This window comes from Trachemys scripta, chromosome 3, assembly GCF_013100865.1.
Source record: "Trachemys scripta elegans isolate TJP31775 chromosome 3, CAS_Tse_1.0, whole genome shotgun sequence".
Classification (NCBI taxonomy): Eukaryota; Metazoa; Chordata; order Testudines; family Emydidae; genus Trachemys; species Trachemys scripta.
Window position 1 is genome coordinate 40,204,384 of NC_048300.1, and position 288,358 is coordinate 40,492,741.

The window sequence follows — 288,358 nt, forward strand, 5'->3', positions numbered from 1 at the left end:
CTGCGCTGGGGAAGCACCGGCCGGGGGCGCAGGGTCTGGGGGCTGCCCGGCAAACATGAAGCCGATAGCGCTCGGGCAGCCCTTCCCGCGTGGCTGGGAATGGGAGGGAGGAGGGGGCAGAGTTAGGGCAGGGAAGGGGCAGAGTTGGGGTGGGGCTGGGGATGGGGGAATGGGTGGGGCCAGGGCCCATGGAGGGTCCTCTTTTTTTATTTATTAGATATGGTAACCCTAGCTTCTTCTTGTACTAAGCAATACACCACCTGTAATGTTAGCTTCCACCCACACACACCCTTTCCAGGGTTATCGCCAATCCCAAGTGGTCCAAAATCAGGAGCCAGGCCTCCAAAAATCCAGAGATTATTAAAAAATACCCTTTGGCTCCGTTGATTCGTTTTCTAGTTTTTAAGCTTTTAGTGTGCATGTGGGTCCCAAGGTTTTTCTCCACAACAAGGAGAGCTAGAAATTTGCTTTTTTCCTCCTTTTGTTTAATTGCATGACTCCAGGAGTTGGAGCTTTAAGACAAGTACAAATAGTGCAAAGGTTGGCAATACTGCAAATACACTCTCATGCATGTTGTTCTGTGACTCCTAAAGAACTCTTAGGTCATCTATTCTTACGTGTAGTTTAGTAGCATTGACCCCAGACCTTCCATTCCAGAAACATAGGTCTCACTCATTTGAGCTACAGCACAATCTCCATTACAGGTATTTTCTCATATCTGCTTCAATCTGTCTCCTCTAGGTCATTCAAAGCATATATCACTGTGGTATTTAGAGGTTTGTCTACTTGCACTGGTATAATTAAAGATGTAGTGGTAAACCATATTAGTTAAATCAATGTAACTTTGTGCGTGGACACTCTAACAATGGTTTAAACCTAGTTTTTAGCAGTTTACGTGCAACCTACATTGGTTTAACATCACATGTTCAGTTACATCACTGGTCCAATTTTTTATATAGACCAGTCCTAAATGCCATACACTAATTAGAGATTATTATTTAAACTGTGGTACTGCACAGGTGCTTCAAACTGGGATTAGGGCCCCATCGTGCTAGACACTGTACAAATAACACAAAGGCCATCTCTGCTCCAGAGAGTTCACAATCCAGGATTTAGTGCAACAGGTGAATGCACAGACAAATGGGTAGGGAAGTGGAAGGGAAAGGGAGAGACAGTTGTGACTGTATAAGGTAGTAGTCACAGCTGGTCAGATGGTGGTGATTTGTAGTAATCACAATGGTAGATTTTAAGGAGGGAGTAAAAAGATAACAATGTGTGTTAGATGGCAATTTTCCATCGGTTTCTTTTGATCCTTGTGTGCATGTTTGTTGGGTTTGTTGTTGTTTTTTCTTTCTTTTTCCTCCCCTTCAGTTTCCCCAACTAATGACCTAATTTCAAACTCTTCAGGGCAGATGTCCTCTCTTTCATTTGATTGTAAAGCAACAAATATACTTATGGCAGGGTATTATTATTAATAATATATACATAAGTTTGGCCATATGCCATTACAAGATAACCCTTGAACAATTTGATATTCCATCCAGTAGAGGGCATCAGTGCATATTATATACATCTACTGTACATATACATACATAGACACACACAAGACATGGTATATTATGCAAGCACTGCTTGATGGAGATTCATGGTTTCAGAACTCATTTGGCTGTGGTTTTTGTCAGGGATATATGTGTGTTATAAGAGTGTGAAATTTACTTTGGAGTTTCACAGGGCTTTTAGAGTAATAGGGAAGACAGAACTCTGGAAGCGTTTGCCTACAGTAACTGGAAGAGGATTGCCCGGGTCATGGCTGGGCAGAACAGATAAATGAATGGCCTTTGGAATATTTATTTCAACTTTCTTTACTTTGCATTTGTTGTTAATTTATTACGGATGTATATTTTAACCTAGTGCATTTTATCAATTTTTTCATTGCCGCTTTCTCAATAAAAGTCCACGTGATGCCAAAAGTCTTTCTGGAATCATGGATTTTTCTTTCAGAGTGTAAGTAATGTCCATTCCACCTTCTATTTATGAGTTGCAGGTGCATAAGGCATATAGGATGAGGCCTCTTGCAGAAGGAAGGGAGAGGAAAGAAAGCTACATGACATAATGAGATGCCCCTCCTTCTGTGATAAGCATGGAAAAAGCAATAAAACCTCTGTGGTTTGGTCATGTGAGAGGTATCATGCTTTGCATATGAAGCAATGGGATCCAAACAGCAATGTAATCTGTATATACAAGGATTCAGCATCAAGAATAGCTCTCTTGAGGTCCAGTTTAAAGATTACAAGCAAAACAAAAGCACCTGGGGTTAGTACAGAGAAATCCACTAGCCATAAAGAAATAAAAGGGATAAACTTAATCACATCTTCCTAGACATTTCCTGATCTACTTATATATCTGGTGTTTTAGATGAGTAGTTTCTAGGTATGATACGGATGATTTTTCATATCTGGCCCAAGCTTTCTCACAGCATAACAACTCCCTATCTGCCCCTCCCCGAGAACAACAGACAGGCAAAAAGGGAGTCTTGTTTCAATTTAAAAAAGTACTAGCCTTCCCACTGGCTCTTTTGGCCAGGTGCCCACTCACTTCCTTTTACCTATGCATAGCAGTGAGACTTTTTAACTCTTTACAGGTAGAGCAATTAGAGAACAGCTTCTAAGAGGGATTTTATAGCTAATAGCTGTCTGGGTGTCCATAAAAGAGAGCTACACCTCCCTTCATTTGTCACACTCCTAAAACAAATTATTTGCATTTTGTTTTAATTTGGTTGATATCAAACACCTGTATCTGAAGTCCTGATCCTGCAAAGTTTTATCACATGCTTAACTTTATCCACCTAAATAGTGCCATTTGAGGCAAAAGTGAAGCATGTGTGTAAGTCTTTGCAGGAGCAGGGCCTACATCTCTAACAGCAATGATTTTGACAGAATAGTTTGCTCAGTCATCTTTATTTAATATTAAAAGGCCTCATAGTTAGATTTCAATGATCAAAATCATGACTTTGCATTGCAACTATAGATTAATTTAAGCTGTATCATTTGCATATTTTTTCCCACCAGTGCCAACTAGAGAGGTGTACAGTCACAGTCTCCTATCATTTTCTTAGTTAAGACTAACCCAGAAGTCAATACTGGAAGAACAGATTTGTCAGTCCAATTTACAAATTCTCTTTCTTGTCTTGTCCAAAATAGCATCTCACCTGTAATAACATAAATTATAAAATTAAAGTGAAATATGCAACCCAGTAGTTGGTACATTGATAAGATACATTTCACAAAGCAAGACTTCCGCTCTTGACCATATATAATAAAAATATAAATAATTTTATTGGTATATTTTAACAAGTTGATTCAAATTATCAACTCCATTTGAGTATTAACAATGATACATAGCAAGCAGTGTATAAACTAGAAAGTTTCTATTTTTGCAATGGGTAGTAATACCGTATTGTTAGTCCTTCCAGTGCTAAACCACTACAAGCAAGTTTATTTTCCCCAAGATTTGAGACACACTTTGAGGGGAAGGGGCAAGATATCAAACGGTCAGTATAAAAATATGGGGCAAATTAAATAATAATGGGAAGGATATGGGGGAAATCTGTCTTTATATTAAAATTAAAAGTGGAGAAGAAAACATGAGCATAAATGTGGCCATTATCCTTTACAGCAGTGATATTCAACTTGGGGTTAGTAAGGTGGCACTTTATTAGACAACACAAGTATTACTATGCAAACTGACCTGCATGTCAGTGAGGATTCTATCACAAGGGAATATGAGACAATAGGGTGGAAATACTCGCTCTCTCTTATCAGCCATGGAATGGTAATGCTACATCTTCATATCCTAATACAGGGGTTCTCAACCTTTTTATTTGAGTTCCCCCGGCCCCCAACATGCTATAAAAATTCCATGGTGAACTTGTGCCACAACCCACAACAACTGTTTTTCTGCATATCCAGTAGATTAAAAGCCAGGCCTGGCATCAGGGGGTAGCCAAGGAGGTCAACTGCCCAGGGTCCCACACCAGAGGGGGCCCCACAAAGCTAAGTTGCTCAGGCTTCGACTTTCTGCCCTGGGCCCTAGCAAATCTAACATTGGCCCTGCTCTCTGGTTTATTTTGGTGGACCCCCTGAAATCTGTTCGTGGCCTCCCAGGGGGCCCTGTATCCCTGGTTGAGAACTGCTGCTAATATGATTTCAGCATGTGATGATGACATGATTTAGTCATGCAATGTCATGCCTTACAATGCAGTGTCAGATCATAGAATCATACAAATGTAGGGCTGGAAGGGACCTTGAGACTAGGGCTATCCTTACCCATACGCAAAGTACGCAGCTGCCCCAAATTTCCTGGTGCCCTGCGCAGCTGCGTGCTGCTCCAGCCCCTGCTCCGGCTCTTCCCCTGGGCCCCCACCCCTGCTCCGCCCCGCCTCTTCCCAGCCCCACCCCCATTCCCTGAGCTCTGCAGCAGGGCGGGGGCTGCACTCACCGGCAGCAGGAAGTGCAGACCCAGCCCCAGCTGCGCCGCTGGAGATTGCTGGGGGGTGGTTCCACCCTGCCCCCCAAGCTAGCCCTGCCACCCCGCTCCTCCCCGCAGAGGCCTGGGGCCCCACACACATACCCCACGGCGGGGCTGCGTAGGGCCCCGGAATAGCTAGGGACGTCCCTGCTTGAGAAGCAGCACAAGTATACCTAGATCATTCCTGGCAGATTTTTGTCTATCCTATTGTTAAAAACCGCCAATGACAGGGATTCCACAACCTCCCTTGGAAGCATATTCCAGTGCTTAACTATCCTTATAATTAAAAAGTTTTTTCTATGGGCTTGTCTGCTCACTGAAGCACATCTGATGAAGGCGCTCTATGCCAACAGGAGAGAGCTCTCCCATCAGCATAATAAAACCACCGCCGGGACAGGCGGTAGCAGCTCTCCAACCAACATAGCACTGTCCATACCAGAGCTTATGTTGATGTAACTTATGTCGCTCAGAAGGGTGGTTCACACTTCTGAATGACATAAATTATGCCGACATAAGCTGTGGTGTAGACATAGCCTAATATCTAATCTAAATTTCCCTTGCTGCAGAATGGATTAAGTTGATTATTTCTTGTCTGACGGACAGTGGATATAGAAAACAGTTGATCATCATCCTCTTTGTAACAGCACTTAACATATTTGAAGACTGTTAGCAGGTCTACCCTCACTCTTCGTTTCTCAAGATAAAACATACCTAATTTCTCCCTTGCCTAATAGGTCATATTTTTCTAAACTTCTTAGCATTTTTGTTGCTCTCTTCTGGACTCTCTTCCATTTGTCCAAATATTTCTTGTGGTGCGTGGAATTGGACACAATACTCTAGCTCAGGCCTCACCAGTACCTAGTAGAGAAGGACAACTAATTCCCATGTCTTACAAACAACATTCTTGTTAATACACCCCAGAATTATATTAGCCTTTTTCACCACTGCATCACATTGTTGACTCATGTTCAATTTGTGACCCACTATAACCACCAGATCCTTTTCTGCAGCACTACTACCTAGCCAGTTATTTTGTCTTTGTGCATTTGATTTTTCCTTCCTAAGTGTACTGCTTTGCAATTATTTTCACTGATTTTCTTTTTGTTGATTTCAGACAAATTATCCAGTTTGTCAAGGTTGTTTTGAATTCTAATCTTGAACTCTAAAATGCTTGCAACCCCTCTCTGCTTGGTGTCATCTGCAAATTTTATATGCATACTTTCTACTTCATTATCAAAATCATTAATTAAAATATTGAATAGTACCAGACTCTGAACAGACTCCTGCAAGACTCCACTAGTTATGTCCTCCCAGTTTGACAGTAAACCATTGATAACTACTCTTTGAATATGATTTTTCAACCAGTTGTGCACCCACTTTATAGTAATTTAATCTAGAACACATTTCCCTAGTTTGTTTATGTGAATGTCATGTGGGACTGTGTCAAAACTTTACTAAAATCAAGATATATTACATCTACTGCTTCCCCCCATCCGCTAGACCCATAATTCTGTCAAAGAAGGAAATTAGGTTGGTTTGGCATGATTTGTTCTTTACAAAACCATGTTGGTTATTACTTATCACCCTATTATATTCCAGGTGCTTATAAATCGATTGTTCTGCAGCTCTTTGCAACTCCATTTGATGACAACATGGCTCTCCAGGTATTAGGTCAAAGTGCCATCCACTGTAGGGCTTTTGGAGAAGCCAGAGTAAGCAGTAATCAGTAATTAGTTATATGGAAAAAAATAACCATCTAAGTCAGTGGTTCTCAAACTAGGACCACCGCTTGTTCAGGAAGGCCGGGCTGGTTTGTTTACCTGCCACGTCCGCAGGTTCGGCCGATTGCAGCTCCCACTGGCCACGGTTCGCCGCTCCAGGCCAATGGAGGCTGCAGGAAGGACGGCCAGCACGTCCCTCGGCCCGCACCACTTCCTGCAGCCCACATTGGCCTGGAGTGGTGAACTGCAGCCAGTGGGAGCCACGATTGGCCGAACCTGCAGATGCGGCAGGTAAACAAACCAGCCTGGCCCGGCCCGCCAGGGGCTTTCCCTGAACAAGCAGTGGCCCTAGTTTGAGAACCACTGATCTAAGTGGAGGAACACTACTCTAAAACACTTGTACCAGATAATGTTTGTTTTCATCATAAGTTCTGAACAGTACTACTGTATATTCAAATATACTGGTAAAAAGGTTCTGCACCAAATAAAGAGCCATGTCTTGCTCTTTAGTAGTAACTCATTATTACAATGGGAGCAGCTTCAGAGCTAAAGTTAGTATGTAAGGGACCTAATCTTGTGTTAAAGATTTACACTTTAATTTCTGGCAGGTACCAGATGTGGCTGATGACATTTGAAAGCGGGCAGGCAAAGGCGATGCAAAATTATGTTTAGATTTATAACAGCAGGCAATTTATAGCAGCAGGCAAAGTTCAGTTGGGACTGCTACAATAGGAAGGCATAAGTGGAAATGGCTGTGCAAGTAACTGATATTATTTCAGTTCTCTAGAGAGACAAAGTAGGTGACCTAATATCTTTTATCAGACCAACTTCTGTTGTTGAGAGAGAGAAGCTTTCCAGCCACACAGAGCTCTTCTTCGGGTCTGGGAAAGGTACTCCAAGCTTCACAGCTAAATGCAAGCTGGAACAGATTGTTTAGCATAAGTATGCATCCGAAGAAGTGGGTTGTAGCCCACGAAAGCTTATGCTCTAATAAATTTGTTAGTCTCTAAGGTGCCACAAGTACTCCTGTTCTTTTTGAGGATACAGACTAACACGGCTGCTACTCTGAAATTTAGCATAAGTAGTTAGTACATATTCTAAGGGGCCATTCAAAGTAGAGTGGCCTGTTAATATCTCTACAGTCATAGGGGGAAGAAAGGGGATTCAGCACTGATCAGAAGTCAGACTTTGCTCTTTTGCATTCCTAGCACTTGGTGGCAGTGTGTTGTAGTGCTGCTTCTAAGGTGTTCTGCTGCTGCTTCGTTCATGACAATGCTTTTGCCCAGCTTCTCTATACCCAGTCTCACAGAGGGCCTGGGGCAGCCACCTGCCTTAGATTTCCCCCAAATCCAGTGTGATGGGGAGTACCAACCATGCACTGGCCCAGCAAGGGTTAACCATGCACTTTGGGCCCAGGAGGCCATGCCCCCACAGCTCACGCCCTTGCTGGGATGCTCCAGTTGGAAGCAGTAAAAGGAGGTGGCTCAGCTGAGTCTGAGCCGACTGAGGAAGAGAATGGACGCACACTGCAGGCTCCTGCCAGAGAACTGCTGGAGCTCCAGCCCACTGAGGCTGAATATGCTGAATCCAGGGCGGGACCCCAGTCGAGAAGGGAGACGGAAGGCCACTAACCCCGAAGGAACTGCAGGATCTAGAAGCAAGGGTAAGAAGCAGCTCAGGGCACATGTTTTGGAGCGAGAGACCTAAAGCCTGAAGACAGGACTACTAGTTCCATATCAGGACCCAGTAGAATAGGGTGGGCCTGGGTCCCCCATCCCTCTATACCCTCTGGCCACTAGGCCACACTGCCCCAAGGGCACAGGCAGCTCCCTAATCTCTGACTCCTAGGCCTCGGTACCTCAACTGCAAGGAGCCACATTCACCAAAGGTAGGGTGACCAGATAGCAACTATGAAAAAACAGGACAGGGGGTGAGGAATAATAGGCGCCTATATTAGAAAAAGTCCCAAAAACCAGGACCGTCCCTTTAAAAACGGGACATCTGGTCACCCTAACAAAGGGGGACGTTCTCCCATCTTTGCCTCCCCCGACGCCACACATGGTAGAGAATGTGGGCAATGGCCAGGACCCGCTAAGAGATCCAGACAGGGGAGGGCAGATGACGGAGCCTCTCCAACCGATACGGAGACAGAGAAACTTCTGAAATGGCTGCTGGTGAGCCAGCAGCACCAGGGGGCTCAACAACAACACCAGGCCCAGCTGCTGCAACAAATAGCCACTCAGCAGCAATTACAAAAGGCGCAACATCAGGAATAGCAACAACAGTTGGTCCAGGAGTAGCCACGCAACAACAAACACAGCAGGAGCGCCTGGTCCAGCAGATGGTTGTGCCCTATTTGACCGGCCCAGCCTACCAGAATTTAGACCCCCACAGGGGGCACTGGATTAGCCTGAGGTGAAGACGGCTATCTTGGACCACCCCAGCATTAGCCCCGAGACCTACCAGCAATGATTCCACCAGGAATTCATGTTGGGCGGTAGCTCAACACTCAGACTACTGCTGGCAATGGCTAGGCCCCGAGAAGTTAACCAGGACCCAAGTAGCAGAGATTGTTGTATTGGAGCAGTTCACCAAGATCCTCCTCACCAGTGGAAGAGAGTGGGTGCAGCGTCACTGCCTGGCAACCCTCTCAGAAGCAGTGTCCTTGATGGACACTGGCCCAAACAGTGGACCCCTAAACTGGGGTGCTCCAGGGAGTGGAAATGGACAACCAGTGGAGGGCAGCCAGCTCCAAGAGCGGGAGGGCCTTGAATAAACCTGAGCAATGGACGAGTGCCCCAGTTCTTCTCCTGGCGACACTCATAGCACCTGCCCCCACAGCGATCCTGTCGGCAAGCCTGGTTTCAGCACTTCAGGGCTGCCGGCAAGGGCTGTGGGGGCAGGTGATATGAGTGCCGTCAGGAGGAAAACTTTAAGCAGGAGTGCCCCTTTATGGATTGCAGCTATGGCCAGGTGTTAGTAGTTGGCCGCCAGGCCCAGAAAAGGGGCCCATCCAAGGTCCTGGTCCCCCTGTGAGTCAACAGCCCTGGTCAACTCACAGTGCAGTCAGACATTAGTCTGGGCCAGCCTGGTGGAGTCCCTGGGACCAGCGAGGGCTCCTGTCTATTTACAGTGTATCCGTGGGGTTGTGTGACCATAGCTGACTGTCAGGTTGCACCTCAAAGCAGGGGGCCAAGAGGAAATGTGTCGGGTCAGCCTGGCCACAAAGCTGGCATACCCAGTAATCCTAGGGTGTGACTGACGGTGGTTCTTGAAGGTCCTCTGTGAATGGGGTGACAGACTCCCAGCAGTCAGGGACCCAGAGAGGAGGGGGCTCTTGGGTCATGAGGAACCCAAAGGGCCAGGGAAAGCCCACCTGGCCATCCAGAGATGCCTGAACCATGCCCGACCAGGGCTGGGGCTCTAGATGAAGTTGGACCCAAGTGGCTGACGGATGACGCAGACTTCTTGAGGGAACAGAGGGAAGATCCAACCTTAAGCTGGGCCTGGAGCAAGTAGCCAACCTTGAACAGGAGGGAGGCGTTGACCAACATGTCCCCCAGGGGCCCTTTTGAAGTCCATGATGACCATCTGTACCATGTGGTGAAGGACCCCTAGACTTGAGAAGAACTCCAACAACTACTCATCCCCTGGAGATTTTGACGTGGTTTACTCCGTTTGGCCCACTCGGTACCCTGGGCTGGGCACCTGGGCCAGGAGAAGACTTTGCAACAGGTGTCACTGACATTTTTTTGGCCCAGCATCCACAAGGAGATGCAGGATTTTTGCGCCTCATGCATCAAGTGTCAGTGGGCTGGCTCGAGAGGGGTACTGAAAGTGCCCCGATGCCACTCCCACTAGTCTGGGTTCTTTCAAAAGAATCGGCATGGACATGGTAGGACCCCGGGAGAACAGCAAGTTAGGGTTCTGCTACATCCTCGTAGTAGTTGATTATCCCACCAAGTATACCGAAGCCATCTCCCTGTGCACGGTCACAGCACCCTCCATAGCCACCAAACTCCTTAAGATCTTTGCCAGGGTCAGAATACCATGGGAGATACTAACTGACAGAGGAAGTAACATGGCATCCAAGTTAATGGCAGAATTTTGCCGACTGCTGAACATCCAGGCCCTCAAAACATCGGTATATCACCCACAAACTGACTGTGACAGTGCCCCCCATAAGGCTGTGTGGAAATATGCTTATGAATGCATATATGACATAACTAGAATATGTTTTATGCTACATATGCCATGTAACATATCTCTGTAAAGGTTATCATCTACTGAATCTATTAATCCTATTTGTATGCATGTATCATTTTTGTATTTGAAATTATGAATATTGGCTGTGTATTTGCTTGATTTTTAAGTAGCCTTTGTAAAGCATTTGGTCAGCTTCTTGAGAAAGGAATATGCAAATTAAGTGCCCAATCAACAAGCACTTAAGGGACAATGGATCTTGGAAGGCTCCAATCCACATAAGAAGTCTACATGAGGAGTTCAAGGTAGCATGTGAGCAATGGCTGCTGCCTGTAAAAACTGAGTCATGTGTGGACATGTGACTTGCCCAAATGACTCCAAAACTCCATCTTGGAGCTGGACTTTGCATAGGAAAGAGGAGGGGGTCTCCACCCACAAGAGAAAGTCTATTTAAGCCCATAGGTGATCCCTCCATTTTTTCTTCAGCTGGCTAAAGACAGAGCCTCTCCACCCCCAAGGATACCTGAAAGAAACTGGAACAAAGGACAGTAACTACAGGGGGTGTGAGTGACTGCTGGACCCAGACTAGAAGGAGACTAGTCTGTAAAAGGAAGCTTAATGGAATTCCTCTGGGGGTGAGGTTTTTCTATGTACTCCGTTTTCTTACTGTATTAGACTCAGATTTGTGTATTGTATTTTATTTTATTTTACTTGGTAATTCACTTTGTTCTGTCTGCTATTACTTGGAACCACTTAAATTCTACTTTCTGTATTTAATAAAATCACTTTTTACTTATTAATTAACCCAGAGTGTGTATTAATACTTGGGGGGGGGCAAACAGCTGTGCATATCTCTCTGTCAGTGTTATAGAGGGCGAACAATTTATGAGTTTACCCTGTAGGTCAAACGGATTTATTTGGGGTTAGGACCCCATTGGGAGCTGGGCATCTGAGTGTTAAAGACAGGAACACTTCTTAAGTTGCTTTTAGTTAAGTCTGCAGCTTTGGGGCAGGTGGTTCAGACCCTGCGTCTGTGTTGGAGCAGACTGGTGTGTCTGGCTCAACAAGACAGGGTGCTGGAGTCCCGAGCTGGCAGGGAAAGCAGGGGCAGAAGTAGTCTTGGAACATCAGTTGACAGCCCCAGGGGGTTTCTGTGATCCAACCCTGTAATCCACACTGACGGTCTGTTGGAAAGGTTCAATTGGACCCTGAAAGCGATGCTGAAGAAGTTTGTGGACAATGACCTTTGATACTGAGAAAAGCTGCTACCTGCCCTATTGTTCATGTTGTGAGAGGTCCCCCAGACTTCTACAGGCTTCTCCCCATTAAAGCTTCTATCTGGTAGGCAACTCCGGGGGATCATGGGAGACATGGGATCACAGGAGACATGGGAAGAGCAAGAGTCCACAGTCACAGGGTCAGTGCCCTACATTCTGCAGCTGCAGGAATGCCTCCAGAGGCTCAGTGAATTCGCCCAGGAGAACTTATTACAGGTGCAATGAACTCGGGAGCTCCAGTATAACTGGGGCACCAAACTACCGACCTTTGAACCCGGGGACCAGGTCCTGCTTTTATTACCATCGTCCAAGTCCAAACTACTCGCCAAGTGGCAGGGGCCATTTGATGTTATTCCAAGAGTAGACCAGCTGACTATGAAGTCTATTTGCCTAGGCAATGGCGGGACATCCAAGCATACCACATCAACTTCCTAAAGGTCTGGAAGGCCCAAGAAACCTGCTAATCCCTCTTAACTCCCTGAGCCAGAGATGGGGCCGTGGGCCATAGGGCTGCCTGACCCAATGCCCATCTCACTCAGACTGGGGCTCAGCCGGGGACAACTACTGCTGATCCAGTCCTTTCTCAAAGTGTTGTTGTTCCGTCCCAGGTGCACAGGCATGACCTATCACCACATAGTCACCAGTCCAGGACAGAAAGTCTGAGACCACCACCATCCCCTGCTCTAGAAGATGTGGGAACTGGTACAGAGGGAGCTCGAGGCAATACTGGCAGTGGGGGTCATGGCTGAGTCTGAGAGTGAATGGCAGAGCCCCATTGTCCTGGTCCCAAATCCCGACTGGACTATAAGGTTCTGCATAGATTTCCAGAAGGTTAATGCCATTTCACGTTTCAGTGTATACCAATGCCCCAAGTGGATGAGCTGCTCAAGCGGTTAGGAAGTGCTAAATTTATATCCACATTGGACTTGACCAAAGGCTATTGGAAGATACCCAGGACCCAGCCATCCCAGGAGAAAAAACGGTTACCTACATTCCATAATTGTTGTTCTTTGAGATGTGTTGCTCATGTCCATTCTATTCTAGGTATGTGCGCACCCACATTCACAGCCGCTGGAGATTTCTGCCTTAGCATTATCTGTAGGGTCAGCTTTGGCACCCTCTTGAGCGCCACGCCCATGCACTGATATATAGGCATCACTGACCCTATGTCCTCTCAGTTTCTTCTTGCCGGCAACTCCAACAGAGGAGTAGAAAGGCAGGTAATGGAATGGACATGAGCAACACATCTTGAAGAGCATCAGTTACGAAAGGTAGATAACTGTTTCTTCTTTGAGTGCTTGCTCATGTTGATTCCATTCTAGGTGACTCACAAGCAGTATCTGTGACAGCGTACCCCATAAGGCTTTATGGGGGGAGGGGTGCTTATAAATGTATGTATGACATAACTGGAATATGTTTCGTGCTGCCTGTTCCATGTAATATATCTCCGTAAAGGTTATGGTCTACAATATCTATTCATCCTATTTGTACATGTATATCATTTTCTACTTGAGGTTAAGAATATGGGCTGAATGCTTGCTTGGTTTCTAAGTAAGCTTTGTGAGGCATTTGGTCAGCTTCTTTAGGAAGGAATTTGCCCGGTTAAGTACCTGATCAGGAAACACTTGGGAAACAATGCATCTTGGAATGCTCCAGTCCACATGAGAAGTCTTCCTGGAGACATGCAAGATACCATGTGGACAATGGCTTCGGCCTGTAAAGACTGAGTCATGCAGGGACATGTGACTTGCCCAGGTGACTCCAGAACTCCATCTTGGAGCTGGACTTTGCATAGGAGGAAAGAGGGGGGTCTCCACCCACGAGAGAGTCTATTTAAACCCATGGGAGACCCCTCCATTTGGTCTTCAGCTGGCTAAGGAAGGAGCCTCTCCAACCCTCAGGATACTTGAAGGGAACTGGAACAAAGGACAGTAACTACAGGGGGTGTGAGTGATTGCTGGACCCAGGCTAAAAGGAGATCAGCCTGTAAAAGGGAGCATTCTGGAACTGGTGAGGAACTTATCTGTATTTAGTTTGATTAGACATAGATTTGCGCATTTTATTTTATTTTGCTTGATGACTTACTTTGTTCTGTCTGTTACTACTTGGAACCACTTAAATCCTATTTTCTGTATTTAATAAAATAACTTTTTATTTAGTAATTTACTCAGAGTATGTATTGATACCTGGGGGAGCAAACAACTGTGCATATCTCTCTATCAGTGTTATAGAGGGTGAACAATTTATGAGTTTGCCCTGCATTAGCTTTATGCAGGGTAAGCTTTATGCAGGGTAAAACAGATTTATGCAGGGTAAAGCTTTATGCAGGGTAAAACAGATTTATTTGGGTTTAGACCCCATTGGGAGTTGGGCATCTGAGTGCTAAAGACAAGCACACTTCTGTGAGCTGTTTTCAGGTAAACTTGCAGCTTTGAGACAAGTGATTCAGACCCTGGGTCTTTGTTGGAGCAGACGGGAGTGTCTGGCTCAGCAAGACAGGGTGCTGGAGTCCTGAGCTGGCAGGGAAAACAGGAGCAGGGGTAGTCTTTGCACATCGGGTGGCAGCTCCCAAGGGGGTTTCTGTGATCCACCCGTCACAGTATCAATGGAGGTGGGCTCAGAGTTCACAGACTAGCAGCTTGCAGTACTGCTCTACCGAAGTCAGCATCATCCCAGGCCTGCTGGGTAAGTGCATAATGAGACATCAGTGTTTGGACGGACGATCAGGTGGCCATCCTACAGAGGTCCTGGATAGGTACTTGGGCTAGGAAAGCTACCAAAGAGGTTGTGCCCTGGTTGAGTGAGCAGTGACAGTTGCCGGAGGTGGCACCTGTGCCTGACCATAGCAGCAGTGAATTCAGGCAGTGATACAAGATGAAATTCTTTGAGAGGACACTGGACGACCTTTCATCCTGTCGGCCACCGCGACAAACAATTGTGTCGACTTGCAGAATGGCTTGGTCCTTTCAAAGTAGAAGGCTAGCGCCCTCCTGATGTCTAGGGAATGCAACCTACGCTCCTCCAACTTATGCAGTTTTGGAAAAAAGACAGGCAAGTAAATGTCCTGGCCCATATGAAACTGTGAGATTACCTTGGGCAGGAAAGCCGTGTGAATCTGCAGCTGGACCTTGTCTTTGTAAAAGACCGCATAGGGTGATTCTGAGGTAAGTGCCCTAATCTCAGAGATCTGGTGGGTAGATGTTATTGCAATCAAGAACATGACCTTCCAGGAAAGGAGGTGAGAGCAGGAAGCCAGAGGCTTGAAGGGAGGCCCCGTGAGCCGCGACTGCACAAGATTCAGGTCCCACAAGATTCAGGTCCCGCACGCATTTCCTGATGTGCGGATAGAGGTGCTCAAAGCCCTTGAGGAACCGGGCAGTCATGTCTTGGGCGAAAATCAAGCTACCCTCGAGCGGCTGATGGAAGGCCGAAATAGCGGCCAAGTGGACCTTGATAGATGAAAGGGACAGGCCTTCAAGCTTGAGATGCAGAAGGTAGTCCAGGATTAACTGCAATGAGGCCCACTCAGGCTGAATTCCTTTATCTGAGGTCCAACAAGCGAACCGTTTCCATTTGGCCAGGTAGGTCGCTCTCATGGAGGGCTTTCTGCTGCCCAACAGGACCTGTTGGACACCATCCAAGCACTGCTGCTCCTCCGCATTTAACCATGCAGCAGCCAAGCCATCAGGTGCAGCGCCGCCAGGTTCGAATGCAGAAGACTGCTCCGGTTTTGGGACAGCAGGTTTGGCCTGAGCAATAGCTGTAAAAGGACAGCCACCGAGAGGCCCAGAAGCATGCCAAACCAGTGCTGGTGCGGCCAAGCCGGCACTATGAGGATCACCTTCACCCTGTCCTGCTTGAGCTTCGTGAGGACCCTGTGAATTAAAGGCACTGGGGGACAGGCATACAACAGAGCCACCAACCACAGGAGTAGAAAAGCGTCCAACAGGGAGCCTCTCTTGATTCCCCCAAATTGAGCAGAAAATGTGGCATTTTCTGTTCTGCCTGGAATCCCCCACCTCTGGAAGATGGCGACCACTTCTGGATTGAGGGACCACCCGTGGAGAGATGAGAAAGTCAGCGACCTGAGGCAATCTGCCAAAGCATTCCTGGCCCCAGGTAGATGTGTGGCTATGAGATGGATGCCGTGTTATACACAGAAGACCCAGAGCCTGAGAGCTTCTTGGCAAAGGCCAGACAATCTGGCTCCGCCTAGCCAGTGTATTGTCCATCACAGAACTCGACCACCCGGCTTTTTTATGTAAGGTAGAAAGGCTTGGCAGGCCAGATGAACCTCTCTGAGCTCCCTGATGTTGATGTGTAGGGAGCAATCATGACTCGATCAATGGCCTTGCGTATTGAGATCACCCAGGTGGGCTCCCCACCCCAGGTTCAAGGCATCGGAGATGAGGGTCACTGATGGGGACAGAGCCGCAAAGGGAACTCCCACCCTCCTCCCCCAACACCAATGCAGGATTCTGCCACCAGATGAGTGATGACAGTACGTGGTCAGGGACTCTGACCACGCGGTCCATGCTCTGTCTGTTGGGTACATAGACCAAAGCCAGGCATACCTGCAGGGACCTGAGACGGAGCCACACGTGTTGGACCACGTAAGTGCAGGCTGCCATGTGGCACAACAATCGCAGGCATGTGAGAGGATGGGCTTGCATGCATAAGATGAGGTCCACGATGGCTTGGAACTGAGCCTCAGGGAGGAAGGCTCTGGCCTGAGTAGAGTTGAGGACTGCTCCAATGAACTCTATGTGTTGCACTGGACTTAAGGTCAACTTTTTCTCATTTATTAACAGCCCCAGGTTGTGACAGGTGGAACAAACCAGATTGAGATGCTGCCGCACCTGATCCCAGAACCAACCCTTTATTAGCCAGTTGTCGAGGTAGGAGTAAATTTGAACACCCAGTGCCTCAGGTAAGCAGCCACTGGTGCTATGCACTTCGTGAACACTCTCGGGGCTGACAAGAGACTGAATGGCAATACTGTGAATTGGAAATGGCGCTGGCCCAGCGTAAAATGAAGGAAGTGCCTGTGCCCCAGGAAAATGGAAATGTGGAAATAAGCATCCTTCAAGTCGAGGGGGCATACCACCCTTCTGGACCCAGGGAGGGGATGATGGAGGCCAGGGAGACCATGCGAAACTTCATCTTCTTGAGAGATTTGTTGAGATGACGCAGGCCCAAGATGAGTCTGAGGCCCCCTTTCACTTTTGGGATCAGGAAGTAGCAGGAGTACATGTCTCAAGGGACCTCCTCCACCGCTCCCAGGCTCAGGAGGTTCTCAGCCTCTTGGACGAGGAGTTGCTCGTGAGAAGGGTCCTTGAAGTGGGACGGGGAGGGAGGGTTGGCCACGAACTGCAGAGTGTAACCTGAGGATATTACTTCGAGCACCCAACGGTCTGAGGTCAGCCAAGACTAGGCTGATTGGAAGGAGCGGAGGTGGTCGACGAAAGAGTGGGAGGGTGGATCCTGGGAGGAAGAAGAGACATACTTGGGGTATATGGTGGGAAAGGGTCAGGCGTGCCCCTTGATGGACAAGGTACAAGCCCTGAGAGACTGCCCCATCCATATGACCAAGAAGCAGGTAAGGCAGTTTCCTCAGGCTAGTAGGGTACTATTGATGCTTTGTACCAGATTTCACCATCCTAGCTGTCCCCCTTTCGGACCTCATGAAGAACTCTCGGCCACGGAGTGGTCCAAGGACTGCAAGAGGGCCTTCCAGACCCTGAAGGAATGGCTAAGCCAGGAGCCAGTCCTGTTTCACACTGACTTTGCAAGGACAGAACCCTTCTGGGGGGCACTTGACCCCCCCATATCCCCCCTAAACATTGCCTTTACCTGCTTCTCTTCAATATTTATTGAGACCTCTGGGAGAGACTGTGAAATGCAATGGGGTTAGTTGCCAATGGTATGCTGATGACACTCAACTATATATCTCATTTTTAACTGATGCAACCATCACCACTACTAAAATGTTAGAATGCCTACAGGAAATTAGCTCTTGGTTGTAGAACAGCTGGTTCAAGCTGAACCAAGGCAAGACTGAAGTGATGCTGGTTGGAAAGGGGAAGCACTTCCAAGAGCTGGCCAAGATGTTGTATCCACATCTCATCAAAATTATACAGTCTCCATTTCTCAGAGTGGTCCAAAGCCTCAGAGTCATAGAATCCTAGGACTGGAAGGGACCTTGAGAGGTCATCTAGTCTAGTTCCTTGCACTCATGTCTGACTCATCACTAAGGTTGGATGACTAGGTAGTATCAGTTTCCAAAAATGCCTTCTTTCGCCTCCAGTTTGCTAGGAAGCTTTGTCCTTTCCTCTCAAAAGTGACCTGGCCACAGTAATCCATGCATTTGTCAGCTGCAGACTGGATTACTGTAAATCTGCAGCTGAATGTCAAGACTATGCACAGGGTCCATCTGGTACAGAATATGGTTGCCCACCTTTACAGTGGCTCGGGTCACCATGAGCACATGAGACCTGTGTTCAAGTCCCTCGACTGGCTCCAAGACAGCTTCTAATGCCATTTTAAGGCCTTGGTCCTAATTTTCAAAGCAATTAATAGATCAAGCCCCAGCTACATCAGACTCAAGTTTGACCTATTAATCACTGTGACAGCTGCATTCCTCTGGGGGCAATGCTGGTAACAAAGCCCAGAATTAAGGATATGAGAGCTGGGGACAAAGCATCCTCAGTCAAGGGTCTCTGGCTACAGAACAATCTTCCAGCAGAGATCAGATGAACTCACTGTCTATCCATCTTTAGGAAACATTGCAAAAAACTTGGTCTTCGAGGATGCTTTTCCGCCGCAAGTGATGCCAACAATACAAACTCCACTTCTATTCCCCAAATCCTACTGACTCCCAGAAAAAAAAAAAAAACAACTCCTCCCACCCAACCAGAGAGAGAGAGAGAGAGAGAGAGAGAGAGAGAGAAGTGCCAAAGACTCGGTGAAGTCCACTAAGGACTTCACTATTGCTACTGATTTTAAATGGAAGGTTCTCAGGTACTACAGTGATGGGAGCGGGGGCAGTATAAAATTCTTAGATAGACAGACAGATGGGAGGTAGGGCTGAGGGAGTGAAAGACACTTGGGGAAGATGAAGCATGAGGGAAGAGGTAGGGTAAAAGGGAAAGCATCTGCAAGGGAAGGAGGTGGTTACCAGGGAGGAAAGGGAGAGGGAAATCTGCAAATGTGAAAGTGCTACACAGTACATTTGGGGTAAGAGTCTTCAGCGGAAAGTAGAGAGATTGAGGAAGGGAAGATGACACATGGGGCAATGAAAAGCAGCGGGGGGAACAGAGGGGTGGAAAACAAGGTGGGCAATGTCTGCACTGAGTAGCACCCACTTAAGGTATCTCTACCTACTAACACAGCCTCCAAATTTTTTCACAAGGGAATGGAAATCATGCTTAAATCCAGATCTGTGGGTGCTACATAAGGCAAAGTGTGAATCCTCTCACCCCCCCACCCCTCACCAAAGGTGCGGGGAGGAGTGAATAAGTTACCTGGAACTATAGGAACATTTTGGACAAGTGTAAAAGTTCCTCATTTTAAACAATTCTCCCCTCCATCATCACAAAAAAGTCAGCATAAATTAAAGCTGCCTGTAGCAGGTTTAAATTAGATTCCAGTTAGGGAGTCTAGTGTAATGGTACCACCTCCTCTCTTTTGCCTTTTCTCCTTTCTCTTTCACTCCTTGTTTTTAAAGGCTAAACAGTTTTTAAAAGTGGGAGGGAAAAACCCTGAAGAACTGACCTTTCTATGTCCAAAGCAATATCCTACATGTTATAAGTATTAGACAATTTTAAACATTCAGGCAATTTTATAATGCAACATTACTTTTGAATATACATCATTAGGTAAAATTCTTGAAATACAGCCAAAGGTAGGAGGAAAAAGCATTTAAGTATAGTATGCCCATGTTTTGCTTTTCAGAGATGTGTTTAATGATGTCTCCAGCAGACCAGCTTCATCCATTTTCCAAGCATTCACTTGTTTATTTCAAGAATTGTCTGAATTATAAACAGGCATTAAATCACCTCCAAGCGCTAATACATTGAAATGAAGTATTGTAAACCATGTACTATGTTGGTTTAAACAAAGTAATTAAAAAGCAACACAACCATTTTCTTCTAGTTCTTCCTGGCTCACTGACTTGTTTTGTCTGTTAAAAGAAAAGTTCTTTTTCCTTGTAAATATCAAGGTCAATCAGAGGTCAAGATTGTGCTTTTGAGCTATGGTTCCTTTCAGGTTATTGGCTTTGTTTAATTGCTGAAAGGAACCATCCATTTCAGTGTATAATACAGTGCTCTAAAGAGCAAAGACACAGATGTAAGCCTATTAAATACAAAACAAACATGAACAAATAAAGGTTTGACAAACCCACAAAAGTCATCCCCCCTCCCTCTCTCCTGATAACACAGCTCTGGGCTACTTAATGGACCTTGTTGTGCCTAGATATTTCATTCTACGGGCCTATCTACATTGGGAAAATTGGCTAACTGGTTTTCAGCTAAGCTTATTTAAAAAAATGGTTAGAAACACAGCATAGACCTACTTTTAGGCAGCCTGACCTGTTTTTACTGAAAAGGTCTGAGGCAGTAGAAGGAGACACAGGGGCTAACTGTGAGGCTTGGGTGTAATGCAGGAAATGGTTTATGAGTATAGATGCAGCCAGAGGACCTTACAGGTAAAGAGAGAGACTAAATGAGGAAAATGAACTGAAGCAGATGTACAGATTCAAGAATGAAGGAGACATGTCTGAAATGGTGAAAAAATAAAATTGTTCTAGTGGCAGCACTTGGATGGGAATAGAGAGGGGAAACTAGAAAGGAGGATGTTGCAGTAGTCAGGTTAAGAGGTGACTGGAGCATTCTGTAGCCTCCAGAGCTGGGTTCAAACTCTGAGATTCTGATTCATGTGTTTGTTTGTTTTTACAAAATCAGGATATTTATGATCAGCTTGACAAAGATGTGTGCTATGGTACTGCATATTCTTATCTAGAGACAGAATAGAAGTTTTAAGGTGGTCCAAGAGAATATAATTAGACTGGGAAGAAATGAAGCAAAGGAAATGTAGGATGCATATTAGTAAAAACATCCCTAACGTGGAGGGGGTCTATTACCGTGCACCGTGCAAAAGTCTACCAAGGGAAATGGTGGAACCTCATTGTTTGGATCATTAGAACCAGACCCGGGGGGGGGGGGGGTGAGGGTGTCAGGATCTCTAATAGCCAGACACCTCTTTGGGGGCCATTACACATAGCAGGTAAAGAATATTTAAGACATTCACAAAGTCCAATAAATGTATAATATCTGAGATTCATAAAACTATTGTAAAATATCTAAGGCAAAAGGGAAACAAATGTCAAGATTATTCATTTGACCCTAAATATCCTGTTTCCTGACAAGTGAAAGATGCCATCTTGTAGTGCTTCAGTAAGAGCACTTGAGCAGAGTGGACGTACCATTGGTAAAAGGAGGTGAGCTGAGAAGAGAGAGCAGACAGCACTTGCAAATGCAGTGAAGAAGTGGATAGAATGCATGCAGGAGCTGCAAATGTGAACACCGAACTAGACACACATACATTTGAATACAATAAACATTACTGAAGTGGGAACGGGAAGCCTAGTGACCCACATTACTCAGACTGTGAAACAGTCTTACAAAAAACCAAACAGAAAAAGTTTCCAACCTACCAAGTAGCAAGGTCAGAGAGAGTAAAGTAAAGACACTTGTATTTTCAAGTGTGGAACAGTCCAATGTCTTTGGATTGCCTAGCAGTGAAGAAAGGGAAAACGTGGGATCATCACTGAAATATACCTCTGTGTAGATGGTGATTCTGAACAGAACCACTGTACTTAAGGGGAGTTTTGGCAAATATTTCAATGGAAATGGCCTCTAACAATGCAATATTTCAACAGCAGAGATAGGATATATAATGGAACAAACCTACAGACCTGTCGTGTTCAGTCTTAGGGCTGAGCATATTTCACAAAGGTGAAAAAAAAAGGCCACAATTAATACTTAGGGGTTAAGGAAGTGAAAACAACCCACAATCTCCATGCTGGGGATTTCCCCAGCTATATAGAGCCAACTAGCTTCTACACCTCCCTCCCCACAGCTTCTGGCATATGGGGTGATGTGCATTATGGTCCTATTCCCAAGATGGCATATGCAGGGCTGGATTAACCTTTTGTGGGTCTGGCACCAAACATATTAGTGGGCCCCCACGGGGTCAATGGAGCACGGCCTGGGGAGGTTGGTCCCTGGAGTGAGGGGCTGGCCAGGGGCAATTGGGCATGGCATGTCTTGAGTGGCCCCACGCAGCCCAGTGCAAGGGCACTACATATAAACCGGCAGTTACCAGACGCACACTGGCCCACCCAGCCCTGTGCTGCCAGCGTGCCCCTTCCCCTCGGGGTTGGGCCCATGCCGTGCCACACAGCCTCCAATTCCCTATGCCCAGCATCCCCCAGAACTGCTATGCCCTGCAGCCCCCCCCACAGCCCCTCCACCAGAAATGCACAGCGCCCTGCACACCACTGCCCCATCCAGCATCCCCCCCATAGCCCCACCACTAGTGCCCAATGCACTTCCCCACAGCTCCACCACCACAACTACACAGCACTCCACTCAGACCTCCCACTGCCTAGCACCCAAAACACACAAACCTCCCCCACTGCCCAGCAGCCACAGCGCCTCACACAGACACCCACTCCCTCACACCATGCGCCCCGGCCACACTCACCAGCCCTGCTGGGAGGTGACTGCGTCTGCCAGGCTGCGCTGGCAGCGTGGCCAGGGCCGGTCCAGTGCTAGGGCAGGGAATCGCTCTGGCCTCTCAGGAGTGGCACAATCAGGCAGGCCAGGGTCTGCCCTCGCTCCAGCTGGGCTCCCTCAGGACTCACTTGCCTGGAAGTGGGGTGACCAAACATCCCCTTTTTAAGCTCTGTCCTGGCCATCCTAACTTTCTTTTGACAAAAACAGGCATTTGTCCTGTTTGCTCTTGCCAAGTAATCAGTTGGCAAGAGCAAATGAACAAATGCCCAGTTTACCAAAAATGTCAGGTGTGCCCCCCTAGCGGGGCGTGGAGGAACGTGTGTGGGGGGTTGGCGATGCAAGGTGTCAGGTAGTGGGGCTTGGGGGGGGTCAGGCCCAGCCTCGGGTTGCATGAAGCTGGCGGGTTTGGGGGCTAGCCCTTGGCAATGGTACGGGGAGCTAGGGAGTGGGGGGGCATCAGCCCCTGGCACTGGTGTGGGGAGCTCGGGGGTGTGGGGGGGGGACATCAGCCCCAGCTCCTGGCAATGGCTTGGGGAGCTGGAGTGGGGGAGGGGTCAGCCCCAGTCCTGGCAGTGGTGTGCAGAGCTCGGGGGTGGGGTCAGCCTTGGCCATGGCATGTGGAGCTGGGGAGGGTAGGAAGGGTCAACTCCAGATCCTGGCCATGGCATGCAGAGCTCAGGAAGGGGAGAAGGGGTCAGTCCCCAGTGGCATGGAGCTGTGGGGGGAGGTCAGCAGCCCCAGGCAGGCGGCACCAGGTTCCAGATCTCTCAGCCCCAGCTGTGGTCAGGAGGCGGAGAGGAGCCAGTGAGCAGGGCCAGGGGGCAGAGAGGAGCCCTCGGCCGGCCTGTGACCCAACAGGAGCAAGTGGTGGGCAGGGGCTGGGGTGGAGAAGAGCTGGCAGGGCCTTGATGTGCAGCCCAAGTAGAGCAGGCAGGGCCGGGCCAGGGCCCCTTCAGAGCTTGGGCCCGGTGCCATGCCACTACTGGCGCCATTATAAACCTGGTATTCGGCATATTATACGGTCCCTTGGAAACCACAGAACTGCTTCTATCATTCTGCTTTCTCCTTTTCAGCCCTACTCCAACTCAGCTCTCAGTCCCTTCCCTGGGAACTCCAAGGCCAATCATCCTGGTCATGCTTATCTGGCTATACCTACAACTGCTGCCTATTAGACTCTGCTACTTAGTCTCCCCTATCACAAGGCTATTTCCCAGGCAGCTGCTTGCTTGCATGCATGCACACAAACATGCACACTAATCCTTTGTCTCACTTCCTGTTCCTAATCCCTAGTGTCCTTTGGATGGATGTGCCCTCTACCAGCTAGACGACCCAAATCTTTCCATCCAGGAGGGGCATCCAATAATAAGCAAGTTCATAGTAGAATATATTTTCACTTTGCTAATAGTCAAGGTGTGGTCAGTGTCACAATCAGTACTGTGGAATGTGCAAGTGTTCTGCACTAAGGGTAGGTCTTACCTCCTGATGATAATAAGGTCTAATTAGTGCCAGTAGCCTGATCGTGGATGTCAGCATGATACTTTGTGGTGATCTTTTCCTGTAAAATATGAATTGGTAATGTGTATATATAGTAAATAAAGTAGTTCTAGACATCATTCCTGACATCGGGTCTTGTACTCAAACTCTATTATCCAACAAATCATTGTGCCATTTGGGTGAGAGAGAGAGAGAGAGAGAGAGAGAGAGAGAGATGAAAACCATTTAAATGGTGCTTCTCCTTTTCCCTATAATTGTTATGACCTGGGTGAAACCTTCCTATGGGTTGAGTTAAAATCTCATTCAGACTGATGTGTGAACACACCCTTCTCTCAAGATAGTTGTAAGAAACACTTAAGGGGCAACTCCTAAAACAAAGTCCAGAGTCTTCCCAGAAACTAGCACCAGGTGGGTGGAGGGACTTCAGGTTTCCAAGTGGCTTAAAGGTAAGTGACTTTTGGGCTTACCTTTAAAGACTGGGTGGTTTTGAGATGTTGGACAAGTCATTTTGGCCAGGTTCTCCAAGTATCATTATCCCCATTTTACAGATAGGAAAATTGAGTGACAAAGAGGCAAAGGCTCAGATCCTCATTTAGACATTTAGAATTAGGTCCCTAAATATCTTAGTTATTTGTTACTCAGTTTCCCTATCTGTAACTTGGAGATAATGATACTGATGTCCTTTGTAAGGCACTTTGAGATCTACTGATAAAAAGTACTATGTATCAGAGGGGTAGCCGTGTTAGTCTGGATCTGTAAAAGCAACAAAGAGTCCTGTGGCATCTTATAGACTAACAGACGTATTGGAGCATGAGCTTTCGTGGGTGAATACCCACTTCGTCGGATGCCAGGTCAATACATAGGGTGGACAGAGCAAGCTCCTATTCCATCCCCGTTTCAAAAATCAATTTAATATACAGTCCTCAAATTAAGGACATATCAAATATTAAACTGATAAGAACAGATAGTAGATAATGTTTTCACCTCTCAGCTCACAGAGAGCTGAGAAGCGAGTACTATGTAAGAGATAGGTATTATTTATTAATTTTCAATTTGAAATTTATTCTTGTAGACAGTGTTGTTGTAGTTGTGTCTGTCCCAAAATATTAGAGAGACAAGGGCCTTGGCTACACTGGCAATTCACAGCGCTGCACTTGCTGCGCTCAGGGGTGTGAAAAAACAACCCCGAGTGCAGCGAGTGCAGCGCTGTAAAGCACCAGTGTAATCAGCGCCTGCGGCGCTGCACGCTCACTCGCAGCGCTGCAAGCTATTCCCCTCAGAGAAGTAGAGTACTTGCAGCACTGCGAGAGAGCTCTTGCAGCGCTGGTGGCGCGACTACACTCGCGAGTGTAGCCAAGGCCAAGGTGTTGGTCAGAGAGATAAGCTTTCAAGTTTACACAGAACTCTTCTTCAGGTCTGTGAAAAGCAATGTCTAAGCTCAAAAGCTCTGTCTCTCTCACCAACAGGTCCAACAAAAGATAATATCTCAGCCATTGCGTCTAATTTGAAATACAGTCATTGGGGGGAAAAAAGACTTAAGTAGTTTCAAATGTCCTGGTCCTGTACTCCACCTTAGGAAGTTTATAATTTTTACAACTAAACATTCCACTTTAAAAAAAAAAGTTTCCTTTCCTCTAGTGTGTGTGAAAGGCCCCCACAAAGAGGAAACAGACAGCTAATACTGCAAGGAGTTCCATGTCAATAGGTCCTTTACACTGACTGCCCCATTATGCCTGGGTCTTCCCACACCACCCAGAGTTCTTGACAGGATCAGGACACATGTGAGGTTGCAGGAGAAAAGGAACCTGACTATACTGCAAGTGCTGTCAGATGCACAAAGGAAACAAGATGGAAAAAAATTCTTCTAATCTTTCAGTTTCAGTAATCTTAGGTATTGCTTCTTGTAACTGTAGAAAAAATGAGGCATAAGAGTGATTAAGACAACGTACCTTGAACAATTTGAACTAGAGTGCATAATAATCCAAGAATCTCAAAGAGATTTACAAACATTAATAAAGTAGGGTAAGAAATAATGATCTGGATTATCGGACACGTTAGTACTACTAATTTGCATATGCCTAGCATCATTCACCAGAAAATGTTAAAGTACTTTACAAACTTTAAGTAGTTTTACATCCTTGTTAAGTATTATTGTACCCATGTTATAGTTTAGTGACTTGAGACATAAAAAAGTGTAAGGTCAGGCTATGCCAAAAAGGTGTTAATGGCTGCCATCAAGAGAGTCTTTGATTCAAAGACAGTCGTAGACCTAAGTGGTGGTGAGAATACTAACTGAAATGAGCAATTAATCTCCTTTATGTAGTAGAGACAGCTACAAAAACTGGAGGAACCACCCAAGGCAGGTGACAAGTCAGACCCAAGCCCTATGGACTGAGAGCGTTTCCCTGATTGCAAAGGCAGGGGCTAGGATATTGGATTTGAACCTGCATGCTGGAGCAACAAACCCAGAAGACAAGTTCTGAGGCCTGGTATACACTACGAGTTTAGGTCGACTTTAGCAGCATTAAATCGAATTAATCCTGGACACGTTCACATGACGAAGCCCTTTCTTTCGACTTAAGGGGCCCTTTAAACCGGTTTCTTTACTCCACCTCCGACGAGGGGATTAGCGATAAAATCGGCCTTAGCGGGTCGGAATTGGGGTAGTGTGGACGGAATTCGACATTATTGGCCTCCGGGAGCTATCCCACAGTGCTTCATTGTGACCGCTCTGGACAGCACTCTCAACTCAGATGCACTGACCAGGTAGACAGGAAAAGCCCCGCGAACTTTTGAATTTCATTTCCTGTTTGCCCAGTGTGGAGAGCACAGGTGACCACGCAGAGCTCATCAGCACAGGTAACCGTGATGGAGTCCCAGGATCGCAAAAGAGCTCCAGCATGGACCGAACGGGAGGTACGGGATCTACTCGCCATATGGGGAGATGAATCAGTGCTAGCTGAACTCCGTAGCAGTAAATGAAATGGCAAAATATTAGAAAAGGTCTCCAAGGCCATGAAGGACAGAGGCCATAACAGGGACGCACAGCAGTGCCGCGTGAAAATTAAGGAGCTACGGCAAGCCTACCACAAAGCCAGAGAGGCAAACGGAAGGTCCAGGGCAGAGCCGCAAACATGCCGCTTCTACGCGGAGCTGCATGCCATGCTAGGGGGTGCAGCCACCACTACCCCAACCGTGTGCTATGACTCCGTCACTGGAGAAACACACAGGGAAGAGGGTTCAGGGTACGAGGAAGAGGAGGATAAAAATAATGTAGATAGCTCACAGCAGCAAGGAAGCGGAGAAACCGGTTTCCCCAACAGCCAGGATATGTTTTTCACCCTGGACCTGGAACCAGTAACCCCCGAACTCACCCAAGGTGTGCTCCCAGACCCTGAGGGCACACAGGGGACCTCTGGTGAGTGTACCTTTGTAAATATTACACGTGGTTTAAAAGCAAGCGTGTTTAATGATTAATGATTAATTTGCCCTGGCAATCGCGGCCAGTACAGCTACTGGAAAAGTCTGTTAACGTGTATGGGGATGGAGCGGAAATCCTCCAGGGACATCTCCAGAAAGCTCTCCTTGATGTACTCCCAAAGCCTTTGCAAAAGGTTTCTGGGGAGGGCTGCCTTATCCCGTCCGCCATGGTAGGACACTTTACCACGCCAGGCCAGTAGCACGTAGTCTGGAATCATTGCATAACAAAGCATGGCAGCGCATGGCAGCGTATGCAGACAACATCCATTCCTTATCTCTCTTTGTTATCCTCAGGAGAGTGATATCATTCACGGTCACCTGGTTGAAATGGGGCAATTTTATTAAGGGGACATTCAGAGGTGCCCGTTCCTGCTCAGCTGAACAGAAATGTTCCCCGCTGTTAGCCACGCGGTGGGAGCAAGGGGTAAAGTGATCATCCCAGAGAATTAGGTGGGGGGGCTGGGGGTTAGTTGGGTTTGTGCTGCATGTTAACCAGGGAACCGCAGCCCCTCCCTTTTACATTGCAAACCCATTTTAAATGGCCAACCCAACGGGTGCTTGGTATGGGAAATGAGGGTGCTACTGTTTGAAACCATTCCCACATGTTAAGAAGGTTAAAAAAGCCAAAAGACTGTGGCTTACCATGGCTGCCTGCAAGCCGAAATCTGTTGCCTGGCACTGCGTGAGTGATCTCTTACACCAAACCAGCAGGCCCTCAATATAAGAGGAAAAATGCAACCTTGTAATGAAAGCACATGTGCTGTGTAATGTGAACAGCAAAATTTAACGTGAAAGAGTGTACCCATTGTTCTCTAAAACGTGTCTTTTTTAACCACCTCTCCCTTCTCCTCCACCAGCTGCAAATGTTTCTCCTTCACAGAGGCTAGTGAAGATTAGAAGGAGAAAACGGCGGACTCGGGATGACATGTTCACGGAGCTCCAGATGTCCTCCCACGCTGAAAGAGCACAGCAGAATGCGTGGAGGCAGTCAATGTCAGACTACAGAAAAGCACAGTATGAATGAGAGGAGAGGTGGCGGGCTGAATCGCGGGATGAACAGAGCAAGTGGCGGGCTGAAAATGATAGGTGGCGTCAGCTTGCAGACAGAAGGCAAGAGTCGATGCTCCGGCTGCTGGAGCATCAAACTGATATGCTCCTGCGTATGGTTGAGCTGCAGGAGAGGCAGCAGGAGCAGAGACCGCCGCTACAGCCCCTGTGTAACCAACAGCCCTCCTCCCCAAGTTCCATAGCCTCCTCACCCAGACGCCCAAGAACACGGCGGGGGGGTCTCCAGCCACCCAGTCACTCCACCCCAGATGATTGCCCGAGCATCAGAAGGCTGGCCTTCAATAAGAGTTAAAGTTTTAAACTGCAGTGTGTCCTTTTCCTTCCCTCCTCCCCTACCCATCCCGCGCTACCTTGGCAATTATCCCCCTAGTTGTGTGATGAATTAATAAAGAATGCATGAATGTCAAGTAACAATGACTTTATTGCCTCTGCAAGCGGTGCTCGAAGGGGGAGGGGAGGGTGGGATGGTTGGTTTACAGGGAAGTAGAATGAACCAGGTGGGGGGGTGGGGCGGAGGATTCATCAAGGAGAAACAAACAGAATTTTCACACTGTAGCCTGGCCAGTCACAAAACTCGTTTTCAAAGCTTCTCTGATGCGCACCGCGCCCTGCTGTGCTCTTCTAACCGCCCTGGTGTCTGGCTGCGCGTAATCAGCGGCCAGGCGATGTGCCTCAACCTCCCACCCCGCCATAAATGTCTTCCCCTTACTCTCACAGATATTGTGGAGTGCACAGCAAGCAGCAATAACAATGGGGATATTCTTTTAGCTGAGGTCTGAGCGAGTCAGTAAGCTGCGCCAGCGCGCTTTTAAACGTCCAAATGCACATTCCACCACCATTCGGCACTTGCTTAGCCTGTAATTGAACAGGTCCTGACTGTCCAGGCTGCCTGTGTACGCTTCATGAGCCATGGCATTAAGGGGTAGGCTGGGTCCCCCAGGATAACTATAGGCATTTCAACATCCCCAATGGTTATTTTCTGGTCCGGGAAGAAAGTCCCTTCCTCCAGCTTTCGAAACAGATCAGAGTGCCTGAAGACACGAGCATCATGTACCTTTCCCGGCCATCCCATTGATGTTGGTGAAACATCCCTTGTGATCCACCAGGGCTTGCAGCAGCATTGAAAAGTAACCCTTTCGGTTTATGTACTCGGTGGTTTGATGCTCCGGTGCCAAGATAGAGATATGGGTTCCGTCTATCGCCCCACCACAGTTTGGGAATCCCATTGCAGCAAAGCCATCCACTATGGCCTGCACGTTTCCCAGAGTCACTACCCTTGATATCATCAGGTCTTTCATTGCCCTGGCAACTTGGATCACAGCAGCCCCCACAGTAAATTTGCCCACTCCAAATTGATTCCCGACTGACCGGTAGCTGTCTGGAGTTGCAAGCTTCCACAGGGCTATCGCCACTCGCTTCTCAACTGTGAGGGCTGCTCTCATCCTGGTATTCTGGCGCTTCAGGGCAGGGGAAAGCAAGTCACAAAGTTCCATGAAAGTGCCCTTACGCATGCGAAAGTTTCGCAGCCACTGGGAATCGTCCCACACCTGCAGCACGATGCGGTCCCACCAGTCTATGCTTGTTTCCCGGGCCCAGAATTGGCATTCCACGGCATCAACCTGCCCCAGTAACACCATGATTTGCACATTGCTGGGGCCTGTGCCTTGTGAGAGGTCTATGTCCATGTCAATTTCCTCATCACTCTTGTCGCCGCACTGCAATCGCCTCCTCGGCTGGTCCGGGTTTTGCTTTGGCATGTCCTGGTTCTGCATATACTCCAGGACAATGTGCGTGGTGTTCATAGTGCTCATAATTGCCGCGGTGATCTGAGCGGGCTCCAGGATCCCAGTGCTATGGCGTCTGGTCTGAAAAAAGGCGCGAAACTAGTATCTGACGGAGGGAGGGAGGGAGGGAGGGAGGGGCGAGTGACGACATGGCGTACAGGTACAGGGAATTAAAATCAACAAAGGTGGCTGTGCATCAGGGAGAAACACAAACAACTGTCACACAGAATGTCCCCCCCCAAAGATTGAACTCAAAACCCTGGGTTTAGCAGGCCGTTCATTTCACGGAGGGAGGAGGAAGCAAATGAATACAGAACAAATCTATTTTTTACATCTTAAGCTGGCAGACGACGGTGCAGCATGACTGATAGCCCTCGGCATCTTCTGGGTGCTTGGCAGAAAATTCTGGGCGCTTGGCAGAAAATAGCATACTACGACTGATAGCCATCATCGTCAAGACAGTTCGATAGGACTGAGCATGTCTGCCCAGGTGCCCATGATTGACAGCCACTGCAGTACGATGACGATGGATACCAGTCGTAATATACCATCTTCTACCAAAAGGCAAGGGGCTGCTGTTGTGTGCAATGCAGCCCCACGTCTGCCAGCCCGTCTGCCAGCAACCAGATCGCCGATGAAGGCTACCAGTCATACTGCACCTTCTACTGCCAAAAGGCAATTAGCTGCTGCTGTGTAGCAATGCAGTACCACGTCTGCCGGCACTCAGAGGACATATGGTGACGGTGAGCTGACCTGAACTGAGCAGGCTCCATGCTTGGCGTGGTATATTGTCTGCACAGGTAACCCAGGTAAAAAGGCGCCAATCGATTGTCTGCCGTTACTCTGACAGAGGGGGAGGTGCCTGACGACATGTACCCAGAACCCCCCGCGACACTGTATTGCATCATTCAGGCATTGGGATCTCAACCCAGAATTCCAATGGGTGGCGGAGACTGCGGGAACTGTGGGATAGCTACCCACAGTGCAATGCTCCGGAAGTCGACGCTAGCCTCGGTACTGTGGACGCGGTCCGCCGACTTAATGCACTTAGAGCATTTTATGTGGGGGGATACACAATCGGCTGTATACAACCGATTTCTATAAAACCGGCTTATATAAATTCGACCTAATTTCGTAGTGTAGACATGTCTACACTACATGGTTAGGTTGATGTAAGCTGACTTGTGTCAACCTAGCTGTGCAAGTGTCTTCACTTAAATTTGACTCCCGCAGACATAAGTGCCTCTCTATGCTGATTTAGGGCTTGTCTACACTTACATTTTATAGCGCTCTAACTTGCTGGCTCAGGGGTGTGAAAACCCTGAGTGCAGCAAGTCTGAGCGCTTTAAAGCGCTAGTGTAGACAAACTCCGAGCGCTGGGAGCTGTGCTCCCAGTGCTTGGAGCTAATCCCCTCGTGGAGGTGGATTACCAGGAGTGCTGAGCGAGCTCTCTCCCAGTGCTCACACGCGACCACACTCGCACTTCAAAGCGCTGCTGCAAGCGCTTTGAAATTACCATTGTAGCCATGCCCTTAGAAACACCACCTCTCCGAGCAGAGTAGAGTCATGCTTACATTGACTTTTACTGGCTTTCAGGAGCTGTCCCACAATACAATCAATACAAATACTCCTGGTGAAGATGCACACCACTGACACAAGTAGCTAAGTATGCACACACACAAGCAATTTAATAACGTAAGTTAGGTTGACATAATTTTGTAGTGTAGACATGGCCCTTGAGAGGAAAGAAATGGAGTTCTTTGACACAGAGCTCACTTGAGTGACACATCTGGGGATTTATGAGTAAGGAAACTGCTTGCTGTTGTTTATTTTTACTGTGTTCCGTGAAACAGGACTTTGTTAAAAATATTCCTAATATTACTGATTTCTCATCCCAATAGAAACAAACAGGCCATAGGCCCTGAATTACTTCCCAATTATTTTTCTGTTTATATTATCAAAAAGAAGATTATGGGGTGATTTGATTAGAGTATGAGAACCTTAATGGGGAGAAAATATCAGGTGCAAATGGGCTCTTTAACCTAGGGGCTGCTGTGTGCTAGAAAGTTAGGTCTGCTTAACTACATTGGTCAGGACTGTGAAAAATGTCATGCCCTGTGTAGACACTGGTAGGTTAATAGAAGAATTCTGTCGACCTAGCTACTGGCTCTTGGAAAGATGGATTTACTACCATGATGGAAGAACCCCATCGCTGTAGTAAATGTCTACACTATAGAGTTACAGTGGCGCAGTTGCAGCAATGCAGCGGTGCCACTGTAGAGTTTATACAGAAAATTAGGTCAGTTTAACTATGTCACTCGGGGGGTGTAAAAAGTCCACACACTTGAGTTGCATTGTTATGCTGACCTAAGTCCCTGTGTAGGCCATGCTAGATTGATGGAAGAAATCTTCTTGGCTGGGTCCCAAGGGGGAGGGGCCCCCCAAAATGAAGCTGTGGACCGGGCCCCACTAACTCTAAATCCACCACTGGAGAAAGACATAACAAGAACCAATGGCTGGAAGGTAAAGCCAGACAAATTAAAATTAGAAATAAGGCATTAATTTTTAAAAGTAAGGATGATTAACCATTGGAACAACAAATTTCTAAGGGATGTGGTGGATTCTCCATTCCTTAAAGTCTGGATGCCTTTCTGGAAGATATGCTTTTGTCAAACAAGTTATTAGGCTCAATACTGGATTGAAGTCTATGGCCCGTGTTATACAGGAGGTCAGACTAGATGATCTAATGGCCCTTCTGACCTTAAGAGTTTTGAACGTTGGTTAACTGCATGTAGGCAGAAAGATTGAAGTCTACACTTCAGCCCACCCCTTGCACAGTCGTAGCTGCTCAGCTGAACCATGCCTCCATCCCCCCCAGGGCTGGCATCACCGCTGGCCCCCCTGCACATTCCTCTGCACTCCAGAAGGGGTGTATGCCCCACTTTTGTTGTTGTTGTTGCAAAAGTGGGCATTTGGCCTGTATTGCTCTTGTATATGCAACCAGAGAATCTATATAATGGTGTGAGGTGAGGATAAGAAATAACCCTTCTAACACAGAAATCATAAATGCCGACGCTGGGGACCTGATTCTGTTCCAATCCGAATCAATGGGAGTAGTTTTGTCACTGTCACTCTTTTCACTGGGAGCAGGACCTAGAACCATCAGAATCAGCAGTTTCTTCCCTTTTCAGATGTTTTCCTACAGCAACCCACCTGCCATCTCTCAAGAGCCTAGAGAGAGAGAGTTCACTGGGGCTCTGGCAGCTTTAAAGCTACCGACACACTGCAAAATCCTTCACGAACAGTAGGGAAGTGCAGTGTGAAACCTGTGCCCAGTGACCAACCCCCTCCCCCCACCAAGAGAATGCGGTGCGTGCGGAGCAGGGCTTAATGCTTCCCGGGAAAAGGTGTGGTGGCTATTTGCAGGCGTGATTCAGACGATGGCTGGCCCGAGGGCTGGCCGGCTGAGCGATTTCGTGCAGCTTCCACTGTATTTGAAAAAAAGCCTTAACAATGAGCCCGAAATGCAGGCGCCGCCCCGGGGCCGAGGACGAAGCCGGCGCGTGGCAGCCCCTGCCGAGGGCACGACGCCTCCACCTGTGCGCGGGGCGCGCTCACCAAAATGGAGCGGCGGCGGCGGCGGCGGCCGAGCCCGGCAGCAGCGAGCGAAGTTCCCTCCCGCAGCCAGCAGCCAACTCTCCCCGAGCCGGGGGGCGGAGCCACGAGGCAGAGAGAGGCTCAGGTCTGGGGAGCGCTGCACCAATACAAGCCAGCCCAGGAGAGCGGCTCCCTCCCTGTGTGTGACCCTCCCCCACGCTGTGCAGCCATGGCGTGTGAGGAAGGAGAAACTCTTCCAAGAGCTCACAGGGCGCCCTAGCAGCCCCCAGCCTCGTCACCTCCCATGCCCAGGAGAGGGTGAGAGCGCCCACACCCAAGCCGGACCTGCCCCGGCTCGCGGGGGCGCGCGCCCCCTCCCCAGGGCTCTGGTCTAAGGCAGTGCCTCCCCTCGCCCCCGGAGCGCGTCGCTGCGCCTGTTTCAATGGAGCCGCCTCACGTTCAGCCCGGGAGCAGCGTGGCAAGCTGCAGCCCCAGCATCGCCCCGTCCAGCCCCCCGAAAGGCAACACGCCTGGCAGCCTCCGGCACCGCCGTGTCCCCGGGGAGCCTAGGGCCCAGCTGCCAACTCGCCTCCCACCCTCCCGGGGGGGCGCCGCTGGCCGGAGGCTCCCGCACCTGCGTTGAGTTTGCAGCCCTGAGGGGGTAGCTGGGCAGAGCCCAGCCCGGCTCCCCGGGAAGGGACCAGCCCGGGCACGTGGCCTGGCCAGTCCCTGCACCGAAAGCCCCGGGGCGGCTGCGGGCGGGGGGTTGCGCGGCAGCCTGGGAGGGGGGTTCAGGGCGATCGCTGCTGCTGACACCTTGTTACTTCCTGCTTCGCAACCCCAGGGCCCGACCCATCTCGGCGGAGGGATCCGCTCGCCTCCACCAGCCTCCGCCCATTTCTGCTTCTGCTTTTTTTTTTCTTTTGCAAGAAAATAATTTGACAGCGATTTGCTGACACTGGGATTTTGCATCAGCGATTACAAGAAAGAAACCCCCCAACAACCTCTCCCCCGATCACTAGACGGGGCGCGCAAAGGGGGATCATGCAAAAGGTAAGTCCAGGTTCTTGGAGCCTTTCCTAGCGTGGGGTTGCAAAGTGTGTGGGGAGGTGGGTGGATATTTCTACCACTCCTTCTTCGCTCCCAGTGCAATTGCTTAGGGGAGGGTGTATTGCATGGGGGAAGGGGAGGGAGGAGTATGTTTCCTGGCGGAGCGATATTTGTTTACAGGATGAGATCTGTACTGTAAGTAAAGTAGGACCGAGCAAAGGCAGTTCTGTAATAAATTAGTATTTAAATTGCACCATCAACGCCCCCCAAAAAGGGAAAAATTGTGCCCAGTCCGGCCAGGTCTGTGCTCCCGGATCCTGCATGCACTTGTTGCAGATTTACACCAGGTAGGCAAATGCTTAACAAGTTTCATTTTGCATTAGCTGGGGCACCCCTAAATAAAGAAAAAGTTTGCAGCTCACTCTCGCTCTGTAGTGCTGAGTAGGCGAGGCCCTCCCTGCAGCCTCTTCCCTCTGTTGTAAGACATCCCAGCAGGGAGAAGAGGACAGCCGGGCTGGCAGTTTATTACAGTGTCCTGTGCTTGCGCCTTTTTTTTGGGGTGGGGGTGGGGTGTGCGCGTATGTGCAGGCCTTAGGGAATGTAATTAAAGGAATGTATGTGATAAAGTTCTTAATCTGCAACCGAGAAACCGCAGGACTCCTTAGGGATGAATCTTTTCACAGGGTGCATTTGTGTCAATGCTGTGCTGTGGCAAGTTACTGTATGCGTGGATTTGGCACTTGATAATATGCTGCCATACCTGCCTACAGTGGAAAATAGAAAAACCTGAGATTTTCATCTTGGCCACTCCCTAAATCTCTGCCCTACGATTTCTCCTTGGCAAGTGACAAAAAATATTGCCTAAGATAAAAGTGTGCTTTTAAAATCAGGAAAATAATATGTTCCAGTACTTTATGATTCCGAAAAACGTGGCTCTTAGAATTGCCTTTTTGCAGCCTGCCTGTAGAGGTTCCTCCCATATTCTATTCAGTGTCACATTCAGAGCTGCAATACTGAAAGTCCAGAGACTCTGGAGGCAGGCCCCAGAGTTTGAAAAATCCCTACTTCTCAGGCCAAATGCTTGACATTAAGTAGGGGTGTATGCTGAGGGCTTTGCATTTAAAAGGGGTTTGGGCTTGATGTGCACCCCTGAAAAGGGTTTTTAGGATTTAAAGTAATGAGGGCTGGTGGTGGTTGCTTCTTGGGGAAGTTGGAAAGGGATGTGGATTCAGGTTCTGAAACATTTTGCTGTAATTGTACTTTATATTGTGATCTCATAGGGCAAGATAATGGCTTGGTTCCTACTTAATGGCCAGTAAATAGCTTGAAAATACTGGAGAAGAAATGGTACTTTGAATTAGCTGTACAGGGTGGCTGACAACATTCAAGTGATCTGTGTGTCGCATACTTGAAATATTAATTTGCTAACTTAATTCAAATTATGTGAATCTGTTTCTAACAAGATCACAATTTAAGTTTTCTATCTGAGATTATTGTCTAAACGGGCTGTTGCAGCTGAATCACATGGTTGCATAAGAATTTATTTTTTGATATTTTTCTTCGACAATTATATTATTGCTTTCCTCAGATAAGGAATGCACAGTAGACTGGTCACTGTCACTGAGTTTAAGCACATAACTACTTAATTTTGTGGTCTCTTGAAATGTGTGGAGTAAGGAGCTGAACTGTACACCAGATGTCTAAATACGAGACAGATGTTTTACAAGTAAAATTAATAATCACTTAACCAGTTAATAAATGGATAATGCTTTCTTCCTCCTTTGCTTGCTTTATAGATTAGTTTTTCATGTCTATCAGTCAGTTACCTACACTTGACTCTTCACATGTAAACTTTGCAAATTTTGTATTTTAGGTTTAATAAATTAATACACCTTTGCTGTGCCAACAAATTGCTTAAGATAGGTGCAGATCCTTACAGACTGAAATAACAGAGCATTAGAAAATGTGAATAATAATGAAACTATTTGTGAGAAAATGTTGTGATTATTTTAGTTGCCAGAGACATACAAGTTTAACCAGTGATTAACTGGTTAAACTTGTATGTCTCTGGCAACTAAAATATTACTTTAAGACATGAATATGGAGTGAGCCCTGCACAGGGGTCCACTCATGTGGAGAACTTTGCGGGGTCAGAGCCTAAATATTTTCCTTTTTTCAAAACCTGTAAATATGTTTTGTGCCTTAATTAAATAACCTATCTTTATGGTATCAGTGTACGGATGAACTATTTGTATGCATAGTTTTCATGCACAGAACATTTTTTTTGTATCATTTATTTAATTTGTGGTCTTGATTGGACATTAATTGGCCTGGAGCAGAGCTATTTCTCTGACATCCTAGGTATTACAATCTTATGGGTATTTTAGATAGATGAAAGAAAGTTCAGGCATTTATTACATTTCAAGTCCTTGACTGCCATGCTACTATGGGCCACTCCTTTTGAGGTATGTTCACTTTTGTATAAGGTTTGTTAAGGCATACATTTAACATCAAATGTACTACTTGGTTCAAACACTCTATGTATGTTATGGGACTTTGAAGATGTGAATTTAAAAGGCTTTGTTATAAATAAAGGGAGTATACAGCTTAACAAATAGGCTTGTTTTTATTTAGTTAAATGATTTCCTCTATCACATGAAAAAGTTGCATTATAAACTTTCCTTAGGGTAACATTTGTGAATTACCAATTAACACTGTTATTTCCATAATTTTTATGTATGTGTATTTTGAGAGAATTAAAAGTCAATACATAAGACATGCACACAAGTTATGTAATTAACTAATATCTCTTTTTATCCTTTCTGCTATGCTTGAATAACAGTGTATGTTTATGTAACAAAATGAAGCCAGAGAACTTCAGCAAGAAACTGAGCAGTGTTCAGACATCTGACTACCTAGTCAAACTGACGAGTGACAGACTGTATATAAAAGAAAAGATGTGAATAATGTAGCTTTAAGGACAAAAGTGTTTTTTTTAAAAATGAGCTGTGCAGTGGGAATTTTTACATGAGTATGCAGTGCAGAATCAGGCCTTAAGTGAAATGATAGGGCCAATCTTGAGCACATTGTTGTAATGTGTATTCTGCCATTGACTTCAGTGCAGGAGCAGGCTGTTGAATAGTTCACTAGATGTCCTGCCCTGCTGTTTGACCCATTTGAAAATGATGTGGTATTCAAGTAAATAAACCAGAGCATGACTAAATTCTTTGTCTGATGTTAAGTGACTCATTTTGCATTGGGATGGACTCAGACTTTATTTCCTATTCATTTATTGTTTTAGGTCTGTATATTGCTCTTGGTCACATGCCTCCAAGTGCATTACAATGTTCAATAACATAAAATGTGTACATGTTTCAGTTTAGGTTTATTTTTGTGGAAGGCACATCCATTTAACTAGGAAGGTAGTTCCTAGGTTTTTAACTTAAATTCCATCAGTTTAATTTTTCTGGCTAGTTTAGTCTTTTCAGGAATCCAAGAAAGTAACTATCATTATTAGATTGTTTAATGTAATTCCCTCCATAACAGGTGGAGAATAGGAGAAAAATGTAAGGATGGTGCTCTTATATGTCCTGTGTACTTCATGGAGTAATGCAGTATTGAGACATTTTTATTAATGAGAGAACATCAACATTTTTCTAAAACTTGATGATGATAAACTCCCTATTTTTGCAACATATTTTGCTGTTTGACTAGCTGCATTTAGGCTAGGGACAGCAGTTCAATATAAGCTCCACCCTCTTTTTTTTCACCTACCCATGCTCCTTAAAGGTTGGGAGCTTTGAACCCGCACAGTTTTCATGGAGGTCCCTTGTCAGATCCTTGAGCTCATGTTCTCGGCCCTTCCTTATGTACTGGCTTGGTTTTGTCAATATCCAGTCAGATTTCTCCCACTTTCTGCTTGTATTTTGATGGAATGATTTAGTTCTGAGTTTAAACCCAAAATACCTTATTTTAAAACTATCGTATTAGCGCAGTATAAGGCTTACTCTGTTGTGAATAGTTTAAAATTTGGTTTTAAATCTGCCAGGGAATGAAAAATTTAAAAACTTAAGTTATTTTGGCAAAACATTTGAGAAGAATATTTGTGCTCTCTTTTGATAGTTCAGCAGTACAGTAGCGAAGCAAAACACTGTTCTCAGGTCTGTACTGGCACTGGTATATGAAGATGTCTGTGTGACATGGCAATGCCATTTAAAAGACACTGCCTTACTGTATAAAAGATGTGTTATTAGCTCCATTGAAAACATGAATTTAAAAAAATGAAGGTGTGATAGTTATGAAAGAGTAGTTTTCATTTCTGCCTCCCCTCCTCCTCCCCCCACCCCCACCCCAAAAAAAACCCTCCTGGGACAGTATTGGCACCAATGACAAAGCTTAATCAAAATTTCATGTTTAAAACTCTAAAATATTGTTTGACACTGTCTGTTAGATACAGTTAGAAATACAATCTTTGCACATGTACTAATTCTCTCTTTGTGACTTCCATCCTACAAATGTTTAACCACTTGAATAACTTTATTCATGTGAGTAGTACCGTTGACTTTAATTAAATGAATAGTCCCACTAAAGTTGCACAGATGCTGGAGTGTTTGCCGGATGGGGGTCTTCAGTTTAAACTAAATATCCAAGGAAGCAAATTGCAGGTATTTAGCCACATACAGTGCTATAAAACTTGTTTGTAAATCATTGAGAAATGTATTAATATTCTTTTAATCAATTTCAGGGTAATGGGGGAAATTCTGCCTTCTAAGAGAAACAGAACATAGCACATTCAAATATATTTTAAGAAGGGCTGCTCTTCCTTTAGAGGGTATGGCTGAATAGGATAGTTTAAAAAAAAAAAAAAACCTTACTTTTCCTTCTCCTTTTTCTGGGAGAAAATAACTGAAGAGATCCAATGTGGTTGCTCTTCAGTGGCACATAGGAGTGTGTAGCACTTATGTACAATATTCTACAGTCCCATTCTACGTTGTTGGGAGCATGTTTGCCCCTAGCTCTTAGGCAGGTGAGGGGAACAGCTTGCCCATTCATAGAATGTATAGATCTAGGCAGTTGAGTCTGGCCCTGGCAAGAGAATGGAATGGGGGATCCAATTGGTCAATGAATCTGCATAGGTCTGGATCCCTAAACTCTACTAAGGCAAGTACAAGTTTAATATTCATGTCCAGCAACTTGCTCTGAAGGAGTGAGTAATGGTCATATTGACACTGGGTCATTGAAAGTGGTAGTAGGTAGTATAGAAAGAATAATAGTGAACTCTATTTCCAGTGCAGTACTCTTTATTTACACTGCCCCGATTAGCTGTGTCCAGGAACTCCAGTGACCCTCCAGGCCAGGGCAGAATTTGTCCCCCAAAAGTACTGTATTATATTCTGCCCTTAAAATAGGCTTGGTAGAATTATTAATATTATCCACCAAAATTATATAAAAAAGGTTTATTTTTAAGCACTTTTTTCTATTATGTATTTAAATTTTCACAGTTGTGGGAAATTATGGGGGGGTTCAGACAATGGGGACATCAGAGAATAATTATTTAATGACATTCAATGTTGAGATTAAAAAAGCTAAAGCTTTATAACTATTAAAACACGAATTGGCAACATCATGTCAAAATATACATAGTAAATCATCTTAAATCAAGTGCAATAAATTCTCAAGCACCATTTTTCTTACTTTGCATATCTGTAAATTTTGATTATTATCAATGGAAATATTTTTCCTCAGTCTTTGTTTGTATGGTGAAATCAGTATTTATCTACATTCTTCAATTAAAAAAATCTAATATTTCCAAGCCCAAATATGTATACTTAATTTTGCCAACTCTCACGAGTTTGTTGTGAGTCTCATGATATTTTGTGAATCTGTTAAAGTTCGAGCTCCTGCAGTGCTGTGAATATATGATCTCGGCTTTCATTATTTAAAAAGAAAAAAAATATTGTAGACCTCATGGTTGCAGAGACAAGCTGAAAAATGTGACCTGAGACTGTCCTAAAGGCTCAAAACTAAGAAGGCAAATGAAGAGAGTTCACAATTATTATTTTTTTTTTAAATCTTGTGACTTTTTTTTTTTTTAAGCCAGTCATGTTTTTTTGGGGCCTGGCCCATGATTTTTGAATGCATGGGGTTGTCAGTACTGTATCCTGCAGTATTCTACAACAGTAGTCCAAAACACTCCATCTTACAATAGAGATACTGCAGCATTCTGGATGATTTCTGTAGTATTTTTATAAGTGCATTTTGAGGTTCAAAGTGAAATTAGTTTTGTGGTTTTAGCTTACTTTGTAATGAAGTGTGATACAGATCACGCAAACAGCCCACCTAAGTTTGCATAGTTGTCTAGTTCTGTGTTACAGAAAGACCCAAGATACTGCTATTATGTAGACTTGTATGAAAAGGTATTTTTTTCCCCACATCACTGTTGGAAAATTTGTCAAATTTTTATCTGGAGCACTGGGTTCTTCAGTACTCTTCACTGGCATAGCCTGCCTGTGGGTAGGTCATTTTCTCAGCCATATGGGCACAAACAAATATTAAATTTTCCCTTCCCGAAAATAAGAGACATTTGTTAATATCTCACATTTTCTAGTGTTTAACATTTTAGACTAAATAGAAAACAGTCAATCTTTTCCCCCCTTGTCAGCTGCTCATTCTAAGATTTCTGAAAGAGGCTGAGTTGTGATGTGTCCTTGAAATGCTGCATGGAAAAAAATTGCAATACTTTGACTCCATTGTCTCTATACTGAAACAGCATTGCTGTTTCGTGATATCTGGATTTTTTTTTTTTTTTTTTTTTAAGATACCTTATGCACGCTAATGGGTGGAGGGAAAGTTGTGGCTGATAGCAGGATATTTTTTTGGGCCCTATGATAAAACTGTTGAAATATAGTGTTGGGAATATATTAATTTGGTAGGCAAGTACAAGTCTAGCAGCAGCTTACCCTAAGCAGTGAGGGATGGTCATATTGACAACTGGGTCTTTGAGAGTGGTAATGACTAAGTGTAGAAAGAATAATAGGATATCCTTAGGGATTCTGTATTTACATTGCTCCTGATTAGACATCCCAATTTTTAAGGTCGTGTGTATGTTTGGGGTTACAGAGCTTACACCATATTAATTTCTCTGTAAATCAAAAGAATACTGTAGAGGTTTCCATGATAGTCATGTGAAAATGACCTTGCTTTCCTGCCCTCTAAAGCAATGAGATAACTATAGAGATACTTTAAATTTTTGTTATGTTTAAACACATCCAGGATTTTCTTCTTAAATTTTATATCTACAGAAAAAAAAGTTGCATAACACTTTTCTGACCAAAAAAAGAAAACGTGCTGCATCCCTTCATTTCCCCCCTTCTTCTAATTGATGTGGGGAGTTTGCTTTTTCCCCACTCTCCCCCTGTGTGTGTGTGGAAATGTTAGCATTCTCTTTTTATATAAACAGTCTCGGGGTTGATGTGGTAAAATGTGGATGCGGAAATCTATCTAAGTCCAAAGGTACAATAGAAACTTTTGCTGGTATAGCAGTGTCAGTTAGGGAAATGTTTTTTCTTTTTGTTTTTTGGGTGTCGTTTCTGTACCAGCAAAAGCCCTAATGTAGAAGCAGTTATACCAGCATAAAAGTGCCTTTGCATGTATGGTTTATTTCACTCACCAAACTGGGATAAGCTGAACTGGCAAAAAGGACTTTCTTGCTAGTATAAGCTGCATGTACACTAGGAAGCTTTTGCAGGTAAAGATCTGCCAGTACAGAAACTTTTAAGCGTAGACTAGGCTTAAGCAGAAGTTCTCTTCTGTCTGAACAGAGTAATGGCTGTCTCCCCGGATGTGTAATGTTGGATAGGTGAATAAGGTAAACATCTAACACAGTGATTCTGCAGTGGGAATATTCATGTGTGTATAATTAAGTCCATGCTTACTTTTTTGCAGGGTCATGTCTTTAACTATGTACTGTATCCATAGAAATTGTGAAATAAATATATTTATTTGAAAAGCTTCACTTGAAGTTGAGTAACCTTCTGCTATTCATACAGAATTAAAATGGTCATCAGTTTGCATATGAGACAATGTGTAGTATTCAATGTCGTCATATATCCCGTTTAAGTGACTTCAAATGCTTGGTTATTGTATTGTATGTGAAAAATAAAAAACCCAAATTGGGAGATACTGTATTAATTTCTGAAAATGTAGAAGTGAAGACAACTGTTTTAAGGCATAAAAGTTACAATCAATTAATATTCAGTTTGGTCACAGATTATTCACTGTCCTCAGACTAGTTAGCAGTATATGAAGAAAGACTACATACATTGTAAATGACCCTGCATATTCATTGGCAAATCTGGGACCCATAACTCAGAAGGGTTGCAGCATCACCAGTGGTAGCAATGGTGCAAAATGTAGTGAGGACAGCAGTAGGATATTTTTTACTGCCATCATGTCCCGCCCATTTGTACCATCAGTGGGTCTCCACTGGTGGAAAATTACAATTCTTGGTTTTTCTAGTGTAGACACAATCTTTAATAGATTAAACCTGCATAGTTATTCATTCTTTCAGACGAAGATTAATTTGTCTCTTTTTAGTAATGATATCTATTTATTGAATAAGAAATTAAACCTGACTTATTTTTTATATGAAGTAATAGTTTTACTTCTGCCCCCAAACTATAAAACTAAGAAGGTCCCAGCCAGCCAAATATGGATTTTTCTTTACCTCCCAGGTAGGCTGATGGAGCCCTCATGTCCACAAGGCCATTACTTTGGCTGTATTATGAGATCCTTAAATCTCTTGCCAGTCATATCATTTTAGTTTGCCTTTTTTCTTGTGTCGTGTCATCCCAGTTTTTAGGAGCTGTACTTACCTTGCAGACAGGCAGTCTTCCTTGAGATGGAGGCAGAACTTGCCATTTGTAATATGTGAGAGAGCATTTCATGTTGTTTTCCTTCTCTGAAGACTGAAAGTCTCACCTTTGTGACGGCTCCTAGACCACAGTAGAACTTTAAAAAAGAATTCCAGGATCAAAAACAAGACTCCCAGGATCACTACCAAACCTGGGGCTATTATGTAGCTGTACGAAGGGCTGTCCTCTTGGTCATCTAATAGCCATTTTTCATTGCGTTTAAAACGGCATCAGCAGTTTTGTTGTTGCTTCACACGCTTGGTGTGTGAGGTGCAAAATAGTTTCATTCCTGACCCATGTGCTATATTTGTGTGTGTTTTCACCTTTGAAGTATAGATACTCCATGTTTCAAAGGAACACCGGTGTACTTCAATATACCACCACAAAAAGCAGCAGTAAGTGTTAACACACATTGTATAGTGCAGGTCTCAACAAGGGCTGAAATTTTAGTTGTCTATTCAGCATCCAGTACTGTACAAACTCAACTAAATGTCTCCCACGTAGGTAGCTGCCTGTGTGTGTGTTCTTCTCTGTTTTAGTAGCTGCAATTTCAGTATATACTTCCAGAATTATTACTTTTTTTGTTGTTGCTCATTTCCAATCAGAGATTAAAGATAACTGATGGAAATACACTAATTGTGATTTCCCAGTAATAGTTCAAAAGTGTCTATAATCTGTTTGTTTTCTTAAATGGTTTTTCTACAGACATGGTCTATATTGTGGGATGTGTGGGGTTTTTTATTTGTAAATTTTATATTGCTCAATATATAGATTGAGCCAACAAACAAGTCCTGGAAAAAATAGGTCAGAAAAACACCTTCAAGATTGACATATGTCTTGTAGACATGGTAAAAACATGAACCAAGGTGCTTCATAGAACATATCTGAGGTCCAAGTTTGATGCTTCTAAATTACTTCTGCAACATAGTTGATGTGATCATCAACACCCAGATCACAGTAGGGCAGGGAGCGCTAATTTGTACATGAATTCGGGTGCCTATACTGGCATTTTTGCCTCCTCTCCAAAGGAATACCACCTGCCATTCCATTGCTTCAAGGTAGGGCAGCTTGTAGGAACATGGCAATCAATACTGTTGGATGTCTTTGAACATGAGCAATGATGAGTCTATAATAAAAGCAGTGCATCAGCAGGAATGAGAGGGATTTATATACACCTCCCAAACTTGATGCAATGACAGTAGGCACTGCATTTGCCAGACCATGAAAGCTTGATAAACTTCTGTGGCTGAACATAGAAATGTAGGGCTGGAAGGGATCTTGTGAGAACAGTTAGTCCATCACTCTGCACTGAAGCAGGACCAAGTATGTGTAGCTCATCCCTGCTAGGTGTTCGTCCAACCTGTTCTTATAAACCTCCAGTTAGATGGGTTCCACAACCCCCTTTGACAGCAGTAGATTGGCACAACCTGCCCCCTTTTTTATTTCAGATTTCTTTCTTGGGTTGGATATGAACTCGCAGTGCGTGGGGTGACACTCAGATTTGATGACTATAACATACCATGGGAGCCATGCATGTCCAACAACATCTGGGAGGTCTGGTTCTAAATCAGCAGACAACTTTTTCAAATATAAAGTTGTTGTGAATAGGAGTTGCTGTCATTCTATTACACCATGTTTATAAGTATGATTTGGATCTGGCTATATGTCAATCTTTGGTTTCAAGGGTGTACTGGTAATTAGAGCTGGAAAATTTGTGAAAACTGTAGTAAAGCTCTTCCCCCTTTCACTTCCCCCCTCCCCATCCCACTGCGTGAACAGTAATAGTGCTGAGTCTTTGTACCTTTTCATCAGAAGATCTAAACCCACTTTGTACTATTACAAGGCAGGAATTCCCAATGTAGTAACACAGCGGGTGGCACTCCACGTCTAATGGGCAATAACCTGATCAGCCATGGATCTCTATAAAATAATAACGTTGCCTTTTTTAGTACAGTAAAAAATAGAGAAGGGGAAGCGAAGTACATTAGGAGGGGAGGAGAAGAACCTTTTTTTTTTTTTTTTTTTTTTTTGAAATTATGAGCTCTTGAAAAACCAGATTATAGTGAACTTTAACTGAAACATTCCTAAAGGTGTTGTTATAATAATAGAAAGGAAGGACTATGGGAATATGCCTATTGGGGAAAATGAAAGGATGATTTCTTTGTTCAGATGTTTGAAAATCACAGATGCATTACAGAGGATGAATTTTATACTTGATCTTGCTTATGGTAGAAACAAGAGGTTTTAGAGCTATGTTTTAAAAGCAAACATTGATTTAAGAAATAATGCACCTAAATAGAAAATTCCATAGAAAAATTGTAAAATGACATAGAGTTGAATTGCTGCCCTGACTGTTGGTGAATAGTACCTTACTTCTCAAATAGTCCCACAGACATAGTCTGGCTACTTGCAAAGTAAAGTACTACAAAACACGAGCAAGGATGAAAGAATCTGGTCCTAAACTATTTATTTTTAATATGCATTTTTTGTAATCCAGGTTTTAATAAGAATTTTTAATATGAATATTTAATATATATGAGTGAATCATACACACCTTGATTCCACTAATCATAATGGCTTGAAAAAAGGCATTGCAGTCTCTCAGACTGGGTGATTTCTGTACTAACAGAGCTATGTTCTGATGTTTATGTTGAGATGTTATGGGGACTTCCTCAGAATAATTTGGATCCAATTTATTGAATTGATTTAAAAGAAGAAAATCCAAATAACCCTTTAAGTGATGGCCCAAAACTAGGGAAGTGGTAATCCAGACTTGGTAGAAGTGTGCATGTAGAGCCTTATCCAACACTCTGACTTCAGTGTGTTTTGGATTGGGCCCACAGGGCCCAATTTTGTAATCTTTACTTATCTGAAGTAGTCTTTCCTCATATGAATAGTTACGTGGACTTCACATGAGTAAGGATTTACAGCATCGGGTCCATAGGTTAGTGCTTCTGTTACATGCGTAATTATAGCTGTTTCTTTTAGCTGCAGCAGTGTTACTGCCTACTTTGTAATTATATTCTATAATTTACCTAAAGATAAACTGTCAAGTTTAAACCCCACACTGTGCTTACCATAAATGTTGTTTTCACATGTAGCACTTAACTTCTAGATTCTTCCAGGGAATCTTTAAAACTAATCCTTTTAAGGCATAAGAAATAAGAGAACAAAAGAACAACGCAACTTATTCTAAGTTCCATCAAATGTAAAGCTGTATGTACCAGCTCTAACAGCATATAGTGCGTGCGGCTAGTATTATTTCTGTTAGCAGTAAACCAAGTTCATATTTTTTAGAGATGTACGTACTTCACATATGTATTGTGCAGTTTAGCTCTTGAAATTTCTAGCTGAATGAATTGTACTGATTGTCAACATTCAATAGCAGGGCCAGCTGTAAGCAACAGCAGATACTATCTCTGCTGGGATCCCCCTATTATACAGCAGCCCTTCAAAGGAAGCAGGACAAAAATATTTTTTCACAGTCTAGTGGTGGGCACGATGGCACCTGTTCTGCTTTTTGTAGGGAATCTAATAAACTTTAGGCCAGCCCTGTACGGTATTAAGCTCTTGAATCTGCTCTGTTGAAGTTGGTGGGAGTTTTGTTGTTGATTTTTAGAAGGAGGAGGATTTGGCCTTCTGGATCAGATTAAAAAAATAAGAAAGCAAGCCTCAATTTTCATGTGAATGAAACAAACTTTCAGATTGAGTCAGTGACACACATACTATGTGTGAAGTACTGGTAAGTCACTGCTTACTGTAAATCTTTATGATGCTTGGCAGATGTATATCTGTACTAAACTACAGTTAGATGACTTTGTAGATTGGGGAACTTAAGTAAATATTATTTCCACTGTATATTCAAGTTAAAAATACTCTGAGACATGTAATTTACTGAGCTAATGGCAGAAAGAAGTCTTTCAGCTATCTCAGTGTTGCTTTCTGTCTTAACCTGTGAAACTGTGGTATGAAAGTTAATAAATTATGCAACAAAGTTTTTAGAAACTTGTGCTTACATGTTATTAGTACTGAACATTGTTCTGCCTGTCCTGTGTAGGTAGGCTTAATTTTTATTGGGAAGTCTTCCATCTGCTTTAGTGTAAAACACCAAATTCTGATGTCATGGTAGCAGTGCTGCAGTTATAGAGGAGCTCTGTTTGTTTCTATTATAAACTCCTGTTTTCATTTGCCAAGTTGAAACTTTAGGAAAATTACTCTTTAGTGCACAACAGGTGTACATGGCAGTTTACAAATACTTAAAGCAAAGTCCCTGCTTGGAGGAATTTACATTTGGAAAAAATACTTTTTATGCAGTGGAAAGTTTTTGGTCAAATTGCGTGGCTGCTTTTGAGTTATCGGAGCGTGATAAAAGTAACTTTCACGCTTCCAAAAATTTTCAGTGGTATATTTTGAATTCATCTAGACTTAGTTTAGATCAGTTCTAAGTTTTGTTTAAATTTTTAGTTAGACAGTTTAATCACCCATGGATCCTCACATCTCTTCCAGTCTTCATAATTTCTGTCATTATTTTGATCAGTTGCCTCAAGTTGTCCTTACTCAGTTGTTAACTTCAGCTATATTTGTTACAAAATCTCTTTGACTGAGATTAGAGTGGACTATGACAAATTACTTTGGGGAGGAAGTAATTCAAACATCCCTTTGAAGGCCGAGGGCCAAGATCATTGTTGGCATAATTGGGTGTAATTCTGTTGAAGTTACACCTGCCTACACTAGAGGTTTGGCGCAGTTCTCAATCTGATCTGGTTGTACGGCAATGATAAAGTTCTCTGAAGATCAGGAATGTGAGGTTGAAACAAGTGGTGAAGTTCATTTTAATGTTTTGGTTTATCTTGCACAATCTCATTGAAATTTGACACCAGTCTTCATATCTGCGTGAGATCCTGGAACTAGAAACAGAGTTCCATCCTTCCCATCTCTCCTCTTTTCCCCCTAAGGATTTTGTACAGAAATCAGATGACATTTTATCTCAGTCCCTGTGCAGATCTACTTGCCGTATTATTAACACGGTGCTAGTGCTATATTGTATATTCACTTCTACACATTGAAATAAAAGCAAGTGCATTTATTTCCCTGAGACAATCAAAATATCTGATGAAGTACACTTAAATTGCTAACTGCAACTTAAACACACACTTGTGGGCTCATTTGAATCTCGTACGATAACGGCACATTGGAAAACAAGGCTTAATCTAAAACCCATTGTCATTAGTAGATTTAAGTTGGTTTTAGATCAGGCCCTCGGTGCATAAAAATCCAGGATTTTCATTCTTGCATAGTTTCTAATTTTAGATCACTCCCTTAGCCTAGCTTTCTTTCAGCAGCAACCATATGGGAAAAATAAGGTAGGAGGAAATTTAGATATATTCACATAAGAGAGAGCACGAGTGTGCAGACGCAGATCCCTGGGTAGTCTCTGAATATCGTTGTGTAGGAGGAAGCTATCTAGGCCGAATGTTAGATTTATCCTTCATGTTTGTTTGTTTAAACTGTAAAGTGCTTGGATGCTCTTGGAACAGGCACAATATAAAAATGTAGACAAATAATAATTTTGCTCCGCTAGAGTTTAAAGGAGTAATGTTTAATTTTGTCCTCTGCAAGAATAAATTATTGGAACAGGGATTAAAAATATTCCCAGATGATATCCCATCGTTATGTCCATCACAGGAGTTTATTATGTTGACAGACTGCCATGGGTAAAAATCAGACAGTTTTAAGTATGAAAATATATTTGTTGTGAATTTAATGTTAGTAAAAGGTGCCAGATTGACAGTTCTGGAAGCCGAAGTCCTGTTTCTCCTTGGAACAGGTGCAGCAGTGCCAGCTCACACAGCTGCTCAATCCTGACTTGGAGGCGTGACTTCCGGGGGTGAGAGTCAATAACTCAGTTTGTGTCCATTTAAATCCTCTGAAAACGTGGTGGTGGTTTGTGATGTGCGCACTACTTCACAGGAAACTGTATTGAAACTACTTAAAATCATTTTACGTAGGCCATCTAAGAAATATCTGGTACCACCAGTTGCAACTTTTGGTTCTCACCAACTGGCCGGGGGGTGGGACCCCAGCAACCCTACACCATTGCAAGTCTCACCGATGCATTCTGTCCTGTAGTCCCTCCTTGTCTTAGTTGTAATGGTGCAGCTGAATAGTTGCCATTCCTTCTGCAAATCTGTTGTGGACTTTTAGTGAAGTGCAATAGACCACTAAGTGGTCCTCAATTGGTAAAAACTTTGAGTCATTACTGCCCTGGATTGGATTTGGACCAGTGATTTGGAGAGATCTAAAATTTAAGGGCCAGTGGGGACTTAATTTCCCTGAAACTATTTTTTGCAGTTTTGGCTGAAAATTAATACAACATGGAGCACATATGGAAATGGCAGATGCTGGGTTTTTTACTCATTTCTCTGATTTCTGAAATTAAGCAGAAAGGAGGTTGGAAGATCCTGCACAGAACTCAGGTGATACAAGTTATTGTACAGTCATGTGCTCAACCAGTCATTTTAATCTAGGCACATATCTAATAACCTGAATCCCAACAGAAAATTGGGTTGCAGAAGGGAAAGATGAACCAAATGGGATAAACCGATAAAGAAAAAAATCGTTGTTACAGTTTATATTATATATAAAGTTATAACTCTCTACTTTGCTACTGAGTGCTACTATTTTTTTATATTTCTCACCTTGTTCTTTATGTAAGAAAATAATTTGTATTGTGGTCATTTCTGTTTATTTTTATTTTGATAAAATGTTGGTAACTGAAAATTAGGTTACACGACCACAGTATTCCCTGTCTATATTACAAAATTTGCCATATCAGGACACTGTGTGGTAACATTATTTGGTCTTACCTATGTAGACAGAATATGAATTCACTAGAGTTGCATCTACTTATGCCAGTGGTGAATTTGACTCTGAGGCTGAAATATGGTTCCAGACCATGGTTATGATGACATAGGCTTTATCTTGCAATTTGTCTGTGCATGGAGCCAGTGGCATTCAGCATTGGTGCAGTGGTGCATCTGGGCACAGCCAATTGGGGCCATGGTTTGTCCTATTTGACAAGCAAATCTTCTGTCTTAAGGTACAGTAATATGTAATTTATTGACATATTAAATTCTGTAGTATAGACTGGCCTTAAATATCTATTGTAAAAACGACTTGACCTCCCTTTTAATACCACAAGCATGGATATTAAACTGGTACTAATCCTTTCCCCTTTCTTTTTGTATTAATTTTGAGGCAGATACTGTACCAGTTCAAAGCATGCTTTATCCAACTCACAGATATTAAAGTCGTATCTGATTTTGTAATTGAAAAACATGTATAGTGTGTGATTTTGTTTTATATGTTTATATTTCTGCTAAATATACAGTTGTAAACAAAATAAACTCAGAAAACTGTTATAGAAAAAGAAAATTTGGGTAGACTTGGAAGCCAATGGATTTCTACTATACAAAAATATTGACACATTTACAGAAGTTTTTCTTTTCCTTTTTTTTTTTTTTCCTTTTTAAAAATTATGAACCTCTAATTTTTGTGTGTATTGCAGTTTGGTCCTTTCTGCTAGATTGAGCCTCTTTTTTTTTTTTTTTTTTTTTAATATAAAAGAGTTTGATTTATAAAACAGTGCCTGGAGAGGAGGTGCAAAAATCCTATTAAAAATGGCAGTTCTGCACCTACTGTATTCTCTTAGAACTAGGCTCAATATATTTTAAACTCAGCCTTTTAAAAATTATGAGAATGTTTCTAAAATATCACAATAAATCCATAAAATTAGAACTTGGGTTGTTAGAATACACCAGAATTCAGCTAATGCTTGTTCAGAATCCCCATTGTTTGCCTCAAATATTAAACTAAATTAGCCCATTTTAGAGCTGCTTATTGCCATTGAAAAGTTACAAATTTGAGTCTTGTGGAATTGCATGAGAGTATCGAAAGGCAGAGTTTTGACTCCCACAGAGTGAGCGTATTTGTAGGTGTATAAGCACACGTGAATAAACATACATACACACATGTTCATAAGCTTCTATTGTACTTCATCGTAGCTAGCTGCTCTGCTTAGCACACATTACGTTATTAAGAGGAACTTGTACATAGACATGCAAATAACTGTAGAATGTATTGTTCAGTTCTACAGTGTTTTTACACGGTTGATGTATTCAGAAGCATGCAGCAGTAATGTTACATTGCAGATAAATGTGTCCTTGTGCTCATAAATGCCGAAATGAAGCTGAAGGGCTCGTGGAGCAAGATGTGTTTATAGTAGAGTGAAATCTTTTGTAGTAGAAAGATACCCCTTATTCAGTTCCAAAGGAATAGAAAAAGAAATGGTGAGTTCCGATGTGGGTGGAAAAGGGTCTGCATTCTTTAAAAAGGAAGTGTATAGACCTTTAAGGATTAGGGAATCAGGTGCCAGTATCCCTGCTTCATAAAAAGCAGACTTCTCAGGCTGTAGAGGACTTTACGAGATAGGCTGTGGGAGAGAGCAGTGGGACAAATGCTTGTAGAAGCAGTGGGAGCAGACCTGCCTACTTAGACTTGACAGAAAGCAGGAGAGAAATTCAAACTTAGATGACATTTGCATACAGTATAAAATATCTGCCCCTGCCACACAATCATGTTTCCTGGTCAGTTATCCTCTCACACACTCAAGTTCATTAATCTATATTTTTTACATTCTCTTATGCCAATTCACCACCTGGTCTCTCCCTCACCGTCTACAATCTTCCCTTCCACCAGTGCATCCACATCCCTTTCCTGTCCCCACACAGAGTACAAATATTCCACCTGTATTTCAGAGATTGTTCTTATGCTTAGGTCCCCTCCTTTTGGAAGGTGGGGGTGACTACTCTGCTGCTATGTGACACCTCTTTCCTCCTACCAGCTGTGCTCCCTCAGCTCCTTCCTCCTTTACAAAGTCTGAACCAGAGAGCAGCTGAGGGTAGGGAGAGTGCTGATTAGAGAGTGTCTTGGCAACTGGCTTCACTGGTCATGGACTGAAAAAGCCAGTCTCAGGGGGGTGGCTGGAAGCCAGAGGCTGGTCTGGAAAGCAGGAGGTTTAGGTGGGTTTAGCTGAGAGCTGTGGAAAGTATGAAGGTGTGTTTGTTGAATAACCTGAACATTTGTGCTGTTTTTCTCCTCTTGAGAAGGGCGGTTTTTTTTTTTTTTTTTGGGGGGGGGGGGGCATTATTTATTTGCTGAATAATGACTGTGGTGAGTGTTGTCCTGAGGAGCTTACAGTTTAGAAATGGATGTCATGGTCCTGAAGTACTTTGTGAGCGATGAACTCTGCTGAATCAAACTACTTGAGTTGGGCCCAAAATTGTAGCCTGGTCACAGGCTGAGTCCTTCAGGTTTGCCTGATACGTGGATAATAATTCTATTAGCTTCTAAAATTCCTTCAGGAGCAATGCTGGCAGCCCTTGAGGTGATGTAGTAGCAGATGTGGAACCATGTGAGTCAATACTACTTCAAGCAGATGACAAATGTGGTGCCTGGAGGGGAGGATGTCTGTGGTGGTCATTCCTAGTAACCAATATTGTATTTTTGTCTCTCTCATGCCAACTTGACACCGGAGGAAACCCCCACCCACTGAGCTGGTGAAATTGACTGCTGTGTGAGCGCACATGCACCTCAAAAACTTACCCCCAGCAGGTCTGTCCTATATTGACACCCTGTCCTGTACCATCCCAGACCTTCTTTTTGTGAGTTCTTGAACCAGTCCCCTCCTGCATCTAGAGTCAAATCCACAGAATATCGGGAAAGGAGTGGGGCGTCAGTGGGCATTGCTTGGCTGGTAGATCTCTCTCCCTCCCCGCCTCCCTTCATGCACATCTTGCTAATGGCCACTAAAACTGCCCCCTAAATACTCCCACCGATGACTAATTTCTTGTTTTTTATTTTGAAAATCTGGTCACCCCAGGCATGTAGTGCAGTACAGCTTTACTTGACTCTGTTCTCTCATGCACCCCAAAACCTAGAAAAAATAGCTGTGGGGAGAGGTGGTGGAAGAGTTTCCGTGGGATCCCAGGGAATTGGGGAGCATGCCTTGGAACTGACATTTCCCCCTTCTGTGTCTCCTGACCTGAGTAGTTTGAGTTCACCTCTGCAGGGGAGACCTTGATCTTTAAATGTTTGTAAAGCACTTTGAGATCTTCTGATGAATGATGCTCCTATGTATGTGCAACATATTATTATTTTACCTTGTGTGCTGCTATAGCAGCTGGAATCAACAGGTTTGGGTTTGCTGACTATCCTACACCGTAATCTTCAGAGGTTAGGAGGCAGGGCTTCTCCACTGAGATCCTGTGAGTCTGAAATACTCCAAGTCAGCGTTTCCCAAACTTGGAACGCCGCTTGTGGAGGGAAAGCCCCTGGAGGGCCGGGCCGGTTTGTTTACCTGCCACGTCCGCAGGTTTGGCCGATCGCGGGTCCCACTGGCCGTGGTTCGCTGCTCCAGGCCAATGGGAGCTGCTGGAAGCGGCGGCTAGCATATCCTTCGGCCCGCACCTCTTCCCGCAGCCCCCATTGGCCTGGAGCAGAGAACCGTGGCCAGTGGGAGCAGCGATCAGCTGAACCTGTGGACTGGGCAGGTAAACAAACCGGCCCGGCCTGCCAGGGGCTTTCTCTCCACAAGCGATGTCCCAAGTTTGGGAAACACTGCTCTAAGCCTACTCGTTCATCAATGTAAATTGGCCCAGTAGATGGTCTAGATTTTTCTTCAGTAATTGGCCCAGACTTTTTTCAACGTTCTGTTGGTATAGGTGGTGGTAGGTTTTTTTTTTTTTGTTTTGTTTTGTTTTTTTGTGATAACATCTAGAGGCTCCCAATTGAGATTGGGGCTTCTTTATGCCATGCTCTGGACAAACACTTTGCTTAGCAAGAGTATCCCTGCCCTGAAGAGCTCACAATTTAAGTAGACAAGAAGAGAAAGTAAGTATTATTGTCCAAGTTTACAGACTGGGTACAAAGTGACTTGCCAGAGGTCATGCAGGAAGACTGGCAGAGCCTGGAGTTGAATTTAGTTTCAGTCCTGCATTTCTGTCCAGTGCTTTAATCAAAGCATCATCCATCCTTCCTCACATCTCTATTTGTTGAATGTTGGAAGGCAGGTTAGTTTGGGGTTTTATTGAGTAAAGTTGCCTTCAAGTTATATTTTTGTTCGCTATCCAGAGAGCTTTGGGCATAGCATAAATAAAATACAAATATTAACTGCATTCAGTTTGGAAAAATAGTGAGGGAATACTCAGTGTCCATCGTGTCTCCCTGATTTCAAAATTGTAATGAAAGCTACTTGTTGTGAATAGTGGTTGGCACAAAACTGGGTTAGCCAGCCATGATGCCCTTATTCTCTTAAAATATTTTTAGTGTCCATTATGCAATTATGTGTAACAATCCTGTAAAAGTTATTTTTGACAGATCCTACATGAATAACAAATATTAGCGATCCTTTCTTTTTTCTCCGCTATTTATACAAATACTTGTATCTTGTAATATCATAAGCACAATACCTTTTGTGTAAATGTGTGTTAGCATTTAGAAAGTAGAGAAAATACTGAAAGTATGACTTGTAAAAACTCATAAAGGGCAATACTGGAGAACATTTCCTCATAATACTTTTACTTTTGAAAATATATAATGTTTTATGAATTTGGCTAGTAGTTAATCTTAATTTATTACAGTTTTCATGCTGGTTCCCTGAGCTCAAAAGAGGCAAAACGTAATGTTCAATATAGCATAAGAATAAATACCACTATAGTGGGGGGGGTTTTGCCTTTTAAAAAAATATTAATTAAATCAAAGTCTTAGTCGGAAATATTTTTAGTGGAGTAGTCATATTTAGTAAACTTTTGTATGTACTTTTTAAACTGTTTTTACCTTGGGCCAGACGTTTAAACGTATTTAGGCATTTAACTTCCATAAATACCTTTAAAAATGTACAATGATGTCTGTTTGCCTGCTGTAAATAAAAATAGAATGCACATAACAACCATTCGTACAGCAGAGAAGACATTTTCAACATTAAGGTGAATCTCTAAATCACTCATGTGGAGTAAAATATGAGTAAAGTGTAAAATACTGAGCAGAATCACAGTACCAAACTCTGATTGTACTACATGTATGGAAGTCCGTGAAAAATCTAAACAGGGTTAGACCTTAGAAGACTGGAACAAAGATGTTTCTGAGCTGAGTAATTCTGTTTATTGTAGGAAAAGAGAGCAGAATTAATCTATTTATTAAAAGTATCCTTTCTCGGGCTTGAATGTTTTTCATCACTAAAGTCTCACGTTTTTACAACCTCTGAGCAGATTCTGATCTCATCATGGAGTAAATACAGAGTAATTCTACTGAAATTGGTGGAGTTACTCTATATTTACATCAATGTAACTAAGATCAGAATTTAGCCCCATTTTCTCATTGACTGGAGAAACTAAATAGTTTCTCAAAAACAGTGGGGGCTGGCATTAACCCTAGATAAAGTGGGTTCACGTAGAAAATCTGTGGTTCCAACAGATCAGTGCCTGCGGAGTGCTAGGGCGAAAATGCCCCTCTATTGGTAAAATGTCTCCTATTACCAACCTTATTAGCATAGTATTAGACATAACATTAGTCAAAAAAAACCCCTAACCTCTCGGCAGTCTGACCAAATCCTCCAGATATCCTCTGCTTCACCGCATCCACTGTAACATAAACAAGGAGTCGGATTCATATTTTTAGGACTAGTGGAGAAAAGACACTTAAATAATTTGGGAACTGAAATAAGTGGGAGGCTGCTGTTTCATAACGTGAACTACAAAAGCAGCAAAGAGGTTGTTGTCAGTTACTGTGAAAACTGAGTTAGTAATGACGGTTCAGCATTGTTGGCACAAGAACATCTTGTAAAGGAAAAGATACAAATTACAGAAGTGTTTTTCAGTATCATTCTTGTAGTCAGTGAGGGATTTTAATAGGTAAGAAATTTAGGATTAGATTAATTTTAATTAATTTGAAGAAAAATAATAAATCGATAACATTGAACAACATTCTTATGCTTTGGCCAATTGTAAACTGTTTTTTGTCTTTTTTTTTTTTTTGCATTATGATAGAGTTTATTTTGAGACATCAACTTTGGAACAAAGCAACAAGCTTGGCTATATAGAGACTTTATTAGTTTTAAAATTGCACTGAAAATATATGAATGCAAACTTTGAAGTCGTTGTGACACTCACTATCTTGTCTAAAGCCTGCGTCAAGATTTCACACCAAAGAGTGCAGTCATGAGATAAGCTGGCTTGTTGCTTGCTGCTGCGTCTTTCTTTTTTTAATTGCAACATCTTTGTTTTTAGAAAACCTCTAGGGACACTGTTAATGGCTATTCCGTGGGATTGGGCCCCAGTTTTTACCCTGTCAGCAGCCTTTGTCTGATGGAAAAAAATTATAAAATGCACATACCAAAGTATTATAAAAAGAACAGGAGTACTTGTGGCACCTTAGAGACTAACAAATTTACGTGAGCATGAGCTTTCTTGGGCTAAAACCCACTTCATTGGATGCATGCAGTGGAAAATACAGTAGGAAGACACCCACCCACCCATGAAACAATGGGTGTTACCATACACAGGTAACACCCATTGTTTCATAGTGTGTGTGTGTGTGTGTGTGTGTATACACACACACACCCCTTCCTACTGTATTTTCCACTGCATGCATCCAGTGAAGTGGGTTTTAGCCCACAAAAGCTTATGCTCAAATAAATTTGTTAGTCTCTAAGGTGTCACAAGTATTCCTGTTCTTTTTGCGGATACAGACTAATACGGCTGCTACTCTGAAACCTGTTAAAGTATTAGTGGACATGAATACTAGAAGTATAGTAAATAAGTCTTTAATACACTTCTTACTTTATTTGATTGTTCACAGTAAAGTTGTGGCACCACGCCCACTGACCAGTCGTTCAAAAATCTTGTCCTGAATCCTTATCCTGATACCGAAATGCTGTAGAATCAGTAGTGTAATTTTTGTTTGAAAGAATGAAAAGCAAAGAGGAGAGATAGTAACAGGAAATGGAGATGTAAACTGAGCATGCTTCTCAAAAGCTTTTAGAAAAATGCCAGTTATTTTGCAAATGATGACGCTATCTTGAATTTATTATATTAGTCTTTTAAAGTCTTTATAAAAAAGAATGTGTGCGCTGTAATGAGTGTCACTACATTACTAGCTTTTACAGTGATGCTTTGGTTAAAATTTTACCCAGACTGATTACAGTAAATGGTCTAAAATGGTTTCTGTTTTATCAATGACTTGATTTGGTGGGAAGAAATGAGAGCTATAGCTTTGTTTAGCAGCATTTTCCTTTTCTGAAGGATAGTTTATTTTCTCCCCTCCCACCTAAAGCAGATTCTTTCAGGTGTTTGAAGTTTAAAGCCCATGTGTGTTGCCAGATGAAAACCTTTGTACCCAAGACAAGTGTAATCAGATTCTTTACATGTGGTAATCCTGTTTTGGTATAACATTGTAATGAAATGTGTACGTGTTAAAGTGCAGTAATACAATATCATTTAAAATTCACATTCCAGGAGTAGTAGGTAACTTGATGACATCTTTGGCGGGAAAATAATGGTTTAACCCATTTCTGTCCTCTGGTTATGTGTTTCCCATGGCCATACCTTTTCAGGCTGCTACTTTGCTTTTACTGGAAAGCCATACCCTGTGAATGCATATAGGATGATGCAGATTCCTATATAGAATGCACACTGACCACCTTGCAGAACCAAAAGAGTAGTTAATTATACTTTGTCTATCTTTGCATTTAAATGCAGTCTACAAACTTTCTCCATGCAAAGAGTTTGAAACAGTCACATTTTTAAAACTACAGACATATGAAAACAGACTATAAAACAAATTCCTATTTCAGGCAATTCTTGACATGTAAAAATTAAAAAATTATAGACTATTAAATTATTAGGCAGTTTTACTACTATGTAAGGAAGATTTATGTTGTGATGAATAAATATTGCTGTAACCCAATTCAGAACTTGTCAAATCCAGGTTTATAAGGCTAAAATATAAGGGATACTTTATTATTTAAGAGGAACATTTTTAGTGATATTCTTTGCTTTTTTTCCCCCTCTCCTTGAGTTGGGATGTTTAAGGGTTGCTTTCAGCAAAACTATCTTCTGTAGATTCTATTTGTGAGGCACATTAAAGAATGACTCCATAGTCAAGGGTTCATTATGGCAAACACTTACTGCCAAGAGTATTTCCACTGACTTCAGTTGAATGCTCTCAACTCCCCAGAATTAGCTCAATACACTTGGTTGTAAAACAAACCTTTTTTGCCTTAGAAGTAACATGTCAACTAGATAAAATTAAACATTCCTTTGGCCTACATATATACCCTCAATGTCTCTTTTTTAAGACTCAAATTTACTTTTGTCCTGCACAAACCCTAGTGTGATCTCATTTTGTTATTTACGTCAGAGTGCTTGACTGGTTAAAAAAAAAAAAAAGTTACTTGCCAAATCTGTGATGCATCATTTTGAATAGAGCTAGGCAAATACCACCAAAAAAAGTCTGAGATTAATCAAAATCTAATTCATTTAGGCTACACTGACACATTCTTGTATTTGCTCTTCACAGATATTCAGGCAATTTAGTTTTATTCATATGAATACTTGCAAAAAGCTAGCTTTATGGTCAGACATTCAAGTACTTGTGAATAGCAAATGTTAATCTTGTGCAAATATTCACACTGGAAATAATATATTTTGTATGGAGTGATGGGTTTCCCATCATCCCTCCCATAGCCTTGAGGCAGTAAATTAAGCAAGCTACACAGCGTTCAGACCATACTCTCTGCAACTAGGACTATATATACACATGTAAATAAGTGTGAGCCGAAAGAAAACTACATTTAAATGATGAACCTAATCAATAAATCTTGTAGTGGAGTATTCCCCCCCCCCCCCCCCCCCCGGAATAATAAGGTAAGAGGAAATCAAGGCAAGGCCTGTATAGCCCAGAAAGGAAAAGGTTTAAAGTGTTACAGTATATACTTTCCTGGTCCTGTTTATCTGCTACTCACATCATGACTCTTGAAGCACTTTTCCTGATAAGTATTGTGCTCATCCTATCAGATAACAGAGACAATGCCACATGACTTGCGTGACCAGTTATAACTAACCAACACAAGTCAGGTTTAGAATGTTGTATCAGATAGTCCGTGACCTGCTCACAATCAGTTTTTTTTTTTTTTTTTAAATCTTAAACTGTCAAATATGAATACATTCAAGAATATTCTGTAAATTGGGAAAGGGCAAAACTAGTTGAGCATATCTTATGCTATTATTTATTTCCTCAGCTTTAATTATGACCCCTCACCCCCCCCCCCTTTTTTTTTTTTTAACTCCGGTGTTTAGTCTTTGTTCCACTTTTGGGCTTTAGCAGACAGTATTTTGCCTACATTTTTATCCTCAAGTCATTTTTTTCCCTGCTAATAATGTAGTCACTAGTCAGATTGTTTACAAAATGAGGACATCCTCTTGGACTGAATGTGTAAACACTAAAGTATGCGTGTGTGTGTGTGTGTGTGTGTGGAAGAGAGGTTTTCGCAAATTTTATTTAATGATAACAAGATAGGCAAAATACATAAAGCTGTGTTTAAATAAAGTTAGAATAATGGCATAACTTAATAGCAAGAAATTTCACTGTTAAGGAATGAATCGTAGTATCAGCCTTTTTGACACACACATAATTTCAGGATGGAATATGAGTCTTGAGAGAAGGTTGGTGCGTGGGATGGGGACTTACCATGCCAGTGGACTAGAAGAGTTTCAGACCAAGGAATGGAAGGGGATTGTTGATAAGACTACTAAACGTTTTTTTTTTCTTGATCACTGGCTTATTTCCAATTTAAGGGCCGGATCATGATCTGACCTACCTGGTCATTTGCGGGGATACAGTCATAGGAGGGATGCACTCATAGTACTAGGGTTGCCAGGTGTCCGGTTTTCGACTGGAACGCCTGGTCGAAAAGGGACCCTGGCGGCTCCAGTCAGCCCTGCCAACTGGGCTATTAAAAGTCCGGTCGGTGGTGCAGTGGGGCTAAGGCAGGTTCCCTGCCTGCCTTGGCTCCGCGCGGCTCCTGGAAGCAGTGGCATGTCCCCTCTCCAGCTCCTACACATAGAGGCAGCCAGGGGACTCTGCACGCTGCCCGCGCCCCAAGTGCTGGCTCCACGGCTCCCATTGGTCGGGAACTGCGGCCAATAGGAGCTGCGGGGGCCTGCAGACAGGGCAATGCGCAGAGCCATGTGGCTGCACCTCCGCATAGGAGCCGGAGGGGGACATGCCACTGCTTCTGGGAGGTACTTGAGGTAAACACCGCTCAGAGCCTGCACCCCAACCCCCTGTCCCAGCCTTGATCCCCCTCCCGCCCTCGGAACCCCTCGATCCCAGCCCGGAGCACCCTCCTGCACCCCAAACCCCTTATCCGCAGCCCCACGTTAGAGCCTTCATCCCCAGCCGGAGCCCTCCCCCTTCCCCCCCCCCCACCACCCTCGCATCCCAACCCACTGCCTCAGCCTGGAGCCCTCTCCCACACCCTGAACTCTTCATTTCTGGCTCCACCCCAGAGCCCTCATCCCCTCCCGCACCGCAACCTTCTAAGCCAGCCCAGTGAAAATGAGCGAGTGAGGGTGGGGAGAGTGAGCGACAGAGGGAGGGAGGATGGAGTGAATAGGGGGCGGGGCAAGGGTGTTTGGTTTTGTGCCAGGAGAAAGCTGGCAACCCTAACTCATATATAGGCTCTCTGAACCTGGGTCTGATGCTGTAGGAGTAAGTGGATGCTATGCCCAGTCTCTTCCCTTCTGAAGTGAATGGGCAGAAGCTTGGCTCCTCACTCCAGCCTGGTGCAGGGGATAGTAATCTGCTAATGGTAAGGAATCCTATCTCTCTGAGGCCCAGTTTCTTCCCTGCATTGCTCCTAGAGTGCTGCACATCGTTCTGGACATTGTTCAGGGAAAATTGTATGAGCACAATCAAGCCCTTAGTCTTTAGTAACCACAAGTTGTTACCATCCAGAGAATTCTTGGTGATATGTAAAAGACGTGAATAGTCTCAATCCATTTCCTGGCAGCTAGGTGTTCACATCCTCAAGCCCACTATTGCCCTGGCACTGATACTTGGGGAAATCTCTCCAGGCCACTGAGACTAACCTATCCTCTCACCGATAGAGGGAGTCCCTCTAAGTGAGGGTTGTTCGTATTGCCCTGGAGGGGTGCTGTGCAAGTGAGACATTCTTGCTGCATCTATTCTGGACAGGAAACTCCAGCACAGTCAGCCTGGTACCTTTCTTGATGGCTAAATTCTGTCAAAATGGGGGTTGGGTGGCGAGGAAAGTAACATTGTCATGTTTGAAAGCTCACAATTTGATATCTTTTAAAAGTTTTACCCATCTGTTGCTGAGGAAAATTTGATTCCTGTAGTTTGATTATTTTATTTTTAATTCCAAATAACCTCTTACCTCATGTCAGTAGGGTTTGCAAATCAAAAACAGATGTGAACATACCATTACATTTGGGTGAGCTGTGCTAATCTAATGCTAGCTACTGTTTCCTGCTTAGGGCTTCTTCCCCATCCTTGTATATGGCGCATATACAGTACTGTGCATAGTCAGACTCCATTTGGAAATGAAATATAGCAATGTGTAGTAGCCACTGCTCAAAGTTTAATATTTCATCCATTGATATTTTACTGCATACTCCTTTTTATAAGCTTGTCGTGAAGAGATGGGCTTGTTTACAGAGGGTGATTCCTAAGCTCTGGGGTTGACATCAGGAGTATGGTAAGATTCTATCCATTTAAATTTGCATGATCGCAGGTTTTCATATAGCTTCCCATGTGCCTTCCTCTGTCACTTCATTTAAAAATTTCTCATAGGGAGAGTCTCACAGCTGGGGTACCACCTATGCTGCCTGTCCTTCACAAGATACTTACATAGCAGCATCTGCAGGAACTACAGAGTGAAACTGATCCAATCTTGGGTCAGTCCAACTCTGAAGTTCCTGCCAAGCTATGGGACAGGTTTGGATTAAGGGCCTTGCATTTTTTTTTGAAGATTCCATAGACTGATCTTCCGTCAGCAACTCATTGACTGGCTTTAGCCTTCCTTGCGGCAGCAGAACTGAAGAGACAACAGGCTGCAGCCATTTTTCAGTCATTTTCCTTCAGCATCTTTGGGCTCCGCAGATTTTATGGCCTTCCATTCCTTGGGAAGCCTCTCTGTGGTAGAAGCACAGACTTCTGCTGGAGGGGAAGGAGGAGAGATTAACATTCCTCTCTTCTTTTCTCACTCTCTTTTTCCATCCCGTGGGCAATGGAGAACTATGAATGTGCTGCAAGGAGCACTTCTCATGGCTAGACAAGAAGACCACAGAGAATTGACAAGATAATATCAGTTTCACATTACTGATTACACAGAGACACAGAAGAATTGGGAGCACAGAACTCCAGAACAGGAGCGTGCCAAGGTGCTGCAAGGTCAGAGGGAAACATGGAAGGACAGATGCAAACTGGGTTGTATTGAGGGTATATCCCTGCAGTCTAGGAACAGCACTTTGATTTTTTGGGCCAACTTTGGTTTTGTGCTTATGGTGCTAGCAGGGCTGGGAGTGCACTCAGACTCTAGGGGAATAACATACCTCTCATCACAAGGTAACCTCCCTTCACCTTAGACTCCTGAAGGAAGGTTGTGCAGTGAAACCAGGAGCAGAAAAGGGATTTTTAGTAGGGTGTTCTAAGTGCAGAGGCTCTTGCCTCTAGAATGTGATTTCTTCCATTCCAGGGGCTTGGGTTTACTTTCTTTCAGAGTATGATGCAAGGACTATCTCTTAATTCAGGCCTTTCCTGAGTAGTGGTGTAAATTTCTTTTGTGGGCTGGGGAGTTCTGTGTTAAGCAGAGTTGTTAAAAAAGCCCTTACTGGCATTGAAGGTGAAGCTTAGATCATAAATGCATGTACCGTGATAATGATTGATATCACTCCCCATTATAAGGTCAGGAGTTCTTGGTTTCATTTTGTGAGGTTGGCAGGGAGGGAGGGAGATCTTTCAAACACATGGTTGTAAACTGGTGCTGCCACTGTAGTAGTTGCTATAGGTGGAACTCCCCTTCTCTGTCTTCCACCAGCATTTTCCCATGCACCTTTAGAGATAGGATATGTTGCCCCTCAATAGGACATGGAGAGATAGCTCAGTGGTTTGAGTATTGGCCTGCTAAACCCAGGGTTGTGAGTTCAATCCTTGAGGGGGCCACTTAGGGATGTGGGGCAAAATCAGTACTTGGTCCTGCTAGTGAAGGCAGGGGCTGGACTCGATGACCTTTCAGGGTCCCTTCACGTTCTATGAGATAGGTATATCTCCATATATATTTTTTTATTTTTTAAAGAAGAGGCAAGGCCAAGATGTTGCTGTACCATGTCAGGGTGCCACAGCTACAACAGCCCCCAGCAGTACCTCCCTGCCCAGCACTGAGATCAGAGTCTGTACTGGGAGGGAGCCTGAAGCCCCATTACCCGCAGAGGATATCTCCATTACTACAGCAGGGAAAACTACATGTTTTGCAACTGATCCAAGCATTTCCCCCGGCCACACACACCAGCTATGGTAGATAGTCCCTATTTAGGAACCAGAGGGAGGGGGTGCGTTCTCCCAATGGACCACCGCCAGGAGACCCCACTCCCCATCTAACCAATAGCCCCCACAGCCAGAGGTCACAGGATAACCCGCGTGCCATTATGGCTGTTGGTTTCAGCGGTAGCTGCCCTATATGGCAGGGGTTCTCAACTTTTTTCTTTGAGTCTCTCCCCGCCTCCCCCCATGCTATAAAAACTCCATGGCCCACCTGTGGCACAACATCTGGTTTTCTGCATATAAAAGCCAGGGCCGGCATTAGGGGTTAGCAAGCGGGGCATTTGCTTGGGGCCCCATGCCACAGGGGCACCTGTGAAGCTAATCTGCTCAGGCTTTGGCTTCAACCCCCAGTGGTGGGTCTGAAGGCCTTGGGCTTCAGGTCCATGCAGTGGGGCTTCAGCAAATCTAATGCTGGCCCTGCTTGGCAGACCCCTTGAAACTTTTTCACGGCCCCCCCAGGTACCCTGGACCCTGGTTGAGAACCACTGCTATACAGGAGCCACCTGGAGGATCTAAGGCTCTGGGGAGTGGGAAGTATGATGGCTTAGAGGTGGAAGGGTTGTTGCATTTGGATGGGGTGGGCGTAAAAGGATTGTTGGATTTGAGGGTTGGATGAGTATGTAAATAATGTGTTGTTTTTTTTTTTTGTTTTTTTTTGCAAAAGTGTGCAATTAATAGATTGGGGGTTTTTTGAGAGCGAGGGAGGATGGGGCTGTTTTATCCAGGGAATATCACATGTATCACTGAATGAGATATGAATCTTATGGAACTCCTTGTTGGTATTTTGGCAGCACGTCACTGACCAAGGCAAAGTGTGATAAGGACAAAATCTGAGAGTAGAGGTCAAAATCTCCTAACTAGGTATAAATTGTGGGGAGGGGAAAGGATTTCTTCTGCTCTCTGAGGAGCAGGTGAGGTTCAAATAGTCCATATTGCATACTGGATTAAGAGTAGATATACCATATGTTTCCTCTGCAGAGATGCCAGCCCTCACTAATTTTCCATAATCCTCCCACTTTTTACATGTAATTACAAAGTTACTAATTCAGCATAAATCTACTAATTTTGCAAACATGCACACACGTGTGTTACTCCTCACCACTCGTGACAAAAACAGCAGATAACGCCATGACAGTGCGGGGGGCGGGGGAGCATTCTTCTCCATCAACCTGGAGCACATGCACAGACTGCGTGGTGAAGGCCTGATCGGAGGCAAGTTGCAGTGATTTTGAATGGGTTGGGGCACTGCTGGATTCACCACCCAAGTGAAAGGCTGTGTGCTGCACGCTAGCTGTTCTGTGTGGGCTCTGCTGGACTATGTTAATGCACTCTTGGTACCTAGAGCACACCAGCAGGGTACACATGGGCAGTTAGTTCTGCACACAACCTGTGGCCTGGATGGTGAATCTAGCAGTACCCCAAACTCCACTGACAGTCCCTGTGTCTTGCCTCCTCTCAGACCTGCACTATACAGTCTATGGGGGAGGAGAATCCAGAGGGGGCAGGAAGAGGCAGCAGAGGAGAAGAGGGGGATGTGACAAAGGAGGGATAAGAGGAGAAGAATCATCCCAGGAAGGAGGCCCAGGCCTGGGACTGGCCAAAGTAATTAAGGGCCCTTGGCAGCATAGGACAGCTTTCCTAGGGCTGTTCCTCCTTCTTTGGGGGTGGGGGTCAGGGACACAACGGGGATGGAGTCTGGGCCCCCTCCCTTGGCCGTAGACAGGGTGAGGAGAGGTCCTGGTTTCTCTGGGGAGAGGGGAGCATGGGAGAGAGAGGTCTCAATTTCTCTGGAGGAGGAGAGGAGAGAAGCAGGAGAGAGAGGTCTAAGCAACCTTCCTAATTTCTCCCTAATTTTTCTTTTCATAAACATCCCTAAAAGTGTCAGAACAAGTGTCCCTGACGCATCAGAAACTCCTACATCTTGTATAGGTTGAGCTCCCCAGCTCAGTCTCATCCAAGCTCACATTTCAGTCTGGTTTTGGGAAAACAAGGACACCTCTGTCCTACTAACAAAGGTACACCTTGGCTGCCACATGATGTGGCATTGCAAGTCAAGCAGCCTCTTAACCTCAGGTCCGTCTGTACATGCCTCTTATACATGAGAATTGGTGGAATAGAGACATGTGGTGCTCTGAAAGAGACCGCCTTCAGGGTAGAAGAGCAACTTCCCAGAGCTACTCATAATTAATTCCATCCACTTCTGTCAGTCAACAACATTTTGCTGTATCAAAGGCTTTGGACAGACCTAGAAGACAGCATGGACACATGGCTTTTGCTTATTAGTAGAAGAAGATTGATCACTGAGACAATACGGCAGTGGTTCCCAAACTTTAACAACCTGTGAACCCCTTTCACTAAAATATCAAGTCTCATGGACCCTTTCCTAAAAATGAACATTTCCAGGGATTTTCTCCTTTTACCTGAGTATAAATTATAAAAGCAGTGATCTTGGAAATATAAAATTTGTTTTTATGACATGCTTATTACACACTGTTATTATTATTTATCATTACAGTATTTTTATTACATTATGAAAACAGCAACAATCTTCCAAGATCTCACTTTCGTAGCTTGTATCACTTTGAATAAGTCTGTTATAAGACAAGGCTCCTATGTTTCATCAAGGAGTATCAGATGTGTGAGTATCAGTGGCTATTGAAGGTTGTCTCCATGAGTATGCATTCATTCCCCTATATCACTTGCATCAGATCTCAATCATGGCTGCCAATCTTCGTGTGTGTGTGTGTGTTTAAATCTTGCTCTTACATGGACAGAACAGCTGATCCTCATTTAGAGAAAATAAAATTATAGTGAAGGCCACTTATTTACTCTTGTCTGGTAACAGCAAAAACAAATGATCGGTTCCTAACAACAAAAATGGGTGAGTAGTGCAAGTGATAACTAAAAAGAGGAAATAGTGACAATGAATTTAGTCTATGAAGGATGAGGAAACAGCATTCATAATATGAAGCATTTTTAATACTTAGTGTTGTTAGTGTACATTTTTTCATCTTCACAGTGCTTTACAAAAATGAATCGTCACAGCACCCCTGCTAGATAGGAAACTGGTACTGTTTCCATTTTACAGATGGGAAATTTGAGGGACAGAATGGTTAAGGGATCTGCCTTTTCAGAGGTTCTTAGCACCTGCAGCTCCCATTGACTTCAGTTGGAATTGTGGATGGTTGGCATCTTAGAGTGTGAAGCCCTAGCTACTTGTCTGAAGTCATAGTTGTCAGAGCTGGGAGTACACCTCAGCATTTCTTAGCTCATAGTCTGGTGCTCAGAGTGGGGAACACTAATTGTCACACACATGAAATGGGGAGTTACAAATTAAGACAGACTAAAAAACTTGATATAGTCTCTTTATTTAAAAAACAAAAACCCTCATGATTTTGGGGCCAGTCTCATGACTTTTTTTAATTTTGAGGATTTTGTTTTCTCAGTACATGGTATGTTAGTTTATTTAAAAAATTACCATGTTTAATAACTGGTTGCTTATACATGGACTGTGCCTTAGGCTGTAGTTGGAGTGTTGCATATCAGGATTTAGATGCATTGACGGGGATTTGTAGAAACATCTACAATATATGACACGAATACCTCTGGCCAATTCTGTTAGTCCCTCATCTTCATAATTACATAATTTAGCTACGTATATTTCATGTGATGGTTGTGTGTTTTATTAGATTGACATATCTAGTCATTAAATCGCACCATTTGACCTTCCAACCCTTTTCTGGGGGGGGAATCTCTTCTCGTATTTCTTACAGAGCATGTTGTAACAAAAATTCTTATTACTTTTATATCCAGGATTGCAAGACCATTGCAGGGGATTCGATTCCCTAACGCTATCTAATTAATTTGAGGGTAGAAATCGCCCTTTTCCTAACTTATATAAAAAAATCTAATAATATTTTATATCTGAATTGCAAGGCTTGTATGCTGCTGCTGATTTGCTTTCAGATGGTGGTAAAAGATTTTCTTTATTGCAAATGGAATCAGGATGTTTTGACTTACTGTATTCTGAATAGGGTGAGAAGATGCGCATGGTATTTAAAATATTTGTCCATAAAAACCCACACACTGCTAGTGCAAATTGTTCACCCTGCCTCTGTTCCCAGTTTCTCTCCTCCCCCTGTAAACTACACTGTGCCAAAAATAATGATATTCATTTACTTGTATATTGTATCTCTGTCTCCAATCCTTTGTCTGTTCTTGGGCAGTGGCTGTCTCTATCTCTGGGTATTCCTACACTGCAAGTGAAAGTCTGATTGCAGCATACCCATGTTGGCTTTAATCTAGCTGGCAGAAATAACAATAGTAGTGAAGATGTGGCAGTATGGGACAGCCACCCCAGTACAAGCCTGCAGGCGATTCTGGATATGTACTTGGGTTGCTGGCCTACACTGGGGTCCATGTCGTCACTTTCATTGTGCTTTTCATTTTCACTGCTTTTGTTATCCATGCTTGCTAGATTAAAACTAGTGCAGGTATGTCAGCCCATGCTACAATTACACCTTAATTTGCATTGTAGACATACCCTGTGTTTGTACAGTGTCCATCATAATCCTTTGGTAACTACAGTAATGTAATTTGTTGTTATTAATAAGTATACAAAATGTAGGCTTTGATCCTGTGAGCTAACTTGTGCTGGTAGACTGTTACACGAAACCCAGGAGAAGTAAATGGATCTGCTTGCAGGCACAAGGATCTTCTCATGTACATGAGATCTTTAATTCCTAGAATAATGGAGGCCAGTATTTAGGTTTAAGAAGACTAAGATAACTATACTCTTCTGATGCAGGGGGAAAATGAATACTAAAACTATAAAATATTTCAGTTAATCCTGGTGAATATCTTGGAACTTAAGTCCTTGATAAAGTAACAAATAAGGTTAATGTATTTTTGAAGCATTTACAAAAACAAAACAAAAAAATAGTTAAGCTATGTTAACTCTCAACATTTTTGTTTTTGTTCCCCTGTTAAATAATCACTTCAGATTTGAAATATTGCAAGAGAGGCTGAGTAGTAGTAGGCATAGGATTTGCAGTTCTAAGCTGAAACCTGCCTTTTCTGTTACCGGAGTGCTGGGGAGAGGTAAAGTTTGCTGACTAATAGTGTTAATACTTGGAAATAAAAGGTAACCTTCAGTCAACTTTCAGTATCTAACCCAGACATTCAGCAGTTTCATGGTGAGGAATGATGTGGGAGGTGTGCAAGTGAATGTCAAAAATCCTAGAATTGGGCTTACATTATTATTTCAAGTTATATTTGCTGTATACTGACTTTAAGTACTGGAATCCTAAAGTCAGAACAATGAGCAGTTAGAATTGTTTTGGATAGGAACTGATGCAGAAGAATTGTTTATTAATTTGATCATTAATTTGATAATCCGCCGCCACCACCCAGTGCTGTCAGTTCTGTACCTAATGTTATCTTTTCTGATTCCCTCAAATCTATATAGTTTATATGCCACTCATGACTTCCTGTTTGTCTTTTGGCTGTTGGAGTGCATTGTGTGAAGTGAATAGCCCTGATGCTCAGATCCAGCTAATCGCCTAAACTCCTCAGTACCACAGGTTCAAATCCCTGTATAATAAACTCAGCCCTTTATCCTTCCAAATTAGATTGAGTTCTTCTTTGAGTGCTTGCCCACGTCGATTCCATTCTAGGTGTGCATGTGCACAGTTGTCGGAGACTTTAGCCTTAGCAGTATCCGTAGGGCCAGCTGTGGCACTCATGTCTCAGTATATCAGGCGCCACTGGCCTGATGCCTTCTCAGTTCCTTCTTACTGCCCATGATGATTGGTTGGAATGCCTGGTCTTGCTTAGCAAGAGCATTAGCGGTTCTTCACTGTTCAGATCGTTTTCCTTTTGTTGTTTAGTCCGTGATTAGTTAGTTGTTAAGTGTTTTAGTAGTAGGTTAGTAGTTAGAGTCCTGACTGGAACTTTGTCCTGGAGCGGGACATGCCCCACTCCCCAGGCTTTAAGCCATGTTCTGAGTGCAGCTGGCCGATGCCCATCAGTGACCCTCATGAGAGTTGTCTGAAGTGCCTGGGGGAGTCCCATTGAAAAGACAAGTGCCGGATCTGCAAACATTTTCATCCCTGAACTCAAAAAGAGCGAGACGTTCGGTTAAGGGCCCTCCTCATGAAGGCTGCTCTGCGCCTGGCATCGGAGCCCTTGCACTCTGACTCCACGCCTGGTATTTCAGCATCAGCCCTCAGTGCACTGCTGGCACCGGGATCCGCCCAGCACCGTTCCCCCTCGCCAGTACCAAAGAAGCAGTCTGTCGTGTGGTCCGCAGGCACCACACAAGGGAACTTCGGGCAAAGGACCTGAGCTAGGCTTTGTGTCTGCCATGGAGGCTCTCGGGGGCACTGCTGTGGTCGGACCCCCTAGCCGAGCCAAGGACCCATCTCTGACTCTGGGGAGCAGTAGGGGGTCCCGGCCCATCGCAGAGCCATCTGCGCCTGAGGTGGGCCCGGCAGCCAAAGAACAGTTAGGCTGACCGGCACCACAGACACCTCGTTGCGTGGCGGATCCCGCCAAGACACCAGCTCAGACGACCACGCCGGTGACAAGCCACCCCCAGCACAGCGGGCACCGGCTTTGGAGCAGAGGGCCCAGTCTGAAGTGGTGATCTCAAGGGAGGCCCCGGCGACCATGGAGCAGTCCCCGTTGCAGCAAGGGGATGCCCTTCCGGCGGTGCAGTCATCCTCCTCATTCCTGTATGAGGAGGTGGTGGGGCGCTCGCAAACTGATAGCCCCCGCCCTCGGTGACTTCAGGGAGCACCAAGCCCTACTTAAAAGGGTGGCAGCCAACCTGAACTTGGAGGTTGAGGAGCTAGCTGAGGAGCCCAATGACCTCTTCAATGTCATTCTGTCGTCTGCCCCAGCCCGGGTCGCATTGCCCGTTAACCCAGGGGTCCTAAAGATTCCCAAGTTGGTGTGGCTGACAATCTTCCATTCTGCCCACATCCAAGAAGGCGGAAAAGAAGTACTGTGTCTCCACAAAGGGGTTTGAATACCTATACACGCACCCTCCTGTGGGGTCCCTGGTCGTGTCTGCCGTCAATGAAAGGGCCAGGCGAGTGGCACCCCCAAAAATAAAGATGCCAAGAGGCTGGCCTTGTGTGTCAGAAAAATTTATTCCACAGCAAGCCTCCAATTTAGGGTCTCTAACCATCAGGCCCTACTTGGCAGATACAATTTCAACCTGTGGGACTCTGTCGGAAAGTACAAAGCAAGCCTCCCAGAGGATCAGGCGCAGGAGTTCGCCGCTCTCATAGAGGAGAGTGTCCAGTAGGCAGGAGTGTCCTCCAGATGGCCTGGGACACCATGGACTCGGCGTCCAGGGTGGTCGCCTTTGCAATAGCCATGAGGCGCAGCTCCTGGTTACAGACCTATGGGCTGTCCCAGGCAATGCAATCCATCCTCCAGGACTTCCTGTTCGAGGGAACAGGGCTCTTCTCGGAGCTGACTGATGCTAGAGTCCCAGGCCACCCTCTGCTCCTTAGGCCTACATACTCCTCAGCATGCCAGAAAACTGTTCTGCCCCCCCCGCCGCCTCTGCTGTCGTCGAGGTCTTGGGGTATGCCTCGTACTGGCTCCTACAAAAAGGAGGACAAAGACAGGGGTTTTAAGCGATGCTACCGGTCATCCTCTCATCCACCTGCCCAGCCTGATCCTTCCAGGGATGAAGGCAGCGAGAAGCAGTTATTTTGAGGGTGCACCCGAAGACGACGCCCCAGTCACTGCACTGGATCCATTCCCCGTCTTCCTCAACTGCCTCCGCCCTTTCCAGTTGGCCTGGTCCCATATCACCTCGAACCGCTGAGTGTTCGTCATCGTCTCGTCTGGCTATACCCTGCAGTTTATAGCCGACCAACCCTTCCACCCCCTTTCCCTGTTCCTCTTTAGGGACCCTTCTCACGAGCAACTCTTAGTTCAGGAAGTCAAAAACCTCCTGCGCCAAGGGGCAGTGGAAGAGGTTCCCCAAGACATGGAAGGAAGAGGATTTTACTCCCGCTACTCAGGGGTGTAGCCAGGTTCTAACATCGGGGGAGCGAACACATAAAAAAAGGCACCACCCGACATATCAAATTACTAATTACATCCACTCCCTCCCACTTCCTGCCCCCCTCAAAGCCCCAACACCCCCCGCTCGTTGTCCCCTGACTGCCTCCAGAACCCCACTCCCTAACTGCCCCCCTAGAACTCTACCTGTCCCCTGACTGCCCCGACCCTTATCCACACCCCTGCCCCCAGACAGACCCCCAGGACTCCCATACCTATCCAACCGCTCCCTGCCCCCGACAGGAACCCCAATATACACCGAGACACACCCCGTAATCCAAAGTGTGTGTGTGTGGGGGGGCGAGGGACCACACACCGCTCCTGCCATTGAGGGTACATGGGCAGCTGCTTCTGCCCTAGCACCTGGCTTTAGTGTTTAGCCAGAAGCCTTTGCGAGCAGGCAGAGGGATACTGCTAGAGTCTGGTAGAAACAGACCTAGCAGAGAACACAACAATAGCACTGCCTCTGCCATCCCAGCACCGAGCCCATCAACAAGAGAGGCGGAGCCGTGCTTAATACAGTGCATGGGGTGGGGAGGGAGGAGTACAGACAAAGGGACGGGGCATGGAGAAAAACCACAGAGACAGAGAGAAGGAGAAAGTGAGGAAGAAGGAGAAGCCAGGAGGCTGTGTCTCTGGAGGGAAGGCCTGGGGGAGGGGCATTTGGCTGCAGCATGTTAATGTGACCCTTGCAAACACAAGGGAAAGAAGCGGGGAAGGGATTGTGTCTGGGCAGAGGACACGAGTGGGGCTACTCACTCAGTCTCCCCTGTGGGACTGGATAGCCGGGCCCAGGAAATGAAAATCTCTTAACCACACAGAATTGTTAACTGCTCCCAAATCCTTTTTTGCCATGGCTGCAAATTTAGAAGAGCTTAAGCTGTAAGATGCATGAACTTCCTCAATAAATATCTCTTGTGCGGTGCCTCAAGCAGGTTTGCATTGTATTACCCAGATGAAAAGCCCAGCAGAGAAAGCTTGCAACTTTCCCAGCTCTTTCAGCAATGTTTGGGGCCTTCGAATCACTCGGGATGCATCTTCCAGCCGCTCTCCACACCCCCATCCTCAGAAAGCCTCCCCCCCCCCACCATCCAACCCTCTCCCTGCTCCCTGACTGCCCCCCGGGACTCCCCTTACCACCATGCAGCTCCAGCCGCAGGCTGCCCCTGGAACCAGTGTTAAACATGCTGCCAGCACACAGCCCCTCCCCTGCGGCTTGCTGAGATGGGGGGGCGAGGGAGGAGGGAGTCTGGCTGCTGGAGGCCCAATGGGAGCGGCTCAACTCGGCCCAGGCGGCCAATCAGCAGTGCCGTACTCTGCATGGGGGGGGAAAGGGGAGAGGAGAAAAATCCCAGACCTTTTCTACTAAGGCTCCATGTGCTCAGTGGGGGAGCGGACGCTCCCCTTGCTCCCCCCCAGCTACACTACTGCCGTTACTTCCTCATTCTGAAGGCGAAAGGGGGCCTCAGACCTATTATAGACCTGCGCTGCCTCAATGAGTCTCTCAAAAAATGAAGTTTCGTATGGTCTCCCTGACCTCCATCGTCCCGTCCCTGGATCTGGGAGACTGATACGCCCTCCTTGATTTTAAAGGACACGTACTTCTATATTCAGGGCTGGCTCCAGGGTTTTGGCTGCCCCAAGCAGCCACAAAAAAAAAAAAAAAAAAAAAAAAAAAAGCCGCGATCTGTGGCGGCAATTCAGCGGAAGGTCCTTCGCTCCTAGCGGGAGTGAGGGACCGTCCGCTGAATTGCCGCCAATTAGCTGGACCTGCCGCCCCTGTCCGGAGTGGCCGCCCCAAACACCAGCTTGCCAAGCTGGTGCCTGGAGCCGGCCCTGCTATATTCCTGGAGCACCGGCGTTTCCACTGTTTCACGTTGGGCCAGCACCATTTCCAGTTCACAGCGATGCCCTTTGGTCTCTCGTCGGCCCCAAGAGTGTTCACAAAGTGTATAATGCCAGTGGCCACTTACCTGTGGTGTCGGGTAGTCCAAATTTACCCATACCTTACTGACTGGTTGATAACTGGCCAGTCCTCTGATCAGGTGCAGAGGCATCTCGATCTGGTCTGTTCCACCTGCTGCAACCTGGGCCTAATAATAAATGACAAAAAGTCAACCCTCATCCCAGTGCAATGTATAGAATTCATTGGGGCTGTACTTGACTCCACTCAAGCTGGAGCCTTCCTCCTCAGGACTCGGTTCCAAGCCAGGGTGGACCTCATCTCATCTCTGTGTGCCCAATAACTCACCACCGCCCACATGTGACCCAACGGTCTCAGGTACATAGCAGCAAGCATTTACATGGTCCGGCACGCGTGACTCCGCCTCAGGTCCCTACAGGCGTGGCTGGTGTCAGTCTATGCCCCCAACTGGCACAGTGTGGACCGGGTGATAAGGATTCCGTACAGTGTACTGTTGTCTCTTACCTGGTGGCAAGATCCTGCGTCGGTGCTGAAGGGAGTCTGATGTACACCTTCCCTCTGGTGCAATTGCTGTCCAGGGTCCTCTCATCCCTCAAGGTCCATCTAGCGATCATCTCGGCCTTCCACCCACTGCTTGAAGGCAGGTTGGTTTTCTCTCAGGATATCACAGCCAGATTTCTCAAGGGCCTGGAGTGACTCTACCCACACGTCAGGGATCCTGTTCCTCTGTGGGACTTTGGTCTGGTGCTGTCACGGCTCATGGGTCCCCCCACCATTGGAACCTTTGGCTTCCTGCTCTCTCCTCCTCTCCTGGAAGGCCGCGGTCATGTCGGCCTGCTGGGTATCCGAGATTCGTGCGCTCACCTCAGAGCCGCCTTACACGGCCTTCTACAAGGACAATATCCACCTAAGACCGCACCCAGCCTTCCTTCCTAAGGTGGGGTCTCAGTTTTATTTGAGCCAGGAAATTACCGGTCTTCTGTCCAAAGCCACATAAGTCGGAAGAGGAGCGCAGGCTACATGCCCTGGACGTCAGGAGGGCTTTGGCCTTTTACATTGAAAGGACCAAGCCATTCCGCAAGTCAATGCAATTATTCGTCGCTGTGGCCAACAGGATGAAAGGTCAACCTGTTTCTGCTCAGAGAATTTCCTCCTGGATCTCTGCCTGCATTCGCTTTTGCCATGATCTAGCAAAGGTGTCGCTCCCGGAGAAAGTCAAGGCCCACTCTACCAGGGGGCAAGTCTCTTTGGCAGTCTTTTTGGCGCTGAAGGGCGGCCACCTGGTTGTCGGTCCATACCTTCACATCCCACTAGGAGCTTACCCAGCAGGCCCTGGACGATGCTGGCTTCGGTAGAGCAGTACTGCAAGCCACCAAGCAGTGAACTCCGAGTCCGCCTCCATAGATACTGCTTGTGAGTCACCTAGAATGGAATCAACAAACACTTGAAGAAAAAACATTTACCTGCTTTTCGTAACTGTTGCTCTTTGAGATGTGTTCCTCATGTCCATTCCATTACCGCCCTCCTGCCCCTCTGTTAGCGTTGTCGACAAGAAGGAACTGAGAAGGTGTAGAGCCGGCGGTGCCTGATATGCCGTGGCATGAGCGCGGCACTCCAGAGGGTGCCACAGTCGGCCCTACGGATAGGCAAAAGTCTCTGACAGCTGGGAACATGGGCGAGCGCACACCTAGAATGGAATGGACATGAGCAACATATCTCGAAGTACAACAGATATGAAAGTTGTTTTTTTTTTTTTTTTTTTTTTTTTTCTGTGTGGTTACCTATGTATATGTGTGAATGTCCATAAAAGAGCCAAAAAATTAAATGCATGTCAGAGCTGTATGGGCATGAAAGAGCCAAACATACTTGTTGAAAGTTGTGGGAGTTTGCCCTGCTGTCCAGTCAAATTACCCCCTTTGCATCCACTTTTGGGCAGTTTAGTATATGCTTTTTAGGTTCCACCCTCAGCCCCAGCAGTGGCTGCATTCCAATAGTGATATATGTATATAGTTAGTGGAGTGATGTAGTGGGCCTTCAGGTAAAAGGTATCATGTAAATATATAAATAATAGTATTTTACACTTTTTTTTTTTTTTTTTGGTAGGATGGTCTTTTCTTTGCTAATTGTTCTGTCATTCCATGTCAGAAAGGTTTTCCTTGTATTCTATCACCTCTTTATTCAGCCCTTCTGACTCCCCTGCTCTCTGTTTTTAATATGATTTCCTCTCTGGCCTCGTTAACTTTAGAGAATTTTACCATTCTGAGAGCCATACTGACCACCTAGATTTACAGGGGTCATCGCAACAAATGATTTGATAGCCTCAGAATGCGGCCACCAACTCTTGCTGGTGGCCGCACTGACACTTTCCCTAAAATTATTTGTTTTTCTTATATTAATAAAGTGATATGCACACATGTACATCCAAATCATTGTAATTTATTTATGCAAGTGGATTTTTTTTCTTCCAGACTCAATAATAAAAATAATGTACAGTTATCTCTATTCTTACTGGACCTAGCAGAATAAAAACACAAATAAGGTGCTTTGCATGTTCTTGTATTTTTTTTTATTGTTGTTTCTTTTGCTTTTTTTGGTAAAAGTGGTAGTACAACTATTCTGAAGTAAATTTAAAAATGCTTTGACATCATAGAAGAAGTCCAGATAATAATGAAAAACATATCTGGGCGGCTTGGGTCTGGGGAGGGGAGAGGAGGGTAGGCACAGCTGTGGCTGCAGCTGGCCTGGGGCTCCTCTGAGCGGGTGGCGGGGCTTGGAACTTTGGCCGGCCCTGAGGCCCTCTGGCTAGGGGATGGGGGTGCTCCAGGCTTCAGCCAGTCCGGGGCTCCTTCAGGCAGTGGTGGGGTTAGGCGGTGGGATGGGGACACTCAGGGCTTCAGCCAGCCTGGGGGTCCTCCAGCTGAGCGGGAGAGTGCAGGACTTCTTTGGGTGGTGGGCTTGTGGCTCCAGCCGTGGGGGAGGGGAGGGGAGGAGAGGGGCAGGGGGTTCCAGGGGTCCAGCTGCCATGGGTAGGGTGGGCGGAAGGGGTGGAGTTGGGGGCTAGCCTTCCCAAAGGGGGGCTCCACCCTCTGCCCATGCGTCCGCCACTTGCCTCCTGGCTCCCCTTGCCTGCCGCTTGCCTCCCCTTGCCTGCCGCTTGCCTCCTGTGTCCCTCTTCACCCCCCCAACCGCCGCTTGCCTCCTCTCACCCCTGTCCACTGCGAGAACCCCTGCTCGCTGGTGGCTCATCGCTCACCTCCTCACTCCCACGCTTGCAGCCAGACCCCCTCTCTCCTACCCGCCTCATCCTGCTGCTGGCTCGCCGCTTGCCTCCTTTCTCCCTCGCCACTCACCTCCTTGCTCGCTCGCCTCCTCACCCCCCCCATCTCCTCACCTTGCTCCTTAAGTGTTGTGTGTCCCACCTGTGTCTTGAGAGAGGTGGCGCAGGGAGGAAAGGGAAGCCGTATTCCCTCTAATTTTTCCTATTCATGTGTGAAATGAATTTTATGTGCACCAACATGGAGGTGATGTCATACATCACCTTCATATTGGTGCACATAACAAAATTCAGTTGATGGGGGGTGGGGCCGAGTGGTTCGGAGTGTGGGAGGGGGCTCAGGGCTGTGGCAGAGGGTTGTGGTACAGTGGTTTGCGGGCTCTGGGGTGGAGCCGGGGATGAGGGATGCAGGAGGGTACTCCGGGTCTACGGCAGGGAGAGAAGACTCCCCGCAGCTCTCTCTCCCCGCAGCAGCAGCACTTGGGCTGTGGGGGGAGAGGCACCTCTCTCCGCCACAGCAGCTCCGGGGCTGGGGCTGCAGGATAGGTGCCCCTTTGCTCCAGCAGGGCCGGGCTGGGGGAGGGGTGCCTGGGCTGGGGGAGGGCTGAGGGAGGGACGGCCAGGCTGGGGCTGGGTTCAGGCCAGAGGAGGGATACTGGTGCCAGCGCTGGGTTTGGTCTTGGGGAGGGGCGCCTGGGCTGGGCTACTCTGGCCGAGTCTGGGGCCATGACGCCCCAGCTCCAGCAGGACCAGGCTGCAGTAGAGTTTGGGCTGGTGGAGGGGCGCCCTGGCCGCAGCAGATTGGGGTAGGGGCATGTTCCTTGAGCGTTCGCGCGGTGCTGAAGAGGCTGCTGCGCAGCTTACAGGGAACTAAGGGGGGCGGATGCTTCCCCCACCCAGGAAACTGCCGTGGCCGCAAGGAAACGCTCTGGTGGCTGCATGCGGCCACGGTGGCCGCATTTGAGAAATGGTGACCTAAAATGCTTGTAAATCATGTCACATGTACATGTGTGTGTTCGTAGAACTGTGTAGATTAAGCTTGCTTTCAGAAGGACTACTGAACTGGGTTAGTGCTAATGTGTGCACAAAATAGCTAAAATGGTTCAGCTAGTCCTCCTGCTGCTGTCCCACAGTGCATAGGTGACCTTTTTAATCTTCCATTATTCACTACCTCTGGAAGGTTCCAAGGGGGCATTGCAATTGACATGGTTTAAAACAGCAGAGCTGATGTGCAACTGGTGTTCTAAAATTGAAACATCATGGCTGATATGGACAAAATAAAAGGTTTGTACTCAAACTGGGTTGTTCCAGCTGATTCAGTTGCAAGGGGTTTGTTTGTTGCTCTGAGTTACAGCCCAAAATATCATGATTAAAAATCAGATTAAAACAGTAAATAAATCACATTTTTGCCTGCTTTTGGATATTTCTCACCTTGTATGGGGAAGCTCTCCACCCCTAACTTGTGAGAGATAATTTCAGGATCAAAAATAACCTTAAATATACACAAAATATGGCTTCCCTGTTCACTGCTTGGAAGGGGCTGCACTTACTCTCTCCTATCGTATGTAAGAGGAGGTGGCACTCAGTGACTCATAATTCCCCCTCCCCATCCCTAACAAGACCGCTATCTCACTCATATTCTCCCTTCGTGATCCCCTATAATAGCCAGTCCCCCATCTACCTCATTAACTTGCCCTCTTATCTTTCCCTCTCTTAACCTTCTGTCTCCTACCACAGGTTCTCTCTCTGCTGCACCATATTTCCCTGCATCCTCCTAGTCTGCCTCCTATTTCCTCCCCTACTTGCCCCCCCTCCCCACCTCCCCGGGTCATTTCCCTGATCATCCCTGCACATCCTCTTTCTTAGCACATTTTCCCTTGTTGCTGCCCCCATGGTCTCATTCCTGAAACTCCGCATTCTCCTGTCCTCTGCCTGGCGTTTGTACGGAGACAGAGGAGCCACCATCTTCCCTGTTAGCCCCATTTCAGCCAATGGAAGATGGCATCCATCTTTGCTGGGAGCAGCTTCACTTTCCTCTAGAAAGGTCAGAGACATGGTAGCTAGATAGCTAAGGGCAGCCTATAGCTTTGGTCCTGTTGACAGTAATGAGAGATGCTGTCCCCTTTGGATAAGGGCATTTTCATAGGGTTGAAGCCAGCAGTCAGAAATTCATGAGAACCCTTTTAAAAAACAAAACAAAACAGAAATTGAGATTTACAATAAAACTGTGAGAGTGGGTAATGCTGCATTATGTTGGTGGGTGCCAGACTTGCCACCAGAGCACTTTTCCTTCCTCTCACCAGTGGTCTTTTATTCTTGTCTCTTTCCAGAGCCTGGGGCCCTTGTAAATCTTAATTCTGGTTGTGCAAGTTCCACTTGGGGGCCTCGCTGACAAGTTGGTCAGAAGTATGAAAGCATTATAAGAAACACTGTGAGATGAAATCACTTTGTTGATTGAAATTGCACTGTGGGATTTTGGAAGGAACTGGCAAGGAAACAACAGTGACCGGGACTTCCTGTCCCCACTAATTTGGGCTTGATGAGTTGCAGCGCCAAGGTTACTTGTCTTAACATGTCAGAATTAGATTACTGATTAATACTGATCATCTGAAAAGTGTTACATTTATGTATATTCAGATTATTTTTAAAAGCCATTAATGGCTGGGAGGTACTGTGTTAATGCATTTTGCAGTAACACTCTGTTTTGCAAACTTTTTTTTTTTTTTTAATGGGTCCTGGCAATGAAATACTCTGATTTAGTAAACCTACAGTGTAGTAAGTAACCAGAGTAGTAATGGCCTGTTACTGCATGATGAAAGTTATTAGGAATTTAACTAGACATTCTTGGGAGCAGGATTGGGGCCTAACTAAGCAAGTGTTTTCTGACTAAATGGATAATACTGTAGCTTGTTTTATTTTGTTTGTTGGTTAATTCAAAGGAACACAAAAATATTTTACTACGCTGTTTTGAATAATTCCCCTAAACATATGATATGTTTTTGTCCCCACAGAAGCCAGCTCAGGAAGACATTAGAAAGTTGATCTCAATAATACAACAACAGGTAACTTAAGTTATAGTTTTATTTTCTTTGCTACAAATTATGGAGAATCTGTGGCAAGTATTGAAAAAAAATCCTTTCTTCTGCACTCGGGAAAACTCACAGATCCATTGTTTTCTAAATTTTCTAACTTGAATACATGAAGATAGCTCTCTAAATTCACGTTGGAGGCAGCTAAGTAAAAGTTGCTTGATTTCTCCCCACTGCCCTTCACCCATAGATGCTGAGCACTTGCAGCTCCCATTGACAACAATGGAAATGTGGATGCTCAAGTCTTTTGGAGAAACAAACCACTTAAGTGCCTAAATGTGGAGTTAGATGTCTAACTTCAGGCAGTCAAGTTGGAAAATATGCCCTATATAATTACAAGTAATATCCTAAGAAATGTGAATAGGTTAATAGCTTTCCTGTTGAGCAAATTATAGGAAAACTACAAGGGAACGTGTTTAACATCAGTGGCTGAGAGGACTAGACATGACGTTTCTCCACTAATTTAGTATATCTTTGGTATATTTAAATAAGTACCAGGTTATGAAAGAACAGAGTTTATGCGGTTCTGCTTTTAATGTAGAAAGGGAATATCCACTTCCCCCTTCCCATCTTTGTCTCACTAGCTTTCCCAAGTTTAAATGTCATGAGTATTCTGTTATGAAATATTGGGTGGGGGAATTAGGACCCTGTTTAAGATTCTTATCTTGACTTTTTTACCCAAATGGCCGGTTTTATTATGGATTATCGGGCCCAACTATACTGTAAACTGTTTAGGTATCTAAAATTTCTGTAACCTTATTTGCTCTAGTCACTGAATAGTTGACACTGACTTCAGTTTCTTATAAAATGTTGATAAAGATGTGGGAATTAAACAGAGCCATTTTCAGTTTTTGTCTGCAAAGCACACTGATAGGCAGTTTTCCCCCTGTGTTTGTAATGCACATGTAATATAGGGAGGTGGTGTGGTATAGCTATAAGGGATTCAAAATGGAGCTGGAAGGTAGGAACTTCTGAGTTTTAACTGTGGCCCCACCAATGACTGTCCCTGTGGCCTTCGGTAACACACTTTAGTTCTTTGAGTCAGTTTGTCCATCAGTGAAATGGTAGTAATCCTATTTCTTTTTTTCTCAGGGTGTTGCAATAATTAGTTTAATTATTTGCAAAATGCTGTGCACATGAATGATGCTGTTATATAAGAGGCAGCTGTCATTACCATTACTATGGAGAGGGAGCAACCTCTTCATAATTAAGCCTGCATGTTCATTTTCATTAAAAACCCCTGCTCCTAAATACCATAAAAAAAGAAATATCTTCCTTTGAACTGGTAGGTGAGTGAGGTCTTTGGCTGATTTCCCCCCCCCCCCCCCATGGATTTCAAAGTAAGTCAGAACAAGGATTATTTACTTACAACGCCAAAGTAACAAACATGTTCACCAGTTTCCAAAAAATCTTTTTTTTGTCACTTGCAGCCAAAACCCCTCCAAAAACACAAAAGTCAGGAAAATGCAGAGAGAGATAAAATTTAGTTGGCGAAGATTTCACCCCTAGTATGGGAAGGTAGGAGTGAGTGCCTCTACCCCAGGCTTTACCCCCAATCCACGTTCAGGCTGTCTTTAAAGAATAAGTAATATCAGAGACAATAACTTTGCTGAGGTGAAATTAAGGTTGATAGAACGTATAAGTAATTAATGATAAAAATCCTTACAAGAAAGTTGAACCTAACTGTGGAGAAAACAAACCAATTGGAGATGACAGAAAGTGTTACCCGTGGATGCTGCTATGAGAGAACTTAGTGTCAGTGAGGAATCCAAGAGTACTTCTAAATTATGGACTGATTTGACCAATTGTGGATCTGTACCTTTAATCAAAGGAGATTGCACTGCGGCAGCTAACTCTTCAAAATGTTTTCCTCTGCCCAGCAGTATCAGCTCAGTTTTGCTCAGGTTCAGCTTCAGCCAACTGTTTTCATTAATGAGCTGATCTTATTGAAGCACTGAGCCGTCTTGGTGGTAAGTCACCACCTAACCTTTCCCTCAGTAAAGTAAATAGATTGAGTTTCTGAAGTCTCACACTAGAAGGCCTATTGAGACTTCAAATCATTCTTCTTATACTTTTGATGCTTTCTAGTTTTTTAAATATAGTTTTTGAAGTAAAAACACCAGAACTGGACACAGTTTTCCATTAATGTTTTCACTAATGCCATATACAGAGGTAATACCACCTCCCTACTTCTCTTGCTTATGCATCCAAGGTTCATGTTCATCGTCTTAGCAACCACTTTGCACTGGGAACTCATGTTCACCTGATTATTTACCATTGCCACTAAAGTATGTCACCACAGCAGCCGGGAGGCTGCTTCCCAGCATGGGTAGACAGATGTGCTAGCTCGAGCAGAGCTAGCGTACTAAAAATAGCAGTGTGGCTGTAGTGGCATGGATGGCGGGGGGGGTCAGGCAGGTTTGTAGTTGGGAGTAGCCTGAGTTGCTGCGGCTGCCGCGCTATTTTTAGTGTGCTAGCTCAAGTAGAGCTAGCGCAACTGCCTGCCCATACTGGGAAGCACCATCCCAGCTTCTGTGGTGAGATACCCTAAGTCCTTTTCAGTGTCACGCTTCATTCCACAATACAGTCCCCCGTCTTGTAAGTGTGACCTATGCTTTTTATTCCTAGAGATATGACCTTGCATTTGGCTGTATTAAAACCTATGTTCAAATAAGCCCACTGAACAAGAGATCTAGATTGATCTGTATAAATGACCTGTCCCTATCATTATTTACTGAACCAGCAATTTGTGCATCATCTGCAAGTTTTACGACTATTGATTTTATATTTTCTTCTAGGTCATTGATAAAGATATTAAATAGCATTTGGTCAAGAATATATCCCGGCAGGTTCCCACAATTAACAATAAAAGAAACAAAAGAGGGGAAATGGGGAGTTGGGATTGCTAAAGGGCATAGTTAAGATAGTTTGGGTATCTTGGTTGAATTTCCATATCTTCAGATATTTGGATTTCTTGTAAATTTAACCATAACTCTGAATCTTCTGACAGGTTTCAGAGTAGCAGCCGTGTTAGTCTGTATCCGCAAAAAGAACAGGAGTACTTGTGGCACCTTAGAGACTAACAAATTTATTAGAGCATAAGCTTTCGTGGACTACAGCCCACTTCTTCGGATGCATATAGAATGCTATTGGCTATAGTCCACGAAAGCTTATGCTCTAATAAATTTGTTAGTCTCTAAGGTGCCACAAGTACTCCTGTTCTTTTTTCTGAATCTTCTGGCTTTGTCTTTTTAATACAGTAGTTTGTTTTTTTCCTTTTGCTAACTACAGCATTCTTCTAAGGAATTTTATTCATATTACTCATGTGTGCTATCAACCTTAACTTCACCTTTACAAAAAAAATTTGTTTAGTAAAATATAGTAATTAAAGTTTAAATAATAAATTCCTACTTCAGACAGTCTATTGTGGATCAAATGGTTACTTAGCTTGCAGATTTTCTAAAACCAAATAATATATTTTAACATATACCACATTTTTGCTCTTTAACAATGAGGAATATGGAAACTTTTCACTTCAGGTCTGTTTTTTTAGGTAGCACAAAACTCTCTTATTACTTAAGCCGTTCAAACTTGTTCTGCTGCTATAAGGTGTGCAGACAGGGTTTTCTCCCCAACAGGTTAACTGTAACATAATTGCTTATATTAGTGCTCTCTTTGCTAAGAGAATTCTACTGAATTAGAGTGCTGAATTCTACAATGTGGTGTTCCTATTATTATTAATTTACCGGTGCTCATCACCATAGTATTATTTGAATGCTTTGTAAATATTAGAAAGTTAAAGCTCACAATATCTGTGATGTAGGGAGGTGTTATCCTCAGTATAAAGATGGGCAAACTGAGGCACATAGAGGTTGAGTGACTTGCTTAGAGCAACCCTGGAAGTTTGTGCACAGCTGCTAATAGCTGAATCTTAACCCCAAAGTAATCTTTCAGTGGGTATTCTGTGCTTTTACAGACATCTTGCAGGTTCGTACCTCAAATTAACTTTTTACTCCATTATTGAATGCTGATATTTTACTTTGACCCTACCTCTCCTTTTTTGAAAATTTGAGTCTAATTATAACAGCAACAAGTTGCATATTTTCCTGTAGAAGTAGAAACAAATGTTCATTGGTCCTTATCTGAAGCTGTATAAAGAGAAGAATGTCAACTTGTTAGTATCCATCATGTCACTCTTAAACATCCTTCAAATTTGTCTAATAGCTTTGGGAAAAAATACCCTGTGACCCAATTTCCTTTCTCTCCTTGCTTTTTCTGCTGGCTTCCAACTTGAGATATCACCCTTTCTGTAGTTTTTTGGAAGGACTGATGAAGCCAGTGACTCCATCTCCCTTCACTGGAAGCTTTCTTTGAAGTCCAATCAAAGTCAATCAATCCCACAAACCAGCTGAGTTTAAGAAGCACATCTTGTCTCAGTGATGTCCTGTAGCCATCAGTTTTAAAACATCTAAAAGGTGCTTGGAATTTGTCTGTGTCATGTGATATGTAACTCGTTCATGTGTCGTCCCTTGGATGGACCATGTCACCTAGAAAACTTACTGTTACACTAAGTTATAATACAGAAGGTGCTGCAGAACCTTAAGTGTTGTCTGCTTTATCTCCATGGTAATTCACAAATGCACATTCCGTGTATCAGTTAGTCAGAGGGACTAACTGGTTTTGAGGTCAGAGGGACTAACTGGTTTTGAGTTTTGGTCTGAGGGTGGGAACCAGACTGAGACAGTATTTATTTCTGTCACTTCCTGGCATGGTATTAGGGAATGAAAGGGATAAGATGGGATATTCTGAATACCCTAATAAAGGTTGGAGTTTTGAACTACACCTCGCTATTCTAAGACTACTTGAAAGACTAAAGCTGGCAAACATTTGTACTTTCTCCAGACTGAACTGGCTCCAAGGGGTCATCTATAGAGTCGTCTGAGTTTCAGCAAGAGGCTTTGGTAAGACCTATTATGGAAATAGGTTTAGATAAGAGATGTCTTAGTTGACAGTGGGGAGTGATTTCAGGCCTTGGCACAAGAATTGCAAGCTCTGATTACTTGAACTAAAAGACATAAGAATATAAGAACAGCCATACTGGGTCAGACCAAAGGTCCATCTAGCCCAATAGCCTGTCTTCTGACAGTGGCCAATGCCAGGTGCTTCAGAAGGAATGAACAGAACAGGTAATCATCAAGTGATCCATTCCCTGTCACCCATTCCCAGCTTCTGGCAAAGAGAAACTAGGGAAATCATCCCTGCTCATTCTGGCTAATAGCCATTGATGGGCCTATCCTCCATGAATTTTTTGAACCCTGTTATATAGTCCTGGCCTTCACAACATCCCCAGGCAAAGAGTTTCACAGGTTGACTGTGTATTGTGTGAAGAAATACTTCCTTTTTGTTTGTTTTAAAACTGTTGCCTATTAATTTCATTTGATGACCCCGGTTCTTGTGTTATGAGAAGGAGCAAATAACACTTCCTTATTTACTTTCTCCACACCAGTCATAATTTTATAGACTTCTATCACAGTCCACCCCTTAGTCGTCTCTTTTCCAAGCTGAAACGTCCCAGGTTTACTAGTCTCTCCTCATAATGAAGCTGTTCCATACCCCCAATCATTTTTGTTGCCCTTTTCTGAACCTTTTCCAATTCTAATATATCTTTTTTGAGATTGGGTGACCACATCTGCACGCAGTATTCATGATGTGGGAGTACCATGGATTTATATAGAGGCAATATGATATTTTCTGTCTTATTATCTATCCCTTTCCTAATGATTCCCAACCTTCTGTTAGCTTTTTTGACTGCCGCTGCACATTTTATTGGATGTTTTCAGAGAACTATTCACAATGACTCCGAGATCTCTTTCTTGAGTGGTAAAAGCTAATTTAGACCCCATATTTGTATATGTATAGTTGGGATTATGTTTTCTAATGTGTATTACTTTGCATTTACGAACATTGAATTTCATCTGCCATTTTGTTGCCCAATCACCCGGTTTTGTGAGATCCCTTTGTAACTTTTCACAGTTTGCTTTGGACTTAATTATCTTGAGTAGTTTTGTATCATCTGCAAATGTTGCCACCTCACTGTTAACCCTTTGTCCAGATCATTTATGAATGGAGGAGAATGTTAAGACACTCAGATATTGCAGTGTTAGTGCTGGTATGAGAACCTAGATAGATACATTCTTTCAGTTGTGAGTAAGTAACAGGCTGTTGTATTTGCTGGTACAATTACTAGAGTAAAACATGATCACACTCACTAAGGCCTGGTCTATACTACCCGCCTGAATCGGCGGGTAGAAATCGACCTCTCGGGGATCGATTTATCGCGTCCCGTCGGGACGCGACAATCGATCCCCGAATCGGCGCTCTAACTCCACCAGCGGAGGTGGTAGTAAGCGCCGCCGACAAAAAGCGGCAGAAGTCGATTTTGCCGCCGTCCTCACAACGGGGTGAGTCGGCTGTAATACGTCGAATTCAGCTACGCTATTCACGTAGCTGAATTTGCGTATCTTAAATCGACTCCCCGCTGTAGTGTAGATGTACCCTAAGTCTGAGCATTACATTAGAGCAAGTGATTTGTTTTTGGTGAAGAAGAGTTATATTTTAAGGATTTTGTTTGTATATTCAGTGTGTTTCCTTGTGGTATAATGTGTTCCCCTCCTTGTTTGTAGTTCCCTCTTCTCTTGTACTTGCTTATATTGTATCTCTTCTGTTGAATTAAAATATTATTATTTTTCATAAAGAGCAACCTGAAGGAATAGCTGTTTAAGGTAGGAGAGAAACTTTCTCCTGTGTCCTTTGAAACATGTCACTGTTACAGCATAAAGGAATCAGGGAACCCGCTGCTTTGCCCAGAGAAACAAGGGAGGGAAACAGTATTTAAAAAAAAAAAAAAAAAGGCCAGTCCCTGAGAGTATTGCTTCCAAATGAAAGTAATTAATGTTTGCTTTTTTTATGGGTTTAGCTAATGTGGCCATGGCTGGGTATCTGGTAATAAAAAAGCCAACAAGGCTGTTAATGTGACTGGTGAGTTCTGCCAGATTATATAATCTTTTGAATGATAAGGTAATATGGTGAAACATGAATGAGGGGAATCTTTGAATCTTTTGCTCAGGATGAAGGTAGAGGAACCTTTCATTTGTAGTGTAATTCTTAGAGCAGGAATTCTGGGAGTTAGGGCATATGGATCCTCTTCCCAGGTAGGCTAATGACGCTGGGCAAGTCACTTAACTTGTCTCTGTCTTATTTTCCACCTCTGTAAAATAAATGTAATACTTACCTCAGAAGGACATGGTGAAGCTAGGTTAATGTTTACAAGCCATTTTGTGGTCTTCTGTTGAAAGATGTCTTACATGTACAAAGAGTATTACTATAAATACTAAATGTATTTATTTTTTTTAAATGAAAACAATACTGGAATGTATGAGATTTGTGGAGTTTGGAAAACCATGACACATTATTTAAAGGATTGGTTAGAAAATTGGAGGCAGAGGGCAGTGTGAAAAGAGGATGAAATTAGAAATATTTTCTGATTGAACACTGGGCACCTAATAAGGGTGAGGAAGAAATTGTCAGTTTTTGTTAGAGATGAGTGAATTGTTTCAGAACAACTTATCTTATTGCCTCCTTTTTTTAAAGTCCATCTTGTAACTTTTCTGAGTGTGGTAAAAGGGAACAGAATGTTCACCAATATAGAAGAATACATCATAGAGGAAGCTGCTGCTCACACTTTTTGTTTGAAGAAAATGTAACAAACCAGGAACTGCTATACTGTAGGTCCTTTTTCATAAATAGGAAATACATGAAACCACAAGACGCAGTGTCAGAGCAATGCTAAGTGCCTGGCTGGAACCCAAAAACAAATTCATCATTAAAAGGGACAGCGACATGAGTTAAAAAGGATGCTATGTAATATAATCATGATCTGGTTGCCAAGTTGTGGATTGACTGTCTGTTAAACTTGCTGCCCGGATCTGAACCCCGTGAGATTGAAACATTGGTCTGAATAAGAACATGAATTGATTGGATGCTCAGTAACTTTGATAGTCCAGGAATCTTATTAGAACAAGTAAGCACTCTTTTTGGATATAGGAACAATCACCTGCTCCCCCTCTAATGATCCAGAGGTGTTCCTGATTGGCAAATGGTTGCTCTTTTGACCTGTTATTTGTGTTAACTAGTAAAAGCCACCCAAAGTACTGCTACCTAGGCTTGCCATAGCTGACTTAAATACATTAAAAATCCCAGAAAGGATTTTATGGCTGGTGACTCTGATAGCAACAAATTCAGGGTACACTTAAGGTTTTCAACAATAAGGGCTTATCTACAGTTAAAATGCTACAGCAGTGCAGAATTCTTCGGAAGAATTTTTCTGGTGACCTAGCACTGTCTATACTGGGGGTTGGCTTGGCATTTGTAGTGTAGACATACTTTATGGCAGTAGTTCTCTACCTGTGGTCTGTGGACCCTGGGGGTCTTTAGACTGTATCTAATGGGTCTATGAAAGACACTGACTGAACAGAATTTTAACTATATATAGACAATAGATTTCCAAAGGGGTCCGCACCTCCCTTTGAAAATGTGTAGGGGTCCGCAAATGAAAAAAGGTTGAGAACCAGTGCTCTGTGTTGGTCTGTACTGGGAACTTACACTGGCATAGTTGCATCTCTCAGGCGTGAGAAAATCTATACCCCTGAGAGATGAAGCTATGCTGACCTAACCTCTGGTGTAGACAGTGCTAGGTTGATGGAAGAATTCCACACTCCTAGGGGAACCCCTCCTGTCTTGATAGTGCTGGCTATAAAATTGGGAGAAGCTAGTGATTTTTTTTTTCTTTACTGAATCTTCCTGTTTTTAGTACATGACTTAAATAATTCTTTTCTTCTTTAAATCTTGTCCACACACCCACATGGAAAAGGGCATCTGCACAAAGAGCAGACATATTGTTTTTCAGTGTGTTAAAAGGAATGAGGTGAATCTTGCATCAATCCAAGTGTCTTTCTGTAAAAGGCATGTTCAAATATAAGAGGTATCTTAAAAGGAAAATGAAGTGTTGAGCACTCAATGAAAAATTGATGATCGAGAGAGGTGTCTGCGTGTGAAGTAAATACAATTTGATAAGTGTAAAATTAAGAGCAATATGCCATCTTATGAATATTCACCTGTTTTGAAATTAGGCTTCTAAGCTGATTGTAATAAATGATTGCTATAACCACTTCTTGCCTGCTGTTTTGTGAACTGCATATATTTGAACAGGCCATGATTTCAAGATGGAGAAATGGGGAATGAATGGCACCAGGCTAGAAAAGCGTGAAAAAGTTATAATTTTGTTTACAGTACTTTTGATTTAGAATTTTATCTTAAATAGGACTGAGTCTGTGCATTCTGGCTGAAAGAAAAATTGATGGGCAATTGTGTGAAGATAAGTTTCAGAGTAACAGCCACGTTAGTCTGTATCAGCAAAAAGAACAGGAGTACTTGTGGCACCTTAGAGACTAACAAATTTATTTGAGCATAAGCTTTTGTGGGCTACAGTTCACTTCTTCGGATGCATAGAATGGAACATATATTGAGGAGATATATATACACATACAGAGAGCATGAAAAGGTGGAAGTTGTCTTACCAACTCTGAGAGGCCAATTAAGTAAGAGGAAAAAAAACTTCTCAAGTGATAATCAAGATAGCCCAGTACTGACACTTTGATAAGAAGTGTGAGAATACTTACATGGGGAGATGGATTCAATGTTTGTAATGGCTCAGGCATTCCCAGTCTCTGTTCAGGCCTAAGTTGATTGTATCTAGTTTGCATATCAATTCCAGCTCAGCAGTTTCTCATTGGGGTCTGTTTTTGAAGCTTTTCTGTTGCAAAATTGCCACCCGCAGGTCTGTCATTGAATGACCAGACAGGTTAAAGTGTTCTCCCACTGGTTTTTGAGTATTATGATTCCTGATGTCAGATTTGTGTCCATTAATTCTTTGGCCAAACCGGACAGTATCTATGCAAATGTACATGGCAGAGGGGCATTGCTGGCATATGATGGCATATATCACATTGGTAGACGTGCAGGTGAATGAGCCCCTGATGCTATGGCTGATGTGATTAGGCCCTATGATGACGTCACTTGAATAGATATGTGGACAGAGTTGGCATCAGGCTTTGTTGCAAGGATAGGTTCCTGGGTCAGTGTTTTTGTTCAGTGATGTGTGGTTGCTGGTGAGTATTTGCTTCAGGTTGGGGGGTTGTCTGTAAGCGAGGACAGGTCTGTTTCCCAAGATCTGTGAGTGAGGGATCATCTTTCGGGATAAGTTGTAGATCTTTGATGATGTGCTGGAGAGGTTTTAGTTGGGGGCTGAAGGTGACCGCTAGTGGTGGTCTGTTATTTTCTTTGTTGGGCCTGTCTTGTAGGAGGTGACTTCTGGGTACTCGTCTGGCTCTGTCAATGTGTTTTTTCACTTCAGCAGGTGGGTATTGTAATTTTAAGAATGCTTGATAGAGATCTTGTAGGTTCTTGTCTCTGTCTGAGGGATTGGAGCAAATGTGGTTGTATCTTAAAGCTTGGCTGTAGACAATGGATCATGTGGTGTGTCCTGGATGGAAGCTGGAGGCATGCAGGTAAGTATAGCGGTCAGTAGGTTTACGGTATAGGGTGATATTTATGTGACCATCGCTTATTAGCACAGTAGTGTCCAGGAAATGAACCGCTTGTGTGGATTGATCTAGGCTGAGGTTGATGATGGGATGGAAATTATTGAAATGGTGGAATTCCCCAAGAGCTTCTTTTTCATGGGTCCAGATGATGATGATGTCATCAATGTAGCGCAAGTAGAGTAGGGGCGTTAGGGGACGAGAGCTAAGGAAGTGTTGTTCTAAGTTAGCCATAAAAATGTTGGCATATTGTGGGGCCATGCGGGTACCCATAGCAGTGCCGCTGACTTGAAGGTATATTTTGTCCCCAAATGTGAAATACTTGTGGGTGAGGACAAAGTCTGAAGATAGTTGTTGTTCTCTTCCCAACCCACACCCTGATATAATCTTGCTTTTCAGTATCCCTTTCAATTTTGTTTTTTTATGAGCACATTTCAGTAAGAAAATGTTCTCTGGGTGGGTGGAGGGAGTTAAGTTCCTTTTATGATGAGAAGACGCAGATAGCACACATGCTATGTGCATTCTCACTGATTTGGGGCTATGTGGAATCAAGCTAACAGACGATGCTTAACTCTGTTATTAATGCCAGTGTTTACATTTTCATACCAAATAAGTAGAAATAAATTTTTTTTAGTTATATGAAAACATGCAGTGTTAGAAAAAAGTTAGTATGAGTTAGGAAGATACAGTATGTTCATTCTAACTAAGAACTTAATACTGGCTCTGTGTGGTGAGCATACCAGGCCCTTCACGGTCCCCTGATAGAAGCCCCACAATCCTACTACACTGTGACCCAGGAAAGGAGGTGGGTTCTCTGGGCCTGCCTAAACAGGCCTCATGTAAACAACCAATCAGAGCCCAGCAGGCTCTGATAAAAAGGCCTTAGCAGGGCAGTTCTTGGCTGGGACCAGAGGGACAAGGCAGGTATTCCCCTCTGGCCAAAGGCGCTTGAGAGAGAACCAGTTTGTTTCTGTTGCATTTGCTTAAGCTGCGTGAGAGAGGACTTGAAAACTTTAACCCTAAGAAAAGGGGTCAGGTGGGAAGAGGCCCGTGGAAGTAGCAGCAATTAATTGATGTGAGCGATAGGGTCCCTGGATTGGAACCTGGAGAAGTGGGCAGGCCCAGGTTCCCCCACTAACCACTGGTGAAATGGTGTAAATCCCAAGAAGGAGACAAGGTTAGTTTGGAAGCTCGAGCAAAGGGCTGAATTTAAAGGGCCCAGAGCTGGGGCTGAAGACTGGTAAGGGCAGATACAGCTTTGTTAGATTTTTGTTAACCCAGAAGGTGTTCATTTGGATTGTGTGACCCAGCAAGAGGGTTGAGCCACTGAAGATTTGCCAAGTGAGGCTGATAATCTTCAGGGGGCATGCAGCAGCAGGAGGGAGGTGCTTAAGAGGTGAATGTCCCCTGTTTACACTCTGCCACTGACTCGCTGGAACAGTTAGAGTTCCAAATTACACCTCATGGAACTCAGATGGGTTACGTGCCTGTGTAATCAGTGCCTAGTTTGGCTGGCTGTGTGAACTTGTGGGACATAACCTCCTCAGTCCGTCTATCTGTAAAATTCACAGCCCTTCTCTAAAGATTCCATCTGTGTAGGGTTCTCATGTATAGAGGTTCTTCTTACCAGGAGACTGGTGTAACTCCTATAGCTTGTCATGATTTTTGACCTTTGAGGGCAACAGTAGTAGCATGTGTGCCACCCTCTGCATGGTATTAAAGCTGCCTGCAGAGCACTGCAGTCACTTTTATCTGGACCACAGTTGGTAAAGGAGTCTATCCTTTGTTGGCCGTTGCTCCAACCTCTTCACCAGATCCCAATGGTGCTTCATTGAATATTCTGTTAATAGCTGTACCTTGCCTTCCAGTCAGTTGCTAATTGTTTGTAGTCTTTGCCTCAGGTACTTTGGCACATTTCTGCAGTGCTAATGAATTGAATGGTCATGTGGGAGATCTGGATTTTGTTTTTGGTCTGGCCTGGAAGTCCTGTGGAGTCCCAGAAAGCTGTTCCAAAATAGGGAATTCAGAGGCCTACTCAGTCACTGAGCTAGAAAGATGGTAGCTGTGCTGTGATAGTGCATTGGTGGCGACTGTACAGTGACAGAAAATGGAATTCTCTTGCTCTGACATACCAAGAAAGGCAAAGGACCACACAGTCTTAGTTGAAGGGGAGGGGAAAAAAGTTTCCATTAAGTGACATTCTGTAAATTCCCCCATCTTCGAGGCGCAGCATCTATGGAATAGAGAATGAGGATCTGATGCCCTGGTGTTTCCCCAATTCTATGTTGTTCCTAACTTTTTTTCCTTTTCCATAATTACTCGCAGGAATTTGATCCCAGTTATCAGTAGTCAGTTTCTATTTTTTTGCAGGAATGATGGTGTTCAGTCTTTGAATTCCTTTAGAAGAGAAACAAGTTAATGGTTGATGCCTTCTGCCATTACACTATGCAGTGTTGTTGTAGCATTGTCAGTCCTAGGATATTAGATAGACAAGATGGGTAAGGTAATATCTTTTATTGGACCCACTTCTGTTAGTGGGAGGGAAACTTTCAAGCTTACATTGAAGAAGAGTTCGGTGTAAGCTCAAAAGCTTGTCTCTCCCACCAACAGAAGTTGGTCCAGTAAAAGTTATTAGCTCACCCACCTTGCCATTACACTCTTATAGTTGCCTAGTAGCCAGAGGGAGCCATATAAGAGAGTGAATACACCCTTAATTGAATAAGCATCTGTATAAGAGAAATTAAAAGGATTTCATTACTAGAAGGCCAGGAATACACTACAAAATTATGTCGAGCTAAGTTATGTTGGCATACATCTGCCGCAGTTGTTACATTGTTTGTGCATGTGCACACTTGGCTCCTTGTGTTAGCAGTGCATGCCCTCACCAGAGGTGCTTGTATCTGTGCAGTGCATGATGGGTAAATATCCCACTGTGCAGCTTGCCACTGTGCAGCACAGGGTGTTTTGGGAAGCCTTTGCAATGCCGGACAGAACCGATACAAGTCACACACAGGTGACTGGGAGCAAGGGATCAACTTCCTATAATACAGCATTTGCATGCCATAATATTTTGCACCGTCTTTTCAAAACTCCCACAAACCTGCATGTCCACCATCTCTGACAGAAGCGTGGAGCCTGCACAGGTCTGCACTATTTTCATGAGTGTTTCAAGCACAGGACACAGGATCCTGTAGTATTTGCGGAGCCGCTGGGAACATGACAGTTCCTTGGAGGCTAGATTTTTGTGGGAGATGGAAATAATTCAAGGTTGTTGGTGACGTTCACGGAGCAACTGGAGATGATGGAACATGGATTCGGGGCCTGAGAAACAGGCACCTACTGATGGGATCGCATTGCGATGCAGGTTAGCAGAACGAGCAGTGGTAGCAGAACTTTCAGATACACAAGGCCACATTTCTAGATCTGTGTGCTGAACTCTCCCCTGCCCTCCAGCACAGGGAAACCAAAATGAAAGCCTTACTGACAGCTGAAAAGCAAGTGATGATTGCACTGTGGAAACTTGCAATGCCAGATTACCACCTGAGAGTCGGGAAATCCACCGCAGGGGCCATTGTCATGCAAGTGTGCAGGGCATTAATCGCCTCCTGCTAGGCAGGACTGTGACTCTGGGCAATGTTTAGGACATAGTGGATGGTTTTGCAGCAATAGGCTTCCCAAATTGCAGTGGGGCGGTAGATGGCATGCATATCCCTATTTTAGCACCAGACCACATTGCCACAGGGTATATCAGCAGTACTTTTCTATGGTAATGCAAGCACTGATGGATCACTGGGGATACTTTACTGACATTAATGTGGGCAGTCAGGGAATCTGCATGACACATGCATCTTTAAGAACACATGACTGTTCAGAAAGCTGCAAGCAGGGACTTTCTTTCCTGACTGGTAGATTACCTTTGAGAATGTTGAAACTCCAATAATGATCCTGGGAGACCCAGCCTATCCCTTGTTCCCGTGGCTCCTAAATCTGTATGTTGGCCACCTTGACAGCACCAAGGAGCGCTTCAACTGCAGGCTCAGCAGGTGCAGAATGACAGTTGAATGTGCCTTTGGTCATTTGAAGGATCACTGGTGTGGTTTACGTACAAGATTGGACTTCAGTGAGAAAAATAGCCCAATGGTCATAGCTGTCTGCTGTGTCCTGCATAATATCTGTCAAGCAAAGGGGGGAAGTTTCCACAGGGGTGGAGGGCAGAGGTGGAGCGGCTGTCTGCTGAATTGGAACAGACAACAGATACAAGGGCTTTTAGAAGAGTTGTGTGGCTCAGAGAGACTTTGAAAGAACATTTTAATAGCGAGCCAGAGTATGGGTATTGCTGTAGTGTGCTCTACATGCTCTTGCTTTTTGCAGCTCGGTATAAATCTTGTTGTGATTGCTCTGTATGTAGGAATATAACATTGTCCGTACTCCTATATTGTCCGTGTAGGATGTTACGGGTTCAGTGACAAAGTGAAGTAACAGGAAATCGGTGAGTGTCAGACCTGCTTAGCACCAGACAGCATATGTTGTGAACTAATAAAGATGAAGTTTGTACCCCCCCCCCCAAAAGTATTCTGTAACATGAACCAGGCAATTTAAAAAAAAATATTTAAAACTTCATAAATTAAGGGAACAGACCTTATGAAGGGGAAAGAACAGTCATTTCCATTTCAGGTACATGTACACTGACCGTGGCTTTCATGGGTCAGTGTATGTGAAGCTGTGATTGTCTGTACTGTCCCACTGCCCCAGATGGAGTGGTAAGGCTAGTGCATCGACCCCTGATACCACGTGGAATGTTGAAGGGGGGTATTGGGATATTGAGTTCTTTATGGGCTGCAGAGGGCGGTGAGCACGGGATTGTTGAACCTGCAGGTCTACCAGAGTCTGCAGCATCTCTTTGCTGTCTGAGAAGCACAAACATCTCCTGCTGTGTATCCCTCTCCTTTTCCTGCACGTTTCTCCCTCCACTCTCTTTCCCCATGCTGTCTGCAATGGTGATACTCCAGGCCCTGGTCTCATTCTCTCATACAGCAATGGCTTGCAGGATCTCCTGGAGCACATCATCCCGAGTCCTCTTCTTTCTCCTCCTTATCTGGCTCAGGCATTCAGCAGGTGTGGAGAGGGAGAGCCTGAAGGCCACAATGGCAGCAATTGCAGATACAATAGAGGTACCCATTATCAGTGTATTCACAATGGAAATAGAAACGTAAGATACCGAGCTCACTCCCCTTGCTCCCCAGAAACTGTAAGCACTACCATCTCACTTCTCTTTGGGATTGATAGAGCACAGTGCCAGTCACAGCACCAGCCATGGTGAGTATGGCCCTCGGGAGGCTTGAGAAAATGAGGGGGGAATAGCTTGCTGGCATAATTATAGTTGTGTAGGGCAATGGAACTGAAGACTGGCACTGTTTTCCACAGGCGCTGGTGATTTCAGCTGGTATCTCGGTCCTGAGGGTAACAGGCAGAGAGACCACAACTGCTGCTGGTATCTCGATGCCACCCGGGCCAATATGCTGCTAGCCTGTGTACTGCAATGGTGCCTGCCGAAGTAATTGCTGAGTGGCGTGGGAAAGTTCTACCACAGTGAAAGAAATAAGGCAGCCCTCCCCAGAAACCTTCGGCAGAGGATTGCAGACTACATCCATGAAAGTTTCATAGAGATCTCTATGGAGGCTTCATAGGACATCCCAGTGCACATAAACAAACTGCTCCACATGGCCTCTCTGCCTAGCTCTACAGGAGAATGAAAAACAGATAGCAACTCTACCTCTTGTGGTTGTTCCACTACTACTTCCAGCACAAGTAAAAGAAAAAAGTAAATCAACAGATGTGTCCTGCTACTTCGGGGGTGCCATCCCTGTAATTTCAAAGCAAACTGCATACTTACCAGAGGTTCCTTCCCCTGCATCGGGCTTGCTTGTGCTCGATTATCGGGACTGGCTGGACTGCGGTGGAGTCAAAAATGTGTCCTGGCATGTTGTGGCACTGGATCTCCTGGTTGCCTATCCCCCTACGCTTCCTCTTCCTTGTCCTCCTCCTCCTCGCTGTTCATGGCAGGGGCCTGTGACTTGGGCTCCTTAGAAGTATCCAGAGTGCTCTTGGGGATGGGGTCGGGTTTGGGATCTCTGGTGAGGATGGCTTGCAGCTCTTTGTAAAAGTGACAGGTCTGTGGCTCTCTACCAGATTGATTATTGGCCTCCCTTACCTTCTGGTATGCCTGCCGCAGCTCCTTGGCTTTCATGTGGCGCTGCTGCTGGCCCCTGTTGTAACCCTTCTTCTGCATCCCCTGAATAATTGCTTGTAGATGTCCGTGCTTCTTCGTCTGGACCAGAGCTGTGCCTCCACAGCCCTTCTCCCCACAGGCCCAAGAGATGCAATTCCTCCTGTGTACTCCAGGAAGGAGCAGGTCTGCAGCATGTAGCTGACATGGTCAACTGGGCAGTTACACGCAACACTGGAGAGCTGCTATGTGTGCTTGCCAAGCTGGGCAAAAGGAAATTCAAAAATTTGCCGGGCTTTAAAGGGGAGAAGTGGCTTCCTGTCTACCTGACCCCTGGGCAGCGGAGTTCACAATGGTGACCAGAGAGATCAGTGTGGGACAGCTCATAGAGGCCAGTAACAGTTGACGTAATTAATGCAGCGTCTACACTGCACCGAACCTAACTACATCGACTGTGACATAGTGCTGCTCTTGGAGATAGTGTTAAGACAGTGGGATGCAAATTTAAATGAAGACGCATCCACAGCTAGTTCAACATAAACTGCCTTGCGTCGACCTAACTGTGTAATGTAGACCAGGCCTTAGATTTTGTAACATCTCTTTGTCACTTTTTTCCCCACTTACCTAACGCTGTCATTTTCTTTCTTAAAAGAGACCCCAGTTTGAAACTTATGGCTCATTTGAAGTCCAAACCACAACAACTTCTACAGTTGATGGTAGGTTGTTGCAGAGAAAAGAAAATTCTAATTTTAGCTGGCAATGGTGAGGTTTCTACCATGCTGTCACAAATGTGCTAATTTTTTTAATGTAGCTTGAAAAGAGCAGAGTTGGTTTGTTCACTTTATTTGATAGATTTGTGGTTTTTGCCCTTCATTTGGTCTTTGTTTAAATAAAAAAAAAACCCACATTTTTTTAGATGTAGGATGTTTAATACTTACTGGCATTCTCTTAGATGCCTGTGAAAGGACTGAATGCCTACCCCATCCTCAGCAGAGCACAGAGACCCCTGAGTTAGTGTTCAAACTCACACCCTTTTTGGAGTTTTGTTGGTAAAACTTAGCCTAAGATTCCTCAGTGAGGTTAGCTGTTATGAGTTTCTCTTCAGGGTCACCGCTATTCTACTTCTATCTCCCTTTTACCCCAGGTGGCATTAACAAGTGCCACAACGAGTTAACAGAACTCCAGCTGCTCTGTGTAGGGTTCTAACGCCTGGATCAATGAAAGAGTCCTGTCACCCTGTTATAATACCATTCTTTAGATGCTGCTCTAAGTAGCATTTCCTATATAATATATGGAGATATACCTATCTCATAGAACTGGAAGGGACCTTGAAAGGTCATTGAGTCCAGTCCCCTGCCTTCACTAGCAGGACCAAGTACCGATTTTGCCCTAGATCCCTAAATGGCCCCCTCAAGGATTGCACTCACAACCCTGGGTTTAGCAGGCCGATGCTCAAACCACTGAGCTATCCCTCCTTGTTTCCTTTGTCTCTCCCTCTTTTGCTACTGAAGAACTGGTCAGAGATGCCTCTGAGATCTCTTGGAATACTTGTCCAATCAGCAGGAGTCAAATGTATCCTTTTCTCTGAGCTTCTTATCTTAGTCAAGTGAAGACCAGCCCAGTCTATATTATAGCCTTGTTTGTATACCCCCGTGCCATTTGCAGACTTGCTTCCATTTTATCAGTAGGGTTGTTGTGTGCAGGTGAATTGAGGAGAAGAGAGAAAGGAAGATAGAATAAAGAACTCTGCCAACTCTTGACATTTTTACAGTACCTGGTTGTTACTTAAGTTGAGAACCACTGATCTAATTTAAGCTATTTACCATTGTGGGCCACCTGTGCAGCTCTCTGTGTGTTATGTGAGGCCGCATCCACACAATATATATATACTACCTGTATAGCCCTCAGGATGTCACATGGGCTGCAGCTGTGTGCTGATTGGACTGCAGGTTGAGAACCACTGAATTAGATAGTTCCTGCTCCGAAGAGCTAAAAGTCTTTTAATTATATAGGTGTAGTTCCTGGCAGTGAGAGGAGGGGCTTATTCCTGATTGGGGGCCTCTTGGCACTACTGCAGTACAAATAATAATAGGTTAATGATTACAACAATCAAATTAAATAATTGCTCTGTATGGCTCTTTACTTTTCATATAAAGATACTCTGGAGTGGCCATAATCCTGCAATGAACCCTGAAATGGGAAAGAACATATGATTTCTATTAAGAAAGCACAAATGGATAACTTCTTGGATTTTCTTCTAAGAAGGATAACTAATGTGATAATTTGTTTGAGAGGCACTTATCTCCATGGGATTGATTTGTTCTTCTTCAAGTGCTTGCTCATGTCGATTCCGTTCTAGGTGTGTGCCCGCCCACGTGCACAGTTGTCGGAGAGTTCTGCCTTAGCGGTATATGTAGGGTCGGCTGTGGTGTCCCCTTGAGTGCCGCACTCATGTGTCAGTATATTAGGCGCCACGGAACTTACGCCCTCTCAGTTCCTTCTTACTGCTCATGATGGTGGGTTGGAGTGCCTTGTCTTGCAGATCAAAAGAGCAATAGCAGTTCTTTACAGCCTTTTGTTCTCTTAACTGTACACGGTTTGTAAGTCGTTAGCCTTTAGTAGAGTTAGGTTAGTGTACTTAGAGTCCTGGCTGGGACTTCATCCCCCCAGTGGGGCCTGCCCTGCTCTCCCGGCTTTGTCATGCTCGACATGCAGCAGGCCGATGCCTATCCGCGATCCCCATGATAGTTGTCTGAAGTGCCTGGGGGAATCCCACAGAAAAGACAAGTGTTGGATTTGTAGAAACTTCTGATCTCAAACACAGAAGGAGTGGGATATCCGCTTGAGGGTCCTCCTCATGGAGGCTCTGCTGTGGACCCCACGCCAGAGCCCTCCGCTGTGGACCCCATGCTGAGTCCTTCTGCTTCGGTGCGGAGCGCACTGCCGTGATCGGGCTCCACCCGGCACCTTTGCCGGTGCAGAAGAAGCGGCAAAAGAAGAGGCAGCCCTCAGCACCAAAGAACAAGGGGACTTCGGGCAAAGGACATGTGTCAGGCCTTGCACCTGCTTTGGGGCTTCACGGAGGTACCGCGGAGGTCAGACCCCCCTCCCCAAGCCCGACCAGGGATCCACCCCGGGAAGCAGCAGGGGTCCCCACCTCTCCAAGGGCCATCAGTGCCTGAGGCAGCCCTGGTGGCCAAAGACCAAAGGAGCCGATCGGCACTGCAGGCACCGTACCAGGTGGCGGACTCGGCTAATGCCCCCGGCACCGAAGGGCAAGCTGTTTGTGATGCAGCCTCAGAGGATGGCGGAGCACCCCCAGTCGCTGGACCATAGGCACAGGTTCTTATCTCTGCGACCTCTGACCCCGGCACCGTATCCTGGCTCTCTAGCTAGAAGACCCAGGTCCTTGACACGCTCTCCACCTATTAGGCATGGGACTCCGGAGTTGAGGCATCAGTCTCTGTATTGCTGTCATGGGCAAGCTTCTAGCCACAGGTCCCCTAGGCCTCCGTTGCCCTCCCTCTGGTGGTCTCCTAGACATCAGTCCTTGCCCAGGAGGGGCCGTTCACCGTCACGGCACCGGTCCCCCTGGTACCATTCCTCCAGCAGTCGTCATTACTCACCCTCGCCTCGCTGGTTGCTGACCAGAGTCAGCACACAGACTCAGGCCTTGACAGCTCCACTGTGGTCGCTGGAAGAACAGTGGTCTGAGTCAGACTGAGAGTTCAGCCCTTCACCTCAAAGCGGGGATTCACCACCAACGCAGGAGACTGGTGCGGCACCTGCCACTGTTACTTCGCAACAAGGGCAGTGGCCCTCCCAGTGGCCGTACTGGAATCCGTGGGGTGTACCTGGGGTGCCGGTCCCGTACTTCCACCAGCCCTCCCTGGCAGCCTGGGATAAACTGGCCTTGGCACCGCAGTCAGAGCATGGTGCCAAATCCACTGCGGGGGCAGAGCAAGGGTCCCCGGTGCCTAGGAGCCCCTCCCCGCACAAGGAATGGGAACAAACTCTTCTATAGGCGGCGCAGTCATCGTCGTCATCCCCGGATGAGGAGGTGACCGGGCCGTCACATGCAAGCAGTCCCCTGGACAACATTAAGGAGCACCAACCCCTCTTTAAAAGTGTGGCTGAGAACCTGAACTTACCAATAGAAGAGGTCATGGAGGATGCTGCCGACCTCTTCAACATTACTTCAGCTACCACCCCTGTCCAGGTCGCATTGCTCGTTCACCCGGAGGTCCTCAGCATTGCCAAGTCACTGTAGCAAAACCCCTTGTCTATTCCACTGACTTCCAAGAAAGCAGAAAAGAAATACTATGTCCCTATGAAAGGTTTTGAATATCTGTACACGCTCCTCCCAGCAGCATACCTGGTTGTGTCCGCGGTGAACAAAAGGGGGACACAGTGCCATGTTAGTGTCCCCCCCCAAAAATAAGGGACTTATAAACCTTTCTGCCAAATAAATATGATGGCCAGTCTTCAATGTAGGGTGTCGAACTACCAGGCCCTGTTGGTCAGGTATAATTTCAAGCTGTGAGACTCGCTGAATAAATTAAAGGAGGTGCTCCTGCAGGATTATGCCCAGGAGTTCCCTGCGCTGGTGGATGATGGCATGGCAGTGGCCAGGGGAGTCCTGTAAATGGCCTGGGATGCTACTGACTTGGTGGCCAGGGTGGTCTCATCTGTGGTGGCCATGAGATGCAGCTCCTGGTTGCAGTCTTCTGGGTTGTCCCAAGAGATGCAGGCCACTATCCAGGTCCTCCCGCTTGAGGGAATGGAGCTCTTCTCTGAGCTCACGGACGCGAGGCTGCACGGCCTTAAAGACTTGCGTGCCACCCTCTGCTCCTCAGGCCTTCACACCCCTCAGTAGGCCAGGAAGCTGTTCCACCCTCCACCACTCTCTTCTCTGCACTGTAGGTCCTGGGGAGCTCCTAGATAGTGTTCCTACAGGAGGAAGGACAAGGGGCCTAAACAGAAGTATACTTCATCTTCCTGCTTGGCTGCCTAACCTGACCTTCCCAGAAACCAGGGAGGCCAGAAGCAGTTGTTTTGAGGGTGCACCCGAGGACAATGTCCCGGTCAGTCTGCTGGATCCATCCCTCTTTTTCCTCAACCGCCTCCACCCTTTCTGATTGGCCTGGTCCCATATCACCTTGGACCATTGGGTGCTCGACATGAATTTGTTGGGCTATACCCTGCAGTTTGTAGCCAGCCCTCCTTCCCACCCCCTTTCCCTGTCCCTCTTCGGGGATCCTTCTCATGAGCAATTGCTGGTCCAAGAGGTTGAAAACCACCTGTACCTGGGGACAGTGGAGGAAGTCCTTCAGGACAGGTCGGGGGAAAAGAGTCTACTACCGTTATTTCCTAATCCTGAAAGCAAAAGGAGGGCTTAGACCCATCCTGGACCTGCGTTATCTCAACAAGTCTCTCAAGGAGTTGAAATTAGGCATGGTCTTCCTGGCCTCCATCATCCACTCCTTGGATCCAGGAGACTGGTATGCTTCCCTCGATGTAAAGGATGCATACTTCTATATTCCTGGGGCACCGGCGTTCCCTCCGTTTCATGTTGGGCCATCGCCATTTCCAGTTTACGGCGATGCCCTATAGTTTCTCATTGGCCCAGAGAGTGTTCACAAAGTGTACAGCGCCAGTGGCTGCTTACCTGAGACGTTGAGGAGTCAGAATTTGTCCATACCTCGACGACTGGTTGATAAAGGTCTGGTCCCGAGATCAGGGGCAAAGGCATCTCGATCTGGTTTGTTCCACCTGTCGTGACCTAGGGTTGGTAATAAATGAGGAAAAAGTCAACCGTAACCCTAGTGCAACGCATAGAATTTATCAGGGCAGTCCTCGACTCAACTCGGGCCAGGGCCTTCCTCCCCAAGACCCGGTTACAGGCCATGGTAGACCTCATCTCGTCTGTGAGAGTCCACCCACTCGCCACTGCTCACACGTGCCTGAGATTGGTGGGTCGCGTGGCGGTATGCACTTATGTGGTCAGGCACGCACGGCTCCACCTCAGGCCCCTGCAGGTGTGGCTGGCGGGCTTCCAACCAGCACAGCATGGACCGGGTGGTCAGGATTCCGGACAGTGTGTTGTTATCGCTCACGTGGTGGTAGGATCCCACATCGGAGCTGAAAAGGGGTCCCCTTCGCAGCTCCATGCCCATCATCGACAATCATCTCAGGCTCCCCATCCCTGGTCCGAGGCATCTATCTGGGCACTCTCAGCACGCAAGGTCGTTGGTCCAGATGCATATCAACGTCAGGGAGCTCAGGGCAGTTCGCCTGGCCTGCCAAGCTTTTCTGCCTCAATTGCAGGGCATGGTGGTGCCAGTCCTGACTGACAATATGGCGACCGTCTTCTACATCAACAGGCAGGGCAGAGCCAGGTCGTCTGTCCTCTGCCAGGAAGACCTCCGGCTCTGGGACTTCTATCTGCAGCACAATATCCATCTCGTAGCCGCTCACCTCCCTGGGGCCAAGAAGGCCTGGGCAGATCACTTCAGCAGGACCTTCTTGTCTCGCCACAAGTGGTCCCTCTATCCGGACATGGTCAGCTTCATCTTCCAGAGGTGGGGGACTCCCTGGGTGGACCTGTTTATGTCCAGGCAGAACAGGAAATGCCATGTTTTCTGTTCAATGCGGGGTATGGACAGAGGATCCCTATTGGATGTCTTTCTTCTCCCGTGGTCAGGGGCTCTGATGTATGCCTTCCCTCTGGTGCTGTTACTCTTCAGGGTCCTCTCGAATATCAAGAGGGCCAGGGTGGGGTGATCCTCATAGCATCGGCTTGGCTGTGCCAGCATTGGTTCAGAACATTGCTGGACCTCTCAGTGGCCGCTCCGTTACAGCTACTGCTCTGGCTGGACCTGCTAGCCCAGAGCTATGGCAGTCTTCTCCATCCAAACCTGCAGGCACTGTACCTGACAGCTTGGCTGCTACATGGTTAAATGAGCAGGAGCAGCAGTGCTCAGCTGATGTCCAACAGGTCCCGTTGAGCAGTAGGAAACCCTCCACCAGAGCAACCTACCAGGCCAAATGGAAAAGGTTCACTTGCTGGACCTCAGATAGGGGCATTTGGCCTGAGCGAGCCTCGATGTAATTGATCCTGGACTACCTTCTGCATCTCAAACTCCAAGGCCTGTCCCTTTCACACATCTTAGCCTTCCATCTGCTGCTCTTGGGTAGGTCGGCTTTTGCCCAGGACATGATGGCCAGGTCTCTCAAGGGCCTCGAGAGCCTCTACCTGCATGTCAGGGACCCCGTCCCCCTGTGGGACCTGAAGCTTGTGCTGTCACAGCTCATGGGTCCCTCCGTCAAGCTTTTGGCTTCCTGCTTTCTCCTTCTGTCCTGGAAGGTGGCATTCCTCGTTGCAGTGACCTCTGACTGCCAGGTCTCGGAGATTAGAGTGCTCACCCCAGAACTGCTCTATTCAGTCTTCTACAAGGACGAGGTCCAGCTCAGACCACACCTGGCTTTCCTGCCCAAGGTGGTCTCCCAGTGTCTGGCTCATACTAAATTTTCTTATCTTTTTCCCAGAGCCACATAAGTCAGAGGAGGAGCATAGGCTACATTCCCTAGATGTCAGGCGGGCATTAGCTTTCTACTTGTGAGGACCAAGCCATTTCATAAGTTGATGCAATTGTTCGTTGCAGTGGCCAACAGGACGAAAGGCCGGTGAGTGTCTGTGCAAAGAATTTCTTTGTGGATCACTGCCTGCTTTCATTGCCACTACGACCAAGTGAAGGTGCCACCCCGACGATTGTGACCGACCACTCGACCAGGGCGCAGGCCTCTTCGGCAGCCTTTCTCGCCCAAGAGCCTATTTATGACATCTGCAGGGCGGTCATCTGGTCATCTGTCCATACGTTCACGTCCCGCTACATGCTGACCTAGCAGGCCCGGGACGATGCTGGCTTTGGTAGGGCAGTACTACAAGCCGCCAGACTGTGAACTCCAAGCCCGCCTCCAAGGATACTGCTTTTGAGTCACCTAGAATGAAATTGATATGAGCAAGCACTCTAAGAAGAAAAAAACGGTTACACCTTTTGTAACTGTTGCTCTTTGAGATGTGGTGTTCATGTCCATTCCATTACCCACCCTCCTGCCCCTCTGTCGGAGTTACCGGCAAGAAGGAACTGAGAGGGCATAGGGTTTGTGACGCCTAATATACTGATGTATGAGCGCAGCACTCAAGGGGGCGCTGTAGCCCACTCTACGGATACTGCTAAGGCAAAAGTCTCCGACTGTGCACGTGGGCACGCACACACCTAGAATGGAATGGTTGTGAGCAACACATCTCGAAGTACAACAATTACAAAAGGTGAGTAACCATTTTTTTTAATTAACTTGGGCTATCTGCAGATTAAATAGTCCGTATAAATAGGAAAACAATGTGGACTGCATCGGTAGTGTTTGTATTGCAGGAGAGTTGACTCATGTAAATCAAGAGCTGCAGGGCTGCCATTTTACCCTAGTTCTGGCATAAGTGCAAGTTAGTTTCTAGTTGTGAATCTCTCTTGCTCTGCTTTAGTACACAGTTCTTATCCTCAGGAATAAGTTTGTAGAGGATACCCTGTAGTAGTAGTAGTAGTAGTAAGTAATAATAATAATAATAATTAATACTTAGCTCTTGTAAAGCGCCTTTCGTCTGAGGGTGAAAATGTTAGTTACACAACACCGCTATAACCAGTGTCATTGAGCCAGTTTGTGACAGTGCACTACACTGGTGTTTCCCTCATGGCCCATCAGTGTCAACAGAATTTAAGTTTCCATTGAAAAGTAAATGTTACTAACCCTAAACATTGCAAATATCTCCGCTGAAGAGGATCCAGTGTAAGTGCCAAGTCTGCAGACAGAATGAAATAACTTTCAGGGGCAAATGATAACTCTAGTTAGATAGCAACAGTGGAATCTCTCTGGTTCCTTGTATGGGAAGACTTTGGATGGAGGAGTTAAGAAGGGGCATCATTTGCTGTGGGTTGACCCTGCCCCCTGACCTTGGTTTGCCTCCCACTCCTGACTTTTCATAGGTCTATATGCACCATTGTCCTCTACTCCTCCTCCCCCCCCCCCCGCTGCCTCCTGAATTTTTCTGAAATGACACCCTGAAGTTAGGTGTGGCTGGGGCAAGGCAGAGTATTGCCCCCCCCCCCCCCGCTGCCCCCTGAATTTTTCTGAAATGACACCCCTGGAGTTAGGTGTGGCTGGGGCAAGGCAGAGTATTGGCTTGTAGATCCACCACTGCTGCTACTAGGATCCATAGGGCTAAGCCCCACAAATAAAGGGGATTATACCATCCCAGGTTTTTGCTGCATTGCTATGGAGCAAGCTGTAGAAGCACGGTTCTGCAGTTTTCTGATGTAGGAACATGGGAATTGTCATACCAAAACAGACCAGCAAAGCACGAGTATCCTGTCGGTGGTAGTTTGTTGTAACAGAGGCTTTAAAGTGCAATTAACCTTATGGTGGGCAGTTATGGAGTGAAGTTGCCCATAGGGGAAGTTCCAAACCTAGTCAGTTAATGTTTGCCTTATGACCTGCTACGTATGAGGTTTATATATAATATAAAAAATGTGTGTGTACCCACACCTGTCTAATGAAACTGTGGATATTTTCATTAGCTACATATATGACTAATCCTTTTCTGTATCTTACTAAGCTCAGTGATAGCTTGTGGCAGGCAGTACTATTGAGTTAATAGGAAATACTTTTTAAACTGATAAAAAAAATTTTTTTTTTACCATTCATCGTAATTGAATATTCCCTTGTTTTTGATCAGGGAAGTGGATAAATAGGAGCACCTGATTGTCTAAACCATTCTTTATTTTAAATACCTCTACCGTGCCTTTTGTTGTGTCTATAAACTAACAATCCCAAACTTTTCAGTCTCTCTCCGTATGAAAGTCATTTCATGTCTCTAATAACTATCTGCCTCTGAATGCCTTCTGACATGAAGAATTGTTCTGTGTAGCTTGAAAGCTTGTACCTTCCACCAGCAGAAGTTGGTCCTATAAAAGATATTACCTCACCTACCTTGTCTCTATCATATTATGGGACCAACACAGCTGCAACAACACTTTGAACCCTCTTCTACTTCTGCTGTATTCCTTTTGAGATAGTGACCAGAACTGAACACAATATTCAAATTGAGGGCATACCAATGATTTTATGTAATTCTATTATAATATTTTCAGTATTATTTTTAATCTCATTCCTCATACAGCCTAACATTTTATGCACTATTTTTTCCTCCTTAAGCAATACCACTGCACTTTTAACAGCAGTTTTCATTTAGTAGTTTACACTGATGCCCAGGCCTTCTTACTGAGTTGTTACATTGAGTTTAGAACTCAGCAATACATAGGAGTAGTTCAGATTATTCCTTTCAGTTTCAATATGTATTACTTGTAACTTGTTTAATTTCATCTGCCATTATGCTGCTGATTGGCTTAACTTTATGAGAGGTCTTAGAAATTCCTCCCACTTTCCTCTAATTTTGACTAACTTTAAATAATTGTGTATAATCTGCAAATTCAGCCACCTCACTGTTTTTCCCTTTTCCAGATCACTTAGGAATATATTCACACTCTTAACCTTTGCATGTTGAAGACTGATGATTTGTTCTTACTCTATGTTCTGTATCTTAGACAGTTTCTAATCCATGTCAATATTTTACCTCTTGCCTCAAGGCAACTTGGTTTCCTTAATAGCCTTTTTAGGGGATTTTGTCTAATGATTTTTGAAAGTCGGATCCATTGTTTTTCCTTCATCCATTCTTTTGTTTACGAGCCTAAACAAATATGAAAGAGAGAAAAGAAAAAATTACTGTAGTATGGATTCAGAAGGTTGAGAAGCCCAGGAAGACAGGCAGGAAATGTTTATCCACTTGAGAACCATTTAAACCATGTCCTTTGAGTCTTCATTTCTCTCCTGCTTTCAAGATACCCTTGCTTGACTTTTCAATTGTAGGCACCTTATACACTAGCCCTTCCACCTCCCATAGTTCTGAATTTGCTTTGGATGCACAGAAGTCCTTGAGGATCTTGCTTCCATCTTTCAAAGTATTCTTTTCAAAAGTAATTCTCCTTCCTTTATAGCTGGCCTGCCTGAAGAATAGTCATGGCTTTCATAGAATACAAGCAGGTCCTTCACCTTTTCCCTCCTCACATTAGATAAGCAAACCACCTGCTTTGGCTAAAATGACTCCCATTGTTTTTTCTTCACCCAAGGCTAGGCCATCTGTCTATGCTTAGACATCTGTAGCAAAGTCGAGACTCACCGGCGTGGCGCCTCCTGCTCGTCTTCTGGGAATTAGCTCTTTTCCAGCATATGGAGTGCCCTCTGAAGGCCAGTGTCTCGCCTGCCGTTGGCCCCAAGTCCCTCCTGAACCTCGGTGCCCTTTACCTCAGGGTTCTGCCCCAGCAGTACCCACACATACTGGGTCTCCCCTCCCAGGGGAATCCCCATCCCTCTACACCCAGCTTGCCTCAGTGGCTATTGCCAGTCATCACCTAGCCCCCGCTCACTGGGGCAACTCATCATTGACAAGAGGTTAGGACCAGCTGCCTCTGCCTATTCCCAGGCTGCACCTCTGTTGCCCCAGTACCTTTGTAGGCCTTCACCAAGGCCTGCCGTGTGGGGGTTTACCAGGCTGGAGCTCCCCAGCTCCTCTTGCCCTTCCCCAGCACTGCTCTACTTCAGGTACCCTGCTCCCAGGCAGCTAGCCCTCCCACTCCAGGGCTAGAGTGAGACTTCCCCTGCTCCTGGCCCCCAGCGCTCTTATAAGGGCCACTGGGCCCTGATTGAGCTGGCCACACCTGTGGCTGCTTCCCCAATCAACCTAGCTGGGCTGCTTTTCACACCTGTTCTCCAGGAGTGGGGCAGCTGCCCCCCTACAGCATCTTATTAGAATGTCACACTCATTCTCTTTGGAGAAACTTGTGGAGAAAGTCAAAAATATTCTTCTCTCAACCTCTGGAACCGGCGGTCAAGCTTGCTAATACACCAAACATTGTGGCTAACTCGAAAGAACATCTCAACTCCTCTTAGGCCTGACCCACACAGGTTTTTTTGTACTGTTAAAATTTTATCTGTCTAGAAACCTATATACTTAAAGTAGTACAACCCCCTAATATGGATCCAGTTATATTGGTGTATAAGTTCTTATGCTGGTATCGCTTATTCCTATAATAAGTTAAACTGATATAAGCACCTTCAATCTCTATGACATGGACCAAGACTTGGTATCTTGTTCCATATACGACTGCCCTAATGGCAGTGAGCAGAATATGTGGCCCTTCCACGTAGGACAGGCAGCAAAGGGATCCCCTGTTCAGGTAACTGGTAAGTTAAGATTTTGAAGACCGGCTGGCTTGAAATCATATCCCTATAATATCAGAAGCAACATTTCATTATTTCTCCCCCGTTATAGTCCAAGTAGGGGGTATTCTCAGGGGACCTGCCAAGATAACTGGGAAGAGTTGGAAAAAAAGGAGAATGCTAAACAGATTTTCAGAACTGGTAAGTATGTTTGTTTTATGCCAGGGAACTCTGGAGATAGTGGGCAGACCAGTCCCATTTCTAGAGCAGCAACTGTTCTGTTTTCATAGCATTCCAGGGGTATATAATTTCTAGACATATGCCTCTCTCTTACCATGAATAATAATGGCCTCTGTCTCTATCCCCAGAAAAACTGGACACCATTTTAATTGTTTTTCAAGACATTCAAGTGCTCTCAGCAGAGAAATTCTCCTACCTCTTTGCCATTTATTTTACAATATTTGAGGAACCTGGAGTGAGTTTTATTTATTTATTTATTTATTTATTTATTTATTATTTGTATTACAGCGCTACACTTTAGACTTGAAAAGGTTAAGTGAGTGTTATCCCATTTTTATGTCGGGAGTGGCTTTCATCTGTCCACCTAAAAAATAGATGACTTGACTATAGATCCAAATACAATTTACCTTTATAATCTTTTTATCTTTTATTTCTTAATATTGCCATATAAAACAAATATAAGGAAGTATTTCTTCACACAATGCGCGTCAACCTGTGGAACCTTTGCCAGGGGATGTTGTGAAGGCCAAAAATATAACAGGGTTAAAAAAAGAATTAGATAAGTTCATGGAGGATAGGTCCATCAATGGCAATTAACCAGAATGGGCCAAGGGATGCAACCCCATGCTCTGGGTGTCTCTAGCCTCTGATTGCCAGAAGCTCGGAGTGGACAACAGGATGGATCACTCGATGACTGCCTGTTTTGTTCATTCCTTCTGAAGCACCTGGTATTGGCAGCTGGGATAGATAACCCATTGGTCTGACCCAGTGTGGCCATTCTTCTCTATATACTCATTTGATACAAACCATTTTGCAAACTGCACATGCAAATTAATCAGGAAGGTGCCAGTGTTTACTGGATGTTGTCCATAGGGAATATCTTCCCTCTGGTCCTAAAAAACCATTTCACCTGTAACAGACAAGAAGATTTGTTTTTCCTTTTACTGTATGAATATTTAAAGCAGTTTTCCTGTTACACTCATAAAACTGCACAAAACAGATTGCCTGAAAGATGTATGTGTAGGGTTGTACTTGTTTGAAATAAAAAAATTCTCACTGAATTGCTGGGAATCTCCAGAAATGGCAGAGGGTTTGTTTCTCCTCTCCCTTATATAAAATATAAATTCCTTTCTCTATTTTTTTAAATCGTTGGCTGTCTTAGAAACCTGTACTGCTGCCTTTTTCCTCCCTCTCATTTCCATCCCCACTTGTGCCTCTCTGCTCCTTTCATTGTGTTTTCTTTCGACTCCTAGCTATGACACCTGTTAAAATGACCTTGGACTTTGGATAGACAGGCATATTTGCCTGCATTGTGTTCCTGCTACTTTGCTCTGTGTGTGTGTGTGGGGTGCGTGTGTGTGTGTGTGGGGGGATTTGTATTTGTGATACATTTGCTTGTCACACTTGATATGCAGAGATCTGAAGAGTTTCTCTTCACTGAGTTTATACAGTTTGTAGTGGTAGAGAAAGTTGTTAAAGTTAGGTATGTCCAATTCACAGAGCAGATCAAGCAAACATGTTTAGAGGAATACTTACTATATTTTGTATCTGCCACTTTTGATTTAATGGGCACAATTTACATTAATTTCTATTAATTTGAATCTTGTGAATTCAGAAAAAAATATTAAATAGATTTTTAATCTACATACAATAATGCAAGATTATGCAATGGGCCCCATCAATGAGATGCTGAAAGAACACCAAGAGTTACTTTTACTTGTCATTTAAATACAATATGAGAGAGATGCTTCCCTCCCCTGCTTCCTGCCGCCTTTTATGTTCTTTGCAATATGAATTCACTAACACCTTATTTAAAAGTTATTTTTGTCAGCCAGACCTTTTCCTTCACATCTGACTCAGAGACAATGCACTCATTTCAGTAACGTTTTTTCATTTGACTTTGAGCAAACTGAATAAAGTCTCATAATCAAATGGCTGCAAAAGGAAGAACAATAGTTAGCTAGGAAAGGGAGTACTGTGCATTTGATTTTAAATATACTTTTCACTTATTTTTCTTAGTGTGCTGTAAACATTTTTTAAATACATAGTCATTAGATACTTGCTAGTAATATATGCGGAAACTGTATTAATACCAGTCACCCTGTACATGCAATATAATTAAGGAATTTTGGGTCTGATCCTACAATGCTGAGTGTCTTTGACTTGGGCAAGTAGATGGGATAGAGTAGGAGTTCATTCTCTGTCTTGCTTCTTCCCTTGAGTCCCCACCACCATTGCGGAGGTGGGGAGTGGTCAAAGATGATGGGGTAAGATTTGCGTAGATGTGGATGGAGCCTGCTTTTTACGTGTTAGAAATGTTAAAGCTAATTCCCCACTCTGGCACTCCAAGTGCAGAAGGTGGGGGCCCAGAAGGATTGTAAAAATTAATACCGGCCACTCCAGGATTGTATTAAATTCCCAAGGTTACAGCTTTTTTCTGATCTTGGATTGGTAGATGCTGCCACCACCACCCAAGTGCAGAACCCCTTTGAGAGCCCAGGAAGGCGTACTTGGGAATTCCTTCCTATGGGGTACTCTCAAGCTCTTTCACGCCCCTCCCCTCCAGGGAAGAGCTGAGAAATAAAAACAAAGGAAATCAGCTGTTGCCACCAGCTAATTAAACAACATGCACAAACCTTGTAGGACACAAAAATCCAATTCTGTTCTTAAAGATAAATTTTATTATTAATTTAAAAAAAAAAGAGAGAAAGAAAATACATCTGGGAACTCAGGCTATTGCTAGATTTAAAAAAACAACAAGGATTAAGAACCAAGAATACCTTTCTTAAGGTCCAGCTTAAAGGTTACAAGCAAAACAAAAGCATCTGGGGTTAGCACAGAGGAATCCACAAGCCATAAAGAAATAAAAAATAACCTAATTGTGTTTTCCTAGACATTTCCTGATCTACTTACATATCTGGGGTTTTAAATGAGTAGTTCTAGGTATGATACTGATGATTTTTTTCAGACCTGGCCCAAGCTTCTTAGAGCATAGCTCTGCCCTGTCCGCCTCTCCCTAGAGAACAACAGATAGACAGACAAAAGGGGAGGTTTTTTCTCAATTTTAAAGTTTTAGACTTCCCATTGGCTCTTTTAGCCAGGTGCCTACTCACTTGCTTTTACCTATGGATAGCAGGGAGACTTTTTAACCCTTTACAGGTAGAGCAATTAGAGAACAGCTACTAAGAGGGATTTTATAGCTGCTGGCTGGCTGGATGTTCATAAAAGGGAGCTTCCCCGACCCTCTTTCATTTATCACAACATTCATTTTTTAAAATCAGGCTCCAGTCACATCCGTGTGTGTGTGTAAGAATGTGTGTATACATATACTGTCTCTCTGCAGAAGTGGGGTACTATATTTGATAATTCAGAGATAATACAAAAGTTTTGGGGATTGCTGAAATGCTTACAAAAATTATTTATCTCGTAGCTCTGGTGAAAAATGTCAAGCACCTGGTACATTGTGCAGTATGTTATAGGGTGACTATGGACACTTGCTACACAATTTTAGCTCATGATATTATCTCTAATACATTCAGCATTTTGTTGTGGCTTCAGTCATTGCCAATTTTTATTTTTATTTTTCAAATATGCATTAGAAAAGAGCCTCAGAATATCTCAAAGATCCTGGGGAATTAGCTCAGACCCTTCCCTAGTGAAAACCAAACAAAAGAAGAAAATTGGTGTGAGAAGATGTTGGGTCCCTGAGTTTTCCTTTGTAGAATTTGGTGGCTTTTGTATGGTCTTGAGAGAGATCTGTAAAATTACATGTGCTTCATTGGAGCTGGCTTTCCTGTAACTTGCACAAATTTACCACACTTTTCCACTGACAACACTTTATTTTAGTTTAATGTAACCATAAAGCCTAACAGATTATCTAGTCCAAAACCAGTTTTTATCAGAGTGGGGATCAGGAAAGTTTAATTGAATTTACCACCACTGTCCCTTGAAGGTTGCGCGGTGGTTACCCACGTGGTGGGTGATTTTCTCAGACTGCAACAAGAAACAGTTCTGTGGACGTCAGGGACTTGTAGGTACAGAAATGTTGTAGGGAAAGACAAATGGTCCTTACTATTGTCTGTGAGACATTCTCAAAGAGGAATGATAAACGGAGTGGTTCAATGTGATGCCCTGGTTAAAAAATAGCTTACTCTGAGGGGCGGGGGGGAAAGTATATTAATTTTTTTTCTTTGGTATAAACTGTTTTTTGTATTGTAGAAGGAACTCTTGCTTTTTACAGCAAATGTACAGCCATGCAGTTCTTACTTCTATGGATTTGTCCACACAAGGAAGTTATTTTAAATTAAAATAGGGTTTGAATTTAAAGTGGAATAGCTATTCCTAATTAACTCCCAGCGTAGACATGTTTATTGCAGAATAAAAGTGCCTTGTTCCAAATTATCTTAATCCATGTCTTAATTAGCTTAATCCACGGTGTGCATACCTCACAGAGAAGGGTTACTGGAAGCTGTTAGCCCACCTGATTGTATGTGGGGGGATGTCAGGTAGTTCTGTTATCTGACCTGGTGGATGCACTGGTTGATTTATTTAAGGTAAGGAGGCCCAAGGCACTGGAAGAAAGGGAAGGTGGGGGAAAGGCATAGAGAGAGACACTGACACACACACTACCTGGGAAGAGGCAAACAGGAGCCAGGTCTCTAGGATGAAAGCTCTGGGAGAGGCATCATTCTGTACAAGAGCAGCAAAGAACTCTGCAGAGCCCAGGGCGGGGTAAAGAGTCTGCATAGGAGTGAGCTGAGGTAGGAGCTGTGAAGAAGGCCTAGAGAGAGGCCAAGGTAAGAAGCATTTCAGGTACGAAGCTAGGGGTCAGAGGAAACGGACAGTAGCTACTTGATTACAGGGTCCCTGGGCTGGAACCCAGAATTGAGGGAGGGCCTGGGTTCCCATACAGGCCCACTGAGGACGGTAGCGTGAAAACCTCCTGATAGAGGTTAGGTCATGTCTACACTACAGGGACTCTAGTGGCATAGATACAGAACTGTAGCTGTGCTGCCATAACGGCATAGTGTAGACACAGACTCCGTGTCAGAAGGGGTTTTTCTCATCACTGTAGGAACTCTACCTCCGCAAGTGATGGTAGCTTGGTTGACAGAAGCAATTCTTCTGTTGGTTGACCTAGCTGCATCTGCACTGGATGTTAGATCAGTATTGCTACAGCTCTCAGGAGTATGGATTTTTCACAGAAATACAAGATCAACTTCTAAGCATAATGAATGTGTAAGGTGCATTATAAAGGCACAAGTATTCATTGTTAAATGAGTTCTAGAAAGTAACATAAATCCCCTGATTACACTTTTCAGCTAGGTGCTAGCTAATGTATGATATAGTTGCGTATAAACAGAAATGTTCTCCATGACCCTTTCTTCTCCAGCATTTAGTGGTAAAGATACGCATTCTCTGTGGCTTTTTACAAATACTGCTTCATAACATTCTGTTGCTATAGGAACATTTATGATGTTCTTATCTCAAACATTCCTTGAGCAACAAACTGTAAAGTTGCAGATTATTGGGGGTATGGTGTGGTGTGTGTGTTTGACACAACTGCGTGAATTTGCAAAGAAGGAAGCTCTTGTGACACAGTTTTATCTCAGAAGCATCTAAAAAACCAAGCTGCTTAAAAAGTAGACGCATACAATTAGTTTTTTTTTTTTAAGAGAATGAATGAAAAATTGTCTTTCAGTGTTTCTCAAAAATATTTAATTGTGAGTAGTGCCTTACCAATTTGGACATGGATGAGAGGCAGCTAGCTGAACTTCAATCTGGATAAGGCCAGGGTGATGTAGGTAGGTTGGGGGGGAGCAATTAGAAGACATGGCAAGGATTATACTTGGGCCCTTTTATTGAAAATATGTATCTACCATTTGCTACCTGCATACATAGTTTGTGGGTGTCTTTGCATCCCCAACTGCTATTAAGCGATCATGTAGCAGCAGTGAGTGAGGAATGTTATTGTTTCATGATGGTCTTGTGAGGAAATTGTCAGATTTTTAATTTTATTTCCTTACGCAGACCTTGCTACTGTAATCCATGCCGATGTTACCTTAGGACTGGACAGCTGCAATGCGCGATATGTAAGGCTACAACTTAAATCAACCCCAAAATTAAAGTTGATGGCGAATGTTATGCTCTTGTTAAGAGGCCTGTCTCAGGAGATGTAACACCAGTGCTCCATGACCTATACTGATGTCCTGTTGGTTTCAGAGTGGATTTTAGGATGTTAGTTTTGATAGATAAAAGATGTAGCTGCCTGGGACCTGCCTGCTTGAGTGATTCCCTCCTTATGCTGTTGCAGCTGCAGTCAGTGGAGGTGCTCAACCTGGGGTCCCTTCATTTTAAAAGTTGCCAACTGACTATTTTCTTTGGGAGGCCCTCATTTTGGGAACTGTTTTTCACTCTGATGTCAACTTAGCACTTGTGGAAAAGGTGGGGTATCTGAGTTTTGTTTGTTTTTCACTCTCTGCTTAGTCATTTTCTGGTTTTGAGGGTGTGGAAAAGCTGCTGGCTTTATCTTTTGTATGATTGTATTTTTAATTTATGTACGTGTCTAGATCATGAGATAAGCATTTTTGTATTTATAAATGAGCCATTTCAGATACATTTAGTGCAAAGGAAATACTTGTGATGGGGCCATCATTTTCTAAGTTACTGAGGCACACAAGTGTAACATTAAATACATTCAGAAATAAACAATACAAATGTCTTGTTTCCTGTCTGATTATGGAATGTCATAAATCGTTCGAGGATTACCTTTTATTTATTTGAGTTGGGAATTGCATCAAGAGCAATGTACACATCTGCAGAACTGTGATGTGAGAGCTGTAAATAAAGTGGTTTCTAATTCAAATACAGGTGAACCACAGAACAGTTTTATTTCTTTACTATAACTAAAACACTGCTTATTTTTTAATAAATAACTTAACATATTTTTTTTTAAAGCAGGGAATATTCCTTTTCCTCCCAACTACATTTACCTTGGAATAGTCCATAGCTACTCACAAGTGACTGTGCAGTGCTCCAGACCTCTCTTTCATGTTCGTTAGGGCTCCCAGTTCTGTCTGTTGCTGATATTATCAAGTGCTCCTTTGCGTTGCTTTCGCTATAAAAAGTGCCATGAACCACATATGAGCAGTTTTTAGAACTATGCAAACCGTAAACGAGAGCAAGATCCATCTAAAAATAGGAGTAAAAACATAATCGGGGGAACCCTAGCAATTATGTGATAAAATGTTGAAATGCAGGCAAGCAGATATTATTTAGAATAGATTATTTTTTTGACCAGGCAAGGAAAAAACTACAACCCTACCCCCAGTGCCCCTTGTGGTTTTATGCTGTAATGGAATGTCCTATCTGCAGTGCAAGCATGTGTCTCTTTTGAAGATGAAGATTCTACAGTAACTCCTTGCTTAAATTATAGTTATGTTCCTGAAAAATGCGACTTTAAGCGAAACGATGTTAAGTGAATTCAGTTTCCCCATAAGAATTAATGTAAATGGGGGAGGAGGGGTTAGGTTCCAGGGAAATTTTTTTCACCAGACAAAAAACTATATATTTTATAGATATACACATAGTATACATTTTAAACAAACAATTTAATACTGTTCACAGCTATGATGATTGTGAAGCTTGGTTGAGGTGGTGAAGTCAGAGGGTGGAAGAGGGTGGGATATTTCCCAGGGAATGCCTTGCTGCTAAATGATGAACTAGCACTTGGCTGAGCCTTCAAGGGTTAACATGTTGTTAATATAGACTCTCATCAAGGCAGCACGAACAGGAGGGAGGGGAGACAGCATAGCAGACAGAGACAGACACACAGTTTGTGTGTGGGGGAGAGAGAGAGATGCACACTGCCTCTTTAAGTAAGCTGACCCACTCTTAAATGCATTGTCTTTTTAAGTGGATCAGCCTGCTGCCCCAGGCTCTCTGTCTCTCTCTTCCTCCATCCGAGTCCCCTCCCTGCTCTATATGGAGAAGGGGTAAGTGGGGTGCAGGAGCAGGGGGGAGGGGAACACCCTGACATAGTGTTTTCCCCTCCCCCACCTCCCCCCCCCCCCACAGCAAGCAGGAGTCTCTGGGAGCAGCTCCAAGGCAGAGGACAGGAGCAGCACATGGCAGTGGGGGGAGGGACAGCTGAACTGCCGGCAATTGATAGCTCAGGGCAATTGATAGCCTGCTGGGCGGCTGCAGAACAGGGAACTTGGGGGAGCGGGGAGCTGATAGGGGGGCTGCTGATCCACCCTGGTTACAAGCCCCCACCAGCTAGCTGCAATGGGCTGCTCTTCCTGCAAGCAGTGGACAAAGCAGGCGGCTGCTAAATGACATTAGAAGGGAGCATTGCACAACTTTAAACGAGCATGTTCCCTAATTGATCAGCAGTGTAACAACGAAACAACGTTAACCAGGATGACTTTAAGTGAGGAGTTACTGTACAGCCTAAGGTAACAACATCCCTTTAGGAAGAAGGAGGTGCTCAGAATGATGGTGTGCTGTGCTGTATTGGGTTTCAGTCATAGGTGCTGGAACTAGGGGTCCTGGGGGTGCTGCTGCACTCCCTGGCTTGAAGTGGTTTCCATCATATATAGGGTTTACAGTTTTGGTTCAATGGCTCTCAGCACCCCCATTACACAAATTGTGTCAGCACCCTTGCTTCAGGGATGTCTCCTAAACAAATAGCAATTTAGGACTGCTCAGTGAATTGAGTTGATTACATTTGTCACTGTACTGTTGCTTGCAGTGTCTGCTGAGCACCCTCGGTTCTCACTGACTTCTCTGGTTGCTCTTTACCGGATCAGGACCTTAGTGCTTTTGTTCGTTTTGGGAGCAGATTGGCCAAATGCTGTGTACATTTAGTCACAAAAAGCAGTTTTGTTGGAACACTTTGGTCTGGTTTTCTAATTTTTGACATCTGCTTTGTTCATATTAAATACTCTGCAAAGAGCTGAATGTGTGTTCGGTTCCTGTCTCCTGTGATGAATGAATCAGTTATTTTTATAATTTCTGCACAAGATAGTGAGATGTCATAACATTTTGCATTTTCAGAACAATTAATCCACTGCATTTTCTGAAGATCTCTTTGGCAAAGTGGTAAACCTCAGAATGCATAATATGCATGCACTGATTTAATCAAGTCCAATAATCCCATTTTCAGATTTGTTTATTGACATGAGCGTTTTTGTTCAGATGGTGTAGTAATCATTGAGGATTACTGTTGGTTTGACTTGAATCTACATCCTTTTAAGTATTCAGTTTGTGGGATGACAGAGGGTTTTCTCACCTCTCCTCCATTCCCAACGTTCTGTACTGAGGGGCAAACCTCTCCCCCCTCACAGATTGGAGGCAGAGCAAAGATTGACAGACAGCCTGAGGTCAGAGCCACCCCTCTGGAGAACCCCAGACTTCTCTGCCTCCACTCTTGAGCAGATAGCAGACCAGGAGTCTCCTCTTGCAGAACCTTTCAAGATAGCACTACCAAAAAGATAAGAAAAAGCAGGTCTGTCTTTTGTCTGGGGGTTTGAGTCAGGTTTGCCTTGGACCCTGTCCTAGGTGTCAGATTACTGGAATATCCTTGTTTTCCACTTCTCTATTGGCCCATTGCAGATAAGGAGAGGGAAAAATAGCTGCAAATGCTCCTCAAGTTTTACCCTTTCCTGACCAAGGACACTAGGACTGGTCTGTCCCAGAGGAACCTGCAACCACACCAAAAGGCAACATTGGGGGCAGGCCAGGTCCCCTGTCACCCTTCAAACATAGGACCTAACCTTCTCAGCCAGTGTGAGGACCAGGTCCTTGTTGAACTAGAGAATTAGGCCACGGAGGACCATCCTACACCTCATCTTCCAGCCCATTCCAAGAGGTAGTGCAAACAGATCCCGTAATAGGTCTGGAACCTTTCAGCCTCATGGGATGAACTGTTAATCTCAGTTGGTCCCTTTAGCCATGGAGCAATAGTAGCTCATACAGGGACCATCACCCTCCTTAACCTCAGTGGTAAAGTAAGGAAGTGGCTCTACTTCTAGTGTGGGCAGACAGGCTGGCTACATGCCGGTGGAGCCTTTACCGACAAAGGAAATGGAAAAAAATGCTTCTCAAAGCTCCTTCCCCTCTGTGGGGACATTCAGTGGAACACTTGTGGAAGTTCCTCCCTCTACCTAAATTATAATGGCCCATGTCCAACAAGATCTCTTATCTAAGGGTGTCAAGTATCAGGGGGTAACCGTATTGGTCTGTATCCACAAAAACAACAAGGAGTCCGGTGGCACTTTAAAGACTAACAGATTTATTTGGGCATAAGCTTTCATGGGTAAAAACCCAATTCTTTAGATGGGTGGAGTGAAAATTACAGATGCAGGCATTATTATACTTACACATGAAGAGAAGGGAGTTACCTTACAAGTGGAGAACCAGTGTTGACAGGGCCAATTCAATCAGGGTGGATGTAGTCCACTCCCAATAATTGATGAGGAGGTGTCAACACCAGGAGAGGGAAAGTTGCTTTTGTAGTGAGCAAGCCATTCTCAGTCCCTATTCAAGCCCAAATTAATGGTGTTAAATTTGCAAATGAATTTCAGTTCTGCAGTTTCTCTTTGAAGTCTGTTTTTGGGCTTTTTTTTCCTCAAGTATGGCTACTTCTAAATCTGTTCTAGAATATCCAGGGAGATTGATGTGTTCTCCCACTGGCTTTTGTATGTTACCATTCCTGATGTCAGATTTGTGTCCATTTATTCTTTTACGTAGAGACTGTCCGGTTTGGCCAATGTATATGGCAGAGGGGCATTGCTGGCACATGATGGCATATATCACATTGGCAGATGTGCAGGTGAATGAGTCCCTGTTGATGTGGTTGGGTCTTCTGATAGTGTCGCTAGAGTAGATATGGGGCAGAGTAGGCAACGAGGTTTGTTACAGGGATTGGTTCCTGGCTTAGTGTTTCTGTGGTGTGGTGTGTAGTTGCTGGTGAGTATTTGCTTCAGGTTGGGGGGTTGTCTGTAAGCGAGGACTGGCCTGCCTCCCAAGGTCTGTGAGAGTGAGGGATTGTTTTCCAGGATAGGTTGTAGATCGTTGATGGTGTGCTGGAGAGATTTTAGCTGGGGGCTGTACGTGATGGCCAGTTGTGTTCTGATATTTTTCCTTGTTGGGCCTGTCCTGTAGTAGGTGACTTCTGGGTACCCGTCTCGCTCTGTCAGTCTGTTTCCTCACTTCTCCAGGTGGGTATTGTAGTTTTAAGAATGCTTGCTAAAGATCTTGTAGGTGTTTGTCTCTGTCTGAGGAATTGAAGCAAATTTGGTTGTATCTTAGGGCTTGGCTGTAGACAATGGATCGTGTGACGTGTCCTGGATGGAAGCTGGAGGCAGGTAAGTAAATATAGCGGTCAGTAGGTTTCCAGTGTAGGGTGGTGTTTGTGACCATCACTTATTTGCACTGTAGTGTCCAGGAAGTGGATCTCTTGTGTGGACTGGTCCAGGCTGAGGTTGATGGTGGGGAGGAAATTGTTGAAATCCAGGTGGAATTATTCAAGAGCCTCCTTCCCATGGGTCCATATGATGAAGATGTCATCAATGTAGCACATGTAGAGGAGGGGTGCTAGGGGACGAGAGCTGAGGAAGTGTTGTTCTAAGTCAGCCATAAAAATGTTGGCATACTGTGGGGCCATGCGGGTACCCATAGCAGTGCCGCTGACTTGAAGGTATAAGTTGTCCTCAAATCTGAAATGGTTACGGGTGAGGACAAAGTGTCAAAGCTCAGCTACCAGGCTTGCCGTGGCCTCAATCAGGGATACTGTTCCTGACAGCTTGTAGTCCATCCTCATGTGGAATATTGGTGTAAAGAGCTTCTACATCCATGGTGGCCAGGATGGTGTTTTCAGGAAGATCACCAATGCATTGTAGTTTCCTCAGGAAGTCGGTGGTGTCTCGAAGATAGCTGGGAGTGCTGGTAGCTTAGGGTCTGAGGAGAGAGTCCAAATAGCCAGATAATCCTGCTGTAAGAGTGCCAATGCCTGAGATGATGGGGCGTGCAGGGTTTCCAGGTTTATGGATCTTGGGTAGCAGATAGTATACCCCTGGTTGGGGCTCTAGGGGTGTGTCTGTGTAGATTTGTTCCTGTGCTGTAGCAGGGAGTTTCTTGAGCAGATGGTGTAGTTTCTTTTGGTACTCCTCAGTGAGATTGGAGCCTGTAGAATGTAGTGTTGGAGAGTTGCCTGGCAGCCTCCTGTTCGTAATCCGACCTGTTCATTATGACTACAGCACCGCCTTTGTCAGCCCCTCTGATTATAATGTCAGAGTTGTTTCTGAGGCTGTGGATGGCGTTGCGTACTGTACGGCTGAAGTTATGGGGCAAGTGATGCTGTTTGTTCACAATTTCAGCCTGTGCACGTCTGTGGAAGCACTCTATGTAGAAGTCCAGTCTGTCATTTTGACCATCAGGAGTCCACTGATGGGTGGAGACTTCAGAAATTTGCCATGTGTGAGCAACTTCTATCTTGGACAAGTGGGTACTAGAGTCAGTTCAAATTGACCAACCCCCCCCCCCCCCCCCCCCAAAGACAAGTTCACAGTGTCACCTATGCCAGCGGGTGTGGTCCAAATTGGAGAAAAGGAAGAGTATAAGATGCTAGACCTCAGGGCCATTGCATTAGGACATCTCCATTTTCAACTGAGAGTTGATCAACGTTATGTAATCATCCACACATACACTGCTACTACAATGGCATAGGTCAACCAATAAGGGGAAATGAAGAAGGCAGATTTTGTTCTCCCTTGTTAGTTGACGTATGCCACTGCAGTGGTGGTGTCTGTGTGCATGAATACTGACTTGCTCAAAACATCACCTTCTCTCTCGCTCTTTCTGAAAGCTATCCACATACAGGAGAGGGAGAACATAGCGGTGGAGTGACTCAGCAGACCTGGACATGAAGAAGTGGAGTCAGAATCCTTCAGTATTTCAGGAGGTGTCAAAAAAAAGTTCAAGGGTCCAGTCCTAGGCCTTGTCTACACAGAGAGCTTTAAACCAGATTAAGTAGAGTTAATCCAGTTTGTAAATGCTTGCATTTGCACAACGTAGTTCGCTGTAGAGCACTGTCTCCGCATTTTTTTGTGAGCTCTGAGTATTTCAGTGTGCTCTAAGTTCAGTGTAAATTGAGTTAATTTTTTTCTGTTCGTGTTCACCCAATGCTGCTGCCCGCTACTTTGTCAGTCCTCCAACTGCTATCCCACACCACTTTGCAGACCACTGTTTCTGACCTATTTACCTCTGTGCTGTTTCCCATTTAAAAACTGGCACAGGGCCAGAATTTGCCCATTTGCGCCTAGATTTGAGTATCTCAGCATTGCTGAGACATTACTCCAGAGTCCTTACAACGTACCTCAAGCAGCTGCTTGGAGTTGTGCTGAGACCGCCGATCTCATTGCCTTCTAGAGAGAAGCATTGGTGCAGCACGCTCTTGTGGCCAGCCACTGGAATAAAGATATTTTTGTGCACATTGCTAAGCAGATGTCCTGGTTCTGACCCTGAAGACACCAACCAATGCAGGATAGAAAGCAAACCGCTCAGGAGGACTTGCTTTAGAACCAAGGATACCAGGAAAAGGTCTGACAGTGGAAATGTAACCTTCCTATTATTTAAGGAGCTGCACAAGATTTTGATCAGTTACACGACTACTGAACCCAAAAAGGTTATGGTCTCTGCTCCCCTATTCTTACCACCACCAAGGACGAACTGGAAGAGTCGTTGGAGGTAGACAATGAGGAGGCCAGTGAAGAGCTGTCCCTGGAAAGGCAGGATCTCTTTGGGACTCAGGACTCTGTTCTCAATTAACATGAGGTAGACATTAGCATTGTATGACCATAAAAAAAAAAAAAAAAAAAAAAAGGCTGTAGCTCCCCACTATATATAACATTCATTCTCTCATATAAGAGCTTTATCTTAGGGTTAGCAAAGCTTTTAATGGCTTTAAACAATCTTACATAGAAAAAAAACCTGGGAATAGTGAATATTTTAGACAATCTGAGCAGACCCCTATATATTTTTCTCTGCACTTTCACCAGGAGTGCAGGGGAAATGAAGCAGAATCTAAGACTGAAAAATTGCTCCGTTTTGGTCTGGATATTATGTGGGATAGCTGCATGGTAAATCCCCCAGGTATAGTTTTGCAATTCCCTTTCACTCTAGTGTTTCTGGGGGAACCATCTTGGTGAATAACATCACAGCGTATCTTGCTGGTCTGCCCTTTGTCTTTTTGAATAAGGCTATTCCCTGTCTCCTACTAGTCACCTGTCTCAGCATAATGTCATTGAGAGTCAGGACAACCTAAAGAGGATGTAGAGGGGATTACTATCCAGCTCGCCCTCAGATGTCCCCTGCTGTCCCCTCCAACACTATAAGTGCCTCAAAGGCCTAGCAAAACTGAGAACATAATTCCCATCCCAGCCCCAAGGCCCAACAGCAAACCCAAACATCATATACTGCAGTCAAAAATCCCAATCTAGCTCTCCTCCACCATGCACACACTATTTACCATTACTGAGGTTCCTCCAAGACTGGCAAGAATCTCAGGGGGGGAAGGTCAGAAATGCATATAAAATGCTACTGTTGCCTCTCCAGAATACGAGCAATAATAGTGTGTGGTGGGATTTGTTTTTGTTTTTTCTTGCTCCAACCATGGTGCCTGCAGTGGCCAGACCCTAAAAGACAGGGCTTTTATCAACAGCTGAGTGGCTGGCTAACTTGAGGCAGAAGAAATGAAAAACTCAGGATGAAATGTTCTCAGACCTCATTGCAGACTTCCCCCCAAAATGGGGAGATGGAGGGTTGTACTTCTGGTCAGAGAGAGAAAAAGAAATGGAGCTCTCCAGAGCAAGTGTTGGAGTGGCCAGGGATTTCTTTGCCTTCGGGAATATAGAAAGACCATGAGGTTCTTCACAAGGAGATGAGAGCCTGAAGCAGAAGCAGTCGATGCTCTATCTCAGAGGTGACCACAGGACCTACTTTATGCCTTTCCTCTTCTGGAAAGGGCAGTAAACAGAATCTAAAGGAATAGGCCAGTCATCCTGATTGCCTCAGGCTGGCCTCAGAGACCATGGTTCTTGGACTTAGTGAGGTTACAGCTGGAACCCTCTCTGAAACAACAGCCTCAGAAAGAATTCCAACCCAAGAACTGATCCACTGCCAAAATCTGCATTTGCTAAAATTAGCATTGTGAAAGCTGAAAGGGGAGAACTGAGGTATCTGGGATACTTGGAGAGAATTCTTGATACACATTTGGTATCCTGAAAAGCATCTACCGACGAGATATATTGGATCAGTCGGACTAAATTCTGATACTGGTGCTACAAAAGGTGGATTAATAACAAGACAGCCACTGTAAAGGATGTCTTAAGAGTTTCTACAGGATGGGCTACCAAACAGCTTCAAACCCAACACATTAGGGAGACATGTTGTGAGAGTCGTGATCAAAAATCTGCTTTGGTTCATTACAATTGAAGACCCTATCAAAAGATTCCTTAGCAACACTTGACACAGGTTTTTGGAGCACGAATTTGGTGCTAGATGCCTTAACCAGATAACTGTTTGAGCCACTACACTGTTTCAACCTTCTCTCTCGCGTGCGCACGCTCTCTCTCTCGCTCTGTCTCTCGATGTGGCTTTCTTTGTAGCTAGGAATGTATTGGAACTTGGACTCATCTGTGTATTTTCTATTATGACAAAGGCCCACATTTTTAAAAGGTATTTAGGCATTACTGCTGTCAACATTGCAATACCGAAGTCTCATTTTCATAAGGGCTTTAGGCACTTAGGAGTCTAAATCCCAGTGACAGTGGGATTTAGGCTCTTAGTGTGTCAAACCCTTTTGAAAATGAAATGTGTATATATTGAGTTTTATGTTCTGGGGTTCTCCACTGAGGGGACAGTCTTGGCTGCAGGCTCTCTGTCAATCTTTGCTCTGCTTCTAACCACCTTGGAGCGGGGCATGCCCTGTAGTGTACAGATTGTCTAACATTTAGAGTGTTAGAAGGAAAATTCACAGGTGAGAAGGAAATTTTCCTTTTGGGATTTTTTTAGTTGTAATTCTTAAGACCGGGACAATAAAAATATTCAGTGCCTGAAGAAACTTATATTAAGGCTGTATTTTTCTATTGTTCTTGTTTAAAAATAAGTATTAGTTCATTTTTAAAATATCTTCGTATGCTTGGTGCTTACTGGAATTTCAAGATGCGTATAATCTGTATTTGTTTTAAAGAGCTTGTTTTTCGCTGTAACTTTTTATTCAAGAGCGTTGTGTTGATTTTTTTCATGCAAATATTCAATTAATAATTTGCATGGATTTTCAAAAAGATGCATTATCTGAGCCCCTGCTGCTTATATCAATTCTAAAGCACTCTGCAGAGAGCAAATCCTGGAACTTGTAAGGAATACAGGATTTGGTCTTGGGAGAACAATGGAGGTTCTTAGACGTGGTACTAATGTATAGCGGTTGGACAGTAAAAAGAAATGACGTACTTATCCATCTCTGTAACCTTTACCGTTAAATTGTATCCATTCAGTGGCAATACCAGCATTTATTGGGATATCGGCTGCCATTGCTTTTGCATGGCTCTGATTTTATAGTAAAGGCTGAAGAGTAGTTCTCATAGATTTGTACTGCTGCTGTCCTGAAGGTTGGCATGTAATATTCCCTCCCCCTTTACCCCCCTTCCAGGGACATAAGGAACTGTAGAGGTTCCAGTGTGACTACACCATGTTGGTGTTCCAGGGAAATCTGCAATTGCTCAGCCTCTGCAGCAGAAAGTGTAGCACTGCCTGCCCTCTCATTTCGGTTGCAGCTGTTTTTATTTACTGTTTAGTTTTGTTAGTCTTACTCAGAGCAACTGCACTCTCCATGTTGCCTCTGCGAAGGAAAGGGCTTCTTAGAAATGGCACTGTTTGCTGTGTACATAAAACGTGGCGGAACTAATTAAGAAAAAGTGTGGGTGATGGCTATTCATTCTCCCCTATTTCCAGCCAGGCATCTTAGAAGTATGCTTCAAAAAACCACAGACCAAGCGTGAATGAAGAATATAAGGAGAAAAGCCACAATGTTTCTTTTCTTTCAAGGAGCACGTAATAAATTGGACATCAGGTCTGAGAACTGGGCTCTCGTTGATTATTTAAATAGCATTCTCTTTTCTGTGCATCTCATCAGCTGGCGCACAAATCTGATGTGGGAATTGATGTTGTAGGGCAGGGGTTCTCAAACTGGGGGTCGGGACCTCTCAGGGGGTCGCAGAGTTACTACATGGAGGGGTCGCAAGCTGTCAGCCTCCACCCCACATCCTGCTTTACATCCAGCACTTATAATGGTGTTAAATATATAAAAAGTTGTTTTTAATTTATAAGGGGAGGGATCGTCCTCAGAGGCTTGCTATGTGAAAGGGGTCACCAGTACAAAGGTTTGAGAGCCACTGTTTTAGGGGGTATGGATTTGGGTTCCATGGATTCAGGGGATGCTAAATGTCCATCTGCTCACTCTTCCCCACCTCATAAAAAGCAAACAAATCTAAGTACTTAATCTCAGAAGACAACATATTCTGAAGAGAGAGGTCAGATTGCTTTCATGTCCTCATCAAACGCAGTCTGAATTTGATTTGGAAGACAGTTTACAGGGATGAGATTAGTTATATGATTGATACATAGCAATGCATTTATTATTGTAAGGTCCTCAACAAGTTAAGATGACCTCTAGGGTTCCTTTTAAAAAATTTCTAAGCCAGGATAAAAATGCTTTTCTTACACCAGAACATCTGCAACACTTTGATTATGGGGAAGTGTAGTCCTGAGAAGTATAGCTCTCTTAATAGGCTCACTCTGAAACTTTACAATAGCCAACTAAAACAAGTCCAGAAAAATGTTCTTATAAAAATAGCCTATTCTATTCTCTAGAGATATAGTAGAAAAGAAAGAGTTAGGAAAAATGAGATGAAGGAAATTGTTGGTACTTGCAATATGATTGCTTCCAAAGCACGAGATCAGAACCTTTCATAGATTGTGAAATCTGGCCCAGTTCTAAGCACCCGAGAACACTGACTGGGGATCCCCTCAACTAAGACAGTGCTTAAATGAGGTATGTTGTCTGATTCTTGTGGAAGAGGTGAGAGCTTCTCTTTTAATGTTTGCAAAAGACATACAGGAACTGTTTAAAGCAACAATTTTTAGAGGCCTGTTTAGATGCAGACGTGGGAGTTGGCAGATTTTAACAAAATTCTAATGCCTCAAGAGAAGAGAGAGAAAAAGATAAATGGAATATGGAAGATATTACTGCAACCAGCCAAACAGCTCAGGCAAACCAGACTTTAGAATGTCTATTGCCACAGCTCTGCAACCAAAACTTTGAGGGTCCAGTTGGCTCAGATCCATTTGATTGTAGGACGATTATACATTTCTTTTAGAACAGTGTCTCTGTGACCTCAGACAAGTGAACACTCAAAATTACAGAGAATATATTTACATTCTGCATTTTAGATGAACCAGTTTCTTTCTTTCATGCAAAGTATTGTGCCAGAAGAGCCAGATAACCCAGCAATGTGAAAATGCTGAGAAAATATTTTAGATATTAGATCAATATCCCCTACTTCTCTTATGAATGTGTGTATACGCAGGACCTTGTTTCTGAATTAATTTAATTACCAACAAATTTCATCCTGTGTTGGACTGCTTGTCTCTATCTCCCTGCTTTTCCATTCTGCCATTCATTAAATCCTCCCAGGATATCAGATAAAACTTCCCACCAGTTCACAGTTGGGGAAAGGGAGTAAAGTTCCAAGCAATTAGTCTTTTCAAGGCTCTTTCTTGATGGCTTGTTTTATTGTCCGCAAATCAGTTGCACAAAAAAAAAAGCAATTTAAAACACAGCAAAAATGTCTCCAAGTTTTACCAACATTAAGGGTCTAAAAGAAGAGAGGAAACCCTTTGATCCAGCTTTTCTTCCTTTTATACTCCACCCTCAGCTGTCACATGACAGGCAGGGACTTGTTAACCTTCTACAGACTGCATCACCTTTATCTTGTCACATAATCTCAATGGCAACCTTAATTGTGGCATTTTCTAACTTTTGAGTACTTGACTTTGAAACCTTAATATTTTATCATTGTGTGTAAAATATATATATATATTGCTCTCTTCTTTTTCCTCTCATTTATAAGGATGTTGAGTTCTACTCTTTCAGTCAAATGTTCTTTAATCATGACCCAGCAATTTAGATAATCAGATGCTCTTTGTAGCCTTTTATTGTAATAGAAATAATGGCAAAAATACCAGCAAAAAACCTCCAAATCTCAATGAGTCAAACCTGCCATCAGTGAAGTTGATCAGAATTGTGGGAAGACTGCCAAATGTATTTGTATGCATTCCTGGTCATTAGATGCCATTTTAAAAAAGGACATTGCACTTCAGTATTTACCTTTTATCTTTTGCCATTGGCATTTGTGATATTCTCTATATACATAGAATTGGAAATATTGTAGTAAACTTAGATGCTGCGTGCAGATGGTAGATGTCCAGTTTTTAATGGAAGCCTGTGTAGGTTTATTCCACACGAGCAGAGAAAATTTGTACCAACATTTTCTTCTTCTTTGCTGATCCTTAGAGTTCTGCAGACTACTGTTGCTTTGGCATAAAATTTTATGTTACATAACTGCAGAAGTGGATTTATGATTGAGGAAGCTGGAGCACTGTCGTACTCGGAAAAATGAAATAGTAAATGAAAAATTAAGTTTTTTCACAAAGTCATGAGTCTTTCACGGGTGTTAAATAGCACACAATTCATGATGGTCAACGAGGAAGTTGAAATGTCTCCCACCTCTTCTGTGGTGGAACGTGTCTTAAAGCATTTTGCCTCTGGGTGATCTGTCCTTAACTTCAAGGTTTTAAGAACATAATTTCCAATCTACATACTTATCTCCTTACATATTATCCGCACATGCATTTTGCAAAGATGATGACGACCACTGTGAGACAGGTTTCAGTAGAACACTTACATAACGCTCTTTGGTAAACTAAAATGTAAATACCAGATCCAGGGGATCCCTGTAACCCTTACCCTGTGCCCTCTGCCAGTTGGCATCAAGAGGTCTTTGGGTCACAGCGATTTATAAACTCTCTAATTATGCTAATTCATTTTGGCTTTCTATGAATGGCTAGGCGTCTCGCTCTTTGCATCCTTAATGAAGGGCTTTATTTTGGAAAATTTGACTTGTGTTTCTTTTACATTTATATTCATGTCAGCTGCATCTAAAAGCTTTTTATGTATCCCAGTAATATAAGTACAGTATACAAGGCCCCCATCCTTACTACATCTGATTATTTTAGAAGACCAACATCTATCTATTGCACTGCCCACTGCAAACCAAGATGACATGTACACTCACTAAAAATAAAAAAGGGGGGGGTTGGGGTGGGAGTTATGGTCCAAATCTTCAAAAGTGTTAGTGATCTTTGTGTACCTCAATTTTTGGGTACCCAATTTTCAGAAAGTTCTGAGTAAGTATCCTCTGAAAATCAGTCACTTTAAAGTGGTTTCAGGTGAATCATCCAGAATGACTTGTCACTTTTGAAAACGTAATCGTATATGCTGTTTCCCATTTCCTCCTAACCTCTTCTGTATTTCACCTGTCTGTCCCTATAATGTGAGTTCCTCAGGATAGGAACCTTTTGTTCTTGTTTGTCTTGAAAAATCCTAGCATTTTGCAAGTACAATCATAAGCAATACATAAGTATAGAAAATGATTAATTTTAAAATTATAATGTAATATGACTCTTTAACAGCATATGTACTTGTGGAAGCTAAGAAAAAGACAATCCATACTCAAGCTTCAGGCATAATCAGATCACCTGCAGGGGTCAAGAAGGAACATGAACATTGCCCAGTTGGCTAAGTGCATTAGAGATATTTGCCTGGCACTAAAACAAGTGTTGGTCATTGCTAGAGGCAGGATACTAACTGGTGGCATCTGAAAGGGAGAAGACATTCAAAACTGTGCCCAGCCCCAGTTAGCAGCAGTGAATAGAGCTCATACTATGCCTGACAAAAAGGATAGGCAAAGTCTAGCCTGCCTTCCCGGAGGAGTCTCCACTGCAGTGGCTTGATCTAGTTTGTCAAATTGTCTCTTCTAAAAATTAGGATTTCAAGAATAGGAATAAATAAAAGATAAGCCTTAGGGAAAAGCTGATGAATTCCCCTACAATGTACATATCTTACAGGAGGCAAATTTACGGCACAATCCCTGGCATAAAGCTCAGTAGAGAGGGATACAAAACTGTTTACGTAAACATTCTCTACACCCAGATCACTAGAGGTCATTCGCCACCCCCCCCAAAAAGAGTTCAAATACTACTTCCATTGATCAGATGGGCAGCAGCATAATGGAGAATATTAAAAACCATCTTGTTTGTATCAACGGTGAACCAATCTTTTATTAAATCCTATCTGGTTCTTCAACAGTTGGGAAACGTGCCACTCAAGCCCCTTCTCTAAGGTTGTAGTAACGATCTTTTGCATCCACATTTTGAAGCAATCCTGTAATTTTATTTTAACCTTGTATATGAGTAATACAATAAAGATTTCACTTGCAGTGCTTAGAATTATTTGATTCATCTGAAAGTAAAGAAGCAATTTAACAACAAAGATGACAAATGAGAGAGTCACAGAAATGCCCCCAATTTCTTTTGGAATGAAGAAACAATCTCTTTTTTCACTAAATTGAGTTAATAATCTTGACTAGAAATTAACCTCTTCCATTTGGATTACAAGAACATTGGTAATTCTATGAAAAGCTTAAATTAACTGGCCAGTTTGAGAACATTTTGTTTATTATCTATCAAAAGAAGAGGAAATTCTCCCCATATATATTTTCTCTTTTTTAGCAGCTTTCCAGAGGAGATGATCGGTTATTTTTCAAAAATAGATTTAAATGGAGAAAATGTTAGATTCTTTTCCCCCACCCAATCCAATAATTTCTAAACTTAGTTAGGATGTTCTAGTTCCTCTTAAAGAATAAAAACAGGAACTGCTTATGATGTCAGCAGCCACATGAGACTACAACAACCTTTCATACTTCACTGGAACAAGGAGCTTTGCTGTAAAAGAAGACACACTATTTTTTCAGGGTGTGTGAAACTACTGAACACTTGCATCATTAATTTTTAAAAATGTATTTTAAAAAATGAGTAGATTTCATGATATCCAGACTTGAAAATCGGATTATCCCACTTAGCATTTTGCTTCCCCTCCAGCCTCTCTTCAACTCTGGAATTATTATAGCTGCCAATGTTCCCATGATCCTCCAGAATTAGGGCTTAATGCTCTATATCTTTTTTTATGTTGAGTTACGAACCTTTGAGATGGTGTGCAGCACTGGGCCTGGTTCTAACAGCCATCCTGAACTATCAAGAACAGAAAAAAATATGTTTCCAATCTTAATGGTCGTGAGATATACGGTATTGAAATGGTCACTGTTCCCTTGGACCAATAGAGGTATTTTGGCACCGTCCAAGACTTAAAAGAGCAACTCCCAGACCTCGGACCAAATTTTCACTACCTGTTCCTGACAGCAAATCTTCCAGTTGCATTACCGTGTTCCTACATGTCCTCAAGGTTGACAAATGAATTTCTATTTAGGAAAAATAAAACGTCTTTGGCTCCCTTCCTCACACCTGTCTCATGGCTGACCCAGATAGCATCTTTTCATGGTGTTACATGATCTCCATTCTGTTTATGCACTACATTTACTTCTGATATGTTTATTGTATATGCAAAAAAGAAGCTGGGAGTGGAGAACTAGCTACAAGAAGCATTGTGGGAGTGAACCCGGTGTCAGAGTAGCATAGAGAAATGTAATATAGCCTTGAATAAGGAAATCCTATTACTCTTCCACTGATGCAAAGTATGAAGCAAATTCAAAATGCCTTTAGTATATGGAAAAGAATGAGGGAGAGCATCAGAAGATCAGTATCCCATGAGTTTCAGTTTAACCATTATTGAATACTAGTAGCTGAAAGCCCATGCTGTTGCACAGATGTGGCAATTGGGCCACGTAATCCACCATCTGTGTAGTCTCTCTCATACAACCCATAAAATTTGTTGCATGCAAATTACTTGTAGAATAAAGGTGGTGATTGGTTGAGTTACCTCTGCTATCACAATGGTTTAGGACTCTTGGCATGGAATAAATATATGCTATACTACAGCTGTACTCTGAACTGGTGTAATTGTAAAGTCAAAATAACTGAGAACAAACTGGATAGTAAGATTGTGAACCCAGTGATAATTCAGCCTGGTGATATTTTAACAAAAAGCTTCCAACCTAGCTTGTAGCTGTTTCCATCACTTCACATTGACTCCAGGCATTCTGGGCTTCAGAGTAGAGTGACAATTCTGGAATCTTATTATATAGGCACGAAACTTCATATTCTAATATCAGAAACAAATACGCTATGTCCCCTTCTGTCAGATTGAAGGGTAGTGAAGCATGATCAAGACACATTAATGAGCTGTTTCCAGTTTAGGGGAGGAGCAAGGAAGCACCTATATACACACAAACTTCTTGATTTAAGCTTTATAAAAATATTGTTTGGATTGCTGAGAGAAGTCTTACATTATTTATTTATTCTTTATTAAATTATGACAGCATGTTTATTGCTGTACAAGACAAAATACAGAAGGTTCTGCTGCCAAGGAATTTACAATCTTTAAAACTCTATTGCTTGTCAGTGAAATTAATTAAAAATGCCAGATGAATCCTACAGATCCTGTCCAGCATGGAGGCCTTTTTGCACCTGTCTTCCAAAGTATGGAAATATATATTGTTTCAGTCCTCTCTTTCATGCTAACTCCTAATTATGAGAAATCGCACCTATAAAAGTGTGTAGACATTTGATTAATATGACTGCTGAAAAACCTGATATACAATGGATAATACGTACGATCTGATTACATTTTGATTCATAGCCATGCAGAGCATTGGGCAGTTTAGGTCCTTACTTTACTTTAGTAGCTCTGTGGCTTAATGGGTCTGCTTGCCTCAGCTTTCTCTGTCCTGCAATCTTATGTTAATTCTCCATTAGCTTTGTAGAAATCGAAACCCGACTGGCATACAGTACTGTTCCCCAGCCTCCCCACTCAGTTTTTAACACTGAATTATTTTTGAATTAATATTTTGCTCTGGAATTTAAATGGGAACCAAACAGGCAGCTGTATAGGTCTATAAATGTGACCCATCTATTATTTATACATCTAGAATAATTCAGCAAGTGTGTTTTTAAGAGCCTGTTTTTTGTACATAAAGCTGGGAAGGATACAGGACCATCTCCCTAAAGAACTGCCAACTGCCCCACTTCCCACATTGTGATTAAAACATTTGGATCCAATGATTGTCTGATAATCTAATTTAGAGAGGATAGAAAAGCAAGGTCTCCTTTTTTTGAGAGCCCACAATTTTGAAATATTCTCCCATTTAATGTACGCCAGAATTAATTTGTGGCATCCTTCCCGGGAAGACTGAAGATTTATTTTCTTTTTAATTTGTGTGAATGGGGGGAAGGGAGTTGGAATATATGATGGTTATTTTGGTGTGCTTGGGATAGAACTGTTTGTGTTTTATAACAGTGGTTCTCAAACTATGGTCTGTGGACTACCGCTGTTATATGGAACTTCTCCTGTGGTCTTCAGAATGGAATATTTATACAATCAAGCAGTACGGGGACTAGTAGGTTGGGAAGAGAGTTGAGGTGAAAACCTGTCCCCATTTAAATCTATTGAATTCCCATCCAAAGGGGCCAAGATTTCACCCACAGTCTTTAAGAGGATATTTCTCTTGCCAAGTAACTTGCAGAAATAGTGGTGATGGCAGTGTTACTCTTTTTAATTATTTATCTCTGTATATTTAATGCTCTCATCGTTAGGCTATCTCTGTAGTACCAAAATGTCCGATAGGTGACTGTAGAAATGTATTTTGCAGAATGTAGAAGCTGAAGTTGTAGCATACAGTGATTCTAGGATTTCTTTGAGCATTGGCTCATTTTTTGCCATTTTGGTAGCTATTGATTGTTGTCCTATTGTTAAGACACGCCAGGGCTTTCAGGCATGAGCTCTTAAATAAAAAGTAGTTATATTATTTTTATTTCTTTCATAGGTGGGGAAGTAAACTCTGTTATTACACTTTCAAAAGTTTCTCAGTTAATTTATCAGAGATCAGGTTCCTCAGTGCTTCTAGAGTCTAATTAATGGCTTGTAATAGGGAAAAACGCTGCTCTCTATTTAGTGCTCAGTCCTGTGAAGTGCTGCATACTTTCCCCTCCTGATGAAGCCAGTGTAAGGTGAGGGTGCTCACACCATGCAGGATCAAGCCCATAAGTCATTAGTTCTAGAAGCCTCAAGATATTTTCAGAAATACTGCTCTTGCAGGGACGTGTGTTGATATTAATATAGATGTGAAGGAATAGTTTAGCTTCTTAAGCAAATGAGAGCTCATTTTACAATTTATTTCTATAGTTACTGAATTCTCTACTCGCTCTGTGACTCAGTAGTTGGCATAATAATATAATATTTCATATTAACTTTTTCAGGTTGGTACACAAGTAATCAGTATCTGCGTGACAGTGATGGCGACATTGTAGACTATACACAAGAGGACCACATGCCCCACCTCCCAAGCTGGAGGTAAGTTGTAAGGTCTGCTGCAGAGAGAGAGTGTCTGCGAACATATGAGACACATTCAGGCTTACTTCTTAAATACAAACCTTTTTATGTTTTTGACAATGTTTTCTGATACCCTTGCACGTTATGGGCCAACTCCTCACTTCCTGCTTACAGCCATAATAAATAGGGTCTGATGGATGTTCCAGGGAGATGGAATTCCCTCTTGACCATAATGCTAGTTGCAGTGATGCTGCAGTAGATAGTAATGTCTGCTGCCCTGGCACTCCCCTCTCAAATGTGGGTTTTGGCCAGTAAATTCATTTTTGTAAATAAATTATGTTGATATTCTCTGCCGCCTTGAGAAGAATTATACATGCTTTAATACTCTCTCGTATTTTTGAAATTGTAATAGTCTGTTAGTACTTAATTATCTGTGGAGGACACTTGGGCTACACTCATTAGTTGTGTCAGTAATATGACTCATAACCAGTGACTAAAAAAGAATATTTGTCACCTCAAAAAAATTAACAGGCATGAGAATTCTTACAGAATGCAACACAAACCAGCGCTATTAATAAACAGAGAGAGCTGCCTAACCCATTTTTATGCTATATACACAGCAAAAATACCATGTATTCTCTTGTACTCTCTGTATGTTATGGAAGCACCTGCTCACTGTTCCATAGTTAGGTGTTAGATATACATTCCTGTTTTTCTCTAACAGTAGGTGGCTTATCGGTGTGAAGAATACACCATGTTTATGCCCTTTGAATATTCTGTGTAGGTTTTGTTTCTCTTCATAATTTTTAATAGGAAGTCTTTGAAGCTTTGCTGTGGCTGAAATCTCTCCTGGGCTGGCTGACCTTTTGTGGTTGACTGGTATCCCCTCCCCATCCCCACCCCCAAAAAAATCCATCTACAAAAATTTGGTAGGGAGGTGTATTCTGAGATTATCTGGTCCAATGGATCAGGTTTTTTGGAGGTAATACTGTTATCCTACTATGGAGAAGGTTCTATGGACTGCACCTGGCATAAGAGTTTGTGCAGCATTGTATAAACATGTGTTGTTTATGTGCAACTGGTGATGGTTAAAATGTTCCTCATCAGCACCTGCACTTCTGCCCCCGCATGTCAGCCTCCCCCCCCCCCCCCGAGAATTAAATCTTAAGACATTAATACACAATCTTTGATGGGGAGCAGTTAGGTTTGGGAGAAGGATGGGTTGAGAGGGCAGAGATAAACTTACATTATCATTATGCTGCATGTAGATGCCTGTGTGTAGTAGTAACTCTAACTGCTTCGCAACAAGTTTGTGTGTGTGTGTGTGTGTGTGTGTGTGTGTGTGGAGAGAGAGAGAGAGAGAGTGTGATCATTCCCATCCACAAAATGATAGACATCCCAAGAACACACAAATGTATTTTCTTTTTTTAATTGCATCCAAAACAGTACAGACATTTTTAAATCAATTAATTCCCACTGAATTACAGTTCTCATTTGTCATCCTTATCTTGTAAGCATTCAGGATAAACCAGTCTGCTAAAATATTAAGGAACTGATGGACAACCTGGGGGGGGGGGGGAAGGGAGAGGGCAGAATGGAAGTTAAACTTGGTACCTACTAGATACATCAAGAGGTTGCTTGTGACAAATACGTGCTGTTACCACTTGACAATTTGGACAGCTTGATTTGTCTTAGCAATTACTAAAAGTCCATATAGAAGATGAGTAAATGACTCTGTGTGTACAGAGGTGATTGGTGTAACCGCTCTTCTGATTTGATTGTCACTTTAACAAGCACACTAGCCTTGCGTATTACTCCTCAGAGATGTACACAATGCTGTATCTTCAACCCAATAGCAGACTTCTTGTTCTTCATTCCACACCACTGTAAAGATAATATGGAATAAAACAAGCCCTGATGTTGTGTGGCGGCGTTGGAGCCACTATGTTAATTCTGAATCAGAATTAAATCATACTGTCCCCCATCTTCCCCCATCCCTACTACAACTCAGTGCTGGCACTTGGATTCCAAGCCACCACTTCCTTTCAGTTGTGTTATCAGACATAGTAGAGCCATCTGTGATATCTTCAGGAGTTTGTGAATTAGAGTTTACTATACATGTGTCTGTTGTCTCTGACTAGCAGACTGGGAACACTAGAAATGAGTCTCTTTCTCATAGTTTAGTCCAGGGGTTGCAACCTTTCAGAAGTGGTGTGTCGAGTCTTCCTTTATTCACTCTAATTTAAGGTTTCGTGTGCCAGTAATACATGTTAACATTTTTAGAAGGTCTTTCTATAAGTCTATAATATATAACTAAACTATTGTTGTATGTAAAGTAAATAAGGTGTTTAAAATGTTTAAGAAGTTTCATTTAAAATTAAATTAAAATGCAGAGCCCACCGGACCGGTGGCCAGGACCCGGGCACTGAGAGTGCCACTGAAAATCAGCTCACGTGCCGCCTTCGGCATGCGTGCCAGAGGTTGCCTACCCCTGGTTTAGTCTCTGGTTAAAAACTGCACCTGAGCGCTATATATGGCCAGCTAAGTAAAAGTGTGTGTGTAAAGGAGAGGTTTTGGAAGCACACCTTCATTGATGAAGCAAAGTGATTTTACAAGAGAACTGTAGAAACACTATAATGGGATGAAATAAAGGAATAGAGGGATGAGATGAAGGAATCCAATTGCTATGGAATAGCCCAACTGCTACAGCTGTTCATAAGATTATATCTTTTTCCCCATTAGGTTGTTGTTACATCAAAGGAAACAGCAAAAGTTGTGTAAAATGCACTTAAACTATTTCTCTCTCACTTCACAGGTACCTGGCACAGTGAATCTATTGTTTTCATTTAAGATTTGTGTTTTGGACTTTTTCAAAGATGTGAAGCAGCATTAATCTGAAATTGGAATTGCAAACAGACCAGAAGGAATTAGTCCTTGTAATGTAAATGGACAAGCTGAATAATAACAAATTCTAGCAATTTTTTCCCCGTACTTGGAATATCTCAGGGTCTACAAGTTTATGGTTTTTGTGCCTGTAAGATCAGGATAAAGGTGACCAAAAATGGGGGACCAGCAGTTGTACAAACCTAACCACACTGCCAACAGCAATGAGAATTTGTATTACCAACCACACCAAATGAACTCTCTCCCCCCTTTAAATCACAGCTATGGAACATCAGGCATGGATGCTTCTCAGGCTTCTCCCCTCTCTCCCCAATTCCCCCAGGATTCAAGAGACAGCATAGCTTTGAATGTAGGTTCAAAAAACATTGGGTCAGTGGACTCCTCTAGACAAACAAGTTGGACACATACTGGCTCAGGAAACCACGTTCCGGTAAGGAACAATCAGAATGCCATGTGGAGCCCGTTAGGGCAGAGTGAATCTGCTGATGGATACCAATATTCCTATTCTCAAGCCAATGAACTTCGGTCACAAAAACTTACTAGTGGAGTTTTACATAAATTGGACTCCTTTACACAAGTATTCGCTAACCAAAATTTAAGAATTCAAGTCAACAATATGGCTCAGGTCTTGCATGCTCAGTCTTCAGTGATGGATAATGCCAGTGACAGTGCACTTAGACAGCTGCTGTCTCAGAAGCCTGCTGTTGAGCAACAATCTGTAACTTCCACTGTGCAAAGATATCAGCAAGGGCCACAGCAAGTACACCAGAATTTTGCAAGCACTCAGCAAAAGCAGCAAATGCAAGTCATGCAGCACCAACAACAGTTGTATTATGATTACCAGCAACACTTATCTCAGCTACAAATGCATTCTGCAATGCAACAAGGACAACCACATGTGCAACAAATGCAGTCTCCGCAGCTGTTACCGCAACAGATACAACAGTTGCAGCAGACTCAATATTATATGCAGCAACAGCCGCAGCAGGGACAGCAGCGGCTCTCAATACAAGAGATCCAGCAGCAGCAGCAACAAAGTCGGCAGCAACAGCAGAGGCAGTGTCCAATGCAAATAGCTCAGTATTATCAAACACAACCAGTTATGCAGCAGTTACAGTTGCAGCAGCAGCAGCAGCAACAACAACAACAACAGATGCAACTGCATCTTCCTGCCTATCATAGGGATTCTGACCCAAAAACCGTGCATGAAACACACCAGTACTCCCAGGATCAAGCTCATCCTGTACAGCTGATACAGTTGGGAACAATGCCTCAGTATTTCTACCAGGATCCACAGCAGCAGTATAGGCATTTGTATCCACAAAGTGTATTGCAACAACAGCAGCAACAAGAAGACACCGATGCGCAAAAGCAATACCAGAATGACAGTAGGTCTCAAGTTCTGATGAACTCCCACGTTGGCCTGAGTGTGGCAGAGGCACTAGAGGATACTACACGGCAGGAAATTAATTCTGTAGGTAACGCTGGCTCTCATCGGACTCTTTTAGCACCGTCCGGTATCCATCTAAATAACAAAGGGTCCCAGCAAGAGTCTCCTAGTGCTATTTGGCCTCAGGTATGTAATGATTTAGATTTCCATTCACGCAGGCTTGTTTTGAATAATGACTGTACTACACACAAATGAAATAACTGCAGGGGAGTCAATGGGTCAGGGCATGGGCAGAGCTGAGATGTTTCAAGGGACTGGAAATGGATCTTTCACCTCTAGGTCACTGATTTACATGGGGGAGTCCTGAGCTGCCAGCCTCCACTCCAACCCCTGCTTTGCCTCCAGCATTTATAATGGTGTTAAATTTATAAAAAAGTGTTTTTAATGTATGGGGGGGGGGTCATGCTCAGAGACTTGCTATGTGAAAGGGGTCACTGGTACAAAAGTGTGAGAGCCACTGCTCTAGGCTGAGTTATTACCAGCAGGTGGCTATTCATTGGCCAGTGTAAAATGAGTTTGACAGTGTCAGTCCAGTTCCTGATGGACAGATATCCCAAGCTCAAAAACTGCTACCAGATTTGTCAATAGTTTGCAGCTTTCCTGGTAGCTCCTCAGAAATAGCAAGGACACAGACCCTCCATTATGCTATCACATAATCAGGGCTGAGGAGCATGTTAGTAGGTAAGCGTAGAGCAACTTGTACTGACATTGCTCAGAGGCATACCCATTTTGTGGCTAAATGTAGGATGGCATTCTCCAAGGCTGTCTCAGAGCCTTTTACCATCACTTCATTGACATAAAAAAATGTAAAAATAATTAGATAATGATAATAAAGCTGTGAAGACTCTTTATGTTGCTATTGCTTGAAAAATACTTTTTCTTTTCCCCCTCTGATAGCAGATTCAACTGTCTGATGGCAGACTGCAGCAGCCACTGACCCCTGAACCAAGGTATTATGAGTTTGGCATAGATTTCTTAGTGAAATTATTTTATGGTTAAATATGAATGAGCTCTGCAATTGAATAGAGGTGTTCTCAGCTGGTTTTGGAAACTATTATGTGAAGCCATGGTTAAGGATGTATACACTAGATGTAAAATTGTGCGATCTCTGCAGCAATACATTTAAATTACTTTGGAGTGTTCTTTTTCTTTAAAATGAGTGAAGGCAGGGGGACAGCATGCTTTTAATGCTGCTCAGATTTACGCAGTGGATCAATGCTATATTGTTTAGACTTCCATCTTTGGCAGCAAATGTCACCAAGGAATCGATTCGTTTTTCTAAAGGCCCATCAGTACTATGAGGAGAACCACATGCTAGCACAATTCTCTGCCAGTTAGTGGCTCTCATGTTCTGGCACTCTTTTTTTGTTATTGCTAGATGGGTAGGGAAACATGAGTCACTAAAATACAGTTCTGGTTCTAGGCCGTAATGGTCTATATTGTGGACCACATCTTGAGACTCTCAAGATGTCGGGTGACCAGGTGTCCAGTTTTCGACTGGAACACCTGGTCGAAAAGCGACCCTGGCAGCTCTGGTCAGCACCACTGTTAAAAGTCAAGTCGGTGGTGCTGCGGTGCTAAGGCAGGCTAGTCCCTACCTGTCTTGGCTCTGCGCTGCCCCCCGGAAGCAGCTAGCAGGCCCGGCTCCTAGGTGGGGAGGCCATGGGGCTCTGCCTGCTGCCCCGGCCCCGAGCTCCGCATTCCCATTGGCCAGGAACCTCCGCCAATGGGAGCCGCGGGGGCGTTCCTGCGGGCAAGAGCAGTGTGCAGAGACACCTGCCGCGCCTCCACCTAGGAGCTGGACCCGCTGGCCACTTCCAGGGCACAGCACGGAGTCAGGACAGGCAGGGAGCCTGCCTTAGCACCCCTGCTGCGCCGCGACTGGGAGCTGCCAGAGGTAAGCCTGTGCTCCTGCCCAGGCCCGAGCCCCCCCATACCCGGAGCCCCCCTCCTGCACACCAAACCCCTCATTTCCGGCCCCACCCCAGAGCCTCCACCCCCAGACGGAGCCCTCATCCCCCCCTGCACCCCAGCCCAGAGCCCCCTCCCACACCCTGAACCCCTCATTTCTGGCCCTACCCCAGAGCCCACCTGTCTCAACCTGCAGTCTCCTCCCACACATTGAGCCCTCCAGCCCCACCCCAGAGCCCGCACCCCCAGACAGCGCTCACTCCCTCCTGCACCCCAACGCCCTGCCCCAGCCCAGAGCCCCCCCCCCACACCCTGAATCCCTCTGTCCCACTCCCCAGCCTGCAGCCCCCTCCTGCATCCCAAACCCATCATCCCTGGTCCAATCCTAGAGCCCGACCCCCCCAAGCTGGAGCCCCCACACCCCAGCCTGGAGTCCCCTTCCACATCCTGAACCCCTCATTTCTGGCCCCACCCTGGAGCCCACACCCCCAGTTACAGCGCTCACCCCAATCCCATGCCTCAGCCCAGTGAGTGAGGGTAGGGGAGAGCAAGCCACTGAGGGAGGGGGAATGTAGTGAGTGCGGGGCAGGACTTCAGGGAAGGGGGGCGGGGCCTTAGGGAAGGGGCAGGGCTAGGTGTTTGGTTTTGTGCAATGAGAAAGTTGGCAACTCTACTTGAGAGAGAGTGTCCTGTTTACCACTTCCTTTCCCCTCCAGTTTGGGAATCAATGAGCTAGGCTATAGCACATATCTCTTTAAGTCTATATCCTGGTTTCTTTGCTTACCTACCTGAAAGAAGTGCTTTATGGCTTAATTACAATTTAATTACAAATTGCTTTTGAAATCCTCAGATAAAAGGCTCTTAGTGAAAGGGAACATCTGGCATTTGGCAAACTGATTTTTCCTTTATCTCCCTGTAAAAACAGTGGCCCAAACAAAGCAACGTTTCCTGAGAGATCCCATATAAAGAGCAAGCTAACATGTTCAATATGCTTGAAGGAATTTAAGAGTTTACCAGCACTAAATGGTCACATGAGATCACATGGAGGAGTAAGAGCATCTCCTAATTTTAAACAGGTAGCCGTTCATTTTACTTTATTTGGTTCTCTTCTTTTCATGTTAATGTTTGCTGCTTGCTTTGCTTTTCTGTCAACATTTTTTTCCCCAATTTTGTTTCAGTTATGCTACCCTCTACATTAGTGGAAATATGTATAGTTGTGCCTATACATAGGCCAAGAGCCTTTCTTAAAGGTGACTGTCAAAGGGGAGAAAAAAAATGTTTTGTGCCTGTGTTTTTGTAATGAATAAAGAAACCCTGCAAAACTAAATTTTATTTTTCTATTTGTTTCATACATTAGAAATTTCAGGAATGACAAGTCTTGTCTTCCTTATTTTTAGCTGGACTCCTTGGGTGACTGACAAATGTTGGAAATGCTTTCAAGTCTTAATTAAAGGATCAGGAGTGTTGAATCTTTTTAACAGAGAGTTTTTCTCTCAAATGTTGAGTTAAACAGATGTTAACAAAAAACAAACACAAAATGAGTTTAATTGTCCTGAATAAAAATAACTTATCCTCTCAATCAGGTTTTTCTGCCTTGGTATCTCTGATGGCATAATCAGACTAGTTCTTCTGTTGTCTATTGTCTTCTCTGTTAGACAAGATCTGAATTTCTAATGCAAAAAACAAATATTTTTGAAAAGAGATGTTTTTACCTTCTACTTTCAGCATAAAGAAGCAATAAAAAGCACAAACCTATTTTTCCTCTTTGCAGGTCATCTTTAAAAGAAATGTTGTATGGTTCTTTATCACTGAAGCTGAATCCTATGTATAAGTCATAATTATTTGGCCAATTTTATTCAGGCCAAATATGCAATCTGAGAAGGGGCGCAACTGTTTGTTTCACACCAGAGCCATTTCTTTCCAGATCACGATGAATACATTTTCATACTATTTTTATAGTCTGTAAATCCAATAGGAACCCTCTAACTGAGGCTGAAAGCCTGTAATTGTCTGTACAGGATGAAGGAGAGAAACCACCACAACAGCAGCCGCCTAAAGAGGTGGATAGCCTCGCACCTATCGTCATGCCCGTTTCTGTCCCTGTAAAGCTTCTGTCGCCTGAGCCCAGTGCGCAGCCCGCTACCAACAGTACCACAGTTAAAGACAAGCCTGCCAATTCTGTGTCAGATGACGAGATGCCAGTTCTCATGAGGATGACTTACTCTCCACCGTGCAGTCCAAAAGTGGCCACCCCCTGCTCATCTTCTGTGAGTGCTGCCCTTCTTGCTACTAACTGTGCTGTGATGCTTTTTAAATCCCTTTGGTTTTAGTGCAATTACATTTTTAAGATGTATACATACACACATACTCTGGGATAGTTTAATAAATCAGCGTGGCTCACACCTAGCAACGAAAGGTGAAGGCCTGTAGTATCTTGTCAGTAATTCCTCTTCTGTCATCCAGGAATATTAATTTCATCCTTCGTGGAAGATCAATACTCAGAAATAAAACAAACCATTTGAAACATTAGTGCAGGGATTTTCCATCCCACTAAAACAAAGGGATTTATTACCTTCTGTTTTTTTACTATTTGTGCTTCTTTGTGTTTGTTTTGTTGCTTAAATGCAGCAGCTACTTTCTTCCTGTTCTGAAGTAAAATATATTTGTGTATCTTTTTTGCGGTAGATTAAATAGCACTGTATGGTACTTACTGAAGCGGTACGTTCTAATAAGAAGCTGCGCGGTGTTGCCTGGCCACAGGCACATACAATGGGATCGTCTTTTTTTTCTTTCCCCCCTTTAGCATGTATCTTAACTATGTGTTAAAACATTGGGACTTCATAAACCCAAAAGGAAAAGTAATGATGATTAGTATTTTCTGACTTTTAACTCATAAATCTGATATCACCAGACACTAGGTGAAAAACGCATTAGACATGAATAAGACAGAGACTGTAGGACTTCAGTGAAGCATGCACTAAAGCTTTTTGCTGAATGAGGGCTTAGCAAACAGTTTAATTTACTACACTTTCTAGTGCAACAACATTAGAAATCTGCCACACGAGGTGTGACTACTGCCCATACAGTGAAAAGTAGAACGTGTCTCTCTCTCTCTCTCTCTCTCTCTCGTTGAGTGGCCTATTGGGGATAACATGAACACTTGTCAGTGATCTCAAAAAAATATTTGTGGATTTATTCCCCCCCACACACACACTTTTTTTTTTTTTTTAAATGAATTTCCCTCCTTTTTCTTTTAGCTAGTGCACACTTCCACCTTCTGTAGTAACACTGAAGTCAGCATCTCTGCATTTGCTGATAGCTCAGCAGTGTAGTTTCTCCTTTCTATTTCTAATCTCTTGAGAGGGATGGCTGAAGCCTTGAGCTCCACTATGTGCTGTGTGCAGATTTCCTCTGGAGGTTCTGGGCCAAATGTTTAGCGTTGTGCATGCACATTTTCCCCAATTGCGTATGCAGTTGCAGTGACTGAGTCTGCATTGGCCGGTTAGGCATCTGATTGGCCACTTGTGCACTCCGCCACCCAGGATTATGCATGCCATCCTGTTTATTACATGTGCAAATTATGAACGCACAGTTCTGAACTCTGGACCCAGTTTATTTTTTTTATACTAGCAGTGGAAATGTATTGGAGTAGTGAAGGAGCTGCATTCCCTTAGAGATAGGGTGAGCAGATTTCTGTTGATCTAAGGAACAGTAACTGTTTTGCTTCAATCACATTGTGTCTCAAGCCTTACAATGAAGGGGTCCCAAGGATTGATTTGTAAAGTCAGTTTTTTTTTAGTGAATGCCTCTTTAATGAAAGCAAAAGGAAACTAAATACTCTGCAACAGCAGTGCACAGTGAAGTGAATCAAATAGTAAATGGGCATTCCATTGTGTCCCAGTGTTAAACATTTAGGTTTTTATAAAGTACTAGAGAATGCATCCGGTGCTGGATCTAAGCAACAGTGTCTGGAACTTCAGGGAATTAGAGAGCTAATTCTGAGCTGTGAGGCCAAGAACATCGGGGACTTATTTAATATTCAGTGTGAAGATTTTTCAAAAATGCCATATTGCATTTCCTATACTGAGAGTGCCCTTAACCATTTGATGTAGTGGCATAGAGAGCAATGGCTCATGGGAATTTAGTCTTAGTGCCTTATTTCACTCCAGCAGGAGCTGAGTACCAGGTATTCTGAATTAAAAATAATAAAAAAATACTACCCCTTAAACAAAAAAGTTATAAATAATCTGCTCTGTACTTTTTTTGGCTTAACTTACCAAGGTTTCTAGTCAGAGGTAGATATGGAGCAAATAGTAAAACTGAGGGTCCTTCTCCCACCCCCAAATTGAAGACTGACTGTTATAATGAAGAGGTGATCAAAGGAGGCTCAAAAGTTCTGTTTTCTCATTCTGGGTACAATACCACAAATACCTGGACATGTAACTTTTGCTCACATGAGGCGTTCCAATGACTTCAGTGTATGAGAAAAGTAGTTATAGGAGGGAAAAGGCAGAAATGTTTCTACTGTTACTACACAGAGAAAGTCACTAGCAAAATAAAACATTTGTCAGATGAAGGGAAAAAACAGCGAGAAAAGTTCCATTTTGACTTCATGGGGACTATTCATGTGAATAAGTTACTCGTGTGCATAAGTTTTTTTGCAAGACCAGGTTCCAATACTACTCACATGGAAGCTGTTACAAATAAAACACAGCAACTGATTTGTACCCTCTATATTTTTGAATTCCATCATCCATACTGTTTCAGTTTTTTTATTTAAAACTGGTAAACAGGGTTTTAAAAAAAATTATGCAAAGCATAAAATGGAAAGTTTAAGAAACTATAGTTAGCATTTTGTATTACAGTAGTGTCTAAAGTCCCCAATGGAAATTGAGGCGGCATTGTACAAAACATAGTGAGACAGAGAATCTCTGCCCCAAAGAGCTTACGGTCTGAATAAACACACACAAGATGGGAGGGAGGACAGAGGCTCCTAGAGGTAAACTGTCTCACTCTAGGTCAGTGGCTGAGTTGGGAATAGCTCCCACATTCCAGGGTCCCAGCCAGTGCCCTAGCTTTTGTACCACACTGCCTCTTTGCAAAAAGGAAGGAGCAAACACTTAATTTGAGGTTCTGATCAGACTTCTGCTATATTACTTGATTTCCCCCCGCCCCATCTTTTCTTTCTCCTTTTTGACCACTGGATGTTCACCATCATAACTGACTCTGTAGTACATGGCTATGTTTCACACTCCCCTGTGATTTTTCATTGCTTTCAATGTTTTTACACAGTCCTCCTTAAAGATACATTTTCCTGCAAAAGAAAAATATGTTCAGAACTTAAATTTTTGGGGAGGAAAAATCACCAGATGTTGGAAGGGATATAGCCATGATCTAACAGAGAGGGCAGGACCTCTGCAATAGAGAACATTTCCACAAGCTGGAATGTGTTAACAGCAGGAATAAAAGGTGACAGTGTTAATCTTCTTTTAACATACTTTTTATTGGATGAGTATGCTTGTCAAGAACCACCCATGGTGTTTAGATATATTATCTAAACATGTTGAGTAATAATTTATTTTTATATAGTAGTAATATTAACCAGATGATATAGAAATTTTCGTATATCTTTATCTAGCCAAGAAATTCTCTCCCTCCCCCCCCCATGTTTATCATAAATGAGATCTTAAAACCTAAGCACCTGAAAGTAGTATTTTTAAAACTAAGAATGTGTACCATCATTGTGTGCGTTCTTAAAAAGCTACCTAACCATTTGCCCTGAAAATCAGATTTCAGACTTGCATAACCCCAATTGCTGTCACGTTTTATAGACCAGGGTGGTACAGTGTTAAATGTCTTTAATCTCCAAATTATTGGAATGTATAATGCTGTTATGTCCCCAGTTCTCATCTGCTACTATTTTCCCTGCCAAGAAAGGAGAAAATTAATACAAGATTCCTTGCAGCTGGATTCCACCCAGCAGATGGAAATGTAGTGATAAGAGACAAAGAAATTGACTTTATTACATTTTTTTTCCCTCTCCTGCCAGTGACAATGCTGCATTTATTCCATTGAGCTCAAATGTGTCCATCCTACTAAAGCCAAGTAGATGTATTGGAAAACATTTAACTTTCTAATAAACTCAGACATTGGGAGGTAGATGGAGCAACTCCCAGATGACCAATATAAATTCTGTGTAGTTGGAAATAAGTGTGAATGTGAGGGGTGCTGGTAAAAAATGCTGCATTGACATTTTGGAGCCAGGTCCTCTCTTTAGCCACTAAACACTGGCAGTGGCAAAGGCCACTCTTTTACTGGCCTAGCCAGCTTTTTTACAGTCCTTCTCTGACCTGGAGTGATGATTTCTGAAGCTGGAAAGGTAATGAATTCTTTCTGTCTTAAGATTACCAACTAGTACCAGTTGTAGTGTTGGTATTTTGTCACACAGGCACCTGTTGGCTTAAAAAAAAAAACCTGGACTGAAACTGTCAGACTTATTCCATGTAGGGCCCTGAACAGCCATCAGTTGATAACAGCTTTCCGGTCTCCATTGGCTGTGGGAAATTATAGGTAATGTAACCCAAACTAATCATAGCTGTATATTTAAATGTTATAAATTTTCATTTAGGAACTTGGCAGAAAACAGCATCAAAGTGCTACAAAATTGGAAGAAGACTTCAAATCCCTGCAGGACAAGAAAAAATATCGACATAGACCTGAACCACTCTTCATACCTCCTCCTTCCTTCAACTTCAGTGCATCCTACTCAGGAGCTACTCTGTATCAAAGCCAACTTCGCTCTCCCCGCATTCTAGGAGACCATCTCCTGGACAGGACACATGCGTTTCCTCCCTATACCCCACCACCTATGCTTAGCCCAGTACGCCAAGGATCTGGGCTCTTTAGCAGCGTTATCACATCTCATAATGCATCTCACGCCCAGCTGCCGCTTACTCCTTTGACACCCACTCCACGGGTGCTCCTATGTCGATCTAGTAAGTATTTTATTTAATGTAACACTTTCTCTGAGCCCAAATCCACATCTTACATAAAACACTATTATGTTATGTTATATTCCCTGTGTGCTTTCTGTTTTGAAATAATCATCTTTGGAGAAGGACAAGACATATACACAAACTACTGTTACTTTTCCTGTTCAACAAAGTCTGTTTTTCCAGATGCGTACATCTCTTCTAGATATTACAGTGTTGGGTTTAAACTAGGAAATGGACAGGTTAATTTCAGATGGAAAGATCAGAACATATTTATTTCAAAGGACACAGTGTTTATAACTAAAGTGGAGCCTGCTCAAATGGGCCAAGTGGGACACACCTGTTTTGGGATTTGACAGTTTGGTTTTAAGCATTTATTCAGTTCAGGAGAAGAAATTTTTTATTATAACATTAAGCTACATGACTGCGGTAGCAAATATTTTGTTTAAAGCCCAACATACATATATCTAGACATGGTTAGTTTTTATATAATATATATATAAAATATAAACACTAATATAGCATAAGCATAGAAAAGATCTTTAAGGTGTGTATGGGGGATAATCTATATTAGCTATACTGGAAGAGTCTGCCCAAGGTAGAAATAACATCTTAAAGTGTGATTAAGTAACTTAGAAATGATCCCCAGTATGTTAGAGAACTTAATTTACTTTCTATTATAAATTAACTGTGCAAGCAAAGCAATTCCTCAAAATTGCCAGAGACACATTTCTGTTTGTGTAGTGTTGCAAAACCTATAAACGAGGTATTTAGCAGCATGGTTCAGGTGATGAATTAAGATTTTACTTACTGGATCATTAAATTTATCCTGTAACCCAAAAGAAAAATAGGTGTATTTAAATTATCTTGTCTTGGATCCTTGAAGATCCCCCGTGTTTTACAATTTTACATCCACATTTTCTTCCTAGCCACCAGCCTTCTGGTCAAAAAACACTAGATGATGCACCCTTCATAGTCCATCAGTAGTCCTCAGTTATCCTGACATGTTGCTGTTCTGTTCTATCCCCTCTCCTTGCTTCCCCTTCTATATTCCCATCTTCTGCGATCAGTCCCTTTAATAGATTAAAAAAATTGACTGCTAGCTTTCTCAAGTTAGCAAAATGGATAAATCAAATTGCCTCTTTGATATGTTCTCTAGTAGGCACTGAATTCCAATTTATAAAACTGTATTATTGGCAGTCCTAGTCCTCTATCCTGCAACATCTCCTCTTCCTTCCTGCTCTTTCTAGAAGATGATCAGAACTTGGTTTTGGCCTTCTCCTAATTCTAGGAAGTAGTCCAGGGCCAGCTGAACCTTCTGTCACCATTGTACCCCCCTTAATCTCTGGTCCTTGGTTTCTTCAGAGATATAGTAACAAGGTGACAGCTGATCTGGATTTTGGGGGTTTGGCTGTGGTGTTTTTTCTTTTTTTTTTTTTTTTTTTTTTTTTTTCCCTTTTGTTTGTTTTGTTTTTGTAACTGTGTTGTATTTCACTGATTTGCAAAATCACCTATACAGTGCCATAAATACATTCTCAATGCTTTACTAACAGAATGTTAGTACATGTTTCCTGACCCATATTTACAATTTAAACAAGTCACAGGACAATAGATCAGTTAAGGGAGTCTGTGGGGGTTATTGATGAGAAAAGGAAGTAGGAGAGATTTATGGAAGAATTAATTTTAAAGAGGTATTTGGAGGAGGAGGAGGAGTGTGTGCACTTAGCATATGGTAACGGGAAACCATACTAGGCATGGGTGGCAGCATGATAGGAGGTACAAAGCTAACGTACAACCAAGTGTGTAGATTATAAAGAAAATCATTCAGCATGACCATCAGTGTGGAAATTGGTGCTATTGAAAATTGCAGCTGTGCCCAGCTGCACTGTACCTAGTTTCTTAAGCCCCCTGGTACATTCAGGCCAATGCACCAACTATAGCCTGATGTTTCATTGATTTCTATGGAACATTTAATAGAAGGATAGCAACACAATGGGGGGCAGTGGAGGACCAAACATGATGTCCTAGTTAAGAAAATAGCTTTCTAAACAGAAAATCAAATCCCTGTTTCTGTTTCAGATAGTATTGATGGAAGCAGCATTCCAGTGACTCCAGGGCCTGGAGAACAGACTGTTGATATAGAACCGTAAGAAACATTTATCAATGTGTATCACTTTACAGCCTACTTCAGCCAGCTCACCCTCTCTCATCTAGAGAATGTGGTCTTGTATATTTTGAACAAGGCAGGTAATATCATACTTCTTGGCTGGAGGCACTCAAGGCTATACCAGTGTAAACATTGGCTGGGTCACTGACAGCAGAAAGTCTGCCAGAGATGAGATTGTGGCACTGCAAACCAGCCATGGCTTCAGGGGAGAGCTATAAAGGGCCAGTGAAGTCACAAAAGTAGCTGGTGCTGGCTTGAAAAGAGTGTGACCACTGCATTCGGGCAGCGTGTTGATTCAGTACTTGCCCTGGCAGCCCTCCTATGGAGTTCTGGGAGATGTTAAACTTCCCTCCCTCGTGAGATACCAAGAGAGGACAGAGACAGTGTTATCACCGCCAGCCCTCTCCTGAGGTGTGCCATCCCCTATGGGGCAGTTAGGTATAACTGACTGCATCTGGCCTGTTCACGATACTGTAATGATATCCATAATCTCTCTCTCTTCTGGGACTTAAAACCTGCTTCCCAGTCCAATTAAACTGTGTTGGAATTGTCCACAGCTTTTTGAACATTAGGTCTTTATAATACGCTATTTGCCTCAGTGAGAGCAGAGTTTACTGAATATTATGTTGTAAGATAGTCTGACACCATTTCACGTCAGACCATTGTGACGTGTGATGCGAGGACCTCTTGATGCCCACGGGCAGAGGGCACAGGGCTTCCACAGGTTTACAGGGATCCCCTGGCTTTACCAAAATGGATCATGTGTCGTGCTGGTGGTCATAATCATTGCAAAATGTACGTGCAGATAATGCGTAAGGAGTTATATATGCATGCTGAAAATTATGTCTTTAAGGCCTTGGCGTTAAAGGCTGGTCACTCAGAGGTAGCATGCATTGAGACAGACTTCTCCAAGTGGGAGACACTTATCTCCCTGGCTGACCATTGTATTATCTTGCACTGGAAATCTACTTGCATATTGAATCAAGTGCTAATGAATAGATTGTGAGTGCTGCAGGAAAAAACAAAAACAGCAGGGATTATCCTGTTTACAAGTAAAGACAATGAATTTTTGGGAGTGTAACGGGTATGGAGGTGCACCTGGGATCCTTCAGGCTGTGAAGACAAGCTGCCAGTGGGCTTGATCTAATGAAAGGACGGTCTCAGACATCCTGGTTTAAAACACTGGGGAAAAGGACTTGGGATGAGCTATCCTGTAGGAGACGGGGGAATATTTTATGAGTTATGCTTGCTACAGCCTAAACTTGTTATAAGTTTGTTTTATATGTAACCATTTGTTTCTGATATTCTTTCTTAGTATCATTTGAATCTCTGTTCTTTGGTAATAAACATATTCTTGTTTTCACTATAAATATATCTAAGTGCTGTGTGTTAAGTGGATGGCTATCTTGAGTTATAACTAGTAATTTTTGTGTACTATTCCTTTAGGAGTAGTGAATCTGTGAATTTTGTGAGTGTTCAGTGGAACAAGGGCTGGGCACTCCAGAGGGTTGCTTGGAGGTTGGTGTGTACCTATTGCTTGCCTGCAGAGGACAGTGGAGCCCATGGGGGAGTACTTGTTCTGTTTGTGGCCTGGGTTGTCAGGGAGCTGACTCCTGGCAGGTACAGACAAGGCTCACTCGTGCTAAAGGTGCCTACAATCCTGGGTATTCCTGGGGAGCGTCTAAACTGTGTAATTATTTTTTGTTTGGCATTAAATAAAAGGTAATATTACTCTTTTCTCTGTAAATCTTACAGCTGAGATCTGTCTTTATTTCTTTATAGACAGATCAATATTGGATCAAGATTCCAGGCTGATATTCCTGAACTTCAAGACCGATCATCAATGGGGAGAGATATGCACAAGGCAACTTTGGTTTGGAAACCATGTCCAGAACTGGAAAACAAAGTCTTCCAACGAAGAGGTACTGTATTTTGCCATTTGAATTGTTTACTGAAAACACTATATTCAGTATAGAAATCTCCACTTATTTCTCACTCTCATACTTTTTGTTTTACTTTGAAAAGGTTATACAGATGTTGCAATATCTGATCACTTTTAATTTGATGCATTTGAGAATTGTTACAGAAAAGTGCAATGCAAACATCAAGAACTGTGTGCGCATTTCAGAATGAAAACTTTACACTCTATTGTGTTTGAGTTGGCTTTGCAGAATCCTTGGTTTTAGGGATTTGGCTGACATGTTGCAATATTTAACAGGATCCCTTTTGTTTCTGACAGTGGAAGACCTTTTAAATATGTGCTGTTCAAGCGTGTTACCTGGTGGAGGAACTAACTCAGAATATGCATTGCACTCCCTCTTTGAGTCCAAAGGGGATATTATGGTAAGACAAGAAGCTGAAGAGAGAGGTTTACTTCTCCTTTACCTTGGCAGCATGGGAAAATGAAGGTTATTTACTTGTATTTACTCTGCATATTGCCACTTATAGATTTTGCACTGCCTGGTGCACCTTAAAGGTAGAACCTTATCCAAGCAGTATCTGTTAGAGCTCGCATGTGCCCCCTGTCCTCCCTCAGTGTCTCTGAACATTATGAGGTTGAGCTATATAAGGGAGCACTGCACCCTCTACTGCCTCAGTTCCTGCCACTGCCAACCCAGAGAAACCGCTGTAGGACTTTGAGAAAGAGGGGAAGGTAGAGGGGGGGTGGGGGGGATTGTGAATATGCAGAATAGTCTTGAAGAATTCTGATTAAGCGTAACCTTCCTTTCTTCTGCGAGTGGCTTTGCATATCCCTATTTGTGGGTAAGTTCTGCAAGCAGTGCTGAAAACTCAGGAGGAGTGAAACAGAGTCCTAATTAAAGGACTGAAATGCTGATGTACCAAATTTAGCATCCACACTTGAAGCAAAATCCAAAGCATAATGTTTAGTAAAGGTATGCATGGGCGCAGACTTTCTAATGTGCTTGGGGGTGCTCAACCCCCAGCTCTATCCCAGGCCCCGTCCCCACTCTACCCCTTCCTCCAGGGCCCCACCCCACCTTTTCCCACCCTTGCTCCATCCCTGCCCTGCCTCTTCCCATCCCTGTTTCACTCCCTCCCCCCCAATGCACCACACCCTCACTCCTCCCCCCCTCTCCCAAAGCCTCCTGCACGCTGTGAAACAGCTGATAGCAGGAGGCACGGGGAGGGCGAGGGAGGCACTGATCAGTGGGGCCTGCCGGCGGGTGGCAAACAGTGGGGGGGGAGGATGGGAGCTGATGGGGGGGTGGGGGGCTGCCAGTGGGTGCTCAGAACCCACCATTTTCCCCCTGCTCCAACCCTAGAGCACCCACAGAGTCGGCACCCATGAAAGTATGGATTCACTTCCAAGTAGTAGCCATACAGATTTCTCCAATAGGAACATGTTTAAGGCAAGCAAAAGATGCTGCCCTATCCCTAGTAGAATGAGATCTTCAACAGTAGGCACAGGGACTGCTGCTAACTTGTAACATTTAATGATACGTTGTTTAACCCCTCTGGAAATAGTTTTAGGAGATACTCTGAGTCATATGGGTTTTAGTATAAGAAACAGATAACCTAGATGACGTGCTAAAATTTAGTTCTGTTTAAATCATATGCTAAAATCCCTTCTAGCATCTAAAGTATATAACACAGATTCCCTTTTATTAGCATGTGACTTTGAGAAAAATTCTGGTAAATTAATAGACAGATATGAAACTCAGATACAGTTTTTAGTGGAAACCTGAGATCAGGTCTAAGAACCACTTTGTTCTTATAAAAAATAGTAAATGGCAGATCAGCCATAAAGGATAAAATTCGCTCAACCCTCTGGCTGATGCTATACCAATAATAAACACAGTTTTAATAGATAAGTAAAATAAAAAATACTCTGCCAAAGGTTTAAAAGGCAGCTTCACGAGCATAGATAGAACCAAATTAAAATCCCGTTGTGGAACTGGTTCCCTCGAAAGGGTATATATATTAGATAACTCCTTCATAAGCCTTTAAATTGTATCACACACAAATATTGGTCCTTGCCCTGTCACTTTAGCAACCAATTGTCCAAATATGGGTTAACAAAGATGCATAGTTTTCAGAGATGGATCGCTACTACAGAAAGGTACTTTGAAGACTCCTGGCATTGGGAAAAGGCTAAATGGAAGAAACTTGTACTGAAAATGTCTGTGTCACTACAAAATGAAGATGGAAAGGATGATTTGTCCAGAGAGAAATATGCATCCTTTAAATCAAGAGTTGCGAACCAATCCATAATTGAAAGGAAGGGAATTGTGGAGGCCTGGGTTAGCATTCAAAACTGGAACTTCCAAGTGGACCTGTTCAATTTTCTTAAATCTAAAATTGGATGGAAATCTCCATCTCCTCTTCTCTCTCCCCCCCCCCCCCCACCAAGAAGTATTTTAAATAAACCCTTGACCTATAGATATGTAGATACTACTTTGACTGCACCTGACAGGATCATTTTTTTAAATTTCTGACAGAAGAATAATCGTGAGAGAAGGGGTCCTGAAAAGTGAAGGATTAGGGGAGAATAGGTAACTTTTAAAATTGTATTGTATAGCCCTTTTCTATAATTACTAGGACCCTCTTTTCCAAGGTAATAGACCTCCAAATGTCCGTGAAATGGGCTAGCTTGTCTCCATACAAAGGAAGGGAGGCATCCTTGCCAATTGCTCCACAACTCGTAATCCTCAGGTCAAAGCTCAGACCTTAGGTCTGGATTGGAGAGCAGTCAGCTGGACAGACGATGCCTTCGACATCTTGACGGGTTTAATAGGAGGATCCAACAAAACAGGAATAGGAGCCAGAACCGACAAAAACCCTAATCCCTGGGATCGTTTAGGCATTTTATTCTTGCTAGTCAAAGCAACTGGAGCTGAAACAGGCCTCTTAGTCTTCAGCTCTGGTGATCTCCCAGAACCCAACAGTTAGCAGCAAGAGCTTCTTTAAGCAGGAGCGCTAGCAGTCTGTTTTGTGTCTCCTGTAAAGGTCTGGGAAATAGAAGGACAGGGGCCTTCCCCAAGGCACTTAAGGCACCTAACATGATTGTCTGGCACTGGGAAGACATCTGGACATGAAGCACCACTCTTAAAACCTGGCTGCTGCTGTTTCTTCAGTTCCACCATTACAAAGAACCGACCCTACAAACTCTGCTAGCTAACTACACTGTAGCTGCCTTAAAACTACACTTAACACTAAAACAAACAACTATTGCAAACTATCCAAAGGTACTGAATAGGAGAGAACCCTGAATCCGATAGACACTTCTATCTGGCACAGTGGCTGGAAGGTACTGAGACAGTAGAGGCCGCAGTGCCGCCTTGTGTAAGCTCACTATCGGAACGTTTGGAGATGCTATAGGAAGCCGCAAGAAGGGGTGCCACAAGCTATAGCAGCCAGTGCTTGGAGAAGGTTCTACCATTAGGCTGCACTGGGCAGTGCAAAACCCATAAGCGGGCATGTGCAGAGCCAGTCGAAGCAGAATAACAAGTTGTTCTTCGAGTGCTTGCTCATGTCGATTCCATTCTAGGTGTGTGCGCGCCCACGTGTGTAGCCGTCGGAGGTTTTTGCTTTAGTGGTACCCGTAGGGCCGGCTGTAGCGCCCATGCCGTGGTATGTTAGGCACTGCTGGCCCTCGCCCTCTCAGCTCGTTCTTCAGAGCGCCTTTCTTGCTTGTCAAGAGCAAGGGGTTTTCTTCCATCGGACTTTGGTCCTTTGTTAATTGTAGTTAGTGTTAAGTAGTGTAGTTAGCTGTTAGCTAAGGTCCCTGCTGAGACTTTGCTCCAGGCGGGGCATGCCCCAAGCTCCCAGGTTTAAGCCCTGCTCTGTCTGCGGCAGGCCTATGCCTGTGAGTGTCCCCCACGACAGCTGCCATAAGTGCTCGGGGGAATTACATTAAGGAACGTTGCTGGAACTGTAAGAACTTTTATGGTACCCAGAAGGAGAGGGACATTCGCCTCAGAGCCCTTCTGATGGAGTCCACTCTCCGCCCGGCTTCCGAGCCCTCTGCACAGGGCACACCAAGTACTTTGGCCTCCATGCGCAGTGCGCCACTGGCGCCCAGCTCCTCTCAGCACTGTTCATACATTGATACAACGCGGCCATTCCGTAAGTCAACACAGTTGTTTGTTGCTGTCACGGACAGGATGAAGGGCTGCCCGGTGTCAGCCCAGAGAATTTCGTCTTGGATCACGGCGTGCATCCGCCAGTACTAGGAGCTGGCAAAAGTGGCCCCGCCAGTGATTGTGACAGCTCATTGCACTAGAGCGCAGGCGTCTTTGGCAGCCTTTCTGGCACAGGTGCTGATTCAAGGGTTCTGTCGGGTTGCCACCTGGTCGTCTGTCCATATGTTCGCGTTGCACTACATGCTGACTCAGCAGGCGTGAGATGATGTCGGCTTTGGCAGAGCTGTAGTACAAGCTGCACGACGGTGAACTCCGAGCCCACCTCCATTGATACTGCTTGTGAGTCACCTAGAATGGAATCGAAATGAGCAAGCACTCGAAGAAGAAAAAACCTGCCTTTCGTAACTTGTTCTTTGAGATGTGTTGCTCATGTCCATTCCATTACCCGCCCTCCTGCTCCTCTGTCGGAGTTGTTGGCAAGAAGGAACTGAGAGGGCGTGGGCCGGCAGCGCCTAATATACCGTAATGGGCGCGGCACGCCAGAGGGTGCTACAGCCGGCCCTAAGGGTACCACTAAGGCAAAAATCTCCGATGGCCGCACATATGGGCGCGCGCACACCTAGAATGGAATCGACATGAGCAGCACATCTCGAAGTACAACAGTTACGAAAGGTAGGTAACCGGGTTTTTTTATTAAATGGCTTTAGATTTCGCCACACAAAAGAACTTTTCTGATAGATTGGCAGTGATGCCATGAACCTGCCTTGTAATCATGCTGGGGGCTGACCACTTCCTTTCATTGTTAATAAATTAAATCTCAAGGCAGAGCCTTTCTAGAAGTTTATTGTACTGCTTGGGTGACTAATAGCACTTAGTCCTTGGCTTTGTTTAGGCATTCTCCTGTGCTGACATTACCCAAGGTTTCTCTTCATTTCAATGGAAAGACCCACAGGACTCAGTCTTCTTCCATCTCCTGTGAAACCTTGTCAAATCTTTGTTTAATTGTCCAGAATTGTAGTGTGTTATTGCTTGCTGTTCTCGTGTGGATAATTCACTTAGAGTTGAACATTTGGAGGATGATGGTGTTATAGTAGCATCCAAAGGGCTGTACAGACAAATAGAAAAATAAAGTCCCTCTCCAAATAACTTACCATCTAATTTAAGGCAAGATGCAACCAGTGAAGGTAACAACCAGGAGGAGGAAATAAGGAAGGGAAGATGAGGGGAATTGTAGAAGAATCACTTGGTTACATAGGCTGGTTGTGTGCACAACTGAGTTGTTCTGAGTAAAGGATATTTATTTTTGTTTCTATAAAAATAAATAATATCCTCTTAACACTGGCTACACATCAGCCTGGCCATCTTTAGTTGATTAGTTGGGGATGATTTCTTGTAGGGGAGGAAGCATAAGTAGGTCCTGGAGAGTAATTTGATGATGATTTTTAGTATAAGGAAGTAAAAAATAAACCCAGTTGATTCTGAATCCTGTCCCATACTGTAATACTTGTTAAGCTTGTTCTGTGCACATTTATACAAAGTAAATAACTGAGGGTTTTTTTTTTTTAAAATTCTGTTCTTCTGTGTTTGTTTTGTAGGTTGCCCTGGAAATGCTGCTGTTGAGGAAGCCAGTAAGATTGAAGTGTCATCCTTTGGCAAATTACCATTATGCTGGTAGGTGTTTCTTAACAATCTGTATGTATGTATTTACATTTATAAAAAAGCACAGGGAAGCACACATAATTTTGAGTAAAATTAAAGCTACAGGCCACCTGATTCTTTTGTTCTTTCTCTTTGTTTAGAGTAATGGAGGTTTTTCCTCTCTTTGGCATAATTTCTGGTCAGGTTTTTGTAACCAGACAGTACTTGGCTACATTAATACTACTTTGGTTTGTTTCATGTCAAGGAAAAAAAGATGGTGAAATAAACTATGTTAATTTGGTATATTAATCTGTAAACTATGCTGGTGTATAAAATAAAGATTCTAAATAAAGAGTTGATGCTACAAAAAACATCTGGTAGCACCTCGAATTATCATCTCCTATAACTAAAAGGGAAAATTCTTAATAATGGAGAGATGAATCTTTAGATTGCAAGAATACTCTTCCTTGTTTTTTGCGGGTTTTTGGTACATCATTGTTCTTAATAGATATTTGTAACAATTTAGGCTAATTTCTGCCATTAATTAAGATCCAAAACTGATTGAAATTCTTGGCGTTCTTGTTAAAGATCTAGCTTGCTGTGTAACTTGGGGCTGGTCCCTTAGCCTCTTTATACCAAAGTGTTATTGTTGTACAATCTTACCTTCCTCATATGGAGGTTGTGATGCTTAAATATTTGTAAGGACATTTATGGTCATTTCATGAAAAGTGCAAAGTTCAGCTTGGAGTATAACACTTGCAAGAGTTTTCACAGTTACTGAATGCAGATTCATTGTTTGCATAGATCTAGCCTAAAACAAACAGATTTAGCTCTTCTACTTAGCAATCATAATGGGAGTCTCCTCTTGTTCATAGTTTGAAAATACTTTGATACATATACCCTGGCCAGCTATTTAGATGTATGTGCTGTTACTAAAGATTACATGATAAAAACGATAGGTGAGGGCAGGTCCCTTCTCACCCCACAACCTCATATCCTGTGTCTAAGCCAACCCAGGTTCTATAGTAAGATTTCTTGTCTGAGCCTAGCCATTGTCTCCACCTTGCACTCAAAAGGAAACAATCCAGGAATCTCCTGATGCTTGGATAATCAAAATGTACGAGGCCAAATTCTGGCTTCGGGTCAGAGCCCATTGTGCTACCTAGGTAGTGCAGATGAGCTCAATTTTGTCTGTGGCAACCCAGGGTAGAGCTCTCCACTGGTATAATGTTTGCAGCCTGGCACGTATGCCAGCTGCCATCCCAAAATAGGGGCATGAAGAGTTGCACTGTATTATGGTGATCCTCCACTGGTGTTACTTGGAGCAATCCCTAGGTTGCTCTAAAACACCAGGAAAGACTCATACTGTCCCAGTTTATCAGGCAGCTCCATGATTGCCATGCCTCTGCTCTTGGCCAAATGGAGCTTAGATGCAGGGGGAAGTCTGGTCCACAGTTTCTCTCCTTTTAAGGATAAATTAACAGCTTGAAATTCATTATGAAAATATGTGTGCAGTCTTAACAAGATTAGGAACTAAAAAGACACTGTGCCTTTATGTGGGTGCTGTTTGGATGGAAGGGGGGTGGCAGGTGCTTTTCCTGAGCAGTTCCTTTGAGTGGAAGATTCTCTTTCCCACCAAGAGAAAACCAATTGTCATTCCCACAGAAGACTGAAGAGAGAAAATTGTCATTTATTTTTTTCTTGCAGAAGAGATACTTCTATTGCAAGAAAACTCCCTACTCTGTTACTTGGTTACTGCCAGTGATGTCTGCAGCCCTGGTCTCTAGTCACCTAATATTGTTTGGATCTGTAATTAGCCGATAAGAGTGAAATAAAGATCAGAATCTTGAAGAGAGATTTTGGCAAGTGGTTAAAGGCTGGGAAGTGCTAGATTTTAAGAATTCATCTTCGTTCAAACAAATTTCTATCATTTTATGCAAGCGGTTCACAATGACAAAGGCAACACAAGAGGAGGCTCTTGTTTTCTTCACATTCCGCACAAGATAGAATTCCAGTTAAATGCTAATAACTGCCAACTAGTAGACAGCTGTGGGCATCAGAGTACCCTGTTGTTTGCCAGGTGGAGTGAAGGGACCAGAATTTCTCAAGCAGACAAAGAAACCTGAACATTAGAGTCAGTACACTACATGATGAATTATAATCTCTCCAATCCACGTTTAAACCCCATTAAAATACAAAAAGCCAAAGTACAAAACTGCTCTCTGAAGTTCTTCAATGCACTATACAGTTGTATCTCATATTGACAATCCTTTTCTGGCTATTTACAGGGTTTAAATGGTAGTTTATTTGGTGATTATTGGTCAGTCAGCTGCTCTAGGCATATGGGATTTGTTATTGCAGGAAAATAATCTAACTGCAAAAATTAGTTGAATTGAAACTTTATATGTTTAGTGGCATTTGGATTAATAATTTGTATGTTTTGGTCCGTGTTCTCCCCCCCCCCCCCATATAAATTTGATTTATCACAGCTCCTTGGTGCATATGTATACATTAAAGCAGAGCTAGATCAAAACAGAACATAATTCTGACTCATGAAAATGCAAACAATTCCCCAAATATGAGAGATTCATAATCCCCCTTAAAATACATTTCAGGCAAAAGAATGAGTGAGTAAGTGGGCTTTGAACTATACTTCGAAAGTCAGACGTCATCAGGCTAATGAGGGAAGGAAATATCAGGGGGTAGCCGTGTTAGTCTGTATTTACAAAAACAACAAGGAGTCTGGTAGCACCTTAAAGACTAACAGATTTATTTGGGCTTAAGCTTTTGTGGGTAAAAACGTCACTTCTTCAGATGCATAGAGTGAAAGTTACAGATGCAGGCATTATATACTGACACATGGAGAGCAGGGAGTTACTTCGCAAGTGGAGAACCAGTGTTGACAGGGCCAATTCAATCAGGGTGGATGTAGTCCACTCCCAATAATAGATGAGGAGGTGTCAATTCCAGGAGAGGAAAAGCTGCTTCTGTAATGAGCCAGCCACTCCCAGTCCCTATTCAAACCCAGATTAATGGTGTTAAATTTGCAAATGAATTTTAGTTCTGCTGTTTTTCTTTGAAGTCTGTTTCTGAAGTTTTTTTGTTCAATGATAGTGACTTTTAAATCTGTAATAGAATGACCAGGGAGATTGAAGTGTTCACTTACTGGCTTATGTATGTTACCATCCTGATGTCCGATTTGTGTCCATTTATTCTTTTGCGGAGGGACTATACGGTTTGGCCAACATACATGGCAGAGGAGCATTGCTGGCACATGATGTCATATATAACATTAGTGGATGTGCAGGTGAATGAGCCCTTGATGGTATGGCTGATGTGGTTGGGTCCTCTGACAGTGTCGCCAGAGTAGATATGGGGACATAGTAGGCAATGAGGTTTGCTACAGGGATTGGTTCCTGGGTTGGTGTTTCTGTGGTGTGGTGTGTAGTTGCTGGTGAGTATTTGCTTCAGGTTGGGGGGTTGTCTGTAAGCGAGGACTGGCCTGCTTCCCAAGGTCTGTGAGAGTGAGGGATCATTTTCCAGGATAGGTTGTAGATCGTGGATAATGTGCTGGAGAGGTTTTAGCTGGGGGCTGTATGTGATGGCCAGTGGTGTTCTGTTGTTGTCCTTGTTGGGCCTGTCCTGTAGTAGGTGATTTCTGGGTACCTGTCTTGCTCTGTCAATCTGTTTCCTTACTTCCCCAGGTGGGTATTGTAGTTTTACAAATGCTTGATAAAGATCTTGTAGGTGTTTGTCTCTGTCTGAGGGGTTGGAGCAAATTCGGTTCTATCTTAGGGCTTGGCTGTAGACAATGGATCGTGTGATGTGTCTTGGATGGAAGCTGGAGGCATGTAGGTAAGTATAGCAGTCAGTAGGTTTCTGGTATAGGGTGGTGTTTATGCGACCATCACTTATTTGCACTGTAGTGTCCAGGTAGTGGATCTCTTGTGTGGTCTGGTCCAGGCTGAGGTTGATGGTGGGGTGGAAATTGTTGAAGGAAATATGAAATTTTAGGGCTCCTCACCCATCCACCAAGAATGGTGGACATTCTAAACTGAGGACTATTAGCCATAACACTCCAGTTTGTTTATTTTAGAGACAATTGTGACATTCAGAAAGAGGTGGTCTCTAAAATAGTCCAGATCCAAAACAAAAGCTCTGTTATAGTCCTTTGAGCTGCACCAGGATTTTGTTTGTTTGGGCATTGGAACTTCTCAACTCTGCAGTGCTCTCACTTTAGGAATACATAAGAGAGACAGACCACATTAAACAGCAATGTGCTCCTATCAGAGTTTGTAGACATCTAATACATAGGGCACTTTTTGTATGTAGGCCATATACCATGTTGTGTTCCTCATGCTACACATATAATGGGCCTGAACTGGCCCACTGAAATGATTGATTCAGAACCAGTGCTTCCTTCTCCCTCCCCCCTCCCCCCCATTTTGCAGAAGAGCTTTACTGTCAGTCAGTCAGTGCAGTAACCATCTCCGTATGGCAAATACAATGGAATATAGGATGAATTGCTGAAATATAAAGACCTGCTTTAAAAACTGATCTGTATTCCAAGGTCTCAGTTCTATCTTACTGCATTGCAGATCCTCTATACGCACTCTGTTTCCCACAGCCAGCAAGTACAAAGTCAGTTTCCCAGCAACCAGAGTTAAAAACAGCTTTTCTCCTGTTACTTTTCCTACAGAGGTTTTATCCTAGTTAATTAGGCTGCTTTAATTAATCCTAATATTCATATTAGGGCCCCTGCTGATAACACCACAACTTCCAGGAAACAATACAAAGCCTGAATCCCCCTAGGTGTACAGTAAATTAACCTTTAGTTCATTGTAATAATTCATAAGAAAAGAAGAGACAAATGAAGGAGTTTGCTGAAGCTCATGCTTCAGCATCTTTTTAAAAAAGCATTAAAGATGTACTAGTTTGAGTAATAACTCACAGCAGTTTTCATACCAAGATCTCAAAAGAGCAATAAAAAATAACTAAACTTCACTACATTCCACTGAGATAAGTATTGTTCCCATTTTAACAGATTAATAAAGTGAGGCACAGAAGGGTGGAGTAGTAAATTTGCACAAGACCACGTCAGGTAAACAAGCAGAGAGACTAGAGTGATGAGCTGCTCAAGGGGAGAATTAGGCGTATATGAAGGTTATGCAAATAGGGGAAAATACTAAGTAGTAGAGATCCAGAATTGGAGAAATGGCTGCATACAAAGCAATGAGTCAGAAGACAATCCTGAGGGGATAACAGAACAATGAATGAAACTCATCCTGTGAGGTCAGTCCCATTGTACAAGGGCCATACAAAAAGATTTCATATAAACGTATATAGAAATTGCTAATATTGCTTTCTCCCTGATATGAGAAATTCCTTCAGAGAACAAAAGGATAAATATCACTGAAGAGAAGCGAAATGCTGTCTCAGTCGTCACAACTGAAGATATTGGGAAGATAGATAGGTGTTCTAGGTCTACTCTTTTCAGTTAATAAAATTGAGGCACTGTTTCTTCGATTAAGAATGTCAAAAGGGAGGTGCAGGAGCAAATTGATAAGTATAGGATGAAACTGAAAAGCAATAAAAACTGAAAGTTGATAAAAGGATATACATGTTTATACAAGGCATAATTAGTCCATGGAGCGCAGTGCCACAGGATGGCAGAAAGAACTTAGTAGAACTCAGAAAAGGGTGATATATATAATGAGAACATCCACAGTTGTATTGCACAGGATTTTTAAAAGTGCTAAAAACCCTGAAGTTTTGGAACATAAACCAACTACTAACAGAGTTAAGAAGCAACATCGGACATGGGCAGATTATCCTACAACTGTCCACTATAAGGTTTCTTGCACCTTCCTCTGAAACATTTAGTGCTGTCCACTTGCAGAGAGAATACTGGTCTGATCCAGGAGAGCAGCTTCTGTGTTCCTCGTTTTTGACTAATACCCACTAAGGATTTCAGCGAGAGCACCAACTCGCCTTAAGTGGTTCATACTAGATTTCAGCACTGATATTCAGAGATGAAAATTTATTTTTTCCTGGGCAGTCAATCTAGCAAAGTAAATACATAATAATAATACTTGGTGCCTTCCATCCCAGCATCTCAAAGCACGTTGCCATTTCTGCCACACTCCTATGAAGTTGTTAAGTACCATCCCCATTTTGGAGATGGAAGGGACTGAATCACAGAGAAACCATTTGTCCAGGATCTCTAAATGAATGTTTCATGGCAGGGATTACAAGCAAGCAGTCCCGACTCCCAGTCCCCTGCTCTAACAGACTGACTATCATACGAACAAAGATGGAGGCTGGCAATTAGAGGACAAGTTGTTTATAATTATTTCATTTGTTTTAGGATCTGACATGTGGACACCTCTAGAAAGAAGGCTGTTTAACAAAGCATTATCCACTTACAGCAAAGATTTTATTTTTGTACAGAAAATGGTAAGGAGGCTTCTCTTTTGGTGTTTGCCATTTATTATCTTTTGCTCTTTATTTGCCACATTCAGTTTGAATCTGACCTCCTGCTCTTCACCCCTTAGTGATGGACTGACTCATTGCAATCACAGAACCAATGGAAGTTAGAGATTGCATGATGAATGAAGAATTCAGCTCACTGTGTGTGTGTGTGCGTGTGCGCACACGCACCAATAGGACATTAGAAATTTAGTTACATTTTAAAGTAACAATAAACTCTAGTGTTCTCGCTCAGTCTGTTTTTAAAACCCAAATCTGTCAACATGACTCTCAAAAGCCTGAACAGAACAGCACAAGACAAAAATAAATGGCGGAAACTGGTTGACACCCTGTGCACCTGAAAGTGTGGGAGGAGAAAGAAAGAAAACTCAGGCATAACTAAAAGGATTTTCATTGGGCCACCAAAAAATACCTTTCCAGCCTAGACTGGGTCTGAGGGGGCTGATACTTCAAGGTGTTGAGAGCTCTTGGTACCTTATATTGGACCTGTGCTTCTGTGTCAGCCGATTATCCAAGTTTCATGTAATACTGAGTTAGTGTCTCTCAGTATAGTAGCTTTTTAGGATCAGATCATGAAATTATGGCACCAGGTCACTGTGGTGATGAAACACCACACTTAGTATCCGAGAGATAATAAAGGCGGTATGTTCTGGGGCATGTTTTTGGTATTCTACCCCCAAAGAAGGAAAGATGGGAAGCTGACATCTCTCTGGGGGCAGAGCTGAGGTATCTCAATTGTCATTATCCATGCTCAAAATGTTTGGGTTTGTGTAAGTTAAACTTTAATTCTAAGTTTCGTGGTTTCTAATGGTTGTTTTGCTTAGAGGGAGTGGGGTGTTACACCACCACAATATTCTTCTGAGAATTTTTACCCGTCAGTTACTGCTGTGTACCATCAGTCAACACTGATAGAGCCCCGCCCGGATAGAAAAATGTGTATCCACATCCAGTCCCCAAAACTTGTCTACCCTCTCCCCCTTTTCTTCCACAGACCCGTCCGCCAGGCCAGGCCAGCATAGAGCCCAGCTGGGTGGCCCTAGGGAGCCACTGCAGACCTTCCACCTGCCCACAGGGGGCGGGCTGAGAGCAGCCCCCAGTCGTGTCCCCACCCCCCAGGCTCCAACCCAGCTCCGGTGGGGGTGGATTCATGTGCCCTGGAACCTCAGCCCAGCCACAGTAAGAGCTGGGCAGGCAGCTGTGAGCAACCACGGTGCGGACCCTCCACCCACCCTGGGTGGGGAGCCTCGGGGGCAGGGCCATGGGCCGGGGGGCTGCTCAGGCTCCCTGTCCAGGGCAAGTGGAGGGTCCACTGCGGCTGGAGCCAGGTCGGGGAGAGCCATGCAGGCAGCTGTGAGCCTAGGTCCCTCCACCTGCTCTGGTGAGTCTGTGCTACAGCTCCACAACCCTGTGCAGATACAAAATTTGTATCCGCATCCGAGCTGCTATCCGCAAAAATGGTCCACGGATATAAAGCGGATACCCACGGATTTGCAGGGCTCTAAACACCGTAGTGGAGTTTTTGTCTGAGAGTATCTTATAGGAGTGTTCACAAAGCAACCACATTAAAACTCAGATTTGTAGTTTATCTTGGACTGCAGAAATGAAAAAAGACTGGGCTGTCAGAAATTGTTGTCTGTTGTTTTTATTATTTTTGTTTCTCATAGACAGGTAAAAACAAAATAGACGTTTTAACATTTTGTTATTGGAATATTTGTATTATTGCTTGACACTATAGGTTAAGTCTAAGACAGTTGCACAGTGTGTGGAATACTACTATACTTGGAAGAAAATCATGCGTCTGGGACGGAAACACAGAACACGTCTAGCAGAAATAAGAGATGAATGCCTGGTGAGCCTTAAAAAATAAACATAAAACTGTAATACCTGTATAAAAAAAAAAAAAAAAAAAATTGTGTGTGCATGTGTGGAAGAGGGCAGGGCGTGTAATGCAGTTTCATTCATCTTTCTAATGGTGGAAACTGAAATGTATTCATGATACAAGCACTTCTACCACTGTATATCAAATTCTGGTCTAGAAACATGCATGTCCTATGTATGCTTTTGCTGCTGGTAGCACTGTAACAGAAAAATATGTGCACACTTTCCTAGATGCATGCATATGTGTATGTGGATATGTATAGAATTGCTACTGTAATTTTCAGTGTATGAAAAGTTGGATGGTTACTCCTATAGACTATTGGCTTGTGTCTTTGGAGAGGTAATTTACCTACACTGGCAAGAAAGTCTTAGTTTGCATGTGAGTTCAGTGCCACTGTTATTTGAGCATTCTTAAGTAGACACTTCTTTTAGCAGGTAATTTTGCTAGTGTGTGTGTGTGCATGTTATATATTGCCACCCAGATCAATATGAAGCATTGCATGCTGGGATATTTAGACACAACAGATTTATAATAAAGAAGAGGGCAGTTTTGTGTCATATTGTAGAACTCCATGCAGCTATGGATAGATGATCATTTTGTTATGAATAAAACATGGAAAGTCCTCCATTGTGGGACAAACAAAAATGTTACAGCAAGAACCCTGAAGGAAGAGACTGATGCTGTGTTTCAGAACTGTCACTAGTTTTATGCCTTTCCTTTATTCTTGTAAGAAATTTTTAGTCTTCCTTAAATTTAATTTTAATTTCAGACAAGTGGGGAAGAGGAAGATTTAGAGGATGAGGAGGAGATGGAAGAAGAAAGAAAATCTGTAAAGGAAGAGGAAAGTGAAATGCAGAAATCTCCTGAACCACCACCTATAGGTCTTGGTGCACCTGTAGACCTGCCACCCCTTCAAAGTCTTACGTTTTCTGCAGCCTCTTTTATCTGTGAAATGCCAAACTGTGGTGCTGTAAGTGTATTTGATATCTTTAAAGCATATGGGGGGCAGTATTGTGATGGACTCAAAAGACTAAGGTTCTGCTTTTGGCCTTGCCACTGGTCTGCTGGGCAAGTCATTTCACCGCTCTGTGTCTTAGATTTCCCATCTATAAAAGAGGGATAAAATACTTAGTCCCTTTTAAAGTACTTTGAGATGTATGGATGAAAAGCATCATATAAGATCTAGATATTTTTGCATATTAGAAGGATAATATAATGAAATAACTGGGAATGCCACTCATTATGGTACATTTCTGTTTCTATAATGAGTAAATCTTTAACTTCAACTAGGGATAATTGAGAACAGAATTGGCTAAATGTGTTGTTTGTATCATTAACCAGTGCAGTTGTTTATATATCAATATAATGTAAATTAAATGTATTTCTCTTTCTGAGCTGCTGGTCTAATGGAGTTTGGTTTTTTCCTTAGGTGTTCAGCTCCAGACAAGCACTAAATGGCCACGCTCGCATTCATGGTGGTACAAACCAGGTGACAAAACCACGATGCACTGGTCCAGGTACAAAGCAAAAGTCTGGCACGCAGAGTGGATACTGCTCAGTCAAGAGTTCCCCTGCCCACAGCACAACAAGTGGCGAGACAGACCCAACAACAATTTTTCCTTGTAAAGAGTGTGGCAAGTAAGAGAATATATCTGTCTATAATAGTACAGAAAGTTTGTCTGCTCATGTTCCAAAGAAATAGAACTTCAACAAGTTTCTAGTAATTATTTATTTTCCCATGGTTGCTTCAAAGGAGTATTAGTTTCCTTTGACATATTGTGACATTTTCCTTTCCCCATCCACCAAAAAAACCCAACAAAAAACAGCCATTGGAATGCACCCACAAGCCACATACCCTAATCTGTTTTGAGAAAGTGCTTTGGATATCATTTGAGAGCTTTGGACAGTTTGCCTACTGCATTCAGTCTTTCAATTTCCTGGTAGTCCCTATGCAAGAGTTATGCTTCCTGGTTCCAGCAGAGGGAGGCAGATAACTCTAGCATTTTTGTTGATATCAAAGTCTCCTCATTTGGGTTCTGTTTCCAGGAGGCGTAAAACGCTCAGTTGGCTCAACTGATATAGTTTCTGTTCAGCTGATGTGGTGTTCTGGACATCTGAAGTGTTTGAAATATAATACATAAAATCAATACAGCCACATCAAGTGACTTGGCTACGTCTGTACCTGCCCACAAAGGTTGAAGTCTTAAAAGCCACTTTCATGAAAGTGTCACATAAAGCAGACATTTTGGGTGCAGATACTAATCAAATCTTGAAAAGTTTTCAAAATTGCAAAGTCTGATACTATTCCAGGATAAACCAGCTGAGCAGTTTAATAGTGTCAAGGTCTCTACTCTAAGTAGCTGGGTTTTGAAACGTTAGGATTTCAATTCTGTATTCCGTGGGCAGTCTTCACAGAACTCTTCACTTCAGCAAAAGTCAACCATGATTTGGAAAGCCTGACTGATGATTGTTGTGTTTGGAGTTGGCAGTGCTGCAGTAGATTGATGTGATATCCTAGGAGTGGGTAGCTAAAAAGCATAAATTAACCCTTCCAAAAGAGGGAGGAAGGATGCTCCAGCGGTTAGGGCACTAGCCGGGGACTCCCAAAACTTGGATTCAGTTTCCTATTCCACCACTGACTTCCTGTGTGACTGTGAGCAAATCAATTAGGGTGGTATATAGGTGCCTAAATACTTTATGAATCCCACCCTTAGTCTCTTTCTGCCTCAGTTTTCACATCCGTAAAATGGGGATATTAGCGCACTCTTACCTGATAGGGGTGTTTGGAGGATAAGTGTATTGACAATTGTGAGGCACTCAGATACAGCAGCAATTGGGTTCATATAAATGTTTAAATGAAGAGAGCATACAATTGTCTGTATTATTATTAGATTGCAGAAACCTGATGATCGCTCCCTGAAATCCTCCAAGTTGTACATAGATTTCTCTTCACCATCATCTCTTTCAAGACAAGGAAGCAAAGCACATCAGTGTGTTTTTGAATAGAGGCAATAGGATGTCATCTGAAATGTTCTTTCTTCTCTTGAAATTTTAGGGTGTTTTTCAAAATCAAAAGTCGCAATGCTCATATGAAGACCCACAGACAACAGGAAGAACAGCAAAGGCAGAAGGCTCAGAAAGCTGCTGTTGCAGCAGAAATGGCAGCCACTATTGCAAGAACTACTGGGCCAGTTGGACATGATGTGATCCCCCTGGATCACTTGAGTTTGATTAAACACGTTGAGCATGTAGATGACCTTGAAGATGATGTTGTTCCGGAGTTAGGAGATGTCATGGAAGAGACTGAAGTCATGAATGCTGACCTCTTGTTGGATGATGAAGATGCAGATTTACTTCAGGATGATGCTGAGTTGTAAATGTAGAGTTGTCACATGCAGACAGCTACTGAAAACATCCTGAATGTATCAGTCAGGAAACCTGGACAACCTGTTTATTTCCCATTGATTTTAAACTACCTGTTTAAAAATGGTAATTCTTTTATCCAGGTCTAGGGAAAAGATATGCTTCCCACCCATTTTTTAATCAGTTTGTTTGTTGGGGGAAAAATAAATAATTGGCACAAATATTCTTATAAGGTGTTTTATCTGGGTTCTGCTTCACTGAGATTATTCAAAACCACAAATATAACAGAGAAATTCATGTTTCTATTTCCATTTCTTTCCAGCCTTTTTATGGGAGGAACTTTAATCTTTAACTCTTCAGAAATTTCTTATTCTCAGTTCAGTATAACCTGGACTGTTTCATTTTACATGTCTCATTTTGGTCCTATTTACCAGGAAGGAGCTATTGTTGTGCACTTCTGACTGGATTAATTGCCTACAATGGATCTTGCAGTGTTTTTCTGATAGTACTCCATATTTGTTGGAGATGCTGACTTGATGTGTTCTTCTGTTTTGCATTCTTGTTGTATCTGTAACAAAAAAAATCTGACTAAATATGAAATAATTACAAGAGTGACTATCATCCATTCAGCAGAACACTGCTCAACCTGTACCTGTTAGTCTGCTTGCAAAATATATTGTTTATACTGTACATTTTAGAGCTTCCATTTTAATAGGATTCAAAAGAGAGAGATCCACTGGTTTCTGAATGACCTAGTCTGAGAATTGAAGATGATTCTATAGTGGTTCACTTCAGTTAAAGTGTGGCAAAAACTCACATCCTCTAATTGGAACACTGGAATAGGAGCCCTGCCTTTGTAATTGGGCAGAACTGTAGATACCGTCTATTGTGACAATAAATCACGCTGTTCAGTAGCTATCCCAGAGGTTTTAGAGGTTTTGTACAGTCGAGCAGTGCAGGAGCATGTTCCAGAAGACAGTAAATATCAAGAGACATTCTTTCCCCACAGACAGAAGCGGGGAGGGATGTTGTTGATATATCTACTCTTTCAAAAGAACACTTCTGGAAATTTTAACTGCCCCTCTCCCCCATTTTTTTTTTCCTTTGGCCAAGATCTGCACACAAGATCTCTCTAACCTTATCTGTATTGACCTTGGTTTGGCACATTCTCCACAGATACATACACAGTACTGGATTCATAAAGTTGCACCTAAACCACATGCAGGATTAGACAGTGCTTGGGTGCACGACCTTTTCATTTCTAAGGGACAGTTTTTGAGCTCTTCTTGATATAAAATGCTATAAATGTTTGGGAGGCTTCACTGATAACAACACTGATGCTCTCGTGAATCCTGCATAGGAGAACAGTACTGCAAATTTTATAACACATTTGTATGTAAATCATTTCAGATCTTCCCCATTCCTTCCATTTTTTTACAATAAGAATATTTCATTCATTTGCCACAATATCTGACAATTTGTGGCGTCATAAAATGTAGTCTTAACCAGAGCAAGCAAGATGTTGGGCCTGGTTCTCCACAGTCATTCCCTTGTATACTTACACCTGTACAAAATGAATACAAAATGGGGGTAGAATACTATCAAATAGTGTTTCTTCACTCACCATAGACAGGTGTAAATGACCATGCAAGGTGCAAAGGCTGTGAGAATCAGGACCGGTGTCTACACAGGATTATTACTTGAGTAAAGAGACCATTTTTGTGTTAAAGCCAAACATACAAGGCCAAAGCCTCAAGTTCTTACTCAGAGTCAAATGCCCTGCTAATCAAGAATGACCCTTGTAGGTAAGTTGAAACCACTCATCATTTTAAAGTTGCAAGTTTCCTGTGAATTCTTTGTTGGTGGGTGGAGTTTCCTCCCCTTCCACCCCCCTTTCTGTGAAACAACAGATGGTTTCACCCACTATGTCTATGAATCTCAGGATATCTGACAGAAGGCCTTATGTCCCTGCACTTCCAATTGACTCTGCCATGCCCTGGAGCATTCTGGACTCCGGGCAGTCCACAGAAGTTTAGACTCTTGTGAGTGGAGTCTACAGACATTTAAGTATTTGCAGGATCAGGGCCTGTGTATGCAGTAACTTGCATTGGAGTCTGTGGGCTTAAAGTGGAAAGACTTGACTAGAGCCCATCCTCTCTCCTCCCCTCCAAACTTATGGAACTTTGAACCCTAAGGGCTCCTCTGTGAAGGGACTTCTTCAGTAGAGTTGGAGAGAATGTGGAAGTGGCACTCCTCATGTGTTGGTAGGAAGGAGTCTGCATATAGAGAGTCTTGAAGGGACAATCCTGCCGAACTCAGGCAAAACTTTCATTGCCGTCAATGGGAGTTTTGCCGGAAGAAGAATTGAGTACAAATATTGTAGAAATTTTTGGATTTGACCCCCACAGAAGTAATTAAAAAAAAAAAAAAAAAAAAAAAACCATCTGGGTTCCTTCTAACTAAAGATTTGCCAGATGTCTGTGTTAAATCCACATAACTATCCCCTAGATCTCCAAGATGAAACAGGCATACTTTAATTTTACACCCATGATAAAAATTAGTTGAAAATAACCAAAGAAATTGCCTATAAAGAATGCAGATTCCTGAAATAGTATTAAATAAGTTAGGCCTCAAACACTGACTCCATATTCTTAAAATGTTGCACAGTCTGATGTTCTACAGATGCTGTTCTGCCTAGATGTATCTAAATGTGGTTTCGTTTTATTTCAGAAAAGTTGTTTTCTTGCTAATAGTTGCTGATGTAAAACTATGTATTATGGGATGGTTTCACTATTGGATTTAGTCCTTTGGTAAAGTCTGTACATAGAAAATCAATATATTTTATGAAAAAAATCATCTTATTTTCAAATATATTTAACTGATATATTTTATTAGAAGGTTGTAAATATTTTAGGAGCTCTAGTGTAAAAATATATATATACTTTTGGGTGGGAAAGCAATGGAAATAAAAACTACATATTTAATGTAGTTTGTGATCTCTTCCAGATATAGCTTCATATTATTAGCATCTGACTTGCATGCAATTTAACTTCAGGATGTAACTTATTCAGATTTGCACTAGGATGGCTTAATTTCACAACTTAATATTTGTTTTGGTTTTTTTGATGGTTTTTGTTTGGATTCCATATACTTGGTACATATCAAAAAGCACTATGTATAGAATATTCAGTACTATTTCTTTTGTAACAAATAATTGTTGTATTTGTAAATCAAAGGGTTTTATGTAACAGTTTGCCAAAAAGAGGACAGTATTTTCTAGTGAATTTTATACTTTTGATAAAATGTAGTTTGTTGGGTTTTGCTACCGTGATGAAAATTTCTTTTAAATAAATTAATCTGTTAAAAAATTGGGGGGTTGACAACAAAGTTATATATATGTAATAATATACACATAGTTTACTTTATAGATGCTTTTTAAAAGAGCATTCCTTAATTCTGCTATATGGCACTGGTAAGGCCGCAGCTGGAGTACTGTGTCCATTTCTGGGTCCCAACCTTTAGGAAAGATGTGGACAAATGGGAGGGAGTCCAGAGGAGAGTAACAAAAAATATGATAAAAGGTTTAGAAAACCTGACCTATGATGAAAGATTACAAAAACTGGGCATGTTTAGTCTTAAGAAAAGAAGACTATGGGAAGGAGGGTGACCGGATACATCTTTAAAAATATTAAGGACTGTGATCAATTGTTCTCCATGTCCACTGAAGGTAGGACAAAGTCCTGCAGCAAAGGAGATTTAGGTTAGATATTAGGGAAAACTTTCTAACTACAAGGGTAGTTAAGCTCTGGAACTGTGGAATCCCCATGGGAAGTTTTTTAAAACATGTTGGTAAGCACGTCAGGGATGATCTAGGCTCTGTCCTTCCACAGTGTAGATAGCTGGACTTGATGGTCCCTTCCAGATCTACATTTCTAAGATTCTCTGATTCTATATCTGGTAACTAGGATTCCTAAATCATTCCAGTAAAAAGTGTTTTGTTTCCCCTACCGCCTCCCCATCTTAGTGTTAACATTTTTGGTATAGTTAGTCACAGTAAGTCTTCTCTCTCTAATACTTCTATTTCTAATATTTTTAAAATTCTGACGTGCCATAGCCCTAAAACAAACAATAGTGTATTTAATCTTGTTTTGGAAACAAATCTGTCAAATAAATAACTAAAGATCTCTGTCCTATCTTACATCTGGTATAGTCTTGTCTAAACATTTCTGCTGCTGACATATGCTTACTTGCATATTTTGGAATGTTCTACAACTAGAATCCAAATCCAGAAAGAGCTTCCCTTTACTTCTTTCTCACTCCCTTGAAAATTCCATATCAAAGGCCCTAAAACTGCATTCCTTGTATATCTGAAACTCCCATTGACTCCAGTGTAAGTTTTGGGTGCACAAAAAATACAGAAGCCGAATTATATTACTAGTATGTAGTGCTTGTTAATATATTACTATATATTTTTTCTGGAAATGATGGAAAAACTGATTTTTTTTTGGAGGGATGTGGTTAAGGAGCATCTAGTAACCTGTCAAAGAATAGGGAGGTCATTCTATGATGTGGTGGCATGAAAACAGCCCCGAGCAAGGTGTGAAAGTTTAATTGTAATCATGTTTGGCTGAGTACAGAGTTTATTGGGTTAAGAAATTTGCACATGCTCAGGGGCTCTATAAAGGGAGAAATGTGTGTGCACCTGTATATTTAATCACTATTTGTGTAAAGCACTTTAAGCAAACAGTGCGGTTTGTCTTATTTCAGTCTAGTGAAGTATGAGAATTAGTTGTCAGTTTCAAAAGCTTTGCACGGAGTTCTAATACAGCTATAAATCATTTTAGGCAAATGTAGCTGCTTTTACTTTTGATTGTGTTGTCTTAAGTTTGTAGTTAATCACAAACCGGAGCTTGGGTACGTACAGATAAGGTCCCTGTGCACTGCTGACTATTGCAAAGTCTGTCATTGTTCCTACGTTGCACTAGTGACGATGGCCTCCAGCGCTGTTATGCAAGGCCCATTCCAAACATAAGGAGACAAGCACTGGCCTAAAGCGATTGTAATCGAAGCGCTGAAAGAGCAGCTGACCAGCCCGCGCTGCTGGGCAAAGCGCAACCTAACGGAGAGGCTACGGCAGAGACAAAATAGGTTTGTGGGATCCCGGTGGCGCGGAGACGCTTTTGAGCCGCACTCCGCGTGTCCCGGCTCGAGACGAGCTGGAACCGATTAACACGCGGCTCAAGGACCCGTCGGGATCAGCCGGCCGAGCAGCAGCCCCCGCCCCATCCCGCTCCTGCGTGGGATCCTCACGGGCAGCGCCGCTCGGGGACGGGCGCCTCTAGCGGGGGCAAGCACGGCACACAGTGCGCAGGCGCGTATTGGAAAATGGGGCCGTGGCCCAGCCTGGGCGGCAGGAGTGCCTGGCTCGCGGCTGGCGAAGGGACGATGGGGTGCAAGGCGGGGCAGCCGCCCAGGGGCCTCTCAGCCTTTGGCAGCCTGTCGCTGCTGAGCCTTCCCCGCGGGCTCCGCCACGGCTGGGGGGCCTGAGGCCGACGCTCTGCTCAGGCGGGGGGGCGCTGGCGGTGCCGCCGCAGGCTTCGGGGCGGGGCCTGTTCTGTCACGTGGGCGGGGCCTGGCTCCTGCTACTCGAAAGCGAGTTACTGCCGAGTAACAGGCGGGAGGGCGAACTCTATGGTAGCAGGTTGCGGGTGGAGCCGCTCTATCCTTCCGGGGGCAGCTCTACGGCGCGCTGGCTGCCGGAAGTTGCCGGGGTAGGCGGGGCTGTGGGCAAGATGGCGGCGTGGGGAGGCGTGAGCCGCTTGTGGCGGCGGTACTGCCAGGTACCGGGGGCGCGGGACGGGCAGCAGCGACAGGGCGCGCGCACCCCAGCGACTTCCCCGCTCCGCGTCCAGCTGCCCCAGTGCTCAGCGCTCTCCTGACCCGAGCCCTCGGCTGCGCCTCAGCCCCCGCCGGGTCCCGGGCTGGAGCAGCCGCCGCCCTTCGCGCGCTGCCGGACGCGAGCTAGGGCCCTGCCCCCGCCCGGGTGTCTGCAGCCCGAGCAGCGGTGCCGGGGCTGCAGCCCTGGGGGCTCCCGGCTCTGCTGCACGTACCCGCAGCGGGGCTCGGGCTTCTCGCCTGGCGCCCTGGGTGCCGCGCCAGCTGGGCCAAGAACTGAGCGGCCACCGCCGGTGTAGTGCGAAAAGCTGCTTTGGATCTTCCTTTGCCGCTTAGGGTGTAGTGAGCATGCTCAGTATCTTCTGCTGAAGCCACTGCCCTTCACCCTGCCCTTACTTGGCAACAGGTTCCTCCGACTGCTTTGTACAGGGATTAAAAGCAGGGCTGGTTCTAACTTTTTTGCTGCCCCAGGCAAAAAAGAAGAGCACCGCCCCGCCGTAACACCCTCCCACCCCTAGCGCCGGGCCAATCAAACCCCCGCCCCGAGCGCCGGGTCGCCCAAACCCCCAGCGCCTCGCTGGGCTGGCCAAACCCCCGCCCTCCAAGCGCCAGGCCAGGCCGCCCAAACCCCCGGTGCTGCCCCGCTAAACAAAAACACCGCAAGCACCCCCCCTGTTACCCCAACATTGGCCACCTCTTATAAGGTGCCACCCCAAGTACATGCTTGGTCGGCTGGTGCCTAGAGCTGGCCCTGGTTAAAAGGGGGCAGATCGGCAGGGGATGGCCTGAGTCTGAGCAGGGAGTAGAAATTGACTGGTCAGGGGGTTCAAGCAGTTGGAGGCAGGCTTAGGATAGGGGCTGAAAGGCAAAATCAGTTAGGGCGATAGGCACTGGGGTTAAGCCCAGGGGTGAGGCACTGTCAGAGGGCAAAACTGGGGCAGAGTTACCCCGGTGGACCGAGACATCAGTGTTTTCAAAAGTAGGGAGAAGGAGCAGAGGGACTTTTTCATATCCCCTCCCACAGGACAGCGCCTCTCAGAATGGGCTTCCCAAGGCTGGGTTCTTAAAGGCACAGGCATCCCAAGGCATAGTCACTGCAGCTCCTCTCAGTGTGATGTAACCTGCTGAGGTGCTTAGGGAGACTTGATTTGGTGAAATATTTTACATATAGCCCTGAAAAACAAAGAATCCGTTATCAGTTTATATGACTGCATAAAGTCTCATAGCAGTTCATAAATTTGTCTTATTTGCTGCTGGGATTCTCTAAATTACTCTTAGCACTTCATCATTTACCTTCGTTATTGTGCTATTTAATTTATACATATTTTCAATGAGTATTTGTTATTAAAATATAAGTAAGTACTTGCTAGTAGTTTTAGCAATGACATCTGTCTTTCTAGTATTGCACTTGCTATGTTTTGTTAGCATAGTAAATGAAGCTGCAAAATAAATGATGTTTAAATGACTTCTCTCTATTAAGAGGTAATTGATGCTTATGTACACCAGGCAGGGTTGTTTGGAAGCTGAAGACTTCATGTTTCCATCCAACAACAGTCAAGTTTTAGCAAATTAGGACACGTCACCAAATAAGAACAACCGTACGTATCAGTAACTGCTACTGATTACAATTTGCTACCCCGGTCCAGTAGCAGATTAGGTCAGATAGCAACTGCTACTAGTAGCAAATTACATCAGTTAGCAGTTTTTCACACTACACTTGCTCATGGCATCTGGCCCAGAGAGCTGCACAGAGACCATCACCTTGAGGGGTTGGGTAGCACCCAGGAGCCCAGCCTGCCAGGGCTGTACAAAGGCAGAGCAAATAGGCAGCCCCGCTATTTGCCAAGAGTTGACAGTCTTTACCCCTGTTTCTAAGTTTTATGTTTGTTTCATTCTAAGTTAAAGTCCAAGACCTGGACCATGTTCAGTTAATACTGAGTAACCGGCTGTGCTGCGGAAGCCCTGCTTGAATTTCTCAGGTTCTTCGCTTTGGCTAATAGTGTTTGACTTCCGTGTCAATGCAGATGACTCCTGTGGATTGACTCATGGATTTTGTAGCTAACATGACAATCATGGGAATGTCTGCTCTACTCATGTCATTGGCCACATCTGGGCTGGAGTTGGGGGTTATAGCTTTGGGTATAAAAAAGGTGTCCTTAACTTGGATTAGTAGTTTAGGTTCAACTCCAGGCTCTCCTATAGGCTTTAACCTAAATTACAAATGAGTTGAAAACAGAGTTGCTGTGTCTTCTATGCTACTTTTAATCCAAGTTAAGAACACCCTTTGGAGGAGGGGTAGGGTAGATACACCCTTTATCCAAGACTATTGGTTTAGGGCTGTATCTATTCAGGTTGAGCAAAAGACCTGTTTCAGTGGTCCAGTCTTGTAGAGTATCTATCAGGGTCCATCACAGATTGCTTTCTGGAAGTGTACTCTTTCTAAAAGACAACTTGAGCTATGAATTGGTTGGATTTTGTAATCTATTGTTCATGGCACTGATATAGTGGCCCCCAAAAGCCATCTCCCAGTCATGCCCTGGCATGGTTACTGTGGCTTACAGATTACTTGGTGGGTGAAGCAAAGAGATGACTAGCATGTGGGAAGTATCTAACTGAGAAAATGAATTTTGAAATTTATGCTGTGGAAGTGAGAGAGAAAGATTTGGGACTAGGCTACTTGAGGGACTGCTGTTTTACCTATGTAATTTCTGCAACAATTGAGGTCAGAGGAGGTGCTTGAGTTCTCTCAAGTTTGAGAGTAAATTACCAGTTGGGGTTCCCCATTAAGTCCCTCTACTTTGGAATTTGCTTTCTTCCTGAGTCAGCCAGAGTCTGGACTTGTTAACATTCCAAGCTCCAAGGTTTGCTTTTTTCCTGCGGTGCGTATGGGGGGAGGACAAAGTTGAGGCTCTTTTGGATGACTGTTGTTAGGAGAGAACCAATTTTGTTTTAGCCAGGAGGTTTAGTCTATATATGGAATTTGAATTTGTACTGCAGTTTGTTAGAGTGTCTGTAGCCTTGTGGGATGGCCAGCTTTTGAAATAAATTAAAAAATATTTGACTTAAATTGTAGAATAAATGGAACTATTACAAAACTTATATTTTAATATGTGCTGAATGTCCCTCCCACTATATGTATTTACCAATTTACCTTACAGTCCAACTTTTAAACATTTTCAGATTACCGTCAGTTTTATATAGCAGAAGCACATGACTATGTACTGTCCCTGTACACATTATTAGCACAATGCAAGAAAGGAAAAAGTGTGCAGGAATAATGCTTTACACATTTAAATAATGTTAAAAAGGCTATAACGTTTGGTACCACGAAGGAACACAACTCCCCAGGCTGAAGATTTAAAAACAAAGCTTGATGAAACAGTAGATCACTTTAAACACTGAATCGACTACAAATGTTTGTGTCTAGAATGAAGTTTTAAAAACATAAATTGCAAAAAATGGAATGTGTGGAAGAATATAAATCTGCCATTCAGTCAATTAAAAGGGATAAACAATGCACCAAGGTGTAAACGTAATACCTATTGTGAACTTGAGATGCCCACTCTTGTTTTGAGGAGAGGAAGGACATTAATTATCAAACATCTTCTCTTCTCATTCATTTTATATAGACAATCAACTTTCTCATTAATTTCAACATATTCTGCTACTCTGTAATATTCTGTAGTTATGAAAGTTAGTATGAGGCTTACAGTAGCACATGGTGAATATAACGTGTATATATATTTACATACAAACAACTATATTAAGATTGCAGAGTCAGAAGTTAGAAAACGTTGGAATTAAGGTTGCCTGTACAATCTTAATTTGGCCCCCTTGTGTATATGCATTATAATAGTCTTTACTTACATTATCACCGTTTTTTCTGCAGGACCCCTGCCTCATTCAGTGCCCAGGTTAGACGGTGCTAACTATATGGGTGGCTATTCAGTATATCTTTTATACTCATTCAGTGTGCAGTCCCATTCAATATTTCTGCATGCCATTCATGCGCTTTTTTGTGGTACTTATCACAAATGTTAATGAACTTATCTTCACAAAACCATTGTAAGCTAGGGAGGTGGCATTATCCCTATTGTAGGACAGGTGATGAACTAAGGCATAGAGAATTTACAGCCAAAACTGTCAGGTATTCACTACAATCAGGAGACTTGATTTCTCGAAGTAGTTAGCATTTATATAGCATTTCATATGTTTAATGCACAGCTCTAATTGACTTTAGCTGCAGTTGTGAGTGCTCAGCTCTTCTGCAAATCTGACTCCAGATGTCTCAAGTTGGGTACTTCGAAATAAGGAACACAATTTGTAGCCACCTGTGAATGTTTTGGTTGAAGTGACTTGTCAGCATTACGTAAGAACTCCATGGAAGAGGCTGAAATACTATTCAGTTCTCCAAGGTGATATTCAACTGCTTAAACTGAAAAACCCTCCTTTCTTTTCCTTACAGTCTTTCCTCATTCACTACACACCTCCTAACGTCTGTAGCAAATGAGAGAGGTCCTGCAGACAACAGCTTCATTCACTACACAAGCCCGATTCATTCCCTGAACACAATTTATAGTGTGGAGTGAATGAGCCAGGGGTCTTGTGGGAAAAAATAGCATGTGATCATGTAATTAAAGACTAGATACACAAGGGGACACATTACAGTTGCATGGAAAACCTTAACTCTAGCATGTCTATCCTCCCTTTTAAGTGCCTGACTTTGGAATATTAACTTTCTTTTAAAATAGATTTTTGCATGTAATTTCCTATTTAAAAACAAAACAAAACTGAAAAAACAGAACCATATTGACCTAGCTTGGATCAATAGCAGGCTTGGAATGTTTAGATACATAGCACAGGTCTCTACCATTTGAGCTAATGAAGTAACTGGTGGTAGTAGCAGGTTTTTCTCCTCTTGTGTGGACCATCCACTAGAGGGAGATGATACTTGCCAGTGGGTTTCACAGCTGTTTGCTAGGCAGCAGAGGAGAATTTGGGCTCAGGAATCCTGGATTCTGTTCCAGATTCTGGAAGTGAGTGTACTTTTGCTGTAACAGACTCTTCTTTCCCTGCCTGTCCTATTCTGCCCCTGTGAAGCCTATCTCTGTGACTCCCCTTCTCCCCCTAAATTCCAGTGAGGCATCATCCTTTTCCTCCTGGGTGCTAGCAGGGGGACCATTGAGAGTATAGGTGAGACAGTCTCCTTGCTCTGAGTTCCACTGCCCCAGCATGTGGGTACTGAGAGCAACAATGGTTGGACGAGCCCTGCTTAGCCCCTGGAGCCCTGGACTGGAACAGGCCCAGTCACTCTGGGGATGTTGCCTGCTCAGTCTGGTTGGCCCATCGGAGCTATATGGGGTGGAGAGTGCTCACTAGAGATAGAATCTTACCTGATAATTTACCTGCTAAATTCTAACACGTCGCTACTGAGCCTTTGCAAACTCTGATTTTTCAGAGACAAGTAACTTGGCCAAATTTGGTGAATTGTCACAGGGGCACAGTTAGCAAGTCAAAGCCAAAATCTGTAATTGTACTGTGAAATACTGTATGTATTGCTATATCCTGCATTCAGAAATGGAATGACATCACATGCTCGAGTCCATTATTGTGCTAATAAAATCAGTAATCTTCAATTTTTGTATTGAGCTCTAACTCAGAGGTATTCTTATAATTATGCCTTTGTATCGTTGGTAATCAATAAGTTTCTTCCTCAGTCCTCTTATTTGCCGGTGATTATGTAGGTAGGCATATATAGTAGGAAATGAGTTCATATATTTTTTGTATGCATGTAATGGTAATGTATTGACAAGTAAAGTAACTGTTAACCCAAAACATTTTTGTGTGTGAGCTAGTCAGATTTGCATTTCCAACACACAAACTTTAATGGGGAATTTCTGCACAGATTAAAGGTAATTTCCATATTACTTTAGTTCTGAATCCTTCTAGACAGATACCATACAAATTAATTAAACTAGTCATTTTATGATGGGTGCAACTGAGGGCAACATTCACTATGAACCCTAGGTGTAAATGGGCTTTGTTTAGGAATCAGTGACATTTATTCAGGCGTGTGCACTGGAATAGCAGCTGCTGCCTTTTTATACCCATCATGCAGCCATTCCAAACTACTCGGTCTACGTTCCCTTCAGTGCCATCATCTTTGGAGCAAGAACGAAACTCCTCTAACCAGTCTGTGTCTCATTGCTCTGCACCAACACTATGCACACACTATGCATTTAATCTTTCATATGCTAAGTTCTTTGTGGTACCTCCAGACTTATATTTATATATTTTAGTCTAGAAAACAATAACTAGCTTTTAACAAAGCTACATTAAGCCGATAACTTTTAATTTGAAAGACGCCAGCTGATGATTTAACTTATTTTCACAGAGAATAGGGACTTTTCCTGTAAATTACTCAAGCAGAGATACGCCAAAGCAATATCGTTTTCTTCTGTAAGTATAACATTTAACAATGAAGTCTGAAAAACCCTGAGCTCTTAATTTATAATTATGTTAGATGTGGTCTTTTCTCCCTCCTCCCATCTAGAAACAAGGACTTGTTGTGGGTTCAGTTCTCAGGATTCCACACTGATTTACACCATCATAAGGACAATTCTTTGGTATGTGACTAAATAGACCCTGTACTTATTATATACATTCTCAGTAACAAAGCAAATACACAAACTCAGACTTATTTTAGCATAGGTGAGTATTTTTTTAATTATGCAAAATCCCATTAAGAAAAGAATATTTATAGTATGAGTTGAATTATTACTCATTGAGGTCTCATTTTCAATGAGGTCCTAGGGTTACAGTCTGCATGTAGAATAGAAATGTAGTATTCTTGTGGAAAGTCCTTTCATTTTAAAATACATATGGTACATATTTTAAAAGAAGAAATTTTAATTCCCATTTTATTTATGTTTCATCTTATCCTGATGGAGCGAGTCCTGTGTATTTCTCTTCTGCTACAGAGAGAATTGCCAACAGTGCAGGGCCTGAGAAGGTGACTCTTCTCCAGTGCCAAAAAAAGTAATAGTAGACTGGTTTTAGGGAAGAATCTGCAGCTCTTCAGAAGTTGCTGAGTTCTACTCTTAACTTCAACTATTGCAAGCCTTACTACATTTTTTTCCCTGAGTCATCTTGAAGAGCCCTCACCCTCCTGATCAAGAACTTTTACCATAGTAGCTTCTGAATGCTCAAAATTTAGAGGCCTGGTCTACGCTAGAAAATTAAGTTGGTTTAACTATGTCACTCAGGAGTGTAGTTAAGTATGCTCAGCCTAATTAAGCCAACCTAACCCCTAGTGTAGACAGCTTCCATTGTTCTTCCATAGACCTAAATACTGCCTCTTGGTGAGGTGGATTATCTATATCTACAAGAGAATCTAGGCCAATGGGCTTAACTGGAGTGCACAGCTCTGCCATCCTTGACAGAATTGGTAATAGTGGCCAATTAGCCACAGGTTGACAAAACTAAAAAGTACAATTAGGTTGAGCTGCCTATAGTATTTTCCCCCATATAGGATAGTAGGGTGTACAAGATAAATGTGTATTGTATTAATTAATTAAGGGTAGTATAGAGTTATCACCTAACTTGTCTTTTTCTTACAAAATGTAGGTATCCATTTCAGATGAACCGGACACATTATACAGGAAATTATCAGTTTTAGTTAAAGGCCATGATAAAGCTGTGTTGGACAGTTATGAATATTTTGCAGTGCTTGCTGCTAAAGAACTTGGCATCTCCATTGAAAAAGTGTAAGTCTAGGTGACCTGGTCTCAGCTGCTACTTGTAAAACACCACCCCGTATGGCATCCATAGTTATAGATTTTTGAGGTATGGAATTTACTTTCGCTAAGTGTTTCAGAAGTGAAAGATGTACACTGATGGTATTTTTTAACTAATTTGAAGCCATTGGGATATTTCCCTGACAAGTTGTTTTAATTATTTTCCTTGTTATAAAATCCTACACGAGTTGTTTTTTTTTAAAGTTGGTTTTACACAGTGCCTTTCACACAGCAGTAGGATACAATAATAGTTCAAGGACCATACAGCCAAAAGCCACAGCTGTTACACACACAGCACTATGTTAAACAGCAAAACATTTATAGAAAAGGGAATCTTGCCCAGGGTTGTGTGTGGTTTTTTTTTAAAGTACCATTTCAAACTTGCTGTAAGGACAGCATCACTGACTGTGCAAGCAGCCCCCTAGGTATCATTATCACCTTGCTGAATTTAGTGGGCCTGTTTTTCCCCCCGGGTCTTTTAATAATTATTAAGCCAAAATATAGCTGTGATACCAAAATACACTGGTACTTTTCACACTGCCTCATTCACTTGTGCAAATGTCAACTAAAGCAGGGATCCTGGCATTAAGTCCTGGTGGGTTATGTAGATACTGAAAACAGTGGTTTGATCTAAAAGGGGTATGAATGTGATTTAAAATATGAAATAATGTGTTTAAATGATTGTGCATGTTAGACATGAACCTCCCAAGAAGATAGAACGATTCACCCTTCTGAAGTCAATACACATTTTCAAGAAGCACAGAGTTCAGTATGAAATGAGGACACATTATAGATGCCTGGAGGTGAGTGAGTGTATTTGGGGGAAGAAGAGAGCTCAAATAGAACTTCACATATAGAAAATGCAGTTTTGTCAAGTATTTAATGTTTGACACTCACTAAAATTCCTGAAATGTGTGTACTGGTTTTACATTTAACCCCAGCGTGCAGAACTTCCTAATCCTGTCTCAGTAGATACTAAAGAGAATACTTGTTATATTTCATGCACCTTATATTAAAATAATACTACTGAAAAGTATGGTTCTGAGCACACCATTTTCCACATCGTATCTTTTATATTAATTAAAAAATTAGAACAAAATGGCAGATAAACCATCCCACAATTGCCTTTAAAAATAACTACCTTCCTCTTAAAAACCAAAAAAAACCTGGCCACCACCCATGTCTGTTGAGGGGAAGAGATTGTCAATTAATGTATGTTTGTAGTGTGCTTAGCATAGTAGGGCCCTGACCTAGTTTAGGATGCTAGGATGTTATATAATACCCAGAGGCAGCCTTTCTAAATATAGGCTGCACTAATCAAACTACAAGTTAATTGCAGAAGGATCTGTAGGTAAACAAAGGTGTGTATGTTTCTACAGTTGCAGAATACGGGTGTTAAGCAAACCCCTAGTCTGGGAGTACCTTCTCCTACTAACTGTGCATGAGTGCAAAGATGATGCTAATCTTTTGCCTGTGGTGAAGGGAAAGTTGACCCTGAGTGCTCTAGGTTTTCTAACTCTGAGGAAGTTTTCCTATCAGTGTATGCCTATATCATTATACAGTGATATGTTAATAGCAGAAAATATGGCTACTTTTATTTTTAAAACATTTTCTGTGTTGTTCTAGTTAAAACATTTAACTGGCAGTACAGCTGATGTCTATTTGGAATACATCCAAAGAAATTTACCTGAAGGGGTTGCCATGGAAATAAAAAAGGTATAATTGAATTGCTTTCTTGAATTTCTAATAAGAGCTGTGGGATGAGTCAAGTTTTAAGATGAATCAGATGACAAATGGTAGCTGTTAATATCTGCTGGGACGAATAGCAAGTGTAATTTCTGGAATGTGCAGCGGGAGGGGGAGAGAGGAGAACATGCAGAGATTCAGGGCTGGAGAGCAAGGGATCCAAACAGTGGAAAGCACAAGATGAAGAGGGGATGGAAGCTGTGCTATTCTTAAAATGGCTTCTGCCACTTGGTGGCCTTTCATGTACCTGAATAAGTATTTGTAATTTGATTTAGGTAAATATGAATACAGCAAAATAATTTATTCTGAATGAGGGAATTGTCACATTTAAGGTGCAGATTGGTAGGTATAATTGTTTGTTTTGTTTTTAGACCAAGTTAGAGAAACTACCTGAACATATTCAGAAGCCAATTTGGGACAAGCTACCTTCAGTAGAAGAAACTACAAGCACGTCATGAGCTCTTCATCTACTAAAGCTTTTTCACATGTTAGCAATGGAAGCTCAACCTGTGCCTGTTAACATTTTAAACACAGCATCTTCTCACAGGCGTTACCCTCTATCCAACCTCAAACCCTGTCCTAATTTTACAAACAATACTTAAAAAATTATGATGAGACAGGTCATTTGCTACCCTAATTATCAGTGAGTTAGGATCCCAGCTCCAGGCCATTAGCAGAAAGACTGGACTGTGAAAATGTTTTGTCTGTTTTTCTTTTTTTTAAGTCTTATGTGGCCAGAACTTGGTAAATGTACATGAACAGGTCATTATGTATGGTAATGGTTTATTTGTGCATAAACACCACAGGATTTGTGAATTTACTGTCACTGAGGCTGATATTTGAAGCACATATCTCAGAGTTCTTATATGACCCATTAAATTTTATTTAAAATATTTATTGCTGGGATAGTCTCCTGAAAAAGATTACATTTATCTTCTCTTGTTATACTTGGCAAGATGACAGTAAAAGCACATTGAAGAGAACTTTCAGGACTTGTTTTAGTATTCATCACTCAGCTGAGCAGGTAGGGCACTTACAGGTCAGGTCAGTTTCTGCTGGGAAGCAAAATCAGTAAGACTGGGTATTTTTTAAAACTTTTTTGTTGTATACATTTTGAACTATGTTGTCAAATACCACCCAGGAATTCTCAGATCAGACACAAACACTATTATCAAGCAGCAACTGAGTCTCCCTAGGATCCTTTCTTGATACAATGGCAAAGAGCAACCTCTCTAGCTACTTGCCAGTTCCCCCAAAATATCTGCATCACAAACTGAATACATCATTTCTCCCATGACTACACTGCTTGTATAGTAAGGGCTTGTCTACACATACAGCACTGCAGCAGTGCTTAGGGAAGACATTGCCCTTGGTGATGAGCTTCTCCAGTCACTGTATGTACTCTGTCTGAGGTGGTAGCTATGTTGACGGGAGACCCGTTAACATAGTGCTGTCTACAGCAGGAGTTCGATTAGTAAACTGCATTGCGCAGAACACCACAGTTATACTGACATAAGTCTGTAGTGTAGACCAAGCCTAAGAAAGAGCATTTGTAAAATTATCTTTAACAGCATCATCTGATGTGTTATAATGGTATTAACGTGGTCTCAACACAAGTGTATTAATTGCAGCTGTAAAAGGCTTTTTTCCATGGGGGCCCTGAAAATGGGGCTCTTACACTACAACCTACAGTCTGTTCTATGTGAAAGCTCATCCTTTCCCCCCTTTTCTTCCGTGGAGCTTGAGAGGGCTTCCTGAAGAAGTGGGTGAATGATTAGCACATTAGCCTACAATGCAGACTTAGTTGGATTCCCTTCTCTTCTACAGCCAGAGAGAGCTGGTAAATAACTTTCTCTACACTTCAGCAGGCCTACAGGAGTGGAGCCGGGACCTGGACTGTTGGGGTGCAGCAACAGAAGGAAGGGTATGAAGGAGCCACAAGAACTGCTGTGGGGAGTGATTACTAGCAGAGCTGGCCAAAACTGAGGCTTTCCAGTTTGAGAAATTGGCATTTTTAATCTTTTTGTTCTAATTTGGAATGAAACCCAATATTGAAATTTCTTGAAACCACAAATAACCCATAAGTGTTTTTTTAAACAATTTGCTCCCTGGGATCAACAGCTGCTGAGTGAAACTGCTATTACCCAGCAGTTCTAGCCATAATAATGGTCCTTTAGAATAGAATGGTGGGGGCTGCAGTGAATTGAAAGAAGATTCTAAGAAGAGGGAGATTAGCAAGCTTTTGATACTGGTTAATTGTGTCCAGGATAAGCCTGCTCTTGTTATCAGTTCAAAAACAGTTACCTATATTTTGTTTCTACTTACAAGCTGGCAGGGAACATTTAAGGCAACAAAATGTTTTATGGAGCTCAAATAGGTTATAGTAGGAAGTAAATTCTTGAGGCCTTAGTGGCCCAATGGGATAATGAGCTAGCTTCTTCTAGCAGCAAATGATTGTTTACATCACACCTAAACAATAGTTGGCTGGCCTCATCTTTTTGCCCACAGGCCCACCATGAAATTTAGCATTCTACTTGGGCCCAAGATTAGAATAGTGAGGTACCTGTCAGTCAGAAGAAAGTGTATTAATAGATCATGGGGGTTCTAGAAGCACTAGAGAGCTACTAGCGGACAAACCCAGTCCCCTGCCAGGGAAAGGTCAATCTGCTTCAGCAGAGTAGATGTAAAAAGCACGAGGAGCTCTGCACACCATGTGACTCTTGCAACTATTCATCTCACCAACCTCAAGTTATTTAAAATCACACAGCCTTTATTGTAACACCTAGCAAGAGATTCAACTGAGAGGCTGTGCTTTAAAAACAGAAGTAAGTAAGTGGAAGGAAGAAGGACTTTTGGACCCCTACAGTCACTAGAGTGTAGTGTACAAACACACTCCTTTCTCTATGAGCAGACTCCTTTTCTGCCACAACCCACTGTGTGTTGGGAAAAAGGAGAACCTTACTCAATTGTATGGTGGGGAGGGCTCTGATCTCATGGGCCATTTTCAGGGGGAGGAAAGTAATGTAACTTTCAGGGCACAGTCTTTTTTCTCTCTATGTGACCTCTTAAAAAGAGCTGTCAGACAGGAAGAGCCCAATAACTTTAGCCCTCAAGTTCATTCTATGTTCCTTCCATTACTAGCTGACTGATGGGAAACAACACAGATTCCAACCCCTACTACTCTGCTAAACACAGGCAACAGGCGCTGTGGGGAGATAGTTTGGGGGAAGTTCGGCTGTAGCGCTCTTAGTAGAAAAAGAAAAAGAGCTAAGATGGAGGGAAATCAAAATTAAATTAGTGTGTCAATAAAGCACACTGTGCCAGCCACAAAGCTTCATTTACTGAATGGCCTTGATTTTGCTAGCTACTCAAGATATTCACATCTAACTCATTATCAACAAATCTGTTTGAAATGTATGTTTTTTCTGTCACCTGTCAGGAATACATCTAGAATAAAGGTGGGATCTTTTAATCTCTTATTAACTAAAACCAAACAGACACTAGGTCTTTAGGACACAAAAATAAATAGAACATGAAAGACAAAACTACTGATATTTTATCTACCTAACATAAGTACAGAGACAAAGGACTTTTGGGAGAGGTGGGGGAGTTAATCTACTGAGATCAGATTCTCTAGGCCAGGGGTGGGCAAACATTTTGGCCTGAGGGCCATATGGGGTTCCCAAACTATATGGAGGGCTGAGTACGGAAGGCTGTGCCTCCCCAAAGCCTGGCCCCCGCTCCCTATCCGCTTCCTCCCACTTCCCACCCCCTGCCTGCCCCCCTCAGAATCCTCGACCCATCCAACCCCCCTGCTCCTTGTCCCCTAACTGCCCCCTCCTGGAACCCCCACTCCTAATTGCTCCCCCAGGACCCCACCCCCTATCCAACCAGCCCCTGCTCCCTATCCCAACCCCATCCACACCCCCTGACAGGCCCCCCAGGACTCCACGCCTATCCAACCCCCTGCCCCACTCCCTGACCATGCCACTCAAAGCCCGGCCGGAGCCAGCCACACCGCCGCGCTGCCCGGCAGGAGCTCGCAGGCCTGCCGCCCAAAGCACTGGTTGTACGGCAGGCTGCGAGGGAGGGAGGACAGCAAGGGAGGGGCCAGGGGCTAGCCTCCCGTCCAGGAGCTCAAAACCCCAGCAGGATGGTCCCACGGGCTGGATGTGGCCCACGGGCCATAGTTTGCCCAACACTGCTCTAGGCAGTGGTTCTCAACCTTTGGGCCACTGTCCCCCAAAGGGATTGTGAAACTTTTTTCCGGGGATATACAATTGTTTTACAGAATCTAAGCTTTCATTTAAAAATGGTTCTAGCCTTTCTGGTTGGGAAGGGAACCTGAATGGAAATAGCTGTAGGAATTAGTATAATAGAATAAGTATCAGAGGGGTAGCCGTGTTAGTCTGAATCTGTAAAAAGCAACAGAGGGTCCTGTGGCACCTTTAAGACTAACAGAAGTATTGGGAGCATAAGCTTTCGTGGGTAAGAACCTCACTTCTTGCATCTGAAGAAGTGAGGTTCTTACCCACGAAAGCTTATGCTCCCAATACTTCTGTTAGTCTTAAAGGTGCCACAGGACCCTCTTGCTTTATAATAGAATATATAGTCTTTTCAATAAGGTGAATGAATGTGCTATAGGCAAAACTGGTAGCCTACAGTTAAGGTAGCCAGACACTTTCCATTATAAGACCTTGTTTTCAGTTCCAACTGAAGAAGGGAGAGCTAGATTAGATGAGAAGCCATTTGGGAGGGTGGGGAACCAAGACTGGGAGCAAGCAGGAGAGAGAGGCCAGAGTGTAAGACTAAGAACATCTGGGCAAGGAGACAGACTGAGATTAAAAGCTTGAGGAGTGGAGAATGGGGCTAGGATAAACAGGTTGGAGGTACAGAATGGGTCAAGGTTAGGGGAAAAACAGACAAATCCTAGTAAAAAAATAGTTACCTACCTCTCGTAACTTGTTCTTCGAATTGTGTTGCTCATGTCCATTCCAATAGGGGTGTGTGTGCACCGCGTGCATGATCATCGGGTCAGCTGTGGAGACCCCTGGAGTGGCGCCTTCATGGCAGTGTATATAGGTTCCTGCCGACCCACCGCCTGCTCAGTTCCTTCTTACCACCAGTGACAGTCATTGGAGCAGCTCAGTCTCTTGCATTCACAAGTGGCTACCTAGTGGTTCCCTTTTCTTATTTATAAATAGTTTAATTGAGTTGTAGTCACAGTAGTTGTATAGTAGTTTATAGTTAGTTAAGCTTACTTTGCAGGGCTCCCTCCCCCTGCCCCCAGTTTTCCCCAGGCACCGGGGCATGCCTTGGTCACAGGCGTTTAAGGCGTGTGGGAGGTATGCGAAACCTATGCCCAGAGGCGATCCGCACGCTGCTTGTCTTAAGTGCCTAGGAGGAAATCATCAGACAAGTGCCCAATTTGCAGGCGCTTTAGACCCAGGACTAAAAGAGAACAGGACTATCGTTTAAAGCTCCTCCTGATGGAGTCAGCCCTCAGCCGGTACTGGAAACGGCACTAGCATCATCGGTGCAAGATGCCCCGACACCAAGGAAGGACTCCTCCAAGGAGCATCAGCACCACTCCCCGGCTCGTATGGCCAGCTCTAGTAGGTGGCACCGCTCACAGTCCCCAGTGCTGCATAAGAAAAACAAGGCATACACGGATCGTTCCCCTGTTAAGAAGCCGTGAGGGGATTCCAGCGGGGTGGTCCCGCGGCGGGACACCCATGACCTGGCCCTCAAGACCTGGCACCATTGACTCCGGCCCCAACCAGAGGTCTGTCGAATCCGGTGCCAGTGGACTCCCGGACTCGGGAGGACTTGGAGGAAGAGCTCGACCTTCCTTCCATGATGGATACCTACGAGGCAGCACGGGACCTTATTGCCATGACGGCACAGTCCCCAGCCCAGCAGATGCAAGCTCCAGCATCACTCCAGATGTCGGCCCAAGTTCAGGCACCATCAGCGGCATCAATAACGGTGCCGCATGTGGCACCCCCTCCGGCACCACCGCCTGTTCATCATTGGGGCAAGCCCACAATGTTACAGCGCTGCTCCCCATCACCACAGTACTGCTCCCCGGCACTGTCAGGCTCCGCCCCCCCCGATGGTTGGGCTCAGAGTACTCTTCTGAGTCGGAGGCTGAGTCTTCGGTCTCCCGACACAGCCAGTACCGCTTGCAGTCCCAGCACCGCAGAGTCGTGGACTCATTAGCACCGGTGGTATCCTGGCCACCCCAGTCGCACGGCGCAGTACAATGGCCCTTTTGAACTCCTTGGGTCTATCGTCAGACTCAGGGTCAGGGCTCCAGGGCCGCATCAGTGGCATCCACACCATGTGCTCCCACCTCAGCAATGTCGGTGGCATGCCACACCCCTAGGACTCCAGAGGGCCCTGTACGGGACAAGGATTCTGGGCCTTCAGCACCACCCAGTTGTACTGGAGCCACCTCCAGTCACGGGAGGGACCTATGCACCCAACCCAGCCTCTAGGGAGCCAGAATGTCAGGAAGACCCAGTTCCACAGGCTTCCTCCTCGCCAGACAAGACGTCTACCGGCGATGGACACCAAGACCTTCTCAGGAGGGTGGCCCTAAACCTAAACCTCCAGGTGGAGATCACAGAGGAGTCGGACCCGATGGTGGACATCCTTGCCCCGAAGGGTCCATCTAAGGTGGCCTTGCTCCGATAAGAACGATCCAGAACACTACTAGGGTGCTCTGGCAGACCCTGGCCTCGCTACCACCCACTGCTAAAGGGGTGAAGAGATGTTATTTTGTGCCACAGAAAGGGTATGAACCCCTTTTCACACACACACCCCACCCGGGACTCTAGTGGTTGATGCGGCAAATCACAAGATGTGACAGGGCCAGCCAGGTCCTGCTCCAAAGTCACAGGACGCTAAGAAGCTGGACCTTTTCGGCCGAAAGGTTAACTCGACCAGTGGACTCCTGCTTTGAGTGGCCAACCAGCAAGCAGTACTCAGCCGCTATGCTTTCAATTCCTGGAGTGCATAGCAAAGTTTCAGGAATTGCTCCCGGCTGACTCATGCAAGGAGTTTAATGCACTTCTAGAGGAGGGCAGGGTGGTCTCAAGAACCTCCCTCCAGGCTGCGTTACATGCAGCAGACTCAGTGGCTCGGACTATGGCCACCGCCATTACAATGAGACACAGCGCATGGCTGCAGGCGTTGGGTATACCACCAGAGGTTCAGAACACTATCCAGGACTTGCCCTTTGACTGTGTGGGCTTGTTTGCCCAAAATACGGACTAATCACTTGCACAGACTTAAGGACTCACGGGTGACTCAAGTCTTTGGGAATCCACACCCCTGAACCTCAAAGAAAGCAATTTAAGCCTCAGCCCCTGTCCCGCTTCTGTTCCAGGCCCCCAAGGCGAGACTCGTCCAGAAGACGGGCAGGAATAATAGGAGGTGCCCGCCAGTCCTCCTCAGGCCGAGGCCAGGGTGCGTCGAAACTGCCCCCTGGCCTGAAGCCAAACTTTTGAAGATGCACCTGACGGAACACCAGTACTGAGCTCAGATCCTTACCCCCTCTTTGTGAATTGACTGCCCACTTCTACCGTGCTTGGTCCCAGATCACATCAGATTACTGGGATCTGAGCACAGTGGACATGGGATATTCTATTAAATTCTGTTCTCTCCCACCCCCCTTCCCTGTACCGCTTCAGGGACCCTTCTCACGAACAACTTCTGCAGGAGGTACAATCACTCCTTGCTCTAGGGGCAATAGAGGAGGATCCTCAGGAGTTCAGGGGCAAGGGGTTCTACTCCTGCTATTTCCTCATCCCCAAGGCCAAGAGTGGGCTCCGGCCTATCCTGGATCTGCGAGACCTCAACACATTCATAAAGAAAGTGAAGTTTTGCATGTTCTCCCTGGCCTCCATCATTCCTTTCCTGGATCCGGGGGATTGGCACGCCACCCTCGACTTGAAAGATGTGTACTTTCATATCTCCGTTATCCCGGCCCACAATTTCTTGACTTTGCAGTCAGCAGCCAGCACTACCAGTTCAGGATGCTCCCGTTTGGGCTCTCGGCAGCCCCCCGGGTATTCATGAAGTGTATGTGTCTCTCTGGCTCGGATCACCTTCCTCAGGCTGGGCCTAATATTGAACTTGCCCAAATCCACACTAGCCCCAACACAATAGAATTCATAGGACTGACACAAGCCAGGGCGTTCCTGCCTGAGCCGTGCTTCCAAGCACTCAGGGACATCGAGAACCTTCGCCGATTCCCCATGACGACGACCAGAAAATGCATGAAACTGCTGGGGCATATGGCGGCTTGCACATACATGGTCCAGTATGCCGGATTGTGCCTTCGGCCTTTCCAGGCATGGTTGGTGCAAGTGCACAGGCTCAGCAGGGACCCACTGGACAGATTAGTTACCCTCCCTCCTCACATTCTTGAGTCTCTCTGCTGATGGCTGCAGCCACAAGTGGTCTATGTGGGAATACCCTTTGCCAAACCCCAACCTACACTATCGCTGGTCACGGACACCTCGGCGCTCAGTTGGGGAGCGCATCTGGGCAATATCAGAACCCAAGGCCTATAGTCCCATGCAAAACTATCGCTGCATATCAATGTAAGGGAGCTGAGGGCAGTTCGTCTGGCATGCCAAGCATTCCAGGCCTATCTTCAGGGCGCACATGTGTTGGTGCTGATGGACACCACCACAGCAATGTTCTATATAAACGAACAGGGTGGTGCTTGCTCCTCTCCCCAGTGCCAGGAAGCCCTTGGGGACTTTTGCATCGCCCACTCGATACACCTAGCGGCGTCGTACTTTCTGGGAGTGCAAAAGCAACTAACCAATCGCCTCAGCCGCTTGTTTCACGGTCAAGAATGGTTCCTCAGAGTGGACATCGCGCCCTTGATTTTCCAAAGGTGGGACCTTCCCCACATAGACCTGTTCACGACACGGAGCAACAGGAAGTGCCAGCAGTTCTGCTCCTTTCTGAACCACAGCCCAGGCTCCATTGCAAACACCTTTCACGGACAAGTCACCTGCTGTACGCATTCGCACCCTTCCCTCTCATACACAAAGTTCTCCTTCAGGCTTGTCGGGACACGGCTTCCTTGATCCTCATAGTCCTGGGGAGGGCGGGTGGGGGAGACAACAATATTTCCTATCTATCCATTTTCAAATTGGTGGAACAGTAGCGGGTATTTGCTAAAGAGCCTGCTGGGTCCTGGAGCACCTCATTAATGACATTACAGCCTAAATATTAATATGATTATCACTAATCCATTAAATTTTAAAACTAAACATCCTTTTCATGATTTTTAGCAATCTTAAGACAGGAAATGGGACTAAAGTTAACAAAAAAAGTAAAACCTAATAGCTGTTTCAGTCATCTCATTTATGAAAGTAAACTCATTAGTAGGAAATTGGATGATCCTTATTCCCAATTTGATGAAAAGTTGCCTATGAATTGGAAAACACACCCAAATTTGGTATTTATGTAAGAAATACCATATGCGGCAGATGGAACGATTAGGGAAAGAGTGTGCATTTCAGTCAACATGCCAAAACTCAGATTAGATTTTGCTATTTATCTCCCACACAGATGCCTTACAATGTGACAATGGTAACTTGGCAAATATTTGTACCAGCATTTCTGAACATCTTTTGGACTGATGGAAAGTCTTCAAATCACACTGTAAACTATAGTACCCAAGTGTTGGTAACGGCAGGTTTGAAGGAAAAAATACATATTTTCTATCATTTACATCAGTCCTTCCATCACAAATAGCATGACAAAATAGCACCCACGTTATTCTACAATACACAGAAATTTGAGGCCAAATTCGGCTCTGTTACACCTATGAAATTCCTCTGACTGTCATGGAGTTCCACAGCCATAAGCCATAGCTGAGAGCATAATTTAGCAGAATATTATGCAACATGAACATAATACATTAAGCAAAAAATAGCTACTAGTTTCTCCATATGCATTTTCAATAAGGATTGTTATTGCAAGGTTTCCAGACATTACAAAGTCTAATACCTATGCATTATTTTGTAATGTGAGAGTCAATGTTATAGTCACCTGTTTCATAGATACCAAGGTTGAAATCCTGGCCCCCTGGAAATCAATGGAAGAAATACTACTGACTATAGAGCCAGAATTTCACAAACAGATGTGAGGATCAATGAATACTAATGAAAGCCACAGACTTGACAGCTCTGGTGCCTGCAGTTCTCTATCGACAGTATGGTCAGTTAAGAGAAAAAAATCCTATACTTCATCACCAGTGTACCTGTATCTCAGCCCTCACCTGCCTCTGCTGCAGGTAGCTCCAGCTAGGCCTTTTCCTCTGGCTGCTATGGAGGACTTCTTTAGTCCCCTCTAGATACCCTGTAGGATCCTCAAAGATCTCGTTTCCCAGCTGCTCTGCCAGGGAACTAAAGAATCTCTATTTGTGCAGAGCAGCTGACACTGACCACCTACCCCTCGGAGTCTCTCCCTGAATTCTACAAGCTCAAGGAGCTCAGGCTACCAGTGTCAGGAGATAGACCACATAAGTACGGGTCAGGGAACAGATGTTTCCCTCCCTCCTAAAGAATGTACCCCCACCATGACAAACAGGCTTAAGTTGTTTGTTGGAGGGTGGCGAGGAGAGCAGTTCTTAAGCAAGCAACTGATCTAAAATTCCCAACAATGCAAGTGTTTAAAAAATGAGAACTGTGTCTGGAGACTTAAAACTCAGATTTCACCAATCTAATTTGGAAGTAGCAAATAAAGTCATATCAACTTTTGGAGAGACACAGCAAAAGGCTAATTTTGTTTTAAACACTTTGCTGTTTCTAATGCACCAATTGGAGACAGGACTCAGAGGACCAGATTTTTAAATATCTTAACCAGTGAGTCACCATTATTTCATAACTTATTGAAACTTTAATCATCTTCATGCAGCTCAATTCCATTATCTTCACCAAACCTAATAAAGGGCTGTCAGTAGTAGGCTACCCCGTAACATCGATTCACATAAAATGGCTTTTAGAAATTATATCTATTTGACTGTTGGTCCAGCTGATTAGCAGTTAAATGAAAATCATTAATACTAGTGTATCAGAGCATTAAGTGATATACAAGTAAGAACTGCATGTACTTTTACCCCCTCCTTCCCAAACCAGTATGTTCTGCCTAGTTCCATTTGTAAGATATATTATGAGGTGGCTGATTGTTCACCTTTCTGTTGAACATCCAGGCATATATCAGCCTTGATATACACCTCTACCCCAATATAACACGACCCGATATAACGTGAATTTGGACATAACGTGGTAAAGCAGTGCTTCGGGGTGGGGGGAGGGGGGCTGCACACTTCGATGGATCAAAGCAAATTCGATATAACACGGTTTCACCTATAACGCGGTAAGATTTTTTGGCTCCCGTGGACAGCGTTATATTGAGGTAGAGGTGTATTAGTATAGATTACAAATCCTCTATACTCCTGAAGCCATACCTGAAAGCAACAGAGGACATAAATAGGCATGTAAACAAACCCATTATATGCTCTTTCCACTAATGCTGATCTGCTTTCTCCAAAACTAAGAAAGACTACACTACAGATATCACATGCACAGTAAAAGCCTCAGGGATCATCATACAAGAATTCTGGTTCTTATAAATAACTTAGTTTATTAAATCAAGTTAAAAAAAACATTCAGTCATAAAGGGTTGAAAGCAGATTCCCAAATGCAAATTTTCCCCACTTACACTGTTTTTCAGAGTACAATATTTCTATACAGCAAAGGGAGGGAAAAAAAGACAAGGCAGCATTAAGAGAATTTTATTTTTGCTTCCTTAAAAAAAAAAAAAAAAAAAAAAAAAACTTACTTTTTACACTTACTGACTCAATGCTCCGTGCTCAACTTGCTAGGTGTATTTCAAAGTAATATTATTTGATAGAATAATAAATTGAAGAATAAAAGAAAAATCTATCCAACTAATATCATATAATATTACTTGACAGTATATAATCAACATTTCATATCCTTGTGATAGGTGTCCCTATCACATCAGATTTTGTGTTTGTTTCTTCTTTGAAACTTTTTTTTTAAATTACATACTAATTACTCTCAAAAACTCTTAGATATTAGAAAAGCAAGTTCTTGCTAATTGTAAATAACAAAAACTGTGAACAGCATTTTAATAAGTGCTATTAAAAATAAGGTGTTTTTCCCCCCCCAAACTGCTACAGGAAAATAAGAACTAGCATCTCACCTTTCTGTATAGAGGAAGTTGTTAATCCCTGCACTACAAAAGAGTTACATCATTACTGAATGAGTTTATCAAAACTAGTGGAGAGAGTTCTTTAGGATACTTATAATTTTGACTAGATGCTCCTTCAAACAGTGATGGTCCATCTGGTGAGAAATTAGAGATAAGAAGCAGAAAGATTAGTTTTGCTGCCAAAAAACTGCCATAAACTTTTCAAAGAAAACTGAGTTCTACAAAATAAAAAGGGGGGGAGAAGAAGAGAGGAAATGAAAGATAAAATTTACCTTTTTACCTATCTTCTGCCAAAGTAGTCAGTGCACAAATCTCAGAAGATTATGGTAATCCTAGTACACAGAGTGTATGAATGTACATAGTGGCTTTTATAAACAGTTGTCTTTTCACTTGCTTCTCATTCAAATCTGTATAACCAATTTGGTTTGTCTGATATTTTCTGTTAATGTATCACATCCTAATAGTCATGCAATATATCTGGGCTTGAAAAGTTAACCTCAGAAGTCCTCACCAAAACACTTTAAAAGAAGAAAACGGACATACAATAGGCCTAATCCTCCTTGCTGCTTGAAAACCCCTTTACAATATTTTTTTGGGGGAAAAATCCCTTCTCTCAATTTAGAGAAAATAAATTTTACTGTTATACTGAAACTATATCTGAAAAGACCCCTTGGGTTTTGTTTTTTATTTTGTTTTTTTCCAGTTGGTGCACTAGAAACAGGACACTGATAGCAAGAATGAACAGTTCTGTAAGTCATCAATTAAGCTGATTGTTTTAGTATGCATACTGTACTGTTTATTTTTATATAAATTTGGTATTAATAACTACTACTTCAGAACAGTATATCTCAGACAGCCTGTGCAAATGCTGTATTTTGGATCACAACAAAATAATGTTTTAAAGTTTAATTAATTTTTTTAAACAAAAAAATGCAGATGACAGGAAAACTTTCCCACTGAATATCAGTTTTAAAATAAGAGAGACTACCTATTTATACACATACTTAGAACTATAAGTCATCACTGGCATTCTATTCTGTATTCTAATGTACAGTATTCATACTTCTTTCCTAAAAAGTTTGGTAGTACTTTGCAGAAAACTTAAGTGCTTCTACAATATTCTTATACTAACTGTACATTACAGTAATTACAGTATAAGAAATTAAGAGTCATAATGAACATACCAAACTTTTGCTCCTTGAACTCAACAGAACTTCCAGCTTGAATTTCAGCTCTGCCATCCATAGTTTCCCCATAGCAAAAATTCCAAGAGTTCAAAATAGAGATCTCAATAGTGAAAACAAGTGAAATAGTTTCTAAATTTAGAAACTACTACTAGAACAAATGAAGGACATTAAAGTAACTGACTCCAGAACTATTGTTTGGCATATGCTGCAACACAAGATAAAGAACAGAAGCTTTAGTATTAAATTTCTCACCACATTTTCTCTTGGCTAAACTAGTTACCAAACACATGTACATTTGTCAGAAAAATTTGCCTAAATAATTTTTTAGACTGTAAAGGACAGAGAAATTATGGATGATAAAGTTTTTAAAATGTTCTCACCTCAGATAAGTCTTGTTGTACGCTCTCCAAAAGGTCTGCATACCATCTCCAATTGGCCTCAAAGGGTTACCCTTTAGAAGATAATAATAGCATATTTTTTTCACCATACTACAAACAGAATTAGATTTAAAACCTATCAAGTCACTTAGAGTAAGGTAGAGGTTAACAGTATGTTTTATAAAATATGTATATAAAAGAAAATAAACCAAAACATGCACGAAAAGCTTTACTTAATAGTATAGTAAAGATCATGGACAAAATGACTAATGTTTAATAAACCCATGCCCCAATATGCAACACTGAATATTAAATATTGTATAAATATTCTGACTTCTCAAGAACAAAATGTGAAAGGTAAATATTAGCTTTCAGGAAAAGTTAAGTACATTGAGAATCAGAATTGCTATGAACCAGCTATAAATTTACTAATAAAAATATTGTACTTCAAGAATTTTGATAATGAATTACTGGAAGCCAGGTGTAAAGTGGGAAATACCCACCTATTTTTGCACTCTCATACCTCAATTTATGGCTTTCTTCATATATTACATTTTGCTTGCAGGCTTTGGACCCAGTGAAGGGATTGCTTAAGTTAAAAAGCCCCACCTGCACCAAACTGCTAAAAAATATTTAATTTAACCCTCAGCACAAAAGAACACAGCACATTTTAAGGATTAAAATAATTTACAGACTGTGATCATCCTTGAAGTTAAACAGCACTGTTTCAAAATATTACAATTACATCTATAATTTCAACAGCAACAAGCAACACAAAATTACAGGTTTCACTATTTTGAAATCTATTTTTTTTTAACATTAACAAAGTTAAATTAACTGTTAGGGTGATTATACAGCGATCCATACGTTTAACAGCATGAACAATTATGATTTTTAACAATACTGTGTGTTAGCATACTTTGAAGTAACTGACATTTTAATTGGATTTTATGCTGTGGGTGATGCAAATGCATACACCAGTTGTACTATACAATTGGTCAAGTGTTCAGTTACACACTTTGTTTAGAAATTACAGTTACTTACACAACTGGACATTTAAACAATGAGGTCAAGCGGTGTATAAAGAACAATGATCATAACATTAAAAACAGTCCACAGCTGTTTTTTAAGTTCATTCATGAACTACTGACACCTTTCGAAATTAACATTCACAAATTTCTGTTTAACCATTACATTTAGTGTTTAAGGTAACTAGAGCCCTGCGTGGACACAAAAGGTGTATCCGCATCCAATCCACAAAAATGGTCTGTGGATATCCGTGGATTTGCAGGGCTCTAAACAGATCCACAGGTCACGGCACAGCAGGGACACAGGGCTGTGCCAAGCCCCAATCACTCCCCACTCCCTGATTTCTCCCCAGAGACCTCCTGCCCTGTCCCCTGCTCCGCCCTTGCCGTAGCTCCTTCCCCGCTCCTGGCAGGGAGGCTACAATTCTGGGCCCTTCTATGCAACACCGCCCTTCCCGGACGCCCCTATGCAGCTGCGGAGGCTCTAAAGCACACAGCTATTACCGCCTGCTCATTTAAAGAACAAACACACCTTCAAAATGGCGCTTGGCTTACTCCCTTCTGGGAGTTGTAGTGCGCAGCTTGCTTGGAGGGAAGGAGGTAAACTACAACTCCCAGAATGCTCAGCCCGCTGCTGCGTGATTTAGAGCGCGGAGGTGGAGCCTGCAGGCTGGGGGACAGCCTCCCCGTTCCGGTGAGCGTGTGCTGCAGACCCCTGTGTGGATACAAAATTTGTATCCGCATCTGAGCTGCGAGCAGCAAAAATGGTCTGTGGCTATCCGTGGATAGAAAGCAGATTCCCGCGGATGTGCAGGGCTCTACAGGTAACACTTCAAAATGTAGTACAGTATACTCTTCCCAAATATTAAGCAGTTGGCTGCATTTACTGTTATAAAATTAGTAAGTGATTTCAAACCCTTAAAAAGAGTTCATGTTTATACACACAAAGTCATAGCCTTAAAACAAATTCACGTTCTACACTAAAAAAAGCTGCACACAACTGTCAAAAGCAATCGGAGTTCTGTATATTAAATGAAGGCTTGACCTATTGTAACAGACGTGTTTTTCCTTTTACGTATAGTGTGCAGGAGTCAGTGTCCATAAAGTCTAGGCTTAAAAAGGATATGCTTGAAAAAAGTCCAAGGAGTCACAGATTTTTTTTTTTTTTTTTAATATATGGCTTTTGCCAACTGGCGTATGGGGGCTGCTGGAAAATATTAGTTGTCTAAGTTCAATTAATATTCTTTACCATCTTTAACGTTTTATAGGCAGTTCTTAGTCCAGCCATTTCAAATGGTTTTAAGATAACAAGAAAGCGCCCTGCTATACAATTTAAAGAATAAGCCTCTTTAATAGTGTCTGCCACCTGGTGGGGTCCAGGCCATCTCTGGCCCCGTCCAGGTGGCGGAGGGGATGGTACATCGAGTCCATTGGGAAAGCTGTGTAAAAGGATAAAATAATAATTGTTTTTTCCCCTCAAGATAACTGCTTTAAAATAACAAAAGAGTTACAACACTACATTACAATTTGGATTTAAACTTATTTTGTTCTTAGCAATCTCATGCATACTTAAAAGTCTTCCACAGCAGTTAAAATTACTACAACAATGGAATCTGAAATGTTTACATAGCATATGGCTCTTGATTTTAATACTTGCAAGAGACAGCTTTAAAATTACTGCAATTTTAGGTTTCAAATAAAATTAATTTTAAAAAGACAAAACAAAGAAACATTCTTACCTTCTTGGTGGAGGGAATCGACCTCTTGGCATCTGCAGCATCCCTCTGGCTCTGGGGTGGGGTGGCCTGCCTCAGAAGCCCATTGGTCCTGGTGGTGGTGGAGGAAGTCCATGTCTGCACAGACAAGTCCAATCAAACAATCTCATATTGCCTTAAAAAAAAACAAAAAAAAAAAAAACACCACACTCTGGGTTTCTTCCTATGTAAATCGATTTCTCACTTAGAGAAACAGGACTACAGCACTACACATCCATCGTTTTTAAACAAACACCTTTCTATCAATGTTATCAAAACTAACCTTGGTGGTGGAAGTGAGAAAGGATCTCTCATCATTCCTCTCATGGGTGGGAGTGATAAAAGAGGTGGCCCCCCTCCTCCTCCTCTTCGGCCTCGGGGGTCAGGATATGGATGCATTCTTCCTATCCCACGTCTGGAAAGACACTTGTTTTCAATACAGATCTGAAAGTTAAGTTGTATTTATTTCATTGTACAGTTATAATGATGCACTAATATAAAGTGAAGACTGTAAAAACCCATAGTAGGGACTGCTCCTGGAACTATTAAGAAGGGATGAATAAATTGTCTAACATTATTCAAAAGATGTATGTCTACTGCCAAGCTGCAAGACAAAACATGACTACTTACTAATACTATACAACGTTTATTAAAATTAGAGATGGATGGAATGCCAAATGAATATAATGAAAATAAAGAGGTTTTATCTTTAATCAATCAGCTATTTGCAAGGAGTCTCTCACCAGCTTCTTACCATCTTGTTCAAGGAAAGTTACATGTAATGTTACCTGTTTTCTATGGAGTGATTCTTTATTGGGCTACTGAAATTAAGTGTTTGTAGCTTTTTAAATTTGTTTTTTCTTTTGTTAAAGCAACATATGGTTGAATAGGTTACTGGTTCCAATTTCTGCTACTCATTTTGGGGTGACATTTACTAACCCTTTTTGCTTCATGTTTCTATAGGTTATAGTGGCCAGCAATTATAAGTGTTCTTTTTTCATGCAAGTCTAGTTCACTAGTGCTTACATACTATATGCTATAGACAACTGTAAGATAAATTCATTATAGCTCCCCTTTCCTACTTCCAAAAGATTTTGTGTTAAGCATAACTTTACAACCATGTAGAGAAATTTACATAGCTTGGTTCCATAAAGAAGAATTGTTTGGAGTAAATTTGTCTATGGAAGTAAATGAAGCAATGGCCTATGCTTCATATTCTTCATAGTGATATTACAATATGATTATGGCATAACTATTATGTATTTTATGCTATAGGTCATGTAAGGTATCATTGAAAATGTTATGATTCACTGAATATGATTATCCTATTTGTATACATGTATCATTTTGGTATCTGAAATTAGGAATATTGTCTATGCATTTATTGCAAATGTTTTTACATCTGGGGAACGCCCACTAGACAGAATGCAACCAGTCTAGATGGCTGGTTGAAAATGGCCATTAGGGAAAACAATAGGTCTTAGAAGATGCTAATCTCCCACTGGGGAGCCTTCCTGAGGACGCTACAAACAGCCTCTGAGTCATGGCTGCTGTGTCCCTACAGGTGCATGTGACCAAGTCACCTGGTACTGGACTCCATCTTGGAATACCAGTGTTTTTCCACTGACCGGGCGTGGAAACGAAGAGGGGAGAAAAAGGATTCCTGCCATATGCAAAAGCTATTTAAGGCAGAGGAGTGACATCATCATGGTTCTTCACTGACTTCCTGCCCAAGAAGATTGCTGGAAACACCTGAGAAACAAAGACTGGACTAGGGGAGAAGGGCTGAACCCAGGCTAGAGAGATTTCTAGCCTGTGTAAGTGTAAGCAGAGTCAGGATGAGCTCTACCCTGACATCTGGTGGTGAATTATGGCGAGTGTGGAAAAGAACTCCAGGGCCTGATCTGGTTTGCATAGGCACACCCACTCTCGCCTGGCATGAAACAACAGCAACTCAAAGTGGTTACTTTGGCTGGTGTGGGATCCCCAGTTTCTCTATTATTGGGGCAGGAAGAATAAAGTTTTGTTACCCTGATTCTGTGAATCAAGGCCAGTGGAACTGTTGTATGACAGAAGGACTGAGTGAGTCCTTCACCATTACCTAAGTAGCACTTGCTTGACAAGGGGCATGGGTTACAAAACCCAGTGAATTGAGAGAGGAGGGGGACAGGTATTTATATCTGATGGTATGGGCACCCTTTGAGGGTTTGAAACACCAATTACACTATCTCCTCTCTCCACTGTTGAATGTCAGAGCTAACTTTGATTCCATTAGGAGTCTAGTTACAGGCTGCTGAGCTGAATTCACTTTGGGCCAATGGTGCATTAGCACTGGGGCTCCCCTACTGTGAGCTGAAATTGCTAAGAGCTGAAATCACAAAAGAGCTAAAGTTATTAAGAGGTGAGATCACTGAGACTGTGTTAACTAGTGGGGGAGCCTGAAGCTATATTGCTAAGTGGCTGGCGGAGCAGCTAGCCGAGTGGACCCTCACGGGGACGGTTGGAGCGGAGCGGAGCTGAGCGACTCACAGGTCGTCGCGACTCACAGGTCGGTGAGCAGGGCCGAGCGGCTGGAGAAGCAGCAAGCAGAGCAGAGCCTTGTGGGAGCGGCCCAAGGAACAGCTGAAGTGGAGCAGAGCTGAGCAGCTCACAGGTCGGTGAGCAGAGCGGAGCAGCTGCCAGAGCAGCTCGTGGACGGTGGGAGCGGCTCACGGGACAGCTGGTGGAGTGGAGTGGAGCGGCTCGTGGTGAAGGCTGCGGCGGAACCCCATGGAGAGGCAGCCAGTCGGCCTCGGATCACGTAAGGTGCCCCTTAACACCCTGCGTGCCTCCCCCCCCCCGCTTGAACTCTGGGGCTGCACTGACCAGGGACAGAGACTTTGGGGGGTTGTTGGACTTTTGGGACTTTGGTGATCCTTGGGTTGCTGGACTCAAGAGACTTTGGGGTTGTTGGACTTTTGGGACTTTGGTGATTCTTGGGTTGCTGGTTTCAAGAACCAAAGAGAAAGGACACAGCCCAATTTGCTGGGGTGGGTTTTTTGCTCATGAAGCCTGTTTGTGTTGTTTTTCCAATTTAATGCTGATGTCGTTTACCTCATGTTATTAAACATTTTCTGTTACACTCGGACTCCGTGCTTGCGAGAGGGGAAGTATTGCCTCCTAGAGGCGCCCAGGGGGTGGTATGTAATTGTCCCAGGTCACTGGGTGGGGGCTCGAGCCGGTTTTGCATTGCGTTATTGAAACGGAACCCCTAGATACAGAACCCGGCCCTTGTTGCTGCCAACTTAGATGGGCAGAAGGGTTACATAAGGAATACCTGGAGTTTTAAGCTGCAAGCAAGTGCAGCTTACTCTCAATAATCTCTGCAAACTCCCTAAAACAACAATTAGGGTGATAATTTGCTAGTCATGTCCAATCTCTTTAGTATATTAAGCTTAGATTGCGTTTTGTTTAGTTGCTAGGTAATCTGCTTTGATCTGTTTGCTATCCCTTATAATCACTTAAAATCTATCTTTTGTAGTTAATAAACTTGTTTTGTCTAAAACCAGTATGTGGAAATCATAACGGGGGACAGAAAGCTGTTGCATATCTTCCTCCACATTGAAAGGGGGCAAACTTCATGAGCTTACGCTGTACAGTTCCCTGTGCAGCCCAAGACAGTATAATTTTGGGTTTACACTCCAGAAGGGGTGTGTGCCTTAGGAACTGGGAAGTGCCTTACCTGGGCCTTCCCATGCAGAGCTAATCTCAGCATCTGTGTGTAGCTGCAGCTGGGTGTGTCCCTACCTGTATGTGTGCTGGAGGGGGCTTGAGGGCCTGTCACAGCAGTACAGTGTAAAGGGAGCCCAGGCTGGTGAGTCAGTATGCAACAGTTCCAGGTGGCACCCCGGGAGGGGACTCCGTCACAGTAGGGTCACAAGGGAAGACAAAAAATAAGGAGCCTCCATATTCTGTAAGGCATGCTGGCCTTCCCAGTTAGGGTGAGATTGTGGAGTGAGACCTGAAGGGCAGATCCCACCTGCTGTGCTGCCTTGTTGCATCACTCAACCAAAGGGACAGTTCCTGAAAGAGGGCTTTGATTGGGTAACCATTGTCCCTGCAACAGACTCCGGGGTTGGCTGCTGGGGCACTGAACAGTTAACAAGAGAGTCATGAAGAGAAAAAGATGACCCCTTCCTGCTCTGCCCTCCACTGCAAAACACTACAGCAAGATGCTATTGTTGCTCTGCAATCCCTCTTTATGGTAAGACTCTTGGCTCTGGTTTTATTTCCAAAACTACAATGGCTTTATGCTTGGGTGAGTTTTTCCTTTTGTAGATGTTAGGGATATTCTCCTTTTTCCTTCCCTCTCACCTTCACCACTGGCAATTGAGGGTGCTCTTCCTTGCATCTTCCTGGTATCCCCACTTCACAGGTGATGCTTGGAAGAAGTATGTTGTAGGGAGTGGTTAGTGCAAGAGGGCTGGGAGAAAAGATCCTTGAGTTTTAATCTCAACTCTTCTTCAACAGATCACCTCTGTGCCTTTGGGCAAGTCACTCAACCTATGCCTGAATTTTCAAATCTGGGAAATGAATGTAATAATATTTTGACAATAATACTGTCTTTTTTTTTTTTTTTTTTTTTTTTTTTTTTGTGAGAGCGAGAGCAGGTGCCCTTATCTGTCTAGCTGCAAGACCCCATGGTTTTGGTTTTGTGAGCCACTATTCTGCAAAACTGTCTATAGGGGAAATTCCTCCAGCGAGAATAGTGTCTTTTACAACAATCTTCCCACCAAGAGATCAGCAAGTCCCCGCTACCGACTCACTCCCACATCAGAGAAAGTTGCATTTGTGCTTTTATTTTCTCCTTCTACCACACACAGAAGTTTACACAGTTTAAGTCTCCTTAATGAAGAATTGCTTTTAGTAAATTTGCCCGTGGAGACATTGTAGCCTGATTTAGGGTGTACTGATAATATTAATTTGGATAACATGGGAATTTATTAATTTAATTTAATTTTATCTTAATAATAATATTAATAATTATCGTCATCCATATTAATTAGTATGGGTTTAGGCTCGCCAATCTGTTTGATCAGAAGATAAATGTTCTTGTCCTGAATCAGGCTCCACAGAATTTATAAAGGACCCTCGGGGATATGACAGGAAGCTCACACTGAGACAGATATAGCCTTAAAGACTTTTTATTAAAATTAATAATAGTAAGTAAATGGTAAAATACCCAGAGTTACAACTATCAGAGGGGTCTGCGTCTGCCGAAGTGGGTATTCACCCACGAAAGCTTATGCTCAATACATCTTTTAGTCTTAAAGGTGCCACAGGACTCTGTTGCTTTTTACAGTTACAAAGTTACAATTGCATTACTGCTATTCAAAAGATACATATGATAATATAGTATTATATGCAACAAAGCTTTGGTTAACATACTCACACCCTTCCTTGATAACCTGGTGGTAAGAGACACAGGAACAGCCTTGTGGTTCAGGTTTCTCAATTCTTGAGTGAGGGATGCAGTGCTTAGAAAATGCTAAGAGCTATCAAAGCTGACTAGGGTTTACTTGACTAACAAACTTAAATCAAAACCTAATAAACAAACTAAGAATAAAACTTAGGGAAACCAAGCTTAGCCTAGTTCCTTTGAAACTTAAAGTTTAAGAAGAACAAGTATAGCCTACTAATAGTAGCAGTCATTGTAGATAGAATAGATAGAGTGGAGGAAGTAAGTGAGAATAGAGATGGAGTAAAGTGAGAACTGGAGATACTCTATTGAGGTGGATCACCTCTTTTATAGGGAAAATGCCAGAAATCCTTCCTCTTATGCCCAAATTTCATTTCTCACCCACAGAAGTGTTAGGGTACACTTACCCCATAGGCTAGTATGCATGTGCGTATTGATGACAGGTATGTCCGCACATCAGTCTCTTGTGGTGTACTTGTTAAGTCTGTGGGTACAACATTGAAACCCCCCCATGCCATTCTCCATTGTCTATTGGTTTAAATGAAAGGTCATGGACATAGGCGTGGTTACTCATCTATTTAGGTAACAAGATATAGGTCAACTTTGCTTTCTGAGTAAAAGGTCTTAATATAGATATGCTAACTTTGCTTTAGCTTAACATACAGGATATGGCCTGTAGGTCTCTTGCATTACAGCCAAACTACTTTAATATAAATCTATAAACCTACTACAATAAACCAAATACTTAAACTATAAGAAAAGAGAGATATATAATCTCTCTTGCAAGCAAGCAGGTTAGTCCTATAGGCTACAGACATAAGAGGGCCAATTGGACTATTTTACTTTTCAAGCTGTGGGACTGCAATGAAAGAGAAAGAATAAGCAGTTTCCATGTCCTTTAATTAAATTTGTATCTCTAAACATGCCTATTTCATTACTAGATTAAGTAAGTATATATGACCTATATACACACCTTGTGCTATGGTATAATTGTTAACACATCTGTAAATACATCCACATTCAAAGTGCCACAAGTATTTAAGTGTTGTACTGTTATGAATATGTTATCTGTCACACAAGATCAAAAAGACATTAATTTCAAAAGTAAATATGTCTTTGAGAAGTTCACAACTGAAAGCTTCATTTATGAAAATATAGATTAACTTAGATGAAGTCACCCTTAACTTCAACAATAGATTTCAAGACTATCCCAACCATTCATCACTGTCTTTGAAAGCATTCCATTTTATTTGTAAAATTCAATGTTTACCTTAGGTGGACCAATCTGTAACATATCATAAAACGCCCCTTCTTGAGAAAGTCAACAATGCAATAAAAAATTATTAGTTTGCCAAGTATTACCTCATGGGCCCAATGCCATTAATTGTTTTGCCTCGCATTTTCCCTCTGACATATGAAAGCTGTCCCTTGTTTCCAAAATCTCTGCCACCTCTTCCTCTGCCCCAACCTCTTGGTCCCCGGAATGTAAAGGCAGGAAACAAATGAAGGCAATTACCTTTGCTCTGATAACTAAATTACTACATCTCCATTAACAAACTGTTCCATATAAACTGCCCGCTGACACACTGCACAATGCTTATTAGTTTACATTTTTTAACTTGCATTCTACTTTTTTTAAACCATGCATTCTTCTCTGATTGTAATCCTGTTGCTGGGCATGATCCAAAGCTGACTAATGTCAATGGAAAAAACACCCAATGACTTCAGTGGGCTTTGGATTAGGCCCTAATTGAGTATATGTTGAACAGCATTTATTACACTTCTACATTTGCCACAAATTAGAACAGTCATGATGAGAGCTACTGCACATGAATATTCTGGGGAACATGAGTTACCTACAGACAGAAATGTTCATTTTCTGTGAAATTCACTTTAGTAGAGGGGTCACATAAAGCTCTGCTCTGGGGCAAATTTTGCTTCATGTTTATACATTACCATGACCTTTTTCAGTTTTGTAGTTGAGACACCACCACTTTATATATAACAATCATGAGAATAAATATTAGCAATATGCTACAAAAATCAGGGAGTTGCAAACACATTTAAGGGACTGCCAAAACATCATTTCTGAATAAACGTCATAACGCAAGAAAAAGGATACCAGCATTTTCTACTCCATGTACTAGTTCTCAAATTTAGGAAAAAATGGAGAACACCAAATGGACTAATTCAGAGTTTACCAGAAGTTAATGTAACTTTCAAGACAGCAGAAAGAAATTTTAGGGCCAAATTGGAAGTGGGCAACCACCAGGAATGCAGCCACAGTTGAAAACGGACATGGAAAATAAGATAGAATTTGAAAACGTATGGCATATTCAAACATAGTGTCACTGAAATATTGGGTCCACCTAGCTGAGAGCCAATAACAGCCAGACAGGGATAAGGAAGAGTTGCTTTATTCTGCAGAAGAAAGGAGAGCTTTGCACCTTGGTACAGAAACTCTGTCTTACACACATTTTACAGATCCTCTATACGCGTTCAGACAAAGGCCCTTGCCGTGTTAACACTTGATTGGTGGTTGTCAGACCCATGCTTTTGCTATCTGGTCAGTGAAAACCGGCTTGGGACCAGCTCCAACTACCTTAAGGCCTTGAAAGGGAAGACAGTTGAAAAGTTCAGGCTACTGTATACTCGAGGTGTCTGCTTCCCCCTAATGGCCGCTGCCTGACATAACAGCTGCTAGCTGTTGGGGGGGGTCACTAGTAACTTTCACAATAGCATAGGAAAGCAAAGAGTAAAGCAAGCAGCTTGTGTTATATGGTGCACAGAAGTTCTTAATGTAAGTATCTGACAAGGTTTTTTTCAATAAGAATCTTAGATTAATATAAATTCACTAAACCAAGTACTTTTAGATAAAAATGGTTTCTCAAACTATTCTAAAAAAGTAGTCTAGTCTACAGAAGAATTACACTTTGAATTTTTGGTGTTTTCATTTTATTTGAAACAGAATATGCATCCTGATTGGTTTCTTAGTAAATTGTCAATCTAGTTAAAGTGAAAATACAGCAGTATACATCTCAGCAAACCATACACATGGCTCTTTTAGACTTATATGCAAACCCTTATAAAGAAACTAATGCCTGTGCTAGTTACTTTATTAGATGAATTTAAAAAGCAAGCTTAATATGGAAATCAACCCATCATGCCTGTAAAAGGTGATATTTCACACACAGAGGGCCCCCCAAAGAGAAGAACTATTACTGGAAAAGGTGCATTTCTTTAGTTACTTTAAATTATTATTTTAATTGTAGACACTCACTTGCTTTTGGTTTCTGTCATATCACCACTTTCAATAGGACAGTCAGTCTGATCCATTGGCATCTCTGTATCCCCCTCCATCTTAAAAATAAAAAAGGCATTCATCATCCTGGAGGTCCCATTAATAAAGTGGGTGGTATTTCAAAAAGCCTCAGCCTAGCAAAACATGCTGAAAAGGCAATTGCATAGTTAGCGATGGATTACTCCCCTTCAGGAAATTTCTAATTCTATATATTGGTCTGGCAACAATGATTGCTCCCAATTCTGGTTTTCCACATTGTATTGTCCTATTCTGTAGGGCTGTCGATTAATCGCAGTTAACTTATGCAATTAACTCAAAAAGAAAATTAATCGTGATTAATCACAGTTTTAATCACAGTTAAACAATAGAATACCAATTGAAATTTATTAAATATTTTGGATGTTTTTTCTACATTTTCATATATATTGTATTCTGTGTTGTAATTGAAATCAAAGTGTATATTATTTTTATTACAAATATTTGCACTGTAGAAATTATAAACAAAAGAAATAGTATTTTTCAATTCACCACATACAACTACTGTAGTGCAATCTCTTTGTCATGAAAGTGCAACTTACAAATGTACATATTTTTTCCCCCATTACATAAAATCTGTTACTGCATTCAAAAACAAAACAATGTAAAACTTCAGAGTCTACAAGTCCACTCAGTCCTACTTCTTGTTTAGCCAATCACTAAGACAAACAAATGTGTATGCATTTACAGGAAATAATGTTGCCCTCTTCTTATTTACAATGTCACTAGAAAGTGAGAACAGGCATTTGCATGGCACCTTTGTAGCTGGCATTGCAAGGTATTTACGTGCCAGATATGCTAAACATTCATATGCCCCTTTATGCTTCGACCACCATTCCAGAGGACATGCTTCCATACTAATGACGCTCGTTAAAAAAATAATGCCTTAATTAAATTTGTGATTGAACTCCTTGGGGGAGAACTGTACGTCCCCTGTTCTGTTTTACCCACATTCTGCCATATATTTCATGTTATAGTACTCTCAGCTGATGACCCAGCACATGTTGTTCGTTTTAAGAACACTTTCACTGCAGATTTGACAAAACGCAAAGAAGGTACCAATGTGAGATTTCTAAAGATAGCTACAGCACTGGACCCAAGTTTTAAGAATCTGAAGTGCCTTCCAAAAATCTGAGAGGGACGAGGTGTGGAGCATGCTTTCAGAAGTCTTAAAAGAGCAACACGCCGATGCGGAAACTACAGAACTCGAACAACCAAAAAAGAAAATCAACCTTCTGCTGGTGGTATCTGATTCAGATAATGAAAACGAACATGCGTCGGTCTGCTTTGCTTTGGATTATTATCGAGCAGAACCCATCATCAGCATGGATGCATGTCCCCTGGAATGGTGGTTGAAGCATGAAGGGACATATGATACTTTAGCGCATCTGGCACGTAACTATCTTGCGACACCAGCTACAACACTGCCATGAGAACACCTGTTCTCACTTTCAGGTGACACTGTAAACAAGAAGCTGGCAGTATTATCTCCTGCAAATATAAATAAACTTGTCTGTCTGAGCGATTGGCTGAACAAGAAGTAGGACTGAGTGGACTTGGAGGCTCTAAAATTTTACATTGTTTTATGTTTCAATGCCTTTTTGTGTACATAATTCTACATTTGTAAGTTCAACTTTCATGATAATGAGATTGCAGTACTTGTGTTAAGTGAATTGAAAAATAGTATTTCTTTTTTTTTTACAGTGCAAATACTTGTAATCAAAAATATAAAGTGAGCACTGTATGCTTTGTATTCTGTGTGCAATTGAAATCAATATGTAGAAAACATCCAAAAATATTTAAACAATAATAGAATACCATTTATTTAACAGTGCGATTAATTGCACGATTAATCACGATTATTTTTTTTAATAGCTTGACAGCCTTACTATTCTGCAATCACTGTGCCTTTAAACCAGTAATTTCCAATTGTATTCTGTTGACCACTGGTAATGCACAGCCAGCAGACAGTTTATGTTGTCCTGGCTCCTCTTCCTGGTTTCCAAGTGCTTTTGCAGTTGTCTAGGCCAGGTTCTCAAACTGGAGGTCATGACCCCTCAGGGAGTCGCAAGGTTATTACATGGGGGGGGGGGGGGGGTCGCAAGCTTTCACCTCCACCCTCAAACCCCACTTTGCCTCCAGCATTTATAATAGTGTTAAATATTTAATTTATGTTTTTAATTTATAAGGTGGGGCTGCACTCAGAGGCTTGCTGTTTCAAAGGGGTCACCACTACAAAAGTTTGAGAACCACTGGTCTAGGCTCTTCCTTCCTCATTACAAAGAACCAAATGGAAGTAACAAGGTACCACCCTAGCTGCCTCTGTTAGGGACCACTTCTGCATAAAGGGAAATGGAAGCCCTCACAATACAGAGCTACCTGTGGAAATGAAATTTCCAGCCATCAGTAGAAAAGGAATGACCAAGGGAGAGGGGAACAAGATAGACAAGCAGTATATGCTGTGGAGCAGGCAAACATGAGCAAGGGGGAAGAAAAGGAATAGAACAGATGGCTGAGGGAGAATAAATGAAGAACAAAATGCAAGAGTATGATTAACTTTTTTCCAAAGGGAAAAGACCTCTCGTAGAAGACAACTAAAGATACATAAATGATTTCCTAAAATTACTATTCCTTATAAGCAATTTGTCACAGGAATGTTATGCATTTGCTAATGGGAGGGGAAGTGAGAGAGAAGGTGGTCCATGAGGCCCTACTAACATGTAAAATGTGTGCTACAAAATAAAAAGACTTTCAGCTGCTTTGGACAGGAATCTAATTGTGTAGCATCCCTCCTTTATTGTACACAAAGTACACCTAAAGGTATTTAATTTGAAGAAGTTACAAGACAGTGGAAAGTTCAAACTTTCAAATGGCTGGCTGGCTGGCTGCCTTATGGAAGATTTTAAAAAAATAAATAAAGCGTAGCTGTCTAGTGGCACACCTATTTGGAAAGAAATAACATTTTCCCCCAGATACGAAAAGTCTGCATTCAGATGAAGCAGAAAGGGTGAGGGCATAGGCGAGAACCAGGAACAAGGAGGAGAGAACACCCAAGTGGATGCTACATTGGCTTGTAAAATGAAGTGGGGAAGAAGAAAAAAAACAGGAGAGGAAAAACAAAATAGACAGCAAGAAGGAACTGACAACGTTTAAGTCAGTGGAGTTTTATTTAATACACACTGCTTCATGTCTTTATACAGACGCTCCCCGACTTACGCAAGCGGTCCGTTCTGGAACGCCTTCTGTAACTCGAATTTTGCATAAGTCAGCAACGTATACCCGACAATTACACAAAAATAAACCCTCCTGTTTCTAGCTTGCGGAACTTTTTCCGTACGGATTTGCGTAAGTCGGGTTTGCATAACCCGGGGGGTGTCTGTAGTATGTCTCTGGAAGATGTCCCACAGCTAGTGGGACATTAGGGAAGCTGTGCAGACAATGATAGCAGACTGCTGTTGCCGAATGAACTTAGTCACATGGCTGCTTATAGTTGGGCACGTAACCAGGTTAGCAGAGAAGATTTTTAAAATTTCAAATCCTTTTCTAGATTTTCTGTCCTGAAATTGACATTCAGGCTCAGACACATCAATACATTCTACTGAATCAAAGGTTTCAGAGTGGTAGCTGTGTTAGTCTGTATCAGCAAAAAGAATGAGGAGTACTTGTGGCACTTTAGAGACTAACAAATTTAACACTTCAACCTCCCTGGACACTCAATTACAGACCTAAAAGTCACAATTCTTCAACAAAAAACCTTCAAAAACAGACTCCAATGAGAAACTGCAGAACTGGAATTAATTTGCAAACTGGACACCATTTAATTAGGCTTGAATAAAGACTGGGAGTGGATGGGTCATTACACAAACTAAAAACTATTTCCCCTTGTATCAGAGGGGTAGCCGTGTTAGTCTGAATCTGTAAAAAGCAACAGAGGGTCTTGTGGCATCTTTGAGACTAACAGAAGTATTGGGAGCATAAGCTTTCGTGGGTAAGAACCTCACTTCTTCAGATGCTTGCTCCCCTTGCTAATTTTTCCCCTACTGTTACTCACACCTTCTTGTCAACTGTTGGAAATGGGCCATCCTGATTATCACTACAAACATTTTTTTTCTCCTGCTGATAATAGCACACCTTAACTGATCAGTCTTGTTAGAGTTGGTATGGCAACCCCCAATTTTTCATGTTCTCTGTATATATACACATCTTCCTACTGTATTTTCCACTGCATGCAGCTGATGAAGTGGGTTTTAGCCCACAAAAGCTTATGCCCAAATAAATTTGTTAGTCTCTAAGGTGCCACAAGTACTCCTTTCTTTTTACTGAATCAAAGACCACTATAAAATACATACGTAGGCAACAGTATACACCAGAAAATGACTAAAGCATCAAATGTAAAGGAATAGAAACTGGAGTCATCCCAAAATGGCAACAAGAATAACTAATGTACCATTTTACTGAGGTATAGTTAGGCCCCTAAAGAGTGCCAATTTAGACTATACTCAAAATACATTTTAAAATTACAATTTAAGATTGTAAATGCAATATAAATTCACTTTGGTTAGTGAGTTTAAATATATATTTATTGAATTGCAGTGGAATAAATACAAATAATATACAACTGAGAAATAGACAAAGGATAGCTTGTGGATAAGGCTATGGGAAAAGATTCAAGAGACCTGGATTCAACTCAGCTCTGCCAGAGACTTCATGTGTGACCTTGGGCAAATCATTTTTTCTTTCTATGCTTCAGCTCCCCATTTGTAAAAAGAGGTTAATACTTTTTTCCTCATCCTTCTTCTGTCTAGTGTATTTTTGATGGTGAGCTCTTCAGGGCAGGGACTCTCTCTTACTATGTATCTATACAGCGCCTAGCACAACAGCACCTTGATCTCTGTTGCAAGTCTAGGTGCTACCTTGTGTTCCCTGTAAACTGTGTGTTTGGGCGGCCGCCCAGGAGAGATTCAAGTGCCATGCATTTGATTAGCAGAGCCAGGCATATCCAGCTGGCAGCATATGTTCATTGTAACTTAATCCTCCTCAAATTAACATACTGCCAACACTTTGCTCCTGAGTGAAAGCATTTTAATGTATACGCATTCACTTCACACCTTTAGTTGATTCACCTTAATTTTCTTGAGTGTACCACTGGAGGCAAGCCAAGTGTCTATGCTGCTCTACTACACAACACTTCTCAGCTGGAACAGTACAGAATGAATGGGGTCACATCAGTTCATTCAACTCCTCTCACATTTCTGACCAAGCATCTTGAGGAAAGAGCAGAACAGATGTGATGCTTCTTAGGAGAAACGAACCAGGAGAAAGGAGGGAATGAATGCAGTCTAGCAGCTGTACATAAGGCATCATCAGTGTAGGGCTAATAATACGAATAAACCAAACTAGGAGCAGTGCGTTGATAGCATAGTAATCCACTCCGCAGACGCAGAAGAACAGTAAGCATCTTTGTACCATTTTCTAATAAATCATCTAGTTCACTAAAAAAGCAGCGCTAATACAGGGAACAAGCGACAGGCGCATATCCACCGGCGCGCTTTGTGCTCCGAGGGCCGCGGGGCAGAGAGTAAAAGCCAGGAAAACAGGTTACTATTTAAACATCCACTCCCTCCCCCGCCAACAAACACCACATCACACCTCGCCCAGCGACCGCTCCGTGTAAATAGGTGGGGGGACGGGACAGAAGAGGCGGCATCCTATACAATCTGGGGCTCCCATTTAGAGAAGCCATTGGGTTTTACACCAGCCATAGGACAGCCGGGTTCGTTTCTCCTGAGAGTAAGCGGCGGAGCTTCTCCCGGCCCGGCCCGCGGCGGGGGAACGTCACACCCTCCTCCACACCGCTTATTAACGCCTGCGGGCCCAGGCAGCGGCCGGGTATCGCCTAGCACTGCCGAGCGGGCCGGGAGCGCCCCGCTCATAGGAAGGGAGGAAGCCGATGTGGCTGCTCTCCCGGAGGTGGCGCTAACTAGTGCCCGTGAGGTTGTTGGCCAAATAGGGCCCGTTTCCCCCCGGAGCTTACCTAATTACACCAAGGAGGCACGGAGAGACAAGAAGACGGGTACCAGGACCTTTATTTGTCAGTCAGCTGAGAGGGTGCTCCCATCGGCTAATGCCAGAGGAGAGACACACCTTACAGGGCCAAACAGGCCCTTTTTTATAACCAGTAACAAACAACTTAGCCTTGATTCTTCTACGTCATTACACTGACCTATAGATAATAGGTTACACAGAATACATATATTATTTTTGGGGAAGGGGATACAAGAAACATCTGTTGCGGATACATTTATCATATTGAAGGGAGAACAAGGTACATCCCTTGACCCTTTTGCACTAAATACCTTGGGGAGATATGAAGAAGCAGCTGCATATACTTATGAGCCAAATGAGCCAATTAGCAAATAGCTGACATGGTTAAATGCATAGTTAGATACACATCCCTAATTTTATTTAGATCTCTAGGCCTTTTCCATCAAGGTCTGACTGCGGGGAGCGGCCCGCCCCTGTCCCCACGGCCGCCGGGCTTCCTCCGTGAAGGGTGGGAGCCGCTGAGTGGGGACCCCAGAGCCGCCTGCACTGCGCGGGCCTGCGCCCTGCTTGGCCCCCAGGTGTCAGTGCCCCTCTCGCGACACTCCTGGCCTGGGGACTGGACTAGAGGCTGCAGGGCCAGCCCTAGCGTGGTAAATGGCAGGGCTGCCAGGAGAGGTCGTCATGGTACCCTTTGCTCCCGTCCTGTTGCTGCAGGAAATGTGAGAACTATCTGGGCGCGCACCAGGGTTTTTTTCACTCCCTCTCTCTCCATTTCCTACCAGGATCCAACTGCGTCGTCCCCGTGAGAATCCCATGCCCCTTATCTCTAGGGGGGTTCCGCCCTTCTTATCCTTGCCTGTTAAAAAGCCACTCCTAGCTCCTTCACTCTGGATGACAAGTGAGAATCCAAGAGCGTTATTTAGGCACGTCTCAGGCCAATTCTGCATCTCCTGCAAGCTGCCGGGACAACAGACTTGCTAGTTGTTGGTATATATGGCATAGCTGGCTGTGCCTTGACTCCTCTGTAACATAGCTGGAAGATAAGCATGCATATAGCACAAGGATACTGAGACCCTGCACTTCACACACACACTGCCATTTCTGGTCCAAGGATCCAAAGTAATTTGCAAACATTAATTATCATAATCACAACATTAGTATGCTGTAGGTATCACTGTTACTATCAGATTAAGTCAACCTCAGGTGAGACACAGAGAAATTAAGTAATTTAAGGAATGTCAGATGAGATCTCAGTGGTGGAACTGGAAACTGCAGAAATCTGGACTTCCCATCCCCTGTTCTAAACACTCGACCTGGGTCCCATTCTAGTGAAAAATTACTGTTTTTTATGTAAGTTATTTCCTACTCCCTATTTGTTTAGACTTCAGTCTAGCCTATGTTATTCCTTTATTAATATTCCAGGCTTAACCTACTACCAAAATGTCATTTGTTTTTTTTTATATTGCAGATGTCTGCATTAAAAGCAGTGTGATAGGTAATTTTAGACTTGGGTATCCTAGATAATAGGTTCACCAGACATAGCACACTGAAAATCCCTCATGATTACAATCTATAGTCTGAAAACTGCTTTGTATAGTACTGTGCTAACTTTAAGGTAACAATAGATTCTTTTTTTTTTTTTTTTTTCCAAAAGATTTTTATTTTCTCAAAATAAATTCAGATTAGTGGTGGATAATAAAGCAGAGGGACTACATTAAGAGAGTGAATTACATGCATTTAACTTAATATGTAGTAATTTCATATTGTGATGTGTCACTGCTTATGCATTAGGGCCATCCACATGTTGAATATGCATGAAGTACTGCACAGGAAATTAAATAAATTTGTAAACAATCAAGATTGAGTTTTGTCATTTTATTTTGTTTTAATTGTGATATCCACTTTCAAGTTAGAAATACAAGACCAAATTCTGTAAGTCACACCCCACACAACCCCAGTTGACGTCAAAGGAATTGCACACACTGAGGCAAAAGCTATGTATAGACCTAAACAAATGTGAAGAAAGGATCCCCATATGAGGTCTAAATCCTTTTCTTTACCTTGAGACGCATAAGCAGTTTTTCCCAGGGAGCGTAGCATGGATCTGGTGTTCTAATTTTGAGAGAAAGATGCATGTATTTACCATCAAATAGTAATGTGCAAATTTTGTTTATATTTATTCCTTTGAAAGGTATAAAAGCTTGGAGCCATCTGGGACTTGGTATGAGCAATTTTGAAGAGACAGCCAACTCTGTCAAAAGATTCTTGACAATGTGTTACAAACAAATGGACTGATTGTACTTGGTTGGGGGGGTGGGGAAATCTTCCATTCCTCTTGTAGACTTAAACCCAGCTCTTTACTATATATAGATCTAGGTTCAATTAAATTTATTCCTTCATGCTTTTAGCATCTTTTTTTGTTTCTTTTTTTAATTTTGACAAAAAAATGGCTCAATTCCTGACCATAAGATCTATATCTTTTATTTAGAAAGGTAAACTTGTTTTTGGTAATAATATAACATATGAGCCATGTTTATATCACAAATGCATTAATGCAAACGTGACACCACATTTTGTATATTTTCACCCATTTTGTCACTGATAATTATTTTTAGCATCAGAGATGTAATTGATGGTTCTTTCAACCATCTTGATTACACTGGAGCTCTATTAGATTTCCATTTCTGAGTATTACATATTATGCTACGAATATGCAACTCAATATACATTCTTGTTCAATGGAAATTTAATTCATGTACTAGTTTCAGTATGTAGGTTTTTGGATGGGGCAGATCTTTGTATCCACTGTGGAAAGGTCTTTGCAAATGTTGCTCCAGTGTTTATGTAACTTGTGGTAAGGGAAAATGTGGGGCTTATTTAGCTGATGGCTGGTGGCATGTCGAGCATCTACTATTGTTAGCTTTATGTAGATGCCATGGGTGAAATTCTGACTCCCTTCGTAGAACTGGGTTCTTATATATTTGTTTGTGTATCAACTTGTTTTTAATATTTAACTTATCAGTGAACTCAGACTTTGGATTCTTTCATATGGAACTAACTACTGAATTTGATAAATCTGAGTTGGTGACTAAAGTTGTTGCAATATACTTTAGGTTCCATTGAATAAAGAATTCTTTCACAAGGATACAAGTCAGTATTTAACATATTGAAATGACTTCAATGAACCCAATAGAATTGCTAAATCATTTTTTCTTTTTGTCATAATTTTATTTTTCTTAATTACAATAAAATAAAAATACTTTACAAGACACATAATAGAAGGCATATGATGGGAAGGAGCCATCATTGACAAGGATAAACAACATAGGAGGAAAATAATAAAATGTATAATACTTCTTTGAATAGGTCTACAAAGTCTAATAGAGGTTTCCAGGTTTGAGTAAAAGGGATTATATGTCTATATTTTTTCTGCTGCTATTTTTTCATACTCTTATATAATTATAATATTATTAAATCCCTTAGTAGGTGATCATTTTGGTATCTTTCCAATTTGTCATGGCATTACTCTTCAACTGTCTGCTAATTTTTTTATAAAGACATCTGCCAGTCTTTTTATACATGTGTGGTTATGCCCATTATCAGTAAATTTGACATGCTTAACAAGGAAATATCTTGTGATTGCTGTAAGATGAAAAAACCTCAACAAAAATCCCTTAAAATAAGCTAGTCCAGGTGGAAAAAACAAAATAAAGTATTCAGTGAGTGTCTTATAAAATAAAAGATGTTATTGTTTCTATACTCAAGCCTGGGACTGTCATAGTTCACTACAGGGGGGTGACTTGGTTGGAGACTAAATGGAACAGTACACTAGTACTTCTAGATGATTTGAAATAACTGGAAATTTAAGACTCAGTTTCATTCAAGATGCTAAATCTACATTTAATTTTCCATAGAGGGAACTGCAAACTGATGGAGAAACAAAATTTGTTTTCTGGTTTTCCCTCATCCCCTCCAATTCAGAATTCAATCCTTAATGACAGGTTTCAGAGTAGCAGCCGTGTTAGTCTGTATCCGCAAAAAGAAGAACAGGAGTACTTGTGGCACCTTAGAGACTAACAAATTTATTAGAGCATAAGCTTTCGTGGGCTACTGCCCACTTCTTCGGATGCATAATATTACACTTAGCTTTAGAGCAGGGGTTCTCAAACGAGGTTGGGACCCCTCAGGGGGTCACGAGGTTATTACATAGGGGGTCATGAGCTGTCAGCCTCCACTCCAAGCCCCGCTTTGCATCCAGCATTTATAATGGTGTTAAATATATAAAAAGTGTTTTTAATTTATAAGGGGGGTCACACTCAGAGGTTTGCTATGTGAAAGGGGTCACCAGTACAAAAGTTTGAGAACTACTGCTTAAGAGTATATACATCTGAGTAAGTTAAGAGTTTAATTGGTTAAGATTGACTTAAAAAAATTGTACTAATCTTGAATCATATTACCAAAGGGAAAACCTATATAGGTCATTTTGGTTCATTTCCCCACAATGGCAACAGGTAGACATTAAACAGAGGATGTATCAGATACTGAACAGATATTAATTACATGACATCTTTCTAGAGTAAGAGATATGCCTTTCAAGTGTTGCATATGGGACTAACAACATCTGAAATAAGAGCTGATAAGAATTGCAAAACACTTTTGTTCATATAAGGAACTGTAAAAGGAGATTGCAAGATGCAATGAGGAGTTTAATTTTTTCTGGAGATTTAGGGAACAGGCTGAATAGTACTCTTGTTCCTTTCTCCTATTTGAAACTTAAAAAGGGGAATTATGTGTGATGGCTAACATTTTGCACGGGGTCTATGTTAAGATTCCTGAATCTGAGGCTCTAAGTTTCTGGTGTTATTTGAAACTTTTTTAATGGGGATCATTTAAAAATCTCATAATTCATCACTTTACTTGCCTCTGTATCATTAAACATCTGCAGTGCTTTCCCTGTCAGCTTAGAGAACAGAAATGTCATTTTCGGGCCCTCTAGGATGTTCTGTACCCTACAAATAATTTCAAAGGTGGTCAAATATTCCTCAGTGCAATCAGTTTCCTAGTAATGAGGGCACAATTTGTCCCAGCTGTGTGATCTCTGGAGAGGATTGCTTGCTGCTTGAGTTTTGTATCTGTGCCTCCAGCATCCTGCATTCGTGCTCTCTCTCTCAGGCTTCCGCTCCTCTAGCTCCATAGTTCACTGATGGACAGATATTTCTGCTGCCTCTTTCTGCTTCTCAGCTTCTAGGACTTTTTGGCACATTGTTTCTCTGCCTCCCGCTTTTGCTTTTCTGCCTCTCTGGTTGGCTTCTTCTTGCACTGCCCATTTCTCATTGGCTGCCCATGTCTGGAATTCCCATTCCTTTTCTGCCTTCATCACCTCCATTCTGGCCAACTCTACCTTCATGGCTGTTTTGCTGAGGGCTGCATCATGGGTGGCTGGTGAACCCCCTGCTTCAAGGAGGCTAGCCCCAGGCCCCACCCCTCTGCCCGAGACCCCGCCTGCCGGAGCCCGAAGCCCTGAGCCCCTCCCTGGAGCCCCAAGCCCCTCCCCTTCTGCAGCTGGCGGAGCCCAGGCTGTCCTGCCCCAGCCGCACCAGCCTGACCCCTGTGCCACCAGCAGGCCTGAGCCACCCTGAGCCGATGGCCTAACACCCGTGCCACCAGCAGGCCTGAGCACTGGGCCACCGGCCAGCCCAAGCCACCTTGGGCCAGCCCGAGCTGCCCCGAGCCACTGGCCTGACCCCCACCCACCTCTTAGCTCTGCCAGCCCTTACTTTGTCTTGCAGGTTAACAATAGGTGTACCCCATTTCCTGAGACTCTTTGAAACATTCCCCTGTAGTGTCTTCTACTTATATCCCCAAAGTTCATTGTCTATATTCAGAGACTGTATAAACCTCTCATGGTTGGTTTTCCTGTATGCTTCTCCCTGTGGACATTCACATCCCTTCAATAATTTTGTATGCAAAGTGGCATCCGTTGTGTTCACTTACAATGCTTAATTTACATCTGACAGAGAGACAAGTGAATAACCATCTTTCGTCTAACAGGATACCTGATCTCCACCTCTGCTGTGATATAGAATCTAAGAAGATATTTTCAGTATTCATGCATAACTCTTTACATAGTATCGGTACAGACATTTAACAGTGTGTGACCCTGGCTTTTATTCAAAACATCACGACGTTTTTTGATGAACCAGAATGTACATATCAGAATCAGGATATTCTTGTGACCCCCTTGCCATTTGGCATCGAGGGGTTCATGGGTCACACCATGCTATCGGTGCTTCTCTAGTTTTCTCCTGGCTTTTCTCGCTGTTTTCTGCTTCTGAAAAACAGACACACACAACTCCAACTGATGAATGACCCAGTCTTGGCATTTGCAATCAGTCCCAAGGATGCCCATTAGCCTGCATGGCTCAGCCCTTATCCAGGGCTTGTAGTTGGCCAGTGCTTTCAGGGATGGTTTCTATTGTTTCAGCTATTTTACTCCCTAAAGAAGCTTAATTGCTTCTTCCATTTAACTAGAATGAAGGGATGGCTAGCATGTCCATCAGGTTCAATGATTGCCCATAAATCAAGAGAAGTTTGCTGGCAATTACCAACATCCCCCCGGCATAATACATGTTTTGCCACACTAATCACTGATGTGCCTCCATCCTGTTTGGACCACCTCTAGTGAACTGCTTGATACCTTTGCTGAGAATGCCATTAAAGACAAGGATTAAACTTTCAAATAGCAGTAGTGAGGTTGTTTTTTCTATATTCTGTTTTTATACCGCAGATATTAATAAAGTACATTATCCTAAAACAACTTTGAGATATTAATACTTATTCACCAGGCACTGGGCTGAATGCACATAGATGAGTATTGAGACCATACCCTGTCCATATATGGCCTAACAGACATCAGACAGTAATGACTTTTGGCCTTTATAGTCTTGAAATGAACAGGAACCAGTGACTGAGAGGTGATAGGCTCTGACTCAATCCTTTAATCTTAAATAAGGCTACTTTTACTTTCAGTAGCGAGAGGGAGTAAATTGAGGTTAACCTTCCTACAGTCAATTGATAATTTCTTCTCTTTGCAGTGGCTAGAAGGTAGGTCTGCTGGCAAACTTTCCACAGGAGGGAAAGATATCAACGGATCACAGGATAATTAGTTACAATTTTATAACCATGTGGTACTAAAAGTAAAAGTAGTTTTGGTTAGGTCTTGACCCCACATCCCATTGAAGGAAATAGGAATTTTCAGAGTGCATTAAATGCAAGGGCCTTTAGAAGAAAGGAATTGGGTTTCCATCTTCCATGGTCCATTGTAACCCAATTACTGCACCACTTGGGAGCTATTGTAATTTTTAGCATAAACTTGTGAACTCAACTTGTAATTACTATCTGGGTTTAGGGTGACCAGACAGCAAGTGTGAGAAATCAGGACAGGGGGTAGGGGATAATAGGAGCCTATATAAGAAAAAGACCCAAAAATCGGGACTGTCCCTATAAAATCGGGACATCTGGTCACCCTATCTGGGTTCCAGCAGTGAAATGCTGAAGGAGGTAATGTATTTAATATGATTCAAACAGGATCTTGTTTTGGTGTTGTTTTTTGATTTAAGGTGATCTGAACTTCTGTGCAGAGGATTCTCCTTTGTCCCCCCGCTGCACCCCATCTTCTTTAGTATATGGATTTTCCCATGACATATGTAGCCTTCAGCACAAAAGACTGGAAATCTAGGGCCCAATCCTGCAAGCCTCTAACCTGACAAGTCTTTACATGAGAAGCCCTTATGTCAGCAGTCCACTTGCAGTGCTTACATGAGTGTTTGGAGGATTAGGTTTTAGTCAGCTTACTTTAGAGTAGGTTTAGATTATTTCTTCTTTTAGATCTAAATGAGGATCAGAATTAACACTGTATTAACCTCAAAGGATACCACAGTTCCAGATTGCCTTGGCATTTTTCACATAGGACCAGGAAAACCCCTAGTAAGGGCCTCCTCCTGTCAAAGACAGTTTTACTATTTTCTTCAGTGAGAACAGGATCAGCCCTTATTGTATGATGTTTGAGCAGGCCCATTAGAACTGAGGTTCTGTAAGTGTATCCATTACAACCCATTATTTTCAGAGTTCTTATCATTCATCTTTTAAAAAATAAGTTATGACCAAATTGGGAGAAAAAGTCTCAGCTTCAAAGCAATTAAAAAAAAAAAACAATTGAAAGAAAATCCTTTTAGCCATTTTAAAATCGTCAGAGTTTAAATTACTCATGGATCCAATCTGGAATGTTTGGATCTGGATCCAAAGCCAGGAACGTTCAATTCTGGGATTTTGGTTCAGATTCATCTCTCATCTTAATAGGTGATTTGGGGACAGAGTCTGCTGTGTCAGTCTCTTTGGGTCTTATACACTATTTACAATGTTATTATTGTATATATTATGTAAAGTATTGCAGGCAGAGTTCTGATTTGGATATAGGACTGTCAGGTAAAGCTGACAAGTTCTTACCTGAATGAATTGAAAATAAGGGGCCCAGTCTTGAAACCCTTGCTCACACATGTAGTCCTCGCTTGTGCGAAACATCCATTTAGCTTAATAGTATGACTTACATGAGTAAGGACTACTTGTTTGAGAAATATCTGCAGTATCACATTGATGACGTCTGTAATTAATAGAAATGGAAGTACTCTGCTTTTATGGTACTATAAGTACTTATTTATAAAGCAATGATAGTAACTCAGATTCCAGTGTTCTCATCAGCTGTGTCAAATGGTACAAATTAGAAGTTTTATATTGTTATATATGAGGTGGGAGGTGATACTATCCCAAGCTCCATTCGGAACAGCATAAAAATCCCAATACTGGCTGCCGCACATACTGCACAGATCTTTGTAATATGATTGACCTCTTCTTGCTTGCATGCTTTGGTCAGCAGTGAAATAATATGTTGATATTTAGATAGTTAACATTAGGTTTCAGAGTTAACATCCACTGAGCTAAAAAGGGTGTGATGTTGCAGTCTATATGGTTTTATAACAATATGCTAATGAGTGAATATAATGTAACTGGAGTATGCTTCATTCCAAAGGTCTCTTGTAAGGTATCATTACAAAGCTTATTATCTACTGAGTGTGATCATCCTATTTGTATAAATGTACCACTCTTGTATCTGAAACTAGAAATATGAAATATAGCTCTGAGGGCCTTTTGTAATTATGCAAAGTGTGGGCCATTAATGGTGGATTGGAATCTTGATGACTCCCATTAACCAAGACCATTGTCTGCAGATGGCTGTGTTTTACCTGTAAGTCTTCCTGTTATATTTGTGTGCTGGCAAGTGGGTAATGAAGTCTTGCAGTGACATGTGATCATGTCACTTGAACTGGAATCCATCTTTAATCTGGCGTCTTTCCATTGAGAAGGAGGGGGTGGGAATCCAGAGAGGGACAAAGGATTCCCGTCTTATGCAAAAGATATATAAAGGGGTGGAACAGAACAAAGGGATGGGAGGAGCCATCATGAAGAATCCCCTAGCTACCACCTGAGCTGGAACAAGAGCTGTACCAGGGGAAAGAATTGTGCCCAGGTCTGGAAGGTGTCCAGTCTGAGGAAAAAACTTACTGAAGCATCTCTGAGGGTGAGATTATCTGTATTCAGTTTGATTAGACATAGATTTGCGCCTTTTATTTTATTTTACTTGGTGACTTACTTTGTTCTGTCTGTTACTACTTGGAACCACTTAAATCCTACTTTCTGTATTTAATAAAATCACGTTTTACTTATTAATTAACTCAGAGTATATATTAATACCTGGGGGAGCAAACAACTGTGCACCTCTCTCTATCAGTGTTACAGAGGGCGAACAATTTATGAGTTTACCCTGCATAAGCTTTATACAGGGTAAAACAGATTTATTTGGGTTTAGACCCCACTGGGAGTTGGGCATCTGAGTGTTAAAGACAGGAACACATCTGTTAGCTGCTTTCAGGTAAACCTGCAGCTTTGGGGCAAGTAATTCAGACCCTGGGTCTTTGTTGGAGCAGACGGGAGTGTCTGGCTCAGCAAGACAAGGTGCTGGAGTCCTGAGCTGGCAGGGAAAACAGGGGTAGAAGTCTGGGCAACATCAGGTGGCAGCTCCCAGGGCGGGTTCTGTGATCCAACCCGTCACATAGGGATTCTTCACATCTTATACAGCTATTGTTTCCTGCTGACTGAACACTCAGGCAGACATCACTGCCCTTGGTTTACATACAGTTCACATTATGAAGGTTTTGTATGCAACTACATGATCTAGATCAGGGTTTCTCAAACTTCATTGCACCATGACCTCCTTCTGACAACAGGAATTACCACTAGATACCAGGAAGGGGGACCAAAGCCTGAGCCCCCTGTGCCCTAGGGATGGTAAGTGGGGCTGAAGCTTGAGGGCTTCAGCCCTGGCGGTGGGGCTTGGACTTTGGCTTCACCCCCGGGCCCCAGCAAGTTTAATGACAGCCCTGGCAACCCCATTAAAACAGGGTTGTGACCCACTTTGGGGTCCCGGTTCACAGTTTGAGAACCACTGATCTAGATACTCTTTGTGGGGTTTTTAAATGAAGGTTTCCAGAGAATAAGCTAGAACCCCATGGCTTGCCCACATGCTGCTGTGTGCTTGTTCAGTCTGAATTCTGAACGTACATGTGGAGAAAAGTTATGCTAATACAATATTATCGTTGACATTTTACATGTGCAAAGTGCCAGTGCAGAGAGCAAGGCAGCAGGCTGTCAGAGGCCCCTTTGCCTGCCCTAATTACATAGATTCTGTACTGTATATACACACCCACACAGACTGAGTAACTAAAACCACTGTTTTTTTGTGTGCCATTTAGGCTAATGAAAGACTAATAGAAAGTGCAGGAAAATAAATTGTATGTGGAACTCCTATGGAGCCTAGTAAAGGAACTGAAGGACTGGGGATATCTGGTTTATTATTTGTAAGAATGGGTTATGTTGGCACAAATCTGCACCTAAAATGCTGGATGCTGTTGGTTCATACTGATCCTTTCAGCAGTTTAAAATTCAGCATGGTTTTCCAGTAAAGCTGGAAAATGTGAAGCCATCAACAATAAATTCTGCATTGTTATTTATTGCTTCATTTTTTGGTAATTTGTTCAAACATGAAAAAATAATCTGAGGAATACTATCCTAACAAGAGTGAGCACATCCTGCATTGCAACAACACACCATACAGCAGCAATAATCCTTAGTTCCATCACCCCAGTTTCATCACTTAATGCAGAGAACGCAAATTCTCAGAACATTAATTTTCGTTTTTTTGCAAAATGGTCACGTAGCAAACAAATGAATAATTTTCACATAAAAAGTGACACAGTACAATGCTGATTGCATCGGAGTAGAGGTTTCCAACTCAAGTGGAAAAGATGCTGATTTTCCCTCCCTGCTAGCAGTATATGGTGTGGGTACTGGGCAGCTTTGCCAACACTTACTCCATATTTGGGAAGTAGCGTGATTGCCACAGAGAGAACAGCTACTCTAAGAACTATTTTCACATCACTAGGATTATGGTCACTGGTCCTTTGAGAATTTTTTGGTGTTGTGAACTATTTTTTTCTATTTGTTGGATTAATTTGACAACAAATGTTACGAGTCCCGTCATGTTTGTTTGGCAGGGCAACTGTCTCAAGCTGTAACAATTTAAATGAAGGAGATGGTGGATTGTTTTTAGTAAGATTTTAAAATCTCAATGAAACAAAGAGCAAAATCCATGAAATGCCGATACTTTAAAAACTGCCTTAAGCTTATCCTAAAATGAGTCTCCTTTCACAAATGAATGAGAGTTTGCTGTTCTGGCAGTGGGTGTCAGTAATGAGTGAGGATAAACTGGTGCTGAACATGGTGACAAACTGTGTTCAGCACTAGTGAACAGAGTACTTGGTATGCTGAGTATTCCCCTTAAAGTCACTGGGTGAAATCCTGACTCCATTGAAGTCAAAGGCAAGACTCTCATTGATTTCACTGGGACCAGGATTTCACCCCCTATAACTACTCATGGGCGTTAACACTGTGTTTTGTATGCGTGTGGAGAGATAATGGACTTGCATGTGCTTTCGACTCTCTTGCTATTCTCGAACACATTTAATATGCTCTGATAAAAATGTGTCATATTTGCTGAGGAGCTCAACTATGCCTAGAAAGTTTCCATTTGCACGATCATCAATATATTGACTGGAACCACAGAAAGCCAATCCCCGCTCAGAAAGAAAAAGGATGACATTCAGGATGCATTCAAGTTTTTTCCAGTTATTAGTTTCTGTAGAGCAGTGGTTCTCAAACTAGGGCTGCCGCTTGTTCAGGGAAAGTCCCTAGCAGGCCGGGCCAGTTTGTTTACCTGCCGCGTCCACAGGTTCAGCCGATTGCGGCTCCCACTGGCCGCGGTTCACCGCTCCAGGCCAATGGGGGCTGCAATGTTACTTGGAATTTCTAAAAAACAACTAATTTGAAGAAAAGATTGCATTTGGGCAACATTGCTCTTGTCAATAATTCAAATGTCAGTCACAGTCAGACCTGTAGTACTCATGAATTGCTTGTGCTGCATAAGCTATACATCATGATCTTCCTGTTGCTGTTGAGTTTCTTGATTGTACACAGGATCTTCTACTGCATCTGTTACCGTTGGCACATCTTCTTCTTGACTATTGTCCTCATGTTCAGGTATTGGCACTGAAATATCACAGACACGGATACAGACAGAGGGATAATGTCCAAAATTTTCAAATGTGTGTCCTCATGAAACTCACTATACAATATTATTCTCACAAATTTTCACCTTGAATCTGGGCCTATAGACCCGGGGTGGCCAACCTGTGGCTCCGGAGCCACCTGCAGCTCTTCAGAAGTTAATATGTGGCTCCTTGTATAGGCACCAACTCCGGGGCTGGAGCTACAGTCGTCAACTTTCCAATATGCCGGAGGGTGCTCACTGCTCAACCCTTGGCTCTGCCACAGGCCCTGCTCCCACTCCTCCCCTGAGTCTGCCATGCCCTCGCTCCTTCCCTGTCCCCCCCAGAGTCTCCTGCACGCCACAAAACAGCTGATCGGGAGAGGGGGAGGCGCTGATCAGCGGGGCTGCAGGTGGGTGGGAGGCGCTGGGAGCGGGTGTGGCAGGGGAGCTGATGGGGGGCTGCTGATGTATTACTGTGGCTCTTTGGCAATGTACATTGGTAAATTCTGGCTCCTTCTCAGGCTCAGGTTGGCCACTCCTGCTATAGACTATGATGATGGCCAAGCTACCAAGCTAGGGCTCAACCAACCAATGAGTCACCTCTTTTAGCTACCGTATGAAGATACTAATGAGGAATTCTCACACATAAATAATTCCTTAGTCAACTAGACGTAAAACTATAAATACACTAAAATGTAACAATTCTCTACCTTTCAACGTGCACTTGATCCTGCACCAGCCACTAATAGTTTTAAAGTTCAACAGATTTTCTGTTTCCAGGGTTTCTTGGGCTGGCACTATATTGACAAAACATGGATTACTTCTGCAGCAGCTCAAAAGCCATCTCCATAAAAAGTTAACATTGCCAGTAGTTTTTGTTTTTTTGCTTGGGTGTAAAACACCACCCTACAATTTGCCAGAACTTGCTAATCTTCCGGAATGTACTTGCTATCAGTGATCTTCACTGCCGTGCAGTACAGTTTTTAAACAACCCTCAAATACCTTTTATAAAATAGATAAGCAAGAGGATTATTTCTCGTACACTTTCTTGAGTTTTCACTACCTGTTATGTGTAGTCATTTACACCTGTGCAGAATGAGCGTACCGTGAGTGTAAAATGCTAGAATCATAATGTTCCACTGTAATGTCATGTTTTGCTCTCACTTTGCACAAGTGCATATAGATGTAAGTGTGTCTTTCTATACCTTGGGGGAGTGAAATGGAGTGTGTGTGGGGGGGACACAAGACCCTGCACCCCCGGCTTCCTGCGATTCACCATGACTCTCAGCCAGCCAGTAAAGCAGAAGGTTTATTTAGATGACAGGAACACAGTCCAAGACAGATCTTGCAGGCACAGACAACAGGACCCCCTCAGTTAGGTCCATCTTGGGGTCCCACGGGCACCACAGCCCTGTTGGGGGGTCAGAGCCTCATCTGGGCTCCCCTCCATTACCAGCCAGCTCCTGAAACTCCAACTCCCTCCAGGGTCTCTCACCTAGCCTCCCCCCAGCTCCTCCCTCAGCCTTTGTCCAGTTTCCTGGGCAGAGGTGTCACCTCGCCTCCAACCCCCTTCTTGGGTTCTCACGTTACATGCTCAGGTATATTCCCTCGAGGCCAGTCTCCCATCCCCCAATGCAGACCATCCCAGCCAAACTCCCCACTCAGCATTCAAAGACCACATTAAGAACAGTTCCAGTTCTTCACAGGGAGCACCCTGTAACCCCCATATTCCTCATTTATATATATAGTTGTGATCTTGCATATAAAGCAGGCCACATGAGGTATCAGGGGAAAGGGGAAAGGTTATGATTTGCTGAAAGTTATTTTTCTGTCCATATATGTATATCATTAATGCATATGAAATTATGAGAATTGTGTTGTATGGTTGTCACTAAAACATGCTGTAAATTGGAGAATCAGCCAGATATTAGCTCCCCAGCTGATCTGAGAGGACATGTTCATCATGGTCTAATCTTGTGCCATCAGAACCAATATATTTTTATTTTATTAATATTTATGAACATTTTTAACTCTTAATATGACAAAATCTATATCAGTTAACAAAAAAATTATGTCTTTTACCAAATCACATCTCTTATTTGCTTAAATTTGCCCCTCTAAGCTGAGAGAGTGTGTCACATTTTGGTCCAATAGGGATGCGCGTAAAAACAAGTTGTGAAACTTACCAAATGCCAAAAAATTAACAAGTGTCTAAATTTGAGGCCCCCTTTGAGCTTGAGGCCCAGGCCAAATGGGCACTCCTGGCCCCACCTCTGATTGGCCCTGCTCACACATACACGGTCTCTCTCTCTCTCACACACACACAGTGTGTGTCTCTATCACACACACACACGTGTCGCTCTCTCTCTCTTTCACACACACACACACACACACACACACACACACACACACACACACACAATGTCTCTTTCTCTCTCTCTCTCACACATACACACGGTGTGTGTCTGTCTCACATACACATGCACCTCCTGGCACTTTGGAAAGTGGAGGGAGTGGTGTGCTGCAGTGGGATAGCATGGGTTCATCATCATGTTCAGTTTTCGCAGGGAAAGTTTGCAGCCACTGCCATGCATCTATTGTGTCTCCTCCCTCCATTTGTGCTGCCTGGTAGAGTGTGAGGCTACATTAACAACAATGTGTTAACCCTTGAGGGCTTAGCCGAGTGCTAGTTCATCATTTAGCAGTAAGGCATTCCCTGGGAAATATCCCACCCTCTTCCACCCTCTGACTCCACCACCTCAACCAAGCTTCACAATCATCATTGCGGTGTACAGTATTAAATTGTTTGTTTAAAACTTATACTGTGTGTGTGTGTGTGTGTGTCTTTTTTCCAGTGAAAAAAATTTCCCTGGAACCTAACCCCTCCATTTACATTAATTCTTATGGGGAAATTGGATTCGCGTTACATCATTTCACTTAAAGTAGCATTTTTCAGGAACATAACTATAATGTTAAGCGAGGAGTTATTGTACTAGGAAGAGAGCTGAGACATAAGCCCTTGTATCAGAGGCCTGGTATAAGGCAGGACCTGCTCACAGAATCTGGCAAGAACAGGACTGATATTGCAGAAATACATATGCCTAAGAAGTGCTAAGCATAGAGTACTCACGCAAACAGATCCCAATATCAAATGGTACCAGAACATCCCAATATCAAGGATATTCCACGAGGATAATAGGAACACACTGACCCTCCTAAAAGATAAGGTCAGGATGACAGTACGTAATAGAGATGTTTTGATCAAACCAACATGTAGAAGGTAATGGGTAATAACTAGCCACGTCAGGGGGCAGTAACTAATTATGTCAGAGGCAGTATTAACTTGTTTGTATCAGGGTATAAAAACGTATCTCAGAGGGAATATCTTTGTCCAGTCAAGGGGGGAATGGAAAGTCCCACCATTCATTCAGCTGCGTCCATTGTCACGGGCACACAAATTTTAGTATTCCCGTAGAGTCTGCCAGGTGCTATTACTGTGCTTTATCAACAATAAACTTGTCCTGGAGCTTTTGTACCTTAACAAATCTTGTGGTCATTGGGCGGTTCGCTCGAGGTCTGCTGTGCCAGCTGTCTGCGCAGAGGTGGGGTAGCACACAGGGAGAATACACACACGTAGCCAAACATCTAACCACAAACACTACACCCACTAGTGTTTTTAGAAATATGCCCACTGTTGTATTTTTCATTTAAATTTGTATAAAATATATAGCAATAATATCTGGCTCTTTAATAATTTCCTTTTCCAGATCTCAAAATGTTTTATAATAGTGGTTTTATTGTCACCATTTTATAGCTAGGGCAGGGGTGGGCAAACTATGGTCCACAGGTTGGATCCGGCCTGTCAGGGCTTTGGATCTGGCCCACGGGATTGCCACCCCCATGGCGCCATGGAGCTAAGGCAGGCTCCCTGCCTGCCCTGGCCCCACACCGCTCCTGGAAGCGGCCAGCACCATGTCCCTGCGGCCCCTGGGTGTGGGAGGGGGCAGAGGGCTCAGCGCTCTGCCCTCGGCTGCAGGAATGGGGAACCGCAACCGCGGCCAATGGGAGCTTTGGGGGCGGTACCCGCAGGTGAGGGCACCACGTGGAGCCCTCTGCCCCGCCCTTCCCCAGGGGCCGCAGGGACATGGTGCCAGCTGCTTCCGGGAGCGGCATGGGGCCAGGGCAGTCAGAGAGCCTGCCTTAGCCCCACCGCATGCTGCTGCTACCCCGGAGCCACTCAAGGTAAGCGTTGCTGGGCCGGAGCCTGCCCCCCAAACCTCCTGCTCTGAGCCCCCTGCCACACCCTTCCTGCACCCCAACCCCCTGCCCTGAACCTCCTGCCGCACCCCTCCTGCACCTCAACCCCCTGAGTCCCCTGCTGCATCCCAACCCCCTGTCCTGAGCCCCCTTGTACACCCCGCTCCCCTCCTGCACCCCAACTCCCTATCCTGAGCCCCCAACCCCCTGCCCTGAACCCCCTGCACCCCAACCTCCTGTCCTGAACCCCCTTGTACACCTCGCACCTCTCCTGCACCCCAACCCCCTGCCCTGAGCCCCTTCCTGCACACTGCACCCCCTTCCACACCCCACACTCTCTCTTGCACGCCAACCCCCTGCCCCAGCCCTACATTCATGGCCCTGCATGCAATTTCCCTACCCAGATGTGGCCCTCAGGCCAAAAAGTTTGCCCACCCCTGAGCTAGGGTAACAGTCACAGATAGCAGAAGTGATTTGTTCAAAGTCAGATAGCAAGAACTGAACCTGACTCTTGGGGCTGCCTGCAATGAGCTCCTGCTGGGCATTTACTGAAGTCAATAAGGATCTGAGCAGATTCAGGGGTCCGTCTGTGTGGAACTCATTGCATGATCAAGGCCTCAGTCTGATGCACAATAAACGAAATAAACGTACAGGCATACAACAACGTATTTACAAAGCTGAATCCAGACTGGACGAAGACAGCACAGCAGCTGCTATTAATTTATAAAGCAACTGCATTGACTATGTGTTAGCTGCAGGAGAATTACTGGGTCTGATGAAGAGAGTGTAGAAGGGATTGAACATCACATTGCATGCATCATGGCTTATACCAGGGGTCGGCAACCTTTCAGAAGCGGTGTGCCGAGTCTCCCTTTATTCACTCTAATTTAAGGTTTCGCGTGCCAGTCATACATTTTAACCTTTTTAGAAGGTCTCTTTCTATAAGTCTATAATATATAACTAAACTATTGTTGTATGTAAAGTAAATAAGGCTTTTAAAATGTTTAAGAAGCTTCATTTAAAATTAAATTAAAATGCAGAGCCCACCGGACCGGTGGCCAGGACCCGGGCAGCGTGAGTGCCACTGAAAATTAGGTCGTGTGCCGCCTTCGGCACGCGAGCCATAGGTTGCCTACCCCTGGCTTATACTTAGATACCATGGCAATGGGGCCAGGATGTAAATACCATAGACAGACAGGTACACAATCATAGAAAGGGAGAGGGAACTGCTGCTCTCCAGTTTTCCACGTGCTGTAGTAGCAGAATAACAGGCGAACATTGCAGGAGGCCCTGAGTCAATCAATCCCCACCCACTTTGGTACTGCAGAGGGGAGCGATTTGCGAGACAGTGAGGGTTTACGGCTGACCGTAAAGCGCCAGGGACCCACGTGGGTGCGGGAAGAACAACATCGCCATGGGGAAAAGGAAACCTCCCAGGCACCCGCTGGTCGGCAGCTTGAGCAAGAAGCAGAAAAAGCATCTGAAGGAGTTTGGGGAGGAGCACCCGTTCTACGACAAGTGAGCGGGCGCGGGGGGATGTGATCTCGTGTCCCCGCTGCCCCTTGGCAGCCCGGCCTGCGCTGGGCTCCTGGCCGTGGGACTCCCCACCGCTGCCCGTGCAGCTGGGAAACGGCCCCTTCTCCCGCTTTGCACCCGCCCTGGGAAGAGCCCCGGGGACCTTTAGCCTGATTCTCCCCCCGGCCCCGGCGCTGGGGCAGCCCATCGCTGTCAACATATGATTAGCCCGGAAAGAGCCGAGGCAGGAATGGGCGGAGGCTGGAGGAGGCGAGCGGCTCCCTCCGCCGAGATGGGTCGGGCAGGGGCGTTGCGAAGCGGGAAGTAACAAGGTGTCAGCAGCAGCGATCGCCCCGAGCTCACACTGCACCGGCTGCTCCCGGGAGGGTGGGAGCCGGGCGGAGAGTTGGCAGCCGGGCCCTGGGCTCCCCGGGTACACGGCGGTGCCGGAGGCTGCCGGTCGGCACGTTGTCGAGGGTGGTGGGGTTGGACGGGGCGATGCTGGGGCTGAACGGGGCCGGCTTAAAAAGATCGTGAGTCTCTCTCTGAAAAAGACGCAGCGAAACTCTCCAGCCGGGGAGCGAGTCCGACCTCGCCTTAGGAAGGCGGCGGGGGCGATTGGAGAAAGCGGATGTCTAGGAGTTGGGAGTCTCCTGTTGTGTTCCCGGCTCTGTGTGACTTTGGACAAGACACTTAATTGGCCTGAACCTCAGTTTCCCCATTGCTCGCCCACCTTTTCTAAGTGGGTTTAGATCAGTGGTTCTCAACCGGGCCCCCCGGGGGGCTGTGAGCAGGTTTCAGGGGTCCGCCAAGCGTGGCTGGCCTTAGACTTGCTAGGGGCCAGGAAAGCCAAAGTCCCACCACAGGGGCCTGCAGCCCTGAGCCCCACCACCCAGGGCCTGAGCGACTTCGCTTCACAGTGCCCCCTATGGTGTGAGGGGTCCTGGGCAATTGCCCTCCTTGCTACCCCCTAACACGGGCCCTGGTTTTTATATGCAGAGAAACTGTTGTTGTGGCACAGCTGAGTCTGGAGTTGTTATAGCATGTGGGGAAGAAGGGGGGCTCAGAAAGAAAAAGGTTGAGAACCCCTGGTTTAGATCTTCACCTGACAAGTGCCTATCTATCTAGATGCAGTATTATTAAAGCTACCCCTCTCCCCCAGGTAGTACTAAACCTAATTTTTGAGTGTCCTGTGCACAGTAAGAGGCTTGGTGGGTTTAATTTAATTTTCTCCTGGTGGGGGGACCCCATTCACCCTGGCAGAATCTTGCTTCCACCACCTGCCACATCATCATAACGTGTGGAAAATTCAAAGTGGGACTTAGCTGCTCAGTGTGAATATTATGAAGTGTCACATGGAGATCAGGGGTCTTAGAAACTTGTGGGGACAGCAGGTTGTGTGGCCAGCTATGCACCTGGGGGATCTACTGAGGACTGTTGTCCCCCTAGAACCACCCTTATTCAAGTTTTGAGACTGTCCCTTCAAATGTGTGCAGCCATGCAGGTCTGACTGGGAGCCCATAATAGATATTGTATGCATCCGAAGAAGTGGGCTGTAGTCCACGAAAGCTTATGCTCTAATAAATTTGTTAGTCTCTAAGGTGCCACAAGTACTCCTGTTCTTCTTTTTGCGGATACAGACTAACATGGCTGCTACTCTGAAACCTGTCAAAATAGATATGTTCCTATAACTCTCTACATGTAGGGACAGGTATAGTTTAGTCCAGTTTATGTACAGTAACTCCTTACTTAACATCGTCCCGGTTAACGTTGTTACGTTGCTGATCAATTAGAGAATGTGCTCGTTTAAAGTTGTGCAATGCTCTCTTATAACGTTGTTTGACTGCTGCCCACTTTGTCCACTGCTTGCAGGAAGAGCAGCCGTTGGAGCTAGCTGGTGGGGGCTTGGAACCAGAGTGGACTGGCAGCTCCCCTAAGTTCCCAGTGTGGCAGTAGCCCACCAGGCTATCAATTGCCAGGCAGTTCAGCTGTCCCTCCCCCCACTGCCCTGTGCTGCTCCTGCCCTCTGCCTTGGAACTACTCCCAGGAGCCTCTTGCTTTCTGTGCAAAGGGGGGGGAAGAGGGGTGCTAATGTCAGGGTGTCCCTCTCCCTCCTACTCCTGCCCCCCGCTCCTATACCCCCTCTCCACAGAGCAGGGGACATAATGACAGGGCTCCGGACAGATGGAGCTTGTTGGCAGCAGCTGCTGTCTCAACTTGCTGATGTACTTAAAAAGGCAGTGTACTTAAAGGGGCAATGTACATCTCTCTCTCTCTCTCTCTCTGCCATGCTGTCTCCCCTCCCTCCATTCTTGCTGCCTTGTACAGTGTGAGGCTACATTAACAATGTGTTAACCCTTGAGGGCTCAGCCGAGTGCTCATTTATCATTTAGTGGCAACATGTTCTCTGGGAAATATCCCACCCTCTGACTTCACCACCTCAACCAAGCTTCATAATCATCATTGCTGTGTACAGTATTAAATTGTTTGTTTAAAACTTATACTGTGTATATATAATATAGTCTTTTGTCTGGTGAAAAAAATTTCTCTGGAACCTAGCCCCCCCATTTACATTAATTCTTATGGGGAAATTGGATTCACTTAACATCGTTTCACTTAAAGTAGCATTTTTCAGGAACATAACTACATTGTTAAGCAAGGAGTTACTCTCAGGTAACCCAACTGATTCATCTCATGATTAAATATAAAGATATCCTTCACTGGTATGGAATTGAATTGGTAGCCAGGATGTTATACAACATTTGGCTTTGTGCTGTACATTAGTTTTTTCTAGAGTAAAAGTGGTTCCCTACTACTTCATTGCTCCTATCTTAGTACTGTAAATGCTAGTTTGCCCCAGTTAACTTTGTTGTATAAATTTGTTAGCTGAAGAATCTTGTAGTAAATTGGTGGCATATGCGTATGCGCAGATAAATGTGTTAGTCTCTAAGGTGCCACAAGTACTCCTGTTCTTTTTGGTGGCATATTGTTAATGTTTGTTAGGGAATCTGCCTGTCAGAAGCAACAGAGCAGAATGCTTGGTTATTACGGCTTTTATGAGAGACTTAATATAACAGGGTCTTAACTCATCCACTGTCTGACTCTGCAACTGCCTCAGTTCCTCTCCTTCCCCAGTCACACCACCACAAACATGTGCTTTGAATTACTTTCCCCTTCTGGGGTCTGATTCATAAACATCAAATAATAGTTTAACTAAAAGCCAAAATCACCCACATGCATTTTCAAGGCTCAGCAGTCCACTTCAGCCCTCTTGGGCTCTTAACTCCCTCAAAGATTTTACTTCTCCCCCTTGTAGATAGCTCTAGCCAGATCTTTCTGTCTGGCTGGTATGGAAAGCAGTGTACCCTGTAGGAGCTTTTCTGCTCCCTTAAAGCATAAATGTGTGTCTTTCTCTCTTTTACCCTTGTATCAGGGCACCAATCCTCAGCTCCCCAGAGCTTTGAGACACTCACTCAGGACTACTCTTAGGTCTTCCCTAGCTCCTAGTTGCCCTCCTTCTGAGGGCAGCAGGCTCACTCTTCCAGGAAGCCCTACCCTAGGGGTTACCATCAGGGCTTTGGAGTGGAGCCGGAGCACAGCTCCGAAGCCCTGGTTACCATTATGTGATGTTTGGCACCTGACTCATCACCTGGGAGATGGAGTACTAGGCACAGGTGAGGCTGAGCTCAGCTCCCCTTAAAGGCCCAGCCCATGCTGTAACATTTAGCTTTTCCTTTAAGTTGGCTTTTAATTACATTAGGACTTATTTTTGGTTCATATTTATTGTTTCCTTTCCCCCACCCTACCATTTTGTTATGTTTATGTGGAGAAACTGTCAGATAATTAAGAAAAATAAATGTTAACAATGTCTTTTCAGGGTTTCTGGAAGAGAAGAAACAACTGAAATTTGTGAGCTGGTAATACATTATTACTATTTTTATAGTCCTCTTTGTGTTGCTATGGATAGTCATGAAACTCATATGAAGCATTAAACGGTATAGAGCTAATTTAGATGCCAAATCTAGATTTTAATTTAAGTAAAAACCTGCTTACAGAATACTTTCAATGAAGTTAAAAAAAATCCATTGAAAATAGTTTTGTTTGGTTTTACACATTTCTCTGAAAGGAGAGCCAGGAAGTGAAATTGAATAGAAACTGATGAGTCTCTTTTTGTCATCCAAGCTAAGTGTAGAATTTTTGCATTTCACCTAGCAATAATGGTGAAAAGTAAATTAAACTTTTAAAATGGAGTGTTAATAATAAGTATAATATTAAGTCTGAGAGTGTCCCTTGTAACTCTTTCTCTAATGCCCATTATGGGGTAGGCAATTTGATTTTCATTCTCCAGTTAAATGGTATCTTTTCACTGAGCAAAGGAATTTCATTAAAGCTTGTTCCACTTCTCCAGATCTGTCGTGCTTTAATTTTGTTTTGGTCTGGAAAAGGATATCCCCTCCGTCATTCCCTTTCAGATGGATGAGGAGGCTTCAAAACTTTAGGGTGGAGATTGGGTTCTTTTGCTAGTTGTTTGTTTCTTCAGCGATGGTTCATATTGTTGTTTACAGTATCTCTGCTGCCTCTCACTTCAAGGTGCCAGGAGCTGAAAAGGAAAATTTACTCTCAGCACGAAGCTTGCCAGTGTTCCTGCACAGTAATATTGTGTTCGTAGCGCTGGCTGCAGTGTGAAATTTACATGCAGTCATAGCTAAACATTGTTACGCAGGATCATGCTGGGCTGGTAGAGCAGACAGCAGCTAGGATTCTGACTGTTGCTTAGAGATTCAGGGTTGGCCTATCCACCAGGTTCTGTACTCATTATAAGGGACTTTTTGCTGACTTAATCTTTCGGAGATCAAGTTTGCCTCGTTGAAAGTCGATGTTTCTTCAACGGGCGAAGGATCTGAGCAGTGACTTTTTACTGATTACCAAGCGAGCTAAACTGATGCAGATCTCCACTAAATCTCTTCCTATATGGGTTGCTCTTTTGAGTGTCCGGCACCAGTTTAATGGAACTCATTGCTTGTGGAGACTACAAACATTTTGACCTCCCTCTGACCATGGCTTAGACTGACAGGGTCAAAATCTGTGTTACTGTGTACTCTGGACAAGCCCATTGAGTTAAATCAGTACAGAATTAGATGAACTAGATTTCATATTTAAAAGTCCAGAGATCAAAGTTCTGTGTCCAAGTGGCCAGACTCATCTGTTCCCAAAGAAGCTTAGTGCTCTGACGTGGTCAGAACTGTTATCTTGTACTGTGTAAACAGACTTTCCTTATAGAGATGCTCAGTGCGTTACTATTTATAAACATATTTCCTAACAAAGTTTCATTAATATGAAGCCGATCCCTATAAAGCTGAAAACAATATTGCACTCATAAGCTATGTTGTAGATGTCTCTTACTCATAGCAATTTTTGTCTTGAAGTTTCTGATGCCAAAACTTTTAACTTCACTTTGAAGTTCTTTCAACCCCAATTGATCACAAGAAGCTATTCTTGGAGATGAAGATTTTCAAAACTACCCAGCAGACTTAGCCACACAACTTCTATTGAAATTAAGGGGAGTTATGTGGCTAAATCCGCTTTCAGAATCTCAACTGGGAGGCCTAATTTAATTGCGGGCCTTAAGGAGATGCAATGAAACTACACCTCTACCTCGATATAACGCGACCCGCTATAACACGAATTTGGATATGACGCAGTAAAGCAGTGCTCCGGGGGGGTGGGGCTGTGCACTCTGGTGGATCAAAGCAAGTTCGATATAACACGGTTTCACCTATAACGCGGTAAGATTTTTTGGCTCCCAAGGACAGCGTTATATGAGGTAGAGGTGTATATAGGTCTGTTGAAGAGTAGAATCGTGGAATGCAAAACTTAAAATGGGAGACTTTGGGCTGGTCACCAGCATTAAATGAAAATACTGCTGCTTTGTGTATGTATACACACTAATAATTGCTATGCTGTTAGGATGCATGCTAATTAACATGCTGAAGGAATAATATGTATGTTTTGGAACACTATTTTCACATTCAGTCTGAGAATTCCGAGCACTCAAGTGCAGAAAGTGATGGAGAGAGTGAACCAGAGCAGGTCTCCGTGTATCACAAGCTACTGGCCACATTCAAGACTATTCCAGATGCCAACAATGAAGAAGATGATGAAAATGAGTCTGAAGAAGGTGATGAAAGTGATGAGGACGAAACAGGCAGTGAAGAGTCTCAGGAGGGTGAAGATGGAGATCATACAGCTGGTGAAGAAGATGAGAATGATGTGCAGGACCAGGAAGAAGGTAGTTTTTGTTTGTCTAATGTATGGGTAACAATGGCTGAATTGGCAGGTATAAACAAACCACGACATTCATTAAAGCCTCTGTATCCAAGAGTGGCTGCACTGCGCGCTGGGTTTCTGTTGGGGGGGCGAGGGGGCGGGGCTGTTTTTGTTTTTTGCTGCTCTGGCCCTGAGGCAGTAGTAGCTTCCATGGCTCCTGCAACTCTACGCTGAAGGGGTAGTGGCTAATGGATCTATGTAGCAGTAGATACATCAGCCCTTGGAACCCTCACGGAGCAGGACTCTGCCAAGACACACAGAGGATGTTCCTCACCTGCACAGCAGGCCATTCCCCTCCTCAGCACCTAGTTCTGCTTCTGCCACAGAAGAGAGGGCAGGATTTGCCTCTAGAGGAGAAATTTTTTGAAATGGAAGGAAACCTTCTTTACAAGGAGAGAGCCTCATTTGCAAGGTTGGTTAGTGAAGAGTTCTAGTAAAGAGGTGGCAGCTTTACAAAATTGTAGCTATTTAAAACAGCATTGTTGTTTGGCAGCTAAAAGACCCATCTGCAAAGATATTGTTTAAAATAATCCCTTGGGCATCAGTGACCATTATGCAGCATTTGGCATATGAGCCTTTGTTACTGTAAAACACAAACCGGTTCTGTGTTTGGATAAAATATTGGGAAAAATAACCAGTAGCTAAAATAATACCTGGAAGAGTCAGGTGTCCCTGTAGACTGACTCTTTTCAGAGAACATAATCCATTTCTCTCTTCAATAATTCACAGCTAAAGACACAGCAGAGCAGATGCTTGGCCAGGAGCAAGCCGATGGAGCAGATACCTCTAGTGACCCAAAACATGGAGCAAGTGAAGAGTTCACCGATGTGAAACATGAATCTGAATTTAGCCTGGAAACCAATTTCATGGACGAGGAGAGTGGTGATTACAATGCAGATGAGAGGGAGAGTAGCTCTTCTGTCATGGTTTCAGAAGGTAAAATACACTATTTGCGTAGTGAGCTCTCTGTAGTGCGGCTCCTGTAGTTTGACAGTTTACACTTGTTTACAATAGCCACACGCGGCAAGACTGCAAATTCCTAAAGGCATGCTGTCTAGCCTTTGAATTCTTATGTTACGTTCCTGTTATGAGGACTTGTAAGCCAGTTGTGTCTATGTAAGCTCACCTGGTAATGTGGATAGACAAATTGTCTTCAGATTTGGGAATCTATTTATTCTCCCGTTAACAATGATGTGATTGTGACTCCTGGTAGGAGAGAACAGGGTCTTGAATTTACCCACACACATATTATGAATGAAAAGCCCATCTCCCAAGCTAACCAAAACAAAACTAGACTGAAGTTTAAGAACGTAGACACTGTCTGTACTCAACTTCTAAGTTTCAAGAAACAGAGGCTGAGATTCTTAGTCCTGCTGTGGCCCCTCTACACCAAGAAAAAGGGCCAGAGCGGTGTAAAGTGCCCTAAAAGCCCTGTATCTAGCTGGAGGAGGATTCACTTGGCACAAGCATGTCAGAAGACAGCCATAAGGCTGACTTCTGAGCAACCCCTCACAAGCTCTGAGGTAACAGACGTGCCAGGAGTGTACTCTGGAGATTCTGGGCAGTGCTGCAGCCCATAGGCGAACCCTGGGGGGCTGCTGTAACTTAGATGTGCTGTTTGTACTGGCTAAGTTATGACAGGGGCTCTGCAGCCCAGGAACGGTAATGCACAAAGGTGGCTTAAAGACACCAAAGCCTTCACATCTGTGAGTTCTGTGCTGTGCTTGTTCGTGATACAGCTGAGAATCTCTCCCTAAACATTAAATCAAACTGGGATGTGCCACCCAAACTCCAGTGTTTGAATCACACTGCCGTGCGAAATACAAATAACGGTGTGCAGTGATGTGTATCGCCTTTCCGTGATAAAGTAACATACCGCACATTGGCATTTGCAGAATTTCTGTTCACGTTTCATGCTATGTGGTTTTGATATTAGATGGCATAATTTAAAAGAGAGAAATTATATTTGCAGCATCCCTGGTGACACTGGCTTGTCGGTTTACAACAGCAGCTGATATTAAATCTGGGATGCAATTTGGTTATTGCTACATTAGGGTGGATGCATCAAAGGGCCACGCGATGGGAAATGTTCATTCTCGTTACCCTGGGGAATATTGCTTATGTTGTGGGCATTGCATTTTAATAGGAACTACCAGCTTTTCAAATTCATACTCGGCACAGTGGCATTGTTCAGCCTATAAACAATGTTTCTTTTCTTTGTGACATTGTGGACTGGAAGCTGCTTTTCAGCCTGTGGTAAAAGAGGCGAAACTGGGTCCTCTAGAACAACAGATATGGGTGCATTAGTCAGGGAGCAAATTTCTGTCCTTATCCAGCAGTGACTTCCTGAAAATGGTGGTAATCATTCACTTTCCCTGGGCTAACCAATGTTGGAACCAGTATAAACAGTAACAAATCAGAGAGGCTGTCTTACTTTAAAGTAATATCCTCTTCAGTTTCATTGCTGGGAAGATATGCACAGCACTGCCACAATTTAAAAAACCCCATGAGTTTTGAGCGCTGGATAACCTCAAGACATTGGCACTAGGATTCTCTCTAGTAGGCATTTTTCCTTATGAAATGAGCAGTCCCATGTGATGCAATTATTATCAGGGCCTGATTTTTCAAAAAGCTATGCCTATGATTGTACATGCTGTAGTGTATGGACAGCTACCTGATCTGCTTTTGCAATTACTTGCCTAAATTAATTGAAAATCGGGCCTTTAAAGATTTCAGAAGCAGTTTGGGAGTGTGGGAGAGATTAGACTAATCAGTCTTCACCACCTTTTAGGGAAATTAAGCAAATACAAAAATTCTATTTCAGAAAGTTTTTCTCCCATAATAGAACGGTATTGGCATACTTGATCGAAAGCACCCTATCCCAGGCAGAGCTTTCTATGAAAAAGAAAATGGGCTCATTATTTTTCTTGCAAGATGTGAGATACAAAGTGATGTGCAACAGTATTGTTCCCTTCACACGTGTCTTGCAGTTGAAGCTCCATGGGGTTTCCAGCGTGGTGCTATTTTTTGTATGTTTTGTTTATATACAGAGTATTTGACATTCTGTAGAAGTGAAATGTCTCATCCCTCCAAGTGCTGTAATATCATTTGCTAGCAACTGAGTTACCTGGTTCAAATATCATGTATGACTCAACTTGCAAATCAGTTTAGAAATTTGATTCCAGTTTTAATAAGAATAGCTTTTGTTTTTTAAATAGATCCATTTAAGCAACATATGAACAAAGAACTGGAAGAAAAAGAAATAGGAAACATTTCAGCAAGTTCTAAAAATACAATTCAGCTGAAGGTAATGATGTGTTTGTTTCCCTATCATGAGCTTATAAAAGTGCCTGCATTAAATGAAATTGATGTTTAGCTTACATTAGTCCTTTTGTATGCTTTACTATTCCAAAATTCCAGTATCTGCACTGAAATAGATTCTGAATACTTATTACTGTTGGAACTCTTGTCAACATTCAGTCAGACTGCATTGTTGTTTAGATTTTTCTTTTTGCCTAGTTCAAAGCTGGAGTCAAAATTTAAGCTTAGACCTTCAACTGGAGTAAATGGGAGCCACTGAGGATCTGGCCCTTATGGTCTAATCTGCACTATTGAAATTAGTAGACAGTTTGTTGTTGACTTTTGGTAGGATTAGTCCCGCAAGGCCTGATTCTGAGAGGAGGCAAGCACCTCCTGTGATATGCTGGGCACCTGAACACTTGTTGTTACCACAGGGATCATTCATCCAGTCAGACACCTTGATGTTACTTTATAGATTTAAGACCAGAAGGCACCATCTAGTCTAACCTCCTGAAAACTTGGACTTGTTCAGGATTTGAATCTAGGATCTCTTGTATCTAAAGCAAGACTCCTACCCTACACCAAGGAGCCACACTTAATAGATCTGCTCTTTGATCTACTTGTTCAAATACAGTCATTTGTCACTAAGGGTTCTGTTCTCGGGGTGGGGGTGGGGCGGGCAGGGGGAGAGTTAAAGATGCCCAGCACATGTAACATCTTGGATAAATTATCCAAGAGGTAACCTGCAGCTGTCAACTCTGTCCTCCCCGTAGTTTTAGAAAACCTGGTAATGAATAGGAATCAAAGCTGGATAGTTGGAAAATATTTTTAGGAAATGAATATTATTTTTTATTACTTGGATTGCCATAGCATTCAAAATGTGCTAGATACTTTCCAAACATCGATACAGTCCTTGCCTAGACGGGTATGCAATCTATTTTAGATTTTAAATTGATGTTCCGTCTCATTTGTCATCTTGCTCAACAATTTACATTAGTTTTGTACTCCTAGTAGTGACTAACTACTAGTCCTAAAATGAACCACATGAGATGCATCTTGATATTCATGTCATAGGACTACTGTAGCCTATTACTCATTTCCATGACATGCTGCTTCTAGTGGCATGTAGATTACATCACCATGAAAACAGTTTTTTTTTAATATATATATTAAAAAAAAAAAAAACCTGTTTTCATGGTGATGTAATGTAATATACAGAGAGAGAGAGCACACAGTTATTCAACATGAGGTAGATTGATTTTTAAATCACTGATTTTAATCAACAAGCAAGAAATCTTGGTTTGAATAATCAATTTTAATCTTGTTTTGCATTGATTCTCATGAATTGGTATAATTTGATACCTTTTTTTGGTAGTAAAAGAATATACTCTATCTATACACATTTATTTAAGCAATTACATAGCTTAACAGATCTGAATAGATTCTTAATTTTTACATTTTTATTATGTTAGAAAGTGGTGAATGATCAATTTCTTATTCAGTAGATTAATTTTTTTATTCATGATTTGTGTCAAGCTGCATTTGAATGGAAATTGGAATTTAGTTTAAAAATCTACAAAACAGTATTTTAAAATTGTTTTTTATTAGTTAAGTAATTAAAACTACCTTAAAAGTTCTGGATGCATAAATTAAAAAAACGAAGTTTATCAAAACATGTTTTGCATTTTACATTACCTGATTTAGTAAAGAAAAGAAGTATATCTGTAGTAAATGAATTGAACTGACTATTTCTGGTCACCATATCCTTCACAACTTTAGAATTAATAGATCACCATTCACACTTTATTTTTTTATTCATATTCTGCTTTTTCTAGTTTAATAAACTGAAATAAAGAAAATATTCTCTCTGCACTTGCAGAAGAGGCTACTGCAGTCAAAAATTGGACTGAACATTTTGTCAAACTGTCGTTCAGGTGCTTGGACAGGATCACCAGATCAATGTCTTTTAAACTTTGGCAACAAAAATGTACTGCTTGAATATTATTTTTTCTTTAATTTAAATTATTTTAATAGATTATAGTAAATTTAGGTTGTAACATAAATTGTCATAATTTCAAATAGGTTTCTTATACAGAAAAATTACTTAATTTGCATTAAAAATGCAATTTCCTTCTTTGTTTCTTTAAATCATGTATTTTTATCCACCTGATACATTGGCTTACCCTCATTTAAGCTGGAGTCTGATGTTTAATGGGAATCTTACAGCAGGCCATGATTTTATTTGTTGAAGAGTGGCCATAGGTAAAGACATGGAACAAATACAGAGGCGATATGTAAACTGATGCATGATGTACATTGGTAAATTGGGTGCAAGTGAGAACAAAGAAGGGTGTAACTTACGTGGTGAGAGGCTAGAAAAAGCTAGAGCCTTATTTAACTTGCCCCTGCTAATTGTTTCCTTCGTTGCACTCATCACTTCTGGCCTTTCAGAATTTAAATCACACTAGCTTATGCTTCCTGGTTAAACTCTCTAAGACACAGCAGCTAACATGTAATTTACATCCCCTCTGAATCTGGTCCTTGAGCTTAAAAAAGTGCTTACATGAATTATCTTATTTTTCATATGGTAAAGAAAGTAAATGGTATGTTTACACCATGGAGACTATATCAACATTGCTATGTTGGCATAGCCCCATAGTACATGCAGACTACACTGACAGAAGGAGTTTTCTTGCAAATATAGGAACACCACCTCCCCAAGCAAAGTTAGCTATGTTGATGGAAATCCACTTCCATCAGCATAAGCTACATCTACACAGAGGATTTTGTTGGCATAGCTACATTGGTCAGAGGTGTGGTTTTTTTCACCCCCGACCGAAGTAGCTTTGCTAATAAAACCTTTCAATGTAAACTAAGCCTGAGCGATTGTGTGTGTTTGAAGGAAGAATGGTTTTTAATTTGTATCATTTTTGAGAGGCTAGTGTTTCATCTATGTTATTAAAATAACTGCTATATCAATGTATATTTTTAGCTGTATGGTGCTAAGTAATATCATGTTTGATTTTCTTTTTCTTTTTTTCCAGTGGCCAACGTTGGGCCAGTTAGTTTTTTCTTCTTCGTTACAACAGCCGAGAACTTTTAAGCCAGATAAAGAAGCTGATTTGAAACGGCTTCATCTTCACAAGACTTTAGAATCCACCTGGCCAAAAGTGAACAGCCAGTTCTTATCCACACTGACTAAACAGAACAAACACCCGTTTACCCTGTTACAAAAGGAACTCTTTTGTATTATGAATCAGTACAAGGACTTGTTCTACCCAGAAAGAACTGCTTTAGGGAATGGGGAAGAAGTGCGTCATGCTTACTGTCTGCATGCAGTGAATCACGTCCTGAAGGCAAATGCCCAGGTTCTCAGCAATAATGCCAAACGAAGAGATCAGAAGCCAGCAGTTGATAATGATGATTTCAGGGACCAAGGACTCACTAGACCTAAGGTGGGAGGACTCCATTAGCATCATCTTTTGTTGGGTAATTGACCCTCCATGCAATTGTCATAATAGTTTATCCTGGCATCATCCACTAGCTCTTTATATCTTGTGACATGTTCCCAATTTTTGTCTTTTCACACTGGCTTATCGTGTTGTCTTGAAGCTAAGCAGCAAGGGCAAATAGTCTAGGAGGAGGGCTAACTTCAGTTTGCACATTTTGCAGGCAGACTAATTCCAGGACACCTGCTCTGTTGGAAGAGTTTTTCTAGTGCCATAACAGATTGATGTGTGTTTCCTTCCTTGTTCTTATTCCATTCCTGCTACACTAGCAAATAAAGAGCCTCCATATCTCCCTTTAAAACTTACACTGTTGCTGCAGTTGGAGGTCAATATCTATACAAACTGCCCCAGAAAATCACTTGCTGCCCTTAGGATCAGTGGAGATGGTTCAGTATAGTCACTACTCTTCAGCCAAAGCCTTATGAGTTCCCACTCCCTTCCCCCTGTTTCTCAAGGGCTACTGTCATTGTGGGTCACGCTTTGCTTCAGACTTCTTTGTATCTGGTGCAGCATAACTTGGGACCAAAATTCCTCTGCTGTTATTACATAACTCTGTTGCTATGTCAACTAAAAATCAGCAGGGATCTATCTGTATTGGCTCTAGGGGATCCAGTCCCATCAGATTCTAATCAGGCCACTTTTCCCTTTCATTGGTGATGAGGCCCAGATTAGAGCTGTCCTGCAATCAAATTATGTTCTTGATAGGGAACATGTCACTAAGCCACCATGAACTGATTGATGGACAGCTGGATGCAGTTTGCACTGATTTGTCACTAGAAGTGTAAGTGGCCTGGTTTAAAAGTTCCAGTCTTGGCTGGTCATGGAACATTGTGGACTGATCACCTTTTAAAAACATCTGGTTTGGGTTTTTTTCTTCTATCAGTTAATTAGATATTAATATTTAGGTATTTTGAGGGGTTTTTTTTTTTACTAGAACCAAACTTCGATCCAAATACAGCACCAAGTCCAAGCAGCTGTGTAGAGGCTACTCCAGCCATTTGTGTGCGGGGCTTTGCTAGCTTGTGTGGGGAGAATAGAAGGATCTTCAGAGTGGCAAATCCTCTGGTGCCAGTGGCCCGTGTCTTGTCCGTGCCCTGCATGCTAATGACCAGAGTTCCCTTTGCAGAGCTGAGCTCCAGGCCACGGTTGGGGGTAAGCCCCCGGGCATCCAGCCCCATCCATTGTACAGCAGAACTTCATAGGTTCACTTCCAACGGTTCCTCTTTGCCCACGGAAAAGGGGGCTACATTTACTCATTGCATTTCTAGTTCCAGCTGAGTCACTTACAGCTGACTTGCAATAAGGTGTTTGGAAGCCGGCAGCTAAGGCCTGTTTTAGTGGAAGTGCATTTTGAAGCACTTCACTGAGCCAGCTTCAGGACCCAATCATATCTGTTCAGTCAGGCTTTCATTACTCAGGCACAAACCTCTAGCTTGGAATTTGCTTGCAAGGGACCTATATTTCCTTTAATCCAGATGGCATAGTAATGGGTACTATGCGTAATAATAAATAAAATTCAGGCCTCTTTGTATTTTTTGTGCTTCATGGGATGATGTGCATTCCCTTCTTCTCTAGAGAAGACATTGTTACCGAGGGAAGTTATCCTTTTGTAATTGTGTTGGTCCATACAGGTGCTGATAGTAGTGCCCTTCCGTGAATCTGCCTTACGGGTGGTGCAGATTTTCATCAGCCTCCTTGAGTCAGGGAGTAAAAAACAAATAGATGTAAGTAACAAAAGGCGCTTCAAAGGGGAGTTTGGTTCTGATCCAGATGAGAAACCTCCCAACCTGAAAAGACCTGAAGATTATGAAGCTGTGTTTGCAGGCAACATTGATGACCATTTCAGAATAGGTAATAAAATCAATATTTTATCAATATTTTAGTTCTAAAAATTAAAGAGCAGGGATACAGTTTTCCTAAATGACTTAGGAGCCTAATTTCTGTTGACTTCCAATGAAACTTAGGCTCCTAAGTGCCTAAATCACTCTTGAAAATGCAGTTTAGGTATTCTTGAAAATTTCATCCCAGGTCAAGATTCTTTTTTGGTAAAGTAACATTATGAAATCTTTTTCTGCTTCCTGGTTAAGATCAAGTTTAATATAATTTTTGAAACCCAATGTATCTTTTATTGGAGCTGGGGGGAATCCACATTGCAATTGAGAAAGGATGGACTTGGTATAATGGACCTCTTCCGCTTCTAATGACTATAGTTTCTCCTGATTGTTTTTAAAGCAGTTTGTCTGCACTGAAGTTATTAATCAGTAATGGCCTGAGGAAAATTAGAAATTCTGTAATGAGCAAAGCAATTTTCTACTATATTGCATTTGTTTTCCAGCAGAGTTTTCATGCATGCAAAGGATGGGCAGTGAGTATGAATACTAGTTGAGCAGAAAATGGCAAGACTGTTTAATAAATTGAAATTTCATGCTGGCTTGGTAGCTTGGTATGCAGAGAATTAGCTTGTGGCTTGATGCCACGAGTGGTAAGTGGCTGTTCAAACTTATCTAGACAGAGAAGAAGAGGCTCTTAAAATTATTGTCTCTTGAAAGATAATTTGGCCTTCAAAGATATTTGATAATGTTGTGGGAAATGTAAGCATTTGCCCCTCTTCACCAGTGAATAGCTGTGATTTACTGAGAGTTACACTGCTTTCTGCAGCGAAATCACTCTCTTCAACATCCCATCCCCATGCAAAAACCTGTCTGATTCACCTACTACTGTGAAGAAATGCACATCGGAATAGAGAGGAAATAGTCATCTGTCATCTTGCAGCAGCATTATGATGGCAGCCATCACCATGTTTTCGAGGCACTAAAATCCTTTTTAGTATGGATTAGGGAATGCATTTTAAACTCTACTAGTTCATTATTATTTTTAATATTTAAAAAAAATATTTGTCAATGTTTGTGTTACATTAAATTGTAACTCTGTCTTGTGTGTTTATGCCCTCTGGTAGCTTATTTCATTGGCTTGATTTCCAGTTAGGAGTTTTTAAAATTATTTTTATTTAACCAAAACATACAAAAGATGAAACCCTGGCCCTGTTGAAGTCAGTGGGAGTTTTGCCATTAAATCAGGAATTCTACCCAAAGTGTCTAACTTGGGCACAGAAAGCTGTGGGCCCAAATACCATCAATGATGTAGTCATGAGCTGGATAACTAACTCATCACTTTATTTTTGTACACAAGAAACATTACCTAGGTCAGCCCAGCATGCCTGATATATCATGCTAGTATAGAACCAGTGTCCATAAAGTTACTCCAAACTGGCATTGATTGAATTGAGAGCAGAATGGGTCATCCTGCCTTTATGTAGGAGGGGAGTGTTGCGTTTTTAATAACCTATGGATCTGTGAATGGTATTGATATATTTTTAAAGGTGCTCCTTGCAATCCTCCTTGGACAGAATAAGATAATGATTACAACAAGATTTAAAGAAGAAGAATATAAACTGTAGGGGTGGGGGAGAGGGAATTGTGGGTTTTTTCATTGCATGACCCTTTGGGGTGGGGAAAAAGGAAATACAGTGATCAAAAAGTCAAACATACCAAGAAAATACTGCTGTTTGTTTTTTATTGGACAGGGGTTGCTATTCTTCAAAAGAGTATGCGATTATATGCACCATTTTACTCTTCTGATATCATCATTGCCTCTCCCCTTGGCTTGAGGACCATTATTGGGGCAGAGGGGGAGAAGAAGAGAGATTTTGATTTCCTCTCATCGATAGAAATTCTTATAATTGATCAAGCAGATGTTTACCTAATGCAGAATTGGGAGCATATTCTGGTAGGTTTTTTTCACCCCATATTACTTTATTTGTTTGACATGCTATACTATGTCTAACTAGTGATATAATTCATCCCTAGCAATAAACTCTGTCAAATTTTCATTCTCTCTCTCTGTGCCTTCCACTTAATAATGTTTCATCTCACTAACATTTTCCCATTATAAAAGTAATCTTGTCCTGGAATGACAGATGCATGCTGAAGTCTGCTAGGCCTATGACACTCCTTGGATTTCAGTAATACTCAGCTTTTACTCTGTAGGTAAAATACTTTTACTCTGTAGGTCTCAGTATTTGGCATTTCTGTAGCACATTTTATCTAAAGTTCTGTGAAGACGTTCACAACTGTTGATTAAATCTTGGAACAACCCTATGAGGAAGATAACAGGGACTGCTTCACCCAGTTCTGGGAGGGAACATAGCAGCTGTATGACAGTTTACAATAACATTATACAACATTTCAGGTCAGAAAATAAAGTAGAATACAGTATCTGATTGTAACTATGTGTAGAAGAACTTGGGAAGGAAGTTGCTTTCTGCCTGCCGTGGAATTTGGCTTAGATGGTTAGCATCCCGACAGTTGCCGAATTTAGGTAATTTATAAACACTCCTTGAATTACTACTTAAAATGTTAGCTCTGTATCTTTCAGGAAAAAAAATACGTTGTTCACTGTATTAAAACAAAGCAGATTTCCATGAGACTGCTGGATTGAAACACCCTACTAAGGTGCCCAGGTATAAATTCCTGAGATTTAAGAAGCACTGTTAACGCGGTGCTTTCAGAAGCGAGCTTGGAGAGTGTCTTTTTTTAAGTAACATGTCCCAGGGGAAAAAAAGCATAAAACTGAATATTAACAGAAATGCATTCATTGATACCAATCCGGAAGTTTCTCTGAGTGAAATTCACTGATGTGGCACATAAGCCTGGTGCTGTCTCCTCTGCCCAGGGATGAATTCACCATCTGTGTTCATAGCTGTCACTGAGTGCTATGCGGGTTCCACTTTGGTTTTATTGATTAGGTCTAGACTTTCTGGAACTGGCCCCACATGGGGAAGAAATCAGGAGCTGGGACCATACCAAGACTGAAATCAATCTCACTTTAAGCTTCTAAAGTCTGAGGAGCTAATGACTTTTAATTAGGTCCTGTAGAAAGAAATCTAGTAAATTACTGTTCATCTGATGAGTGAGCAGGATCCAGAAAGCTGTGTTTTGGGAGCCTGCTAGTCTGTTATGCTGTCAGCTGATTTGTTCATTTCCACTCGCTTTCACAGTGCAGTTAACTTACTTGCCAAGTGTGCATTCGTAGTCTAAGGTTACATACATCTGTTTCTCTCTGTTTAAAGCACCTGATGAACCACCTCAACCTCCTTCCTTTGGAGTCCCATGGTGTAGATTTTTCACGAGTGCGCATGCTGAATCTGAATAACTGGTCAAAGTATTATCGTCAAACGCTACTGTTTAGTGCTCTTCAAGATCCCCAGATTAACTCTATCTTCAATAAGAACTGCTTCAATTACAGAGGCCAGGTGAGTTCACGGACAGGCCGATAACTATCTTAGATTTTGTAGGTAACGGGGTAACAGGATCAGCTGCTTCCTACGTGTCCTCTTGTGGCCAGGGTGGCTTTGCTACACCCTACCTCAGTTTCCCCTCTTGATTCCTCAATAACTCTAACTCCCCTCCACTCTCCTTCCCCCTACCCTCCCCTTTGCCCCCAAGCATCTTTAATGAGTCTGGTGGCAGCCCTTCTTTGGGTTTGGTTTTATTAACATAAAGTTCAAAATAAACACAAGTTCTTCTACCCCATCTTAAGCTGGGCCCAGCCCCGCATCCCTGAGGTATTGCCTCTGATGGTTCTCTGAGCCTTTGGAGAAGACACAAGGTTGATCCTGCCTTCTTTGTCTTCTCTCCAAAAGGAAAACTAAACCTACAGCTGGGAGTTTCTGCTCAACCACAACTCCCTACCTTATGGACCACTGCAGGAGACTCTCTCATCCTGCAGCTTCCCTCTGCAGATCATCCCCTGAGCCCCTTCGGCTATCCATGGGCCTCTGTTTTTCTGGCCTCCTCAGAGGCCAGGCCTGATTTAGTCACTTGGCTGTCAGTCAGGTGACAGTTCAGTTTCTTCATTGTGGAGGCCAATAATCAGGTCACAGTCCACTGTGATGGCAATCTCCCTTTAGAAGGGCCAGCCACCCTCTGACAAGATGCCATGTTAATCTTCAACATGAAGAAACAGCAATAGAAATTTTTATTGTTTGTGCATGTGCCAATAGTTCATATAACGCACATCAGTTTTTAATCTACAAACTGTTGCCTTAAGCGACCATTCTTATCCCCAGAGATTCCATTGTAATTTTATTTGATCTATTAGATTTTTTTTTTAATGTAATATGTTTATTATGGCAGTGCCTAAGCGCCAGCCAAGAAGGGACCCCATTGTGCTAGGCATTGTGCAAACAGAGTTGTTATGGAGATTCCTGAGGTGACAAAGTTTCAGGTCAAATTTTAGCGTTTGGTTTTGTATTGAATCTTATAAACCTTGCTATTAATAGAGGGTGTTGATTGTTTTTGGGGGGTGGGGGGTGTTTCAATGGAATTTTTGTTTACAAGTTACATTCCCTCTAACTTGCTTGCAAGCCAGACACTGCAGCATTGTACTAATCCATGAGAACCCAAAAGTGAAAATGACCAGATGATTGTCCAAGATGAGCAAAAGGCATACAGAAAGCAGTGTGTTAGTTCCCACTCCCGTATCCTCCTAGAAGCATGTCATGTATAGTTACTCAGATACTGTGTGGAAGTAGTGCTGGCAGTAGTTCTCTATTGACTTGTTCAAAACAGCCTCGTTTGTTGCCTGAAGGAGTATGTCATTAGCTGAAAACTGATTAGAATGTGAAGGCTTTTTAAATGCCGTTTACGTTTCACTGCTTCTCTAACTGTTTGACTTACCTCCTGCAGGTAGCTGTAAGGAACGTACCCTCGATTGGCTCCATTAGCCGTGTTGTGGTACAGCTTCCTCATGTCTTCCGAAGGCTGGAAGCTGAAAGTTCTATTTCTGTAATGGATGCAAGGTAATCTGTCACCCAAACCATTCTGCTATGCCCCAGTGTCTGCAGCTTCAAATGTGCTTAGTCCAATATAATGCACTCTATGCCCCACAGGGCTGGTGTGCCTAAAAAGAATGAGATAGTAATCTGTGCTCTTACTGCTCATCAGATGTGGGTTAGACACAGCACAGTCAAATAAATGAACTGGTACTTTCCTCTCCCCTAGTCCTCTCTCCCCCTCCCCATTTTTCTTTTAAAGATTACAATCAACATCGTAGAACCCTTGCACTGATGTACCTTTGTGTTTAGCCCTTCTCAAGTCTGGAAACCTTGGTCAGTGTAAAGATTTTCTTGACTGTGACACAGAATAATAATGTTTGGAGGTTATGTGGGGTTTATTTAGGGGGAGGTGTTGGTGTGGTTCTTTTTTGTTAGTTTTGTAAGGGTTCCTCCCCCCACCCAACCACCATTCTTAAGAAAGCTCATTTACATGTTGGAAAGATGAATATTGACTCACAATAATATTGATGTGCATTTTCTTAACCCAGGTTTCAGTTCTTCATTGACAAAGTTTTGCCTGAGTATCGTGATGCAATCATGTCACATACACTTGTTTACATTCCATCGTATTTCGACTATGTGCGTCTTCGAAATTACTTCAAGAAGGAAGAGCTGAATTTTACACACATCTGTGAATACACCAAAAAATCCGGTATCTCCAGAGCAAGACAATTCTTCCTCAAAGGAGAGAAGCAGTTCTTAATTTTCACTGAACGCTTCCACTTTTACAAAAGGTAAGCCATGGGCCAGATTCTGCTTTGAGATGCACATATGGAAATCTGAAAGCAAAGCCTGGCCCTGTGGGAACATGCTAGCCTCAAACTAGCAGTAACGGATGAGTGGTGGTGGTCTGGTTCATGAACCAATGTAACCTGTTTGGGGAATCCTTCTAAGATTGAAGTAGGAGCCTCATGAAAGATTAACACAGACAAAAATTGCAAGTGTTCCCCTAAATATTTAATAATACATTAAATAATGTATAGGGCTCAATGCTGGGAGTTGGTAAATGCACCCAACTCCAACTGACATCTGCAGGAACACAACACCATCCAGAATTGGCCTAATAGTACCTTTCATCACAGTCTGCATCTGTGTTGGGATAATTCCTTTCACCTCTGGAAAGGAAGATGGATTCTGCTAGGAGCCCAGAGGCTGATGAAACTGACCTTGCGTAAAAGTTATAGGATCCTTATTGAGCATGTCAGGGTCAGGATCTCTGCTAAATTACATTCAGAAGAGCACCTACAGCTGCTCAGTGCTCTCCAGCATTGCCTCAGGAAGAATGTCCCCACATGAATCTCCAGTCTCTGTACAGCAGGATGTAGATTAGTTTGAAAATCTCATCTTATAAAAAGGCTGTGAAAACATAAGGTTTATGCCCATAAATTGATCTGAAACACTCACGTCCCGTATACTTTGAATTTTACAGTATCACAGAGCCATCTCTTCGGCATCCATCAGCTGAGTATAAGGGTCTTGCTATTTTGAGTAATACAGATCATCCAGCAGACTGTGTTGGGTTTTTTGTTGTTGGTCTGAGCATTCTCTCTCTCTCTCCTCCCACCAACTCTAGCTTTCTTGCCCCTTTAGAATATAGCTTTTGTGGTTAAACCCATATTCTAAGGGTACGTCCAGACTACCTGCCATATCGGTGGGTAGCAATCGATTTATCGTGGATCGATATATCACGTCTCGTTAAGACGTGATATATCGATCCCGAACGCGCTCCCCGTCGACTCCGGAACTCCACCGGAGCGAGCAGCAGTAGCGGAGTCAACGGGGAGCCGCGGCGGTCAATCCCGCGCCGTGAGGACCCAAGGTAAATAGATCCAAGATACTTCAACTACACTATTCACGTAGCTGAAGTTGCGTATCTTAGATCGATCCACCCCCTAGTGTAGACCAGCCCCAAGTAACGCTCTTGAAATGGTGATACTTAGCATTTTAGGGGCCAAATTGAACAGAGGTGGAGTTGACTTACATCAAGGTCAGAATTTGACCCTCCATCTTTAAAGTGCTTTACAACTATTCACTCATTCTCTGTAAGTTCCCTGTGTGGCAGAGAGATAGCGATTAATATTTATATTTTGCACATTTGGGAAACTGAGGCAGGGAGGTTAAAGGACTTGCCCAAGGCCCCCTGAAGGAAATTCTAGCAGAGCCAGGTTTAGAACTCTGGAGTTTCCGGTTCTCAAGTCCTCTGTTGGGTGCAATAAACCATATTGTGATTCTTACAGCATGTAGAGTGCTTAGGCTGGCAGTGTGACCGCTTCCCAAAATGACTCTTTTGGGGTTTTAATATATATATTTGGATATTTCAGTTGGTTTCTTCTCCCTTCCTCTCCACAGTAGTCTAGGAAAAAAGCATTAAAACTAAGTTAATGCTGTATTTTAAAGAAGGGGGGAAAAAAAAGTCCAGATGTGTAAGTGAGAAATCAACGTGCTTTGTCCTGACTACAGCTGATCTTTTTTTTTTTTTTTTTTTTAAGATGGAATAGTTTTCTGTTGAAAAATGCTACTTAATCTAAACCTTCCTGTGCAAGATTTGATATCAATTTTGATGAAATTTTCAATGGAAAAAAGTAAAAATGTTTTCCATTAATTTCATTTAACTTTCATTGTATTGAAATATATAATACATTTATTATTATATATATATTTTATTACATACATAACTGCATAATATTGGTCAAAATAAAACATTTTGATGATTCTGAATCAGTTTTAATTTTCTTTTTGCATGACATTTCGGTTATTCGTTCTAATTCAGAACAAATCTTTTTTTGAAATGGGATTTTCTGTGGAACAGAAATCCCAGTTCTTAACCAGTTTTTGTTCTGACTAGCACATACATAAGATTGTTCCAAGACTCCAACAGTCTTTGGATGTTGTTACATCCTTGGACGTAGTAAAAGCATTTTAAGCGATCAGACACTTAAACTAGTCGACATGAAACTCCTCTGGTAATTCCTAATGTATTGCAAAGCGGGATTTGGATTTTATTTCAGTGATGCGTGTGTGTGTGTGTATGTGAGGGGAGACAGAGCCAAAAAAACCCTATTATCTAAATGTAAGCCCGTAGCCAGAAAAGGGAGCTATATGAGTGGATTTGTACAACCCCATTGAATTGAATTGCACTGGTTTAATTTGGACACCACTGGGGCACACTGCCCACGTTACTGTATTAGGGTTAAATCCAAAGAGTTTGAGTTCAGTGGGAGTTGATGGCGCTCAGCACTTTTCAGGAGGTGCCCAATACCTAGCAGGATCAAGCTCTTCATTCTGCTTCTGTTTAAGTCAATGGCAAGACACCCAGACATCAGTGGATGTAGCATTGGACTTACAGAGCTTGATCATGGAAGAGCCTGAGTGCACTTAACTCCAACTGAAGTCAGGGAATTGGGAGAGCTCAGAGCCTCAAAGGATTGAGTCCTTAATTTACTATGTAACTTTCATAAGTGGACAGTGTAAATGGAGCGTTTCTGCAGTCAGATTGCAGAATACCAGATTGTGACCATGGTATTTTTCTCTCATTCAGATACCTAATAAGGGGCATTAGAAACCTCATTTTCTATGAGTTACCAACCTACCCCCATTTCTACAGCGAGGTTTGTAATATGCTGACGGCCACAGCCAGTGGAGAGGAAGCTACTTGGACTTGTACTGTTCTGTATTCAAAGTATGATGCTCAGAAGTTGGCTGCTGTGGTCGGTGTAGATCGTGCTGCTCAAATGCTGCAGTCGAAGAAAAACGTGCACCTTTTTGTTACTGGAGAAAATGAATGAACAAAGTCATGGACCGAGACTCTTATTGTATGGACTTGGATCTTTTTGTCTAACATGCACTTTGATGCTGTTTTTTAAAAAGTGTTTGGGGGAGGAGAAGATGTATCAAAAATATTTTGTTGGAATTTGTTTTACAGGGTTAATTTGTATATGTAAATACTTAAGACAATGAGGGAAGTAAAAGGTGCCATTTAAGCAAAGCACATGTGCTGCTGCTTCTGTGTAAGTGAACAAGCTTAAAAAAAAAATTAGAGTTTCCTGGCTAATTTCCCCCCCCATGCGCTATCCGCATCCTGGAAAATATTTAGAAAATAATTGTGGGGTGAAAAATGCCTTGTCATTAGACGATGGCACTCCCTTTCCCCCGTTCTGTCATCAGAAGCTCCCTATGTTCCTTCATCAAATACAACTTTCTGCTGACTCATTCAGGGGGAAATTCTTCCAGATGTTGAGAGTGTGTTCATGCAAGACATTCTGCACTACTTATACCCACGTTGCCCCTCAGTTGAGGGGAGGGCATAGGCAGAGCCATTAAACAGGGGTGCCCGTGTAACTCCAGCATGTCATTGAGTGAGTAGCTGAAAACACCATGACTTGGCCTTTTGAGAACAATTTGGGGTAGGAGTTAATGCATCTGCACTCAGACTGATTAAATGGCCCAAAGTTCACCACATTCCATCCTTACAATGCTAATTTCAGTCCTAATGCTTGTTTAAGTTTTATTAGAGCTATACTTTCAAAGCTAGATGCACACCGTTGTGCTTTTCTGCACACTTACCTTATCTGTGCAGCTCCCCTGTGTGCACACCTAGTTACAAGATCAACAAAGGAGAGGCACAGACTGCTGAAAACTAATCCAAAGTCTTCATAGAGAGTTTGCAAAATTACTTGGGTATGTCTACACTGCAGAGAAATACCTGCAGCTGGCCCATGTCAGCTGACTCAGGCTGCGGGACTGTTGCATTGCTGGGTGGACTTTGGTCTTGGGCTGGAGCCTGAGCTCTGGGAGCCTTCCAGCCTGAGCCTGGAAGTCTCCCCAGCAATGAAACAGCCCTGCAGCCCAAGACCATGAGCCAGAGACAGCTGGCATGGACCAGCTACGGGTTTTTCGTTGCTGTGTAGACATGTCCTTTATGAGTTTCTGAATACCTTAAAGTCAGTGATCTTACTCCAAAGCCCTCATTGTCTATGGAGAGCTAAGGAGTCATACAGCGCAGCCTCTCCTCCTTGTTTCCAGGAATTGTCATTAAAAGAAGCCAAAAATATATCAAATACTTTCCTAATGTTACTTTTCCATATAAGCAATTGTAGTTGCCAGAGGGATATTATCTGATTGTGGATGGAAGGGCTGGTGGTTTGTGAGATCCAAAGTGGGAAGGGAAATGTCCTCAAGCCATCTAAGGTGTGGTCCATGCTGTAATAAAGTTTAAGGAATTTCTCTCCTTTCCCTGATCCTTAATTAAACAGAGTTGCTACAGGCTAATATATAATGTTTTCATAGAATATCAGGGTTGGGAGGGACCTCAGGAGGTCATCTAGTCCAACCCCCTGCTCAAAGCAGGACCCATCCCCAGATAGATTTTTGACCCAGATCCCTAAATGGCCCCCTCAAGAATTGAGCTCACAACTCTGGGTTTAGCAGGCCAATGCTCAAACCACTGAGCTATCCCTCCCCCACCTTTTTGTTATCGTCTCTCGAAATAGTGGTCAGTGTATATAAACAGGCAAAATTTAACTCCTGTAAACAAGTACATATTGTGGTAACACGGCATAATTTCAACCTGTTCCCATATCATAATCATTATTACAATATTGTCAGATGTTTATCTGAGGTTATCATCTGTTACTATTGTAAGTATGCTTGAGATGTCAGTGTTGCCCTGTAGAAACATACGTCTATACAGCTGCTTGCTTTCTATTTTAGTTAGGCACTAAGGCCCAGTTGCAATGCTGAGCACTGTGGAGTCTGACTTTTAGGCACCTAGAAAATGACAGGAATAATGCTGCAATCCACAAAGCCTGAGCTGGGTGCCTAGGCTCCATTTACACTGAAGGGAAGAGATAGGTGCCTTAGATTGTGATATGCAAAGCCAGTGCACCACCTAAGCTGGACACGGGCCCCACATGGCAGCGCCCTGCCCTCTATGGCCCCGCTGCTGCTGCTCCTGGCCGCCCTGCCGCAGTCCCTGGGTGGCTCGGGCTGCTTCGCCCAGCCCCAGCTGCGGCACTGGGGGGCAGCTGCCCTGCGGCACCTGCAAGCAGCTCTGTGCGCCCCAAGGGGCAGCCCCCAGCCCGAGTGTCCTGTGCTCGGAGCCCGTCCGGCCATAAGGTGCGGGTGCTGCTCCCCGACGCAAACCACAGCAGCCCCAGGGCGCCCCCTGTGCAGGACCCACTGCTGTTGCCCGGGCCAGCTCTAGGCTTTTGCCGCCCCAAGCGCAATAAAAAAAAAAAAAAAAGGGTGGCCGGAATGCCGCCCCTGAAAATGTGCTGCCTCAAGCACCTGCTTGGTTTGCTGGTGCCTGGAGCCGGCCCTGGTATCCTGGTCGGGTCATAAAAGCAGACAGATAAATGAGGATTAAGTGCTTTTCCTCTCCACTGGATATACTTATCACAGAGAATAGCCGACCTCTGAGGAAGCTAAAGTAGGATAACTACTTAGGGAGAAAAAGTGATACAGTACAGCTCCTCTGCTAACTGCACACAACGGTTATTTTGCTAGAATCTTAACTACAAAAGGGCCTGCTCTTACTCCCATTAAAGTCAATGGCAAAGATCCTATTGACCTCAGTAGGAGCAGAGTCAGGCCCTAATTTTTGTTTATCCAGAAGTCTTTTTTTTTATTCAAAGGCAAACACTCTTTGGAAAGGCTACTCAGGTCTGCCAATTGTTGCAAATAAGAACACAAATGCTGCATCTTCTGAGAGAGTTTTGCTGACTATAACTTCTAATCTATTCTTATTTTTTAAAATGTAATTGATAAACAGGCTGACTCACACCCGACAGCTGTTAAAAGCTTGATTTGGGACTAGCCTTGCAAAGCACATGGGTGGGATTTTTCTAAAGCATTCAGCATTGACCTAACTGCTCCCTCTGAAGTTGATAGTAAAACTTCTATTAACTTCAGTGGGAGCAGAAATAACCCAATGCTAGTGAGCACATCTGTAAATTCCACCTTTAGGCCTGGTCTACACTACGAGGGTAGGTCGAATTTAGCCGCATTAGGTCGATTTTATAATGAATGCATCTACACAACCAATCCCGTTCCACCGATGTAAAGGGCTCTTAAAATCGACTGCTCCCCGACGGGGAGGAGTAGTGCTAAAATTGACCTTTGTGGGTCAAATTTGGGGTATTGTAAACGCAGCGCTGTGCAATTCGATGGTATTGGCCTCCGGGAGCTATCCCAGAGTCCTCCAGTGTGACTGCTCTGGACAGCACTTTAAACTCCGATGCACTAGCCAGGTACACAGGAAAAGCACCGGGAACTTTTGAATTTCATTTCCTGTTTGGTCAGCGTGGCGAGCTCAGCAGCACAGGTGACCATGCAGTCCCAGAATCGCAAACAAGCTCCAGCATGGAGTGAATGGGAGACACTGGATCTGACTGCAGTATGGGGAGAAGACTCTGTGCAGGCAGAACTCGGATCCAGCAGAAGAAATGCTAATACGTATGCCAAAATCGCACCGGGCGTGGTGGACAGAGGCTATACCAGGGACACACAGCAGGGCCATGTGACAATTAAGCAGCTCAGGCAAGCCTACCAAAAGACAAAGGAGGCAAAGAAGTCGCTCCGGGTCAGAGCCCTAGACATGCCACTTCTATGATCAGCTGCATGCCATTCTAGGGGGGGACCCTACCAGTACTTCACCACTGTTCGTGGACACCTGCAAGGTGGCAGCCTCACACAACACAGATGAGGATTTTGTGGATGAGGAGGAGGAGGAGGAGAATGCGCAGCAGGCAAGTGGAGAATTCGGTCTTCCTGGCAGCCAGGACCTTTTCCTCACCCTGGAGTAAATACCCTCCCAGGGCCTATTGTTCCCGGACCCTGAAGGTGGAGAAGGCACCTCTGGTGAGTGCACATTTGTAACGACACTACAGGGGTTAAAAGCAATTGTGTTTTATGTTTGATTTGCCCTGAACAATTGGGATGCATTCGTGGCCAGTACAGCTACTGGAAAAGTCTGTTAATGTGTCTGGGGATGGAGCGGTAATCCACCAGGGACATCTCCATGAAGCTCTCCTGGAGATACTCTGAAAGTCTTTGCAGAAGGTTTCTGGGGAGGGCTGCCTTATTTCGTCCTCCAAGTTAGGACACTTTACCACGCCAAGCCAGTAGCAAGTGGTCTGGAATCATTGCAGCACAAAGCATGGCAGTGAAAGGTCCTGGGTTTTGGTCACATTCATGCAACATTTGGTCTTTATCTTTCTGTGTCAGCCTCAGGAGAGTGATATCATTCATGGTCACCTGGTTGAAATAGGGGAAGTTTTGTAAGGGAACAGTAATCCCGTCTGTTTGGTGATCCCTGACACATTAGGTGATCCTGGGCATGCTGGGCTGTTTGCGCTTGGCTAAAAGGGATCATCATGGAGAATAGCCACGCGGGGGGGAGGGGTGTGTTGCACATCCACCCTAAAATCGCAACCCCTTCTTTTAAACGGCAAACCCAACCAGCATTGGTTGCTATGGGAAAGGAGGGCACTGCAGTTTGAAACCATTCCCACATGTTATGAATGTGGAAGAAGCCAACCCCACGTACCCTTTGGCTTACCATGGCTGCCTGGAAACTGAATTCTGTTGCCCAGCCGTGTGTGATGTCACCATACTGGCAGGCGCTCAATATAAACGGTAAAATGCGACCTTGTGCCTAAAACACGTGTGCTGTCTGCTGTGAATTACTTGATTCACTGTGAAAGAGTCTCCCTTTTGTTCTCACAAATGTATCTTCTTAAAAGTCTACTCTCCATTTTTTTCCCCCCTGCAGCTGCAAATGCTTCTATGCACCCCGCATCAACTCCATCCCTGAGGTTATCACAGATTGGAAGGCAAAAAAACCCACACTCGCGATGACATGTTTTCAGAGCTCATGCCATCCTCCCGCACTGATAGGGCACAGCTGAATGCCTGGAGGCATTCAGTGGCAGAGACCAGGAAAGCATACAGCGAACTTGATCGGAACACGCAGGAGGGGATGCTGAGGCTAATGGGGGAGCAAACGGACATGATGAGGCATCTGGTGGAGCTGCAGGAAAGGCAACTAGAGTACAGACCTCCGCTGCATCCATTGTGTAACTGCCTGCCCTCCTCGCCAAGTTCCATATCCTCCTCACCCAGATGGCTAAGAGCACATGGGGGGAGGCTTCGGGCACCCTGCCACTCAACTCCAGGGGATGGACGAAGCAACAGAAGGCTGTCATTCAAACAGCTTTGAGTTGTAGTGTGGCTACAATAAGCAATGTGGCCTTGTTCTTCCCTCCTCCCTCACCCCACCCTGTTATCAAAACCTTTCTACACCTGGGCTACCTTTTACTAGTCAGCGTTGTCAGTGATCTCAAGGTTTTTTTTTATTAAATAAATAAAGAATGAATGGATTTCCTGTGCCAGCTGTGGTCAAAGGGGGAGGGGCGGGGGGGTTGGCTTACAGGGAAGTACATTCACCAAAAGGGGCAGATTTGCATCAAGGACAAACACACACAACTGTCACACTGTAGCCTGGTCAGTCATGAAACTGTTTTCCATGAGCACGCCTTGGTGTGCTCTTCTAACTGCCCTGGTGTTTGGCTGTTCAAAATTGGCCGCCAGGCGATCAGCCTCAACCTCCCACCCCGCCATAAACGTTTCCCCCTTACTCTCATAGATATTATGGAGTACACAGCAAGCAGCAATAACAACGGGAATATTGCTTTCGCTGAGGTCTAACCTACTCAGCAAACTGCGCCAGCGTCCTTTTAAACATCCAAAGGCACATTCTACCGCCATTCTGCACTTGCTCAGCCTATAGTTGAGGCTGCCTGTGTAGGGCTTCATGAGCCATAGGAACAAGGGGTAGGCTGGGTCCCCAAGGATAACTATTGGCATTTCAACATTTCTGGTTTGGGAAGAAAGTCCCTTCTTGCAGCTTTTCGAACAGCCCGCAGTTCCGAAAGATGTGAGCGTCACGCACCTTTCCCGACCATCCCACGTTGGTGTTGGTGAAATGGCCCTTGTGATTCACCAGTGCTTGCAACACCATTGAGAACTACACCTTGTGATTTATGTACTCTTTGGCAAGGTGATCCGGTGCCAAGATAGGGATATGTGTTCTGTCTATCGCCCCACCACAGTTAGGGAATCCCATTGCAGCAAAGCCATCTACTATGACCTGCACATTTCCCAGAATCACTACCCTTCTTAGCACAAGGGTATTGATTGCCCTGGCTGCTTGGATCACAGCAGCCCCCACGGTAGATTTGCCCACTCCGAATTGATTCCCAACTGACCAGTAGCAGTCAGGCGTTGCAAGCTCCCACAGGGCTATTGCCACTTGCTTCTCAACTGTCAGGGCAGGTCTCATCTTGGTATTCCTGTGCTTCAGGGTGGGGGAAAGCAACTCACAAAGTTCCATGAAAGTGGCCTTACGCATGCGAAAGTTTCACAGCCACTGGGAATCATCCCATAGCTACAACACTATGCAGTCCCACCAGTCTGTGCTTGTTTGCCAGGCCCAGAATTGGCGTTCCGCTGTATCAACCTGCCCCATTGTCCCAATTGCCACATCCCGTGCTTTCAGGAACATCTGTGTCCATGTCCTCCTGCTGGTGGCTCCTAGCTAGGGTATGCACACACTACAGGATAACGCGCGAGGTGTTTACAATGCTCACAAAAGCAGTGTGCAGCTGAGCGGGCTTCATGCTTGCCGTGCTATGGCGTCTGCATGGATAACCCAGGAAAAAAGGCGCAAAATGATTGTTTGCCGTTGCTTTCAAGGAGGGAGAGAAGAAGGGAGGGGAGACTGACGACATGTCGCAGGTGGTTTTGGGTACAATGTTTTTGCCCCATCAGGCATTGGAAGCTTAACCCAGAATTCCAATGGGCAGCGAGGATTGTGGGATAGCTACCCATAGTGCACCACTCTGTGAGTTGATGCTAGCCACAGTATTGAGGACGCACTCCACCGACCTAATTCGCTTAGTGAGGACATGCACAATCGACTGTATAAAATCGCTTACTAAAGATCGACTTCTACAAAATCAACCTAATTTTGTAGTGTAGACATGCCCTTAGTCTAGAGCTAATGCAGAATAGAGCAGCATTGGTACATAAAGGCTTACATCAGCTAGACTGGACGGCACTCCACCCAGTGCAATCTGCATCATGTCTGTTCCCGAGCATTGTTTCAGTACCAATGTATGTGCTTGAATGGAGGGGCACATTCTGCACTCAGCTACTCCTGTGCAATCCCATTGATTTTCAATGTCACATTGGTGGCTTGTGAATGGAGATGTCAGCGATTTTTCAGTGGGTTTACAGGTACGTGAGTGTTCAGTAGTAGCCCCAAATACACTGAGTTACTGTTGTATGAGTGAAGCTGAGGAGAGAATTTGGCCCAACGTGGTTGCACGTACATTAATGCCAACATTCAATATGGGAATTGTTCAGACTACAATAAGCAACTTAAACATCTATAATGTCATGCAACCTGCTACACAAGTCAGGGAGAGGCGACTTCTGAAACCCAAAGTAAATAGGAATCCATGGTCCAATTTCTGATCTCAGCTACTTACTGTAACTCTGCTATGACTCAGTTCAGAATCTGGCTACATGTGCACATCTAGGTTTTCTGTCTTGTATATACACATTAGTAAATGAATTGAAATACATTAGAGTGCTGATATCATATAGAATACGAATGTATGCCACTGAGTGTGATATTTTAGTTTTCAGAATGATTTAAAGATTTGATTACACATCATCTTAGCATGGAAAAGCATTCTCCAGTCAAGCTGTCTGACAAACACACAGCTGTTTTGACCTCTCTTGTCTTGAGGAGACAAAGATCTGTGTTCATTGGTTCCAGAGACACAGTCACTCAGATCCATGGCTTTGGTACTGTTTTTGAAAATTCTCTTGGCTCCAGGAGCTGCTCTGAGTAGTGAAAATGAATTCTGCAGGGTTTTTTTTATTCTTAATGAAAAAGAATCCTGACACAACATGAGAGAGTTAATTGTCTGGCACCAGGCATTGGGATTTCCTGACGCCAGCTGTTAATGCAGTAGTGCTGATGGTTTGCATTAGTGGCTAGCTTTGGGGAATTCTAACTCAAGGATAGAAATAAACACTGATAAGATGTTAACTATTCATTCCTTTTCAGGGTCTCCTGTCACCTAAGTGAGTCCTAAAAATTGTGATAACCAGGAGAAATTATGTTTAAATATATCTATCTTTCTTTATATAGGAATATTGTTCCTCCAATCAATGAGCAGTATAGTCATGGATCCTATTTCACTAGTAAAACTTAATCAGGACAATAGGTTCATTATGCTTTACTGTTGCTCCTGTTAAGGTCAAACAAAAAAACAACAACCATGCATTTGTTTGTGAAGAAGTTTTGTGTCGGACGAGAGGCCGGGCTTATGATGGAGACTGAATAGATGTGGGGGCTGATATAGGCACGGCCCTTGCACAGAGATGGGGAAACTGATTCCTGAGGACAGACTACTAAAATTTTGTAATGCTGATTAGGAGATTTAGAGCAAGCCATGTGAGATAAAACTAAAGCCTCCTTGTTAATAACAGTGCAAGTAACAATTATTTTACACTTAGTGAAATGCATTGTCAGGATTTCTAAGCCTTACATTTGTTATGCTGTTGTGGTCTCAAACCTAGGGTTGTTTTGTTTGGACCTGGTAGACAAGCATGTCTGATGGAATGCTTTAATTTGCAGCAGGGTTATTCAGAAAGCTTCAATGCCTCCATTTTGAAAAGCATCTCTTAAAGTGAAAAGATGAGGGCTGAGACAATTAAAAAGGTGCATAAACATTTGCAAGCCAACCTTAGAGACAGAGCGTACAGTGCAGTCTGCCGCAGTGAAAGCTTCCCCCCACTATGGGTGTGATCCTCACCTCCACTCCAGCCGCCTTTATGCGGGGTTAAAGGACTGGAGTGGTGTAAAGGGACACTAAGCTTCATATCTGTCTAGACAAGACTTCCTCCAGCACAGGTATTGTGGAGACAGCCATAGGGCTTTGTTTAGAGAGCCTACTCATAGGCCATGGTGGAGTGGGAGTAGTGGGTTGCAATGGAAGGGTGTGTTGGGTTGGGGTCTCAGGTTACAGCACTGTGGAGATTCCAGGCAGCACTGTGATCTATGGGGAGGCCAAAGCGGCTACTGTAACTCAGGCAGGCTCCCAGGACTGTCTGCAGAGTTTCTTCAGCCCCTAGTTAGTCCCTGGAACAGCCCAGGACTGAGAGGGCACAAGCGCGGCTTAAAACCAGCCCAAGCCTTTTAGGGTATGTGTACACTGTCATGTAAGTCCAGAGTTAGTGGAACTTTAGTTAGCAAACCTTGGGTTTGAGAACCCAGGGCTTGAGCATCTGCACTGTTTGCTAACCCTAGGATGAGGATTTTTGAACCTGGGCTTCAGCAGCCACACTGCTCTAAACAGGTTTCAGAACAACCAACTGTATCCCCATACTTGCTAGCACCCTCCCAAAATGGGGCTGCTCTAGCCCTTTATTTGTGTAGTATGAGAAAACTTGACTCTCCGTCTCCCCACCCCACACACACATCATGGCAAGTTTGATCACCCCATTAAAGCATGCCGCCAAGCTGTCATTTTGTTCTGCATGTTCCCAGCAACCAGAGACAACAACATGGAGCAGCTGCCTTTTGAAGAACTTCTCTTGGTTGTGCTTTCAATCCTGTTTCAAGAAATGGGCCGAGTGTCCGCGGTCCGGCAGTGGTTTCTGACTCACCAAAGACACCTGAGAGAGCTAATGACGGAGGACGAGGAGGACACAGACAGGGCAGACTTGAACTGGCTGATGCTGCTCATGCCACTTGATATAGATGCTGATGCCCCATGCGTAGACCGATGCTTCCGGAGCAGGGCCATAGGCACAGGCTGGTGCAACCACATCCTCCTGCAGACCTGAGAGGACCAGCAGTGGGTCCAGAACTTTCACAGGAGGAAAGCTACATTTCTGAAGCTTGGTGAGCAGCTTGCCCCAACCCTCCAGTGTAGAGATACACACATGAGGGTGGCCATGCTGGTCCAGAAGTGGGTTGCTATAGCTGTTTGGAAGCTGGCTGTGCCAGACTTCTATGGGTTTGTTGCCAACCAGTTTGGCATTGAAAAGTTGACTGTGGGTAAAGTGGTGGTTGAGGTTACTGAGGCAATCAGGCGTGTGGTTTATCCCAGCTGTGGGGTATAAAAGATACTCCTGAAGGAATTGCTGGCTCTGAGAGAATGGGGTTTCCAAACTGTGTGGGGGCCATTGATGGAGCTCATGCACCCATAGTTATTTCCTCCTCAAAGAGCATGAGTACATAAACCACAAAGGGTACTGCTCCATTGTTATGCAGGCCCTTGTGGGCCACGGAGGCTGATTTATGAATGTCCAGGGGGGCTGCACTGGAAAGTTTCATGCTGCCAGGGTTTTCTGCCAATTGGGGCACTATTCCCACCAAATAACAATGTCATAAATGGAGTTACTGTCCTGACTGTTATTTTGGGGGGCCCAGCTTTACCCTCTTTTGCCTGGGATTATAAAACCATACCCTGATGTCAGAGGACCTGGCAAAGGAAGGTTTAATTACATTCTCAGAGGGTGTAGAATGGTGGTTGAATGTGCGTTTGGCAGCTTGAAATCCACTGGTGTTGTCTATAGACCCATTTGGATTACAGTGTTATCAGTGCTGTGGCTTGCTGTGCTGTTCACAATCTTTGTGAAGCCAAAGGTGAGCCATTTCCCCCCCTCAGTGGACCCATGACAGTAATGGATTGCTGAACCAGTACTCTCAGCCAGAAAGTGAACCTATCGCAGCTGCAGCTGGATGCACCCAGGCAACAGAAATTAGGGTGCTCCTACATCATGGATTTACATGGAAGAGGGAGACTAGTACCTTTTATGAATGTGCTTATGCAATGCTTACAGTACATTCGGTTGGGAGGCGGGGGTTGGATTGCCATGCATTGTACTTATGGGTGACATGACCACTTATGACATAGGCCAGGATGGGGAGAATTGGATTTAGATTCTGTATTGACAAGTGGTGTTTGGATACAAAAGCAGCTGTTCAGACAGTTCTGTTTTCCTCCCTAAATGGCCATTCCTCTTCCGGGAACTGCTATGCATCTGCTTCTGCACTGAAATCCTGTCCTCAAGCTTTCTGAATAACCCTGCTGCAAATTAAAGCGTTCCATCAGACATGCTTGGCTACCAGGTCCTCAAGCTGTGCAGCCAGCCTGAGCCTTTCCATTTGCTGTAATTGCCCCTCTCTTTGGTATTGGACCGGCTTGTTGGCCCTGTCCAGAATGTCAACCATAAATTCATCATGGAAACACTTCCATTTGGACTGGTCCATGATGGTACGGTGACCCAGGCTTCTACTGCAGTGTCGGTTATCAGTCGCGGTACTGTGGTCTGTAGAGGTCAGTGGGCTTGGAAGAGGACAACACGCAGAAGGTTGTTTGTCTCAGTGCATGAGCACTGAAGAACCCCTTTTGGAATTTCAAGGACATAAGATGTTACTTTGTACAACAGTATTTCAGTAGATTGTTAAAGGGAAGCTTCGGATCACAGAAGCTCCCTGGACACAGCTGGGTTAATTGCAGTGAGCGACATGCACACAGAATGGTAAGTTACAAATCACAACTGCTTTTTTCTAAAAAACGCAGACCAATTTGGGCTTTGGGGGAGGGTGGTTGCGATGGTGTTCTGCATATGCCTCTATCATTGCAGGCATTCCACATTTTGGAGGGCGTAACAGTTCTTGTGGTTCCCGAGTGGCAAAGAGAGGTTTTATTCCAAGCTGCTGATGGGAAGCCAGCCATGTATGGCACAGAAGTATTCAAGCATATGGTGAGTGAACAGCATATCTGTGAGTGGAGTGGGCAGGTCAGCTAGTGAGGTGGCCCTGAAAAATATGCCCTTCCCCAAAATGTGCCCACGTATCTGGAGTTTCGGCTACAGGAAAAGTTTGCAGCTATCAGCACCCGAGATTGGGTCAAACTTCATGATGGAATCAACAGGATGCTGTGTTAGCATCTGCATGGGTTGGTGCCTCCCCACTGCTTCTGATCCGCCTGTTATGACTGCCTGCAAGCACTAATCTCCACTGGCATCTCCCTTACCTGCCCCACACCGCCAGTTTCTGGACTTCATTCAAACTCCCAGATGTATTTCAGACACATGATTTCATCCCCCGTGGACCACGGGAAAATAGTGAAGATTTGATTCACGTAAAAGGGATCCAGAAATCTTCAGTAGAGCAAGTGTGAGGGAATGAGCTAAAGAGCGGGACAGAACACATGGGACAGAAACAGGACATTAATCTGGGAACAATTGAAGGCATAACCAGGACACGGTAACAGAGAGTAAAGGTTGGCCCCTAGTCTTTTAGATGTAAAAACACACCAAAGTCTTATCTACTGTACATGGATACTAAGCTTTGGCCAAATTATTGTCAGTTACACTGGTATAAATATGGAATAACTCCACTGTCTGTTAAAACTGAATATTGTAGCCCACAAAAGCTTATGCTTGAATAAATTTTAGTCTCTAAGGAGCCACAAGTACTCCTGTTCTTTTTGCAGATACAGACTAGTACGGCTGCTACTCTGAAACCTGTCAGAATTCTGTAACTTCAGTAGTTACTCTACATTTACATCCACATGACACCAGACCCATGGGCTAAAATTGAAAGCCTGTTGCTGTACCATAATATTACAACGTACTAGGCAGTTCTCTCCATGTTATTTACTTGTACTAGGTGTCGGATATAGAAAGACATTATCTTCATTTAATTAATAGGTTAGCAAAGAAACCAAGAACATTTGACTTTAGCTGAACGGACGAAAGATATTTTTAATCAAGAAAGGAACTAAGTCACAGTTTTAAATAGCTACTATAGCTATTAATTATGTCAGCCAGATGTAGTAAATCATGTTGAACATACCAGTAAAGCAGTGGATAAATGAAACTGGTTGACATAGTTTATTTAGTGTTGTTTTAGCCCTATGGGTCCCAGGATATTAGAGAGACAAGGTGGGTGAGGTGATATCTTTTATTGGACCAAGAGACAAGTTTTCGACCTACACAGAGCTCTTCTATAGGTGAAGTTGGTCCAATACATGATACTGCCTCACCCACCTTGTCTGTATAATTTATTTAGACTTTCAAAAGGCCTTTGAAAAGATCACTCACAAGAGGTTACTAAAGAAACTCTGCTGTCATAGGATGAGATGCAAAGTAGTGTGATACACTGAAAATTGGCTAAGAGAGAGGAACCAAAGTTAGGACTAAATGGTAAGTTTTAGTAATAACAAGCAGGGCCGGCTCCAGGCACTAGGCAACCAAGCACATGCTTGGGGCGGCACCTGGTAAGGGGCGGCCAATCTGGAGGTGGCGGGGGGCAGCACGGCATGGCATTCAGCAGTGGGGGGGCGGTCTGGCAGCGCGGCGCTTGGCAGGGAGCGTTCCGGTGGCGCGGCGTGTGGCGCTCGGCAGGGGGGGCGGCGTGGGGCGCGGCGCTCAGGGAGGGGTTCCGGCGGCGCAGCGCTCAGCGCGGGGGGTGGGGTGGGTGGGCTTGGCGGGGCGGCGCTTTTTTTTGCTGCTTGGGGCAGCAAAAAAGTTAGAGCCGGCCCTGATAACAAGGTTAACTGCGATGCCTCAAATTTCAGTGCAGATCTCATGTTTAATATATTTATTAATGATCTGGAAAGGGGAGGGAGTAGCAATGAGGTAGCAAAATTTGCAGATGGCAAAGCTGTTTAGTCCAGAAAGGATAGTGAGGAATTTCAGAGGAATCTAAATAAGCTACATGCATAGGTAGTATGACAGCAAATTAAATTGAATGTTCTATAAATGCAAAGCAATGCACATTGGAGGGGGAAATTTAAACTACTCCTACACCTTACCGCATTCTGAATTAACTCTGACAGCTCAGGAAAGAGACTTGGGTGTCACTGTGGATAGCTCAGTGAAGACCTGCTCTTAATTTGTAGCTGTGGTCAAAAAAGCAAATGTGTTAGAATGCACAAGGAACAGGATACAGAACAGTATGGAAAATATTATAATGCCTTTATATAAGTTATTGGTAGGGCTTCATGTAAAACATTGGGTGCAGTTCTGATCATCACAGTTCAAAAAGAATGTGTTCAGAGAAGAGTGAAGAGAATGAGCAAAGCCCTGGAAAAAAACATATGAAAAGAGATTGAAAAGTTTGGGATTGCTTTCTTTCGAAAGCTAATACCAGTCCACCCTGTCAAAAATATTCTGGGTGCACCCATAATATTAGTGCAACTGTTGATTTACTAACAGTTTTACCTGGCTCTATAATCCGTAATAGTCTAAATAAGAATTTGGATTAATCAATACAATTTCCCATTAGATCCCGCCCCAGACACCAGTTGGATGTTTTTGTTTTTACTTTTTAAGTGGCTAAGGCATTTGTCAATGACGTTTAATCCGATTACCAGCATGTTAATATCATCTGCTATAATTTTGAGTCCAAGCTTTCAAACTGTGGCTACTTACCATCAGTTTAGTCACACGTGGCGAGATCCTCGTCCCACTGAAGTCAACAACATTTATGCACAGACAACCACAACTGATGTACATTAGGATTTCCAACTCTTTACAGTCCGGTATACGTCAAATCCAACCATTCAAATGCCCAGAATGGTCAAATTAAACACAGGATTAGCTGACGGTAATTTTACCATAATAAAGCTCAACAGATTTGTAGTTGTCATCTGTGGAAATGAAGGATGCAGTGGAAAGTTTAACATATGTGGCTGTTACTGCAGTAATTCTAACATTCCTTTCTCTCCTACTCTCTCCCTTTAATTGGCAGCTAGAATTTAGAAATTCTTCTGTCTTCTTTTTTTTTCCCTTTGGGAACGGCATAGAAAATATGGCTCTTCAGAAATCATGAGCCATGTCCAGTGGTCATTTAGAAAATATGCTACAGATGATTTAGAGGGCTTTTAAACCATTGGGTTTAGCTATGTTTAGCTTGTTCTGGTTCGGTGAGTATCGCATATGGTGCGGTTGACTGTGCAATTGCAATGCTTGAGTGAGAACCTCCTAAACAGCAATTATTGCACTATTGTGATTTGTATGGTTATCTCAACGTTCTGCTCCATGCTTCTATCATATTCCATATGGATTTCAAACTGATAACTATACAGAAAACATAATTATGTGTTCCAGAAAGACACAAGAAGATGCCTTTTGTTATATGTCAACATCAAGTAAATATAGGCTTGGAAAGATTAGATTTTTATCAGTAAATGTCGATTTCACCATAGACCCAGACAGATGAAAAAGTATTTCCACTGATGAGAATAGAAATTTACAGATAGGCAAAGTAAGAAAAATGCTGCTTGAGACCTTAGAGTTTGTTTTAAGGACATTTACTTGGTACATTTTGGCATGTGATATTGACAGTTTGGGTTTGAACAGTTATAAAGCTTTAGCTTTCGAATCTCACTATCTGCTGTTATTGAATAATTATTTTCTGATCCTCCTGTCTGGCACCCTGCTATAATTTTCCACAACTGTGAAAATTTAAATATACCCAAATAGAAAAAAAAGTTTTGAAATCCATAATTTTGTGCAGCTGTGAAAATTTAAATTGAAAAAAATTCTTAAAAATAAACATTTCTATGTCTAAATGAAAGTGAGTGCACTAATCACTAGGCCAGTGGTTCCCAAACTTTAACAACCTGTGAACCCCTTTCACTAAAATGTCAAGTCTCGTGAACCCACTCTTAAAAATGAATATTTCCAGGGATTTTCTCCTTTACCCTGAGTATAAATTATAAAAGCAGTGATCTTGGAAATATAAAATTTGTTTTGTGACATGTTTATTACACACTATGTATTATTAGTTATTATTTATCATTACAGTATTTTTATTGCATTATGAAAATGGCAACACTCTTCCAAGATCTCACTTTTGTAGCTTGTATCACTTTGAATAAGCCTGTTATAAGACTAGGCTCCTATGTTTCATCAAGGAGTATCAGATGTGAAACAGCATGAAGGTATTTAAGAAGCCAACTCAAAGAGTTCCTCCTACACAAGCATTCAGGTCTTGAGCAGTCCAGACAAACAACGCACATTACAACAAAGCTTAAACTTGTTCTTCATAATAATTTTAAAAACAATACTAGCTGCCTATTTAATTTTAAAAACAGCAAAAAATATCCACCTCCCTTTCCATTTCTTACAAGGAGTCTTGAAGGTTAAGTTTCCTCAGTGTCCCATGCTGTCCGGGGTCCCTAGGGACAGCTCTGTCCACCATTAGGGAATTTTTTCCCCAAGAGCCCCCTGTAACATTTTGTGAACCCCCAGGGGTTCATGAACCCCAGTTTGGGAAACACTGCACTAGGCTAAACATTATAAGGTGGGCATCACAACTACCACCATCACTTCCTCCTCTGCCAACTGTTTTGTGTGGCATGAGGCAGGTGACTAACTTATTCCCACAAGAAATGCCTTAGGTGCCTAAGTCACCTGGCTATTTGTGGATCAGTCAGCAGAGTGAGATGCCTCCCTGTAGCCTGGACTTAGGTGCCTATCTCTGTCAGAGGGGCAAGGCATAGCACACACCCCTCCGGTCAGCATCTTCCATTTGCTAGCTTACGTGGCTCCCCACCTAGCATGCTAGGTTTTGTGGATTGCATTCTAAGGCTCCTGCCTCTCCCCATTTGTTATATAGGGAGCCCAGGCACCTAGATCAGGCTTTGGGAATTGCAATGTTGTTCTTGTGATTTTCTAGGCATCTAAAAATCAGGCGCATGATGCTTAACATTGCAACATCTAAGTCCCTACATGGCTCATGCTCCTAATGTCAAAACCACACCTCGGCCAATTATAAAGCCTCCTTCTTAGAATTCTGTTCTTTTGTGGGGTTATCCCTTTCCTCCCTCCCCCCACAACAGAGATATTATAATACAAACTTTAACAAAACACTCTTGATAAGCAAAAGTTTGACAACTCTTATTTACCAGAAATTACAACTGACAATTTCAGTTCTCTCAGGACTTTAACAGAACACACAACTTTGTCTAATGAATAATTCAGTGAGGCAATATTTAGGGCTGTTTATATCTGGGGATATACCTCTTTATGCCTGTTTATATTCTTTGTGGTGCCTTCCACATGTGGACTATATGGGTGCTCATACATACATGCACATAACCACACTTCCACACCCTAACACTACAAAAATACAAAAAAGCTGGTGGAACACTGGGATTCAGCCCAGACCAGTAAAGGGTCGTGTCATCGCCTGTCCGGTAACTCTCGTTGCCTTCAATACTATGCTGCTGTGGCTCCCAGGCCTGACGCCAACAATCTGCATGCAGATCAACCCTGGCTTCCACCACCCAGTTACTTTTTGCAGCGTGACCCCCCAACACCCAAATTTTCCCCAAACTGTCTCCCTCTGTAGTGTCCTCTCCTGGAACACTCTCGGACATCATTAAGTGTGTTGCTCCTTTAAAGAGTCCATACGCTGCAGCTCATCAACAGGTGTTTGACATGCTCTTATTTCAATCACAGTACTGAATGAGTTTATAGGAAAACAAGTTTATTAAACATAAAGTCATAGGTTTAAGTGATACCAAGTACAAGGCTGAAAGATAGAAATGGGTACGAACAAACAAAAGTAAAAATACGCTTCTAAGACTAAAACTGAACTTTGGCAAGTTATAATTATCGCTTAAGCAGGTTTCTCACTTATTTTCAGTTCCTAGAGCCTTCAACTCTGTTTTATTTTATTTAAAGAGAATTTTGTAATGTGGTATTACACCATTGTGGGTTCAGCTCTGGTGGCTACAGTTTCAAGCCTAACAGAGTGAAAGTTACCTCTGCTACTTGCTTCAGATTTAGAGTCTCTAGGAACACATAAAGACCAAGGGTAGTGACCACACATACCTTAACAAGTAGAAGGTCTAGTCTATTTTACAAGTTTTATTAAAGTTACAATTAATGTTATGATTACTCAAGCATATAGAAATTTTAAACAGACCTATGTATAAGTTACAAATATAGTTATATTCACATCCTTAACAATAGCGTTAGGGTCTGATGCGTCTCTCGTGGATTGATCAACAGCAGAGGTTCCTGCAGAGTTTCTGCAATTTTCCCACTCTGGGCACTTTCGTTTTATATTGTGATTCTGTCTATAGCTACATTCTGTGCATGTTCATAAAAGTGTCAACCATCTTTTTCCTTATTGGTCTGATGTCCCCTAGAAACTTAAGGGACCCTGATTTCTATAGGTTGTGTAAGTTCTCTTTATTCTCATAAGCATTGACGCACAACCTGTATCCTGTGGTTAAGACACATGTTGGAAACAGATGTGCCTTTACAGCATTTTTATGATTTAAAATTAATCTTCTGGCTAATTTTTCACAATATTACTACTTGGTACCTCTTTTCCCATAATCTTAGGGCATAGGGTTATTCTTCGGTCACTTACTTATGTCAGCATTCCTTATCTCCAAGGCCGAGTATGGCTAAGCTAAAATCTTACAGGCCTCAGCCTGTAGGTCTTGCATTTCAACTCTACTTATTTAGATAACTAATACATGATTATTCCCACTACATACTGATCAATCTTATACTTCTATAATCCTACAATTTAATTCTATTTAGCATACAGTGATTATATATGACATGACATGTTAGTTAATTATAACATCACAAAATAAATAAAGAATAAACTAAAATCATTGGCTACAACTCCCTTTGTTGAATGAGCCACTTTTCTCAGATGTACAAGATCCCTGGCCTCTTGTATCTGCCCAATAAAGGATACCTATGGGTTTTTCTCCCCTTTCTTTTTATAGTCCAGTAAACCTTTGAAATGTATTCTTTGAAAAGTAAGCCCAGACAATGCATTTTTTGCCTGCTGGATATGGACTCCATGCTATCTGGAGTACATGCTACGCTATTCTTCTCTCCCTCATGTGCCCTCCCACCCCGCCCCGAGGGCCAGCTCTAGGTTTTTTGCTGCTCCAAGCAAAAAGAAAAAAAAAAAAAAAACCTCAGAGAGCGCAACTGCCGCCCCTGGAATTGTGCCGCCCCAAGCGCATGCTTGGTTTGCTGGTGCCTACAGGTGGCCCTGCCTCCCCACTCCCATGCATTGCCTCTGCTCACTAGAGTAGAGTTCACAGAGTAGTGAACCACCAGTGGACCTCTGTGTCAGACTTGGACATCTCCCAGCTAATAAAAATAGAGAGAGGAAAAATAAGACAGTTAAGACAACAGCGGAGTTGCATACTCTTCAGCTCTAGCAGTCTCATGGACTCTTGTATTGCAGGCGCTGGAACTGCAGTTAACGAGCCAGATGGTGATGTTCTACTGGCATAGCCCTTTTTATTAGCAGACCCTCTTTTGGGTACAGGGAGTCTGGTCAAAGGCTGGCCTAGTCTGTTTGTTGACGTTGTGACTTCCTCTCCCTGAAGTAACCAGTCTGGGAGATTCTGGAATGTCAATCCTCTCTCAGTGGCTTGTTGACCTAAAAGGTGAGACTTGATTCCTACAGTTTTTGTACTACCCATACTCCACCTTGCAGTGCCTCTCTCCAAGGTCTTTGGACACCTCGGGTGTGAGGCCTACCTTGAAGCCATGTAACTTGGTCCAATCAAGCTCCAGTTAGGTTATCTTTTAGTGATCATCAACTTCGAAAAGTCCTGCTTAAATCAGCAATTAAAAAAATATTGGTGTTTTAAATACCACAGAGACTGCAAGTCTGTGACTCTCCCTGCCCCAAAAGATCAAATATCTGGGTGCATGAGATCACTTTTGAGGAAGCTGACATGGTTTTATCCAGCTGAAAAAAGTCTTGTGTCACCAGTTTCTGAAAGTTCAGTGTAAAAATGGCTGATTGATAAAAGGCAACATTCAGTCACTCAACATTGATCCATCAGCAAAATTAAAAATAAGTTCAAACTTATGTTCAATATAATTACCTCCAGTTGTTTCTTGTGGAAATGAGGCAATTACAATAATATTTCTATTTTTGAATGGGGCTATAAGTCAAACAGCTTATCTTGGAATCTTTATTTTGACAGAGGAATGTTACTTGAAAGCCTATCAAAATGAAACCCACTTGGGTCTATATTCCCAAATAAGTTATTCCTCACACATAAGAGACTGCCCCATTGGCCTGGCTGATTTGTCCTTAATCCATTTCTTAGAAGCCCACTGATGAAATTAAAATAAATGCTGTATTTAAAAAAATAATAAATTTCTGTGTAACTTTTGTGCCTTGTGGAGTTGCTGAATTTAGCAATAATACATTTTTATTTCTTTAGTGCTTGAACCCAAAGAATCTCTCAGACTGACCTGGCATAAAAATACCGCCTATAACCTACAAGCCCACGAACAGAAATTTGCTACAATCAGCACCACACACATTAAATAAAAAACTGGGCATTATGGTATAAAACTCAATTGTACTGCTGCCATCTTCCCACCCTGGCCCCAATTTTCTATTTGATTAAAGATTTTACTTAAATATTTTATATAGTGGCCACAAAGATGTGAGGTGTTTCAATGTTTGGCTAAACTTACAAGTTAAGGGTCAGATTCTGATACCTCTATTCTTGTTGAATAGTAATTTATTCCACAAATAGCCCCATTGGAGTATATTGAGAGTATCAGGATTTCATTCTAAGTAATGAATTGGACAATCAAGAGAGGGCAGAACATTCCTGGGTAAGGCGGGGTGGGTGGCAAGACATGGACTATGGAAATCTGATCAGAGTATATACAAGATATTTAGGAAGTCACAGGTCTCAATTTGGTTTTAGGTTAGATGGGTAATGCTTCCTTCTTGTCCCTCCCCCCACCTCAATATTTCAGTAAGTGTATTATTGCATGATTTTTACATTATTAAAAAAACTAGTTCACAAAGTGGAATTTTGCTGATAAAACCACTTTAAGGCTCAACTAAGTGTTGAAGGAGGAATTGTCTCTACAGAATCTCTTGTCACCTGCAGAGTACCCATCACAAACATCATCTTTCCTGCTATGTGCTTTACTCTGTGTCCCCCCCCAAATATGGATGAGTTCCTAACTGATCTGTCAAGTTAGAATAATGATAAGACATCTCAGTGATTCACAGCTGTGGACATGTGGAGGGCTTAGTTCTTTGTTCATACTGTGAGGCAATTAATGCAATTTGTGCTGTGCTGTTTGGCTGAGTGAACAATTTGAAATGAACCATTGAGCCATCTGTTCCTCCAGCTGACATCACACATGTCAAGAGCAGCAGTTAGCTTTCTCTGGGAAAGAAATGGCGCATTGGCACTAAGGAAAGTTCAGGAATGGCTCTTTGCCCCTTTCTCTTCTAATCTTTAGAACACACTCTTTTCCGTGCTCACCTCTGGCTCAGAGCCTGGGCCAAAGATTTCTGCCCTCTGGCAGTGACTGAGGAGAAGTGAAATTGAGGCTAAGATTGCTACTCCATACTGAGGCTGAACTTGCAATGTGCTGAGCACCTTTAACCTCCTACTTGCCTCATGAGTGACATCAGTGGGAGTTGGAGGCATTCAACACCTTCCAGGGTCAGGTCCACTTTATCCAACCTTTGGCTTTCCATTGTCCCATCCATCTCTGTGAACTTCTGTCTTGAACTGACACACTCAAGACATAGTCTCCCTTTAGACTGGTGGTTAGAGATGTCCAAGCCCAATTCAGAAATGCTCAGTAGCTCCAGATATGGAAGGACTGTGCTTTCCCTGTCCCGCCCCCAATCTTATGGCAGATATTGGCTCAATCTTGAAGCATGATATCCTAGGAGTTGCTAATTGTCAAAGCAACTGTGATGGATTTAGAGTTGCCTGTAATAATTTATGAATGTTTTGTGTTGACCTGTGATGTTTACTGTATGCACCTATTGAGTTAATTCAATAGCAGGACTATCAGGAAATGCACCCAGGGAGGGGGAGATGGATCCAGATATACACTTCTCAGCAAACATTTGAGGGACAATGTAAGAGCTATTTGCTCTGGGACTACCCCTATCTGGGCTTGCCAGACAAGTTTCCCCAGGGATGAATCAGTCCCAGTGAAGGAGGAATCAAAAGGCTAGGGAGGTTTAAAGAGACATACACTCTCTCAAGGGGAGACAGGTTTTTGAGACTGAGAACCCAAAGCCTTCTGTGTGGAAGTCTGGAGGAAGTTAGATCTACCAGGTCCCCACCAGCAGAATGGTTAGATTCTAGGAAAGATAGATGTGTGTGTAGATCTTTGGTTGGTTTAAGATCCTTTTCTCTGGAATGTTTTGTTCCTATGGCTAAATAAACAACACTTTTGTTTTAAGAAGGCTGTTCCGGGTCATTGTAATCCATTGGTCACAGCCTGCCAAAGGGAAGATCGGCAGGTGCTGATCACAGTCAGACTGATGGGATAAGCATAGCTGATCCACAGGGTATTGTAGCCCAGGGCTCAGTCTAGGAGTGGGAGGTTTGCATGATTCCACCCAAGGGGAGACTAAGGAACGAGGCCTGAGGGTTTGCACTCAGAGAGAGGGGTCAGAGGTGCAGCTAGCACCGCAACTGTATTAGCAATCCTTACTTTCCAACTCTGGCAGTTGGCAGAAATGGTGAGATCCTTTCCAATAGCATCAATGTCGGATGGAGTGCTACCAATCAAATGTACTATGATATGAAGAAATCACATTGAACATGAACATAGGAATTGCCATATTGGATCAGACTGGAGGTCTGTCTAGTTCAGTATCCTGTCTTTAAAAGTGGCCAGTATCAGATGTTTCAGAAGTATAAGACCCATGCTGTTGGCAGATATGGGACAATTGTTCCCCTCTCTTGCCCCTCCCCCTCAGAGGTCTCATTTTGGTCTCTAATAGAGATTGGTTTATATCCTGCAGTATAAGATTTAATCACTTCCAAAAAAATTATTGTCATAAATTATGATTACAGCTGACCAGAAACTGGACTTCCCAATCCATGAGAAATACTGAACTTTCAACAAAATTTTTGTTCTGAAGTGGAACGAAAAATCAAAGTTTCACACAGAACAGGAATTCTGAAGTTTTTTTAAAAAAGCGAAAAAGACATTTTGTTTTTACCTTTTCAAAATGTTTCTGATGCTCCCTGAATTTCCCAGAGCACCAGCAGTCCACCAAGTGGGGAGCTGGGCAGCTCAGGGAGCCTTGGAGCTTGGAAGCCAAGACTGCTGGATTACCAAGAAGCCAAGATCCTGGAAGTCCTGTAAGCACCTGGTGGTCTGCCAAAGAACCTGGAAGCCTGAGCTTCCTGGCAGTCAATCTGGTGGGTGACAAAGGACCAAGGGAGTCCCAGAGCTGGGAATGATTTTACAACATAAAATCAAAATTTTCCAGCAAAATTGAAAATTTCCTGTGGAAAATTTTGATTTTGTGGAAAGTGAATTTTCCTTAGGAAACAAATTCAAATGGAAAATTCCCAGCCAGCTCTAATTATGATAACTCTGAATATTCTTGATATCCATATAAATGTCCAGTCTCTCTTTAATTCTGCTATATTTTTGGCTGTAGTATCCTGTAGCCATGAGTTCCACTGTCTAAATCCATGTTGTATGAAAAATTATTTCCTTTTATCAGTTTTGAATTTCCCACCTTTTAATTTCAATTAATGTCTCTTTGCTCTCATGTTATGAGAGAGGGAGGACAGAAATTCCTGATCCATCTTTTTTAGACCTTTCATTATTTTATATACATTTATCATGTCCCCTCTTATTCGTTTCTTTTCTAAAGTATACATTCCCAATCTTTTCCTTCTCTCTTCATATGGGAGTTTTTCCAGGCCTTTGATCATTCTCATTGCTCTTCTCTGAGCCCCCTCCAATTCTGCAATATCCTTTTTGAGATGGGATGATCAGTATTACACACAGTATTTCTCATGCAGCTTAGAACCCTGTTAGCCTTTTTTGACCACAGCTGCTTATTGAGACATCTGCAGCGATGTCCAGGTCCCTTTCTTGGGTTGATATAATTAAAATAGAACCCCATGAAGTGTATGAGTAGTTTAAAGGTTCTGCTCCAATGTGCAGTACCTCTCATTTATGAACATTGTATTTCGTTTGCCATTGTGATGCCCATTCACCTTGCTTGATTAGGTCACACTGAAGTTCCTCACAGTCTTCTCTGGTCCTGATTTTGTTGTTTACAGTGTTGTTGTAAACATCTTGTTCTCAGGATAAGGTGGGTGAGATCATATCTTTTATTGGACCAACTTGTATTGGTGACAGGGACAAGCTTTCGAGCTTACACAGAGCTCTTCTTTTGGTCACCTGAAAGCTCAAAAGCCTGTCTCTTTCCCCAACAGAAGTTAGTCCAATAAAAGATATCACCTCCCCCATCTTGTCTCTCTAAATAACTTTGTCATCTGTAAATTTTTCTACCTCACTATTCACCCCCTCCCCTTTCCAGATCATAAATAAATATATTAACAAACACTGGGCATAGTTCTGAACCTTAAGGCATCCTGCTGCTGACCTTTTGTTGTGATGAAAATCTACCATTTATTCATACTCTTTGCTCTCTGTTTCCTAGCTAGTTTTTGATCCACAACAATACTTTGACTACTTAGCTTCTTTAGTAACTTCAAGTATGGGACTTTGTTGGACACCTTTGGATGTCTAAATAAATGGTAAGGAGTCTGGTGGCACCTTAAAGACTAACAGATTTATTTGGGCATAAGCTTTTGATCTGGATCTGAAAGCTTATGCCCAAATAAATCTGTTAGTCTTTAAGGTGCCACCAGACTCCTTGTTGTTTTTGTAGATACAGACTAACACGGCTACCCCTTGATAAATAAATGGTGTATGTCAACCAGTTAGACTCATAGACTCATAGATTTTAAGGCCAGAAGGGACCATCGCGATCATCTAATCTGACCTCCAGCACCTCACATTCCATAGAGCCTCACAAACCCACTCCGGTAATAGGTCCTTCAAATTACAGATGTCTCCTTCATCCACTCTATTGACATGTTCAAAGACTTCAAAGAGATTAGTGAGATGTGATTCCTTTGGAATCCATGCTGGTTAGATCCTATAAGATCATGATCTTCCAGGTGCTTTGTTATTCTATTATACTTATAGAGTCAACCAATTGGCTGGATACAGATATAAGGCTTATGGGTCTATAATTCCCTGGATCACCACTAAGAGCTTTTAAAATCATGTGTACAACATTTCCAATCTCCCAATCCTCTGGAACAGTATATATTTTTAATTAGCAATTAAAATTTTTTTGTTAGCAGCTCATCTACTTCATACTTCAACTCCTTCAGAATTCTTGGATGTATACTCTGGTGAATTATTGCATTTTAAATAATTATTTTCCCAGCCCATCTTCCTCTGCTACCTCAATCTGTAAGAATGCCTCATTTTTGTTACCAGGAAAGGTCAGGTCGAGGGTAGGAATCTCCTCAACATCCTCAGTAGTGAAAACAGATGCAAAGAAATTATTTAGCTTCTCAGCAACATTCTTATCTTCTTAATTTCTCCCTTTAGCCCATGGTGACCCAGCAGACCCATTGATTCTTTTTCAGGCTTCCTGCTTCTGAGATACTTAAAGAATCTCTTATTGTTTGTTTTTACACCTGGAGCTATTTGATTTTCACACTTCATTTTGGCCCACTAGGAGTAGTGTGACGTGTAAACCCCATCCTGCCACAGCTGCCTCCAGGTTGAGAGACTGAGTACATACCACCTCAACTGCAGCTAATTGATGGACCATCAACAGCTGGGTTAAGAGTCTACATATCAGGCAGAAAGGAGGCTTTCAAGGGGCCTTTGCATCAGTTACAAATTGGCAGGAAGTAATACAAAGCAGTGGAAGGAGGAGTTCTGTGAATGAGACCTGGAGGCAGAAGAAGGTAGGAAGTGGCCTGGGGAAACATCAATGAATCTGAGGAAGCAGACTTTGGCTGCTTAATACAGGGCTCCTGTGCTAGATCCCAGAACAGAGAGAAGATCTTGGTTCTCCCATGTCTTCTTTCTAAAAGGGATGTAAAAGCTATTCTGATGTCTCGGGAATCCTTGATTCTCACTAGTGTTGGACTGAAGACCTATATAGGGTCATTGGACTCCTTGTTTATGTGATGAGCCATTCCTTGAGTCTCAGTGTTCTGAGCCTGTTCCTGCTCCAGCTATGGCCAGTTGCCAAACTGTCCTGACAATTTATTGGCCACTTCTCTGCCCAGGAAGTGATGGGTATTATGTTATAGGATGCATCAAGTAACCTCTCCCAGACTCCATTCCAGGCTCCATCTCAACAGGCACCCATTGCCAATCTCAGTTCAAACTCTGGATCCCTACTGAGCTCTTCCTTCACAGCATTCAAGCCCCTTACAAAGACCTGCCTCATCCCTGGTCTCACGCAGTAAAAAGCTAGGTGCCTCTTACATAGTCCTGGGCCCTGGCCTTTGGCCCCAACAGGCCATGCTTACAGCCTGTGGTCGCATGATCCCCTATTGAATTACAATTCCCAGAATGTCTGGTCTGTTGCAACAACATACTCCTGCATGAACAGTGCCTACTCCTGCTCCCACTGAAGTCAATGACAAAAACCTTTAATTGCTTTCTATCAAAAGGAGCAGGGTTGGGCCCAAAACTAATCACAAAAAAATCTCTCTATCAAATGTAATTATTTGCTTGATCATAACCTATTTTCTTCAGATAGAACCACTGTATGAGGAAACTGAACTGTAAGTTTGAAGGGTCAATAGCAAGCCATTTTTGAACTAGACAGGGCAAGAAAACATTAGACAAGTCAAAATTTCAAATCAGTAATATTTTAATGAGTTTTAGCTAGAACTATTTTGAGTTTTCTTCAAACTTTACAAAACAGGGTTTCCTTTGCCTTCAGAGTAAATGGGATGATTTTAAAATTCAAAGTTATAGGGGAGCTAAAATAGAGGCATACAATGCAAACTGGCTGTGCCCTTGAACTATTGTACAGTCTATCCATAATGACTTATATAAAAAAATGTATTTTCATGTACCAAATCTGCTGTATAAACTGGGCTTCTGTTTATTAAGGTTTATTAATTCCATTTTTCAGGGTTTTTTTTTACCAATTTGAGTTTTTTATAAAGTTTAAAAAATCAGGGTTTTCAGGGCTCTCTATATAAACTGTAATGATTAATCTATATTATATACTTTACTCATTACAGTTGTGATAAATAAAGGGGGAGGAGAGCTCCCTTTTATGGACCCAGCCAGCCAGTTAGCTATAAAATCCCTCTTAATAGCTGTTCTCTACTTGCTTTACCTGTAAAGGTTTCAAAGTAAAAGGAAGCACCTGACCAAAAAAGCCAATGGAAGACTAGAACTTTATAAAATTGAAACAAGACTCCCCTTTTGTCTGTCTGTTGTTGGTCTCAGAGAGAAGCAAAGACAGGGCTGGAACTATGCTGTAAGAAGCTTGGGGCCAGGTATGAAAAATCATCTGACTCGTACCTAGAAACTACTCACTTAAACTCCCCAGATATGTAAGTAGATTAGGAAATGTCTAGGAAGACATGATTAGGTTTATTTCTTTTTACTTCTTTATGGCTTGTTGACTCCTCTGTGCTAACCCCAAATGCTTTTGTTTTGCTTGTAACCTTTAAGCTGGACCTCAAAAAGGTTATTCTTGATGCTTAATTCTTGTAATTTTTTTTTTAAATCTAGCAATAGCCTGAGTTTTCAAATGTATTTTCTTTCTTTTTGTTTTAAAAAAGGTAAATTTGATTAAAAAACAGAATTGGATTTTGTGTCCTAAAAGGTTTGTGCACATGTCGGTTTGTTTAGCTGATGGCAACAGCCGATTTCCTTTGTTTTCTTTCTCAGCTCTTCCCAGGATGGGGGGGGCATGAAAGCACTTGAGGGTACCCCACAGGAAGGAATTCCCAAGTGCGCCTTCCTGGGTTCTCAAAGTGGGTTTTGCA

General features: G+C 43.2%; 3 protein-coding genes and 1 pseudogene across 9 annotated transcripts; 3 read left to right on the plus strand and 1 right to left on the minus strand.

Annotated features, from left to right (window-relative positions):
• Positions 1 to 24,842: 24,842 nt before the first annotated feature.
• LOC117875662 lies at positions 24,843 to 25,035 on the minus strand (annotated as a pseudogene).
• Positions 25,036 to 34,144: 9,109 nt separating this feature from the next.
• Positions 34,145 to 174,417, plus strand: TRERF1 (transcriptional regulating factor 1). 7 transcript variants are annotated; one of them, XM_034764495.1, is made up of 18 exons: positions 34,145 to 34,268; positions 34,795 to 35,003; positions 80,883 to 80,933; positions 136,023 to 136,116; positions 138,911 to 140,575; positions 141,347 to 141,399; positions 143,286 to 143,436; positions 144,379 to 144,627; positions 148,989 to 149,355; positions 151,432 to 151,498; positions 153,302 to 153,441; positions 153,759 to 153,862; positions 159,219 to 159,294; positions 165,629 to 165,717; positions 167,486 to 167,599; positions 168,399 to 168,599; positions 169,059 to 169,267; positions 170,685 to 174,417. In XM_034764495.1, exons 5-18 carry the CDS (start codon positions 139,157 to 139,159, stop codon positions 171,004 to 171,006), a joined length of 3,561 nt encoding a protein of 1,186 aa, XP_034620386.1. In that variant the 5' UTR covers positions 34,145 to 34,268; positions 34,795 to 35,003; positions 80,883 to 80,933; positions 136,023 to 136,116; positions 138,911 to 139,156; the 3' UTR covers positions 171,007 to 174,417. The 7 variants fall into 7 exon arrangements, with proteins under 7 accessions (XP_034620386.1, XP_034620391.1, XP_034620392.1 ...); XM_034764500.1 differs by having other exon boundaries at positions 141,350 to 141,399; XM_034764498.1 differs by having other exon boundaries at positions 34,163 to 34,268; positions 34,881 to 35,003.
• A 2,305-nt stretch (positions 174,418 to 176,722) lies between these two features.
• Positions 176,723 to 187,412, plus strand: MRPS10 (mitochondrial ribosomal protein S10). The gene is made up of 7 exons (XM_034764503.1): positions 176,723 to 176,832; positions 183,282 to 183,346; positions 183,441 to 183,513; positions 184,514 to 184,653; positions 185,378 to 185,486; positions 186,310 to 186,399; positions 186,801 to 187,412. Exons 1-7 carry the CDS (start codon positions 176,785 to 176,787, stop codon positions 186,885 to 186,887), a joined length of 612 nt encoding a protein of 203 aa, XP_034620394.1. The 5' UTR covers positions 176,723 to 176,784; the 3' UTR covers positions 186,888 to 187,412.
• A 48,812-nt stretch (positions 187,413 to 236,224) lies between these two features.
• Positions 236,225 to 260,382, plus strand: UTP25 (UTP25 small subunit processor component). The gene is made up of 12 exons (XM_034764504.1): positions 236,225 to 236,378; positions 240,253 to 240,292; positions 242,409 to 242,664; positions 243,432 to 243,638; positions 245,921 to 246,009; positions 249,047 to 249,457; positions 251,143 to 251,362; positions 253,095 to 253,297; positions 254,640 to 254,822; positions 256,258 to 256,370; positions 256,895 to 257,140; positions 259,945 to 260,382. Exons 1-12 carry the CDS (start codon positions 236,275 to 236,277, stop codon positions 260,189 to 260,191), a joined length of 2,319 nt encoding a protein of 772 aa, XP_034620395.1. The 5' UTR covers positions 236,225 to 236,274; the 3' UTR covers positions 260,192 to 260,382.
• Positions 260,383 to 288,358: the final 27,976 nt, after the last annotated feature.

Coding starts and splice junctions, on each gene's coding strand:
- TRERF1 (XM_034764495.1), top strand. CDS start 139,157: ATGGGGGACCAGCAGTTGTACAAACCTAACCACACTGCCAACAGCAAT. Junction 141,400..143,285: donor CCACTGACCCCTGAACCAAG/GTATTATGAGTT, acceptor CTGTAAAAACAG/TGGCCCAAACAAAGCAACGT. Junction 143,437..144,378: donor CATCTCCTAATTTTAAACAG/GTAGCCGTTCAT, acceptor TTGTCTGTACAG/GATGAAGGAGAGAAACCACC.
- MRPS10 (XM_034764503.1), top strand. CDS start 176,785: ATGGCGGCGTGGGGAGGCGTGAGCCGCTTGTGGCGGCGGTACTGCCAG. Junction 183,347..183,440: donor AAGCAATATCGTTTTCTTCT/GTAAGTATAACA, acceptor CCTCCCATCTAG/AAACAAGGACTTGTTGTGGG. Junction 186,400..186,800: donor TTGCCATGGAAATAAAAAAG/GTATAATTGAAT, acceptor TTTTGTTTTTAG/ACCAAGTTAGAGAAACTACC.
- UTP25 (XM_034764504.1), top strand. CDS start 236,275: ATGGGGAAAAGGAAACCTCCCAGGCACCCGCTGGTCGGCAGCTTGAGC. Junction 246,010..249,046: donor AAAATACAATTCAGCTGAAG/GTAATGATGTGT, acceptor CTTTTTTTCCAG/TGGCCAACGTTGGGCCAGTT. Junction 257,141..259,944: donor CGCTTCCACTTTTACAAAAG/GTAAGCCATGGG, acceptor TCTCTCATTCAG/ATACCTAATAAGGGGCATTA.